General features: G+C 42.9%; 6 protein-coding genes across 6 annotated transcripts; 3 read left to right on the top strand and 3 right to left on the bottom strand.

The window, feature by feature from the left end:
• The first annotated feature begins 11,150 nt into the window (after window positions 1-11,150).
• Window positions 11,151-37,265, top strand: atp2b1b (ATPase plasma membrane Ca2+ transporting 1b). The gene is made up of 20 exons (XM_041849732.2): window positions 11,151-11,578; window positions 24,111-24,308; window positions 24,998-25,255; window positions 25,463-25,588; window positions 27,744-27,950; window positions 28,961-28,987; window positions 30,398-30,547; window positions 30,675-30,889; window positions 30,991-31,233; window positions 31,502-31,743; window positions 31,873-32,110; window positions 32,368-32,547; window positions 32,640-32,727; window positions 32,838-32,944; window positions 33,082-33,273; window positions 33,448-33,661; window positions 33,865-34,076; window positions 34,177-34,284; window positions 34,408-34,596; window positions 34,766-37,265. Exons 1-20 carry the CDS (start codon window positions 11,380-11,382, stop codon window positions 35,135-35,137), a joined length of 3,765 nt encoding a protein of 1,254 aa, XP_041705666.1. The 5' UTR covers window positions 11,151-11,379; the 3' UTR covers window positions 35,138-37,265.
• Window positions 37,266-42,001: 4,736 nt separating this feature from the next.
• On the top strand, window positions 42,002-47,279 carry gtse1 (G-2 and S-phase expressed 1). Its single transcript, XM_041848633.2, has 12 exons — window positions 42,002-42,149; window positions 42,519-42,616; window positions 42,955-43,012; window positions 43,214-43,883; window positions 44,004-44,165; window positions 44,322-44,463; window positions 44,603-45,034; window positions 45,175-45,244; window positions 45,552-45,782; window positions 45,962-46,268; window positions 46,361-46,477; window positions 46,873-47,279. The coding sequence occupies exons 2-12, from the start codon at window positions 42,586-42,588 to the stop codon at window positions 46,963-46,965; spliced, it is 2,313 nt and encodes a 770-aa protein (XP_041704567.1). The 5' UTR covers window positions 42,002-42,149; window positions 42,519-42,585; the 3' UTR covers window positions 46,966-47,279.
• A 2,288-nt stretch (window positions 47,280-49,567) lies between these two features.
• LOC121540697 (cadherin EGF LAG seven-pass G-type receptor 1-like) lies at window positions 49,568-125,208 on the top strand. The gene is made up of 35 exons (XM_045207843.1): window positions 49,568-53,265; window positions 74,593-75,249; window positions 77,271-77,493; window positions 79,159-79,274; window positions 81,480-81,568; window positions 87,817-87,974; window positions 88,582-88,745; window positions 89,015-89,140; window positions 95,125-95,291; window positions 95,739-95,924; window positions 96,058-96,171; window positions 96,262-96,436; window positions 102,223-102,364; window positions 102,780-102,900; window positions 102,995-103,178; window positions 103,512-103,613; window positions 103,825-103,919; window positions 104,036-104,245; window positions 106,616-106,799; window positions 106,970-107,122; window positions 107,698-107,917; window positions 108,677-108,844; window positions 108,960-109,086; window positions 109,187-109,387; window positions 111,119-111,293; window positions 111,450-111,562; window positions 111,648-111,727; window positions 111,877-111,961; window positions 112,144-112,269; window positions 112,547-112,674; window positions 116,949-117,055; window positions 120,687-120,830; window positions 121,533-121,748; window positions 123,248-123,581; window positions 123,689-125,208. Exons 1-35 carry the CDS (start codon window positions 49,746-49,748, stop codon window positions 123,711-123,713), a joined length of 9,135 nt encoding a protein of 3,044 aa, XP_045063778.1. The 5' UTR covers window positions 49,568-49,745; the 3' UTR covers window positions 123,714-125,208.
• A 124-nt stretch (window positions 125,209-125,332) lies between these two features.
• LOC121540698 (gamma-crystallin M2-like) lies at window positions 125,333-126,441 on the bottom strand. The gene is made up of 3 exons (XM_041849733.1): window positions 126,332-126,441; window positions 125,889-126,128; window positions 125,333-125,674 (listed from the first exon to the last, which is right to left on the bottom strand). Exons 1-3 carry the CDS (start codon window positions 126,362-126,364, stop codon window positions 125,399-125,401), a joined length of 549 nt encoding a protein of 182 aa, XP_041705667.1. The 5' UTR covers window positions 126,365-126,441; the 3' UTR covers window positions 125,333-125,398.
• A 608-nt stretch (window positions 126,442-127,049) lies between these two features.
• Window positions 127,050-171,768, bottom strand: LOC121540699 (receptor-type tyrosine-protein phosphatase eta). Its single transcript, XM_045207842.1, has 39 exons — window positions 171,538-171,768; window positions 169,016-169,276; window positions 165,820-166,080; window positions 165,331-165,591; window positions 160,505-160,765; window positions 160,015-160,275; window positions 156,831-157,091; window positions 156,341-156,601; window positions 153,819-154,079; window positions 149,818-150,078; window positions 149,378-149,635; window positions 141,901-142,155; window positions 141,461-141,721; window positions 140,957-141,241; window positions 140,496-140,759; window positions 140,076-140,339; window positions 139,337-139,585; window positions 138,807-139,061; window positions 138,337-138,594; window positions 137,921-138,187; window positions 137,509-137,763; window positions 137,004-137,276; window positions 136,411-136,665; window positions 134,308-134,450; window positions 133,983-134,136; window positions 133,570-133,719; window positions 133,133-133,355; window positions 132,888-133,009; window positions 132,581-132,668; window positions 132,449-132,493; window positions 132,279-132,287; window positions 132,082-132,169; window positions 131,845-131,935; window positions 131,471-131,544; window positions 131,005-131,139; window positions 130,229-130,345; window positions 129,732-129,892; window positions 129,477-129,612; window positions 127,050-129,293 (listed from the first exon to the last, which is right to left on the bottom strand). The coding sequence occupies exons 1-39, from the start codon at window positions 171,671-171,673 to the stop codon at window positions 129,135-129,137; spliced, it is 7,779 nt and encodes a 2,592-aa protein (XP_045063777.1). The 5' UTR covers window positions 171,674-171,768; the 3' UTR covers window positions 127,050-129,134.
• Window positions 171,769-171,790: 22 nt separating this feature from the next.
• LOC121540700 (receptor-type tyrosine-protein phosphatase eta) lies at window positions 171,791-220,625 on the bottom strand. The gene is made up of 8 exons (XM_041849737.1): window positions 220,269-220,625; window positions 182,539-182,554; window positions 182,124-182,330; window positions 181,612-181,869; window positions 179,531-179,791; window positions 175,917-176,177; window positions 175,427-175,687; window positions 171,791-172,288 (listed from the first exon to the last, which is right to left on the bottom strand). Exons 1-8 carry the CDS (start codon window positions 220,332-220,334, stop codon window positions 171,942-171,944), a joined length of 1,677 nt encoding a protein of 558 aa, XP_041705671.1. The 5' UTR covers window positions 220,335-220,625; the 3' UTR covers window positions 171,791-171,941.
• Window positions 220,626-247,442: the final 26,817 nt, after the last annotated feature.

Raw genomic sequence — 247,442 nt, 5'->3', positions numbered from 1 at the left:
ACGTGATAGGGAAATGTAGCCTGATCCCTGCTTTTCAGTTTTCATCCCTCTTTGTGGTGGCACTGGCCAAATGTCATGTTAGGGGTAGCTTTCAAACAGGGTCACTGGCAGGGAGGGTATCATATGATGTTATCTTTCTCTGCAACCCTACATACAGTATCAGGTCTGCACATTCTGCAGAGAGGCAACAAGGTCTAGACTCTAAACTGCATTCTAATCCATCTCTCGCTGTCTCTGTCTCTCTCGCTGTCTCTGTCTCTCTCTCTGTCTTTGTCTCTCTCTCTGTCTTTCTCTCACTGACTCTCTCTCTGTCTCTCTCTCTTTCTCTCTGTCTCTCTCTCTGTCTTTCTCTCACTGTCTCTCTCACTGTCTCTCTCTCGGTCTTTCTCTCTCAGTCTCTCTCACTGTCTCTCTCTCTCTCTGTCTCTCTCTCTGTCTCTCTCTTTCTCTCTTTCTCTCTGTATTTGTGTATGCCTCTAATCCTACTGTCTAGCTGCAGTGTGTCTGTGTGTGTCTATAATCTGGCTGTGTGTGTTGTGTGTGTGTCTATAATCTGGCTGTGTGTGTTGTGTGTGTGTGTAGGCGCAGTGTACTTTAATCCTCCTCCGAATGTGGGCATTCGTGCACGTGAGTGTGTTTATGCGTGCGATATACTGTATGTGCACTGTGTTGGTTTACGTCACCTTGCGTCACAGCAGTAGTGAGGTGATATGGGGCCTTGATCAGGGGATACTTGATGTCTTAATTGGGGTTGTGGAGAGGCGGGACTCTAGAACATGGGATCAACACGTCCCCCTGCTCACCACTCGCTAAGGCCCTTGGGGCTATAGCTAACCCAATGACTGGTGGGTGGAGTAGGGTGGGGTTGGGTGAAGGGACACAGGTTTAGTGGTTTGCTCTACAAGCATTAGCGCGCTAGTGCCACAGTCCCAAAGCACAGTGTACCTCACAGGCAAAGGCTGAGCCACTGCCACGCAGCAGCCCCTGGATGGATATGCGTGCCTATTTATAGCTAATCCTGTTTCGGCGAGGTCGTGCTCTCTACCGTCCCTGAGACGGAGCAATTGGAGTTAAGTGCCGCTCGCGTGCTGTCGTCGTGCGAGGGGGGGCTGGGAAAGGATGCAGCTAGGAAGCAGACAGGGCTCCATTCCTGTGTGTGACCGCTGATGGACAGATAGTCGGGGCTCTTCTGGGATGTTTCTGACATGGCTGCTTCTCTTCACCTCTGCATACGAGTCCTGCCCCGCCGACGGCCCTATCTGTGACTCACCTGTAAGTGACTCCGCCGTGACTTAATATAAACTATCATATCAAATCAATACGAACAATCCTTTGTGGTCTCTTGGGGGCTTTATTGGAGTTCATTAGATTTGCAGTTCATTTTGTTAGGATTACAACAACAAAAAATGTTGGTGAAAATAGGATCATTTAAATGACCAGTTGTGACCGCTTTTTGACCGCTTTTTGGATTTAGAATGGGATTTTTAAAGCTATACCAATGGTTTATTTATCCTTAATTTATTATTTGCTCTGTCACACACACACACACACACACACAGTGTTGTAGCAACACATAAATATTATTAAAATATTCTCTGTCTAAGCATGCATTTAGGATGATAGGATAATTTGTGCCACCATATTAAGATTAGCATCTATGTGACTGGAACAAACATGACATGGTTTAAAATGTTGCCATATGGTGGGTCTACACACAATACTGTATACAAGCATTTGGGTGTCTGGCTAGTCGGGTATTTACAGTGCCTTCAGAAAGTATCCACACCCCTTGTCAGGTATTTAACTATGTGCACATTACTAGTGCTTCCAGTGAATTCTACATAATTTAAAAGCAAATCTTTTTCACCCTGGCAAATCAATCTGTCCTGTATAGTTGAGTGGCATTGAAGCTCATGCAGGATGGCTTTTATTCAGTCAAAGCCAATGTCAGGGCTAACTGTATGTAGCCATTGTCAATGCCATAATATTGTCCGATGCTACGAATATGGAGTTTTTGCCCCCGTCCCGCCCCTCTGGAAACTTCTTTCTCAAAATCTAAGGATCTGAATCACGTTCTGTGCAGATGTTATTTTACACACACATTCACGTTTCTCTCTTTGCTCACCCTCTTCTGAACCCTCAACCAATTTGATTGAAATGATAATGTAGCCTATGTCTCTGCCTCATATTTCTGAACAGCTGCGATTTGAACGAACCATCCAAAAAAAAGATATGAAGGCTACAACCTTCTCTATCTGTTGTAAGGGATTTTGCCGTAGCACAAACAGGTTGCAGTCTACACATTGCATTGGTGCAAAACAATTAGCATTTTGTGTGATGATATAATCTTTATAGTTACGCTGCCTTATAGCAAACAGTCTGCCTCCTGTTAGCCAATGTTTGCAATAATGATGAAAAAATAACATTAAATTGCTATTGACTGCCTGTCTGTGTTTTGCTTGTTTGATATGCTGTGTAGGCTGCTGTGTAGTGCCTTCAGAAAGTATTCACACCCCTTGACCTTTTCCACATTTTGTTCTGTTACAGCCTGAATGTAAAATTAATAAAATTGATTTTATTTTTGGCACTGGCTTACACACAATACCCCATAATGTCAAAATGTTTACAAATGACACTGAAAATATAAACACAAAATGCAACAATTTCAAAGATTTTACTGAGTTACAGTTCATATAAGGAAATCAGTCAATTGAAATTAATTCATTAGGCACTAATCTGTGGATTTCACATGACTGGGAATACAGATATGCATCTGTTGGTCACAGAGACCTTACAAAAAAGGTAGGGGCGTGGATAAAATGCAATTGTGTTCGTTGTCCGTAGCTTATGCCTGCCTATATCATAACCCCACTGCCACCATGGGGCACTCTGTTCACAACGTTGACATCAGCAAACGGCTCGCCTAAACACGATGCCATACACGGTGTCTGCTATCTGCCCGGTACAGTTGAAACTGGGATTCATCCGTGAAGAGCACACTTCTCCTGCGTACCAGTGGCCATCGAAGGTGAGCATTTGCCCACTAAAGTCGGTTACGATGCTGAACTGCAGTCAGGTCAAGACCCTGGTGAGGATGACGAGCACGCAGATGAGCTTCCCTGAGACGGTTTCTGACAGTTTGTGCAGAAATTATCCGGTTGTGCAAACCCACAGTTTCATCAGCTGTCCGGGAGGCTGGTCTCAGACGATCCTGCAGATGAAGATGTGGAGATCCTGGGCTGGCGTGGTTACGCGTGGTCTGCGGTTGTGAGGCCGGTTGGATGTACTGCCACATTCTCTAAAATGACGTTGGAGGCGGCTTATGGTAGAGAAATGAACATTAAATTATCTGGCAACAGCTCTGGTGGACATTCCTGCAGTCAGCATGCCCAATTGCCTGCTCCCTCAAAACTTGAGACATCTGTGTTGTGTGACAAAACGGCACATTTTAGAGTGGCCTTTTATTGTCCCAAGCACAACATGCACCTGCATAATCATGCTGTTTAATCAGCTTCTCTATATGACACACCTGTCAGGTGGATGGATTATCTTGGCTAAGGAGAAATGCTCACTAACAGGGAAGTAAACTAATTTGTGCACAAAATTTGAGAGAAATTAGCTTTTTGTGTGAATGGACAATTTCTGGGATCTTTTATTTCAGCTCATGAAACATGGGACCAACACATGTTGCATTTTATAGTTTTGTTCAGTATAATTAAAAATGAAAAGCTGAAATGTCTTGAGTCAATAAGTATTCAACCCCTTTGGTATGGCAAGCCTAAATAAGTTCAGGAGTAAACATTTGCTTAACAAGTCACATAATAGGTTGCATGGACTCTGTGTGCATTAATAGTGTTTAACATGATTTTTGCTAAGCTCTGTACCCCACACAATTATATGTAAGGTCCCTCAGTCAAACAGTGAATTTCAAACACAAATACAACTACAACGGTTTTTCAATGCCTCGCAATGAAGGGCACCTATTGGTAGATGGGCAAAAATAAAAAAGCAGACACTGAATATCCATTAATTACACTTTGGATGGTGTATCAATACACCCAGTCACTACAAAGATACAGACGTCCTTCCTAACTCAGTTGCCGGATAGGAAGGAAGCAGCTCAGGGATTTCGCCATGAGGCCAATGGTGACTTTAATGGCTGTGATAGGAGAAAACTGAAGATGGATCAACAACATTGTAGTTACTCCACAATACTAACCTAATTGACAGAGTGAAAAGAAGGAAGCCTGTACAGAATAAAAAATATTCCAAAACATGCATCCTAAATTAATACTGCAAAAAATTTGGCAAAGCAATAAAGTTTTTGTCCTGAATACAAAGTGTTATGTTTGGGGCAAATCCAATCAAACATATTACTGAGTACCATTCTCCATATTTTCAAGCATAGTGGTGGCTTCATCATGTTATGGGTATGCTTGTAATCGTTAAGGACTGGGGAGTAGGGTGGGAAACAGAATGGAGCTAAACCCAGGCAAAATCCTAGAGGAAAACCTGGTTCAGTCTGCTTTCCACCAAAAACTAGGAGAATAATTCACCTTTCAGCAGGACAATAACCTAAACCCCAAGGCCAAATCTACACTGGAGTTGTTTACCAAGAAGACAGAGAATGTTCCTGAGTTGCCGAGTTACCGGTTTGACTTAAATCTACTTGAAAATCTATGGCAAGACCTGAAAATGGTTCTCTAGCAACGATCAACAGTGTTTGAAGAATTTTGAAAAGAATAATGGGCAAATATTGTACAATCCAGGTGTGCAAACCTCTTAAGTCTTACCCAAAAAGATTCACAGCTGTAATCGCTGCCAAAGGTGCATCTACAAAGTATTGACTCAGGGGTGTGAATACTTATGTTAATGAGATATTTCTGTAATTCATTTTCAATAAACATGTTTTCACTTTGTCATTATGGGATATTGTGTGTAGATGGGTGAGAAAAAATATATTTAAATCCATTTTGCATTCAGGCTGTAACACAACAAACTGTGCAATAAGTCCAGGGGTATGAATACTTTCTGAAGGCACTGTAGCTTGCCTAAATAGCTGCGTGTACTCTGCTCCTTAAAAAAGAACATGAAATTGCTAGACAACCTGTTTGTGTCGTGCTTATATTTGCAATAGCTTATTGTTACAACACACGAAGAACTAAGAGTTTTTGAACGGTTTTGTGTACAAGCGGCAGCAGAGTCACGGAGTGACTGAGCACTGAGCAACATCTGAAAGGAGGTAGGCTAGTGGATCCAACATGCGCAGAAATCTTTGTATTTTTAGCAACAGCAAGAAAGACCACCCCCACAACATCTCTGTTATGTGCCTAAGAAGATTTTCCAGATTATTGTGCTTCGTGAGCCAGGCTTTGACATCATCAATAGTCTTCCGAATGAGAGGTAACCCTGGATTAATTTACACTAAATACCCACTGGTTTCCACGTTACGAAACAATGTTTCCATGTAACCCAATGTTTTTTCCACGTAATGTAATATCAAAACATTTCCATTTGACGATCTTTCAACCTGGGAATTGTTGTATTTATAGTAGTGAAGTCATAAAATAGAGAAGAGAAATGCATATAGAGGGTCACACGGACAGAAAAGGCTCTAGCGAGAATTGAACCCCCTCCAAAGGGGGGATGTGTGAGCGTAAGTGATTAGCGCTGCCACTAGATCAGACTTCGGCACAATTATTTCTAATAGGTTTCAGGATGCCTGTTGTTTTAGTATTGATGGCCTCATTGGAGAGGGAAAGCTGTCCAAATTAATGACATTTTTGGGGACCAATTTTGGCTTGTGAATGCTACTTTCAAAATTACTTATAGAAAACCTTTGGGGAACATGTCCCCCGTCCCCCTGTCCCCGTCCCCCCGTCCCCAGTGAAAGTTGCGCCCCTGATTGGATTAGAAAACAGACATACATTTTGTGTTTTTTGTCACCCAACTTTTAACCTAAATCCAATTACATGGTGAAATGTTTTGTTGATTTCATGTTGAATTCACGTTAGTTGACCACTCAACCAATGTAAATCCAAACTAAACGTTGAACTGAGATCTGTGCCCAGTCAGATCTCGCTGTCACGCCCTGACCTATAGAACTCTAGTTAGTTTGGTCAGGGTGTGATATCATGTGTGTTGATTCTATGTTTGTATTTCTATGTTTGGCTGGGTGTGGTTCCCAATCAGAGGCAGCTGTCGCTTGTTGTCTCTGATTGGGGATCATACTTAGGCAGCCAGTTTTCCTGCCTGTGTTGTGGGAGCCTTCCGACGTTACGTTTCGTTTATTGTGTGTTTATTAAGTTTAAATAAACATGTATGCATATCACGCTGCGCCTTGGTCCGTCCCGTCTATGAACGAACGTGACAGAAGATCCCACCACCAATGGACCAAGCAGCGTGCCCTGGAGGAGCAGAGAGTATGGACTTGGAGGGAAATAAGAGAGGATCTGGCCAAGCAGATGGAGGCCCTGAAAGGGATCAGGGTGCAGAAGGAGAGACAGCCCCAAGAAAAAAAAGGACGGAGACAGTCGTAGACCTCCAGCGCCGGTTCCCAGTCCGGTACGCCCCGTACCTGCTCCCCGCACCAAGCCAGTGGTGCGTGTTCCCAGTCCGGCCCGGCCCGTTCCTGCTCCTCGCACCAGACCAGTGGTGCGTGTTCCCAGTCCGGTCCGGCCCGTGCCTGCTCCTCGCACCAAACCAGTGGTGCGTGTCGCCAGCCCGGTACGCCCCGTACCTGCTCCCCGCACCTAGCCAGTGGTGCGTGTTCCCAGTCCAGTCCGGCCCGTTCCTGCTCCTCGCACCAGACCAGTGGTGCGTGTTCCCAGTCCGGTCCGGCCCGTGCCTGCTCCTCGCACCAGACCTGTGGTGCGTGTTTCCAGTCCGGCACGGCCCGTGCCCGTTCCACCGGTGCCTGGTCCAGCACCGGTCAACGGTTCCACTCCGGAGCCAGAGCAGTCCGCTCCACCGGTGCCCAGTCCAGCTCCGATCAACGGTTCCACTCCGGAGCCAGAGCAGTCCGCTCCACTGGTGCCTGATCCAGCTCCAGTCGGTTGCTCCACTCCGGAGCCGGATCGGTCTGCTCCACCGGTGCCCAGTCCAGCTCCGGTCAGCAGCTCCACTCCGGAACCAGAGCAGTCCGCTCCACCGGGATCCGGTGCAGCTCCGGTCAGCGGCTCAACTCCGGGTCCAGACGTTAGCCCCTCTCTAGGTTCGGAGTCTCCCACACCAGGGTCCAGACAGGGATCGTGCATCGTGGGAGGACTGAGAGGGGAAGCTCCGCGTTGAGGTCCAGACCGGTCCAGGGGTGCAACGCGGAGTCAGTAAGGGAGGAGACGGCAAGCCCGGAGCCAGAGCCGCCACCGAGGCTGGAAGCCCACCCGGACCCTCCCCTGTTAAGTCAGGTTTGTGTGGCCGGAGTCCGCACCTTTGGGGGGGGGGGGGTACTGTCATGCTCTGACCTATAGAACTCTAGTTAGTTTGGTCAGGGTGTGAATATCATGTGTGTTGATTCTATGTTTGTATTTCTATTAACCTGTGGATATTTAATCTCTCTATTGCTCACCCCTGCAGTCCCAGCACAACATGGTACATTCCCTGGTTGTGATTCTAATAAATTCATCAAATTGAAATCTTCCTTTAGGGCGACAACTGTGCTCCAAGCTGCAATTTGGCAGATGTAATGCACCACAGGCAAAGTAGAGCTGACTTTACAGTAGTTAAACATAGGGGGTGGCATTGTCTTCACCTTTCCACAGTGTGTCTCCCCTTCACAGTGTTAGTGGCTCTGTCAGGGACAGCAAACAGTGGCTGCTGAGCGCATCGATGCCACAGATTGTCTAATTAGATTAAGCAAGAGGCTTTCCTGAGATAATCATTGAGCGAGCCTTTTTCCTCGAATGAAGCCTGTGTCGGTAGAGAGTCTGCGCGCTGAAGGTCAAACCATAATTTTCAAAGTAATATCTGCCATTTGAACATAACCCAGAGAAGGTTAACTATCTGGATACCCTCGAGAAGTGCCGGTAGAGCCTCCTTTGGGGATAATGGGGGTGTTTCTGGAGTTCTGCCTTCCCTAACCGGACTGGTAGTATTACCAGCATATACCTCCTGTTGCTATGAGGATAAGAAAAGGGGGATTTCTAGTAAGTACAAACTCAATCAATTGGTTAACACAGAAACAATGTCTAAAATCAATAGTTAGTGTCAATATGAAATGTACAGAAATGTGTGTCATGTCCCTTTAATAATGCTTCAGTTGGTTCTGCTGGTATCTGCTACCATTGTAGGGTATTGTCCAGGGTCACTGGTTAGCCGTGCTTGATGGGGTTATACTTCTTATTGCTCCATGTGGGTAGAATTAAGAGTCATATATTGCAAAGATATTTACCTGCTCATACGGTCTGGTGTTTGAGTTGAGGCCTGATAATCTTGTCTCCCTCCATCACAGACACTGTCTGTTCAGCCCTAATTAGACAGATCGATGTCTTCAGGCTTCACAATTTTCACTGTGTTTGTAATTAGTTGCACCTTGTGTTATTATTAGCCCTACTAGGTCTAGATATGTCAGTAAGGATGAGCATACAGGTCTTCAACATCTATTTGTCCTTTGACCATGGAATGAGTTCCATTTTTTTCCACAGTTTCTCTCCTAATTTCATGGGATTTTTCAAGTCAAGTACACTTTGCCTAAAGCTAATCATTCTAGGGCCAACATTTTTTAATGTACAGTGCCTTTGGAAAGTATTCAGACCCCTTGACTTCGTCCACGTTTTGTTACGTTACTGCCTTATTCTAAAATGGATTAAATAAAAACATCTACTCACAATACCCCAAAATGACAAAGTGAAAACAGGTTCTTAGAAACTATTGCTCATAAAAAATATGGAAAGAAATTACTTATTTACATAAGTATTCAGACCCTTTCCCATGAGACTTGAAATTGAGCTCAGGTGCATCCTGTTTCCATTGATCATCCTTGAGATGTTTCTACAACTTGACTGGAATCCACCTGTGGTAAATTCAATTGATTGGACATGATTTGGAAAGGCACACACTTGTCTATATAAGGTCCCACAGTTGACAGTACATGTCAGAGCAAAAACCAAGTCATGAGGTCGAAGGAATTGTCCGTAGAGCTCCGAGACAGGATTGTGTCGGCACAGATCTGGGCAAGGGTACCAAATAATCTCTGCAGCATTGAAGGTCCCCAAGAACACAGTGGCCTCCATCCTACTTAAATGGAAGAAGTTTGGAACCACCAAGACTCTTCCTAGAGCTGGCCGCCCGGCCAAACTGAGCAATCGGGGAGAAGGTCCTTGGACAGGGAGGTTACCAAGAACCCGATGGTCACTCTGACAGTGCTCCAGTTCCTCTGTGGAGATGGGAGAACTTTCCAGAAGGACAACCATCTCTGCAGTACTCCACCAATCAGGCCTTTATGGTAGAGTGGCCAGACGGAAGCCACTCCTCAGTAAAAGGCACATGACAGCTCGCTTGGAGTTTGCCAAAAGGCACCTAAAGACTCTCAGACCATGAGAAACAAGATTGGCCTGAATGCCAAGCGTCATGTCTGGAGGAAACCTGGCACCACCCCTACAGTGAAGCATGGTGGTGGCAGCATTATGCTGTGGGGATGTTTTTCAGCGGCAGGGACTGGGAGACTAGCCAGGATTGAGGGAAAGATGAACGGAGCAAAGTACAGAGAGATTCTTGATGAAAACCTGCTCCAGTGCGCTCAGCATCTCAGACTGGGACGAAGGTTCACCTTCCAACAGGACAACGACCCTAAGCACACAGCTAAGACAATGCAGGAGTGGCTTCGGGACAAGTCTCTGAATGTCCTTGAGTGGCCCAGCCAGAGCCCGGACTTGAATCCAATCTAACATTTCTGGAGAGACCTGAAAATAGCTGTGCAGCAATGCTCCCCATCCAACCTGACAGAGCTTGAGAGGATCTGCAGAGAAGAATGGGAGAAACTCCCCAAATACAGGTGTGCCAAGCTTTTAGCTTCATACCAAAGAAGACTCGAGGCTGTAATCGCTGCCAAAGGTGATTCAACAAAGTATTGAGTAAAGGGTCTGAATACTTATATAAATGTGATATTTCAGTTTTTTATTTTTAATAAATTAGCAAAAATGTATAAACTGTTTTTGCTTTGTTATTATGGGATATTGTGTGTAGATTGATGAGGGGGAAAAAAACAATTTAATCAATTTTAGAATAAGGCTGTAACCTAACTAAATGTGGAAAAAGTCAAGGGGTCTGAGTACTTTCCGAAGGCACTGTAACTGAACTAATTTTAGTCTTTCATGTCTTAAATGGACTTGGCACATATTCCCTTCCCGGGGCCTCGTGTTAAAGCCGGCTGTCACTTTGTGTACTGACCAGTGGATCTGAGTTTCAGATGGGCTCGCCCCTAACAGAACTCTCACTTCAAGTTGATTGAGTCAAAAATGATTAATTGATTGACTGAGATGGGATGTCTAGAGCTATAACAGAGACAATAATAATGTCCTCATCATTTCAGGAGAATGATAACTCTGGTGACTCGATTGTATTGCAGTTTACAGCATTGACCTGGAATACAAAGATACATTGGGTAACAATGAAACAGTCTGAAAACAATTGCCATGTCTTTGTTGAATTATGGGTGAATTCTTCCTCAAATAGCTTTTGCACACCGAGGCTGTGCAGAAGCTTGGCATAAACGTTGCCAAAGATCTCCAAATATTTACTTTACCAGACTTGCGTTTCATAAGGCAGATGTTCGCTATTCCATCTGTTGCAGTTAGCTTTGTGTTTGCTACCCAATTTATTGATTAGTACCAGATAGCAGTTTGGTTAACAATTTAGAAAGTAAACCTAATTAGAATTATTCCTCATTGAAAAGCATTGAAGAGAATTCGAATTTCAGTGTACTTCCTGAATTGACTGGAATTGAAAATGGAATCAACCCTGGCAGATAGTTATACAATATCAACAGGAGTATCAGCGTACCTAATTGATGTGAGGTTCAATGTTATTCTTCATTGGGGTGGCGAAAGAACAGCATTTTGGCTATATGCAGTATCCAGTTTGTCAAAATGAAAGACCTTTGGCAAAAAAGGGAAAACCTTTTACTCAATGTTTTTTCTCTTTTTCAGATGTAGTCTTGTGAGGACTTCAGCCAACACCAACAGCCAAGATGAGAGAGTGGGCTTACAGGAATCAAATGAAAATGGCTTTCTTCTTATCCAAGTCACACTCTATGGAGTCAAGCAATGTACATCCCTGAGAAATAACAGCAGTTTATGGAAAATACCGGATTTTGCCTCTGAAGATTTGACTTGCCTTTTTTGGGAAAGCCTCTCTCCACCACCTTTGAGCTATAGAGGAGACATGGCCAGCAACTCGTTCCGTGGGTCGAAGCGTGGTAGACATGCACATTCTAACCATGATGTTGGAGATTTCAACTGCTCGCTCAAGGAGCTGCGCTCCCTCATGGAACTCAGGGGACCTGAGGGAATAACTAGAATCCAAGAATGTTACGGAGATGTCCAAGGACTCTGTACCAGACTGAGAACATCACCTATTGATGGTAAATATGCTGCTGACCATCTTGCTTTGTGTCTTTTTGTTCTGTTTTCAGGTCTGGTGCCTGATACACCAATACTCCTATTGCTCATCAAGGCTTAACTCCAATGCAGTGAATTGTAATTTAATTGACAAAAAACCCTAATTTTAGTAATGGACGCATTTAATTAATGAGTTGAATTCTAATTAATATGGTGGCTGAAATGAAAATGACTTCAACCCGACCCACAATAACAAGTTCATGGATACATTTTGAATACAATAACGATTCCATACAGCATGTACAACTGCAAAGCAGAATGATTCTAAATACTGCATTGATTCCATTGGAGTTGTCATGATTTACACCTGCCACACCAATCTGAAAAGATGTATGCCTTTTAGCACAATGTCTTGTTGAGTTTATTGTATTGAGGGGAACTGGTGTGGGCTAGGATGTGGGCTTTGAGTGGAAGGCACTCTGCAGGGCCCGGCTGTCACTTTTCGACACTTGGGGATAACTCACACTTTTCACACAGTTTGGCCTGCTTCAGGGGACAGATGTCAAAGTGTGTTCATGTGGTTTGGATATGTAAGATTCATTGACAGACTGGACTTGTCTTGTGTAGGTCTCAAGGAAAGGAAGGAAAGACTTCGAAATTGAGAATTAACTGATAAACTATTATGAACAGTGTAGCCTGCATAATATTAATACATTCACTTGTAAACATTTATAAGCATTTAAAAGCATTACAACTAATACAAAAATATACAGTATAATTCATAAAGCATTTAAATATGCATTGATACACATTTACTAGCAATATATATTGTCTTATTCATGGACTTTTTTTCCAGCTGTAGGCTGTTGGGAAAGAATAATAATGTAGGAACAGAAACCAGCGTCAAATCCATATGTGGATGGATTGATGTGATGTTAAATATTGTTTGGCTGACACATTCACCATAAAACCTTTCCCAGTTTGATACTGCTAGGCTTGTGCTGATGCCCTACTCTGCTCCAATCTACACACAGAACACAGACGCCAAATTGTGACATACCTTAGACTACTACTTCTCTATTGTGCTTCTGCGTAAACAATTTGATGACATTTGTTGAACTCTTAGGGAATTATATTTAGAATTGTCACGATCGTCTGAAGGAGCGGACCAATACGCAGCGCGTGGAGTGAACATGATGACTTTATTTAATTAAAGCAACCACGAAAAAACAACAAATGACGATACGTGAAGTCCTCTGTGACACCGACAGAACATACAACACTGGAACAATAACCCACAAAACAAAGGAGAAAACACACAGAATATATATGGCTCCCAATCAGAGATAACGAGCCGACAGCTGACACTCGTTACCTCCGATTGGGAGTCATAGACCAATCACCACTAGACACAAACAAAATGAAACTCACCCATCCCCAACACCACCAAATGAAATACACCCAAACCAATGACAATGAACAACCCTGGCTCAAATATCAAAGTCCATGGAGCCAGAGTGTCACAGTACCCCCTAAAGGTGCGAACTCCGGGCGCACCAATATCAGGACTAGGGGAGGGTCTGGGTGGGCGTCTGTCCACGGTGGCGGCTCTGGCCCCGGTCGTGATCCCCACCCCACCACAGTCACAACCTGCTTCGGTAGCCTCCTCCCAATGACCACCCTCCAACTAACCCCACCTGGACTAAGGGGCAACACCGGACTAAGGGGCAGCATCGGCCTAAGGGGGCAGCACCGGGATAAGGGGCAGCACCGGGGATAAGGGGCAGCACCGGGACAAGGGGCAGCACCGGGACAAGGGGCAGCACCGGGCTAAGGGGCAGCACCGGACTAAGGGGGCAGCACCGGACTACGGGCAGTACCGGACTAAGGGGCAGTACCAGGCTAAGGGACAGCACCAGGATAAGGGACAGCACCAGGATAAGGGACAGCAACAGGATAAGGAGCAACACCGAGCTAAGGGGCAGCACCTGACTAAATGGCGGATCCTGGCTGGCTGGCTCTGGCGGATCCTGGCTGGCTGGCGGATCCTGGCTGGACGGCTCTGACGGATCCCGGTTGGACGGCTCTGGCGGATCCCGGCTGGACGGCTCTGGCGGATCCTGGCTGGACGGCTCTGGCGGATCCTGGCTGGACGGCTCATGGCTGGCTGACGGAACTGGCTGCTCATGGCTGGCTAACGGATCTGGCTGCTCGTGGCTGGCTAACGGATCTGGCTGCTCATGGCTGGCTGACGGATCTGGCTGCTCATGGCTGGCTGACGGATCTGGCTGCTCATGGCCGGCTGACGGATCTGGCTGCTCATGGCCGACTGACGGATCTGGCTGATCCTGTCTGGCGGAAGGCTCTGGCTGATCCTGTCTGGCAGAAGGCTCTGGCTGATCCTGTCTGGCAGAAGGCTCTGGCTGATCCTGTCTGGCAGAAGGCTCTGGCTGATCCTGTCTGGCGGAAGGCTCTGGCTGATCCTGTCTGGCGGAAGGCTCAGCGGCTCCGGTCTGGCGGACGGCTCTGATGGCTCATGGCAGACGGGCGGCTTTGCAGGCTTTGGGCAGACGGGCAGTTCAGGCCCCGTTGGGCAGACGGCAGACTCTGGCCGTCTGAGGCGCATCGTAGGCCTGGTGCGTGGTGCCGGAACAGGAGGTACCGGGCTGAGGACACGCATCTCAGGGCTAGTGCGGGGAGAAGCAACAGGGCATGCTGGACCCTGGGGACGCACCGTAGGCCTGATGCGTGGTGCCGGAACTGGAGGTACCGGGCTGAGGACACGCATCTCAGGGCTAGTGCGGGAAGCAGCAACAGGGCATGCTTGGCCCTGGGGACGCACCGTAGGCCTGATGCGTGGTGCCGGAACTGGAGGTACCGGGCTGAGGACACGCATCTCAGGGCTAGTGCGGGGAGTCGGAACAGGGCATGCTGGACCCTGGGGACTCCCATAACGCCTAGTGCGGGGAGCCGGAACAGGGCATGCTGGACCCTGGGGACTCACCTCACGCCTAGTGCGGAGAGCAGGAACAGGCCGGGCGGGGCTGGCGACGCGCACCGTATCCCTGGTGCGAGTGGCCGGAACAGGCCGGGCCGGGCTGGCGAAGCGCACCGTATCCCTGGTGCGTGGAGTAGGAACAGGCCGGGCTGGGCTGGCGGCGCACCGTATCCCTGGTGCGTGGAGTAGGAACAGGCCGGGCTGGGCTGGCGGGCGCACCGTATCCCTGGTGCGTGGAGTAGGAACAGGCCGGGCTGAGCTGGCGACGCGCACCGCATACCTGGTGCGTATGGCAGGAACAGGCCGAACCGGGCTGGCGACGCGCACCACACTTAGTGCGAGGGACCGGAACAGGCCGTACCGTACGGGGAACACACACTACTGGCTGCACCTCGGGACTAGGAACTGGCCGGACCGAACTGGTTACACACCCCAGTACCTCACGCCGTGCCTCAACACCTTCCTTCCCTGCTTTACCCAGTAGCCCCCTTGACCTGGTAGCCCACTGAATCCGTCCCTTCTCTGCCTCCGTCAGCCCCCTTAACCTGGCAGCCCTCTGACTCTGCCTTGTGGCAGCCTCCTGCTGCTCCGTCGCCCAAGCCATGTGCCCCCCCAAAAATTTCTTGGGGTTGCCTCTCGTCCTTCCGACGTTGGCTCTGCCGACGCCGTTGCTCCTCTCTCCGTCGCCTCTCCTCTGTTTCGCTCCATGGACGGCGATCCATGCCGTCCAGGATTTCTTCCCACGTCCAGGACCCTTTACCGTCCAACAGTTCCTCCCATGTCCAGACCCTTTGCTCCTGGACGCGCTGCTTGGTCCTTTTTTGGTGGGTTATTCTGTCACGATCGTCTGAAGGAGCGGACCAATACGCAGCGTGGAGTGAACATGATGACTTTATTTAATTAAAGCAACCACGAAAAAACAACAAATGACGATACGTGAAGTCCTCTGTGACACCGACAGAACATACAACACTGGAACAATAACCCACAAAACAAAGGAGAAAACACACAGAATATATATGGCTCCCAATCAGAGATAACGAGCCGACAGCTGACACTCGTTACCTCCGATTGGGAGTCATAGACCAATCACCACTAGACACAAACAAAATGAAACTCACCCATCCCCAACACCACCAAATGAAATACACCCAAACCAATGACAATGAACAACCCTGGCTCAAATATCAAAGTCCATGGAGCCAGAGTGTCACAAGAATGTGATTCTGGATTACAGAACAAATTTCCAATGCTCCCTCACACATCCCTGCTAAAGTATATATATATATATATATATATATATATATATATATATATATATATATATATATATACACTACATACATACATACATACATGCATATATATACATATATACATATATATATATATACACACACACACACACACACACTCACTCACTCACTCACTCACACACACACACACATATACAGTGAGGGGAAAAAAGTATTTGATCCCCTGCTGATTTTGTAAGTTTTCCCACTGACAAAGACATGATCAGTCTATAATTTTAATGGTAGGTCTATTTGAACAGTGAGAGACAGAATAACAACAAAATAATCCAGAAAAACGCATGTCAAAAATTTTATGAATTTATTTGCATTTTAATGAGGGAAATAAGTATTTGACCCCTCTGCAAAACATGACTTAATACTTGGTGGCAAAACCCTTGTTGGCAATCACAGAGGTCAGACGTTTCTTGTAGTTGGCCACCAGGTTTGCACACATCTCAGGAGGGATTTTGTTCAACTCCTCTTTGCAGATCTTCTCCAAGTCATTAAGGTTTCGAGGCTGACGTTTGGCAACTCGGACCTTCAGCTCCCTCCACATATTTTCTATGGGATTAAGGTCTGGAGACTGGCTAGGCCACTCCAGGACCTTAATGTGCTTCTTCTTGAGCCACTCCTTTGTTGCCTAGGCCGTGTGTTTTGGGTCATTGTCATGCTGGAATACCCATCCACGACCCATTTTCAGTGCCCTGGCTGAGGGAAGGAGGTACTCACCCAAGATTTGACGGTATATGGCCCTGTCCATCGTCCCTTTGATGCGGTGAAGTTGTCCTGTCCCCTTAGCAGAAAAACACCCCCAAAGCGTAATGTTTCCACCTCCATGTTTGACGGTGGGGATAGTGTTCTTGGGGTCATAGGCAGCATTCCTCCTCCTCCAAACACGGCGAGTTGAGTTGATGCCAAAGAGCTCCATTTTGGTCTCATCTGACCACAACACTTTCACCCAGTTCTCCTCTGAATCATTCAGATGTTCATTGGCAAACTTCAGACGACCCTGTATATGTGCTTTCTTGAGCAGGGGGACCTTGCGGGCGCTGCAGGATTTCAGTCCTTCACGGCGTAGTGTGTTACCAATTGTTTTCTTGGTGACTATAGTCCCAGCTGCCTTGAGATCATTGACAAGATCCTCCCGTGTAGCTCTGGGCTGATTCCTCACCGTTCTCATGATCATTGCAACTCCACGAGGTGAGATCTTGCATGGAGCCCCAGGCCGAGGGAGATTGATAGCACTTTTGTGTTTCTTCCATTTGCGAATAATCGCACCAACTGTTGTCACCTTCTCACCAAGCTGCTTGGCGATGGTCTTGTAGCCCATTCCAGCTTTGTGTAGGTCTACATTCTTGTCCCTGACATCCTTGGAGAGCTCTTTGGTCTTGGCCATGGTGGAGAGTTTGGAATCTGATTAATTGATTGCTTCTGTGGACAGGTGTCTTTTATACAGGTAACAAACTGAGATTAGGAGCACTCCCTTTAAGATTGTTCTCCTAATCTCAGCTCGTTACCTGTATAAAAGACACCTGGGAGCCAGAAATCTTTCTGATTGAGAGGGGTTGAAATACTTATTTCCCTCATTAAAATGCAAATCAATTTATAAAATTTTTGACATGCGTTTTTCTGGATTTTGTTGTTGTTATTCTGTCTCTCACTGTTCAAATAAACCTACCATTAAAATTATAAACTGATCATTTCTTTGTCAGTGGGCAAACGTACAAAATCAGCAGGGGATCAAATACTTTTTTCCCTCACTGTACATATGTTATGATATAGTTCCAAATTCATGTGATAAACATCAATTTTGAAAATGACAAATGAGAGTAAAAGTTGTTACTATCATCATACTTTTAATATATTTTTCTCCACAATTCCGATCTTGTCTCATCGCTACAACTCCCCAACAGGCTCGGGAGGCGAAGGTCTAGTCATGCGTTCTCCAAAACATGACCCACCTAACCTCGCTTCATGACACCCGCCAGTTTAACCTGGAAGCCAGCCGCACCAATGTGTCAGAGGAAACACTGTTCGACTGGCGACCGAGGTCAGCCTGCAGGCGCCCAGCCCACCACAAGGAGTCGCTAGAGCGGGATAAGCAAAGCCAAGTAAAGCCCCCCTGGCCAAACCCGGACAACGCTGGGCCAATTGTGCACCACCCTATGGGACTCCCGATCATGGCCGGTTGTGATACAGTTCGGGATCGAACTGTAGTAACGCTTCTAGCCCTTAGCCCTGACCGGGAGGGAGGCTTGCTCAGGGCTAGGTTTACATCCCTCCTGGAGAGGGCGTCCGCATTGCCGTGCTGGGCCCCCGACCTGTGGATGACAGAGAAAGATAATTGCTGTAATGACAGGAACCAGCAGGTGACACGGTCATTCGTGTCCTTACCTCTTGCCATCCACACAAGGGGGGCATGGTCAGTGATCAGTGTGAACTTCCTCCTGAGGAGGTAATACTTGAGGGTGTCCAGCGCCCACTTCACAGTGAGGCACTCCTTCTCGACAATCGAGTACCTATTCTCCCTCTGGAGGAGCTTCCCGCTGACATACATGATGGGGTGCTCCTCGCCTTCCTGCTCTTGGGACAAGACGGTCCCAACCCCTGTGTCAGACGAGCCTGTCTGGACCAGGAGGTTTTTAGAGAAGTCTGAGGTGATGAGTACCGGGTGCGACCATAGCGCGTCCTTCAGGGCCTGGAACGCCGCCTCTGTGTCCTCTGTTCATTGTACCGTCTGGGATAGGCATGCCTTCGTTATGTCTGTGAGAGGAGAAGCTATTGCGGCAAAGTTAGGCCATTCTGCCTCTTGGTTCGGGGGACCGGCCATTCCATAATGGCGTAAAAAAAAAAATCTTGACCCTTCACATTTCCCCGCCCGATTCGATAGCGCAGGTACTCCACCTCAGCGTAGCCCAGTTTGCAATTGTGGGGGTTCGCGGTCAGCCCCGCATCCCTTAGCGCATTCACCACCGCATGTAACCTACAGAGATGGGACTCCCAACTGTCGCTATGCACGATTAAATCATCCAAATAAGCAGCAGCGTACTCACGGTGCGGGCGCAGGATGCGGTCCATGAGTCGCTGGATGGTCGCTGGGGCCCCGTGGAGTCCGAAAGGAAGAACCCGGTAGTGGTAAAGCCCCCCCGGGATGGAGAAGGCAGTCTTCTCCCGGGAGGGCGCTGCCAGCGGCACCTGCCAGTACCCATTCGTCAGGTCCAGGGTGCTGACGTATCTTGCCTTCCCCAAGCGGTCGATCAGTTTGTTCACCCAGGGCATGGGGTAGGCGCTGAATTTACTGACCTCGTTCAGGCCCCAGAAGTCGTTGAAAGCATACGGTTCCGTGCCGTTTCGGTACCAGCACTATAGGGCTAGACCACTTACTGTGGGACTCCTCCAGTACCCCCATCTCTAGCATTGTCGTCATTCCCGCTGGACCGCCGTCCTCCCGCTTCACGGCTTCGGCTGGTTCCGTCCGAGCCCCATTCAGCCCCTCGCCTCTCTCTGTGCTTTTCTTCCCCCTCCCCGCGTCCGCTCTCTCTTCGCCTTGGCTCCTTTCAGCAATCCTGGGTGTTCTGGTAGGTTTCTACCGCGGTCAGCAATTCCTCCAAGCTCTGGGGGTTCTGCAGGCTTGCCGCCTTTTTCATCTCGAAGGGGAGGGCCCAAAGGTACCGATCCAGGACGACCTTATCGATTATCGGGAGGGACAGTACGTCGGTCAGTAGCCAGCCCTTGGTAAGGTGCACCAGGTCGCTCATCTGAGCGCGGGGAGAGATGGTGGAGTCAAAGGCCCAGTCGTGGACCAGTTGTGCACAGCGTGCAAGGCTGAATCCATAACGGCTCAGGATCTCGCGTTTGAGTCCCTCATAATTCGCTGCCTGATCAGCGTTCAAGTCGAAGTAGAGGTAGAGTGCCAAAAGACTGGCCCACTTGGGCTTGGGCCATCCTTCCCTCTGCGCCGTCCTCTCGAAGGTGCACAAATATGTCTCCACGTCATCTTCCTCCATTAGCTTGACCAGGAACTGATTCGGGCTAGACTCCTGAGCCATCCCACCCTTCAACTGGGCTACCTCCGCTACCAGTCTGAGGTTTTGTTGGCGCTTGCTCCTGGAGAGCCTGTTGCTTCTGCTGGCTGAGGATAAACTGATCCACCAGTTCCTCCATGGTAATCTCCGTATGCTCGACCCCACGGCACCCAAAGCTACAATAAAGATGTTATGAAATATTATTTTCTCAATTACATGTATTGCTAAAATAAAGGTGAAGGAAATACAGTCAAAACAGCTCGCTCAATCAAGCATGATGGTCTTGTAAGTATAAAAGCTAAGCTTGCTTTCATATAATTAAAAACAGTTTGAAAAGGTAGTGGAATGGGATTAGTGTAGTGTGGAAGAATCCAATACTTGTATGCGATACAAATCACATTATTGTGGGATCACCTCTTCTAAGAGTATGAATTAGGCTGTTTGAGAAGGTTTGAATCCTAAGCAACCTGCATACACATTGTTTGAAGTACAATAGACCAACATAGCTACTGTAGGAGGTCAAAGCTGTGTGCTGGAAAACCTTGGTAGAGCATGGGTGGAGTAGGCATTGTGGTCCTCCTGAATTTTCTTTCTTTTTCGGCTTCACATCAATGCCTACATCTCACTTAAAACATGTTTTTTTTTTTTTTTTTATAGCTATAGGTGAGTGTTCACTGCTGTTGGAGCCAAAGTTCCTTGGTGTTCCATGAGGACAGGGCTTTCCATGCAGTGTAAAATTCTGTCCTTTGACATTTGCCAGGCATTATTTATTCATTCACAATGGCCCTCTCATGCACACTCAATAAACAACTTTAGCATTTTGTCGTCACGCACCATTTCTGACCCACCTACTGAGACATGATTGACATACATAGAGCATTAAAATGTCACAAGCAGCTTGACAACATAGGAAAATCCATTAGACTGACACATAAAGATACACTGCTGCACCACCGCACTATAAATCAATGGCGACAGGTGGGCGCAGATTGATTTACCTTGTGTAATCCCCCTCACCTTAAACGCCCGTGCATGACAGTTGATTGCTCGGTTCAGGACTAATCTCTCATGCTTGTGTAACATTTTTATTCCTCCTTTTTGTTCATTTTTTTATGCTGTGGCAGCTCAAAGCCTGTATGTCTAGCATTATTCAGTGATAGGATGAAGCATAACTGCAGGTGCTTTTCCCCTGAGTTGGAATCTAACCTTTAAGTGTCAGAAGAAGCAAAATAGCTTAGAGGGAATAAGCATAATAACTCAACTCAACTGAGGTCAGAGAAGGCCTAGGCAGCGCTAGATGCAGGCTGCCTTGAGTCACACAAGCAGCCATTTGACCCATTCTGCAGTGATAACGATGGAGTCATCAACTCTCCAGGGGGAATTCAAGATAGGTCATGTCTCATGATATTAGTTCAAAGTAGGGTGATATGGCCTAAAAATCATATCTCCATTTTTTTTCTAACGTATGGGCGATTCACAATTTATATCTAAAAAATTGTTTTATCTAAATACAATTAAAGCTCAAGACACTGCATTTCAAACAGTCAGCAATGATCTAATGAATTCAGGGCTTGTAAAATGATACCTAGGCTAAATATAAGCCTTCCACAACCATCAAACCCACTAATAATGTAACTATTTTATCAAAATAGTTTAAGCAGCTACTTTGCAATAATCACTGATCTGGCTTTCAGGTTTGTTTATGAAAATGCCCTTTTTGTAAAAAAGAAAATATCAGAACTATGCACAATGCACATCCCCACTAATAATGACCAACTTCTGGTAGCAGGCATTATAGAAAGTTAACACAGGTCTCATAAACAACCTCTCAAGCACAAGCCCACATTCTATTGATTAACCAGATAAATCTTTATATTTATATTTATATAAGTCTAGCCAACTTGGATCTATTTACTAGCTAACAAGGTAGAGCAGTTGACCTGTTATGAACACACCCTCCTGTCCGTCTCCAACTGTTTGAACAGCATGCTAGCCTGTCCACTTTGTTTAGATGTTGAAATCAAGTGGCCTACCTGTACACATAAGAATATGCTTATTTCTCAGAATGAGAATGAGTTGCTAATTCTTTATATAAATGTGTATTTTTATGCTCATTGCACATTTATACAATGACTAGACAGCTACCACTTAACAGTCTGTGGCTAAAATGTTGCTAGCAGAATGTGGTACCACAATGCCGCACGTGACAGAAACTGAGCATTAATTTTCCAGAAACAATGTTAATTGATAGGCTAATAGGGTCACATTTCTGGAGTTGAGACATAAAAAGGCTATTATTAGAAAGGTTAAAGGGACATTTCAAAATGTTTCAACTTCATATTCATCATCTCCAGCACCACCCCAACAGCAACATATGTGAAAATGACGCATTTCTGTTTTGTAGTAAAGAAGATAGAGGAAGATCAGAGTTTCCAGTGCATCATGTGATTTTAACCAATTATGAGGAGGCATTGCCTACTAATTGTCTACTAATTGGTTGATGATGTCAAGGGGGGAGGGGCTTGGTGTATGAGCGGGAAGGTGCACACAGCACAGAAATAGAGACAACCTGAGAACAAGCGGACATGAACTTATAAAAACGTGTATTATTGTAATTATTGCGATACAGGCATTTGGAATTCCGCGCTAAAATCGAATTAATTCGATATATTTCCCAGCCCTAGTTCAAAGAGAAGGAATCTCACTTGACGATTACAATTAAAGTTCATTCTAATGTGCTATTCTCCTGGAGCATCATTTTTGTGTTTTTTTAACAAAATATTTTTCATTGTTTTGTGTAGACCATCTCTCCACACTAGCTGAACTTTCCTGTATTTGTATTCATTCCTCGATTGAAGTTTATTTTGCCCACAAGCAGCAATGCTTATTATTTGAACTGCTAAAACTGACATGGCATGATTGAAAAACTCCAGATGTTCAACAGAGCAATGTCTTTGTTTCACACACCACATTGTTGTCTCTGACCATTACTTTTTAGGTATACTCAGGGCAGAGTTGTAACTTCTATGTCAATAGACAAGACTGTTGTCTCTTGTCCCTTTTACTTGTTATTGTCATAGAGCCACTAGACATCTCTATTAGATCTAATGAGAATATAAGAGGAATAAATAGAGTTTGTTGTGTGACGTCTTTTGCCTGTCCATTTGGCTCAGAGATTAGATTGGTTTGCTTTCTTTATCAGAGGTGCAGAGGTAGAATCACGTAATGGAAATGTAGGTCTTTGTCATAAAACATTGAATCAATGATTAAATGTAAAGAAAAGTACAGTCAATACAATCTCAGTTCCGGTTGCATGATGAAGCACCTTTCAGCGAGAATACGTGTCCATCAAAAAGGTTTTGGTGTGGTTTGGTGTGGTTTCGGTGTGACACCTTCTGTCTGCAAAATAACTTAAATAAATCTTACCAAAGATATTGGAATATTACAGCTCACAGGTGCATCATTAAACAGGATCCCATACTGACTGTTGGTATCTGCATAGTATCTCCGTCATCACATGGACAACGTAAAAAAAAACGTTTTGAGATACAATCTTACTGCAAGTATTTTGAGTGGTCTTTTTGTGCATGCCAGTGCTATTTTACATACTGCTGAGTCTAGCATGTTGTTTGAGGGCAGATGAGGGCTTTGAATGGCATTGATTTGGCTAGCCTCTTCTGAAGACCCTTGTGATGTAACACTCCATGGGCCGTTTTCATGGACCTCCAACCTTTTGTCAGGTTTAGTCATGAACACAGCCCATGCAGAGCCACCTCAAAGGTCTAAGGCTTCAGGTTAGAAAGCCTCCAACAAACTAACAACTCTAACTGTTCTTGACAGGTTCTGTTTCTGCTGTTCAGTGTGTGAACATAATGAAAAGTTCAAACAGAAAGGTCTGCATTACTTTGCTCTGAAATGGGAGTTCAACCAGGGGGGAGAGTAAAGCTTTTCTTATATTAATTTTGGCATGCATGTACAAATGATCACCCCGTTGCAGAACTTTCCTGCAATGCCGGAGGTTTAAAAAGGCTTCTGAAGTTTGTAATTTCCCTACAAAAATGTCCATTAATAATAATCCACATGATAATTCACCTTTCCTGTTGCTGCAGTATTATTTTCCTGCTGTAGCAAACTGGCTCAGATTAAGATCCTACATCTGTATCTGATACTGTATGAATTCTAGACAATACAAATGCCATACAGTTGTTAATAATTCCTTTCCCTCCTTCGTCTCTAGGGTTAGGAGGGCATGCTGACGACATCGCCAGAAGGAAAGAGGAGTTTGGACAGAACGTTATACCTCCAAAAAAGCCAAAAACATTTATTCAATTAGTGTGGGAAGCATTGCAAGATGTGACACTAATCATCCTAGAAGTGGCAGCCATCATTTCATTAGGCCTTTCCTTTTATAGACCTCCAGATGCCGAAAGAGAAAGTAAGTATCTTCTCTAATTTGAAAATGCCTGGTCCTCTAATGGATTAATCACCAGATGATTCATATTTACTCAATCAAATACCAAAAGATCAGATTGCTGCTACTTTGCAACTGTAAACTTCATGCATGCAGTCATACATGCGTCTGGTTTGTGCAGTTGCTGGTAATTGGTTATTGGACGGACACTTGGGAATTCATTGCAGGCCAAAACAAGCAGCTCTAATTTCAGATGGCACTGTGTTGCTGTGTCTTCCCGGGGATGGTCACAATTTTGTTTAAAATCAAGTCTCTGACTTTGTTGACCCAAAGAGATATAGTTTGGTACAAAGTGTGAGTATCCTGCCCATTATCTAATCTAATCATAAAGGGATTTACTCTGATACACTTCAATCAATCCATAATCCCATTCCACAAAGGACTTCAGTGGCAGTAGTGGGTAGCCAGTGTACTTCCTGTGATCAGACAGTGTACTTCCTGTCATATAATCATTGTAGGCTACTTTCTGTGGGACCCTTTGGGTAATGGCCATGCTACCAAAGACAAAATTGACAATGTCATCAGAATGAATGAGCTATTTGTCCTCAATTTAGGGTTAGGCCGAGGCTTAAAAACACAATTCTAGAGGGAATGCGAAGTACTTCTGTCCTTTGTAGCACGTCCAGATAGTGACAACTGTCCCTTTCTTTTAGATTGTGGAAAGGCAGCGGGAGGGGTGGAGGATGAGGGGGAGGCAGACGCGGGCTGGATTGAGGGTGCAGCCATCCTCCTGTCAGTCGTCTGTGTGGTCCTGGTGACAGCGTTCAATGACTGGAGTAAAGAGAAGCAGTTCCGCGGGCTGCAGAGCCGCATCGAACAGGAGCAGAAGTTTACAGTGGTCCGCGGAGGCCAAGTCATCCAGATCCACGTGGCTGAGATCGTAGTCGGCGATGTTGCACAAGTGAAATATGGTATGATCCTGAAAGAAAAATGCCCTTCTGTGTTTATTTGTGTGTGTGTGTGGTGTCCGTGGGCTAGCTTGCATATGTGTGTGTGCCCTAAAACCAAAGAGCATCTTCAATCCTACTTCTTCCCACTACTCTGACTGAATCTTGGGTAAATGAGCTAACTCACCCAGCTGAACAGTCTGATGTTCATGTATGTGTACGTTTTTCCAGGTGACCTTCTTCCTGCTGATGGTGTGCTGATCCAGGGAAATGATTTGAAAATCGATGAAAGCTCTCTAACCGGTGAATCTGACCATGTCAAGAAGACGTTGGACAACGATCCCATGCTGCTGTCAGGTAATGATGAAGAGCCTTCCTCTCTCCATATAATATGGCTGATGTCTAGTTACAGATCCAATATGGATCAAACTGAATAACGCCAAGTGGTATCACTCCCCTTTAAAGCTAGAATCCTTAGATGCTAAGTAAATGTTTGCACTTATAAATTAATGATATATACCAATTGTTGAAAAAATTACTTATAAATGCCTCATGAGCTTAGTTCAGCTGTCGTACCCCATCAGAAGCTTGTTTTACTCCAATGTTTGTCAACAACGTAAATGTAAACAAACACTGTATAGCCTCTAAACATGGTTAGAACTGTACTTTTGATATTATAGATGGTCAGTCCTTGCATCCCTTGCTCGGTCTATGAATTTGAGAGTGGTTACATTTATCCAGGCCCATCCCTCAGCTTTTTACAGAAACATGCCTGGTCCTCTAACGGATTAATCACCAGATGATTTATATTTACTCAGTCAAATACCAAAAGATCAGATTGCTGCTACTTTGCAACTGTAAACTTCGTAAATGTGAACAAACACTGTATAGCCTCTAAACATGGTTAGAACTGTACTTTTGATATCATAGATGGTCAGTCCTTGCATCCCTTGCTCGGTCTATGAATTTGAGAGTGGTTACATTTTTCCAGGCCCATCCCTCAGCTTTTTACAGAAACAGAGGTGGGGTGACCGCTTTGTTATTGTTGTAATTAATGAGGGAGTTCTGTTAATGCCCCGGGCATGTCCCGGGTGAAGCAGGTTAGCGTTGATTGCATTCATTTTGGAACTGGGTTGCCTCCCAGGCGTAAGCCAGGTGCCCTCGTTCTGGACAACGGTGAAGTTGGCTCAAAACAAAAGTTACATAGTTTTAAGCATGTGGAGTAATGAGTAGGATTCTGTGTTTTCACATGCAAACATGATTGATTTTGATAAACAGGCTTTATCTGCCTTCTCAATGAAAAGTAGTTTGAAAATTCGAACATATATTTTATGGTTTCTGAACGATGCATCATCCTGTCTTGTTGACAACAGATTACTGTTCGATTTGAGATGGGCGCTCCACCCTCACCACTTTTGCCCATTCACGTCATGGGCCATAGCCCCGTGCACTTAAAGATGCAGTCGTGAGCACTACTTATATAAGTAGTGAAATTATACAAAACCTTTGGAGCATCACTTTAATCAAACTTCCTCAAGGATTGTAGCTTTAAGGCTTGACTGCCACTGCACAACACGACCACATGGGTCTCCCTGTTTGTAGAATACTACTCTCCCTAAGAGATGATAATGGATTAAGGCACTTATTTTTCTCCCTTGAAATACTGTAGTCGCTGTGGCACTGGCAGGCATCCCAACAAAAAGTTAATGAATGGGGATGTAGGTGATGGAATTACATTTACATTTTAGTCATTTAGCAGACGCTCTTATCCAGAGTGACCTACAGTTAGTGAGTGCATACATTTTAATTTTTTGTATATATTATTTTTTTATATATATATTTTTTTCATAATGGCCCCCCGTGGGAATGGACCATCTGATTTTCCATTGTGGTTTTTCTTTATTTAATTTTTATAAAAATGAATTTATTTCCAATTCAGCCTCCCTATGTAACCTCCGTTCCTACTCAAGCAGAGAATAACAACATTACTACTCATGTTTATCGTGACCCAAGTAGACTGGCATATATTATTACTGTGGGAGAGGCTATAAGGACACAGCTGACTCTTAAACCGACTAGCCAAAACTTAAAACTGACCCTTACCTTAACCTTAGCCAAACCCTTATCACTGACCCTAACCCTTACCCTACCTCGTAACCCTAAACTTAACCTAATTTTAATAAATTCTGAAATTAAATATCTGTTTAGGGCGTCAGGCGTGCCCTCATAGCCTTTTCCTATTACTGTCAATCACTCTTCTTAAGAGCTCTTAGGAGTCAACAGCTACTTGAAACAGCATGATCTCTCTATTCCTGCATAGATACTGTTAGGCCATACAAGTTTATTTACATATTTAATTAAATATTTAACAGATGCCCCTCTTCACTTTTCTCAGAAATGTAATACAAATCGGAAAAATGACCATCCCATTTTAGTTGGAGAGATTCCATTGTTTAGGTTCCTGCGATCATGTCTGTCCATGTCTGTCCATGTCTGTCTTTTTCTTCGTCAGGTACCCACGTCATGGAAGGTTCTGGGAAGATACTGATCACAGCAGTAGGTGTCAACTCCCAGACCGGCATCATTTTCACACTGCTTGGAGCCGAAGAAGACGAAGATGACGATGAGGACGAAAAGGCAGAGAAGGAAAGAAAAAAGAGGGAGAAAGAGGAGAAGAAGAAAGAGGAGAAGGAGAAGAAGGACAAACTGGACAAGAAAAGTATGTTGACCTGAACTGTCCTTTCATAGCCATCTGTCACTAAACGTGTCATGCAAACCCTCTCACCTCTGTCCATTGTATTAACTGTTATGTATAGACCTACTTGCTTTTGATTGAAACTCACCATAGGAGTAAACGTAAAATGGAATTGTTTTGAAAAACCCTGTCCAACAAGTGTTATTCCATTATGCTATCCTTAATCCTATAAGGCATACTCTTGCTACATTTTGCCAGTGGCATGACATAAAGCTATTTGCTCCATAGAGGGGGTGTCAGACAAGGTTATTCATTCTTTATTAACTGAAGTGGTCGATGAATCATGAGAGTTTTTGGTTTTGGGTCATCTATTAAAATGCCTGAAAAAGTTTCAACCATCTTGAATGATAAGATGTGTCTGCCAATGGTGTGTGAGTGACATGCACATTCAACTTTTCCACTCAGATGCTGGGCCAATGATAAAAACACTATGAATAAACAAAGTTCCCACATTACACCACAATACACAGACCGAGTTTCTATAGCTGAATTGTGGTGCAGGTTAATAACAGCATGTGGGAGCACTATAGAATATGCAGACTCAGTTGGTTAACATCTCAGTTGGTTAACATCCTAGTTGCTTAACTGGCTGTAGTTGGGTCAGTTGGACCATGAACCTCTCCTGCTACACCCAGGCTAACAACAGTTACTGCCTGTGAATTAAACAACCTGGTCCTTAGCTTCCTGCCAAGAGTGTTAGGGGAGCATTGTGTTTAAGTTTGTAATCCCAGTATCATTGATCAGGGGATTCTCATAGTGAGGGAGAACAGTATTAGGGAGTTGAGACAGGAATGCATGTCAGAGCATTCACACCTCTTAGTTTCCAATGCGATGTGTAAGGGCTAGCCGTCAAGGAAACTCACATCCAAGGGAACATATTACAACTAGAAGTGTTTTGCCACTCTGCAAAAGTGAGAAGCTGTTTGCTGATGTGTAAATGGACAAGTTATTAAGTCATTTATTTGTCTCCACAGATAAAAAGGAGGAGAAAAACAAGAAAGGTAGGTTTGTTATTGTGTGTTATATCTATATTGAACCATATAGTTTTTATTTGTGTGCACTTCACGACCATGGTGTGTTTATACTGAGTACTGTCTAGTTTGGTTTGTGTGTTTATATAGAATCTGTATGGTCTGGTCTGCGTGAGGTGTGTAAAGTCTGAGTTAGGCCTCGCTACCAATCGCTCCAGCCGCCGGTGCGGCCCTGTGTGTCCCTGAGGGCATATGGTAATGTGTATGTCCCTGGGGTTCGAGCAGCAGGTGCTCTTGACTCCGCTCATGGTGATTAGGACCAAGGAGATTACAGCTCTTAATCTCAGCAGCTGCTTTCCCCCTCTGCTTTTCTTCCTTTAGCTAACAACCTGTGCTTTTTTCGGATCAGCACACCTAAACACTCACACACACGCGCGCTCACTCACACATTTGCCTGGATGAACAATGTCCCTTTACTTCACTTACTAACGTGTTGAGTATTTAAGGTTCTAGTGCGTGTGTGTTTGTACAATTACAGAACGTGGGCATGTTTTGGGATGATGGTAGTTGGATTGGCTTGTAGAGAATCTCAGCCAAGAAAGAGCAATAATCCCCAGACTAGGATTAAAGACTGTGAGCCAAACACCATAGTGTCACTGTGGTGTATTACATAGAATAGCACCCCCTATCCATTTCCATGCAGTATCAACAACCCCTGCCATCCAACTATGAATCCTTACACATCAATGTACTATTTTGTTTCCCCCATTTTAATTATTTGTTAATTGGATGCATCAGCAATTCTTATTACAATTATTGTATTATGAGGTGCTCATGTTTGCTAATGTTTGCCTTTTTGATCTAATATATCTGGTAAAAATAAAGAGAGAACTGAAGGGAATGTTACAGTATTGATAGTGTAGAAATAGTTTTATCCTGGTTTTTAGTGCCTTATGCCTTACCTTATGCCTTACACTCAGGGAGTATAATTACTCAGGCAGATAGTTACTCAAGGAGTATTGTTAGTTACTAAGGAGTCTAGTTACTCAGGGAGTATAGTTAGTTACTCAGGGACTATAGTTAGTTACTAAGGGAGTCTAGTTATTCAGGGAGTATAGTTAGTTACTCAGGGACTATAGTTAGTTACTAAGGGAGTCTAGTTATTCAGGGAGTATTGTTAGTTACTCAGGGAGAATAGTTAGTTACTCAGGGAGAATAGTTAGATACTTGGGGCATATAGTTAGTTACTCATGGAGTATAGTTAGTTACTCAGAGAGCATAGTTACTCAGTGAGTATAGTTTCTCACAGAGTATAGTTATTCAGGGAGTATAGTTATACATTTGTCATCTCTGTTGTGAATTAGATGTGAACCCGATGTTTCCCAAAATGTCTCTATTTCAACTTAATGTCATTTGAACCCATCCTCTCAACTCCCTCAGGTAAGTCCAAGGGTGGTGCAGGCGTGGAGATGCAGCCCCTAAACAGTGACGATGGAGGAGAGGAGAAGAAGAAAGCCAACCTACCAAAGAAGGAGAAGTCTGTGCTCCAGGGGAAGTTGACCAAATTAGCGGTACAGATTGGCAAAGCAGGTAAGACCATCACAAGGGAAGCCCTCTATTTCAGCCAAGCAAAATTTGGAATTGTGAAAGTGTGTTTGATTTCCACAGCAGATTTTCCTCTTTCATTGTGTTCACTTCTATCCTTTCCCCTGTCCAGGCCTGTTCATGTCGGGATTGACAGTAATCATCCTGATAACTCTGTTTATGGTGGACACTTTCTGGATCCAGGGCCTACCATGGGTCGCAGACTGCACACCCATCTACATTCAGTTCTGCGTCAAGTTCTTCATAATTGGCGTAACTGTGCTAGTGGTGGCCGTGCCCGAAGGTCTCCCCCTGGCCGTCACCATCTCATTGGCCTACTCTGTCAAAGTAGGTATCACTACTATGTTACTACAGTATGTATAATTCAGACAGTAGTAATTAAGAAACACATAGCCAGATCACAAATAATAACCTCCTCTCTTCCTTAGAAAATGATGAAAGACAACAACCTGGTGAGGCACCTGGATGCCTGTGAAACCATGGGCAATGCCACAGCCATCTGCTCTGACAAAACGGGGACATTAACCATGAACAGGATGACCGTGGTCCAGGCTTATCTGGGAGACAGGCACTACAGGGTGGTTCCTGAGCCTGACCTCATCCCAGGCAAAGTCTTGGACCTGCTCATTATGGGCATCGGAGTCAACTGTGCTTACACTTCCAAGATCATGGTAAGTGAAAATATTTCACTCTGAGTTTAGGTTTTCAACTCTGGCAAACAGAACACAAATAGATTTGCAATAAAGCTCTTTTCATGGCAATCTTTTATTGACATCTGAGCAAATACATTGAGTGCCAGAGCCAAATCCTCTTGAGATCTGGGTACTCAGACTTTCATTTCGATCACGCATTGATATCAATGTGACATATTTGTAAAGCATTTCATTTATGTTAGCTGATTTGAAGTTTGGACCTTAACGTGTAAATGGTTTGTCTCAGTCTCCTGAGAAGGAGGGTGGGCTGCCCCGCCAAGTGGGCAACAAGACCGAATGTGCCTTGCTGGGCTTTGTCTTGGATCTGAGACGGGACTATATGACCATCCGCAATGAGATCCCAGAGGAGAAGCTCTTCAAGGTCTACACCTTCAACTCAGTCAGGAAGTCCATGAGCACTGTGCTGAAGAACGCAGATGGGAGCTACCGCATGTTCAGCAAAGGAGCATCAGAGATCCTCCTGAAGAAGTAGGCCGGCACTTTCAGTTTTTCCCTTTCGTGCAAATTAACTCAACATATTAACTTGCCCAGTATTATTTGTCAGAAACCTAATATAAATATAAACTTAATATAAATCCCCTCTTTATCTCAACGCAGGTGTTGTAAGATCATGACAGCGAACGGGGAGGCTAAGGTCTTCAAGCCCAGGGACAGAGACGACGTGGTGAAGAAGGTGATCGAGCCCATGGCCTCCGAGGGCCTCAGGACCATCTGCCTGGCCTACAGGGACTTCCCCCTGGCCGACGGCGAGCCTGACTGGGACAACGAAACTGACATCCTCACCGGCCTCACCTGTTTGTGTGTGGTGGGCATCGAGGACCCCGTACGGCCAGAGGTAAAAGGGCCAGTGGAGCCCAAACAAGGTCCTTGTTGCAAAGGTCCAATTAATTCAAGGAGATAGATGTTTGTGGTGTGAATAGCACCCCCTATCCATTGTGCCATAACCCTCAACAATGTACATGTATAATCACCCTGAAGAGGAAAGCAGGTGTTTGTGAGTGTGTCTCTGGGGCGTTGGATTATAAGCAAAACACACATTTCCATACTCGGAAGACAAAAAATTGACAATAAGGTATTCTTCTTCCACCCTAGGTCCCTGACGCCATTAAGAGGTGTCAGCGCGCTGGCATCACGGTGCGCATGGTCACAGGGGACAACATCAACACGGCTCGGGCCATCGCTAGCAAGTGTGGCATACTGCAGCCCGGAGAGGACTTCCTCTGTATAGACGGCAAAGAGTTCAACCGACGAATAAGAAACGAACTGGGAGAGGTAATATTCCTCTCGTCCTCTCACAAAATGGAACTGTTTCTGTTAAAAATAATTGGGATGATAGAGTAACCCAAGGAACTGTCTACTTCCAGATTGAGCAGGAGCGCATTGATAAGATTTGGCCCAAACTCCGTGTGCTTGCAAGATCCTCACCCACTGACAAACATACCTTAGTGAAAGGTATGTTTGGGGGTTATTTTTTCCATTTATCCCTATCTTTGGAAAGTTACAGATAAATGTTTAGGTCTCACATTATTATCTAAAGAGATGATGCTTGCCTCTGTTCACAGGTATAATGGATAGCACTGTACTAGAACCAAGGCAAGTTGTTGCTGTAACAGGAGATGGTACTAATGACGGCCCTGCCTTGAAGAAAGCTGATGTTGGATTTGCCATGGTATAGTATTATTATACTCCAAGATCTGGCACATGTTATATCCCATCAATATTCCATGAGTAGGTTCTCTCTCTGATTCAATCAGACGGGTACTTTTGGTGCTGTGACTAATACGCTGTGACATGATGTGCCCACAGGGCATTGCAGGCACGGACGTGGCCAAAGAGGCCTCAGACATCATCCTGACAGACGACAACTTCAGCAGCATCGTGAAGGCGGTGATGTGGGGGCGGAACGTCTACGATAGCATCTCCAAGTTCCTGCAGTTCCAGCTGACGGTTAATGTGGTGGCTGTCATCGTGGCCTTTACCGGAGCCTGCATCACACAGGTGAGACACTCTCTATTTCTGTCATGTCCATCCTTCCCATCTTGCCTTTCTGCTTGTAAAGGTGAGGCATAGAGAGAGTCTAACTGCCTATAGGGAGTTTATTACCTACTCCACAAGTTACAACTGTCTTTGAAAAGTGGAGAGCTATGCATAACTCAAACTACATCTCCCCAGGACTCTCCTCTCAAAGCTGTCCAGATGCTGTGGGTGAACCTGATCATGGACACCTTTGCCTCGCTGGCCCTGGCCACTGAACCCCCAACCGAGTCTCTCCTGCTGAGGAAGCCGTACGGCCGCAACAAGCCCCTCATCTCTCGAACCATGATGAAGAACATCCTGGGCCACGCCGTCTACCAGCTCACCATCATCTTCACTCTGCTGTTCGCCGGTGAGTACCACCTGGGGGTCAATTCAGTTAGTCGTGCCAATTGGACATTGACATAAAAATGTATGTATTTTTCTTCTCTCTATGGAATCCAACTTTGTTCTTGATAAAATTATGAAAGCAAATGTATTGGATTACGTGATCCGTACTGCTGGTCTCCAGTGGGCCTTGTCAGTATGCACTGCATCTGTATGTTGCCACCACAGGGGAGCAGATGTTCGACATTGACAGTGGGAGGTACGCGCCACTCCACGCCCCTCCCTCAGAACATTACACAATTGTCTTCAACACCTTCGTCATGATGCAACTCTTCAACGAGATCAACGCCCGCAAGATCCACGGCGAGCGCAACGTCTTTGACGGCATCTTCAAAAACATGATCTTCTGCTCCATTGTGTTCGGAACGTTCATCATCCAGGTGAGCAGCATTCAGATCCATATAGGATATTCACACAGGGGATTTCATATTGGACAAAAAGTAACATTGCTCTCCAATCACCCTGTGTTTTGTCATCCAGATTGTGATTGTGCAGTTTGGAGGGAAACCTTTCAGCTGTGTGGGCCTCACCATAGACCAGTGGCTCTGGTGTGTCTTCTTGGGCTTTGGATGTCTTCTGTGGGGCCAGGTGAGCTTCTTGCAGGTTTCTAATGTCCTTCAAAGTCCCTGTGATCTACTTGCCTGTTATGAAGTGACCAAAAAAGTTTTGTCACAAATGAGTTCAACATTTGAGTTTGTGTCTCATTTATAGGTGGTCACCACTGTCCCCACCAGCCGTCTGAAGTTCCTGAAGTCTGCAGGCCATGGCACGCAGCAGGAGGAGATCCCTGAGGAGGAGCTGGAGGAGATGGAGGACCTGGACGAGATCGACCACGCTGAGATGGAGATGAGGAGGGGACAGGTGCTCTGGTGCAGAGGTCTAGGCAGGATCCAGACTCAGGTATGTATGGTCAACTCACTATTTAAATCTCAGCTCACAATCATCCGTCAGCTTTACACCAAACCATAGCTACCATTGGCCTGGACACAAACTCAGGATTGTGCTTTATTAACTTTCGTTGGGGTCTCAATACTCATATTTTGACTGTCTTTGTCCCCAAACTGTCCAGATCCGCGTAGTGAATGCCTTCCGAGACACTATGTCCCCTTACGAGGGCCTGGAGACCCCGGAGTCCCGCAACTCCATCCACAACTTCATGAACACCCCGGAGTTCCGGATAGAAGACTCACAGCCGCAGATCCCGCTCATCGACGACACAGAGGGGGAGGATGATGCTCCCACCAAGCGCAACGCTGCACAGACTCTGCCCCCACACTCCACGCTGGCCACCCTCCCGTCCTCGCCCAACCAGAACAATAACGCTGTGGACAGGGTCATCCCCCTCCACAAGGACAGCCCAAAGATTAGCGGGTATCCTGAGAGTGCCGTGCTTCCGGCGTGCCCTGGGAGCCCGCTGAACAGCCTGGAGACCTCCCTCTGAGCTGGGCCCTAGTACCAGTAATGGCCCACTGACCTCAGCCCACTTAACAATACCAAGATGTGGGGAGAGGGGGCTTCTAGAAGTTTTGGTTTGGACTGGAATGGAGGACATCAGATATTTAAGATTTTAGGGTCTTGTATCGAGAGAGAGGTGCACATTTTGATTGAAAGAATTATAGACTACGCTTAAAAATAAGTAATTGAATGAACAGGGAGGCTGGGATGCATTGCTGTACATCAGCAGTACTTCTAAAGAATTAATGCATTGGCTATGTATATTTTTAAGATTTCATTCATGTTGTGAAAGCAGACCTGTTTACACGTTTGTGAAACTTTGATTGTCCGTGAAAGACCTATGTAATAACATGTACAACGTGGGGCTGTGAAATTAAAAATATATATACTGTATTTTAGATATTGCTGTCTTTTAGGAGAAAACACGTTTCTATTGAAACTGAACTATTTTGCCTGCAAGTTCTATTTGGTATGTATTTTTCTAGGTACATAGACATTTCTAGCACAATAAGAAGACTTGTGTAGAAACTTGTGTAAGAAAGTGGTTTTATGGTCTATTAGGAGAGGTTAGGATAACTGGAAAACGGCCACAAATATCCATGTACACAATTCCACACTGTAAATATTCACTCTGTTCCCAAATCATTCCAAAACGTCATGTTTACTAGAAAGTGGAACTTCTATTTGTGTCACTAGTGCTTTACATCTAGACCACAGATGATAAGCACCGACTTCATGGAAAGGCTCATTATGAATCAAGGATACTATACATACTGTACATGACAGACAACGAGGGGAGAAACCAGTTACTGTTTCAAATGTGTCTGTAGAGATAATTATGTAAAGCGAGTGTATTGTTGGTTTTGAGTCATAAAAAAAAAAATATCAGGAGTAGGTTGTTGTCTGATCAAAAACCACCTAATTCAAAGACGTTCAATGTGTTGAATGGTTTTGATGACCTGGGTTGTATTTCACAAAATAGGATCAATGGGTTTGCCCAGCTAACTGATATAACTTGATTCTCCACATCATTAACATGTACAGTGAGTTGATAAAGTAATCCCTACCCATTGATGCCCATTTAAATTTGACCTCTCCCGTGAACTGACTACCATATTGATTCTGCTTTGTGAAATACCCTCCAGGAAACATATAAACTACTCAAGACACAGGGGATGAGACTCTCAGCACAGAGTACTTTACTGCACTAAACCTCCTTCAGGGAGACTTGATATTTTGTCAAATATAGCCTAGCTTTGTATCTTCTTCGAGAAAACTAAGTAGTTTTCATCCCTCACAAAAGTCAGGGTATCATCATTTGGGAGACAGGATTGAAAAGGACTCAAAACAGAGTTTGTTTTTTGGCAAGCCTACAGTAAAAACACAATTTATCTCATTGGAAATAGCCTACATGTTTACCCAGTGAATTGCTTTTGGTTGACAGGATTGTAGCGTCCTGTGTCATTGGGTGCTATTCAAACAAACACAGAAACCAAAAAACCTGGAATGCCAAACCAAAACACGTGGTCCTGGGGTGTGGAGATGGTTTTGTTACATTTTCACAGTACAGGACCAATTCTATGTTTCTGGAATCCAGGTTCCATATCCATAAATCATCTCAGAGTAGGAGTCCTGATCTAGGATCTGTCCATATTATCTTGATCATTATGATCTAAAAGGTCCAACTGATCCTAGATCAGCACTCCCACTCTGAGATGCTTTGTGGATACTGGCCCAGGTCAGGGTCTCAGTTAATTTGATGACATATTTACTTGGGATTTCTTCCCTGTATTGCAATTACAAACTTCATCTAAAGACAGTAAGAAGAAAGAAGGTATAAATCCCAATCCAATGGAAGTACTGTAGGTGGTAAAAAATGAAGAAAGATTACATAGGCAACTTTTGTTTGTTTCTCTGTAGTTTCATTCCACATTGGGAATGAATGTTTATCCACCTCTTTAAGGATTTTTTTTTTATCTCAATATTTGGTAATAAAGTACTTTGTGTCTGTTTATTTTGAGCAGTGTAAATGGTTGTTGTGGTCGATATTCATTTTTTAAACTTGTTGAGTAATGTGTATGGTTTTTGAAAATAAAATATGAATATTTAGCTTACCTAAATGGTTTTGAATCTGTCCTCTATATTTTTCACTTTTTCTCAACATTCAGTCATTGTTGCAACACTCAGTTCATTGAAAAAGGCTATTGAATTTGGCCATCAGTATCTCTGAAAAAATCCACACCACACCATATAGGCCAACTGGTATCTGGTTATCCCTGTTGTTTGCAATGCTAGTATTATAATAGTCTATTATTGAGTACCCAATTGTCATACCTGAGTTTAAGTGAAATTCCTTAACAGAAAATGACTCACGTAAAAGCAAAAAATCCCTCATTAAATGTAGAATTTTGGGATTGTAATTTCAGAAAATGTCCATAATATATATGCAGTAATAGTGGAATGATAGTGTTTCACAATATTTTTCACACAAGAAAACACACATTTTGGGCCAATACAAAATCGCATTCTAAAATGCAGACTTTCTGACAACAAAAGCCAGACCAGAGATGGGAAAACTGCACCCTCCCTCTCTTATATTGGCATCACTAAAAAGTGTGGTCATCTCCTTGAGCACAACGAACAATGGCAGACTGGCTGCTAAAATTCTACACTCTTCAATTTCAGTTATGTGAGAAAAAAAGCACTGAATAGTTTAGGGAATCATTGTACCATCTAAATTGCTGTGAAATATATTTTCTATAACACAAAATATCGTTTTTACGGCTGTTTGAAGTTGGTGGAAAAAAACAGAAAGTAAAATAGGCCCCAGCCTGGTCCATGCTCTTTGGAATCCTTAGGACATAACCACCATGGTCCATGCTCTTTGGAATCCTTAGGACATAACCACCATGGTCCATGCTATCCTGGATCCTTGGGATGTCGGATAGCACTAACCTCTCCACCTTGTTGCGGGGAAATAGGATGCGGGAGCAGGGGCGGCCTGTTCAATAGGGCGATATGGGCGACGCACTGCCAAACGGGAAAAGGAAGGGATTTTTTTTCTAATCAATTATATCACGGCAACAGTAGTTATCAGTGTTGTAATCTATACGTCTGATCTGCCACAGTGCCACACTGCCACTAAATGTCGAATCAGGCTAAAGTCGTGCTTCAAATGGCTCCCCCCTTTTGGGGGGCGATTTCAGTCAGGTTGAAAATCGCCCAGAAGTCTGTAATAGACTCCCATGTAAAATCTATTTTTTTCAAATTTCAGAGCCTTCAATACAATCTCAATGGGTGTCTGTGGGCTTGCACTTACGCTTTCGTCATACGTTACGTAACCATGAACGTAACTGAGAAAAGAGTGGATTGTTTGAAAGAAGTTCCTTTTTGTCGGCGATTCGGCGAACAAATGAAGATAAATTGGCAACGAAACAATTAGGACCTCCCAGACCAAATTTAATAATTCAACAGGTTTCTACTAAAGGCGGAAAGTCCTACACCCGAGGATTTTCCAAAAATTGGTACGAACGAAAAAAGACATTGCCACTCACTCAACTGGATGACGAGGGATACAGGCTAGCTGTCCGCCGCCACAACGATGAGGTTAGTGTTGATAATCACAAGTTTACTGGATGTGGATATGGTGTAATAAAGGCAGTTTATTCAGAGGTAAATATATCTGGAATCGCGTTCACGGACCCGTTCGTCAAACTCTTAGGGAGCTATAAATTAAGCCCCATTACTTACCATATCAGATAAGAGAAATTGCTGCAGCTACATATATTTTACATCCTGGCCCTACATAGTTCACTATTTGCATCACTTACCAAAATATTACATGTGGTCATATATGCTTGGAAAGTGGAGATGCCATAGAACGTCAAAAAAGTAAACATTGCTGGAGACACATTGCCGTTTTGGAGAAGACATCGCGTTTGCTAGCGAAGAGATTTGTTGTGGCAAATGAACTTGGGCTGGGAATTGCCAGGAACCTCACGATAAGATATATGCATCAGCATTGCGAGTCTCATGATTCTATACGTATTGCGATTCGATACTGTGATTTTATTGCGCACCATATGTCTGTTGCAGAGGGATCAGAAAGCCATGAGAACGAGTTTTGATCAGTCATGGAAATAAAAGTGCTGAAAACAAATTTGCTCCCAATGTGAAAAGATTGAGAACAAGCTATGAAGGAACAATAATGGTGTTTTGGTGCAGGTACAGCCAACTAGCGCTAAAATATTGCGATATTGTCAATACAGTATATCGTAAAGTATCACTATGTAACTCGATTTCTTTCACCCCAATCCCTCAAATTAACGGTAAATAACTGAATTGTTTGCCCCACATTTAGCTAAGATGATTAGCTAGCCAGCTAAAATGTTTTATTTAGTTAGCAGTCGCATCTACAATAGTTTACTGTCAATAACATGTCTCCAAAAATGACGTGGTGTCTCCAATTGTGTTGACATTTTACAATTGCAATGCGCATCCATGAGTATCCACTTTCTGTAGCTCAGCTGGTAGAGCATGGTGCTTGTAACGCCAAGGTAGTGGGTTCGATCCCCGGGACCACCCATACACAAAAATGTATGCACGCATGACTGTAAGTCGCTTTGGATAAAAGCGTCTGCTAAATGGCATATTATTATTATTATTATTATTATTATTATTATTATTATTATTATTATTATTATTATGTGAAGAGAGCCCCGAAACATTGTGTGCAGACATTTTATGCAATAAATGAAGTAGGTTCAATCTAGTAGTTCTGATCTTCTGATTGGTCCTGATGAGTTGGGCGAGGTCCCCTGCAGGCTACTGTCACTGTTGCATTGGCTCTGAGTCGGGTTCTCTGTCTTCAAATGTTCAGCCTAAGAGAGGGGATTTTTGTGTGTGTGTGTGTGTGTGTGTGTTTAACAGTGATGATGTGTGTGTGTGTGTGTGTGTGTGTTTAACAGTGATGATGTGTGTGTGTGTGTGTGTGTGTTTGTGTGTGTGTGTGTCCTCAGAGCAAGAACTCGTGAGTTGGAAGAACTGAGAGGCCTATGGCGTGGGTGTTGTCCTTGGCCACCTGCTGACAAGGCTGACAAGATAGGACCCTTTTGTCCATTGTTATTGGATAGGAACAGAACTTATAACCAGCTCCTGACCTAAATAGATCTTAGCACAACATTTTACTCAACATATCATATTCCATATTCACTATAACAAATATATTTACTACGACATTAGCAAGAACCGCCACATCCTCAGCCGGCTAATCCAGTGTGTGAAGTTTTGCGGAGTGTTTGAGTTAGCTTTGCGAGGCAAAGATGAAACTGAGGGCTCCACCAACCCTGGTAAGCCAACACTTTTGAGATCAGTCAATAAATGCTTCTGGTATTGACTTATATGCTGCCCCTGTCTTCATGTTGTTGCTGGACATATCTTTTTTTAAATGTGTGTAGGTCACCTAAATCATCAGAAAAATTGCCCCTCCTGAGAATTTTTTCAGGAGCCGCCACTGTGCGGGAGAGTTGTTTATATTCAGCCTAAGTGTTGTTGCAATTCCCTTTTGGTTTTGTTTTGACATTTTAGTCATTTAGCAGACGCTCTTATCCACACCGACTTATATTAGAGTGCATACATTTTTCATATATATATACAGTACCAGTCAAAAGTTTGGATGCACCTACTCATTCAAGGGGTTTTCTTTATTTTGTACTATTTTCTACATTGTAGAATAATAGTGAAGACATCAAAACTATGAAATAACACATATGGAATCATGTAGTAACTAAAGAAAGTGTTAAACAAATCAAAATATATTTTATATTTGAGATTCTTCAAAGTAGCCACCCTTTGCCTTGATGACAGCTTTGCACATGCACACTCATGGCATTCTCTCAACCAGCTTTACCTGTAATGCTTTTCCATTCATTTTAGTAATTTAGCAGATGCTCTTATTCAGACAGACTTACAGTAGAGCGCATACATTTTTCACATATATATATATATATATATATTTTTTTTTTTACTTCACCTAGCTTCCACATGGGTGAGACATTTAGGATGTAGCACCTTAAAAATACTTGATAAAAGTCAGAAAGTGGTTTTAAATGTAGGGTACTTGAGTATAAAACTAAATACTGTAAATCCAAATCCCTTATATTAAAATACAATCTTTATTGGTCCATACACAGGGTAAACCGGTACCACACAACTACACAAACAGGATGGGAGCAACAGGGTCTTGATTAAGGGCACATCGGCAGTTAGTGGCAGCTGATATGTTGATGCCAGCTACGTTCCGGTTGATAGCTCACACCCGACAGATGTATTTCCATCAGCATTGGGATTCGAACTTGCAACCCTCCGGTGGCCCGCTTCTCTGAGGCTACCGCTGCCACAGTTGGCCAAATTAGTTTTTTTTTTTTTATAAAGTTGTTCTCAAATAGGTAGGCTACTCCAACACTCAGAATCAGATGCTATTTACCAATGCAGCTATGCCAGAGGCGAAACAGAAGGGATGATTGCGCGTTCTCTTGATAAGCATGTGAATGGGACTATGTTGCTGTCCTGCAAGAGTAGTCTCCACCAGGAAAAATAAATGTATCAGAGTAAAAAGTACATAATTTTTTTTTAGGAATGTAGCTAGTTGAGTAAAAATAAAAGTTGTTAGGAATATAAATACTCAAGTAAGTACAGATACCCCTCCCCCTATATAAAAAAAAGTATTTGTAGGCTACTTACTTTATCTTTCTGTTCTTGGCCAGTCTAATGTAAAGGCAAAATCACTACAATTCCCGTGAGCGCTCTGGTGTCGCTTCTGCCAGAAATTTCAACCAATGTCGATGCAGCCTGCATGTCACATGAACTTGTTTGTTCACGAAATTTGAAATATCTCTTCCTCTCGGACCAAATGCATGTTTTTGAGACAGATGTTGAACTGAATGACATCGATTTAGCAGAAGATAGCAAGCAAACTATTTAATTACAAACATAAGACGGTAGGTGCTTTTGATGTATTGGAAATACGAAATTCGTCCATACGACCTAGCTAGTTAGATGCATTGTATTGTGTGTCGTGCCAGCTAACGCGTTAGCTAGATTGCTGCTAGCTACATTTTTAAACTGCCACAAATACATTACCAACTGAAGTAAGGATTGGGCTAAAGTTAGCTAGCTAACCAACCATGTAAATTAATCCTGACATGTTAGCTAGTTATGCCCATAATACATGCTAGTCTGTCAAAGCTAGCTAACGTTAGTTCATGTTAAGAGTAACGTAGCTTTATTAGCTACAGAAGCTAGCTAAAAGCTAACGTTATATCACACTGTTTTTCATACGTTTTCAATTTTCTAATTTCCCTATGAAGGACGACTAGCGTTAACCTACTACGACGTCTGCCCTGTGGACCCTAGCGACCTGTCCTTGCTTGTCCCATGAGGAGTATGGATTCCCATGCCAACAGTGGTAGCTCAGCTTTCTTATCCTTATTTTTTGTTAACTATGTAATTTATACCATTGATAGTCACATTGTCAACTATTTAACGTTATAGTCCATGAGCTAGACCCCCAAATTTGGGCCGTCGGGCTCATTTGGGTTGACGACGTCGTATATGATTGTGACAACTATGGACATAACTAGACCTTCACGAAAATCACTGAGACATCTTCACCCAAAGTGAGCCCGAACAACCACCATGGCTCATGTACTATTAGTAGGGAGACAAAAACACTGTCCTTCCTATCAAAGGATTTAATTGTTTGTTGCATTGTTTGTTTTAATTTCCTTGTTCCTTTTCCCCAAGAATTTTTCTCATTGGCTGAAGAGAAGTTTGATTTTGACGTTTCACTGTCACCTGCGAGGTTGGTGTCATAGATATCTTTGATTTCCATTTATTTGTATTTGGTTTGCATGTATTTCTCTCTTGAATGCATTGCCATTGAACTCAAAATCAGTTGTCTGTGTATTTGATACTACCATTGTCTATACATTTTACATGGGAAATTTTCCTTCACTTACATATGAAAAATAACATTTGTAAAATCAATCCCCCTTGTTTAAAGCTCAAGAGGAGATGAAGACGATGACGAGGTCTTTGTGGGTCCTGTCTGTCACAAGGAGAGGTGTATTTCCGTCGGTCTGGAGACCATTGTCAAGGAAAGCGTCAGCAGTTGGCCTTCAGTGGGTGAGAGGCCCAGCTGGAGTCCTTTGGCTGAGGACAAGTTTGAGGAAATCTGCAAGGAAGCCCACCTACTAGCCAGTCAACTAGTAGTCAACCAGCAGCACCCTGATGTAGGGGAAACCAATGGTACACTCACAGTGAGTAAAGAGGAATCGAAAGAGGACTTTGTGCAGGATGCTGGGGCCAAACTGGGCATGTTCAGAAAGCCAGTTGACGCTGTGCTCAGCCCTATCAAAAGGGAGACCTTCTGTGTCCAGGACAGTCCATTGAAGCAGCTCCCTCCTGCTATTCAGCAGCGGCTATTAAGGGCTGGTGGAGTTTCTAACTCCAATAAGAGCAGTGCTGGCACTTCCAGCCCTGTGAGAGCGGGGACTATGACTCAGCCCAAGATGGTGCGCCGAGGCAGGGTGGGGCTGGCCTGCAACACCGGAGTGCGCCCTAGAAAACAACAACCAGCAGCCCGAGGAGCGACCGCGACGACAGCCCTGCATACAGCCAAGACTAAACCAGCGCCTGCCGAGAGGACCACCATGCTGCCTCCTCCAAGCAAAGTATGGGCACTAGGGATCTTAGAAGATATCTAGCCACATAGCCTCGATCATTCGGTATGGTCTAAGGTCAAATCAATACTGGAGAAAGTTTTCTCAACTCATGTAGTCTGTTTCTTTCAGGGTAACTTGGGGCTGAGGCGTAGCCCGGGTAGTCGTACCTCCAGCAGAGCAGCCTCCTGTGAGGACATTCTCTCTGACACGGCCAGCGTGTCCTCCGACATCAGTGACACCTCCCTCAACTCCAGTCTGCAGGGGAAGAGGACCCTCGTACCCCCTAGCAAGGTAACCCAGAGGATTTTGGTGATATAATCAGAAACGTACATTTATGCCGGATTCTTCATTCATATAAGTATGAGATTCAGATCAGATGATAAAAGATGTGAATACCCTCTGATAAAATGGCAGGTGTTGAAACATGAATGTCCTTGTCCTATTCAGAGTGGGATGCGGGCTCTGTCAGTGCTCAAAGCCCCCCCTCCTCAGACCAGGAGAGTGACTGACCATAGGAGAAATACATCGTCCTCCTCTTCCTCTGTGTCCAGCTTCAACTCCAGTCTCTCTGTGTCACCCACAGGGAAAGGTGAGGCCCTGTGTAGCGCTTCACAAGCACTGTCTCCTTAACAGTGTATTTTCAAGGTGCTTTCTACAGTTCAACCATTTCAAAGATGTGATGTGTATGGAAAGTGCAATACAAATATCTGAACTGTCTCTGATTTTAGGTAAACTTAACATGTCCCTCAACTCCAGCATCAGTGGCCCTAATGGCCGCCTGCCCACTGGCAAGAACCGACTCACCAATCCTGGTGTGAGTGCCACCAAGACCCGCAGGTCTACCGTCATCGGCCGAGCTCCGGAGCCGCCCTCTTCCACCACAGGGGCACGCCGCTCCATCTCAGCCCAGGGAAGGAAGCCCTCTGAGCCAGACCGGTCTAAAACTGTTCAGTCCACCCCTTTGAAGAGAGCTGAACTGGCGGCCAAAACCACCCCCCTGCACCAGACTCCAGCCAAGACTAACATGGAGAGAATGTCGTCTGTGCCCAACATCCCCACCTCGTCTTCAGCGAACATGGAGAGCGTCGTCAGCGGCAACCCCAAACTCAAGATGTTCATTGCTCCAACCCCCACTAGTCAGTTCAAGAGGAGGTTGGAAGGTGAGGACTGGTCAACTGTTGGCCATCAATGAGCAGCTACTACTGATCACTGTCTTACTTCATGTTTCTAAAATGGAAAGGCTCAGAATTGTTTGCTCTCAAAAATGTAAACTTATTCAATTTCTGTCTTCCCTACAAAGCGGTTTCATCCCCTGATGCCCCTCGCATCATGAAGCCAAAGAGATTGATGTCTGCTTGCAGTGTGGAAAGGTACTGTAACTATAATAATATGCCATTTAGCAGACGCTTTTATCCAAAGCGACTTACAGTCATGTGCGCATACATTTTTACATATGGGTGGTCCCGGGGATCGAACCCACTACCCTGGCGTTACAAGCGCCATGCTCTACCAATTGAGCTACAGAGGACCACCCATACGTAAAATGTAAACATTTTCTCTAAGCATCTGGAGTGGGAAATTGGTATTCTAATAATATTCAATGGTGTACAAAGATGTGTTAGTCATCCTAATCCATAACATTAGCATTGTATATGCCCCCCCCTTTCTATCCAACAGTCTCCCCCACAAACTAGCACTTCCAGTTCCAGAGCTGCTCCAGACACCCCCTGCTGGGGGGAACAAGGCAGTGCAACCCAAGATGAGACGCCCCTCTGCCCTGCCCACCCCTGTGAACCGGAGGATCTCTGGAATCCCCATGCTTACCCCGAAGAGCATGTCACGGCCAAGCAGGCCCTCCCTGAGCATGGCCAACCTGACAGCCTCTACCCGGAGGGCCAGCTACTGGAGGTGAGAAAGCAGCTGCCACACTAGGACCACCACACTGGACTCTATCTAAAGGGGCCAAGATAATAGTCTTTCCATAAGTGACATACTGAACCAGTGTTAGGGTAAGGTGTTGTGATGTAATATAAATAGGCTTATTAGAAGCTAGTTTGTGATAACCATGGCTTTTTTCCCCCCTCCAGTCCAACCCAGGTGAAGGGGAGCCACCAAGAGGAGGTGGCAGCAGCCCCAGAAGAGGAGACCGTCCAGCCCTTTTCCCTGGAAGACGAGCCAGAGGTGCAGCCCTCCACCCCCGCTACAGTCCCCCATCCAGAGGAGCAGGAGGTAAGTCAAGATGTCCCAGAACCAGGAGTGGACCAGGAGCCTCCTACGACTAACAAGGAAAACAACCACCCTGAGCTGAATGAAGAATCCAAGGAGCTCCAGAACACTGAAAAGCTTGTGGATCAGCCTCAATGCTATTGGATGAAGACACAGGAAGTTAATGAGGTAATGTCTTGATATGTGGAAGCTTGCATAACTTCTTATTTGTCTTTGGTTGAATGACGTTTGTATGTTCTGGTTTGTTTCTTGTCCAATAGGTTTTGCTGGTGGATGCCCCGATTCCTGTGTTGAGGCCATATGAGAAACTCCTAATTGACCTCTCCAACACTCCTGTCCTGATGAGAACAGCCACTGTCAAGCCATCTGGTGGTCAGGTGAGAGAATGCACTCCTTATATAATTATTTTTTATTAATTGTACCTTTTATTTAACTAGGCAAGTCAGTTAAGAACAAATTATTATTTACAATGATGGCCTACACCGGCCAAACCCGGACGACGCTGGGCCAATTGTGCGCCGCCCTATGGGACTCCCAATCACGGCCGGTTGTGATACAGCCTGGAATCGAACCGGGGGTCTGTAGTGACGCCTCAAGCACTGAGATGCAGTGCCTTAGACCGCTGCGCCACTCGGGAGTCATTATGATGACTGACTATTGAGAAATGCAGTGCCATGATACCCAGTTGACTCATAATATCAAGTATGTTGTCAGGATTCATATGACCACACTGATTACCAGTAATTGTATGTATATTTTTTTCCACTTACAGTTGATTGACCTGAGCTCTCCCCTGATCAAATGGAGTCCGGAACACAAGGACAGTGCCTTAAACAATGCACCCCTGATCAACTTATCCTTTTGATCAATAATATCGCAATAGAGCTAGATTCCAGCATTTCCTCTATGTATATTGATTCCAATAGCCTTCCTGCTGAAGGTTGTGCCTGTACCACACACTAGTGACATTTATAATGATAAAACTAGCTGTTGATGATCAAGGGTTTTAGACAAGAAAATAAGATTGTGTTTTAAGTCAAGACTGTTAGTATACATGCTATGTAAGTCACCAATCTGATTTCTTTTTAAGAATGGTACTGTACCTTATTATTTTTGTTTGTTACTGTCTTGCAGCTCTATGTGGTTCTTTTAAATCTCTAATAAATGTTCTTAATTTAACTTATTGTGATGCTGAGTCTTGTGTGTAGATTAATGCAGGTCTGGTATTAGGGCCAGAGAGCTGACCTGTGCTCATTGCCTCGGAGACAGTCTACTCCACTATTGGCTGGGCACCCAGAAGTTTGACGTCGACTGAAAGGAACAGCTCCTGCCCACAGACATACACACAGAGATTTTCTTGTGCTCTCATAAATAAGATATAATCCACTCGTACACTCATACATTTACCAGATACACTATATATACAGCCATTCCCTTGCTGACAGGTGTATAAAATTGAGCACACAGCCATGCAATCTCCATAGACAAACATTGGCAGTAGAATGGACTTACTGAAGAGCTCAGTGACTTTCAATGTGGCACCGTCATATGATGTCACCTTTCCAACAAGTCAGTTCGTAAAATGTCTGCCCTGCTAGAGCTGCCCCGGTCAACTGTAAGTGCTGTTTTTGTGAAGTGGAAACGTCTAGGATCAACAGCGGCTCAGCCGCGAAGTGGTAGGCCACACAAGCTCACAGAGCGGGGACACCGAGTGCTGAAGTGCGTACCGCGTAAAAATAGTCTGTCCTCGGTTGCAACACTCACACCGAGTTCCAAACTGCCTCTGGAAGTAACGTCAGCACAAGAACTGTTCGTCGGGAGCTTCATGAAATGGGTTTCCATGGCCGAGCAGCCGCACACAAGCCTAAGATCATCATGAGCAATGCCAAGCGTCGGCTGGAATGGTGTAAAGTTCACCACCACTGGTCTCTGGAGCAGTGGAAACGCATTTTCTGGAGTGATGATTAATGGTTCACCATCTGGCAGTCCGACGGACGAATCTGGGTTTGGCGGATGCCAGCAGAACGCTACCTGCCCCAATGCATAGTGCTAACTGTAATGTTTGGTGGAGGAGGAATAATGGTCTGGGGCTGTTTTTCATGGTTTGGGCTAGGCCCCTTTGTTCCAGTGAAGGGAAATCTTAACACTACAGCATTCAATGACCTTCTAGACGATTCTGTACTTCCGACTTTGTGGCAACAGTTTGGGGAAGGCCCTTTCCTGTTTCAGCATGACAATGCCCCCGTGAACAACGCGAGGTCTATACAGAAATGGTTTTTCGAGATCGGTGTGGAATAACTTTACTGGCCTGCACAGAGCCCTGACCTCAACCCCATCGAACACCTTTGGGATGAATTGGAACGCTGACTGCGCATTGTAGTGGAATGTAATGGCTAAACAGAGACTGGCAACCAGGCTAACTTTAGGCCACATGGTACTAGATACTTCCTATAGCAGGATTCCCCAACTGGCTGCCTGGTGGTTTTAAAGTATGTCCACTAGGTGACAGCATTTAATCAAGTTTTAATTGTCAGTGAATTTATTTTTGATTTGATTTTATACACTATACAATGAGAACAGGTTTAAAATGTTAATGTATACAAAACTAAGTCTGAGACGTAGCAAAAAAAACTATATACCTGTACAAATAGGAGGTTTTTAGAGATCATTACCCACATCACTTCATGGCACATTGTGGTCGGCTGCTGAGATTTGGGAAAGAGCGTTTGACTGACAAACAGTGCAGCGTTTACACAGGCAGCCCAATTCTGATATTTTGTAACTTTTTACCCAATCACATCAGATATTTTCAAATCAAAGCTCTGTTTCAGAGCAGGTCGGTCAAAATACAAATTATTGAACAAAAATATCATAATTTGGTTGCCTGTGTAAACGCAGCCTAGAGTTGGGGAGCAGGGCAGCTTTCAGACGTAGGGCGGTGAGAGAGTGCAAAGATTATGGATATACTGACAAGATACATGTCTCTCCGCCCTGACAATGGGAGTGGTTGTCAACAAAGTGTCACGGTGGGCTGTCTAGCTCCCGCCTATACTTTCTTCGGAATGGTGGATATATCTCATTATTGTAATCACATTTTGAATATTCAATGAGGGTTGATGAAGTCAACCGCCTGTTTTCAACCGAGAGAGATGCTATGCTACTAGCCTCAATGCATGAATATGCATAGCCATCTCGAGACAACTCTGATATAAAGTGTTTTTTCTCAACGTTCCCGGGATGTCACGTGTCTTACTTATATCAGTACATTAGTAACAACTTAAGCGTTATGAAACATCTATTTGATCAAATAAACCTCACATAGCAAATAAGCCATTTATTTTTTTGTTGACTAAATTCGACACTCATTGACCACCATACAGAAACTTGCTTGGTGGGCAAAACAACGAACAAAAACCCACCTGCTGGAGGGAGACCGATTTTCCGCGGAATGGGGCCTCTCTCTTGCTCTCGGGAGAATGAGACCAGTTTGAACTATTTCATGGGCGCGCTATGCTACGCTCCGATCCTCGCAACAGTCTAACTTATCATGGAACGGGATTGGACGGCGAGGACCCGGGAAAAACTTGTTCAGTGGACTTTATAGCTGTTCTTGACTGATAAGGTGGATGCCATGCGTTTTAAACCATGGCATTACAAATGCTTTGGCCATGGATATGTTTTCTATCACACGTTCTAGTAATTGCATGTTTTGATGTACACGTTTCGGATACTTTGCAGCCTGGAGTAGTGCTCGGAAATGTATCTCTTGGACGGGGTTGGATCTATCAAATAGACAGGACGTTAACCCCTAAATATGTGAGACACATTTTCAATATTGAGAGACAACATGGAATTGTATATTTCTCAGGAAAAGTTAATTGTGCGCTGTTGCCGAAGAACCCAGCGCCGCTTTACATTCAGATCAAATCAAGTACCTCGGATAACTTTATTTTAATTCACTTCAATACTTTTGTGCATGGACAGAACTGTTTCATTAAATATAGGAGAAAGATAACCGAAGGTAAGCCCCAGATTTACATGAACATTCTCTCAAAAGTAGAGACATATCCATGCGTCTCAAAGAGTATTTTGCTTTTGAACATTTATGAACATTTACCACTATTTACTCGAAAACCTAATTCTTACCATTCATTATGTAAGGGAGGGAACTGGAAATTAGTTTTTGATAACGGGAGTGTTTTGCCAAACTGTCTGCAACCCAATGAGCGAAACGGATTGGATTTACTCTGCAGGGTGCAACATCTTTGGAATTACACCACTGTTCGTGTGAAAGTGCGATTTAATTATCTTCATAGTCATGCCATGTTTACAGACGGGGATTTAGGGAGACTGGGTTCATGGACCAAACGTAAAAAAAGACATGTGAACACCGCTCCCCAGTTTCAACTGCCCAACTATCAGGTGTCTGTCCCGGAGAATGAACCCGCGGGAACTCGCGTAATTACGCTCAAAGCACTGGATACCGACGATGAAGATGCTGGTGAAGTGGAATATGATATGGAAGCTCTGTTCGATAGCAGATCCAATGATTATTTCCAAATCAATTTGCAGACCGGCAGCATTACAACGTTGCAGCCTTTGGACAGGGAGGTCAAGGATACACATGTCTTCAAAGTTATTGCTACAGACAATGGCACCCCTAAGAGGTCGGCCACTGCTTACCTCACTATCACTATAAGTGACACTAATGATCATGGGCCTGTGTTTGAGCAGACAGAGTACAGGGTCAGCATTAGGGAAAATGTGGAGATAGGTTTTGAAGTGTTGACTATAAGGGCCACAGATGGGGATGCCCCATCAAATGCCAACATGATCTATAAGATTGTGAATGAGGGGGAAGATAATGCTGGTTTTGAAATCGATCCTAGAAATGGACTAGTCAAGATTAGGGTTCGGCCTGACAGAGAAACCTTGACCCAGTATCAGCTGATAGTGGAGGCCAATGATCAGGGTAAAGACCCAGGCCCCCGCAGTGCCACGGCTACAGTGTATATCTCTGTGGAGGATGAGAATGACAACTACCCCCAGTTCAGTGAGAAGAGGTATGTAGTCCAGGTGCTTGAGAGTGTGGCAGTGAACACCAAAGTGGCCCAGGTGAAGGCCACAGACAAAGACGAGGGCAACAATGCAAAAGTCCACTACAGCATCATCAGTGGCAACGTGAAGGGCCAGTTCTACATCCATTCCCCTACAGGTGTCATTGACATAATCAACCCCCTAGATTATGAGATGATCAGGGAATATAATTTGAGAATAAAGGCACAGGATGGGGGCAGACCACCTCTGATTAATGGCACAGGGATAGTTGTAGTGCAAGTTGTGGATGTCAACGATAACGCCCCTATGTTTGTTAGCACACCCTTTCAAGCCACAGTATTGGAAAATGTGGCCGTTGGTTGTTCTGTGATCCATATTCAGGCTATTGATGCAGACTCCGGTGACAACTCTCATTTGGAGTACAGACTAACAGCTATGGCTCCAGGATTCCCCTTCATCATCAACAACAGCACAGGGTGGGTTACAGTTAGTGTAGAACTTGACAGGGAGACCACCGGCTTTTACACGTTTGGCGTTGAAGCAGTGGATCATGGGGTCCCTGCCATGTCCTCCTCGGCCAGCGTCAGTGTGACAGTGCTCGACGTGAACGACAACGTCCCCACTTTTACTCAGAGGTTGTATAGCCTGAAGATTAATGAGGATGCTGTGGTGGGTACGAGCGTGCTAGCACTCTCTGCCATAGATAGGGACGCCAACAGTGTGGTAACATACCAGATTTCCAGCGGCAACACGCGGAACAGGTTTGCCATCACCAGTCAGACTGCAGGGGCAGTCATCACCCTGGCACTGCCACTGGACTACAAACAGGAGCGGCAGTATGTCCTGACGGTGACAGCCTCGGATGGCACGCGTTACGACACAGCACAGGTCTTTATCAACGTCACTGATGCCAACACCCACCGGCCCGTGTTCCAGAGCACCAACTACCAGGTGATGATTGGCGAGGACCGGCCTGTGGGCTCCACTGTGGTGGTGATCAGTGCCACGGACGAGGACACAGGGGAGAACGCACGCATCAGCTATGTTATGGAGGACAACGTGCCACAGTTCAAGATCAACCCTGACACAGGTGCCATAACCACGCAGATAGAAATCGACTATGAGGATCAGGCCTCCTACACATTAGCTATCATTGCCCGTGACAACGGCATCCCCCAGAAATCTGACACCACATATGTGGAGATCATCGTTCTGGATGCTAACGATAACGCGCCACAGTTCCTCAGGGACATATACCAGGGGACAGTGTTTGAGGATGCACCCGTGTATACCAGCGTCCTCCAGATTTCTGCATCTGACAGGGACTCGGGGTCCAATGGGAGGCTTAGTTACACCTTCCAGGGTGGGGATGATGGAGAGGGTGACTTCTTCATTGAGCCGTACTCTGGCATTATTAGAACAGCCAGGAAACTTGACAGGGAGAATGTGCCTGTGTACAATCTGAAGGCCTTTGCTGTGGATAAGGGGGTTCCGCCTCTTAAGGCAGCCGTGGACGTCCAAGTGTCCGTCCTGGACATCAATGACAATGCTCCTGTGTTTGAAAAGGATGAACTGTACGTCTATGTGGTGGAGAACAGTCATGTGGGTTCCATTGTAGCCCGCATCACTGCTACAGATCCCGACGAGGGAACCAATGCGCAAATCCTGTTCCAGATTGTGGAAGGAAATGTCCCAGAGGTCTTCCAACTAGACATCTTCAACGGGGATCTTATCGCTCTCACTGATTTAGACTACGAGTCCAAGGTGGAGTACACAATCATTGTCCAGGCGACCTCTGCACCATTAGTCAGCCGCGCCATCGTGCACATCCGCCTGCTGGACGTCAACGACAATGACCCTGTCCTACGTGACTTTGAGATCATCTTTAACAACTACGTCACCAACAGGTCCAACAGCTTTCCGGCTGGGGTGATCGGGAAGGTTCCGGCCCAGGACCCGGATGTGTCAGATAACCTCCACTACAGTTTTGTGGAGGGCAATGAGCTGAGTCTACTAATCCTGAACAAGGACACCGGGGACTTGAGGCTGAGCAGAGACCTGGACAACAACCGGCCCCTTGAGGCCACCATGAAGATATCAGTCACAGGTAATTAAACTGTGTTCATTTAAATGCAATAGCTTTTTAAGTCCACCTCCATATGCATGGCAGATATTTTCTATTTTGTCTGTCCCTTCCACCTCCTCTCTTCATTCTGCCATCTTGTTTAATTTTTTTGCTCTTGTCTTGCAATGTGACCTCTACTAATTGTGCTAGTTGTAAATCTGTTTTATCGCTGGTACTTGTCTCTACTTTGAAAGAGAGTATGTTGCATGTCTACTATGGTAAGACTGGTGCTTGTGCCGAAATCACCACATTACCCATTACAGACTGGTTATCCACTAAAAGATCCACAAAATGTTGTCCAACAGTATTGTTGCTTGACAACTACACCCTTTGTTCCATTTGAGGTTCCTGAGGGGTTCTTTGTAAGGTTTTGTTGTTTATGCCATGAAATGCTACACTGTTAAAAAGTTCCTGTAATTTTACGGTACACTACAGGCTACTGGTTGCAGTGAAAGTACGGGAAACAACAAGTTACTGAATTTTGTGTGTTTGTGCCAACTGTCATTGGAAGTGTTGCACCAGTTTAAGGGGTTGATGGTTATGTTGTCAATGGTTGAGCACCTCTTTTAACACTGTCAGTTCTGCAATCTTTGTAAGAGCATGTGATAATAAAGACCTGCGATGTTAACAGGTTACTGTGCATTTCACAGTAACTTAATGGCAGTTAGTTGCCTGGAAGTTGTTGTGACTATTGCGTTACCTAACTGGCAACTAGCTGTCAGTAAGTAATTAAAAAATTCGCAGTAACTTAATAGCCAGTAACTGTTAGTAACTTACTTGCAACTAGCTTACTGTACTTTCCCTGAACCATACTGATTACAAGATAGCTTAGTCTTTGTGGTGAGCACACATGGGACTCACCTGGTCTCAACCTTTTGGTTGACAACAAACTGACCTTCCTACTACAACATCAGGTCAGTGAGTGTGACAGACACCAGCCACAGTAAATTACAGTGAATTTTACAATAACTACTTGTAGCAAGCTGACAGTAAATTATTGAACTACAGAGGGTAGTGCGTACGGCCCAGTACGTCACTGGTGCCAAGCTTCCTGCCATTCAGGACCTCTATACCAGGCAGTGTCAGAGGAAGGCCCTAAAAAAAAAGACTTCAGCCACCCTAGTCATAGACTGTTCTCTCTGCTACCGCACGGCAAGTGGTTCTGGAGTGTTAAGTCTAGGTCTAAAATATTTTTTAACAGCTTCTACCCCCAAGCCATAAGACTCCTGAACAGCTAATCATGGCTACCCGGACTATTTGCACTGCCTGTAGTGTACCATAAAAAAAGTACAGGAACTTTTTGGTGACCAACTGCCATTAAGTTACTGGAAAATGCACAGTAACTTTTTAACAGTTCAGCTCTTGAGTGTCACAAGCTCTTACAAAGATTATATAACTGAGAGTGGACAAATTAGGTGCTCAACATCCAGCAACACAATGATAAAACCACTTAAACTAGCACAACACTTCCACTAACGGTTGGCACAAATACAACATTTTAGACCATGCCCCCAAATATGCTAATGAGCCCCCGCCAGCACATTGCACCCACCTACATTTAAAAGTGCAGTAATGATTGTACCTTATAGTGAATATAGTTGCTAGAATTATTTTCCATTATACTAGATTTTGCACACATATACCCTTAAAGGTACCGACCAGAACCATGGGAGTACCTACAGTGAGGGAAAAAAGTATTTGATCCCCTGCTGATTTTGTACATTTGCCCACTGACAAAGACATGATCAGTCTATAATTTGAATGGTAGGTTTATTTGAACAGTGAGAGACAGAATAACAACAAAAAAATCCAGAAAAACGCATGTCAAAAATGTTATATATTGATTTGCATTTTAATGAGGGAATTAAGTATTTGACCCCTCTGCAAAACATGACTTAGTACTTGGTGGCAAAACCCTTGTTGGCAATCACAGAGGTCAAACGTTTCTTGTAGTTGGCCACCAGGTTTGCACACATCTCAGGAGGGATTTTGTTCCACTCCTCTTTGCAGATGTTCTCCAAGTCATTAAGGTTTTGAGGCTGACGTTTGGCAACTCGAACCTTCAGCTCCCTCCACAGATTTTCTATGGGAATAAGGTCTGGAGACTGGCTAGGCCACTCCAGGACCTTAATGTGCTTCTTCTTGAGCCACTCCTTTGTTGCCTTGGCCGTGTGTTTTGGGTCATTGTCATGCTGGAATACCCATCCACGACCCATTTTCAATGCCCTGGCTGAGGGAAGGAGGTTCTCACCCAAGATTTGACGGTACATGGCCCCGTCCATTGTCCCTTTGATGCGGTGAAGTTGTCCTGTCCCCTTAGCAGAAAAACACCGCCAAAAGCATAATGTTTCCCACCTCCATGTTTGACGGTGGGGATTGTGTTCTTGGGGTCATAGGCAGCATTCCTCCTCCTCCAAACACGGCGAGTTGAGTTGATGCCAAAGAGCTCGATTTTGGTCTCATCTGACCACAACACTTTCACCCAGTTCTCCTCTGAATCATTCAGATGTTCATTGGCAAACTTCAGACAGCCCTGTATATGTGCTTTCTTGAGCAGGGGGACCTTGCGGGCGCTGCAGGATTTCAGTCCTTCACGGCGTAGTGTGTTACCAATTGTTTTCTTGGTGACTATGGTCCCATCTGCCTTGAGATCATTGACAAGATCCTCCCGTGTAGTTCTGGGCTGATTCCTCACCGTTCTCATGATCATTGCAACTCCACGAGGTGAGATCTTGCATGGAGCCCCAGGTCGAGGGAGATTGACAGTTCTTTTGTGTTTCTTCCATTTGCGAATAATCGCACCAACTGTTGCCACATTCTCACCAAGCTGCTTGGCGATGGTTTTGTAGCCCATTCCAGCCTTGTGTAGGTCTACAATCTTGTCCCTGACTTCCTTGGAGAGCTCTTTGGTCTTGGCCATGGTGGAGAGTTAGGAATCTGATTGATTGCTTATGTGGACAGGTGTCTTTTATACAGGTAACAAGCTGAGATTAGGAGCACTCCCTTTAAGTGTATAAAAGACACCTGCGAGCCAGAAATCTTTCTGATTGAGATGGGGTCAAATACTTATTTCCCTCATTAAAATGCAAATCAATTTATAACATTTTTGACATGCGTTTTTCTGGATTTTTTTGTTGTTATTCTGTCTCTCACTGTTCAAATAAACCTACCATTAAAATTATAGACTGATAATTTCTTTGTCAGTGGGCAAACGTACAAAATCAGCAGGGGATCAAATACTTTTTTCCCTCACTGTAACAGTGTGTGCCATAAGCACATCTGAAGTATCCTATAAGTATAACTGTAGAACCTGTTATTGTTTCTACCTGGAATCAGAGGGTTCTTCATGAGAGGGTTCTAAATGGAACCCAAAAGGATTCCCCAATAGGGACAAATGACAGAATGTCTATTAGTTTTAATCTTTTAACAATCTGAATCATACCCATAGACCCAGTGGCGTAGCAGGAAAATCAGGTCGCTGGCAACCCAGAGGTTGTGAGTTCAAATCCCAAGTGAGGTTAACGCCCAAGTAAGCAGAATACAACAGCATGCTGTTCTTTACAGCAATAATACCTTAATCCAGCTCTAAAAATACAGTAACCTTTTTGTGTATTTTCACTGCAGTCAGTAGCCAGGAAATTGTTTACAGTGTAATGAAGAACCCTCTGGTTCTATCAGTGTAATGGAGAACCATACAGATGTTTATACTAAGGGTTATTCAAAGAACTGATATAAAAAGGTTCTCCAAAGTCCAAAAAAGGGTTCCCCTACAGCATTTTCCCAACTCCAGTCCTCGAGTACCCCCAACAGCACACATATTTGTTGTAGCCCCTGACAAACTCACCTGAATCATCTCATTGAGGACTTGATGATTAGTTGACATGTTGAATCAGGTGTGCTTGTCCAGGGCTTCAAGAAAAATGTACTGTTTGGGTACTGGATGACTGGAGTTGGGAAACACTACCCTTCAGGAAAAAAATGAACAACCCTTTTTTGGTACTAACCAGCACCTTTTTTGAGAGTGTATGGCCTGACTTGACGTATTCAACATCAGTGATCAGTGCTGTGCTTGTAGCAGAAATAACGACAGCATTGCATGAAGTTGTCAAAATTCTATAGTATCTGGGTATCCCCTTGCAAGACCATCCTCAGGCAATGTGCTCTTTAATCTAATGTTATTTGAAATCATGTGACAGTAGTTTCCATGTTATTGTCTGTGCATCTTCCAGAGAAAGGATTTTCCTGAATTAGTTCACAGTAGTTTCCATTATCCATTTGGTAATCTATACTCAATTTCAGCAACTTGTTTATTGTTATTCCTGGGTGTCACATGCTATTTATTACTCAAGCTTGTTGTATTGGTACACTTGTAATCTGAAGAACTAAGGAGGGACTCTTTCAAAGTTGACGCGCTTGTCACCACATTTCTGTTTAGACAAGCAGACTTAAAAGTCAAACCATTTCATGATAAGACACATTCAAACCAGCATCACAAGTAATAGAAATGCAGAGGAAATATTTGAACTCATTTCAGTTAACCAGACGTTCATTTGAGGCCTACATTGCAGGCATACTCCCTACACAAGCTTTGCCCCAAGCTCTGGCTTACATATTCATTATGAAACAATGATTGATTATGTGTCAGGAAGAAATTCCTCGTAACTTATGATTCCTAGTGTGTCTCATACGCACTCCAGTCTAAGATCAGAGCATGCTGCAGCTCGCCCACTCTTGGGTTAATTTGAGTGTCTGGGCAGAGTATCAGTATGTGTCTTTCTTCATTTTTTCTTTCTCTTAGAAACATACACAAACATAATCACCATATTTTTTTTGATCTGTGTCACCATTAGTACGAGTCTTGCTGCTACTAGATACAAACCAACATTTCTGTCCACTTTTTGCTCATGTACTCCATTCTGTTCAAGCAATTATGAGCAGAGTTATCTTGAATCTGTGGGCATTGCTTCTCTACCCTTGAGATTTCAATTAGCCGTCCATGCCTAGCCCAGAATACTTGGCAGGTCTTAGTGTCTGCGCTCACTGGACCTCTATCAGACCCAGTGCCCCCCTAATTCAATTTGGGGAAATTACCAACAGCATGTTCTGCTGCTGATGACATGTCCTAATGCAAACCAATGGCCTTCGTTTCTTACAGTGGGTTTGACAACGTTGAGGCATACAGGGAACCAGGCAAATACATTTTTCCAGAGTTTGTTTTGCAGACAGAGACAAACATCATGCAACCCCATGTTCACTTTGAAACAAATGTAGCTTTTTCCTGATCATGTTTTGTCTTGCGATGTGTTTTGGTAAAGGGAGTGTTGAGATTGTAGCACCTTAGGCAAGGGAAACATCAAGGGTTCTTGCAGTGCCTCAGAGTACTCATAAAAAAATGTGTTGTTCATTCTTTGCACTTTGGTTGAATTGTGCTTATCTTGCTGTGGAGTTTTATATTGGGTCATTCCATATGAAACTCAAACATCTGAGTTTACGCATTTTTAGATAACTGACGTTTAAGGTATAAAAAAAAAGTATGTTATTATTATTATATATAATTTTTCAAGAAATTTTCAAATATTTTGACAACCCTCTTTGTAAACTTTCAAATGATATGAAACCCAAACATTTATATTTTGCAGTGATGAAGACATGGATGTCTCATGGTAGGGTGGGGGCATGTAAAATGGGTCAACTTTGAGCACCTCTATCTCCTGAATGGTTTGGTATTCAGTTCCAAAAACCACTTCCACCATGGGCAAACATGTATGGAAGGTTTCGTTCAAATCAAAAGGGGTGCAGTCAGAAAGTGATTGAAATCAAATGGAACGATCCTATTACACTAATACCATAGCCTTGGAGATGCAGGATGGCCAGCAATTCAGGACTCAAACTCAGACTGGGTTGTGCTAATTTTGTCCGCTCTACAGAAGGCGTTAGTAGACGTTAGAATATCACCTGATTTTACTCATGTCACCTCAGGGGAAAGTTTGAGAGGACAACGGTCAGCAACACATTTCTCCTCTGTGACTTCACAGTTAGTGGCAAATGAAATGTAGTAAGTGCCATTGCGAGTGATCAGTGATGAATGTGTTCCTGTTGAAACATTTGTTCCCAGTGGAGATTTATGATTTCCTTGATCTCTATTGACAGTACCTTCAGGCGAGCCAATGACAAAAAGCAGGTAATTACATATCCGCGTAATTTGTCATGCTCTACAAAAGCATGTCTGTTTGGAATGTACAGATGTCGCCACTTAGAGTTACAATTGAAAGGTCATTTTGTGGGTGTCATATTGTACATCTGTATGTTGGAATGTGCTTCATTTTATGTCGACTGCCCAGTGATTGAGTTATATTTGATCCTCCTCAAGAACAGGGTCTCTATAGTGGTGTCTCTATGTACACTACCGGTCAAAAGTTTTAGAACACCTACTCACTCAAGGGTTTTTCTTTCTTTTTACTATTTTCTACATTGTAACTACATCAAAACTATGAAATAACACATATGGAAGCAAGGAGGCCTACAAACCTGACTCAGTTACACCAGCTCTGTCAGGAGGAATGGGCCAAAATCCACCCAACTTATTGTGGGAAGCTTGTGGAAGGCTATCCGAAACGTTTGACCCAAGTTAAACAATTTAAAGGCAGTGCTACCAAATACTAATTGAGTGTATGTAAACTTCTGACCCACTGGGAATGTGAAGAAATAAATAAAAGCTGAAATAAATCAATCTCTCTACTATTATTCTGACATTTCACATTCTTAAAATAAAGTGGTGATCCTAACTGACCTAAGACAGGGAATGTTTACTAGGATTAAATGTCAGGAATTGTGAAAAACTGAGTTTAAATGTATTTGGCTAAGGTGTATGTAAACTTCCGACTTCAACTGTGTGTGATATATATATATATATATATATATATATATATATATATATATATATATATACAGTGGGGAGAACAAGTATTTGATACACTGCCGATTTAGCAGGTTTTCCTACTTACAAAGCATGTAGAGATCTGTAATTTTTATCATAGGTACACTTCAACTGTGAGAGACGGAATCTAAAACAAAAATCCAGAAAATCACATTGTATGATTTTTAAGTAATTAATTTGCATTTTATTGCATGACATAAGTATTTGATACATCAGAAAAGCAGAACTTAATATTTGGTACAGAAACCTTTGTTTGCAATTACAGAGATCATACGTTTCCTGTAGGTCTTGACCAGGTTTGCACACACTGCAGCAGGGATTTTGGCCCACTCCTCCATACAGACCTTCTCCAGATCCTTCAGGTTTCGGGGCTGTCGCTGGGCAATACGGACTTTCAGCTCCCTCCAAAGATGTTCTATTGTGTTCAGGTCTGGAGACTGGCTAGGCCACTCCAGGACCTTGAGATGCTTCTTACGGAGCCACTCCTTAGTTGCCCTGGCTGTGTGTTTTGGGTCATTGTTATGCTGGAAGACCCAGCCACGACCCATCTTCTATGCTCTTACTGAGGGAAGGAGGTTGTTGGCCAAGATCTCGCGATACATGGCCCCATACATCCTCCCCTCAATACGGTGCAGTCGTCCTGTCCCCTTTGCAGAAAAGCATCCCCAAGGAATGATGTTTCCATCTCCATGCTTCACGGTTGGGATGGTGTTCTTGGGGTTGTACTCATCCTTCTTCTTCCTCCAAACACGGCGAGTGGAGTTTAGACCAAAAAGCTCTATTTTTGTCTCATCAGACCACATGACCTTCTCCCATTCCTCCTCTGGATCATCCAGCTGGTCATTGGCAAACTTCAGACGGGCCTGGACATGCGCTGGCTTGAGCAGGGGGACCTTGCGTGCGCTGCAGGATTTTAATCCATGACGGCGTAGTGTGTTACTAATGGTTTTCTTTGAGACTGTGGTCCCAGCTCTCTTCAGGTCATTGACCAGGTCCTGCCGTGTTGTTCTGGGCTGATCCCTCACCTTCCTCATGATCATTGATGCCCCACGAGGTGAGATCTTGCATGGAGCCCCAGACCGAGGGTGATTGACCGTCATCTTGAACTTCTTCCATTTTCTAATAATTGCGCCAACAGTTGTTGCCTTCTCACCAAGCTGCTTGCCTATTGTCCTGTAGCCCATCCCAGCGCAGGTCTACAATTTTATCCCTGATGTCCTTACACAGCTCTCTGGTCTTGGCCATTGTGAAGAGGTTGGAGTCTGTTTGATTGAGTGTGTGGACAGGTGTCTTTTATACAGGTAACGAGTTCAAACAGGTGCAGTTAATACAGGTAATGAGTGGAGAACAGGAGGGCTTCTTAAAGAAAAACTAACAGGTCTGTGAGAGCCGGAATTCTTACTGGTTGGTAGGTGATCAAATACTTATGTCATGCAATAAAATGCAAATTAATTACTTAAAAATCATACAATGATTGTAAGTAGGAAAACCTGCAAAATCGGCAGTGTATCAAATACTTGTTCTCCCCACTGTATATATATATATATATATATATATATATATATATATATATATATATATATATATACGGTCAGGTCCAAAATTATTGACACTCTTGATAAAGATGAATAATAAATAATTCAAATCCTGAACTATATTTAATGCAAATTTTTTACAATTATTTTATACTAATACAATTCCTCATTGTGAATAATGATGAGTGACATACTAACCTCTCACCATTACCAATAACAGGGGAGGTTAGCATGTCCTGGGAGTATGATCTTTGATCCTCTGCAACTTTCTCACTCATCATTATTCACGACTCATTCAGGATTATCCGTAATCATGGTAGCATCCACATTAATGTAGAAGTGTTTAGAAATATATTATATTCTTATTTACAATAAAAGAGACTCCGAAATGACACAATTCATTATTCACCATTCATTTCTATTGGGCACAAAATAATCTGAAACAACCAGAACTAACTGCAAATGCATCCAACAAGTTTGTAGAGTCACAAGCTTGATGTAGTCAATGAATATTGGCCCAAATAATACACTTTTGACTACTTTATTTATAAGAATCTTTAGGGGTGTCATTTTGACCCCTAACTTTTTGAGAAAAAAAAGTATTACTTCTTACACAAAATCTTTCTCTGAGCAATTGTATTAGTATAAAATAATAAATAAATAAAAATTGAGCATCCAAAATAGCTCAGTATTTTAATTATTAATTTTATACAGTCACTTTTGTTCGTCTTTATCCAGGGTGTCAATAATTTTGGACTTCACTGTATATATACAGTGCCTTCAGAAAGTATTCACACCCATTGACTTTTTCCACATTTTGTTGTGTTACAGCCTGCATTTAAAATGGATTACATTTAGATTTTTTTGTCACTGGCCTACACACAATAACCCATATTTTCAAAGTGGAATCATGTTTTTCAAAATGTGTACAAATTAATAAAAAAAAGTGTATTGAGTCAATAAGTATTCAACCCCTTTGTTATGGCAAGCCTAAATACGTTCAGGAGTAAAAATGTGCTTAACAAGTTACATTTTAGTCATTTAGCAGACGCTCTTATCCAGAGCGACTTACAGGAGCAATTAGGGTTAAGTGCCTTGCTCAAGGGCACATTGACAGATTTTTCACCTAGTCGGCTCAGGGATTAGAACCAGCGACCTTTCGGTTACTGGCACAACGCACTTAACCACTAAGCTACCTGCCACCCACAAGTCATATAATAAGTTGCATGGACTCGCTCTCTGTGTGCAATAATAGTGTGTAACATGATTTTTGAATGACTACCTCATCTCTGCACCCCCCACACATACAATTATCTGTAAGGTCCCTCAGTCGAGCAGTGAATTTAAAACACAGATTCAACCACTAAGACCAGGGAGGTTTTCCAGTGCCTCGCAAAGAAGGGCACCTATTGGTAGATGGGTAAAAATTAAAAAAAAGCAGACATCGAATATCCCTTTGAGCATGGTAAAGATATTAATTACACTTTGGGTGGTGTATCAGTACACCCAGTCACTATAAAGATACAGGCGCCTTCTTAACTCAGTTGCCGGAGAGGAAGGAAACCGCTCAGGGATTTCACCATGAGGCCAATGGTGACTTTAAAACAGTTACAGAGTTTAATGGCTGTGATAGGAGAAAGCTGAGGATGGATCAACAACATTGTATTTACTCCACAATACTAACTTAATTGACGGAGTGTAAAGAAGGAAGCCTGTACTGAAAAAAAATATTCAAAACATGCATCCTGTTTGCAACAAGGCACTGAAGTAATACTGCAAAAAATTTAGCAAAGCAATTCAAATTTTGTCCTGAATACACAGTGTTATGTTTGGGACAAATCCAATACAACACATTACTGAGTACCACTCTCCATATTTTCAAGCATAGTGGTGGCTGCATCATGTTATGGGTATGCTTGTAATCGTTAAGGACTGGGGAGTTTGTCAGGATAAAAAATAAACGGAATGGAGCTAAGCACAGGCAAAATCCTAGAGGAAAACCTGCTTTAGTCTGCTTTCCACCAGACACTGGGAGATGAATTCACCTTTCAGCAGGACAATAACCTAAAACGCAATGCCAAATCTACACTAAAGTTGCTTACCAAGAAGACAGTGAATGATCCTGAGTGGCTGAGTTACAGTTTTGACTTAAATCTACTTGAAAATCTATGGCAAGACATGAAAATGATTGTCTAGCAATGATCAGCAACCATTTTGATAGAGCTAGAAGAATTTTGAAAATAATAATGGGCAAATGTTGCACAATCCAGGTGTGGAAAGCTCTTAGAGACCTAGACTTACCTAGAAAGACTCACAGCTGTAATCACTGCCAAAGGTGCTTCCACAAATAAATGACTTATGTAAATGAGATATTTCTGAATTTCATTTTCAATAAATTAGCATTTTTCTTTTCAGTTTATCATTATGGGGTATTGTGTGTAGATGGGTGAGAAAAAAACATATTTAATCCATTTTCTATTTAGTCTGTAACACAACAAAATGTGGATTAAGTCAAGGGGTATGAATACTTTCTGAAGACACTGTAAGCACATCAAATACCTTTTTTATTTTGGTACTTATGTATTGTATATCGTTTTTTTTGTGGTTTGGTTTTCATATAAGCCCTTGGGCTTCCAATCACACCTGCACACTGTTTATTTTTATATTTTAGTTTTTTATATGTATTGTTGTCTGTCACTTGTTTTCTTTGGTGCAAATAAATAAATACATATACATAAAATTACACCGAAAGCTTAATGAATGTGTGAATAAGAGGCAGTCACAATATGTATTGTATTCAGAGCTTTCTGAGCTTTCAGCGCTTTCAGTGCTTGCTCTATGCAGTTATAATGACATGTTTACATGTGTAATACATCCTGATTGATATACATAGACAGTTCTTGACTTGGGCAGGAGCTCACCTTAACTGAGTTCTGGCACCTCAAATGTTCTACTGCTTCAGTTCCTGCACCTCTTATAAAATATTGGCTTAAAAATATTATGGAGTTCCTGCACCTTAATATAAACAGTACTGGCACCCAAAATGAGTACCGGCACCTGTTTCAATCCAAGTCATGCACTGCACATAGTTACCCAAGAAAGATACATGTAAACTTGAAATTGAATGGACCACTGTTGACTCAATCTGACTACCTGTATGCCAAAACATGCAGAAACATATTTTCCACTCATGCTTACTTAACTTTGTTTGTCCCAAAATGCCCTGCTCTGTTAAGTATGTGGGGAGAGAGCCAGAGGAGGGAATTCTCTATCATCTGACCTATCATTCCCATGGGGTGTCAGAGTTCATGATTTAAGAGAACTTGATGTTATTTAACTATTCTGTCCTTTTATGAGTGTAGAGTGGGGTGTTGGATTGACAAGGCTTTTGGGACCATACTGTTTCAACCTAATTTAGTTCTAGAGTTGATTAATTCATGTCTGTTGAATTGAAGGATATATTTTATTTAACACCTTTATTAAATGAAATGGACATATTATTTAGGCTATGCGTGGAGGTATACATATTTTCTTTTTAAAGATGGAATCCTTAATTGGTGAAACTGTCACATCCAGTTGAGATTTTACAACAACAAAGAACAACAAACACTGTTTTCTTCCCTCGGACATCATTGCACGCGCGATAGAACAGCAGCATATGTACTGCAATTATTTTTAACACACTGCCAGAGGCTCCTCTACTCTGTTTCAACAACAAAACAAAAACAATGAAGGTGCTGGGATGAACAGTGGCGCTGTTTCCTCTAATGCGCATTCGATCTCAATGTTCAACTTGAAAGCTGTTTCGGGTTGGAGGGATTGTAGTTGATGAAAGGTGAGGGCCAATGTAAGGGGCCGATGTGTCACTTCCCAAACCAGAAAAACTTTAATGATAATCCTGCAAAGCTTCCACTAAGCCCACTAAATATTCTCAGATCACTCACCCGTTACCATTCAGGATTTTCCCAAGTTTTCTTCAATGCATAACCATTCCCTGGGATAAAGGCCTACTTTATTTGAGCAAGTTTTATCAAAGTCCTACCCTTTTATTGGTAGTGAATGGTACTACTGGATAGCAGCACACACTCCTCTCAGCTGGCACTTCATATCCGTGGATACTAGACTAAGCACATAGGAATGATGACATCATCGTGACTTAAAGTGCTTCAAGTCCTGACGGATGGTGATTAGGGGAGAATCTCAATTGCATTTCCTTGATTCCTCACGTCCTCTCTCCTTGCCTCCTTCTCAAAATCCATTGGATGAGATGGTCACCGGCGAGGGACTTCTGACTTTCTCATCCAATGGGTTTTGAGAAGGAGGAATCAAGGAAATGCAATTGAGATTTTCCCATAGGATGTGTGACGATGGGGTTGGACTCTTCAACTGATGTCATTCAGTAGTTCATGTCTTGAAGTCATATCACACCTCATGTTGACTTTAACATGCCAAGTGTCAGTGACTTTTCAGTCAGATCCTTTAATGGTAGTATGAAGCCCAGTAGCCCATGTTGGTATGCTTGCTGGCGTTCTTTTTGGATAACAGGAATAGGCTTAGGCTGTCAAGTTGGCAACTATTAAACTGGTTTGCTACACACAGCACTGATGTTTTGGGAAATGTTTTGTCCTTACTTGGGGTTAGACTCACCAAACAACTTATACAACCTTTTTTTGTTACTGTAGTTAATGGCCCGCTTTCAACTCTCTCGGCTACCCCCAGTTCAAGTAATGGTTAACTTGGCCGTCCCTCCTAAAGAAACTGTGGGGGAGGTTTCTATCTCCCTCTAGACCCAAAGTGGTTCAGCCCTGGAGAAAGGGGCAAGGAGGGGGGATTTCAGAGGCTGAGAGGCTTAGGCAATTCGTGGGGTGTCACCATAGCAACCGGAAGCATTCTCGCTCCTTGGGACATTATTGGGGAGGGGTGGGGGTTCTAGAAGGGTCCCTTTTTTGGGAGTTACAGAGAGGGGGACCTCTCGGGCCCTTTAGAAGCAGGGCATTGGGGAGCAATTGTCCCCATGCAGATTTCTGTCACGCTCATACAAAGCTGTTTGTGTGACAGCGACTCGGAGGAAAGACAAAACCACTGAAAGAAGGGATTAGCTTTTTCTCTTCATGTCTGTGGCTCAGTCAGACAAGGATCAGACAGTGGGCCTGTCAAAACAGGGGTTTCATCTAACTAGTTCACATTTGATCGTATAAGCTAATTCACACTTGGCTTCAAAGCACTTTTTTTGTGTGAGATGCTGAACAGCATTGATTTTAAGTTGGCTGTTATATTTTGTATTTTGAGTTGGTTGCTTTTACAGTTAGCTGCTAACTTTATAGTTTCTGTGCAAAATAAGCACTCTGCATTTAGTTTCACTGTTCATCATAAAGCTGCAATTTATTGACACCATTGATTCAGAGTTTGAAGGAATTATATTTGATGAATGACAAGGGTTTGGTTGCCTTTTTTAGTTGAGTAGCACCTATTGTTCCCCTTTCCCTCAGCTACCCACTCACCAGAGAGGGGCTTTACTTTCTAATGGAAAAAAGGGTTGCTGCGTGATACAAAAGGAATTGTTGAAATCTGAGACAGAAAGCATGAGTTCTGTGATGGTATTTTCTTTGAGATTACACAAATACACTGGGGCCAATAGGGCATCACCCACTGCTAAGCTCTCTCTAACCTCTCAATTCCTCAAACACAATTGTGGGAAACTATGGCTTATTATATACATTTTTTTTGATTGAACAGTTTGATTGAACATTTTAAAGAGAAAAATAAGGCAATTTGTTTAACAATTGCATTTCTGACATTCCAGAGTTAATGAACGTTGCTATAAAATGAAATGCCGACACAGTTAACGCCCACTCACACCTCAGCGTTTTCTGTTAAAGTTAAATTCCCTTTCAGTTGTGGAAATCCCCAAGCATTTTATTCAATTTATGGTCATTTGTCATAACCATAAGTCAGCTATAACTATTAGAACAACAGTGTAATGATTTATGTGTTGAGCACCTAGCTGGCAGGTTATACAGTGTATATGCAAACCTAGTCATTTGTTGCAATATGTCTGGATTCTTGACATTTGGCAGGGTTCCGCTGAAAGTGGAGGAGTGCACTGAAATCACTTCCAAATTTGAAATCCCTTCTCATTGAATCAAATTTGAAATCCTATATGTCTATTTGCACTTTAAATACCCCAAAATGTCACCATCATAAGTACTGTAGATCTAGGCTATACTATTAAAACTATGCTAATTGGTAGCCATTAGGCCTAATACTGTTTTCTATATCTCTGCCCCATCCACTTTACTTCCATATAGGCCACCCAGCTCCCTGTCTGCAGTAGCAGCTCCTCATGGCACTGTTGAACAGACATACCCATAAACTAAAATACCATGGTTAGTTGAGGAAACACCCCATGCTATTCTCTCCTGGTGTTTTATACCTTTGCCATGATCAAAGCCTCAATGTTCCCCACCGATGTTGTTTAGAGCCAGAGGTGGATGAATGGGGACAAGCTTTGGAGCGCTATGTGAGTGCTCAGTCCCTTCCCCTCTCCACGCCACTTTCTCTCCTCTCTGTGTCCCCCCCTTTAACATGTAACCTTCATTGTTTACCTTTTCCACTCTCCTTTCTTTCCCCATCCTACTTCTTCCTCCTCTTTTCTCTCAGGTCTGAATGAAAAGCAGTCGACTTGAACTGGCCGACTTCCAATGTGAGCCTCATCCATTCCTGAGTGCCTATAAGATCCTTATCATGAGCTTTATGGCAAAACATGGACATGTTTACTGCTACAGGCTTCATTAATTAACCTGGCAGTGCCACGCACACCGCTTTGAAGGCATTCCTCTGGGGTTGTGTTGGGGCGGGTATGACTGTGTAAAGTCTGTATTGTGGCAATAGAATGCGGCCCAAACGCGTGTAAGGGAAAGTAATAGAGTAACTTCCAGTCGCATGTCAGGCAAATGAATAGACCTACCCCTAAGTTAGCCATCTTCAATCAAAGCTGATAGTCTTGTTTCCAGGAAATGGCTAAATGCATGTTAGAGCTCTGATGAAGGCCATACGGCCGAAAGGTTGGTACAAAATAAGAACGTGCAAGCTCAGTGTGCACAAGCTTCTTTTCATGGAACTACAGTATGTTTCAAGTTTTAATGTCACGTGCACAAGTACAGTGAAATGCCGTTCTTGCAAGCTCTAAATCCAACAATGCAGTAATCAATATCAATGTAATTCTAAAAATAAAAAGGTAGAACAAAAACCAGAGAAATAATAAGAAGAAATAAGAAGAACATTAGAAGTAAGTAAGCTTATACAGGGTCAGTTCCAATACCATAGTTACAATGTGCAGGGATACTGGAGTGATAGAGGTAGATATGTATAGGGGTAAGGTGACTAGGCATCAGGATATATGATCAACAGAGTAGCAGCAGTGTATATGATGATTGTATGTGTGAGTGAGTGTGTGTGCGTGTGTGTAGGCTCAGTATAAATGTGTGTGCACGTTATGAGTGTGTTGCAGTGTGCGTGAGTGTGCAGAGTCCTGTGAGTGTGCATAAAGACAGTGCAAAAAAAAAAGGGGGTCAACTCAGATATTCTGTTAGCTGTTTAGCAGTCTTATGGCTTGGATATAGAAGCTGTTCAGGAGCCTGTTGGTGTCAGACTTGATGCACCGGTACCGCTTGGCGTGCGGAAGCGGAAGAACAGTCTATGGCTTGGATGGCTGGATTCTTTAATGATCTTCCGGGTGTGTGTCAACATTTCCGAAGCATCTCTTGCAATCCCTAGATGTTGTTGATTCTGTGTAAAATATAACAAAGCTATTTGACATGGATTCAGGTAAGGTACCATTACTTTTCCCTCTGGGTAAAGGCCCATGTTCGGGTGCTGCTCCACGCTCAGTGAAGTGTGCCAGAAGGTAGCTTAGTGGTTAAGAGCGTTGTGCCAGTAACCGAAAGGTCGCTGGTTCTAATCCCTGAGCCGACTAGGTGAAAAATCTGTCGATGTGCCCTTGAGCAAGGCACTTAACCCTAATTGCTCCTGTAAGTCGCTCTGGTTAAGAGCGTCTGCTAAATGACCAAAAACAAAACCAAACAAAACACTTGGGGAGGCAGATTGGCACACTGACTGTTCTCTTTCCCAGGGCTCTTTGTGCGATGGCAGGCCACTGGCCCAGCACTAAGCACCAATGCATTATTTGGGTCAGCCACCAGCAAGGCTTTTCTGGCAGAGGTAGAACATCTTGTATGTTGTGCTACTGATCTAGCAGACATAATCTTTCTACAAAAATAGTGATTGACAAAGCCGCAATGGGAGAAACCTGGATCTGTGGAACATAGACCCTGTTAATGATGGAAAGCGAAGGGATGTAATTTGATTAGCTACAATTGAGACACAGAAGGGTTCAATGCAGAGTCAACTGTTAAGTGAATTCACACAGTGCGACATTGCCTTTGACAATCTGTTAAGCTGAAAGAGATCTTTGATTTCTCACAGTGTTAGCCTACATCCACCCAAATTACATTGTACGGTATTTTCAAACCTGTGGATTCAATGGTGGATAATTACATGGATTAGTGTGCTCATATGCATTACATTCCAACTGTGAGGACTTGAATTTGAACATTCACAGGGACATTCATTTAGAAAAGTATCTCAGTCTTTGTTTATGTCATTTCAATTTGAAAGCTTCTCATCTTAAACTCTTACTTTGAACATTGCTTCAACCTAAGCCCTATTATGTATATCAACCGTACTTGTCTGCACGACCAGTTGATGTAATAAGACAGACCACAGCTAAAAGCTAAATGAAGTAGCTAACCTCAATCCTCCCAGGAGTAATGAAATAGTTAGCCCCCAGTGCAGTAGCTTGTTATTGGGTGTAACAGTGCCCTGCCTGGCTATAACAGTGGCCCTATTCTTCCTCACATTGCTAAAAGAGGACAAGGACGATTAGGAGCACTCCTCGTTTGGCTAAATGCAATGCCTAAGCCTGTGATGGGGCATAATGGAGTTGATTGTCTCTTAATTGAGTTTTTAGACCCTGAAATAAAACATGCCAAAATGCTCAGTTTGTTGTTTTTGTTATTTACCAAAAATATGTTATAAAGACAGTATTGATGGCAAAAAGCGAATAAAATGTCCAGTACATCCAAAGATGTAAAGCATCCCTATGACATTTAAGATTTATCGATTTGTGTTTGAGGTGGTGAATCCAATTCTATGTTGGGTCGGGTGTTTGTCATTGGAAAGAAAAGTGAGGTTAGGTCTTGAAAGAGCATAGATAAAAGTAGTTATTTGTCTCAGTAGGGTAATTCTGAGTGAAGCAGAAACATCTTCCTCCATAGGACATTTCTTTGTGATAAATTCCTGGAAAATATTGAATTAAATTGATGTTTTTTGTTCCATGTTCACACAGAATAACCCTATTGGGATGAGGGAGGGTGTCTTGTCAGGGAATAACCAACCATGTTGGGAGGAGGGAGGGTGTCTTGGCAGGGAAGAGCTAATGGCTAACGTTGACATTTGATCCGTCTGTGTCCCCCTGTCTGCTGAACTCCCATCTGTCACTCCCTAGTCCGTAATGCATAGCTAGTAGTCTCCCAGTCACACACACAACTCAGTCACACAAATAGCTCACCTTAACCCAGTCACACAACTCACCTTAACCCAGTCCCACACACAACTCACCTTAACCCAGTCCCACACACAACTCACCTTAACCCAGTCCCAACTTACCCCAGTCCTACACACAACTCACCTTAACCCAGTCCCACACACAACTCACCTTAACCCAGTCCCACACACAACTCACCTTAACCCAGTCCCACACACAACTCACCTTAACCCAGTCCTACACACAACTCACCTTAACCCAGTCCCAACTTACCTTAACCCAGTCCCAAACACAACTTACCTTAACCCAGTCCTACACACAACTCACCTTAACCCAGTCCCAAACACAACTCACCTTAACCCAGTCCCAAACACAACTCACCTTAACCCAGTCCCACACACAACTCACCTTAACCCAGTCCTACACACAACTCACCTTAACCCAGTTTCACACACAACTCACCTTAACCATGGGAGTATGATTTACATTTGAGTCATTTAGCAGACGCTCTTATCCAGAGCGACTTACAGTTAGTGAGTGCATACATTTTCATACTGGCCCCCCGTGGGAAACGAACCCACAACCCTGGCGTTGCAAGCGCCATGCTCTACCAACTGAGCTACAGGGGACCTGATGATAGACAATCTTTTTTAATCCTACCTTGATAATAAAAACTTAGGGCATCAATCCATCAATGGATTAATTTATCTGCTTTACCTCCAATACAGTCATTTCTAGAATTCAATTTCAAAGGGCTTAATAACTGTGTTTGATAACTGTACCAATTGGCATTTGTCATCGTCTCATTAGAGGGAATGGTCTTGTTATCAATCACATTTATTTATAAAGCCCTTTTTACATCAGCAGATGTCACAAAGTGCTATACAGAAACCCAGTCTAAAACCCCAAACAGCAAGCAATGCAGATGTAGAAGCACATCTAGGAGATGTGCTGATGCTCGCATGCCCAGGCGAACAGGACACCCTGGTGTGTGTCTGTCGGGCACTGAGATGCCCTGCCGCTAGCATTGGCACACACAGCCAAAGAGGTGCTCTTAATCTCATCGGTGCCAAGCAGACCGCTCTCTGAATTCATGACTTGGATGTAATTGTGTTAGACTGGGATTTTAATGCTCTATTTATTACCAAAATGCAGCCGGCATGAACTTTTAATTCCATTGTCTGCACCACCACACTACTGCCTACTAATTCATTCTTGCTGACCAGACTATTCCGTTTAATTTAAAGAGAAAAAACATTTAGATTTTTTTAATTAGTTCATTTGTTTGCTGGTGGTATGTGCAACCTTGTCATCACTTTTTGCCCTTGAATGGACCTTGTTGTGGTTTCAAACTGAAGTAACAAGGTGTCTGGCAAATGCTGCCTCTTGAATTTACTGAATATTTATTCTGTTTGTACAAGCCTCCTCATTTTACAATGCAAAGATATGCTGTTCAGCAACAGTTCATCATTATTAATAGTTAGTCATTATCCCAGAGGTGGTTCTTAATCTGAGGCATTCGCCATATCCTATGTTTATCTAACCAATTGTATCTAACCACCTAACCACTTATAATAAATGCTAAAGCAGGTAACAGGGTGCAGACAACTTACCAAATGTACAGTGTCTTGCCTTTAGCAAGTTGTTGGTTGTGTACCACCCTGTTTGTCTTCAGTCAGAGTGCCTTCGAACTTCTATTGTGATCCAAGCATTTTATAGCTCAAGATTATTTACCAGGATGGGCTTGGTAGGCCTATTTAATGTTTACCTAAAATGTACAGCTTTTATCTTGTATTGCATGATACAACACAAACAAAAGCCTTGAAAGATGTTCTGCAGGCAAATATTCAGATAGGTTTCGTTCTCATCTTGTTAAGTGGGTTTTGAAAGACGTAATTGGAAATGCAGTCATTGGATCCTGAGGTAAAAGTACACGGTATCTGAGTGGGTAGGAAAAAGCACTGATTTGGACTGAGGTAGAGTTTCCCAGATTATAGATACTTAATATACACAAATATATGTTCATTCTAATTATATGGTGTATATCAAGGTCATAAGTACAGAAAACCTCTCTTTTGTCTACAATCCTTTGTGTGTCTTGGCACCGTATGTCTTTGTATGACCAGCTGCTACTGGAGATCTTTCGTGTGCGTGCGTGTGTGTGAGGGGGGGCTCTTGTTGTGTCTACCCCTGCGTGTCTGGCTGAGTTGACAGTATGTGAGAGGACAGTGTAACAAGAGTCGAAACCTTGTCCTCTTTGTTTGGTAATTATACCACACTGCGTTCACATGATAGAGGGGTACTGTGAAGAACCATCAGGGGAGAGAGAAAGGAGCATGCCAAACAAAGCCTTAACAATCTGGAAATAATTCCCTTGACCCTATTCAACCCACTGGTTTAGGCATAGTCCTTCGTCTCTTACTATATAGTCCAGTAGGGCTATGGTATAGGGCTATGGTATAGGGCTATGGTATTATTAATGCACTGTATTGTTAAAGTGTTGCAACAGTGAACTTGAAAGTGCTTCTACCTACTTTGCTAGCCTATATCCCAAATTCCTTTGTATAAAAGTGAGACAGTGCTGTGGGTATTAAGTGCCAGTCGAACACTGTCAGGAAATTGCAGTTTAAATGGAGGAAACACTGTCTGCGCTAATGTTCACAGGTTGGCTGGAGTTTAACCTTGGATTTGGCACTGGACCACATTATCAGGCTTCACACATATTCCATAATGCTGGACCATATTATCAGGCTTCACACATATTCCATAATGCTGGACCATATTATCAGGCTTCACACATATTCCATAATGCTGGACCATATTATCAGGCTTCACACATATTCCATAATGCTGGACCGCATTATCAGGCTTCACACATATTCCATAATATATCAAGTTAAACGGAACCTCACTTTTATTTTGATGAGAAAGTGGGCACAGTCAGTAGGAATCTCATTATATAGGCTAGTCATGTTTTTTCTCCAGTGATCATTGTTGAAGAGATCTTGCTTTATTGTGGTGATAATGGTGAAAAGTTATTGGAACATTCTTCAAACCAAAAGGCATTACTTTAAAGTGGAACAAGCCAGCAGAGGTTAAAAGCAGTGCTTTGTTTGTAATTAGGTTAATGGAGTATGTTTTTAAATGTTGACTGACATTACCTTTGTGTCTTTAATGTATCTTTAAAGTGTTATTCTGTGACCCTGGTTGATCCTGGTTGTCTCTGATTCCAGACGGTGTCCACCGTGTCACGGCACTCTGCACCCTGCGTGTCACCATCATCACCGACGACATGCTGACCAACAGCATCACGGTGCGCCTGGAGAACATGTCCCAAGAGCGCTTCCTGTCCCCGCTGCTCGCCCTCTTCATGGAGGGCGTGGCGGCGGTCCTGTCCACCCGCCCCAACAGCGTCTTTGTCTTCAACATCCAGAAGGACACCCACGTCCAGGGGAGCATCCTCAACGTCACCTTCTCCGCCCTGCGCCCTACTGGGGGATCCGGGGGCACCATCCCCCCTGGACCTTTCTTCCCCTCAGAAGCCCTGCAGGAGCAGATTTATCTGAACCGGACTCTGCTCACCCTGGTGTCCAGCCAGCGTGTGCTGCCCTTTGACGATAACATCTGCCTCCGCGAGCCCTGTGAGAACTACATGAAGTGTGTGTCGGTGCTGAGGTTCGACAGCTCGGCACCCTTCGTGTCCTCGAATACGGTGCTGTTCAGGCCTATCCACCCGGTGACGGGGCTACGCTGCCGATGCCCAGCAGGTTTCACGGGGGACTACTGTGAGACGGAGATTGACCTGTGCTACTCAGGGCCCTGCCAGAATAACGGCAAGTGCCGGAGCAGGGAAGGCGGGTACACTTGTGTGTGTCCGGAGGAGTTCACCGGTGAGTGTTGTTATCCACTTTTTGGTTTCCTACTTGACTCTTTTACTTTCATCCCATTCTTGATCTGCTCTTTTTCACGTCAGTCTTTCTTTCACCTTTCACTCTGACTTTGCTTTAGTCTCTCTGTCATTAGGGTTAGTCTCGCTGTCATTAGGGTTAGTTTCTCTGTCATTACGGTTAGTCTCTCTGTCATTAGGGTTAGTCTCTCTGTCATTAGGGTTATTCTCTCTTTCATTAGGGTTAGGGTTATTCTCTCTTTCATTAGGGTTAGGGTTAGTCTCTCATTCATTAGGGTTAGGGTTGGTCTCTCTGTTGTTAGTGTTAGTCTCTCTCATTAGGGTTAGTCTCTCTGTTATTTAGGTTAGGGTTAGTCTCCCTGTCATTAGGGTCAGGGTTAGTCTCTCTGTCTTTAGGGTTAGGGTTAGTCTCTGTCATTAGGGTTAGGGTTAGTCTCTCTGTCATTAGGGTTAGGGTTAGTCTCTTTGTCATTAGGGTTAGGGTAAGTCTCTCTGTCATTAGTACTTAGATAGAAACATGCCTACCCCCATCGAGATCTCACATCTGCTTTGACAGAACCTCTGTCCATAGAGTTTAATATTCCCGCTATATTAAAGACACGGCCCACAGCCAAAACCATGATTCTGCAGAGAGGCTATTACCTGTTAATCAAACCCTAGCCTTCTATGCTTTGAAGACTCTTGGCTAGCTCCAGGTAGTCTCAAGTCATAACGAGGGTGATGATGGTTGGCCTGACAGTGCTGGCCTCAGGTTTCGCACACTTTCGAGAAAAATATCCCTCGTAATTCCCTCCAAACCGGAGATTATCCGTCTTACAGTCGGGTCATTACCCGCTGGAATTCCGAGCCCCGTAAGTCATAGGTGTTCTCTTTATCCAGATCTTGTCAGGGTAATTTGCAACACACAACACCCCACACTAGGAGCTGGAAATAGATCTGGTAGTGGCACATTGGAATGCAAAGACCTTGTGGGGTTGACAATTGTTCCTTTTGACCTGTGGGAAAATCATCTCTTGACTCCTTGGTGCTCTCTTTCATAATATGTAATACAATGACCCTTAAAGGGTGACACAATCCTTCCACACACATTTCTCTGTAGTCTTCCTGTCTCTGTTCTCTATCACTTCAATATAAAAGCCTTATCATGCAATACATTGTTACCATACTGTTACCATAATCTTTTTTTAAAGATGCTAAACTTGGGGCCTGTTTCCCAGACATCTCCATTGTACATGCTTTTTAGTCTAGAACTACACTTCACAAAAATATAAACGCAACATGTAAATGATCCTTTCCTTATTTTTTTATTGGGAGCTATCTTTCAGCTCAGTACGTGACCCCTTAATGGTCACCCCAAGCTGTTAGGGAAAGCACCCCAGAGTTAAAAGAAAAACACAGTGAAGTCATCACTACTGACATCAGCATCCATTTTGAAAGCTGTCACCTCCGGAACACGTCTCAGGTCTAGTTAACCAGGCAGGACAGTGTCAGTGTGGGTTGCTGGTGGGTCGTGACAGGTGTCTTATAGACCACCGAGTTGGCCTGCTGCTTGGCCAAAGACACTCCATTGTCCTATTGTCATTATGCCACAAGCCGTTTGGTTCCAGCAAAGAGCCAGGGGTCAGTCTGGGTCACAGTGCATGGCGGTTACAATCTGCTGTGTTTTGACATGCTTGCGAAGGGGGTTTGAGCTCCAACCCCCTTCTATCTGAGTCAATTCAGACTAGCTTGTAGGTTGTGTTGTAATGGAGTTGAACTTGTCTGCTGTGAATCTGACTGATTTCAGCTTGTTCCCATAAATATATTTGGGGGGCTTCGTCCAGGACACATCGTAACATAAAGGCCTGAAAGGAGGATTTAAAGAAACATGCCTACCCCCATGTGTACCCGTTTTCACACCTACCCAAAATTTTTCTCAATATCTCCAGACAGTTTTTCTTTTTTTTATACTCAGCAGATCTTCCCGCTCACCTGGGCTGCCCGTTTCCTTTTCCCTTCCTACAGGTGATCATTGTGAGGTGAACTCGCGCTCTGGCCGTTGTGTCCCGGGGGTGTGTAAGAACGGTGCCAGGTGTGTAGATCTGCTGGTGGGGGGGTTTGTATGCCAGTGCCCCCCAGGGGAGTACCAGAAACCATACTGTGAGATGAGCACGCGCAGCTTCCCCGGCCAGTCTTTCATCACCTTCAGAGGGCTACGGCAGAGGTTTCACTTCACTGTGTCCTTCATGTAAGTACACCTTTTTTGGGGGTTCTCTTTGCATTCACGAACACCTGGAGCTTTTTTGACATAGTACTGAGCCAAATGATACACATCTAACGCCTTGTCTGAATATACATACAACCCTTTGTAATAAGCAGTAATGGCTGTATCCATGGCAACAGAAATAAACATCGCCCTGCTGTCTTTGTCTCGCTGACTGGACATGCTTGGGCATAAGCACATCTGAACCTCAAATCACAGAAGTGCTGAATCACAGGGCTGGTATTTGTGTTCTGCCTTGACATTTGTGTTCTGTTTGACGAAAGAAGCACAAGCCATTTTATCCAGTGGTTAGGTGCAGATCTTGGTTCAAATAGTATTCATTTTTTATTTGAAATACTTAAAAAGTTTAATCGAGCTTGCCTGGAGTGACATTGGTTGTATCAAGGCTGTAGAGAAACATCTCTTTCTAGCGTCCAGCTCACGTTCCCTGGCAAAGGTAAAAACAGGAAGTGATGCGTGGAGCCAGAGGGCCCTAGGTGTTTGGCTTTGTTGATCACGGTTTCCTGTGACGCTGCCCTGTGCCATGTGGCTTCTGACTTCTGTGCCCGTACCCGCTACGTGCCAAAGGGTTAATGACACACAGCGGCATGGCTCCCAGTTCTAGCTCTGGTTCTACGTCTGTCCACACCAGTCCTCCTTCCCTCCGTCATTTTCCAAATTCCTTTTGCTCCTCTCATTGTCTCTAGTTCAATATGATTATTTTCTCAATTTTCCCTTTTATCTCTCATTGTCCCTCATTTCCCAGGTTAATTTGTCTATCAACGTGTCCCACCCTCCGCCCCACACAACTTATATTGTTCTCGCATTACCTCAAGACAGGTTAAAGAAGGGTTTTTAAGCCTTGAGACAATTGAGACATGGATTGTGTATATGTGCGATTCAGATGTTGAATGGGCAAGACAAAAGATTGAAGTGCCTTTGAATGGGGTATGGTAGTAGGTGCCAGGCGCACCGGTTTGTGTCAAGCACTGCAACGCTGCTGGGTTTTTCACGCTCAACAGTTTCCCGTGTGTATCAAGAATGGTCCATCACCCAAAGGACATCCAGCCATCTTGACACAATTGTGGGAAGCATTGGAGTCAACATGGGCCAGCATCCCTGTGGAATGCTTTCAACACCTTGTAGAGTCCATGCCCTGATGAATTGAGGCTGTTCTGAGGGCAACTCAATATTAGGAAGGTGTTCTTAATGTTTTGTACACTCAGTGTACTGTACTGTACAATCAATGATAATATACTGTACTGTACAATAAGTTATAATATACTATACAATCAATCATAATATACTACTGATAATATACTGTACCAGGGTTACGGTTAATTCCATTTAAATTCCAGTCAATTCAGAAAGTAAACCAATTTCCAATTCCAAATGTTCCTCATTGAAAAGCATTGGAAGAGTTGGAATTTCATTGTACTTCCTGAATTTACTGGAATTTAAATGGAATTTACCCCAACCCTGTACTGTACTGTACAATCAATGTGACCTTTGCTCCTCTATGACCTCCTGTATGACCTCCTGTAAGACCTCCTGTAAGACCTCCTGTATGACCTCCTGTATGACCTCCTGTAAGACCTCCTGTATGACTTCCTGTAAGACCTCCTGTATGACCTCCTGTATGACCTGTAGGTTTGCCACCAGAGAGAGGAATGCCCTGCTGCTTTATAACGGAAGGTTTAACGAGAAGCATGACTTCATCGCCTTGGAGATCATTGAGGAACAAATCCAGCTCACCTTCTCAGCAGGTAAGGACGTAAAGGATGTAGAAAGAGATGGCCGCCAGACTCTTCAATTCCCTCTGTTCCCTTTGCTTCGCTTCACTTCTCTCTCCTATCCCCCTCTCTGTGAAATACTACATCTCATTAACAGGGAGGTTCTGACCAACTGGGCAGGGATCAGAGTTTATGGAGCCAACCCTCAGATACCTGGGAAAATGTAGGGTAAACAGTGATCATGCAGTTCACCCAGTGGACCATGGTGTGTTGAGTTTGGCAGGGAATTACTGCCATGGAGGTACTAGCCTAAGTAAACAATCATTAACCGGCAGTCCATCTAACTATAATAGTGTTCACTGATCTGGATCAGTAGCATCGATATTAAAATAACTCAGAGGTCCAAAAGGTTGTGTTTTTCTGAACCTTCCCCTGCCCCATTCCTCAGCTTTATACCAAACCTTCCCCTGCCCCATCCATCAGCTTTATACCAAACCTTCCCCTGCCCCATCCATCAGCTTTATACCAAACCTTCCCCTGCCCCATCCATCAGCTTTATACCAAACCTTCCCCTGCCCCATCCATCAGCTTTATACCAAACCTTCCCCTGCCCCATCCATCAGCTTTATACCTAACCTTCCCCTGCCCCATCCATCAGCTTTATACCTAACCTTCCCCTGCCCCATCCATCAGCTTTATACCAAACCTTCCCCTGCCCCATCCATCAGCTTTATACCTAACCTTCCCCTGCCCCATCCCTCAGCTTTATACCTAACCTTCCCCTGCCCCATCCATCAGCTTTATACCAAACCTTCCCCTGCCCCATCCATCAGCTTTATACCTAACCTTCCCCTGCCCCATCCCTCAGCTTTATACCTAACCTTCCCCTGCCCCATCCATCAGCTTTATACCTAACCTTCCCCTGCCCCATCCATCAGCTTTATACCAAATCTTCCCCTGCCCCATCCCTCAGCTTTATACCATTTCTTCCCCTGCCCCATCCATCAGCTTTATACCAAACCTTCCCCTGCCCCATCCATCAGCTTTATACCAAACCTTCCCCTGCCCCATCCATCAGCTTTATACCAAACCTTCCCCTGCCCCATCCATCAGCTTTATACCAAACCTTCCCCTGCCCCATCCATCAGCTTTATACCAAACCTTTCCCTGCCCCATCCATCAGCTTTATACCAAACCTTCCCCTGCCCCATCCATCAGCTTTATACCAAACCTTCCCCTGCCCCATCCATCAGCTTTATACCAAACCTTCCCTGCCCCATCCATCAGCTTTATACCTAACCTTCCCCTGCCCCATCCATCAGCTTTATACCAAACCTTCCCCTGCCCCATCCATCAGCTTTATACCAAACCTTCCCCTGCCCCATCCATCAGCTTTATACCTAACCTTCCCTGCCCCATTCCTCAGCTTTATACCAAATCTTCCCTGCCCCATCCATCAGCTTTATACCAAACCTTCCCCTTCCCCATCCATCAGCTTTATACCAAACCTTCCCCTGCCCCATCCATCAGCTTTATACCAAACCTTCCCCTGCCCCATCCATCAGCTTTATACCTAACCTTCCCCTGCCCCATCCCTCAGCTTTATACCAAACCTTCCCTGCCCCATCCATCAGCTTTATACCAAACCTTCCCCTGCCCCATCCATCAGCTTTATACCTAACCTTCCCCTGCCCCATCCATCAGCTTTATACCAAACCTTCCCCTGCCCCATCCATCAGCTTTATACCAAACCTTCCCTGCCCCATCCATCAGCTTTATACCAAACCTTCCCCTGCCCCATCCATCAGCTTTATACCAAACCTTCCCCTGCCCCATCCATCAGCTTTATACCTAACCTTCCCCTGCCCCATCCATCAGCTTTATACCAAACCTTCCCCTGCCCCATCCATCAGCTTTATACCAAACCTTCCCCTGCCCCATCCATCAGCTTTATACCTAACCTTCCCCTGCCCCATCCCTCAGCTTTATACCAAACCTTCCCCTGCCCCATCCTTCAGCTTTTTTCCAAACCTTCCCCTGCCCCATCCATCAGCTTTATACCTAACCTTCCCCTGCCCCATTCATCAGCTTTATACCTTCCCCTGCCCCATCCATCAGCTTTATACCAAACCTTCCCCTGCCCCATCCATCAGCTTTATACCAAACCTTCCCCTGCCCCATCCATCTGTGTCGATTAAACTCTTTCCTGTTTCCTTTTTCCTGTTTCCCTCGCTCTAGGAGAAGCCAAAACCACTGTATTACCCTTTGTCCTAAGTGGGGTCAGTGATGGTCAGTGGCATAGAGTACAGCTACACTACTACAACAAGGTAAGCACGCTTCCTGGATAGGTGGAGGCTATCATGATAACATAAGATTTGATCACTAATAGAATGATGTATGTCCCTGTTTACTTGTTGTGCTTGGTGCCTACACCCAGACCACGCTTGGTCTGTGGGGTAAGTGATGAGTGGTGTGGTGGGCGCGGGGGAGAGGGGGGTGGTCATTGTTTGGAAATCCTTCAATCATAGTTACTAGGGCACCAGTAGGATTAGGATGTTATGAACCCAGATGAAGTGCCCTCATAAACCTCCAGGCCAAAGGTCATTCAAGTAAGGCACTCATACTATCCCCCCACCCCCCTCCAACTCCACACAGAGTCCAGAGCTTGAAAGGGTTGTCATGGGAACAGACACGCTAGTCTTTGTTTTGTTTTTAGAGTTTATTTGAGGCCATTGTAATGACAAAGAATAGGATTATTGAGATTCCATTTGAGCTTTGTTCTTTTGTTTTGAAAGACAATCTGGTTTAGGCCTGTGTAACTAAACGGGATGGCCTCAAACAGAGAAGTATTTCTGGATCCAGGGCTTTCTATGCAGGATTTTTAATGTTTATGGGCAGTGGAAGTTATTGTGGTCACCTTCAAAGATGGAACCCACTGAGAGAACTGTTCCTGGAAAGATATATTAGTTGTTTTTCGGAAGCTTTTTTAGCCTTGCTAAACCTTTGAAAACGACCCAGTAGTGTGAGAATGTACTAGGGTGCCCTTACTCATACAGTATATTCATAGTTGGTCATATGCAGTCATACACTATCATTTTGTAAGCTGTAAGAACATGAGCCTGGTCTTAGACTGTCTTCTGGTTTACACATTTCCCCATGTGGACAACATCTAACATGGCACAGCAAGGTTGGGGTCAATTCTATTTTAACTCCAGTCAATTCAGGAAGTATAGGGAAATTCCAATTGGAATTTGGTTTGCGTTCTGAATTGACTGGAATTGAAATGGAATTGACCCTAACCCTGTGGCACAGTGTCTCAAATAAATATTTTACAGACATATCCACATATATTTCTACAAACAAATGGCTCAAAGTTTGAAGCCGAAGGGAAACTAGCCTAACTGGAGCAGTCTGTACATAACAAGCTTATAGAGGCAGTTTGGGTAGGAGGTGATGTATTGTAGTTATTAATGAACACCCTTTCCCCCTTGCCTGGTTTCTTTCTGTGTCGTCCTGTGATGTTGAGGGCAGCTGAGAGAGTACTGCTCCCTCTCCTCACTTCATATTCCCTCCCCGTTGAGCCACACAAACCCTGGCTGGGCGCTCTTCCCCTGTGGGGTCATTCTCCGCCCGACAGTGAGTGGCTTGGGGTCCCGCTACGACACCAGCTGTTACCTACTTACTCTGTTCTACAAGTCCTGGCTGGGTCAATCGACTGCTAGAACAGATTTTGTCCCTTCTAAGATTTTGAAATCTCATTATTGATCGGGAAAGAGGATTAAATGTGGTTTGGTTTGAAACTTCAGTTGAATACCTTTTTTTAGGATGTTGATTGAACGTTTTCTTTGTGACTATCCAGCAGAACTTGAAATATTTGAACAATTCCCAACCCCCTTCCCTTCAACATATGTGCTAAATCAGGGTCACACAGTGTTTCTTGGTAGTCTTAAACAAATCTACTTTAAAACAAAAATATACACCTTACACCCTTATGGGCTTAAAAAAAGAAGACACCTGTACCATGTCAGAGTTTAAATGTATTCAATTTTTAGTTTGCATCCCAATATTACATTTTATATACATCACAGAAGACTGAAATATAACAAAACCGTTTGACATAGAAACAGCAGATTTTCTGCGAAAAACAAAAAAAAGTTGATTAATTATGAAATTATAAAAAATATTAATAACTTTCCATCCATGAGGCCACTAGAGGGTGCTTTGGTCATTCGACTACAGGAAAGGGTTTTAAGACAGTACAGTATGGATCCAATGGATCATCGGGTTTAACGGGTCATTTCGCGCCATACTGTGCATGTGCAGGCCGTCAAATCAAAGGCACTTCTTTGATATAAAGTTGTTCCAGCTGTGTGTGTGTGTGTGTGTGAGTGAGTGTGTGTGTGTGTGTGTCTGCATAAGTGTGTGCATGCATGTGCATATGATGCAGATGGTGCATGCCAAGGCTGTGAAGGCCAGGATGAACCAGACTGAACCACACTCACTCACACACACACACACAAACACATGGTTTGGAATTTCCTCATTCAGCTCATTCTGCACATTTTGGAGAAGATATGTTAATAGCATTGTTTTAGCGATTTTTTTGTACTCAGGCTTTCCTAGTGGACAGGAAGATGGAACACGTGATTAATGTCTGTGAATTTATGAGAGTGTTTGTTTGGAATGTGTGGAAAAGAGAGGGGAACAAGTGTCCCTGAGTTCCTGTTGTATGGGTTGACCTTGACATGGTGACATAATGTGGATAGAATGCAGCCTGTATATGGCAACAGCAAGGGACATCTTGTATACTTTACAGTAGTTTTGCTATAATTAGGCTAGTATGAGCCCTATTCTGAGTATGCCCTATCTCGCATTAAACATAGTGCCAAACCAAACAGTCCAGAGCTCTGCAACAACAGCCTTCCAGGTCCCTTCTGTCAGAGCCCAGATGTCTAAGAGCTAAACCAGAACAGCACAAACAGACGGCCAACACAGTCAAATTACTTCCTTTTTATCTATCCCCCATAGCCCAACCATGAGAAAAGGGGGATAAAGAAACAGATGCCTGAAGAGTAGTATCTATGTTACTGTGGAGTTATTAATGAAGGCCAGAACAATAGAAAGTAGTGTGGAGTGCAGCCGGCATTTGTGATTGGTCCGTAATCCAGATATGTAAATTCAGTATGCAAATATGTAAACTTTTGAACTGGGTAGAATGCATTGTGTGAAAAGAGCAAGACAATGTTAGTATTGCAGTAGTTGCATTGTAGTACAATGTTCAGGCCTCTCCTCTGTCAACAGAATGACGTCATAATTCATTTCTCCTCAGGACCTGTGGTCTTTCACTACGATGCTTTCACATTGCTCAGTGTACAACTGTGTAAACCTAGTGGTGCCTATTACCAAACTGCCGATCATATAGCCTATGTTGTAACCTAGCCTTAGGACCAATGTTCCCTCTAAGCTGCCTGCGTGTGCGGGCACGCAGCTCCCCCGGGACTGCTGCGCAGAAGAAATATCAGTACGAGATTGAACTTCACTCAACTTTCTGGAGTTTTCCCCGTTAGTTAGCACTATCAACGTTTCCCTTTACTGTGGGAATTGTGATCAAATCAACGCAATATTAGCCACTTTCAATGCAACATACCGAAACAAAACGAACTATGCAAGAATTTGTATGCAAAACTAACTATGCAAGAGATTTTGTTGTAGGCCGAACGCATCGGAGTAGGATTCTATTGCATTGACAGGCACGACTCACCCGTACTCTACACAGCCATAACCAGAGTTGCAGTAGGCCTAAATGCAAATAGGCCATTGCCATATATGGATCTGTGCCATTCACTTTAAACTGGACTGTTTTTACAGCATGAGCAGTCGTGAGTAGATGCGCTTGTTTTGAGATCAAAAGCGAGAGCTACATGTAGCGACGTGTGCACATTTGTACATTTGTTCATATCCTTTGCTAGTTAGTGAGTTATTAGCCCAGTTATAGATAATTTGTAGTCAGCAATGGAGGAGTGATTGCTTCCTACAAGAGCACAAAAAGCTTTTTTTTGTCTTAAATGGGCAGTGTTGTATTTTGAGAGTAGCCAATAGGCAGAGGGTAGCATAATTTGTCTGATTCTCTTTAATAATGGAATGGGGATAATGATGCATTTTATTTTGTCAAGTGGTTTCGTGCATGAAACAACACAACAACATTTTCAGTCACCTCCGTGTCTGAAGGACAAGTGGATAAACAGGTTAATGTCAAGCCCTGCAGGTTTTAAAAAAAAATATTATGGAATGTAGGCCTACATTGAACACCACACATTGTCTGCTACTGTAGTCTGAACAATAGAACAGCTATTTCCATGCTAAAATGTTATGAGATGCATTTTCTCCATTGTTTTTGATGGTAGGCCACTCTGGTAGGCCTACATTATGATCAAATAGCCACAGTAGCCTACTTGACCACTGTTAAAAATAACTTAAAGCAGGTACAGCCTCAGTGTAAACAGTAAACGCGCGCCGGAAGTTGCACATAATTTTCACAACGTTCAAGTTTGCGCTCAGCAGATGTGAAATTTGCTCAGTGACGAAATTTTTTTGTATGCTTCATGTTTGCCTATTGTCCAGTAGGTGTACATTAGCCACATTTCAAGGCTATAGATTAAAGTCCTCACCATTCCAAAGTGAAAGTCTGTATTTATCAAGGCTTGGCTGGATGACAGAAGAGTGATATGTCTTTATCTTTGTTTCATGGTGTTGTTTTCATGTTCAGAACAAATGACCAAGAGAGAGGGGAAAGGGATAGTGGTATACATCTAAATGTCATGAATGTCAAAGACATTCAACGGAAACCCAGTGGAGCCTCAAGTCTCTGCAGTTTAATGGGAAAATTGCAATATTTTTTTAAAAGTTAACCTTTTACAGAAAATGCATTTGAGTTTCATTTTGGTCTCTGCTAAAGTAGGGCATCTTTATTTTACAGATTATATTATATTAGAGAATTGAATAGTCACATGTACAGGGTTGCAGGATGTAATTACATGGTACAGTGAAATTCTTAAACTCTGAGCACCAACATTGCTGGACAAAGTAATGTCTTCAGTGTGGAGGGAAGGAGGAGAAGTGATGTTTGCCAGAAACACTACCTCTACTAGCGCCCTTTATCTGGAGATTAAACTCAGATGACAGACGTTCCAAGAGTTTAATCCCACCAACAGAAATATGCTCTTGATGGGAATTATAATGATCATCCCAATTCCTGACTGGAGGTGTCTTCAGAAGTAACAGTCTTATTCATATCCTGTGCTGTCACTCAGTAGGGAATATTTGGACACTTCACAACAAAGTTGCTTTGATTACATATTGGTAGCTCTTAGCATGAATCTTGGCAATGGGGCTTGAAAGGCCAACAGTTAGAGCAGCAAGTCGTCTATTTTCCATCAACCCAGACTTTGGAGAGTGATAGCAGGACCCGCCCAGATCAAATTACTGTCGGGTTCCTCTATTGTTCCCAGAGTCACCCAGAATAAATATGTCATCAGGGAAACTGATATGCTCATTGTGTGGAATGTCATCCCTGCTAGAGCAATCAGTTATCTGAAACTCGACTCTCAGCACCCAATGGGCATCCCCCGTTTGTTAACTTGTGACATCTGGAATGCTGTCATCAATTAGGGAATGTCTCAGAGATTGATAGTAGTCTATATGACTATCAGGGTGGGTGACAGTAATGTGACTATTGTGACTAGCCTGATATTTCTACCAAGGAGATTACTCTTAAACACAATGAGCCATTGAGTTTGGTTTGTACCAAAATCCCAGCATGCATCTCTAAAAGAAACAGCTGTTCCTACAATAGTGTTGTACCTCTTCCTGTTGTCACACCTGCAGTTGCATAGGTCATCCTCCCTGCAATGTCACGTCCCCACAGGTAGGAGATCAAAGGTCCACACACACACATACAGATTGATAGGAACACACATACAGATTTTGTATTTGCACACACAGATACACATTGAGGGGAAATAAGGTCACTGAACATGACGCTGCTTGGGGAGAACTCAGTGGATGTGGTGTTAATAGCTTGAAAAAGTGCAGAGCCGTGAGATGAGTTGCAGGGGATGCTGATGATATCTCCAATTGTTGTTACTGCTTGGTGGAAACTGGGGTCCCGGGGGAGGATTTGACACAGAATGGCGTTCTCAGTCTATGGTATCGCTTCACCCACCAGTGTCCCGCTCCCATAATCCAATTACACTCCAACAGTCAATGGTACCTCAGCTTCACTGAGCTATAACAACCTTTTCACGCTGGGTTTGAGCCCAGGGGTTCTGCTATCCCCAAATACTATAGCACCAAACAAACAGTCCTGCGCTTCAAAAAGGGGAAACCTGCACGCCTCAGTGATGCACCTGAATCAAAATGTCAGTCCATCAGACCATGACCTTCATTAGTCATCGAGAAGCTGTTCCCCTTCCAAGAACGACAGTATGGTTCCTCACTTGTATGGCTGAAAGCCCCAATTTTCTCACTGGATATTGGTGCCTTAGTTTATTTCATATTACCTCCTTTCTCTTTCCAGCCCAATATTGGTCGCCTTGGCATCCCCCACGGACCATCAGGAGAGAAGGTGGCAGTCGTTGCTGTGGACGACTGCGACATCGCCATGGCAATTGGTTTTGGTGGCCAGATCGGAAACTACTCTTGTGCCGCCCAGGGCACGCAGACAGGACAGAAGAAGTGAGTGCAGAGTCTCACAGGGTTTATCCAGCCTCCTGTCGGGCCAATCTTAGCTTTTCACCCCTCATGTGGAAAGTTGTGACAGCAATCGCCATTTGGTTTCCCATGTTACATCTCAGAAAGTTCTGATGCAGTAGACATAAAACCTACATCAGTATTAATATGTCCTATTTACTTCTTTACCTTATGATTCTTTATTCTTATGCAAATGCCCATATCTAAATATGTTTCTTATTCAAATGTAAATCGCACCCTGCTAGGGACAAGTTTGTTGGGTATTAGTAAATCACAAGATTTCACAATAGAGGGCATTTTGTTATATGCGAGCAGTGCATTTTTCGTAACTTGTGATATGAGTTCCTGTTAGCCAGCACTGGTTCCACTAAACAGTGGAGGTTTTGATGCAGGGGTAAAGTAGTTGTAAGAGGCTTGACCAGCCTTTTGGTTTGTGTGTTGGGTCACAATGTCATAACAATGTTCTAGTGTGGTTGTAGTGTGATTGGTGCACTGTAATGTCAATCAGAGAATCGTACTCATACCAAAAGGCCTTGACTCTCCATCCAGAATCCGACCCAGCTGATGGTTGTTCTATGTTGTCCATCTCTAGGTCCCTGGACCTGACCGGGCCACTACTTCTGGGCGGTGTTCCCAACCTGCCGGAGGATTTCCCCGTCCGGAACCGAGATTTTGTGGGCTGCATGAGAGACCTGACTATAGACAGCAAGCCTGTGGACATGGCCAGTTATGTGGCCAACAATGGCACGGACGCAGGTCTGTTCTAATCCTCACATAGGTGGTATTCATTTGATAGTTGTCTTCTGTAGCTCAGTTGGTAGAGCATGGTGCTTGTAATGCTAGGATATAGTGGGTTCGATTCTCAGGACCACTGTGTATGTAAAATGTGTGCACTCATGACTGTAAGTTGCTTTGTATAAAAGCGTCTGCTAAATGGCATATTTCAACGTATTAGTTTGATATTTTTGTCTAACCCTATTGATGCCACTGATTGTCATAAGCCTGTATTACATGTCTGTATTCAGGGTGCACAGCGAAGAAGGACTACTGCACTCAAAGTATGTGTCTGAACGGAGGAGTCTGTGTGAACAAGTGGAGCACATACTCCTGTGGCTGTCCCCTGGGCTACGGAGGGAAGAACTGTGAACAAGGTAAAGGATTTTAGGAAAAGTGTATTGTATATATTTTGGGGGGTTTCCTGTACGGGTGTGTGTCAATCTGTATATCGTGTGTGTGTGTGTGCATGTGCCCTGTGTGTATGTAGCTATGTGTTTTATTGTGTGTCTCATAATTAATTCCAAATTAGTTCAAAAAGCTTCAGTCACACTCCACAAGGCTAGCGGTGAGGAAACAGACAAGGTCAATGTGGACAAGTTTCCTGAGAATCTCCACATTCCTACATTCCACATACACACTGACCCTAACCCTGGCCCTGTTGGAATACTTTACTAATGCATCCTTCCGTCCCGGCCAGCTTGAGGTAATCACAGATCTCAACTGGCCTTATTGATGGAAGCAATAGACTGATGGTAACCTGGTTTTCACCTATCCTCAAGGAAGGAAGGAAGGAAGGAAGGAAGGAAGGAAGGAAGGAAGGAAGGAAGGAAGGAAGGAAGGAAGGAAGGAAGGAAGGAAGGAAGGAAGGAAGGAAGGAAGGAAGGAAGGAAGGAAGGAAGGAAGGAAGTATTTACATTTGGTCCAGGGCCACATGCCCACTACTACATTTGTGATCTGATTATTACCCAGAAGCATTATGGTGCAGTCAGTTATACAAAAAGGGTATAATATTTATGAAGGACATTGTAAAAAAGAACGGTAAAGTGATGTCACACAAGCAACTAACAATAGTGTATGGAGGTGGATGCTGAATACAACATTATAACCAACTCATCGAGGCACTGCCACAAAATTGGAAGAGACAATTACTTAAAGAAGAAATTAAAGAATGAGTCTGTCTGCCACCCATTAAAAATCATAAATGGCTTAAAATGATTACCATAAATAGAAAAATTTATCAGTTTCACTTAAAGTCAAAAGGTTTGACAGCAATACCGTATAAAATTCAACTCAGTTGGGAACAGGATTTTTATGTTCCAATACCTTGGGATCAGGTCTATGAACCTTCGAGCGGTACCGGTGCATCAAGTCTGACACCAACAGGCTCCTGAACAGCTTCAATCCCCAAGCCATAAGACTGCTAAATAGCTTACTAAATAGCTAACAAAATGGCTACGCTGACTATCTGAGTTGACCCTTGTATTTAATTACATTTGTATTTTTGCACTGTCTCTATGCACACTCACAGGGCCCTACACACTACGCACACTGATACTCCAACACACACACACTCACAGGGCCCTACACACTACGTGCACTGATACTCCAACACACACACAAACACTCACTCCATCATTTGCTCACACACACATAATATGCACATACATTTATACTGACTCTACACACACCCACTCACATACAATCATCATATACGCTGCTGCTACTCTGTTTATCATATATCCTGATGTTTAGTCACCTTACCCCTATGCATATCTACCTCTATCACTCCAGTATCCCTGCACAGTGTAAATATGGTACTGGAACTGACCCTGTATATTGTATGCTTACTTACTTTCTCATATTCTTCTTCTTTTTATTTCTCGTGTTTTTGTTCTACCTTTTTATTTTTAGTATTACATTGTTATTGATTACTGCATTGTTGGATTTAGAGCTTGTAAGAAAGGCATTTCACTGTACTTGTGCAAGTGACATTAAAACGTACAACTTGAAACATATAAAACAACAATTGAAACATCAATCCGTTCGTTTCAATTTAAGCTATAAAATACTTAAGAAAAAGAATGCTCAATATATGGGGTATTGAACAGTCAGCCTTGTGCAGACTCTGCCACAAGGAAACAGAATCAATAGAACAGTCAGCCTTGTGCAGACTCTGCCACGAGGAAACAGAATCAATAGAACAGTCAGCCTTGTGCAGACTCTGCCACAAGGAAACAGAATCAATAGAACAGTCAGCCTTGTGCAGACTCTGCCACAAGGAAACAGAATCAATAGAACAGTCAGCCTTGTGCAGACTCTGCCACGAGGAAACAGAATCAATAGAACAGTCAGCCTTGTGCATGCTCTGCCACGAGGAAACAGAATCAATAGAACAGTCAGCCTTGTGCAGACTCTGCCACAAAGAAATCAATAGAACATATTTTCTGGTACTGTCCATCGGTGGCTCGTTTTTGGAGTCAGGTCCAGGAATGGTTGTTAGGTATTAATATCAGGGTTCAGATGGACCTGCAAACTGTATTGTTAGAGGATCTGAAAAACCAAGATCAGTCAATGGGAAATATCATTATACTCTTGGGTAAAGTGTTTCTTTTTAGGACAATATCAGTATAAATGTTACAAATATGGAGGTTCAGGACCCTTCAGTAGTTCAGTAAGACATCACAGTCAAATGGAGGGATGGACTGCTAAAGAAAATAACAAAATGGCATTATACTGAGAAAGATGGGTTAACCTGTGGACATCGGAGGGTTGGAGTTAGATCAGAAAGCATGGTGGATTGGCCGCTGTGGGTGAAAATCCAGCACTTGAAGAAAGAGGAAATTAGAAATATATGTATAATTATTTAAAGGGGAAATCAGCAGTTGCTACATCCATTTTTGGATTTATAAGTTCATTATATACAGTGGGGGAAAAAAGTATTTAGTCAGCCACCAATTGTGCAAGTTCTCCCACTTAAAAAGATGAGAGAGGCCTGTAATTTTCATCATAGGTACACGTCAACTATGACAGACAAATTGAGATTTTTTTTCTCCAGAAAATCACATTGTAGGATTTTTAATGAATTTATTTGCAAATTATGGTGGAAAATAAGTATTTGGTCACCTACAAACAAGCAAGATTTCTGGCTCTCACAGACCTGTAACTTCTTCTTTAAGAGGCTCCTCTGTCCTCTACTCGTTACCTGTATTAATGGCACCTGTTTGAACATGTTATCAGTATAAAAGACACCTGTCCACAACCTCAAACAGTCACACTCCAAACTCCACTATGGCCAAGACCAAAGAGCTGTCAAAGGACACCAGAAACAAAATTGTAGACCTGCACCAGGCTGGGAAGACTGAATCTGCAATAGGTAAGCAGCTTGGTTTGAAGAAATCAACTGTGGGAGCAATTATTAGGAAATGGAAGACATACAAGACCACTGATAATCTCCCTCGATCTGGGGCTCCATGCAAGATCTCACCCCGTGGGGTCAAAATGATCACAAGAACGGTGAGCAAAAATCCCAGAACCACACGGGGGGACCTAGTGAATGACCTGCAGAGAGCTGGGACCAAAGTAACAAAGCCTACCATCAGTAACACACTACACCACCAGGGACTCAAATCCTGCAGTGGCAGACGTATCCCCCTGCTTAAGCCAGTACATGTCCAGGCCCGTCTGAAGTTTGCTAGAGTGCATTTGGAAGATCCAGAAGAGGATTGGGAGAATGTCATATGGTCAGATGAAACCAAAATGTAACTTTTTGGTAAAAACTCAACTCGTCGTGTTTGGAGGGCAAAGAATGCTTAGTTGCATCCAAAGAACACCATACCTACTGTGAAGCATGGGGGTGGAAACATCATGCTTTGGGGCTGTTTTTCTGCAAAGGGACCAGGACGACTGATCCGTGTAAAGGAAAGAATGAATGGGGCCATGTATCGTGAGATGTTGAATGAAAACCTCCTTCAAGGTCCTGGAGTGGCCTAGCCAGTCTCCAGATCTCAACCCCCATAGAAAATCTTTGGAGGGAGTTGAAAGTCCGTGTTGCCCAGCGACAGCCTCAAAACATCACTGCTCTAGAGGAGATCTGCATGGAGGAATGGGCCAAAATACCAGCAACAGTGTGTGACAACCTTGTGAAGACTTACAGAAAACGTTTGACCTGTGTCATTGCCAACAAAGGGTATATATCAAAGTATTGAGAAACTTTTGTTATTGACCAAATACTTATTTTCCACCATAATTTGCAAATAAATTCATAAAAAATCATACAATGTGATTTTCTGGATTTTCTTTCCTCATTTTGTCTGTTATAGTTGACGTGTACCTATGATGAAAATTACAGGCCTCTCTCATCTTTTTAAGTGGGAGAACTTGCACAATTGGTGGCTGACTAAATACTTTTTCCCCCACTGTATACCCATTGATTCTTGAAGAATATAACTTATGAATGCCTCATGAGCTTAGTTCAACTGTCGTACCCCATCAGAACCCAAAATATAAGCTTGTTTTACTCCAAAGTTTGTAAACATAGAAAATGTAAACAAACACTATATAGCCTCAAACTCGGTTACAACAATCATTTGTATATCATTGATGGTCAATCCTTGCATCCATAGTTCTTTCTATGAATTTGTGAGTGATTACATTTCTCCAGCCCCATCCCTCAGCTTTTTACCAATCCAGGGGTGGGAGATCACTTTAGTTTTTTCTATTGCTGATTGCCACTTTAACTACAGGCACTGTAGATCTGAGCAAAATAGCTGGAAGTAGCAGTAGAAGTATTGTAGTCCGTTAGTTTACTTCATTAGGGTAGGGATGGTAGGGTAGGGGGGATTATAAATTATGCAGACAATGATAGAAGTACCTTGAAAGGGTGAAAGGGCACAGTGAATGTAAACGCTGTTGCAACCAATGACCTGGCGGGATGTCTCCAAATGTCTCAGGCTGTGAAATACAGCGAATTACCGGGCAATATCTGGGCGTGTCCACGTGTGTGTGTTTCTCAATCTCATTAAAATCTATGTTCTTACAAGAATGTGATACTGAAGATGAATATATGTACATTATGTATAAGGAACAGTTGCATGATTGTGAATCACAATAACAGGGTCATTCCACCAATTCTGTGCCTTTTGAACTTGGTCAAACAAAACTTTGGATTTCATCACATTTTTACATTCTGTCATAAAGAGCACATGTTCAACCATAAAAAACAAGTTTTCCCATCTCAAGAAAAAATGACTATAGTATGTGCCTATTAAGTGCCAAATAAAGTAAGGGGTTGACCTTGACAGGGTTGACGATTTATTGTTAAATCAGCCATAAATCCCCTTCTGACAGGGGGCATGGAAACTTGTTGTGTGCAAAAGGGAGAGGCAATTGAACGCAAGCTTCACAAAAACAAGGAAATTGTTAAAACATTTCTAGCCTGTCTATCTATGAGTGACAGGGTTGACGTGTATCGCTCAACCGGCTCAGTTTTCCTCCACAAAACACCAGAAAATGGCCAAGAAGAGTAGAAACAGCTCACCTGCTTTTACTCTATGATTTAACTATTATATGTTCAATGTTTATTTAGATTTTTGTATAAATTTTTTGGAATAGTTTCACCATATTGAAACAAGTTCCATTCACGTAAAAGGATTGACCTTAAAATGAGGGACAGATGTAAATAAATCACTAATCACATAAAATAAACTATAATCTTCAGTAATGACTTTGTCAAAGCAGCAAAATAACTAGGGCTTTACAAAGATGGTGAAATTTAGAGACATTTAGGGATTAAGTGGTTTAATAAAATATTCCTAGAAGTGACACAGGATTGACGGAGGGACATGTCAAATGCTGAATATTGGCACTTTAGCAAGCCTTTATTCATATAAAAACACAGATTTATTGAATTGTCCATGTGGTCTATATTAAAGGGCACTTCATTTAATATAACAGTCTTTTAAAATGCAACATTGGTGCACAATTTCTATCAAAGGCACTCATTTCGTGGAACGACCCATTAATCACCATTTCATGTGGATGTTTAAGCTGTGATTGTCCAGGAAGCAATGAACAAGTACAGACTCTATCCACAACTTTTACTGCTGAGCTCATCCTCTGCAAGACCATACACACAGAAGAGCTACCTGTATGGCAATGATGTAATGATAGCCCCTGGATGTGTTGCCATGGCTTTGTAGTCAGGATTTAGTCAGGCTATTTGGAACAAGGCCTAGAACGGACCTAGTCAATCGAGCCTCTCGTGTGGAATTACCAAAGTCATTTTGTGATTAAGTAACATTTGACTTGTATTCATTTGATTCTCCAACTAAAGTGACCCTATCTGTTTCCCTTCCTCCAGTCATGCCCTCCCCGCAGCACTTCGACGGCCATGCCCTGGTGTGGTGGCGCGAGCCGGAGGTCACCATCAGTGTGCCCTGGTACATGGGCTTGATGTTCAGAACCAGGCAGAGCTCTGGCACCCTGCTGCAGGCCAACGCTGGGGACTTCTCCAAGATACACCTCCTGGTGAGTAGAGCGGGGCAGCCCACAGCCTACACAACACACAGGGCCTTCCTCCATGTTATTAAGGCCGGGTAAAGGCTAAGCTAATGCTATGATAAGGTTAACGTAATGCTATGATAAGGCTAAGCTAATGCTATGATAAGGTTAACGTAATGCTATGATAAGGCTAAGCTAATGCTATGATAAGGTTAAGCTAATGCTATGATAAGGCTAAGCTAATGCTACGATAAGGTTAAGCTAATGCTATGATAAGGCTACGCTAATGCTATGATAAGGTTAAGCTAATGCTATGATAAGGTTAAGCTAATATGCTGGCGTTAAATGACTCAACCTCATGTTCTCTCTTTCTTGTCCCCCCCCCCTTCTCTCATGTCACCCTCCTCTCTCTCCCTCTTTCTCTGCCTTCCATCTGCTTTCTCTCTCACCATCTCCCTCTCTCCCTGACTCCAGATCAGCGGCAGACATGTGCGTTTCCAGGTGTTCCTGGGGGTGAAGCGGGTTGCCCTGCTGGACTTCTCTCAGGTCAGGGTGAACGACGGGGAGTGGCACCACGTCCTGGTGGAGCTGAAGAGTATCAAAGACGGGAAGGACATCAAATACATGGCCCTGGTATCACTGGACTACGGCATGTTCCAGGTACTCACTGACTCACTGACTGGCAGCACTGTATTTGTGTGTTCTGTACTAGTGTTTGTGAATGTAATGTATGATATGTATGCACAATACACATGGTCTTTGCAAGTGTTCTATGGGTGGGTGCATTCCACAGAGGTCAGTGGAGATAGGCAATGAGCTGCCAGGACTGAGGCTGAGGAGTCTGTTTGTGGGGGGGCTGAGGAAGGAGGATGGGACAGTCCAGAGCGGACTCAAGGGCTGCATGCAGGTGAGCCTCACACACACCATTTATCTGTACCGTACTCATTAGTCAACGCCAACACAACACTGATGGTCCTCTACTCTCCTGTGTTGCCAGGGCGTGCGGATGGGCGAGACGTCCACCAACCTGGCCAACGTCAACATGCTTCAGGGTCAGAAGGTCCGAGTGGAGGATGGTTGTGAGGTGGCTAACCCCTGCACCGCTAACGTCTGCCCTGAGCACAGCCGCTGCACCGACAACTGGAGCTCACATACCTGTATGTGCCACCCCGGTAAGCCCCCCGAACAGGACCCACTGTCAGGACCCGGTGCGAGAAACAGTCACTAATAATTGTCAGAACCCAGAAGATGAGGCAGACACAGCAGTACTAGAGATGGTGGTTTAATAAAGAACAAAATCCTCAGGCAAAGAAACTAAATCCACAATGTCCAAAAATAAAGCCAAGAGGCACAAAGAGGAAAACCTCCAAAAACAAAGAAACTCCACAAAGTGGTAAAAAATCCCACCAGAGAAATATCCATATAACACAAGGCTTGGGCTGGGGCTGGGTGCTAACTTACAAACACTGAGCAAGGAACTGAGGAACACACAGGGTTTAAATACTAACAAGGGAATGACCTACAGGTGCAAACAATAATTAGATCAAGAAAAAACAAAAAGGTACAAAAAAGGTGCAATGGGGACATCTAGTGACCAAAACCCGAACAGTCATGGCCAAAACCTGACAGAATCCCCCTCCTAGGAACGGCTCCTGACGTTCCTACCAGCCTTCTCAGGGTGGAGGGCCCTGAACTGACGAATGAGGTCAGGGTCCAGTATGTCCTTGGCAGGAACCCAGGAGCGCTCCTCGGGACCGTAGCCTTCCCAGTCCACCAGATACTGCCAGGACCGCTGCACCCGGCGGGAATCCAGTATCCGGTGGACGGTGTAAGCCGACTGGCCACCGATGACACGGGGCGGAGGGGGGAGGTCTGCCTGCCGGAATAAGGGGAGAAAAAACAACAGGTTTTAATAAAGAAATGTGAAATGTTGGATTGATCTTAAGGGATCTGGGTAAGTGCAGGCGAAAAGTAACGGGATTGACTCTCCTGGCAATCTTAAAGGGACCGATGAACCTCTGGGACAGCTTGCGAGACTCCACCCGTAGCGGTAGGTTCTTAGTTGAGAGCCATACTCTCTGGCCGGGGTACAGGGTAGGACCGGGACGGCGACCTCTGTTGGCTTGTCGTTGGTACTGCTGAGAGGAACGCAGAAGATTAAGACGTGCCTTCTTCCACGTAAGCCGACAGCGTCTGATGAACCTCGAGGCTGAAGGCACTCTGACTTCTGCCTCCTGGTCCGGGAACAATAGAGGTGCATAGCCAAACTGACACTCATGCGGGGACATACCAGTGGAGGAGGAGCACAAGGTGTTGTGCGCGTACTCGGCCCAAACAATGAAGGATGACCAAGTGGACGGGTTGTTGGAAACCATGCATCTGAGGGTGGTTTCCAGCTCCTGATTCATCCTCTCAGTTTGGCCATTGGACTCGGATGGTACCCGGAAGATAAACTGGCCGTGGCCCCTATGAGTTGGCAGAAGGCCTTCCAAAACCTTGAGGCGAACTGGGGACCTCTGTCGGAAACCATATCTTGCGGGATCCCAAAGACTCGGAACACATGGTTAATCACCAACTCAGCTGTTTCCTTGGCAGAAGGTAATTTGGTCAAAGGAACAAACCTGGCCGCCTTAGAAAACCTGTCGATGATGACTAGGATCGTAGTATTACCATGGGACGGAGGAAGGCCAGTAATAAAGTCCAATGAGATATGGGACCAGGGTCGGTGGGGGAATAGATAGAGGGTGAAGGAGTCCTTGAGGGCGAAGGTGAGAAGATTTGCCCTGACAGCACACGGAACAGGCCTTGATGAAAGTGGCAATGTCTTCCTTCATGGTGGGCCACCAGAACTTACGCTGGATGAACTCCAAGGTGCGGCCTATGCCCGGGTGACAGGTGAGGCGAGAGGAGTGCCCCCACCGAAGGACTTGGGACCTTGCTGCCTTGGGAACAAACAACCGATTAGCAGGACCTCCACCAGGGCCCGGTTCGATGGCTTGAGCTTGTTTCACGGTATCCTCCACTTGCCACGAGATCGGAGCCACGATCTTAGCGGCCGGAAGGACAGTCATGTCAGTATCTTCTCGAATGGCAGGAGAGTAGATTCGTGACAAGGCGTCCGGTTTGAGATTCTTCGACCGGGTCTATAGGTGAGGATAAACTGAAATCGGCTGAAGAAAAGAGACCATCGAGCCTGTCTGGCGTTCAACCGCTTCGCCTGCTGGATATACTCCAGATTCTTGTGGTCCGTAAGCACTTGAAACGGTTGAGAAGCCCCCTCGAGCCAGTGTCTCCATTCCTTCAATGCCATCTTAACCGCTAGGAGTTCACGGTCCCCCACATCGTAATTCCTCTCGGCCGGGGTAAGCCGGTGAGAGAAGAAGGCGCAAGGATGAAGCTTCTTGTCTTCACCCCTCTGAGACAGGACAGCTCCAACCCCAACCTCTGATGCGTCTACCTCCACCACAAAAGGTTCCTCCGCCGTTGGTAGTGTCAGGATGGGAGCAGAGAGGATGCGCTGCTTGAGTCCTTGGAAGGCCGTCTCAGCTTCACTTCCCCACAGAAACCTTGTGTTGCCACCCTTGGTTACCGCCGAGAGAGGGGCTGCCACCGAGCTGAAGTTCTTGATGAACTTGCGGTAAAAGTTGGTGAAGCCCAGGAAACGTTGAACTTCCTTAACGGACTTGGGGGTGGGCCAATCCGCTACCGCCTCTACCTTCTTGGGGTCCATCTGGACTCGTCCGGGTTCCACTATAAATCCCAGGAATTGTACTCGAGAGGAATGGAATTCACACTTCTCCGGCTTAACGTACAAATGGCTGTCTAGGAGGCGTTTGAGCACTTGTCTGACATGCTTAGTGTGTTCTTGAAGGGAGCTCGAAAAGATGAGGATGTCATCCAAGTACACAAACACGAAGATGTTAAGCATATCCCTAAGCACATCGTTTATGAGCGCTTGGAACACAGCCGGAGCGTTGGTCAGGCCGAAGGGCATCACCGAGTATTCGTAGTGACCAGTAGGCGTGTTGAAAGCGGTCTTCCACTCGTCCCCGGGTTTGATCCGCACCAGATGGTATGCGTTCCGCAGGTCAAGCTTAGTGAAGACAACTGCTTCCTGGAGCAGCTCAAAGGCTGTGGCCATAAGAGGTAGCGGGTAGCGGTTACGGACGGTTATGGCATTGAGTCCCCGGTAGTCGATGCAAGGTCGTAATCCGCCGTCTTTCTTGGCCACAAAGAAAACCCTGCTCCCGCCGGCGAGGTAGATGGACGCATGAGGCCTGCTGTCAGAGCGTCCTTGATGTAGGTATCCATAGCAGCTCGTTCGGGAGGAGAAAGGGAAAAGATCCGACCCCTGGGAGGGCAGGTCCCTGGCAACAGGTCGATGGTGCAATCGTAAGGTCTATGGGGTGGTAGTTTGGTGGCCCTCTGTTTGCTAAATACCAGTTTGAGGTCATGGTAACACTCGGGAACTCGGGACAAGTCGATGGATTCTAGAGACTCGGAAGGAGAACTCTGGGAACTCGGGAAGATACAAGTGGCTTGGCACGTGGGACCCCACTGCTTGATAGTGCCCACAGACCAGTCGATGTGAGGGTTATGGCTGTGAAGCCAGGGATAGCCAAGGACGAGAGGAAACTCGGAACAGGCGATCAGATGAAAGTTCATCACTTCCTTGTGTTGGGAAACTGAAAGTCGTAAGGGGGTAGTGGCACGAGTGACAAGTCCAGATCCCAAAGGACTTCTATCCAACGTAGTAACCCTTATGGGGTCACTTAGAGGTTCAGAAGGAACGCCATTCTCCTTCGCCCAGATCCCATCCATGAAGTTACCTGCGGCTCCAGAGTCTACCAAGGCTTGAAGAGAAACCTCGTGGTCGTCCCAGGAAAGGGTAACAGGAATGAGCAGGCGGGAGTTGGATAGATGGGAGGAGGTTATGTTTCCCGTTACAGTCCTCCCAGGCCTGCACGGGAGAGTGCGTTTCCCTGGAGCCCGGGACACGTGGAGCGGAAATGGCCCGGTTTGCCGCAATATAGACAGCATCGCTCCCTCATTCGGCGACTCTCTCAGCCTGGGAGATGCGTCCAACCTGCATGGGTTCTGGTGGAGCCAGCGAGGATAAAGGTGGAGACTCGGAGTTGGAACCGATAGGAACTAGGGTGAGCGGTCTATGGTTTTGTTCTCTCTCTCTCAGACGCTGGTCTATGCGTGAAGCCAACTTGATAAGGGACTCGAGGTTGTCCGGTGGTTCCCGAGTGGCCAGTTCATCTTGGATGGTGTCAGAAAGGCCCTTCAAAAACACACTGTGAGCGCCTCGTCGTTCCAGCCACTTGCTGCTGCCACAGTGCGGAACTGGATGGCATAGTCCGTCACGCTGCGCCGACCTTGGCGGAGAATCAGGAGCTGTTTGGCTGAGTCAGGGCCGTTGGTAGGACCTTGAAACACTCGCTTGAATTCTTCAGCAAAGGTAGAGTAGCTGGCACAGCAGGGACTTTGGGCATCCCACACAGCAGTAGCCCAGGCTAGAGCCTTTTCCGACAGCAGGGTGATGATATATGCTATCTTGGACCGGTCGGTGGGAAACGACGATGGTTGCAGCTCAAAGGAGAGAGAACATTGGGTGAAAAACCCCTTACAAACACTAGGGTCCCCTGAGAACCGTTGAGGAGGCGGCAGACGAGGTTCCGCCAGGGGATTAACTGCCAGGAGCCCTTGAATCGGATGAACTGGAGCAGAAGCGGTTGCCGGGGAAAGTCGATCCGAAATCTGCTTTATGGAAGTCAGCATCTCTGACAGAAGTTGAGAATGTCTAGCCATTAAGGCCTCTTGCTGAACCAGAGCAGCTCGTGGCGTTGGACAGTCCCCTCCTGGTGGGACAGCATGGAAAAAAAATCCTGGGTACTGGCTGCCTCTGGGTTCATAATAATGGCTCAGTGTTTCTGTCAGGACCCGAAAGTGAGAAACAGTCACTAATAATTGTCAGAACCCAGAAGATGAGGCAGACACAGCAGTACTAGAGATGGTGGTTTAATAAAGAACAAAATCCTCAGGCAAAGAAACTAAATCCACAATGTCCAAAAATAAAGCCAAGAGGCACAAAGAGGAAAACCTCCAAAAACAAAGAAACTCCACAAAGTGGTAAAAAATCCCACCAGAGAAATATCCATATAACACAAGGCTTGGGCTGGGGCTGGGTGCTAACTTACAAACACTGAGCAAGGAACTGAGGAACACACAGGGTTTAAATACTAACAAGGGAATGACCTACAGGTGCAAACAATAATTAGATCAAGAAAAAACAAAAGGTACAAAAAAGGTGCAATGGGGACATCTAGTGACCAAAACCCGAACAGTCATGGCCAAAACCTGACACCCACTACCATAAAAAAATACCTTTAGTAGGTTGTCCATCCACTCCGCCCAGAGTGGGTCAAAAAACACACTTTGGTGTTGATATTTCACTTCCTTATGTTAGAAAATACATTTTATCAAGACAAATATGATTCATCATGTTCTGAATCGTTCAGTGGGGTCTTTCTCCATCATTTCATTAACATTATATCCAAATAGTCGGATTTCGTAACCTAATACGTCTAATAATAAGCACCGAGCTCTGTTGACATAGCGGTACAGGTTTCTCATAATAACATTTAGAGGATTAATATGAACAGTGTATACTCAAATATGAAAATACTACATGTCATGTCTCAAAATCGATATCCATCTTACCTCTATATTGTTTTATGTCCTGCGGGATCCAAGAAGCAAGATGACGAGTTCAACTGTTTTTTTCTCTAGCCTCCATTGATTTAGTCACCCTAATTCTGGCCATCCTACAATGGTAAAAACTCCAATAACTTTTGAACGGATTATGATAGAGACTTGGGGTTTGGACCATTGGTTTTCTTAGAGGATTATTCACTCATTGGTCAAACTGTGTGTTTATATAATTTATTCCCAGGGTACTTTGGGAGGGACTGTGTGGACGCGTGTCTCCTGAATCCCTGTCAGCGTGTGTCCACCTGTGTCCGCCAGCCCAGTTCCCCCCATGGCTACAGCTGCCAGTGTGACCACAACTCCTACGGACAGTACTGCCAGAACAAGTGAGTACCGACACTGATCTAAGGACAGTTTCTTTTTGGGGGGTTTTGGGCTTTTTAGTGTCCGTTTTTTAACTCACCTGGAGATCATTAAACCCCCACCTGCTATGAGTCAGCGCCAGTTCTGATATTTCTGGAAACAATTCACTTTGTTTCAGAGCTTACCCCAGTAACCCCACTTAACCCCTACCGTACCACTCAGCACATTCCATCAACCTGTGTAGTAATTTGGTTTTGTAAACTGTTGCCCCTTGGCTTTGGTATTCGTTGGTGTTAAATAGATCTATAGTAGTTTTGGCATTGGCTTAGCATATTTCAACTCCCTTATGATTTGCTCATGGTTTTCATTGGTGTATCCTTGCTTGCTATGATAAACGGGGTTCTAAGTGGAATAACACTTGGTTCTGTTGTTCTCCAGAGCCAACCTACCCTGTGCTCGTGGCTGGTGGGGGAACCCTGTCTGTGGCCCATGTAACTGTGATGTCAGCAAAGGGTTCTACCGAGACTGCAACAAGACCACTGGGGACTGCCGCTGTAAGGTACGGAAAAGTATTAACCACACGGGCATGTGTTCTAGCTGTCCCCATTCCTTCCTGTGTTGCATGCTCAGCTCATGCTCTCTCCTGCCTTCAGGATAACTACTACCGGCCAGAGGGAGGGGACACTTGCTACTCCTGTGAGTGTTTCCAGGTTGGCGCCATGTCACGCTCCTGCCACCCTCACACGGGCCAGTGTCAGTGCAGGACCGGCGTGATCGGGCACCAGTGTAACCGCTGTGACAACCCCTTTGCCGAGGTCACCTCCAGCGGGTGCATGGGTAAGCATCTTACTAACTCTTACTAAAGCATCTTACTAACTCATTCGCTCCCTGACCTAAACCCTAACTCATTCGCTCCCTGACCTTGACCCTGACCCTAATCCTAACTAATTCGCTCCCTGACCCTGACCCTGACCCTGACCCTAACTCTTACTAACTAATTCGCTCCCTGACCCTGACCCTGACCCTAACTCATTCGCTCCCTGACCCTGACCCTGACCCTGACCCTAACCCTTACTAACTAATTCGCTCCCTGACCTTGACCCTGACCCTAACTCCTTCGCTCCCTGATCAAAGACTGCTTGTTCTTGGTTGTTCTAATCTCTTCACTAGTTGTATATGAGGGCTGTCCCAAGGCCTTTGATGCAGGGATCTGGTGGCCAAAGACCCAGTTTGGACAACCCGCTGCCATGAAGTGTCCCAAACGATCCACAGGTAAGCACAGCAACCCTTTTCAGAATGTGAAAATGTATTGGAAATGCATACATTTTATTGAAATTTTACCAGACTATACTGTTCATACTGTTGTTATCCTGTTGATTTCCTCAACATGTCAGCTAAAAGGCAATAGAGGTCAACAGAGAATCGTCACAATCAGTCCTCCTCTTCCTTACCCTTCTCTCCCCGTCTTTCTCCTCCCCACTAGGCACGGCCATCCGCCACTGCAGCGATGAGAACGGCTGGCTGCCTCCCGATCTCTTCAACTGCACCTCTCTCACCTTCTCTCAGCTGAAAAAAGAGGTATGTCTTGATTTAACCTTTATTCAAATGCAGGAAGTCCCATTGAGATTAAAACCCTCCTTTATCATTGAGACACCTGTCTGACCTCTGACCTCTCCCTGACCTCTGGCCTTCAGGACGAGGAGCTGCAACTCAACAGCTCCAGGATGGACGGTGAGAGGTCAAAGGGCATGGCCAGCATGCTGCGTAGCGCCACCAACCGCACGGCGGACCTCCAGGGCAACGACGTGAAGACGGCCTACAGCCTCCTGACCCGCCTGCTGCAGTACGAGAGCCAACAGCTGGGCTTCGACATGGCCACCACGAGAGACATTCACTTCCATGAGGTGGGCCACTAGAAACATGCTTCAACTAGTGTTTACATTTACATTTACCTCATTTAGCAGACACTCTTATCCAGAGCCACTTACAAATTGGTGCATTCAACTTATGATACCCAGTGGGACAACCACTTTATTTTATTTTTTTATGGGGGGTGGGGGAAGAAGGATTACTTTATACTATTCCAGGTATTCCTTAAAGAGGTAGGGTTTCAAGTGTCTCCGGAAGGTGGTCAGTGACTCCGCTGTCCTGGCGTCGTGGGGGAGCTTGTTCCACCATTGGGGTGCCAGAGCAGCGAATAGCTTTGACTGGGCTGAGCGGGAACTGTGCTTCCGTAGAGGTAGGGGAGCTAGCAGGCCAGAGGTGGATGAACGTAGTGGCCTCGTTTGGGTGTCGGGTCTGATCAGAGCCTGAAGGTAAGGAGGTGCCGCGTTCTGGATAAGTTGTAGGGGTTTAATGGCACAGGCAGGGATCCCAGCCAACAGCGAGTTGCAGTAATCCAGATGGGAGATGACAAGTGCCTGGATTAGGACCTGTGCCGCTTCCTGTGTAAGGTAGGGTCGTACTCTGCGAATGTTGTAGAGCATGAACCTGCAGGATCGGGTCACCGCTTTGATGTTAGCGGAGAATGACAGGGTGTTGTCCAGGGTCACGCCAAGGTTCTTTGCACTCTGGGAGGAGGACACAATGGAGTTGTCAACTGTGATGGCGAGATCATGGAGCGGGAAGTCCTTCCCCGGGAGGAAGAGCAGCTCCGTTTTGCCGAGGTTCAGCTTGAGGTGGTGATCCGACATCCATACTGATATGTCTGCCAGACATGCAGAGATGCGATTCGCCACCTGGTTATCAGAAGGGGGAAAGGAAAACATTAATTGTGTGTCGTCTGCGTAGTAATGATAGGAGAGACCATGTGAGGATATGACAGGACAGAGCCAAGTTACTTGGTGTATAGAGAGAATAGGAGAGGGCCTAGAACTGAGCACTGGGGGACACCAGTGGTGAGAGCACGTGGTGCGGAGACAGATTCTCGCCACGCCACCTGGTAGGAGCGACCTGTCAGGTAGGACGCAATTCAAGAGTGAGCAGCGCCTGAGATGCCCAACTCGGAGAGGGTGGAGAGGAGGATCTGATGGTTCACAGTATCAAAGGCAGCGGATATGTCTAGAAGGATAAGAGCAGCGGAGAGAGAGTTAGCTTTAGCAGTGCCATGTAGTGCTCTTCCTCAGCTCTCAAATAATGTGTTGAGGTTGAAATGATAAGATCGTTATGGAGTTAGCAGGTTCATTGGCCTTAGCAACACTACTAATTACAATGATGTCAGGAACTCATACACTCTTAGAACCTAAAAGGGTTCTTCGGTTGTCCCCATAGGAGAACCCTTTTGAAGAACCCTTTTTGGTTACAGGTAGAACCCTTTTTGGTTTCAGGTAGAACTCTTTTGGGTTCCATATAGAACCCTCTATGGAAAGGGTTCTATGTGGAACTCAAAAAGGTTCTACCTGGAACCAAAAGGGTTCTACCTGGAACCAAAAAGAGTTATTCACAAGGGTTCTCCTATGGGGACAGCTGAAGAACCCTTTCAGGTTCAGGACCTTTTTTTCTAAAAGTGTAGAAATATACCCTCAAATATTCTCAAGTTCTCTATCATATGTTTACCCTAAATGTTCTCTCACAGTTTTCGGAGACTCGCTCAAAGTTGAATGAATGACCCACATTGTTAAGCTCAACTGCTTAAGGATCCTACTAACTTTAAGTCGCTAATAGTTTCCACAAATCCTGCTTATAGCTGGTACTGGTTTGCTAAGAGCCTGTTGTCCCAGTTGGAGATTTCTCCCCCTATAGAGAATGTGATCCAGAGCCTATTATGTGTAAGTAATACAGCGGAATGATTAGCATGTTCTCTATGAGCTTTATTAACATGCTCTATGAGCTTTATGACCAGACTGGGCGCTGATGGCTAACAGTGTGCATTCTTGGCACCAGCCCCAGCTCTTTGGGATGTGTTAGATGCCAGAAGGTGCAGCTGGAAGGGTTTAGGGTGTCAAGTACCAATCAGAATGGGTGATTGAGCCAATGAAAGTAGCAGTTCTCCCAGGGGTGGTTGGGCGTGGGGCCAGATTGCACAGGTGCTGTTATGAGATGATGTCTGTACAGTGACCCCCCCTTCCTTTATAGGGCAGCTCTCCTTTCCTTCTCTTGTTTTCTTTGTTTCTCTCTGTTCTGTTGACATTGTTTTCACATGCTTCATTTGGGATATATGATACCAATTATGCATTCTGTTTGTCTCGGATGTATACTGGCCACACAGGTCAATGCAGAGTACTACATAGTAAAGATGTGATGTAGGTGTATGACATGCCCTGTTAATATTCTAGAACATGGTCCGAGCGGGCAGTGCCATCCTGGACCCTGCTAACAGAGGACACTGGGAGCAGATCCAGCGTTCCGAAGGTGGTACAGCCCTACTACTGCACAGCTTTGAGGATTACGCACAAGCCCTGGCCCAAAACATGAGGAAGACCTACCTGAAACCCTTTACTGTTGTCACGGAAAACATGAGTGAGTCCATCTGCAGTGCAATGACACAATTATTTTGTTGCAGTAACATAATTTGCATGACTAATTAACGCACAGTAAGGTTGCATTGTGCATTTAAAACAACCTACCACCAATACCTCTCGTGTGAGACAAGCATAATTATCACACATTCTCTCTCTCTGTGCTCACAGTTGTTTCTGTGGATTACTTGGACCCGTCCAGGCCAGAACGGACAAACATCCCGCATTTCCAAGAGATCCAGGAGGCCTATTCCAAAGAGATGGAATCTTCTGTCCGCTTCCCAGAATTCCCAACACAGCACGAGCAGCCAAAGGAGGTTAAAGGTGGGATTAAAGTAGTAGAACAGCATAGACATTTTGTGGTTCATTACGTCGCTTTCACAACGTAAATAGTCAGTTAATTAAAGAGGCAATCTGCGATTGCGACATCCATTTTTGGACTTTTAAATTAATTATATATACTCATTCATTCTTGAAGATTCTAACTTAACCTTCCCGTTGTCCTAGGGTCAAAATGACCCGCCACTGTGTTGAACCAACTTTATTAAATTTTTATATTTTTGGGATCATTTGTGAAAAGGAGGCAGTGAGACTTTAAAGAAAGTATCACTGTCTCCTTCTCACAAATGATCCAAAAAATATAAAAAATTAAATAAAGTTGGTTCAACACAGTGGCGGGTCATTTTGACCCTAGGACAACGGGAGGGTTAAAGACTCTCCATTCTCATCTTTCAACTGTTCACTAAAACGTTGTTATTGTTTCAACTACAGATTGCCCCTTTAAGTCTGAGCTGTACTGTATAAACAGTTTGTCAAGTTTTTCAACCAGTCTGGTAGAGTTTTTTATGTGAGATTCATTCATTCATTAATTGTCATAGTATCGGTTTCAATCGTTACAGCAGTCTCGATAGCAACAGCCACAGATGCAACAGCCACAAACGCGCCCCCTGTCCAGGCTGAATCCACTGAATCCAGCACCGTTGGTCACCAGGCGTCTGCCAAGAAAAAGCGTCGTCACGCTGAGGTCCCAGGCCCTCTCCCTGTTGCCGTGGTGATCATCTATAGGACCCTGGGACAGCTACTGCCTGAGAACTACGACATTGATCGCAGGAACCTGAGGTATTGTTTACCACTGGGAAAGCTGGGTTTGGTTTTTGCCTAGTTTTCCTTGTGATAGATGTGTTTATGCTACCTCACTATAGGCCAGGGATGTGGCTATAGGCCAGGCCAGTGCAACTTTGAAAGGGTGGGGGCCACAAAAAATCTGAACACATCATGAAGGGCCACAGTGTACCCACATCCATACCCCAAAAAATTTCACCTTCCGAATAAAACATTTTAGCGGCCCCCCTCTTGAGAGCGGAGAGAAAAAACATATTGTTTAATTTTCTGCAATTCTTAAAATGTTGCCATGGGGTGGAGAGAAGATTTAGCAACCTTTTAAAACAAATTTCATGCATTTCTACAAATTTTGCTATGGGGCAGAGAGGAACTTTGCAGTTTTTAATATGATATCCGAGTGAGAGTGACTAACAAAGTCAATGGGGCCCTCCGGTCGGTAATTGGACCATGATTACTACAAATGTAGATAGCTGGCTAGACTAATGTATCAATCAAAAAAACAATCACCTGACATGGGCTAATTGAGTGACTGTCATTGACTAACATAGCAAGATAAAAACTGCTGATACACAACCACATTTGTTTTTTTTGTGGGGGGGGGGGAATTTATCCGCGGGCCTAGAAAAGGGGGGCCACCATCTGCCCTGCTATAGGCCCTTGTGGAAAGTCACTCTCGATATGAACATCTCTTGGATGACTAAAGTCAATGTAAACATAAATGTGTGTGTGTATGTGTGTGTGTGTGTGTGTGTTTAGACTCCCCAAAAGGCCCATCATCAACACACCTATTGTGAGCACGGTGGTCTACAGTGAGGGGGTGCCCTTGACCCCTCTTCTGGCACAGCCTATCACACTGGAATACACACTGCTGGAGACAGAGGAGAGGACCAAACCTGTCTGTGTCTACTGGAATCACTCCATCCTGTAAGGATGAGCATACCTATCAATTCTCTTACTCAGATCGTAGATTTAGATGGAGTTTAGCTCGGTTATATTCAAGAACACAAATCATTTACAACAATATCTATTTTGGGTCCAGGGTTCAAGGAACGGGAGGCTGGTCTGCCAGGGGGTGTGAGCTGGTGTTCAGAAACAGCACCCACATCAGCTGTCAGTGCAGTCACATGTCCAGCTCTGCTGTGCTCATGGACATCTCCAAGAGAGAGGTACCACCCCGATCCCCCTACCAAACACTCAGTCATGGTGACTCAGCTTGTGTTAACTTCTATTATTTGATCTTACCCCTGGCCGTGTGTACCTCCTCAGCATGGAGAGGTCCTGCCCCTGAAGATCATCACCTACACCACGGTTTCGGCCTCGCTGGTGGCCCTCCTCATCACCTTCCTCCTGCTGGCCATCCTCCGGAAGCTCCGCTCTAACCTCCACAGCATCCACAAGAACCTGGTGGTGTCAATCTTCCTCTCCCAGCTTGTCTTCCTCTTTGGAATCAACCAGACTGAGAATGTGGTGAGGCCCTAGCACACAACCCTGAGGCACATCCGAAAAACACTTTATTTTGTCTTATTGCGTTATTATAGACTGTCTACTTGTCGATATACACTACATGACCAAAAGTATGCTCGTCAAACATCTCATTCCAAAATCATGGGCATTAATATGGAGTTGGTCCCCCATTTGCTGCTATAACAGCCTCCACTCTTTTGGGAAGGCTTTCCACTAGATGTTGGAACATTGCTGCGGCCACAAGAGCATTAGTGCGGTTGGGCACTGATGTTGGGCAATTAGGCCTGGCTCGCAGTCAGCGTTCCAATTCATCCCAAAGGTGTTCGATGGGGTTGAGGTCAGGGCTCTGTGCAGGCCAGTCAAGTTCTTCCACACCGATCTCGACAAACCATTTTTGTATGGACCTCGCTTTGTGCATGGGTGCATTGTCATGCTGAAACAGGAAAGGGCCTTCCCCAAACTGTTGCCACAAAGTTGTAAGCACAGAATTGTCTACAATGTCATTGTATGCTGTAGCATTAAGATTTCCCTTCACTGGAACTAAGAGGCCTAGCCCGAACCATGAAAAACAGCCCCAGACCATTATTCCTCCTCCACCAAACTTTACAGTTGGTAATATGCATTCGGGCAGGTAGCGTTCTCCTGGCATCTGACAAACCCAGGTTTGTCTGTTGGACTGCCAGACAGTGAAGTGTGATTCATCACTCCAGAGAACGTGTTTCCACTGCTCCAGAGTCCAATGGCAGCTAGCTTTACACCACTCCAGCCGACGATTGGCATTGTGCATGGTGATCTTAGGCTTGTGTGCGGCTGCTCGGCCATGGCAACCCATTTCATGAAGCTCCCGACAAACAGTTGTGCTGGTGTTGCTTCCAGAAGCAGTTTGAAACTCGGTAGTGAGTGTTGCAACCGAGTACAGATGTTTTTTTAAGCGTTACGTGCTTCAGCACTCGGCGGTCCCATTCTGTGAGCTTGTATGGCCTACCACTTCGCGGCTGAGCCGTTGTTGCTCCTAAACGTTTCCACTTCACAATAACAGCACTTACAGTTGACCGGGGCAGCTCTAGCAGGGCCGAAATTTGACGAACTGACTTGTTAGAAAGGTGGCATCCTATGACGGTGCCATGTTGAAAGTCACTGAGCTCTTCAGTAAGGCCATTCTACTGCCAATACACCTGTCAGCAACGGATGTGGCTGAAATAGCCAAGTCCACTATTTTGAAGGGGTGTACACATACTTTTGTATATATAGTGTACCTGCAGGCTACTCGCATTAACCAAAATAGCCAATTAAATTGATTTGAAAACCGAAAAACTGTAGCTATTCTGTTAAGGAAAACATAAGTGTATGTAAATAATTAGCCTACATGTCAAAGTGTGTAGGTGATAGCTTATGCGAATTGGCTACAGCCTGCCATGTCTAGACCAATGCTGACATGAGGAAGGCTAGTCCTCTCACCCCCCTTGAGGCTACTCCCCCTCCCCCTTAGGGCTAGTCCCCTCACCCCTCTTGAGGTTACTCAATAGTACCTTTTACATTTTAGTCATTTAGCAGATGCTAAATGTCTGTTTGGCAATGTGTGGATTTGGCCTCAGCCATCGCATTGTGTTCTGTTGTTATAGATTAGCAGTTACTGAACCAGACTTATTTCACAGACAGCTTAAATAACAATTAGCACAGTTGGATTTCTTAACGGTGGCTTTAATCATCTTTGCCTACCTCTCTGTCCCTCAGTTCATGTGTACAGTGGTAGCCGTCCTGCTTCACTACTTCTACATGTGTACGTTTGCCTGGATGTTCGTGGAGGGCCTTCACATCTACCGCATGCTGACTGAAGTCAGGAACATCAACCATGGCCGCATGAGGTTTTACTACGCCATTGGCTGGGGCATTCCTGCCATTATCACCGGTGAGTGAGACACTCACACACACACACACACACACACACACACACACACACACACAGCCAGACATGAATGTAAAGACAGAGAGGAACACAGATGCATTGAAACGACATAATCTGGAAGCACATGCTCACTGTGTGTGTGTTTTTCCTCTCTTGTAGGCCTGGCAGTAGGGTTGGACCCTGAGGGCTATGGGAACCCAGACTTCTGTTGGCTCTCTGTCCACGACACACTCATCTGGAGTATCGCTGGGCCCATCGCTATAGTAGTACTGGTGAGTGTGTGTGTAGATGCTGTTTATTTGGATACTGGATTGGTTCTGGCCAGTGGATTATGTTATTCATCTCCATCTCATCTAGGTCAACATTGCTTTATTCTTCCTGGCCGCCAAGGCCTCGTGCGGAAAGAGACAGTGGACATTAGAGAAGTCTGAAGCAATGTGAGTACTTAGAGACAGGATAACCATACAGGGTTAGAAAATAGTTGGCACGTAGCATACCATGTTGGCTGGATTCCATTCAAACATAACAAATATTTCCTCTCCAGCTGTTCCCTACATGTAGCCTTCCTCCTCCTGTTGCTCCTCAGTGCTACCTGGGTCCTGGGCCTCATGGCAGTCAACAGTGACATCCTCTCCTTACACTACCTCTTTGCCATTTTCAGCTGCCTTCAGGTACTTGGCTTTTTGTGTTGTCAAAAACAGTGCTTCAAAAAGCCTTACAGTGGTTCGATTTATCTGTGTCTCTGTCTCTGTGTCTCTGTCTCTGTGTCTCTGTCTCTGTGTCTCTCTCTCTCTCTCTCTCTCTCTCTCTCTCTCTCTCTCTCTCTCTCTCTCTCTCTCTCTCTCTCTCTCAGGGTATATGCATATTCTTCTTCCACTGTGTTTTCAACAAGGCGGTGAGGACCAACCTGAAGAATGTCCTCACAGGAAGGAAATCCATAGTGGAGGAGTATACTGCCACCCGCTCCACTCTCCTCACAGTGAGTACAGACCAGTCCATAGTTAAGTGTAGTAAACCTGTACATTTATGTTGAAAAATGAGTTATGAGTTGTATCGGGCGGCAGGCAGCCTAGCGGTTAAGAGCACTTGGCCAGTAATCGAAATGTTGCTTGTACGAATCCCCGAGCCGACTAGGTGAAAGATCTGTCGATGTGCCCTTGAGCAAGGCACTTAACCCTAATTACTCTTGTAAGTCACTCTGGGTAAGAGCGTCTGCTAAATGACAAATTGAATGTATTACTTCTTTGTGTCCCCAGCGTTCACTGAATGCTAAGCATTCATACACAGAGGAGGACAGTCTGTACCGCACGGCCATCGGAGAGTCCACTGCCTCCCTGGACAGTACAGTCAGATCAGCCCGCAGCTTCAGCAGAAGCCAGGCCAGGTGACTTACTGGGTTGAAACTGGGTTCTACGTAGCTAGCAGATTGTGATGGGCTAATGTGATGCTCTATTAGCCGTTACAGGTTAGGTACTGTTTGGCATAGCACAGAGAATTTTCTACCAAACTTAACTTGGCGATACTTCCTCAATTCCCGACTTGGAAGACAACCAATGTCTTCTAAACATCCATGTCTAGTTGCAGGGGGTTCTTTTGAATTTAGAAAATGCTCCGTTGTTAAATAAATACAATTCTCCATGAAGTAATCCAACAATGTGTACGCTGCCATCTTGTCTATTTCAAATCTTCACTCATTGATCGAGACAGGTGATTGTCATCATGACATGCGTCACTTTGGGGTGGACCCACCTGTCTCAATCAATAAGAGATTTGAAATAGACAAGACACATTGTTGGATTACTTAAAGTGGATCTGACAGTGTTTTAACTACTTTGCAGATATGAAAGTTCCCAGTTTATGCTACAAAACCAACTTCATAAGAGGTTTTAAAAATAGGTTCTATTTGACAAAAAATTCCATGACATAGAGTAAGGCATTGTTGACAGAATAGATGGATGCAGTTAAAAACATAATTAATATAATTCACCATTACATTTATTGGTAGTCTAAAAAATATTGCTATCAGGTTGTAAATCACAGCTGTCCTAGTACATATTTTGCTGCCTCCACCCATTCGGGATGCACGTTTTCAGTTTCAATGACTCAATACTTTGGAAAAAAACTGACAAATTTAACTAAGGCTGGGAATGTCAATACAATCAAACTAGCGAGGGCAATGATCACAAGTCAGTCATAACGTGGCTAATAGGCTAGCGTATCTATTTATGTAGCTATGTTATTTATTTATTAAGCTCAAAACACGAAGCCTAACGTTAGATAGCTAGCTGCTGGGAGGATGACATACACAAAATAGTCAAAATTGGTGAAGTGAAATGAAAAACATTACTTGTTTCAAAAAATTCTAAAAAATAAATAACGGAAAAGTGGTGCGTGCATATGTATTCACCCCCTTTGCTATGAAGCCCCTAAATAAGATCTGGTGAAACCAATTACCTTCAGAAGTCACATAATTAGTTAAATATAGTCCACCTGTGTGCAATCTAGGTGCCACATGATCTCAGTATATATACACCTGTTCTGAAAGGCCCCAGAGTCTGCAACACCACTAAGCAAGGGGCACCACCAAGCAAGCAGCACCATGAAGACCAAGGAGCTCTCCAAACAGGTCAGGGACAAAGTTGTGGAGAAGTACAGATCAGGGTTGGGTTATAAAAAAATATCAGAAACTTTGAACATCCCACGAAGCACCATTAAATCCATTATTAAAAAATGGAAAGAACCATAACAAACCTTCCAAGAGAGGGCCGCTTACCAAAACTCACGGACCAGGCAAGGAGGACATTAATCAGAGGCAACAAAGAGACCAAAGATAACCCTGAAGGAGCTGCAAAGCTCCACAGCGGAGATTGGAGTATCTGTCCATAGGACCACTTTAAGCCGTACACGCCACAGAGCTGGGCTTTACGGAAGAGTGTCCAGAAAAAAAGCCATTGCTTAAAGAAAAAAAATCAAACATGTTTGGTGTGTGTTCGCCAAAAGGCATGTGGGAGACTCCCCAAACATATGGAAGAAGGTACTTTGGTCAGATGAAACTAAAATTGAACTTTTTGGCCATCAAGGAAAACGCTATGTCTGGCGCAAACCCAACACCTCTCATCACCCGAGAACACCAGCATTGTGGTGGCAGCATCATGCTGTGGGGATGTTTTTCATCGGCAGGGATTGGGAAACTGGTCAGAATTGAAGGAATGATGGATGGCGCTAAATACAGGGACATTCTTGAGGCAAACCTGTTTCAGTCTTCCAGAGATTTGAGACTGGGACGGAGGTTCACCTTCCAGAAGGACAATGACCCTAAGCATACTGCTAAAGCAACACTCGAGTGGTTTAAGGGGAAACATTTAAATGTCTTGGAATGGCCTAGTCAAAGCCCAGACCTCAATCCAATTGAGAATCTGTGGTATGACTTAAAGATTGCTGTACACCAGCGGAACCCATCCAACTTGAAGGAGCTAGAGCAGTTTTGCCTTGAAGAATTGGCAAAAATCCCAGTGGCTAGATGTGCCAAGCTTATAGAGACATACCCCAAGGGACTTGCAGCTGTAATTGCTGCAAAAGGTGGCTCTACAAAGTATGGATTTGGGGGGGGGTGAATAGTTATGCACGCTCAAGTTTTCTTATTTCTTTGTTTTTCAATAAAAAATCAATTTTAATTCCAGGTTGTAAGGCAACAAAATAGGAAAAATGCCAAGGGGGTGAATACTTTCGCAAGCCACTGTTTCGATAAGTTAAGATTTGTTGAAAATACTCTTTGTTACGCCAAAAAAGTACCTACCTAATAACACCCATCAGCCAGATGGAACAGAGTAATTTTCTGACTAGGCAATATACACTACTCAAAAAAATAAAGGGAACACTAAAATAACACATCCTAGATCTGAATGAATGAAATAATCTTATTAAATACTTTTTTCTTTACATAGTTGAATGTGCTGACAACAAAATCACACAAAAATTATCAATGGAAATCAAATTTATCAACCCATGGAGGTCTGGATTTGGAGTCACCCTCAAAATTAAAGTGGAAAACCACACTACAGGCTGATCCAACTTTGATGTAATGTCTTTAAAACAAGTCAAAATGAGGCTCAGTAGTGTGTGTGGCCTCCACGTGCCTGTATGACCTCCCTACAACGCCTGGGCATGCTCCTGATGAGGTGGCGGATGGTCTCCTGAGGGATCTCCTCCCAGACCTGGACTAAAGCATCCGCCAACTCCTGGACAGTCTGTGGTGCAACGTGGCGTTGGTGGATGGAGCGAGACATGATGTCCCAGATGTGCTCAATTGGATTCAGGTCTGGGGAACGGGCGGGCCAGTCCATAGCATCAATGCCTTCCTCTTGCAGGAACTGCTGACACACTCCAGCCACATGAGGTCTAGCATTGTCTTGCATTAGGAGGAACCCAGTGCCAACCGCACCAGCATATGGTCTCACAAGGGGTCTGAGGATCTCATCTCGGTACCTAATGGCAGTCAGGCTACCTCTGGCGAGCACATGGAGGGCTGTGCGGCCCCCCAAAGAAATGCCACCCCACACCTTGACTGACCCACCGCCAAACCGGTCATGCTGGAGGATGTTGCAGGCAGCAGAACGTTCTCCACGGCGTCTCCAGACTCTGTCACGTCTGTCACATGTGCTCAGTGTGAACCTGCTTTCATCTGTGAAGAGCACAGGGCGCCAGTGGCGAATTTGCCAATCTTGGTGTTCTCTGGCAAATGCCAAACGTCCTGCACGGTGTTGGGCTGTAAGCACAACCCCCACCTGTGGACGTCGGGCCCTCATACCACCCTCATGGAGTCTGTTTCTGACCGTTTGAGCAGACACATGCACATTTGTGGCCTGCTGGAGGTCATTTTGCAGGGCTCTGGCAGTGCTCCTCCTGCTCCTCCTTGCACAAAGGCGGAGGTAGCGGTTCTGCTGCTGGGTTGTTGCCCTCCTACGGCCTCCTCCACGTCTCCTGATGTACTGGCCTGTCTCCTGGTAGCGCCTCCATGCTCTGGACACTACGCTGACAGACACAGCAAACCTTCTTGCCACAGCTCGCATTGATGTGCCATGCTGGATGAGCTGCACTACCTGAGCCACTTGTGTGGGTTGTAGACTCCGTCTCATGCTACCACTAGAGTGAAAGCACCGCCAGCATTCAAAAGTAACCAAAACATCAGCCAGGAAGCATAGGAACTGAGAAGTGGTCTGTGGTCACCACCTGCAAAACCAGTCCTTTATTGGGGGTGTCTTGCTAATTGCCTATAATTTCCACCTGTTGTCTATTCCATTTGCACAAAAGCATGTGAAATGTATTGTTAATCAGTGTTGCTTCCTAAGTGGACAGTTTGATTTCACAGAAGTGTGATTGACTTGGATTACATTGTGTTGTTTAAGTGTTCCCTTTATTTGTTTGAGCAGTGTATTTAATAGCTAGGTTCTACTTAGGTTTGCAAAACTCCAGTAACCTTCCCAAAATTCCCAGATTTTCAAGAAATCCCAGTTGGTGTATTCTGGATTTCATTGCTGGAAAAACTGGGAATTTTAGGAAAGTTAATGGAGTATCGCGACCACATTTCTACTGGAACACAATTGTTATTCATACTCAAGTTTTTATTCCTGTACTCATCATGTCTCTTTCTTCCAACAGGAACGACTCAGGGCAGAAGCGCACAACATCCTCCGGCTCAACCAAGAATAGTTACCGTGGGGAGGGAGACTCCTGCATCTTCCTCCGCAAGCGCTCCAAGAGAGATGGTACAAGTCCTATATAGTTACATTGAGTGTCATGTGACAGGGAATCTTAATGCATCCGAATGTCTCAATACTTTACGTGCCATTGGCTGCTCAGGCCTATAGTGGTGAGGAGGAGGAGTCTACCATGTCCGCAAGTGACTTCACCATTCATTTTCGGGATTCAGGGTTCATTCAAACACAGTTTTAAGCTTTGTTTTACAATTTTACTATGATTTCGGGATTGTATATCGATTCGCTCTCCTTAAATATTAGTCGTCTGATGCAAATATTAGTCGTCTGATGCATTAGTTTCAGTCTCTGAATTGTTTAATAAAACTTTTCGCAACCAGCTCTTGATATCAGGGCATAAAAACTACAATTTGTCTCCTGAATTAGCATAGCGTGCATGTGCGCCTAGCATACAGTGCCTTCAGAAAGTATTCACACCCCTTGACTTATTCCACATTTTGTTGTGTTACAGTCTGAATTCAAAATGGGTTAAATAAATAAAAAAATCTCACCCATATACTGTACACACAATACCCCATAATGACAGTGAAAACATATTTTTTGAAATGTTTGAAATGTTCTTGAAAATTAAAGACAGAAATATTTAATTTACATAAGTATTCACACCCCTGAGTCAATATATGTTAGAATCACCTTTGGCAGCAATTACAGCTGTGAGTCTTTCTGGGTAAGTCTCTTATTTTTATTTTATTTTTATTTCACCTTTATTTAACCATGTAAGCCAGTTGAGTTCTCATTTACAACTGCGACCTGGCCAAGATAAAGCAAAGCAGTGCGATAAAAACAACAACAACACAGAGTTACATATGGGATAAACAAAACGTACAGTCAATAACACAATAGAAAATCTATATACAGTGTGTGCAAATGTAGTAAGTTATGGAGGTAAGGCAATAAATAGGCCATCATTTAGTATTAACACTGGAATGATAGATGTGCAGAAGATGATGTGCAAATAGAGATACTGGGTTGCAAATGAGCAAAATAAATAACAATATGGGGATGAGGTGGGTGGGCTAATTACAGATGGGCTGTGTACAGGTGCAGTGATCGGTAAGCTGCTCTGACAACTGATGCTTAAAGTTAGTGAGGGAGATAAGAGTCTCCAGCTTCAGAGATTTTTGCAGTTCGTTCCAGTCATTGGAAGCAGAGAACTGGAAGGAATGGCGGCCAAAGGAGGTCTTGGCTTTGGGGATGACCAGTGAGATATACCTGCTGGAGCGCATACTACGGGTGGGTGTTGCTATGGTGACCAATAAGCTAAGATAAGGCGGGGATTTGCCTAGCAGTGATTTATAGATGACCTGGAGCCAGTGGGTTAGGCGACGAATATGTAGTGAGGGCCAGCCAACGAGAGCGCACAGGTCACAATGGTGGGTAATATATGGGGCTTTGGTGACAAAACGGATGGCACTGTGATAGACTACATCCAATTTGCTGAGTAGAGTGTTGGAGGCTATTTTGTAAATGACATTGCCGAAGTCAAGGATCGGTAGGATAGTCAGTTTTACGAAGGCATGTTTGGCAGCATGAGTGAAGGAGGCTTTGTTGCGAAATAGGAAGCCGATTCTAGATTTAACTTTGGATTGGAGATGCTTCATGTGAGTCTGGAAGGAGAGTTTACGGTCTAACCAGACACCTAGGTATTTGTAGTTGTTCACATATTCTAAGTCAGACCCGCCGAGAGTAGTGATTCTAGTCGGGCGGGCGGGTGCAAGCAGCATTCGATTGAAGAGTATGCATTTAGTTTTACTAGCGTTTAAGAGCAGTTGGAGGCTACGGAAGGAGTGCTGTAAGGCATTGAAGCTCGTTTGGAGGTTTATTAACACAGTGTCCAATGAAGGGCCAGATGTATACAAAATGGTGTCGTCTGCGTAGAGGTGGATCTGAGAGTCACCAGCAGCAAGAGCGACATCATTGATATACACAGAGAATAGCGTCGGCCCGAGAATTGAACCCTGTGGCACCCCCATAGAGACTGCCAGATGTCCAGACAACAGGCCCTCCGATTTGACACATTGAACTCTATCTGAGAAGTAGTTGGTGAACCAGGCGAGGCAGTCATTTGAGAATCCAAGGCTATTTAGTCTGCCAATAAGAATGCGATGATTGACGGAGTCGAAAGCCTTGGCCAGGTCGATGAAGACGGCTGCACAGTACTGTCTTTTATCGATCGCGGTTATAATATCGTTTAGGACCTTGAGCGTGGCTGAGGTGCACCCATGATCAGCTCGGAAACCAGATTGCATAGCGGAGAAGGTACGGTGGGATTTGAAATGGTCAGTGATCTGTTTGTTAACTTGGCTTTCAAATACTTTCGTAAGGCAGGGCAGGATGGATACATGTATAGGATGGATACTCCAAACAGGTCAGGGACAAGTTTTTGGAGAAGTACAGATCAGGGTTGGGTTATAAAAAAATATCAGAAACTTTGAACATCCCACGGAGCACCATTAAATCCATTATAAAAAAATGGAAAGACTATGGCACCACAACAAACCTGCCAAGAGATGGCTGCCCACCAAAACTCACGGACCAGGCAAGGAGGGCATTAATCAGAGAGGCAACAAAGAGACCAAAGATAACCCTGAAGGAGCTGCAAAGCTCCACAGCGGAGATTGGAGTATCTGTCCATAGGACCACTTTAAGCCGTACACTCCACAGAGCTGGGCTTTACGGAAGAATGTCCAGAAAAAAAGCCATTGCTTAAAGAAAAAAATAAGCAAACACGTTTGGTGTTCGCCAAAAGCCATGTGGGAGACTCCCCAAACATATGGAAGAAGGTACTCTGGTCAGATGAGTCTAAAATTGAGCTTTTTGGCCATCAAGAAAAACGCTATGTCTGGCGCAAACCCAACACCTCTCATCACCCCGAGAACACCATCCCCACAGTGAAGCATGGTGGTGGCAGCATCATGCTGTGGGGATGTTTTTCATCGACAGGGACTGGGAATCAGAATTGAAGGAATGATGGATGGCGCTAAATACAGGGAAATTCTTGAGGCAAACCTGTTTCAGTCTTCCAGAGATTTGAGACTGGGACGGAGGTTCACCTTCCAGCAGAACAATGACCCTAAGCATACTGCTAAACTCAAGTGGTTTAAGGGGAAACATTTAAATGTCTTGGAATGGCCTAGTCAAAGCCCAGACCTCAATCCAATTGAGAATCTGTGGTATGACTTAAAGATTGCTGTACACCAGCGGAACCCATCCAACTTGAAGGAGTTGGAGCAGTATTGCCTTGAAGAATGGGCAAAAATCCCAGTGGCTAGATGTGCCAAGCTTATGGAGACATACCCCAAGAGACTTGCAGCTGTAATTGCTGTAAAAGGAGGCTCTACAAAGTATTGACTTTGGGGGAGTGAATAGTTATGTACGCTCAAGTTTTCTGTTTTTTTTGTCTTATTTCTTGTTTGTTTCACTATATAAAATATTTTGCATCTTCAAAGTGGTAGGCATGTTGTGTAAATCAAATGATACAAACCCCCAAAAAATCCATTTTAATTCCATGTTGTAAGGCAACAAAATAGGAAAAATGCCAAGGGGGGTGAATACTTTCGCAAGCCACTGTAGTTCAGAGGTCAGAGAGTAAGTTATAGCTCCTGTGTTTCCATGGTAACAGATTCAGACTCGGACAGTGAGCTCTCGGTGGATGAGCACAGCAGCTCCTATGCCTCGTCCCACTCCTCAGACAGTGATGATCATAGAGGAAGCCGCAAGCATAGGTGGAACAACGAGAGACCGCCCCAGCGAAACACACCCAAAGGTAACGGGACTCACGTTCAAACACACACACACACACACACACACATTTTGCATTTGCACATAAAAAACACATACACACACACACAAACCTCATACAGTGGGGAAAAAAAATATTTAGTCAGCCACCAATTGTGCAAGTTCTCCCACTTAAAAAGATGAGAGAGGCCTGTAATTTTCATCATAGGTACACGTCAACTATGACAGACAAATTGAGAGAGAAAAAAATCAGATTCAGTCTTCCCAGCCTGGTGCAGGTCTACAATTTTGTTTCTGGTGTCCTTTGACAGCTCTTTGGTCTTGGCCATAGTGGAGTTTGGAGTGTGACTGTTTGAGGTTGTGGACAGGTGTCTTTTATACTGATAACAAGTTCAAACAGTTGCCATTAATACAGGTAACGAGTGGAGGACAGAGGAGCCTCTTAAAGAAGAAGTTACAGGTCTGTGAGAGCCAGAAATCTTGCTTGTTTGTAGGTGACCAAATACTTATTTTCCACCATAATTTGCAAATAAATTCATTAAAAATCCTACAATGTGATTTTCTGGATTTTTTTTCTCATTTTGTCTGTCATAGTTGACGTGTACCTATGATGAAAATTACAGGCCTCTCTCATCTTTTTAAGTGGGAGAACTTGCACAATTGGTGGCTGACTAAATACTTTTTCCCCCCACTGTATATTGTGTTTTTTTTCCTACTGTATCTGAAGTGGAAACAGAGGCCAATCACGTGAAGCCCTACTGGCCAGTGGAGCCGCCGACAGCCAGTGAGAGCGAGGAGCCCTGCGGGGTAGAGACGCTGCGTGTGGAGACCAAGGTCAACGTGGAGCTCCACCAGGACAACAAAGTCAACAGGGAGTCCCCCTCTCAGAATGATAGTGCCCCTCCCAGCTCACCTGACTGCAACCAGACAGAGAAGAGAAGAGGTGAGAGAGGGAGGGGAGAGAGAGAGAGAGAGAGAGAGAGAGAGAGAGAGAGAGAGAGAGAGAGAGAGAGAGTTGTCACTAGCTTCCATATCCACAAATTGAATTGAATATATTTTGGGGTAACAGACATATACAACAAAATGTACAATGTGGACCCAGAGGATATCACTTGAAAGTATTAATTAAAACGCTTGTTTCCAAAGTGGTCCTTGATGGTAAAAACAATAACACATATAATGATTAAAAGGCAAGACAAAATGACAAACAACCATACATACATTCATTTATATTGACATCCTAAACAGTGGCACTATGCACTGAAACTTTTCCCTAACCTTAAAAATCCTACCATATTAATTTTACATTAAAACAATCTATTCATTGCACATCATACCGATCATTCAAATAAATACACCTGACCAGCAGTAGGGGGCACAAGGGGCAGTGGAGTGGTTTCTCTTACTTACACAACCTTGTCCAAATGAAAACCATTGCCTGCTTTTTAAAGCTATTTCTACTTTTTCTTTGCTTGATCTCCAAGGGGAGGCTATTCCATAGACAAATGCCTGTATAGAAAAAGGTGCTCCTCGCAGTACTGTTTACTCTTGGGATTTTACAAGACATAACACTAGCTCTGGTATTGTAACTGTGTTGGTTATAGACCATATCAATGTGGTTTTTCATATAACTTGGGGCACAATCATTTAAGATGTCAAACATATGATTAAGTTGGTCCACTCTGGACTCCAAAGGCAACAAGCCCACCTCCCAGAACTCCTGTACCCCTATGTGGGTCCTAGGAGGGACATTCAGCATATAACTGATAACATTATGTTGCATGACCTGCATTCTCTTTTTCAGCTTTTGTGATAGCCCACTATACCAAGCAGAGCAGGCATAATCAAAATGACACTGAATCAAGGTTGAGACAAGCAGTTTCTTAACTTTGATGTTAAAATATCTAGTGTTACGATTTAAAAATCATAAACCCCGCCCATTTCTACAAATTATCTTCTTACATTTTATTTGAAACCTAACCCTAACCACACTGCTTACCTTAAAATTAAGACCAGAAAGCACTTTTTTGTAGCAAATGTTTACTTTGGAATCTGACTTCGTGGCTATGGAAGCTAGTGGAAACAGAGAGAGAGAGAGAGAGCGAGAGAGAGCGAGAGAGAGCGAGAGAGAGAGTGAGAGAGAGAGAGAGAGAGAGAGAGAGAGAGAGAGAGAGAGAGAGAGAGAGAGAGAGAGAGAGAGAGAGAGAGAGAGAGAGTGTCCTATCTGGCCATACAGGCCCTCTATAGTTCACTACCTCGCTCAGGAATGTCTCAAATGAAATGTCTGATTGAATCAACATGTCAACATTCTAATCTAGTACCTACAATTTTAGATATTGTGTGTCATTTTTTCCAAATAAGGTGCATGTGTCTGTGTGTTTATGTGTGTTTTCTTGCATGACTGACTGGGATTTGTTTCATTCACCCTCTGTTTGCAACCAGGCATTCTGAAAAACAAGATCACCTCCCCTCCTCCCCTGACTGACAAGAACATGAAGAATCGCCTGCGGGAGAAACTGAGTGACTACAACCCCCCCAGCATCTCCCCCAGGACTACCCCAGTCCCCCCATCTCCCGTCTCCCCCCATCTACGCCCTGTAACCGGGGGCAACGGGGTCTTCATCAAATCCCCACCTCGCCCGCTCGTGCCTCCACGCCCTCCGTTGTCTCCACGGGACCTGCACAATGGGATTGTCATGACAACAACGAGGACGATGATGTCGCCATTAGTCAATGGGGTCAACGGGATTCAAGACGCCCAGGACTTGGACTCAGAGTGAGTGGTCACGAGATACTGGTGGCCATGTTGCATTTCTAGCAGATATGTTGGATAATATGTCAGTCAATTTTGACTTTAGTAACTGTCTCTGTCTCTCTCAACAGCGGTAGCAACGAAACCTCAATCTGACTTGGAGAGAATTCCAGAACCAGCTCTCAAGGCAAGAGGGGCTACAGCGCTGATACCATGCGTGCATTTCGAAGGTCACTATGACCCATTCCAGTAGGCCTCAGGACCCCTAAGCTCCTATGGAGACCAGTGTTAGCGCAGACAGCTGCCTGCTTGAGAGAAAAGGGGATTAAAGGAGAGAGCATGAGAACTACATCTCCCAGCATGCAGCAGCGGAAATGCACTTCACGGCACGGCTACCAAGTGGCGCTGTCTGTAGTTGTTCATTGCAGGTGGCAACTGACAGCAGGTTGGGATTGAGGAGTTTTCTAGGACCAGATGTGCCATGATGTGATGACCTCATGAATCAGTAAGACATTCACCAAGTGCCCAGCTGTGTTTGCCCACAGAGACAGAAACGTCTAAAAAACGAATCAATGCCTTTGGTCCGTGTAATTACCTTGTAGATATTTTGTATTTTTACTTTTTGGACTTGTTTATAGGAGAGGAAGAACTAAGCTGTACATTGTAAGTAGTGTAATGTATATCATATTTTTGGGACATCGTGTGTAGATATGACAGTCAACAAGGTCTTTTACAGATGTTTACGAATTTGGCACATTTTAAGAAAACAAAAATGCTGCCATCAGCAGCATGTAAAGTACTCCCAGTCTGAAAATACTCTACTGATAATATGATTTTGAAGTATTCAAACACTCGTATAGTAAGTCTAGTAAAACAAAAGCCATCTTAAAATAGTCATTCTAACATAGGGAGGCATGTTCATCTCCATATTACAGTGAAGGTCTTGTCCATTCCAATTGTGTCCTGATGGTTGAATGACTTTGAACGAGGAAAACGCACTGAAATCTTAATACTTGCATTACAAGTTCCAGTAAATGGCAGAGCAATATATAAATCAATTGCTACTCTTGAATGGTTAGTAGAAAACGACGGTATGTGCCTTTTGATTGTTACCTTACCATGTTGTCTCATTGTAACCCTTCACACATTGTGCTTCTGGGTTTTTGTAGATTCTTATATCACTTTGCCATCCACATATAATCTCTGGAGATCCTGTCGCCATGTGTTCAGCCAGTATCATGTCTGCATTCTGATTTTTAACTAATTAGAATAGTATGTAACAGTATTATTTCCAAGGAAAGCGTATTCATTTTAAGTATCAACAGTGTGCCTTTCTCCCAGCCTCCACAGGGCATAGTGTCTGAACCCAAGATAACCACTGTTACTAGTTTTAGTATACCGACCTCTCCTTTCTCATTCCCCTATTGAGCAGTAAACACCAGTGTACATGATTTAGTTATAATACTGTCATCCTTCAGATCTCCTTCTGCTATTTCATGTTTACAGAGAGGCCATATCTCTTTAAAGCTGATATTGTGTCACAGACACTGGAATCATTATTGTAACATACATATATTTATTTTTTGTGAAAAGACACTGGAAATCAGACTTTAGGAACAGTAAAATAAACCACATTTGGATTTTTGCATTACTTTTTGAGAGTTTTATGTATTACTTGTGTCATTAAGAATTGGTAGGTATATGACATATTTGTATGTTTTCAGTATGGCCTGTCAAGGGGTTTGGATAAAGGGCAAACAAGAAATGTGCAAGCATTTGGGGTTTTTCAGACAGACGTTTTATTCAATGGCTTCTTGTATTTGCATCAGTAAAAGCTATATCTAGTAACAGGACTCGTTGATACGCCTCATGCTCATGAGCCTGCCCATAGAGCCCATCTGACTGAAGTTTCTGTACTCTCCAGGCCTCATGTACATCATCCTGCCTCTGTACTGGGGCTGCTCATACATGAGCCAGTGGCCGTCCATAACGTTGCAGGACATGCAGTTGTTCATGCGGTAACGATCCATGATGCTGTCACAGTCGTCCATCATCTCGTGCATCTGACCTCCGAAGTTCTCCCTCTCGTAGATCCTCATCCTGAAAGATCCTCTGTGCTGTAATATGATGAACAACATGTTTTAGTGAGAAATCGGGAACTGCAATGCTAAATGTATAATGTCTGTATAGATTGTAGTCATACTGACTACTGGGCATGGGTGTATGTATCAACAACAACATAAATTACTAAGAGGCAAGTAAGAAGTCCTAAAAAAATGTGTTATGGAGTTTCATAGACAGAGGCGACAAACTGAATGTCATTGGGCTTACCATGGGGATCATGCGGCAGGACCTGATGTCGGTCATTCCCATCATGCGCTGGTAGTCAGAATACTCTCCCCTCTTCATGAACCACTGGTTTCCCATGTAGTTGGGGCGGTCGTACACCATGAAGCAGCCGCTCTCAACCCTGCAGGATTGGCAGCGGCTCAGGTAGGAGGACATGTCAGCGCAGTCGCTGCTGCACTCATAGGAACGACCCTGGAAGTTCCTGTCCTCGTAGAAGGTGATCTGAAAATAAGCAGGAATCATTTCTATTCACCATTCAAACATACAAAAACACATTGCTACATGTTGGGCCTTGCCTAATCCCACTGGTAATCAGGTTTCTGGGATTAAGGTTGCCTTGTGCTCTGACACTAGAGTACTGAAGTGCCCTCAGTCTAACAAACTAGGAAAATTATATTAATAAACACACTAAATATAATACTTACTCTGCCGTTCATGTTCATGCCGGTGGAGGTCATTTCGTCTCTCTGTGCTTCTGCTGCTGCTCTTGCTGTGGAACTGTTATCCTACTGGTTTAAAACCTTTCTTTTTATACCTGTGAACCCCATTGTACTAACTTCTGACTCAGCAACATGGTATAGAGGGCCATAGAGCACTGAGGTCTGTTCACATGTCCAGGGACACGGGTCTCTCAAAAGACTTTAACAATGCTGTTTCTCTCAGAACAAAGTAACAATGAGCCTTTGTGAAAGGGTTAACAACAGTGATGAAGTGGAGGGTAAACGCCGTTTACCCACATTTTGCAGAAAAATGCATTTAAAGTATAGGGAGTGTTACTTCTCTAATCCTGAACAGCAATCAGTGTTCAGCCACCAATTCTTTTTTACCACTACATCGCTGGTTAAAGGGATATTTCACCCAAATAAAAAAATAACACATTGGTTCCCTTACCCTGTAAGCAGTCTATGGACAAGGTATGACAGCAATCCATGCTTTGGTTTAGTTTCCCTGGTACTGTTTCCACATGCTAACGTTTTAGCATTTGTGGCACAAATCCCATTCAAGACATGGGACCGATATTATAATTTTTACGCATCATGTCCAAATCATCCGAAAGTGTCTAAACATGTGAAGCTCAACAAAGTCACTCACGCTTTGAACATGATGGGCAAACATTTCTAATATCGGTCCCATGTCTTGAATGGGATTTGTGATTTTGTGCCACAAATGCAATTCAACACAATTGGTAACTAACTATCTGGTTACCAGTGGTACAAATTGGTGCTTGTTTCAATGAATCTAAAATTAAGTATTTTATCCCAGTTAGTGTAGCCTAATTGAACAAAGGCTTGGGCCGTAGTCTCAATCAACACTATGGACATGTGGGCCAAACAGTAAAACAGAGAAGCTCACAACAGACATTTGTAGAGAGAAAAGTGTAACATTTTTAATCACAGTATTGACCGATGGAAGGATACAAAAATCTTCACCTTTTCGTCCTTTGCATTGTACCAGCAAGCATCACATAGTATCTCACACAGCATCGTGACAAAATTCCTAAAACTTCCTAAAACTCTGAGGAAGACTATTTGCGGAGTCTGCTTTGCTTATGAGCTCTACTAAGTAATATTGTCAATAGAAATAAGTGCTTTGAAGAACTTGAGAAATGTGCATTGTGATACAAAGACAGTAAAACTATATCAGCATAGTGGCTTTACATTTAATCAATCAAAGCTGGTCTGTAAATCTATGACCTATGTCCAGGAACACCCCTTATATACATTGTCCTTAGGCCTTTATATACACTTGTGTAGGTTTAGCATATCAGATAGCTAGGCAGAACCACTTTAAACAATCAGATTCTTTAGGGAGTGGAGGTTGTTTTTGGATGGGGCCCATGCGTACAGTATATATATATAACCACATAGTTCCAAAAAGGGGAAATCGCCTCATGGCAAACTACCATTACAGGGACTGCAAACGTTTTCCTGCTTCTATGATAGAAGCATCACAGATAGACAGTATGCACAGCATTACATGAACCACTTTCTATAGAACATTAATTAGGAAAACAACAAACAGTAGGGAGTCAGTTCATAATGTGTAACCTCTGAGTCTTTGAAGCTGAGAGATGAGTTTACAGACTGAAGTGTGAATGGGGATTTGCTATTGCACAAAGTGGGTTTCAACAGCGGAGGAGGACCACAGGCTCACACAGCAGTTTCGCAATCATTTCTCATGAACATCTTAAGAATATTTACACCAACCATAATAAAACATCTATAGGAGAATTTAAAAAGTTACAGTGTAAAAACCTAAATGCATCCGGTGCATTATGCAGAACAGGGTATAGGAAGCACAAAAGTTCTCACAAAACTCCTAATTTTAAACTTGTTAAGATATCAACATTATTTGGAGTGAAAGGTTAACATTTGACTTTGAACATCTAATATTAAATAATATATTCATAGGCCTATTGCCAGTAGTTCTCGTTTCTTCTAAAACGGTGCATTGTGCTTGTCCTGTCACATAAAAAGGAATGTATTGTAATGTTTTAAAAATTGTATAACTGCCTTCATTTTGCCGGACCCCAGGAAGAGTAGCTGCTGCCTTCAAGCAGCAGCTAATGGGGATCCATAATAAATACAAATAGAAATACGAGCGTAATTACACCACTTATTGGAGACTTGAGAGGGCACAGAAGAGAGGATAGGTTGTTTCGTATTACATTTTTTAGGACAGTTGTTATGTTGCGTGCTGATCCTATACCTAAAGATGGAGATACATTTCACCATAACATTGGTCTCATTTAACAATAAACTACATCTGCATTACATTTGTATATTCATTTATACAAACCTTTGACTTCATTTACAAAGGTATGGCACTTATCATTCAGTTTAACCACACATCATTTCTTAAAACATTGGCGTTACAATCATAAAAAGAGAGTATGCAGATATTCGGAAGTAGCAGCAATATACAAATATGGAAATATAAGAATTACATCTCTAAAATATAATTTTATGTACATTTCATTATTGGTCTTTGGATGGAATTAGTGCATCCGTTCCTCTCAACCAACCGTTATCTTCCATGTTATTTTCCAACTTCCATAAAATGTGACCAAATAAATACTAGAAAAACTGATCGATTTAAAAAAAGACCACAGTGTAAGGCAACATGATTAGTGAGAGTGAAAAATACTTTCCCTTTTCTAAACTCTTATCTACAGGCCTGTCTGACTGAGACTGGAGGAGGGGAGAGACGGAGCACTGGACATGAGGCCTATGCGTTGTGGTAACCATTCTTAGGTGTATCTTTCCTGGGTTCTACGTTCTCGTAGATGGTGAGTGCAGCCGTGTTCTGGTAGATTAAGTCCACGTTGGTTCCAGTTCTGGATCGGATTATGTCCATGGCACACTGGTTTAGGAACAAATACTGGTCCTGTAAGACAATAACACAATATAGTTCAATATGATGAAGCAAACTGACCATTCAGATGTCAAAACATTTCACCTAGTGACCACATAAGCCTCCATTAGCATAACTTCCACTTTGAACCACAGTGATGGATTGTACAGTAAGCCTGTAATAAACCCCCAAACATGCTGAAAATAGCCCAGTGACCTCGGTCTGAACCATGAGGGGCCGGTGCATGCGCAGGTCATGGATGGTGCCGTACACGTCCACCGTACTGTCCCTCTCTATCTGGAAGATCAGCCGGTCGATGGCTATGAAGGTACCTGTACGACCCACACCCGCACTGAGGGGAGAGAGACAGAAAGAGAAAGAGGGAGAGAAAGAGAGAGATGAGAAAGAAACAATGTTAATTTACTGTTTAACGTTTCTTGAAGTTAACTGAGAGAAACAGTGTGTGTGTACCTGCAGTGGACAACAGTGGGGGAGTGGCGTGAGTACTGGTCCATGTGTTCTCGGACCAGGTGTCTGAAGTTGATGAGCAGCTCCGTGGTCTCGGGGACGCCGTGGTCCGGCCAGGCTGTGAAGTGGAAGTGACGCACCGAGCGTGTCTCCGCCGTCCTCACCTGTCAGCCAATCAGAAACACAGAGACACTCCCTGATTACCACTAATACATGTGTAACATGTAATGCCCCCTTCCAGGATCCGATTCACAGAGTCGCAGTCGGATCAACAAAAAAAATCTGTACAAATTCCTATTCAAAATGCTAGCTATAACCCAGTGAGCACAAGACATAAAACATACGTATTATGAATGTGTTTTCAACCAAAAATACATATTTTTTTCGTCTTTTGTTTATAGGGAAGGGATAGTTTTTCCCAGAGCCATGTTTTACCCACTAAGCAGCTGAAGAGGAAAACATCAGTAATATTTGTTTCACTCATTATCACAGGAACTTACGTTTTTTACGTCAAATTCCCTGATGGTCCAGTCTTCTAGGGGGATCTCAGAGGTTGTTGTCACGGTGATATTCTGAAAGTGCTTGGTCTCAGATGGCCAGTATTCCTCACATTTCACCTGAGAGGAGAGAGGTGGGTGTGTGAGCGATAGGTGTGTGTGTGTGTGTGTGGGGTAGCTTAGTGCAGTCCTTCTCAAACTTCTCTTCTGGGAACTCCAGACATTTCACAATACTACACCTGATTCAAGTAGTCAAAGGCTTGTGGATAAGTTGACAAGTGGAATCAGGTGGGATAACTCTAGAGTAGTTCAAATACATGGAATGTATTTGAACTACAGTTCCAGAGGAGAGGTTTGAGAAAGGCCGGTTTAGTGTGAGAACATTAGCTATACAGCACACTACCACTTCCACACCCCATCCCTAGGTGGCAGCAGCAACTTGGTCAGGTGCTGTGCTCTGCCAGGAACTCTTGATAAGTGATGATTCACAGGTGTGTGGCTTTGGCAATCAGTGCGAGAGAGAGGTGGACAGGTTAGCCTCTCATCCTGGAGGCACGTCAGTGTTTGTTTAGGTATGCCTTTTTGGTTTTCTGTTTCTGTAAATATGATCATTTTGGTTTTCTGTTTCTGTAAATATGATCATTTGGGGTTTTCTGTTTCTTTTGAACAACAACCTGCTTGGGCTGGCCGACAGAAGAGTCGAGACCGAGCTGGCCCTGAATCTGGTAAGTGTGCTGTCTTGTGTGTGTGTGTGTGTGTGTATGTGTGTGTGCACTCACTCGTCCCTGTTCGTTACAGCGTGTCAGCATGACCAAAGTCTGGACGTTCTTTTCCCAGATCATCCTCCAGAACTCGTTGACGGTGACGGGCAAAGGACCTTGGGCCGCAATAAACTCCTTCCTGGAGTTGTAACCCTGGCAACGGAGACATATTGACCCAGTACGTAAGCATCTACTACAATCACCATGCAACTTTCCTAAACCTTTCCATACTTCTCTGTATCTTCTGGTTAATGTGAGATGGATGTGATGTAACTCACTCAATACTTCTAACTGTAGCTATAACCTGAAAATTAAGACCTATATCTGAGTCTTAATTGAAGTTATCTTTTTAAAAAATTTAAAAAATTTAAATGTAAGTTATCTAGCTATATCGATCATGTTTGTGAAATAACCCCAGAGCAGAGCTGAAGCACAGAGTGTCAGAGAAAGCTGATTATGATGAAGATGTTAGGTCAGTATTTACCGGGATGTAGTTAGAATTGATGTAGTCGTCGAATGGACTCCCATGGATGGACAGTTTCACTCTAGAGGAATCATCTAGGATGTGGGAAAGATGAGGAATGAGGATAGATAGAACTGAAAGAGAATTCCTGTCACTCTGCCCAGAGACAGAGCATCATTCTACAAACCACTCTAGTGTAAATGCTGTCCTCCAGTAATTGTGTGTCCATATTGTATAGTCAAACTCTGAGCTATTGAATAAACAAAGGAGTTAGTCTGTTCGACAATGAGGATGGAGGATTGGATATGATAAGCAATGGTAGCTGTGCCTAGCAGTGGCAGGAGGACAGGGGTCATTGTCATGGAGACAGGGGTCAGGGGTCATGGTAGACTCACAGGGAAGCACGTTGTTGTAGCGGTTCTTAGACTTGTTCTCCATGGCCATAGCGCTGGTTTTAGCTTGGGCTGTTCCCACTGGCTTCAGGTCCTAGAAGGAGAAGGAGACATTAGGCCACCAGGAACCAGTAGCGAACAAGGAAACACAGGCATATTTACCAAATGCAGAACCTCAACTGCTGCCCGATGGAATATCCATATCATGTGTATGAATAAATAAATAGCTTTACGTTTTACCTCAAACTCCTCGGCAAAGCCACAGTTGGAGTCTGCTCTCTGCCTCTTGTAATACGCCTCATAGTCCTCCACCCTCACGGCCACGCTTCTGCTCATAGAGACACAGGAGACAAGCATTAACACAAACACATGCGTGACACCAACACTGCATCATTCAATGTGTCAAGTCTACTGTTACCATAAGAGTTAATACTCACACTTTAGCTCTGAAAAAAAATTGAGAAATAAAAAGAGCCATGTTAGCAGTTAAAGAAAAACTTAAGTAATTTTAAGACAAATATTCACTTATTCTTTTGCTCTTACAGAATTACAGATTCATTAACTTTCAAACTGAGACAGAAACAAGCGAAAGATCAGAAGAAATCACCTCATGGAGTGAATCTGGATTTCTGAAGTGTCTTTCTTGGTTTGTCTGTAAAAACAAAAGCACACAAAAATCATACGACCATCCAAAAAACATCTAAATTATCGAGTGATGATGATGATGATGATCGCTCACTTCCTCCAGTGGATGATTAAGCCAACGGTGATGATGAAGAGGATGGCAAAAACTCCAAGCGTTACCCCGACAGCCATACCGATGGCCACTACATGAGAACGACCAGAGAAGAAAGAAAAGAGAAAGAGTTAAGAGGACGTGACATTCATAATGCCTCTTAGGACCCCATAGCGTATTATAACACTTGCTATAAGCATTCATAACAGCTCATTGTGCCTTACGAGTGCCTATATGAATACATGGCTATGAATCCTTTTATAAATGTATTACATACAGGTGGTTTGTACAGTAAAAGTGCAGTAGCTACCTGGGTCCTGAGTGAGTACCACAGGACTTGGGTTGAACACAGTTATCGAGACGAGTGAGGAAGTGACGTTCAGAAGCCCGTTCGAATTTACCACTGTTTCAGTAAATAAAACAATGGCATAACTGTGAAGACAAAAAAATTATACATTTTAGTTCACGGTTTACATCAGTAGTTGATTATTATCAGCTGAATTTGAGGTCTATCCCTACCACCTATCCCACATACTACCTGTGTGGTGTTCTTACCTGTATAAGCGATTGGCCTTCAGTTGGCCATTGGTATATTTTTTCCATGAGGTTTTGTCCCCTATGACAATGTCAATGTTTCCTGCACGTTTCCTCCTCCGGCTGTTGCTAGGGTTGTTGCTAGGATTCTCTTTGACCGTGGCTAAGTATGCCGTAGTAGAGCTTTCGTCCCACTCCTGATAGGTCTTCACTAAGTACTGCATTGAGTTAGAATTATTTACATCTGCAAGAAAACCACCACACACAAGAGAATTGTAAGGATCATTTATTAAAACGATTGGTCAAATGCTTCTTTGGAGATACATCACATTGAATATGTTGAATCAGAATTATCTCAGTTAAATGAATCCAAGTGTACATGCACATGTCTTTTGGATACCCAAAACAAAAATCTATCATAAACAAATCTTAGCCAATAAGAGTGAAAAGGGACCCACTGGTGATGTCAGAGGTCACCAGCACGCCGTAGTTTTTGATTGGTCCGTTGGTGTCATTCAGGAGTCTGGGGTCCAGCTGTATAGAGAAGGAGTTGTGATCTTTCACAGTGGCACTAGAGAATAGCGACGAGTTAGCTGGGATAGGAGGGACTGGAGAAACGGAAGAGAGGAGAGGAGAAAGAAATGGGACATAAATACAGTCCTTGTGTTTACGTGCTGACATTACTTCAATATATGGGCAACACATATTGTATAGGTAAAGAAAATACATGTAGAACACATAACGGTTTTAATATCTGTCAATGTCAAAGTGTGAAAACATGCATTTTCAAATTGTGAGGGTAATTAAGTTATTATATTCTATCCTATTCCATCAAATTTGAGCCCACATTGCAATTGTTTCTATCACGTACCTGTAATGCCAGTCTTGCAGGTGAGGGTTTGGACAGTGCTGGAATTCCCACAGCCCAGAGTGGTTACAGTCAGGGTGTAGTTTGTATAGTGCTTTAGGTCAGAGACTACGTGGCCACAGGCTGGGTTACAGTCACCACTAGTGGTATTGTGTACCTAAACCAATCAATCAATCATTAATTAAATAAATAATTCATTCATTTAATCAATCAATCAATCAATCAGCCAATTATAAATGTATTCAATCAATATTTGTTTTTATTTTGTGACCAATATCTACTGTACTGATTGAGAAATGCATTGTGTAGCAATGAATTCACAACTCACCTGGTCCTTGGAGAGTTGGTTGGTTTCATAAGCAGTGATCTGGAAGCCCTGGTTCAGTCCTTTGGGTTTGGTCCAGGACAGAGTCACCTTGGCATTGGGGGCGTTAGGAGAGTCACACATCAGCTTGGACACAGGGCTGGCATCTATGGCACAGTGAAGGAGACACAGAGGTTTTCAGTTTTGATTTTATTACTAGGAAATGTGTAGACCATGTCTGAATTTCATTACAATTACAAGAGCTCAAAACACAGTTCAAAAATAAAATACATCTGGCCTCCCGAGTGCCGCAGCAGTTTAAGGCACTGCATCGCAGTGCTAGAGGCGTCACTACAGATCCGGGTTCGATCCCGGGCTGTGTTGCAGCCGGCCGCGACCGGGGGACCCATGAGCACAATTGGCCCAGCGTCGTCCGGGTTAGGGGAGGGTTTGGCTGGCCGGGATGTCCTTGCCCCATCGCGCTCTAGCGACTCCTTGTGGCGGCCGGGCGCATGCACGCTGGCTTCAGGTCGTCAGCTGTACGGTGTTTCCTCCGACACATTGGTGCGGCTGGCTTCCGGGTTAAGACATTGGTGTGGCTGGCTTCCGGGTTAAGACATTGGTGCAGCTGGCTTCCGGGTTAAGACATTGGTGTGGCTGGCTTCCGGGTTAAGACATTGGTGTGGCTGGCTTCCGGGTTAAGCCATTGGTGCGGCTGGCTTCCAGGTTAAGGGAGCAGTGTGTCAAGAAGCAGTGCGGCTGGGCGGGGTCGTGTTTCGGAGGACGCATGGCTCTCGATCTTTGCCTCTCCCGAGTCAGTACGGGAGTTGCAGCGATGGGACAAGACTGTAACTACCAATTGGATATCACGAAATTGGGGAGAAAAAGGGGTAAAAAGTACCCCCAAAAATATTATACATCTATAATAGGATCCATATCTGGATCAGTGTCTGCAGGTGATAGTAATGATAGTATGTCCTTTATAAATCTGGATCAGTGTCTCCAGGTGATAGTAATGATAGCATGTCCTTTATAAATCTGGATCAGTGTCTGCAGGTGATAGTAATGATAGCATGTCCTTTATAAATCTGGATCAGTGTCTCCAGGTGATAGTAATGATAGTATGTCCTTTATAAATCTGGATCAGTGTCTCCAGGTGATAGTAATGATAGCATGGCCTTTATAAATCTGGATCAGTGTCTCCAGGTGATAGTAATGATAGCATGTCCTTTATAAATCTGGATCAGTGTCTGCAGGTGATAGTAATGATAGCATGTCCTTTATAAATCTGGATCAGTGTCTGCAGGTGATAGTAATGATAGCATTGCCTTTATAAATCTGGATCAGTGTCTGCAGGTGATAGTAATGATAGCATGTCCTTTATAAATCTGGATCAGTGTCTCCAGGTGATAGTAATGATAGCATGTCCTTTATAAATCTGGATCAGTGTCTCCAGGTGATAGTAATGATAGTATGTCCTTTATAAATCTGGATCAGTGTCTCCAGGTGATAGTAATGATAGCATGTCCTTTATAAATCTGGATCAGTGTCTGCAGGTGATAGTAATGATAGCATGTCCTTTATAAATCTGGATCAGTGTCTCCAGGTGATAGTAATGATAGTATGTCCTTTATAAATCTGGATCAGTGTCTCCAGGTGATAGTAATGATAGCATGGCCTTTATAAATCTGGATCAGTGTCTCCAGGTGATAGTAATGATAGCATGTCCTTTATAAATCTGGATCAGTGTCTGCAGGTGATAGTAATGATAGCATGTCCTTTATAAATCTGGATCAGTGTCTGCAGGTGATAGTAATGATAGCATTGCCTTTATAAATCTGGATCAGTGTCTGCAGGTGATAGTAATGATAGCATGTCCTTTATAAATCTGGATCAGTGTCTCCAGGTGATAGTAATGATAGCATGGCCTTTATGCATAAATCCATATATGCATTCTTAATGCACAACACACTGGTGGTACAGTATGGTAGGTTCTTAATGCACAACACACTGGTGGTACAGTATGGTAGGTTCTTAATGCACAACACACTGGTGGTACAGTATGGTAGGAAAACATGTGAAAACACATTATAATAATAATAATAATATGTAACATTATGATCTTACTGGTGCAGCTGGAGGTTGAGACTGGAGCTCCCTCTGTTCCGTCAGCTGTCTCTGTTGTCACGGTGAAGTTATACAGACTACCAGGGACCAATTGTTCAATGATTATGTTTTCCATAGCTGTTAACTCTGTTAACCCAGAGTTGGTCCTGGTCACATTGTAGCGGTAGCCTGGTTTGTGACCCACAGGCTTGACCCAGTTCAATGTTATGTTCTCTTCTGCTGTCACTACACTGAGGGACTGGACACTCTCTGGTCCTGGGAAATGAGATGTAATGGAGTATAGAAAGGTTAGTGTAACAATAGTTATGAATACAGAATACAAAACGTCTCAGGGCTGTGTTTGTAAGTGGGTGTGTGTGAGTGTATGTGTTCAGAAATTAGTTTTTGTGTGTGTGCATGCTTGCATGTCATGTATGTAGTGTGTGTGTATGTAGTGTGTGTGTGTGTGTGTGTGTGTGTGTGTGTGTGTGTGTGTGTGTGTGTGTGTGTGTGTGTGTGTGTGTGTGTGTGTGCGTGCGTGAGCGTGTGCGTGCGTGTGTGTGTGCGTGTGCTCGCATGTCATGTATGTAGTATATGTGTGTGTTGACACTCACTGGTCGTGACCAAACTGCTCCAGACCTTCTCACTCTGGATCCCTAGCACTCCCAATGTAGCCACAGAGATATTGTAGGGTGTTCCAGAGGACAGGCTGGGCAGTGTGTAATTGGTGGTTTGGATTATGCTCATGTTGTTGTTTAGTTGCGTTGACAGGTAGGTCACTAGGTAACTGAAGTTGGTGTTTGCCATCAGAGGAGCTTCACCCCACTTCACAGAGATAGAACTAGTCGTCTTCTCCAAGATCAGGATGGGCCCAGGCATGTTGGGATCTGAGTGAGATTTGGACAGAAATGTATGTTTATAGAAGTAGCCGATAACATCTGTGAATTGAATTTCCTTGCACAAATAACCTTGAAAGTTATCTCTGGTTAAGTGAAAAAATATATCTATATATCTTAGTCTTAGACTAAACAGTCAAAACAAATGAATGAACTCTAACAGATAAAAGAGGCATGCTCAATGGAAATGGGCCTTTTCCTCCGTTGCTTCCCTCATACTCACAAGTTGCTGTAGTATTAGGTTCTGATGTAGCATTGAAGGGCCCACTGATAGTGGTCACCACGGCTGTGTACTCTCTGCCAGCTGGCAGATTAGGGAAGGATGTTGACCGAATGCTGGAGTTCAGCAAATCTGAGAAAATGACCTTGTTCAGACAGACTTTATAATTCTCTACGTTCCCTTTGGGCGCTTCCCAGCGCACCACTATGGTACTGTTGCTACCAAGGTTGGAGATGGACGTCTTGACAGACTCAGGCTCTGGTAGAGAGGGAGAGAGGAACAGAGATGGGGGTGATGTTAGAAAGAAGAGAAAGGCGGGAGAGAGGGGGAAGATGTAAAAGGGATAGAAACTATTTTTGAGAGTTTTTAGAAAAACACCAAATAACTAAAAAGGTAAAAAGGAAGGAGGTCTCACTTGTGTACTGATAGGTTAAGACGATGTCTCCCTCTATGCCGTCCAGTGCCTTGACGGAAACACTGAAGGTGCATTTGGTTCCTGGTGTGAGTTCTGAGATGAGGTCCCCCTCTCCTGTTGTCGTGCGGTTTGTGGGAGCAGACACGCAAACCTCGGTCTGGATACGGTATCTGTAACCACTCTGGTACTCAGGTGGTTTGGTCCAGGTCAGATTCACAGTGGTTGTGTTCACTGTAGAGGCTACCAAACCACTAACGGTGAATGGTCCTGGAAACAGAGGATCTAAGGTTAGACTTCAGTATACAAAGAAGTGAATACTGTTCAACATATGCTGTACTCTTATTAATACCAATTTAGAAAGATAAAATAACTCTTAAAATTAAACAGAGATTAGTTTTATTGCCATGGGAACATACTTGTAAAATAGGACACCGTCACCGGGGTTGCCATGGTTCCGTCCCCTGTGAGTGTTGTCACGGTAAAGCTGTAGTTGCTCCCAGACTGTAACCCGGTGATGGTTTTCATGGTGGTGTTGGCGGTGACGGGCCAAGAAAAGGACCCGTTGGTGACATCCACCCGGAAGGAGTAGCCTGGTTTGCTCTCTGGCTGAACCCAGACTAGAGTCACATTGGTGGGGGTGATTCCTGCAGTCACATTGATCACAGACTGGGGCCCTGGGACAAAGGAACAACAAAGATATTTAACGAACATGTTCAATCTGTGTGTGTGTACATATGAGTGTGTGTGTAACGGACGTCACGCTGCTTGCTTAGCGAGTACAGCTTCCTCCTGATTCGGCTCACACGAGGCTCAAACCAAGGACCTCCTTGCTAGCACATGTGCTGTGTAGATACTGTGTAAATGTGTGTGTTCAGTAGTCACTCACTGGTAGAGATGGCCGTCGTCACCACTGTGCTCTGGTAGCCCCACGGCCCTACGGTTACCACGGAGATGTTGTAGAGTGTTCCAGACTGGAGGTTCTCCAGGAGGGTCCAGTTGTGTTCCGTCAGGGTCTGCTGGTCCAGATGGAACACAGAGAAGTTGTACTGACCTAGGTCCATGTCCAGGGGCCGGGCCCAGCTGATGTTGATGGAACCAGTGGTCTGGTCCACCACTATGATGGCTCCAGGAGGGTTGGGATCTGGGGGAACAAACCAGGGAGCAGTCAATTATGAAGGAGATTGCCGATGGAGTGACTCAGGCATGGGATGACATCAGACAACATTCGATCTAGATTATCATCTATCTCTGGCATTGTGCTCTATATGCTAGTCAGAAGAATATAGAATTAACTCATGTGGGCTAATGAAGACTTGAAAACCCAGACCCAATCTGAATTTACACAAATTGGTCCATGCTAAACAAATGGAGTACAGTTGGAATGTTGGACTTTTATAAAAACATTGACTGACTTACACGTTGCAATTGTAACATTCAGTGACTCAGTGAGCGGTCCACTATTGGTGGCCACATTGACAACATAGACTTTCCCTGGCTTCAGGTTCTGGAACTCAAATACTGAACGGTTGGTGCATTTCTTTTCCATCACATTGTTTTTGTAGATAGTGACAGTGTAGTTGTCCACCTGTCCCACAGGTTTATCCCAGGTCACACTCATGTAGGTTGTGTTTCCTATGGCGGTGATGTTTGTCACCACCCCAGGTTCTGAAGAGTGGATAGAAGGGGAAAAAAACGTTAACATTTCACATTTTAGACTAGAGATACAGAGATCTTAAAAGTGTTGTGGTAAATGTGTTAATTATGTACATTTGTCTTTAACTTGGCTTAGATATGAAATACGCACTGTCAGACATCTCGGATGAAATCCACTTTGCTATGTAAAGAAGGGATGTAGGGTTGAAGGGATAAAGGATTGAAGTTTTGAAGGGCAGATGGGTTGAAAGTGTGAAGGGTTGAAGAGTTGAAGGGGTGTAGGATTGAAGGGATGAAGGGTTTAAGGGATGAAAGGTTGAAGGGCTGAAGGGTTGAAGGGGTGAAGGGTTTAAGGGGTGAAGGGTTTAAGGGTTGAAGAGATGAAGGGATCAAGGGATGAATGGTTGAAGGGTTGAGGGGTTGACGGGTTGAACGGGTGAAGGGATGAAGGGTTGAAGGGGTGATGGGATGAAGGGATGAAATAAGATCTTTAGAACCATACTTGTGTAGCTTGACTTCTCCATTGGATCAGACTTAACCCCCTGGACGACCGTGACCACAGAGATGTTGTAACTGTACCCAGGACAGAGATTGATGAATGTGTACGCCTCGACCATGGTTGAGATGTTCTCAACCACAGAACCATTCTTGGAGATGGTCACCAGATAGGAGTAGGTTGGTTTGTAGTCATTCGGTTTGGACCAGGAAAGTCTGATAGCAGTTGTGTTCAGACCCTCGCCCGTGAGGTTACTGACCGCCTTGGGCTCTGAAGGGCAAATATAGTATTATTATCATCTGTAACACAGGATAATTTGTCAGACACCTCCTGACTACCCCAGAGTAACTGTAGTTTGCTGGCTGCACTTGCATTGCTCTTGGATTCCTCTATGAATACCTTTGGAATTTTAGAACACTGGCTTACTCGTGTAACAGAACGTGCGTTCCGGAGTTCCCTCGCTTCCCAGTGCTGCTACCGAGGTAACAGTGCAGTTGTAGCCAGTCCCAGATTCTAGGCCCTCGACGACTGTGTAGTTGGTACTGACTCTTTTCTCTACAGGGTCTGTAGCGTTTCTGTACTGGACTCTGTAGGTGTAGTACCACTTAACCTCCACAGGGTCATTCCACTGTAGCTTCACTGAGGAGGTGGACAATGGGGTGGCTGTGAGGTTCACCACTGGTTTGGGCACTAGGACGAAGGGAAATAAAAAATTAAACCTTAAATCAGTCCTCTTACTACGATATGAAATGTGGTAAGGCATGTAGTATTTCAAATCTACTGTGCAGAATATTAGAAAGGATTCAAAATATTTCAGCAACATTTTCGCATTGTCAAAACGTCACCCAGAGCATAGTCTACTGTACGGTTGTCACAAGTGTACTCACAGGTATATGCAGATATACTAACACTGGCGCTTTCCAGATCCTGGGGTCCCACGGTTTTCACTGTGATGGTGTAGAGAGCTCCAGAGAACAGAGAGGTCACGTTACTGCTGAGATCATGGGTAGAGGAAGACTGGTTTCTCTCTCCCAAACCAGTCCCATTAGGCTGGTAGCTTATGTTATAGGAGATGGCTGAAGCTCCAGTCATTAGACCTGGGGTTGTCCATTGAACAACGAGGGAGCTGGTTGTCCTCTCTGTGATGTTGAGGGGTCCAGGTTGGTTGGGATCTGTGGTGGAGAAATAAGAGTGATGTTAGGAAAGTTGCAAACACAAATTCTCGTTCACACAAAAACACATCATGTACATTAGCTATTTTCTTCGGGACAAACACAGAGAAAACATTCTCACACTCTCTCATACAAACTCTCAGAAACTACAAACTACTATGAAGCCTTCAGAACCTCTACAGTAAATGCATAGTATAGGCACCATTGACCATGACTTACAAGTGGCTAACTGGACCACAGCAGACTGGTTACTGAAGGCTCCAACTACAGCAGTCACTGTGACCACATAGACCCTCCCAGGCTGTAACCCAGTTAAGCTGGCCTCCATGGTCGTTGTGTTTTTCATGGATGTATAGTTCAAAGCAGCATTAAAGATGGTCACGTTGTAATAGTACAGGCTCCCGCCACGCGAGGTCCAGGTCACATTCAGCTGACTGGTTCCTCGTCCCGTCGCCGTAATGTTCCCAGGTTGTTCAGGCTCTGTCAAAAGCACAATCGAAAAGGTTCATTGCAATGACTGATGGAAATATAGACAAAAAATAGAAAACCAAACCAATTATGGTTACATTGATTAGCCATTTTCAACATTGACATATTCACCTTATCCATGAATCCAAATCCTTTGAATCATAAAATAATACACTTTCAAAAGAACTTACTTGTTAAAGTGGTTGTTTGACTGCCTTCTCCTACAGTTGTGTTATCTCCAGCCACTGCAGTGACTGTGAAGTTGTACTGCACTCCAGCCGTCAGCTCAGTGATGGTAGTGGAGGTTCCTGTGGTATTCTTACTGACACTGCCACCAGTCCAATTTACTCTATAGAAGGAGCTGTTTCCCTCTGGTTGAGTCCAGTTCAGAGACACAGATGATGTTGTGATTTCAGAGACAGAAAGGTTGCGGACAACTGCAGGCTCTGTAGAGCAACATTGAGGAATAGGGGTTAAAAATAAATAAATAAAAATGTGGAATACTTTTTAACCTAGATGAAAAAAGTGTTTTTTAAATGTTTATATTAAAGTGGCAATGTGATTGTTACATCATTTTTTATACGTTTGCATTATTTACATACACAATATATAAAAAAGTATGTGGACACCCCTTCAAATTAGTGGATTCGGCTATTTCAGCCATACCCGTTGCTGACAGATGTATAAAATAGAGCACACAGCCATGCAATCTCCATAGACAAACATTGGCAGTAGAATGGCCATTATTATTATTATTTATTTTTTTTAATGTAGGGGGTCAGCTTTAATATTGCAGATAGATTGTAACTTCCATCAATGTAATCCCCAATATATATTTTTTCACATATACATATATATATATATATATATATACATATATATACATACAGTGAGGGAAAAACGTATTTGATCCCCTGCTGATTTTGTATGTTTGCCCACTGACAAAGAAATGATCAGTCTATAATTTGAATGGTAGGTTTATTTGAACAGTGAGAGACAGAATAACAACAAAAAAATCCAGAAAAACGCATGTCAAAAATGTTATAAATTGATTTGCATTTTAATGAGGGAAATAAGCATTTGACCCCTCTGCAAAACATGACTTAGTACTTGGTGGCAAAACCTTTGGTGGCAATCACAGAGGTCAGACGTTTCTTGTAGTTGGCCACCAGGTTTGCACACATCTCAGGAGGGATTTTGTTCCACTCCTCTTTGCAGATCTTCTCCAAGTCATTAAGGTTTCGAGGCTGACGTTTGGCAACTCGAACCTTCAGCTCCCTCCACAGATGTTCTATGGGATTAAGGTCTGGAGACTGGCTAGGCCACTCCAGGACCTTAATGTGCTTCTTCTTGAGCCACTCCTTTGTTGCCTTGGCCGTGTGCTTTGGATCATTGTCATGCTGGAATACCCATTCACGACCCATTTTCAATGCCCTGGCTGAGGGAAGGAGGTTCTCACCCAAGATTTGACGGTACATGGCCCCGTCCATCGTCCCTTTGATGCGGTGAAGTTGTCCTGTCCCCTTAGCAGAAAAACACCCCCAAAGCATAATATTTCCACCTCCATGTTTGACGGTGGGGATGGTGTTCTTGGGGTCATAGGCAGTATTCTTCCTCCTCCAAACACGGCGAGTTGAGTTGATGCCAAAGAGCTCGATTTTGGTCTCATCTGATCACAACACTTTCACCCAGTTCTCCTCTGAATCATTCAGATGTTCATTGGCAAACTTCAGACGGCCCTGTATATGTACTTTCTTGAGCAGGGGGACCTTGCGGGCGCTGCAGGATTTCAGTCCTTCACGGCGTAGTGTGTTACCAATTGTTTTCTTGGTGACTATGGTCCCAGCTGCCTTGAGATCATTGACAAGATCCTCCTGTGTAGTTCTGGGCTGATTCCTCACCGTTTTCATGATCATTGCAACTCCACGAGGTGAGATTTGCATGGAGCCCCAGGCCGAGGGAGATTGACAGTTATTTTGTGTTTCTTCCATTTGCGAATAATCGCACCAACTGTTGTCACCTTCTCACCAAGCTGCTTGGCGAATGTCTTGTAGCCCATTCCAGCCCTGACATCCTTGGAGAGCTCTTTGGTCTTGGCCATGGTGGAGAGCTTGGAATCTGATTGATTGATTGCTTCTGTGGACAGGTGTCTTTTATACAGGTAACAAACTGAGATTAGGAGCACTCCCTTTAAGAGTGTGCTCCTAATCTCAGCTCGTTACCTGTATAAAAGACACCTGGGAGCCAGAAATCTTTCTGATTGAGAGGGGGTCAAATACTTATTTCCCTCATTAAAATGCAAATCAATTCATACAATTTTTTACATGCGTTTTTCTGGATTTGTTTTGGTTATTCTGTCTCTCACTGTTCAAATAAACCTACCATTCAAAATTATAGACTGATCATTTCTTTGTCAGTGGGCAAACGTACAAAATCAGCAGGGGATCAAATACTTTTTTCCCCTCACTGTACATACATACATACATACATACATACATACACATATAAATACATACATATACACATACACATACATACATACAAATATATATAAACTACCGATCAAAAGTTTGGGGTCATTTAGAAATGTCCTTGTTTTCGAAAGAAAAGCAATTTTTTTGTCCATTAAAATAACATCAAATTGATCAGAAATACAGTGTAGACATTGTTAATGTTGTAAATGGCTATTGTAGCTGGAAACGGCAGATTTTTAATGGAATATCTACATAGGCGTACATAGGCCCATTATCATCAACCATCAGTCCTGTGTTCCAATGGCACGTTGTGTTTGCTAATCCAAGTTTATCGTTTTAAAAGGCTAATTGATCATTAGAAAGCCCTTTTGCAAATATGTTAGCACAGCTGAAAACTGTTGTGCTGATTAAAGAAGCAATAAAACTGTCCTTCTTGAGACTAGTTGAGTATCTGGAGCGTCAGCAATTGTGGGTTCGATTACAGGCTCAAAATGGTTTTATTGCTTCTTTAAATCAGCACAACAGTTTTCAGATGTGCTAACATTATTGCAAAATGGTTTTCTAATGATCAATAAGCCTTTTAAAACGATAAACTTGGATTAGCAAACAACAACGTGCCATTGGAACACAGGACTGATGGTTGCTGTGTTCCATAAAAATCAGCCATTTCCAGCTACAATAGCCATTTACAACATTAACAATGTCTACACTGTATTTCGGATCAATTTGATGTTATTTTAATGGACAGAAAATTGCTTTTCTTTCGAAAACAAGGACATTTCTAAGTGACCACAAACTTTTGAACGGTAGTGTACATACAAATATATACATATCCTTTTTTAAAATATATTTTCCTTTATTACTTTCCAACCCCACCACCCCTCCCCTAATTGGAGTAAACTAGTGAACAACAACGCTTAGGCCTCTAATTCCAGCTTATACATACTATGTTATGGACACAGTCAATTTTACAGTAGTTCTATTTTGTTTGTTTTTACTCCTGAACTTCCTCTACCCTCAAACGCTCCGATCATTTTCATGATGTCCATCCGGTTTGCTTCTATATGCCATTTCTTTCAAACTGTGCTCTTTAACAAAAGTTCTTAATCTATAACCTATATACTTATTATGGACACAGTATGTTTTACATTAGTTAACTTGTTGTTATTAGTTGTTATTAGTCCCAACCTTCAGCTCCATTCAACCTCTCCCATCTATCTCTTAACACCATCCATATTGGATTTCTATTTGCCATATATTTTTCAACTGTACTGTGATGTTTCACAAAAGTTCTGAACCCTTCTATTCTCATTGTTTCTACAAATTGTAAATTGAAAATAAACATTTTTGCTAAAAGTATTATTATTTTATTGATCGATTGACTATGACTTTTCAGATCACCCAGTAGTGCTATCTGCAGGGTTAGCTCCAGGTAAATATTGCAATCCTTCAGCCATTCCTGGACCTGTGACCAAAAACAAGCTACAAATGGACAGTACCAAAACAAATGATCTAATGATTCTGTCTCTTTGCAGCGAAATCTGCAGAGCTGGGAAGATTGTATCCCCCATATAAATAACATTCTATTGGTAGCAAGAATGTTGTAAATTTTAATAATTTAAATGGAAAAATACTAAGTTTTGAATCCGGCGTCGTTTTGCGTATCAGTTCATAAACCATTTGCCATGGAATTGGTACGTCAAAAATCTCTTCCCAACTATTTTGCAATCTATATGGGATGGCTGTCAATCCTTTGGTCCTTAAATTAAACTGGTATACTTTTTTATTTATCACAATGTTCTTTAACCGATGATGGTCTTTAATGCAGGGCCGACAGACAAGTTCCTTACTTTCCCCCCTTTCACTTTCATCTTCCATTTTTGCGGTAATGCTGCAATTATTTGGTTGTAATTTTGGGTAGAGCAGACATTTCCATATGTTTGTGTTATGTGCATAACTCCACCAGTCCTACCTATGATTATACCTTTTACATTTTTTTTTTTTTTTAACAATGTTTTTTTTAATCAATTAGTATACTTGAGTTTAACCACAATATTTGTTGAATTATTTGTTCTGTTGTTTCTGGAGGATTAAATTGAAATTGCAACAAACTTTCTGTGGCTTGTTTTAGAAATAGTGATATTTGGGAGATGATTTCCTATTCAAATAACTGAAAGTGAGAGGTTGTAATCTGAATAAAGGGAAAAAGGCCATTCTTGAACATGGGGTGAGACAATCTTACTAATTTGCAAGAGAACCAGTTCGGATTTAAGTAATATTTTTGTATGACTGAAGCTTTTAGCGATAGGTCTAATGCTTTAATATTTAATCATTTCTGTTCTCCGAATTCATATTCATTATATAAATAGGCCCATTTAATTTTGTCTGGCTTGACGTTCCAAATAAAATGGAATATTTTTTTCTCATATAATTTAAAAAAGTGTTCGCTAGGCGTAGGCAAGACCATAAGCAAATAGGTAAACTGGGATAATACTAAAGAGTTAATCAGGGTGATTTTTCCACAAATAGACAGGTATTTTATTTATTTTTATTTATTTACCTTTCCATGGTAGCAAGATCTTATCTATTTTTGTTAACTTTCTATTAAAATGTATTGGAGTGAGATCATTTATTTATTTTGGGATATGTATACCGAGTATATCCACATCACCATCAGACCATTTTATTGGTAAACTAAACGGTAATGTAAAAATTTTATTTTTTAGTGATCCAATACGTAATATAGTACATTTATCATAATTTGGTTGTAATCCAGAGAGGTTAGAAAATGTATCTAGATGCTCTTTGAGGTTGTGGAAGGATTCAAGTTGTGTATTTAAAAGAAAACATGAATCATCAGCGTACAATGACACCTTTGTTTTTAAGCACTGGATTTCTAATCCCTTGATATTATTGTTGGATCTGATTTTAACAGATATGCCGATAGTGGACAGCCTTGTTTTACTCCTCTTGACAGTTTCAAACTTTCTGAGAAATAGCCATTATTTACTATTTTACACCTAGGGTTACTATACATGATTTTACCCATTTTATAAGAGATTCTCCAAAATGTAAATGCTCCAGTCATTTATATATAAACTCCAGTCGTACCTTATCAAAAGCCTTTTCAAAGTCAGCTATGAAGGCCTGGTTTCCCAGATTTTTCATAGTGTTCCATTTTTTTTTGCCTTATATTATCTCCAATGTATTGTCCATGTAAAAAACCTGTCTGATTAGAATGAATAATGTCCGACAATACCTTTTTAATTCTATGTGCTATACATTTTGCTAGAATTTCTGCATCACAACCATGAAGTGTAAGGGGCCTCCAATTTTTTTAATGGGCTGGATCTTTATAATAATAATAATAATATGCCATTTAGCAGACGCTTTTATCCAAAGCGACTTACAGTCATGCGTGCATAATTTTTTTTGTGTATGGGTGGTCCCGGGGATCGAACCCACTACCTTGGCGTTACAAGCGCCGTGCTCTACCAGCTGAGCTACAGAGGACCACTTGTATCCTGTTTCAGTAATAATGAAATCAGACCTTCTTCTTGAGTGTCTGATAATCTACCATTTACATAGGAGTAGTTAAAACATGCTAATAATGATCCTCTGAGTATATCAAAAAAGGTTTGGTATACCTCAACTGGTATTCCATCCAACCCTGGAGTTTTCCCCAGACTTAAAGTCTTTAATTGCATCCAGGAGTTCCTCCTCTGTAATTTCACCTTCACATGATTCTTTCTGTATGGCTGTTAATTTTACATTATCAATAGAAAAAAAATCCATACAACTAGCTTCAGTTAGAGGAGATGGAGGCGACTGAAACGAAAACATATGCTTAAAGTACTTCGCTTCCTCCTTCAAAATATAATTTGGTGAATGGCCTTACTGAAGAGCTCAGTGACTTTCAACATGGCACCGTCATAGGATGCCACCTTCCAACAAGTCAATTAGTCAAATTTCTGCCCTGCTAGAGCTGCCCCGGTCAACTGTAAGTGCTGTTATTGTGAAGTGGAAACGCCGCTAAGTGGTAGGCCACACAAGCTCACAAAACGGGACTGCCGAATGCTGAAGTGTGTAGCGCGTAAAAATAGTCTGTCCTTGATTGCAACACTCACTACCGAGTTCCAAGCTGCCTCTGGAAGCAACAATAACTGTTCAAAGGGAGCTTCATGAAATGGGTTTCCATGGCCGAGCAGCCTCACACAAGCCTAAGATCACCATGCGCAATGCCAAGCGTCGGCTGGAGTGGTGTAAAGCTCGCGGCCATTGGAGCAGTGGAATTGCGTTCTCTGGAGTGATGAATCACGATTCACCATCTGGCAGTGCGATGGACGAATCTAGGTTTGGCGGATGCCAGCAGAACGCTACCTGCCCGAATGCATAGTGCCACTGTAAAGTAAGGTGGAGGAGGAATAATGGTCTGGGGCTGTTTTTCATAGTTCGAGCTAGGTCCCTTAGTTCCAGTGAAGGGAAGTCTTAACGCTACAGCATACAATGGCATTCTAGACGATTCTGTTCTTCCAACTTTGTGGCAACAGTTTGGGAAGGCCCTTTGCTGTTTCAGCATGACAATGCCCCCGTGCACAAAGCGAGATCCATACATAAATGGCCCGACAACACTAATGCTCTTGAGGCTGAATGAAAGCAAGTTCCCGCAGTAATGTTCCAACATCTAGTGGAAAGCCTTCCCAGAAGAGTTGAGGCTGTTATAGCAGCAAAGGGGGGACCAACTCTATATCAATGCCCATGATTTTGGAATGAGATGTTTGACGAACACGTGTCCACATACTTTTTGTCATGCTTTTTGTATTGTGTATAACCATTGAATCTTGAAGAATAAAACTTATGAATGCCTCATGAAATTAGTTCAACTACTGTACCCCATCAGAACCCCAAATATAATCTTGTTTTACTCAAATGTTAAACAAACACTGCATAGCCTCAAAACATGGTAAAAACTATACTTTTGATCTAATGGATGGTCAGTCCTTGCATCCACAGCACTGTCTATGAATTCAAGAGTGGTTACATTTCTACAACCCCATCTCTCAACTGTTCATCAAAACAGTGGTGGGGTGTCTGCGTCTGCTTTGTTATGGTTTGAACTGCAGATTGCCTCTTTAAAGTAAAACATTTTAAATTTAGCAATTGACGATTTAGGCATCTTTGGCTTTAGTCGTACTTGTGTATACGTATACTGTGCAAGGGTTGCCTTCTGTTGAATTGTCTTCAGCGATGGCAAAGACCTGGAGTGTGTACAGGGTTCCTGGAGTCAGGTCCTGTATGATGGCAGAGGTTGTGGATGTAAGTCGTCTCTCGCTTTTCCCTCCGTTATACCACTCCACCCAGTAGCCTGATGCCACTCCTGTAGGCTGGGTCCAGTTCAGAGAAAGAGTGATGGTGTTCTGAGTGACAGTAGGGGGTGCGATGACCGCAGGTTCTGTTTGTGAAATAGAAGGAGTGAGAGAATTAAAAGGGGAGAAAGAGATAGAAGGATGTCAGTGGAGAACAAGAGAGCAAGGGATGAATGTCAGAGAAGAGTCACCACATTTTTTAGGTTAGTTTCCAGCTCTGTTTGAGGCAAAAAAAAGACAACATAGAGCAACTTTCAGTGAGACTTACTTGTGACTTGATTTGTTACATAAGCATCTCCTTCAGTCATCCCATCTCCAGCCACTGCAGTGACTCTGAATGTGTACTTCACTCCAGCAGTTAGCTCAGTAACATTAAAGGCTGTCTCATTGGTAGTTGTATTCATATCTCTACTGCCACCAGTCCATTCTATTCTATAGAAGGATCTGTTTCCCAATGGTTTACTCCAGTTCAGAAACACAGATGATGTTGTGATTTCAGTGACAGTGAGGTTTCTGATGATTGCGGGCTCTGTGCGTGTAAGAAAGAGGGTTTGAGGGACAAAAGACAATAGGGTGTCTTCAAACATTAACATTGCAGGCTGACTTGTGCAATCCAGCACACATTGTAAGAGAGTATGTGTAAATCTGGACAAAACAATGGCACTAAACACTAGTCTTTGATAAAAATATAATCAAATAAACATGAAGAACTTCTGAACAAAGATATCAAATACAACATGCAGTGTTTCCCCTATATTCATTTAGCAAATCGTTGCCGCCACTCCAAAAAATACGACTAAATCAAATACATACAGTGAGCTCCAAAATAATTGGGACAGTGACATTTTTGTTGTTGTTTCGGCTCTGTACTTCAGCACTTTGGATTTGCAATGATACAATGACTGTGAGGTTAAGGTGCAGCCTGTCAGCTTTAATTTGAGGGTATTTTCATCCATATAGGGTGAACTGTTGAGAAATTACAGCACTTTTTGTACATAGTCCCCCCATTTTAGGGGACCAAAAGTATTGGTACAAATTCACTTATATGTGTAATAAAGTAGTAAAATGTTAAGTATTTGGTCCCATATTCATAGCAAGAAATGGCTACATCAAGCTCGTGACTCTTCAGGTTTGTTGGATGCGTTTGCTGTTTGTTATGGTTGTGTTACAGATTATTTTGTGCCAAATAGAACTGAATGATGAATAATTTATTGTGTAATTTGAGTCATTTTTATTGTAAATAAGAATATAATGTTTCTAAACAATTCTACATTAATATGAATGCAACAATGATTACGGATAATCCTGTATAAATTGTGAATAATTATGAATGTGAAAGTTATAGATGCAAAAATATCATATCCCTAAGATATTACAATAACAGGGGAAAAACATTTCGTGGGGGTATGATACACAGATGTTTTTGATTTAAATTGATTAAGCCCTAATCTATGGATTTCACATGACTGGGAATACAGATATGCATCTGTTGGTCACAGAAACCTTTTTTTTTTTTTAAAGGTAGGGCCGTGGATAAGAAAACCAGTCAGTATCTGGTGTGACCACCATTTGCCTCATGCAGCATGACACATCTCCTTTCCATAGAGTTGACCAGGTTGTTGATTGTAGACTGTGGAATGTTGTACCACTCCTTTTCAATGGCTGTGCAAAGTTGCTGGATATTGGTGGGAACTGGAACACGCTGTTGTACACGTCAATCCAGAGCATCCCAAACATGCTCAATGGGTGACATGTCTAGTGAGTATGCAGGCCATGGAAGAATTGGGACATTTTCAGCTTCCAGGAATTGGGTACAAATCCTTGCGACATGGGGCCGTGCATTATCATACTGAAACATGAGGTGATGGTGGCGGATGAATGGCACGACAATGGGCCTCAGGATCTCGTCATTCAAGTTGCCATCGATAAAATGCAATTGTGTTTGTTGTCAGTAGCTTATGCCTGCCCATATCATAACCCCACCGCCACCATGGAGTACTCTGTTCACAACATTGACATCAAAAAATAGCTCGCCCACGTGACACCATACACGCTGTCTGCCATCTGCCCGGTACAGTTGAAACCAGGAATCATCTGTGAAGAGCACACTTCTCCAGCGTGCCAGTGGCCATCGAAGGTGAGCATTTGCGAATTGAAGTTGGTAACGACGCCGAACTGCAGTCAGATCAAGACCCTAGAGAGGACGACGACCATGAAGATGACCTTCCCTGAGACGGTTTCGGACAGTTTGTGCAGAAATTCTTCGGTTGTGCAAACCCACAGTTTCATCAGCTGTCTCAGACGATCCCGCAGGTGAAAAAGGCAGATGTGGAGGTCCTGGGCTGTAGTGGCTATAAGTTGTCTGCGGTTGTGAGGTCGGTTGGAAGTACTGCCAAATTCTCTAAACCGACGTTGGAGGTGGCTTATGGTAGAGAAATGAACATTCAATTCTCTGGCAAAAGCTCTGGTGGACATTCCTGTAGTCAGCATGCCAAACTTGAGACATTTCTGGCATAGTGTCGTGTGACAAAACTGCACATTTTAGTGGCCTTTTATTGTCACCAGCACAAGGTGCACCTGTGTAATGATTATGCTGTTTAATCAGCTTCTTACAGCAGCTGTACAGATAACTAATCCAAAGGGCATTGACTTCTCAAACACGGCAGAAACACAACACAATATGATGCACAATCACCTTATTAATTCAGCCACTTACTTTGATAACTACCAAATGAAACATAAGGGTCACGTTAATGCAGAATTCTTCGTTTTTCAAGCAGGAAAAAAATATAAAACGAAAAAGAAATATCTTGCTGCGTTTTATAAACGCAGATCTAAAATGATTCTTATTGTAATTTCTGCTCGGCATCAAACAAATATTGTGCTTCAGTTGAACACGAACAGGCATTCTATCAGCAGACAGTGTTCTGACTGATGTGCAGATACTTTTCTCCAGTACTTTTCTCGGTGTAGCCAGCCTACTTTTCTTTGATTCACTTTAAGAAAAACATTAGGAAATGTAGCTGCCTACATTCTTTCTATGATAAACATTAGAAATATGATGGCCTTGCATAGTTTTTGCAAAAAAAAGACCTTATTTTTCATTGTAAGCCCTTTTAACCTGCTTGTGTTGCTGCTAGCCAAAAAGCGTTGCACTTCTGTTCTCATCTGATGGAAATGAAGCTATATTCTGCCGAATGTGTTGGACTAATGTATTTTCTGTGAAGGAAAACTACAGTTACACGTCCCTGATCACTCTGTTGAAGCAAAAAACAACTGTTGACTTTCAATATCAAACGCAACCCCTGTCAATACACGGCTGGACTCACCTGCGCCTGCTGTCTCCAGTTGTGCTATTTACAAACAAACACGTGACTGGCTCAACAGTTCTGGGGAACTACGGTAATCTTAATAATGTAACACAATGTGACAGGTGAAATTAAGAATGCAATCTGCTTAATTTTCTAACACATTGCACAAGTTGACTGCAGGTATTTACTTAAAAAGTATCTACAAATATTAAAATGTATAGAAAAACTTCAAATAAATAGTTTCAACGGTATTGAAAAACCATCCCGTGGCTATTTCATAATACCCCGGTATACGGTAAATACAGTATACCGCAAAAGCCTACACAGACATTAGTATTAAAAGTCCAATGCTGCCATTTCTATCTCAATATCAAATCATTTCTGGGTAACAATTAAGTACCTTACTTTGATTGTTTTCAATTAAAATGGTCAAAAATGAATAAAAATAGCTTTTTAGCAAAGAGCAATTTCTCAAGCAAGAATTGAGCTAGGACTGTCTGGGAGAGGTCTGAATGGGGAGGGGAAAACTGAAAACTAGCTGTTATTGGCAGAGAGGGTTGGAACTCTTTCTTATTGGTCTTTTTAAAAATTTACCGCCTGGTGATGTCACACGGCAGGCCAAAACTCCATCCCACCAAAACAGAAAGACATTTTAGGCGGTCTTTTCAAACAGCTCCTACACTAAAAGGGAATTATCATAATTTTCACATTTTCAGAGTATTATTCCACCCTCATAGTGTGGAAATATATACAGTATATAAAACACAGGAAAATCACATTTGTGACTACACAGGCCCTTTAAAGGCCCCAATATACACTGTCCAGAGGGATGGATCAGCCTCTAGACATGAAAAATGTCCATTAATACCAAGAGTTCCGCTACTCAAGAACATCAGATACAGAATGTTGCATGAAGCAGTTAAGAAATAAAGCCCAGACAATTTAAACTTCATCTTACTTGTAAAGAGTGAAACACTGATTGTTTTGCCTTCAGTCATCTCATCTCCAGCCACTGCAGTGACCCTGAATGTGTACTTCACTCCAGCAGTCAGCTCAGTTACGTTAAAGGCTGTCTCCTTGGTAGTTGTATTCATATCTCTAACGCCACCAGTCCATTCTACTCTGTAGAAGGATCTGTTTCCCAATGGTTCAATCCAGCTCAGAGACACAGATGATGTTGTGATTTCAGTGACAGTGAGGTTTCTGATGATTGCGGGCTCTGTGCGTGTAAGAAAGAGGGTTTGAGGGACAAAAGACAATAGGGTGTCTTCAAACATTAACATTGCAGGCTGACTTGTGCAATCCAGCACACATTGTAAGAGAGTATGTGTAAATCTGGACAAAACAATGGCACTCAACACTAGTCTTTGATAAAAATATAATCAAATAAACAAGAAGAACTTCTGAACAAAGATATCAAATACAACATGCAGTGTTTCCCCTATATTCATTTAACAAATTGTTGCCGCCATTCCAAAGAACATAATTAAATAAAATATATACAGTGAGCTCCCAAAGTATTGGGATAGTGAAAATGTTTTTGTTGTTTTCGGCTCTGTACTCTAGCAAATTGGATTTGCAATGATGCAATGACTATGAGGTTAAGGTGCAGACTGTCAGCTTTAATTTGAGGGTATTTTCATCCATATCGGGTGAACCGTTGAAGAATTACAGCACTTTTTGTATATAGTCTCCCCATTTTAGGAGACCAAAAGTATTGGGACAAATTCAATTATATTTGAATTAAAGTAGTAAAACGTTAAGCATTTGGTCCCATATTTATAGCACGCAATTGCTACATCAAGCTTGTGAATCTTCAAGTTTGTTGGATGTGTTTGCTGTTTGTTTTGGTTGTGTTTCAGATTATTTTGTACCTAATACAAATTAATGGTGAATAATGTATTGGTGAATTACACGTAAGGGTCGCGTTAATGCAGAATTCTTCGTTTTTCAAGCAGGAAAAAAATATAAAACGAAAAAGAAATATCTTGCTGCGTTTTAGAAACGCAGACCTAAAATGATTCTTATTGTAATTTCTGCTCGGCATCAAACAAATATTGTGTTTCAGTTGAACATGAACAGGCATTCTATCAGCAGACAGTGTTCTGACTGATGTGCAGATACTTTTCTCCAGTACTTTTCTCGGTGTAGCCAGCCTACTTTTCTTTGGTGAAATGCAAGATTCACTTTAAGAAAAACATTAGGAAATGTAGCTGGCTACATTCTTTCTATGATAAACATTAGAAATATGATGGCCTTGCATAGTTTTTGCAAAAAAAAAGACCTCATTTTTCATTGTAAGCCCTTTTAACCTGCTTGTGTTGCTGCTAACCAAATAGCGTTGCACTTCTGTTCTCATCTGATGGAAATGAAGCTATATTCTGCCGAATGTGTTGGACTAATGTATTTTCTGTGAAGGAAAACTACAGTTACACGTCCCTGATCACTCTGTTGAAGCAAAAACAACTGTTGACTTTCAATATAAAACGTAACCCCTGTCAATACACAGCTGGACTCACCTGCGCCTGCTGTCTCCAGTTGTGCTATTTACAAACAAACACGTGACTGGCTCAACAGTTCTGGGGAACTACGGTAATCTTAATAATGTAACACAATGTGACAGGTGAAATTAAGAATGCAATCTGCTTAATTTTCTAACACATTGCACAAGTTGACTGCAGGTATTTACTTAAAAAGTATCTACAAATATTAAAATGTATAGAAAAACTTCAAATAAATAGTTTCAACGGTATTGAAAAACCATCCCGTGGCTATTTCATAATACCCCGGTATACGGTAAATACGGTATACCGCAAAAGCCTACACTAGACAATATTATATCTTCAAAGACATCAGTATTAAAAGTCCAATGCTGCCATTTCTATCTCAATATCAAATCATTTCTGGGTAACAATTAAGTACCTTACTTTGATTGTTTTCAATTAAAATGGTCAAAAATGAATAAAAATAGCTTTTTAGCAAAGAGCAATTTCTCAAGCAAGAATTGAGCTAGGACTGTCTGGGAGAGGTCTGAATGGGGAGGGGAAAACTGAAAACTAGCTGTTATTGGCAGAGAGGGTTGGAACTCTTTCTTATTGGTCTTTTAACAAATGTACTGCCTGGTGATGTCACACGGCAGGCCAAAACTCCATCCCACCAAAACAGAAAGACATTTCAGGCGGTCTTTTCAAACAGCTCCTACACTAAAAGGGAATTATCATAATTTTCACATTTTCAGAGTATTATTCCACCCTCATAGTGTGGAAATATATACAGTATATAAAACACAGGAAAATCGCATTTGTGACTACACAGGCCCTTTAAAGGCCCCAATATACACTGTCCAGAGGGATGGATCAGCCTCTAGACATGAAAAATGTCCATTAATACCAAGAGTTCCGCTACTCAAGAACATCAGATACAGAATGTTGCATGAAGCAGTTAAGAAATAAAGCCCAGACAATTTAAACTTCATCTTACTTGTAAAGAGTGAAACACTGATAGTTTTGCCTTCAGTCATCTCATCTCCAGCCACTGCAGTGACCCTGAATGTGTACTTCACTCCAGCAGTCAGCTCAGTTACGTTAAAGGCTGTCTCCTTGGTAGTTGTATTCATATCTCTAACGCCACCAGTCCATTCTACTCTGTAGAAGGATCTGTTTCCCAATGGTTCAATCCAGCTCAGAGACACAGATGATGTTGTGATTTCAGAGACAGTGAGGTTCCTGATGACTTCAGGTTCTGTGCATGCAAGAAATGTACATTTTGGGAGAAGACCATACCATTAGGTTACTTAGTACCTACCTACAGTACTCTATTACAGGATTCCATCACTTCTGGTTCCAAAAAAGAAAGAGGACTTTACCCTTCCTCTTATTGCCCTCTCATTGTTCAATACAGATATTAACATAATCATTACATGGTTCCACTTCAGAGAAAACATTAACACCATTCCAATGAAAAGGCTTACTTGTAAAGAGTGCTTTCTCCTGAGCATTTCCTTTAGTTATATTATCACCAGCCACTGCAGTGACCTTGAATGTGTACTTCACTCCAGCAGTTAGCTCAGTTACATTAAAGGCTGTCTCATTGGTAGTTGTATTCATATCTCTACCGCCATTAGTCCATTCTATTCTATAGAAGGATCTGTTTCCCAACGGCTCAATCCAGCTCAGAGACACAGATGATGTTGTGATTTCATTGACAGTGAGGTTTCTGATGATTGCGGGCTCTGTGCGTGTAAGAAAGAGGGTTTGAGGGACAAAAGACAATAGGGTGTCTTCAAACATTAACATTGCAGGCTGACTTGTGCAATCCAGCACACATTGTAAGAGAGTATGTGTAAATCTGGACAAAACAATGGCACTAAACACTAGTCTTTGATAAAAATACCATCAAATAAACAAGAAGAACTTCTGAACAAATATATCAAATACAACATGCAGTGTTTCCCCTATATTAATTTAACAAATTGTTGCCGCCATTCCAAAGAATATAATTTGCAGTTGAATGCAGATAAACATATTTCCTAAAATATTCCGGATCAGTTGGAGTCTACACTCCCTTCTCAAGAGAGAATTATGTGAACCAAAACTACAGTGACTGACGGATATACTGGTTAAAAATGATGGGTAATCCTTCAGTAGTCTTATCAGCAGCGACTGCAGTAACCATGAGTCTGTACTGCACTCCAGCAGTCAGCTCAGTTACATTAAAGGCTGTCTCATTGGTAGTTCTATTCAATTCTCTACTGCCATCGGTCCACTCTATTCTATGGAAGGAGCTGTTTCCCAATGGTTCAATCCAGTTTAGAGACACAGATGATGTTGTGATTTCAGAGACAGAGAGGTTCCTGATGACTTCAGTTTCCACGTGAGCAAGAAAGGTGATTTTAGGGATACTAGACTAGGGTTGGGCGGTATCCAGATTTTCATATCATCATAACGTCCTTCTCTCATGCCGGAATTTACGGTATTACCGGGCTTAGTACACAAGAGGGAGCAAAAAAAAAGAAGCTAATTGGGAGTCTATTACCAGAATGCTAACAGAATTAGCACAAATAATCGCGAATTTACATGGAGGATGCTAGCTAAATATGTTAACGAGAACAAACACACAAAAATGTTTTTATGAAAAGACAGTCCAGATCATGAAGTTATACACACACATATATATATATATATATATATATATATATATATTGGTGCTATTGAAAGTAATTAATTGGTGACTTTGGACATTTACAAGTGAATTTGAACGAGAGAAATTGTGCAAATGAACAGAACTGGCTCTGGAGCAGCATGCGTACATGCTGTGTCTGTGTGCAGTCTGGAGTCGCTAGGGCAACGGGAACTGCCTGCTCTGCTCAAAGAAGATGGGGGAGGAGCAGACTGGCCGATGGGGGAGGAGCAGACGGGCCGAGAACGGAGAGGAGGAAAAACTCAAGGAAATCAAAAGATAGCTGTGGCAGCTGTACAGATAACTAATCCAAAGGGCTTTGACTTCTCAAACACGGCAGAAACACAACACAATATGATCCACAATCACCTTATTAATTCAGCCACTTACTTTGATAACTACCAAATTAAACATAAGGGTCACGTTAATGCAGAATAATTCGTTTTTCAAGCAGGAAAAAAATATAAAACGAAAAAGAAATATCTTGCTGCGTTTTATAAACGCAGATCTAAAATGATTCTTATTGTAATTTCTGCTCGGCATCAAACAAATATTGTGCTTCAGTTGAACACGAACAGGCATTCTATCAGCAGACAGTGTTCTGACTGATGTGCAGATACTTTCCTCCAGTACTTTTCTCGGTGTAGCCAGCCTACTTTTCTTTGGTGAAATGCAAGATTCACTTTAAGAAAAACATTAGGAAATGTAGCTGGCTACATTCTTTCTATGATAAACATTAGAAATATGATGGCCTTGCATAGTTTTTGCAAAAAAAAAGACCTCATTTTTCATTGTAAGCCCTTTTAACCTGCTTGTGTTGCTGCTAACCAAATAGCGTTGCACTTCTGTTCTCATCTGATGGAAATGAAGCTATATTCTGCCGAATGTGTTGGACTAATGTATTTTCTGTGAAGGAAAACTATAGTTACACGTCCCTGATCACTCTGTTGAAGCAAAAAACAACTGTTGACTTTCAATATAAAACGTAACCCCTGTCAATACACAGCTGGACTCACCTGCGCCTGCTGTCTCCAGTTGTGCTATTTACAAACAAACACGTGACTGGCTCAACAGTTCTGGGGAACTACGGTAATCTTAATAATGTAACACAATGTGTCAGGTGAAATTAAGAATGCAATCTGCTTAATTTTCTAACACATTGCACAAGTTGACTGCAGGTATTTACTTAAAAAGTATCTACAAATATTAAAATGTATAGAAAAACTTCAAATAAATAGTTTCAACGGTATTGAAAAACCATCCCGTGGCTATTTCATAATACCCGGTATACGGTAAATACGGTATACCGCAAAAGCCTACACTAGACAATATTATATCTTCAAAGACATCAGTATTAAAAGTCCAATGCTGCCATTTCTATCTCAATATCAAATCATTTCTGGGTAACAATTAAGTACCTTACTTTGATTGTTTTCAATTAAAATGGTCAAAAATGAATAAAAATAGCTTTTTAGCAAAGAGCAATTTCTCAAGCAAGAATTGAGCTAGGACTGTCTGGGAGAGGTCTGAATGGGGAGGGGAAAACTGAAACTAGCTGTTATTGGCAGAGAGGGTTGGAACTCTTTCTTATTGGTCTTTTTAAAAATGTACCGCCTGGTGATGTCACACGGCAGGCCAAAACTCCATCCCACCAAAACAGAAAGACATTTCAGGCGGTCTTTTCAAACAGCTCCTACACTAAAAAGGGAATTATCATAATTTTCACATTTTCAGAGTATTATTCCACCCTCATAGTGTGGAAATATATACAGTATATAAAACACAGGAAAATCGCATTTGTGACTACACAGGCCCTTTAAAGGCCCCAATATACACTGTCCAGAGGGATGGATCAGCCTCTAGACATGAAAAATGTCCATTAATACCAAGAGTTCCGCTACTCAAGAACATCAGATACAGAATGTTGCATGAAGCAGTTAAGAAATAAAGCCCAGACAATTTAAACTTCATCTTACTTGTAAAGAGTGAAACACTGATAGTTTTGCCTTCAGTCATCTCATCTCCAGCCACTGCAGTGACCCTGAATGTGTACTTCACTCCAGCAGTCAGCTCAGTTACGTTAAAGGCTGTCTCCTTGGTAGTTGTATTCATATCTCTAACGCCACCAGTCCATTCTACTCTGTAGAAGGATCTGTTTCCCAATGGTTCAATCCAGCTCAGAGACACAGATGATGTTGTGATTTCAGAGACAGTGAGGTTCCTGATGACTTCAGGTTCTGTGCATGCAAGAAATGTACATTTTGGGAGAAGACCATACCATTAGGTTACTTAGTACCTACCTACAGTACTCTATTACAGGATTCCATCACTTCTGGTTCCAAAAAACAAAGAGGACTTTACCCTTCCTCTTATTGCCCTCTCATTGTTCAATACAGATATTAACATAATCATTACATGGTTCCACTTCAGAGAAAACATTAACACCATTCCAATGAAAAGGCTTACTTGTAAAGAGTGCTTTCTCCTGAGCATTTCCTTTAGTTATATTATCACCAGCCACTGCAGTGACCTTGAATGTGTACTTCCCTCCAGCAGTTAGCTCAGTTACATTAAAGGCTGTCTCATTGGTAGTTGTATTCATATCTCTACCGCCATTAGTCCATTCTATTCTATAGAAGGATCTGTTTCCCAACGGCTCAATCCAGCTCAGAGACACAGATGATGTTGTGATTTCATTGACAGTGAGGTTTCTGATGATTGCGGGCTCTGTGCGTGTAAGAAAGAGGGTTTGAGGGACAAAAGACAATAGGGTGTCTTCAAACATTAACATTGCAGGCTGACTTGTGCAATCCAGCACACATTGTAAGAGAGTATGTGTAAATCTGGACAAAACAATGGCACTAAACACTAGTCTTTGATAAAAATACCATCAAATAAACAAGAAGAACTTCTGAACAAATATATCAAATACAACATGCAGTGTTTCCCCTATATTAATTTAACAAATTGTTGCCGCCATTCCAAAGAATATAATTTGCAGTTGAATGCAGATAAACATATTTCCTAAAATATTCCGGATCAGTTGGAGTCTACACTCCCTTCTCAAGAGAGAATTATGTGAACCAAAACTACAGTGACTGACGGATATACTGGTTAAAAATGATGGGTAATCCTTCAGTAGTCTTATCAGCAGCGACTGCAGTAACCATGAGTCTGTACTGCACTCCAGCAGTCAGCTCAGTTACATTAAAGGCTGTCTCATTGGTAGTTCTATTCAATTCTCTACTGCCATCGGTCCACTCTATTCTATGGAAGGAGCTGTTTCCCAATGGTTCAATCCAGTTTAGAGACACAGATGATGTTGTGATTTCAGAGACAGAGAGGTTCCTGATGACTTCAGTTTCCACGTGAGCAAGAAAGGTGATTTTAGGGGATACTAGACTAGGGTTGGGCGGTATCCAGATTTTCATATCATCATAACGTCCTTCTCTCATGCCGGAATTTACGGTATTACCGGCTTAGTACACAAGAGGGAGCAAAAAAAAAAAGAAGCTAATTGGGAGTCTATTACCAGAATGCTAACAGAATTAGCACAAATAATCGCGAATTTACATGGAGGATGCTAGCTAAATATGTTAACGAGAACAAACACACAAAAATGTTTTTATGAAAAGACAGTCCAGATCATGAAGTTATACACACACATATATATATATATATATATATATATATATATATATACAGTGGGGAAAAAAAGTATTTAGTCAGCCACCAATTGTGCAAGTTCTCCCACTTAAAAAGATGAGAGAGGCCTGTAATTTTCATCATAGGTACACGTCAACTATGACAGACAAATTGAGAAAACAAATTCCAGAAAATCACATTGTAGGATTTTTAATGAATTTATTTGCAAATTATGGTGGAAAATAAGTATTTGGTCACCTACAAACAAGCAAGATTTCTGGCTCTCATAGACCTGTAACTTCTTCTTTAAGAGGCTCTTCTGTCCTCCACTTGTTACCTGTATTAATGGCACCTGTTTGAACTTGTTATCAGTATAAAAGACACCTGTCCACAACCTCAAACAGTCACACTCCAAACTCCACTATGGCCAAGACCAAAGAGCTGTCAAAGGACACCAGAAACAAAATTGTAGACCTGCACCAGGCTGGGAAGACTGAATCTGCAATAGGTAAGCAGCTTGGTTTGAAGAAATCAACTGTGGGAGCAAATATTAGGAAATGGAAGACATACAAGACCACTGATAATCTCCCTCGATCTGGGGCTCCACGCAAGATCTCACCCCGTGGGGTCAAAATGATCACAAGAACGGTGAGCAAAAATCCCAGAACCACACGGGGGGACCTAGTGAATGACCTGCAGAGAGCTGGGACCAAAGTAACAAAGCCTACCATCAGTAACACACTACGCCGCCAGGGACTCAAATCCTGCAGTTCTAGACGTGTCCCCCTGCTTAAGCCAGTACATGTCCAGGCCCGTCTGAAGTTTGCTAGAGTGCATTTGGATGATCCAGAAGAGGATTGGGAGAATGTCATATGAAACCAAAATAGAACTTTTTGGTAAAAACTCAACTCGTCGTGTTTGGAGGACAAAGAATGCTGAGTTGCATCCAAAGAACACCATACCTACTGTGAAGCGTGGGGGTGGAAACATCATGCTTTGGGGCTGTTTTTCTGCAAAGGGACCAGGACGACTGATTCGTGTAAAGGAAAGAATGAATGGGGCCATGTATCGTGAGATTTTGAGTGAAAACCTCCTTCCATCAGCAAGGGCATTGAAGATGAAACGTGGCTGGGTCTTTCAGCATGACAATGATCCCAAACAAACCGCCCGGGTAACGAAGGAGTGGCTTCGTAAGAAGCATTTCAAGGTCCTGGAGTGGCCTAGCCAGTCTCCAGATCTCAACCCCATAGAAAATCTTTGGAGGGAGTTGAAAGTCTGTGTTGCCCAGCGACAGCCCCAAAACATCACTGCTCTAGAGGAGATCTGCATGGAGGAATGGGCCAAAATACCAGCAACAGTGTATGAAAACCTTGTGAAGACATACAGAAAACATTTGACCTGTGTCATTGCCAACAAAGGGTATATAACAAAGTATTGAGAAACTTTTGTTATTGACCAAATACTTATTTTCCACCATAATTTGCAAATAAATTCATAAAAAATCCTACAATGTGATTTTCTGGATTTTTTTTTCTAATTTTGTCTGTCATAGTTGACGTGTACCTATGATTAAATTTATAGGCCTCTCTCATCTTTTTAAGTGGGAGAACTTGCACAATTGGTGGCTGACTAAATACTTTTTTGCCCCACTGATATATATATATATATATATATATATATATATATATATATATATTGGTGCTATTGAAAGTAATTAATTGGTGACTTTGGACATTTACAAGTGAATTTGAACGAGAGAAATTGTGCAAATGAACAGAACTGGCTCTGGAGCAGCATGCGTACATGCTGTGTCTGTGTGCAGTCTGGAGTCGCTAGGGCAACGGAACTGCCTGCTCTGCTCAAAGAAGATGGGGGAGGAGCAGACTGGCCGATGGGGGAGGAGCAGACGGGCCGAGAACGGAGAGGAGGAAAAACTCAAGGAAATCAAAAGATAGCTGTGGCAGCTGTACAGATAACTAATCCAAAGGGCTTTGACTTCTCAAACACGGCAGAAACACAACACAATATGATCCACAATCACCTTATTAATTCAGCCACTTACTTTGATAACTACCAAATTAAACATAAGGGTCACGTTAATGCAGAATAATTCGTTTTTCAAGCAGGAAAAAAATATAAAACGAAAAAGAAATATCTTGCTGCGTTTTATAAACGCAGATCTAAAATGATTCTTATTGTAATTTCTGCTCGGCATCAAACAAATATTGTGCTTCAGTTGAACACGAACAGGCATTCTATCAGCAGACAGTGTTCTGACTGATGTGCAGATACTTTCCTCCAGTACTTTTCTCGGTGTAGCCAGCCTACTTTTCTTTGGTGAAATGCAAGATTCACTTTAAGAAAAACATTAGGAAATGTAGCTGGCTACATTCTTTCTATGATAAACATTATAAATATGATGGCCTTAAATAGTTTTTGCAAAAAAAAGACCTCATTTTTCATTGTAAGCCCTTTTAACCTGCTTGTGTTGCTGCTAGCCAAATAGCGTTGCACTTCTGTTCTCATCTGATGGAAATGAAGCTATATTCTGCCGAATGTGTTGGACTAATGTATTTTCTGTGAAGGAAAACTACAGTTACACGTCCCTGATCACTCTGTTGAAGCAAAAAACAACTGTTGACTTTCAATATAAAACGTAACCCCTGTCAATACACAGCTGGACTCACCTGCGCCTGCTGTCTCCAGTTGTGCTATTTACAAACAAACACGTGACTGGCTCAACAGTTCTGGGGAACTACGGTAATCTTAATAATGTAACACAATGTGACAGGTGAAATTAAGAATGCAATCTGCTTAATTTTCTAACACATTGCACAAGTTGACTGCAGGTATTTACTTAAAAAGTATCTACAAATATTAAAATGTATAGAAAAACTTCAAATAAATAGTTTCAACGGTATTGAAAAACCATCCCGTGGCTATTTCATAATACCCCGGTATACGGTAAATACGGTATACCGCAAAAGCCTACACTAGACAATATTATATCTTCAAAGACATCAGTATTAAAAGTCCAATGCTGCCATTTCTATCTCAATATCAAATCATTTCTGGGTAACAATTAAGTACCTTACTTTGATTGTTTTCAATTAAAATGGTCAAAAATGAATAAAAATAGCTTTTTAGCAAAGAGCAATTTCTCAAGCAAGAATTGAGCTAGGACTGTCTGGGAGAGGTCTGAATGGGGAGGGGAAAACTGAAACTAGCTGTTATTGGCAGAGAGGGTTGGAACTCTTTCTTATTGGTCTTTTTAAAAATGTACCGCCTGGTGATGTCACACGGCAGGCCAAAACTCCATCCCACCAAAACAGAAAGACATTTCAGGCGGTCTTTTCAAACAGCTCCTACACTAAAAGGGAATTATCATAATTTTCACATTTTCAGAGTATTATTCCACCCTCATAGTGTGGAAATATATACAGTATATAAAACACAGGAAAATCGCATTTGTGACTACACAGGCCCTTTAAAGGCCCCAATATACACTGTCCAGAGGGATGGATCAGCCTCTAGACATGAAAAATGTCCATTAATACCAAGAGTTCCGCTACTCAAGAACATCAGATACAGAATGTTGCATGAAGCAGTTAAGAAATAAAGCCCAGACAATTTAAACTTCATCTTACTTGTAAAGAGTGAAACACTGATAGTTTTGCCTTCAGTCATCTCATCTCCAGCCACTGCAGTGACCCTGAATGTGTACTTCACTCCAGCAGTCAGCTCAGTTACGTTAAAGGCTGTCTCCTTGGTAGTTGTATTCATATCTCTAACGCCACCAGTCCATTCTACTCTGTAGAAGGATCTGTTTCCCAATGGTTCAATCCAGCTCAGAGACACAGATGATGTTGTGATTTCAGAGACAGTGAGGTTCCTGATGACTTCAGGTTCTGTGCATGCAAGAAATGTACATTTTGGGAGAAGACCATACCATTAGGTTACTTAGTACCTACCTACAGTACTCTATTACAGGATTCCATCACTTCTGGTTCCAAAAACAAAGAGGACTTTACCCTTCCTCTTATTGCCCTCTCATTGTTCAATACAGATATTAACATAATCATTACATGGTTCCACTTCAGAGAAAACATTAACACCATTCCAATGAAAAGGCTTACTTGTAAAGAGTGCTTTCTCCTGAGCATTTCCTTTAGTTATATTATCACCAGCCACTGCAGTGACCTTGAATGTGTACTTCCCTCCAGCAGTTAGCTCAGTTACATTAAAGGCTGTCTCATTGGTAGTTGTATTCATATCTCTACCGCCATTAGTCCATTCTATTCTATAGAAGGATCTGTTTCCCAACGGCTCAATCCAGCTCAGAGACACAGATGATTTTGTGATTTCAGTGACAGTGAGGTTTCTGATGATTGCGGGCTCTGTGCGTGTAAGAAAGAGGGTTTGAGGGACAAAAGACAATAGGGTGTCTTCAAACATTAACATTGCAGGCTGACTTGTGCAATCCAGCACACATTGTAAGAGAGTATGTGTAAATCTGGACAAAACAATGGCACTAAACACTAGTCTTTGATACAAATACCATCAAATAAACAAGAAGAACTTCTGAACAAATATATCAAATACAACATGCAGTGTTTCCCCTATATTAATTTAACAAATTGTTGCCGTCATTCCAAATAACATAATTTGCAGTTGAATGCAGATAAACATATTTCCTAAAATATTCCGGATCAGTTGGGAGTCTACACTCCCTTCTCAAGAGAGAATTATGTGAACCAAAACTACAGTGACTGACGGATATACTGGTTAAAAATGATGGGTAATCCTTCAGTAGTCTTATCAGCAGCGACTGCAGTAACCATGAGTCTGTACTGCACTCCAGCAGTCAGCTCAGTTACATTAAAGGCTGCCTCATTGGTAGTTCTATTCAATTCTCTACTGCCATCGGTCCACTCTACTCTATGAAAGGAGCTGTTTCCCAATGGTTCAATCCAGTTTAGAGACACAGATGATGTTGTGATTTCAGAGACAGAGAGGTTCCTGATGACTTCAGTTTCTACGTGAGCAAGAAAGGTGATTTTAGGGGATACTAGACTAGGGTTGGGCGGTATCCAGATTTTCATATCATCATAACGTCCTTCTCTCATGCCGGAATTTATGGTATTACCGGCTTAGTACACAAGAGGGAGCAAAAAAAAAAAAGAAGCTAATTGGGAGTCTATTACCAGAATGCTAACAGAATTAGCACAAATAATAGCGAATTTACATGGAGGATGCTAGCTAAATATGTTAACGAGAACAAACACACAAAAATGTTTTTATGAAAAGACAGTCCAGATCATGAAGTTATACACACACACATATATATATATATATATATATATATATATATATATATATATTGGTGCTATTGAAAGTAATTAATTGGTGACTTTGGACATTTACAAGTGAATTTGAACGAGAGAAATTGTGCAAATGAACAGAACTGGCTCTGGAGCAGCATGCGTACATGCTGTGTCTGTGTGCAGTCTGGAGTCGCTAGGGCAACGGAACTGCCTGCTCTGCTCAAAGAAGATGGGGGAGGAGCAGACTGGCCGATGGGGGAGGAGCAGACGGGCCGAGAACGGAGAGGAGGAAAAATTCAAGGTAATCAAAAGATAGCTGTGGCAGCTGTACAGATAACTAATCCAAAGGGCTTTGACTTCTCAAACACGGCAGAAACACAACACAATATGATGCACAATCACCTTATTAATTCAGCCACTTACTTTGATAACTACCAAATTAAACATAAGGGTCACGTTAATGCAGAATAATTCGTTTTTCAAGCAGGAAAAAAATATAAAACGAAAAAGAAATATCTTGCTGCGTTTTATAAACGCAGATCTAAAATGATTCTTATTGTAATTTCTGCTTGGCATCAAACAAATATTGTGCTTCAGTTGAACACGAACAGGCATTCTATCAGCAGACAGTGTTCTGACTGATGTGCAGATACTTTTCTCCAGTACTTTTCTCGGTGTAGCAGCCTACTTTTCTTTGGTGAAATGCAAGATTCACTTTAAGAAAAACATTAGGAAATGTAGCTGGCTACATTCTTTCTATGATAAACATTAGAAATATGATGGCCTTGCATAGTTTTTGCAAAAAAAAGACCTCATTTTTCATTGTAAGCCCTTTTAACCTGCTTGTGTTGCTGCTAGCCAAATAGCGTTGCACTTCTGTTCTCATCTGATGGAAATGAAGCTATATTCTGCCGAATGTGTTGGACTAATGTATTTTCTGTGAAGGAAACCTACAGTTACACGTCCCTGATCACTCTGTTGAAGCAAAAAACAACTGTTGACTTTCAATATAAAACGTAACCCCTGTCAATACACAGCTGGACTCACCTGCGCCTGCTGTCTCCAGTTGTGCTATTTACAAACAAACACGTGACTGGCTCAACAGTTCTGGGGAACTACGGTAATCTTAATAATGTAACACAATGTGACAGGTGAAATTAAGAATGCAATCTGCTTAATTTTCTAACACATTGCACAAGTTGACTGCAGGTATTTACTTAAAAAGTATCTACAAATATTAAAATGTATAGAAAAACTTCAAATAAATAGTTTCAACGGTATTGAAAAACCATCCCGTGGGTATTTCATAATACCCCGGTATACGGTAAATACGGTATACCGCAAAAGCCTACACTAGACAATATTATATCTTCAAAGACATCAGTATTAAAAGTCCAATGCTGCCATTTCTATCTCAATATCAAATCATTTCTGGGTAACAATTAAGTACCTTACTTTGATTGTTTTCAATTAAAATGGTCAAAAATGAATAAAAATAGCTTTTTAGCAAAGAGCAATTTCTCAAGCAAGAATTGAGCTAGGACTGTCTGGGAGAGGTCTGAATGGGGAGGGGAAAACTGAAAACTAGCTGTTATTGGCAGAGAGGGTTGGAACTCTTTCTTATTGGTCTTTTTAAAAATGTACCGCCTGGTGATGTCACACGGCAGGCCAAAACTCCATCCCACCAAAACAGAAAGACATTTCAGGCGGTCTTTTCAAACAGCTCCTACACTAAAAGGGAATTATCATAATTTTCACATTTTCAGAGTATTATTCCACCCTCATAGTGTGGAAATATATACAGTATATAAAACACAGGAAAATCGCATTTGTGACTACACAGGCCCTTTAAAGGCCCCAATATACACTGTCCAGAGGGATGGATCAGCCTCTAGACATGAAAAATGTCCATTAATACCAAGAGTTCCGCTACTCAAGAACATCAGATACAGAATGTTGCATGAAGCAGTTAAGAAATAAAGCCCAGACAATTTAAACTTCATCTTACTTGTAAAGAGTGAAACACTGATCGTTTTGCCTTCAGTCATCTCATCTCCAGCCACTGCAGTGACCCTGAATGTGTACTTCACTCCAGCAGTCAGCTCAGTTACGTTAAAGGCTGTCTCCTTGGTAGTTGTATTCATATCTCTAACGCCACCAGTCCATTCTACTCTGTAGAAGGATCTGTTTCCCAATGGTTCAATCCAGCTCAGAGACACAGATGATGTTGTGATTTCAGTGACAGTGAGGTTTCTGATGATTGCGGGCTCTGTGCGTGTAAGAAAGAGGGTTTGAGGGACAAAAGACAATAGGGTGTCTTCAAACATTAACATTGCAGGCTGACTTGTGCAATCCAGCACACATTGTAAGATAGTATGTGTAAATCTGGACAAAACAATGGCACTAAACACTAGTGTTTGATAAAAATATAATCAAATAAACAAGAAGAACTTCTGAACAAAGATATCAAATACAACATGCAGTTTTTTCCCTATATTCATTTAACAAATTGTTGCCGCCATTCCAAAGAACATAATTAAATAAAATATATACAGTGAGCTCCCAAAGTATTGGGATAGTGAAAATGTTTTTGTTGTTTCGGCTCTGTACTCCAGCAAATTGGATTTGCAATGATGCAATGACTATGAGGTTAAGGTGCAGACTGTCAGCTTTAATTTGAGGGTATTTTCATCCATATCGGGTGAACCGTTGAAGAATTACAGCACTTTTTGTATATAGTCTCCCCATTTTAGGAGACCAAAAGTATTGGGACAAATTCAATTATATTTGTATTAAAGTAGTAAAACGTTAAGCATTTGGTCCCATATTTATAGCACGCAATTGCTACATCAAGCTTGTGAATCTTCAAGTTTGTTGGATGTGTTTGCTGTTTGTTTTGGTTGTGTTTCAGATTATTTTGTGCCTAATACAAATTAATGGTGAATAATGTATTGGTGAATTACACGTAAGGGTCGCGTTAATGCAGAATTCTTCGTTTTTCAAGCAGGAAAAAAATATAAAACGAAAAAGAAATATCTTGCTGCGTTTTATAAACGCAGATCTAAAATGATTCTTATTGTAATTTCTGCTCGGCATCAAACAAAGATTGTGCTTCAGTTGAACACGAACAGGCATTCTATCAGCAGACAGTGTTCTGACTGATGTGCAGATACTTTTCTCCAGTACTTTTCTCGGTGTAGCCAGCCTACTTTTCTTTGGTGAAATGCAAGATTCACTTTAAGAAAAACAGTAGGAAATGTAGCTGGCTACATTCTTTCTATGATAAACATTAGAAATATGATGGCCTTGCATAGTTTTTGCAAAAAAAAGACCTCATTTTTCATTGTAAGCCCTTTTAACCTGCTTGTGTTGCTGCTAGCCAAATAGCGTTGCACTTCTGTTCTCATCTGATGGAAATGAAGCTATATTCTGCCGAATGTGTTGGACTAATGTATTTTCTGTGAAGGAAAACGATAGCTACACGTCCCTGATCACTCTATTGAAGCAAAAAACAACTGTTGACTTTCAATATAAAACGCAACCCCTGTCAATACACAGCTGGACTCACCTGCACCTGCTGTCTCCAGTTGTGCTATTTACAAACAAACACGTGACTGGCTCAACAGTTCTGGGGAACTACGGTAATCTTAATAATGTAACACAATGTGACAGGTGAAATTAAGAATGCAATCTGCTTAATTTTCTAACACATTGCACAAGTTGACTGCAGGTATTTACTTAAAAAGTATCTACAAATATTAAAAATGTATAGAAAAACTTCAAATACATAGTTTCAACGGTATTGAAAAACCATCCCGTGGCTATTTCATAATACCCCGGTATACGGTAAATACGGTATACAGCAAAAGCCTACACTAGACAATATTATATCTTCAAAGACATCAGTATTAAAAGTCCAATGCTGCCATTTCTATCTCAATATCAAATCATTTCTGGGTAACAATTAAGTACCTTACTTTGATTGTTTTCAATTAAAATGGTCAAAAATGAATAAATATAGCTTCTTAGCAAAGAGCAATTTCTCAAGCAAGAATTGAGCAAGGACTGTCTGGGAGAGGTCTGAATGGGGAGGGGAAAACTGAAAACTAGCTGTTATTGGCAGAGAGGGTTGGAACTCTTTCTTATTGGTCTTTTAACAAATGTACCGCCTTGTGATGTCACACGGCAGGCCAAAACTCCATCCCACCAAAACAGAAAGACATTTCAGGCGGTCTTTTCAAACAGCTCCTACACTAAAAGGGAATTATCATAATTTTCACATTTTCAGAGTATTATTCCACTCTCATAGTGTGGAAATATATACAGTATATAAAACACAGGAAAATCACATTTGTGACTACACAGGCCCTTTAAAGGCCCCAATATACACTGTCCAGAGGGATGGATCAGCCTCTAGACATGAAAAATGTCCATTAATACCAAGAGTTCCGCTACTCAAGAACATCAGATACAGAATGTTGCATGAAGCAGTTAAGAAATAAAGCCCAGACAATTTAAACTTCATCTTACTTGTAAAGAGTGAAACACTGATAGTTTTGCCTTCAGTCATCTCATCTCCAGCCACTGCAGTGACCCTGAATGTGTACTTCACTCCAGCAGTCAGCTCAGTTACGTTAAAGGCTGTCTCCTTGGTAGTTGTATTCATATCTCTAACGCCACCAGTCCATTCTACTCTATAGAAGGATCTGTTTCCCAATGGTTCAATCCAGCTCAGAGACACAGATGATGTTGTGATTTCAGTGACAGCGAGGTTTCTGATGACTTCAGGTTCTGTGCATGCAAGAAATGTACATTTTGGGAGAAGACCATACCATTAGATTACTTAGTACCTACCTACAGTACTCTATTACAGGATTCCATCACTTCTGGTTCCAAAAAACAAAGAGGACTTTACCCTTCCTCTTATTGCCCTCTCATTGTTCAATACAGATATTAACATAATCATTACATGGTTCCACTTCAGAGAAAACATTAACACCATTCCAATGAAAAGGCTTACTTGTAAAGAGTGCTTTCTCCTGAGCATTTCCTTTAGTTATATTATCACCAGCCACTGCAGTGACCTTGAATGTGTACTTCACTCCAGCAGTTAGCTCAGTTACATTAAAGGCTGTCTCATTGGTAGTTGTATTCATATCTCTACCGCCATTAGTCCATTCTATTCTATAGAAGGATCTGTTTCCCAACGGCTCAATCCAGCTCAGAGACACAGATGATGTTGTGATTTCAGTGACAGTGAGGTTTCTGATGATTGCGGGCTCTGTGCGTGTAAGAAAGAGGGTTTGAGGGACAAAAGACAATAGGGTGTCTTCAAACATTAACATTGCAGGCTGACTTGTGCAATCCAGCACACATTGTAAGAGAGTATGTGTAAATCTGGACAAAACAATGGCACTAAACACTAGTCTTTGATAAAAATACCATCAAATAAACAAGAAGAACTTCTGAACAAATATATCAAATACAACATGCAGTGTTTCCCCTATATTAATTTAACAAATTGTTTGCGCCATTCCAAAGAATATAATTTGCAGTTGAATGGAGATAAACATATTTCCTAAAATATTCCGGATCAGTTGGAGTCTACACTCCCTTCTCAAGAGAGAATTATGTGAACCAAAACTACAGTGACTGACGGATATACTGGTTAAAAATGATGGGTAATCCTTCAGTAGTCTTATCAGCAGCGACTGCAGTAACCATGAGTCTGTACTGCACTCCAGCAGTCAGCTCAGTTACATTAAAGGCTGTCTCATTGGTAGTTCTATTCAATTCTCTACTGCCATCGGTCCACTCTACTCTATGGAAGGAGCTGTTTCCCAATGGTTCAATCCAGTTTAGAGACACAGATGATGTTGTGATTTCAGAGACAGAGAGGTTCCTGATGACTTCAGTTTCTACATGAGCAAGAAAGGTGATTTTAGGGGATACTAGACTAGGGTTGGGCGGTATCCAGATTTTCATATCATCATAACGTCCTTCTCTCATGCCGGAATTTACAGTATTGCTGGCTTAGTACACAAGAGGGAGCAAAAAAAAAAAGAAGCTAATTGGGAGTCTATTACCAGAATGCTAACAGAATTAGCACAAATAATAGCGAATTTACATGGAGGATGCTAGCTAAATATGTTAACGAGAACAAACACACAAAAAAATAAATATGAAAAGACAGTCCAGATCATGAAGTTATACACACACATATATATATATATATATATTGGTGCTACTGAAAGTAATTAATTGGTGACTTTGGACATTTACAAGTGAATTTGAACGAGAGAAATTGTGCAAATGAACAGAACTGGCTCTGGAGCAGCATGCGTACATGCTGTGTCTGTGTGCAGTCTGGAGTCGCTAGGGCAACGGAACTGCCTGCTCTGCTCTGCAACGGTACCCCCCAGTATATATAGCCTCCCTACTGTCACTTTATTTTACTTCTGCTCTTTTTTTCTCAACACTTTTTTTGTTGTTTTTTTATTCTTACTTTTTTGTTTAAAATAAATGCACTGTTGGTTAAGGGCTGTAAGTAAGCATTTCACTGTAATGTCTGCACCTGTTGTATTCGGCGCATGTGACCAATAAAATTTGATTTGATTTGATTTGATTTGCTCAAAGAAGATGGGGGAGGAGCAGACTGGCCGATGGGGGAGGAGCAGACGGGCGGAGAACGGAGAGGAGGAAAAACTCAAGGAAATCAAAAGATAGCTGTGGCAGCTGTACAGATAACTAATCCAAAGGGCTTTGACTTCTCAAACACGGCAGAAACACAACACAATATGATGCACAATCACCTTATTAATTCAGCCACTTACTTTGATAACTACCAAATTAAACATAAGGGTCACGTTAATGCAGAATAATTCGTTTTTCAAGCAGGAAAAAAATATAAAACGAAAAAGAAATATCTTGCTGCGTTTTATAAACACAGATCTAAAATGATTCTTATTGTAATTTCTGCTCGGCATCAAACAAATATTGTGCTTCAGTTGAACACGAACAGGCATTCTATCAGCAGACAGTGTTTTGACTGATGTGCAGATACTTTTCTCCAGTACTTTTCTCGGTGTAGCCAGCCTACTTCTCTTTTGTGAAATGCAAGATTCACTTTAAGAAAAACATTAGGAAATGTAGCTGGCTACATTCTTTCTATGATAAACATTATAAATATGATGGCCTTGCATAGTTTTTGCAAAAAAAAGACCTAATTTTTCATTGTAAGCCCTTTTAACCTGCTTGTGTTGCTGCTAGCCAAATAGCGTTGCACTTCTGTTCTCATCTGATGGAAATGAAGCTATATTCTGCCGAATGTGTTGGACTAATGTATTTTCTGTGAAGGAAAACTATAGCTACACGTCCCTGATCACTCTATTGAAGCAAAAAACAACTGTTGACTTTCAATATAAAACGCAACCCCTGTCAATACACAGCTGGACTCACCTGCGCCTGCTGTCTCCAGTTGTGCTATTTACAAACAAACACGTGACTGGCTCAACAGTTCTGGGGAACTACAGTAATCTTAATAATGTAACACAATGTGACAGGTGAAATTAAGAATGCAATCTGCTTAATTTTCTAACACATTGCACAAGTTGACTGCAGGTATTTACTTAAAAAGTATCTACAAATATTAAAATGTATAGAAAAACTTCAAATAAATAGTTTCAACGGTATTGAAAAACCATCCCGTGGCTATTTCATAATACCCCGGTATACGGTAAATACGGTATACAGCAAAAGCCTACACTAGACAATATTATATCTTCAAAGACATCAGTATTAAAAGTCCAATGCTGCCATTTCTATCTCAATATCAAATAATTTCTGGGTAACAATTAAGTACCTTACTTTGATTGTTTTCAATTAAAATGGTCAAAAATGAATAAATATAGCTTCTTAGCAAAGAGCAATTTCTCAAGCAAGAATTGAGCAAGGACTGTCTGGGAGAGGTCTGAATGGGGAGGGTAAAACTGAAAACTAGCTGTTATTGGCAGAGAGGGTTGGAACTCTTTCTTATTGGTCTTTTAACAAATGTACCGCCTTGTGATGTCACACGGCAGGCCAAAACTCCATCCCACCAAAACAGAAAGACATTTCAGGCGGTCTTTTCAAACAGCTCCTACACTAAAAGGGAATTATCATAATTTTCACATTTTCAGAGTATTATTCCACCCTCATAGTGTGGAAATATATACAGTATATAAAACACAGGAAAATCGCATTTGTGACTACACAGGCCCTTTAAAGGCCCCAATATACACTGTCCAGAGGGATGGATCAGCCTCTAGACATGAAAAATGTCCATTAATACCAAGAGTTCCGCTACTCAAGAACATCAGATACAGAATGTTGCATGAAGCAGTTAAGAAATAAAGCCCAGACAATTTAAACTTCATCTTACTTGTAAAGAGTGAAACACTGATCGTTTTGCCTTCAGTCATCTCATCTCCAGCCACTGCAGTGACCCTGAATGTGTACTTCACTCCAGCAGTCAGCTCAGTTACGTTAAAGGCTGTCTCCTTGGTAGTTGTATTCATATCTCCAACGCCACCAGTCCATTCTATTCTATAGAAGGATCTGTTTCCCAATGGTTCAATCCAGCTCAGAGACACAGATGATGATGTGATTTCAGAGACAGTGAGGTTCCTGATGACTTCAGGTTCTGTGCATGCAAGAAATGTACATTTTGGGAGAAGACCATACCATTAGGTTACTTAGTACCTACCTACAGTACTCTATTACAGGATTCCATCACTTCTGGTTCCAAAAAAGAAAGAGGACTTTACCCTTCCTCTTATTGCCCTCTCATTGTTCAATACAGATATTAACATAATCATTACATGGTTCCACTTCAGAGAAAACATTAACACCATTCCAATGAAAAGGCTTACTTGTAAAGAGTGCTTTCTCCTGAGCATTTCCTGTAGTTATATTATCACCAGCCACTGCAGTGACCTTGAATGTGTACTTCACTCCAGCAGTTAGCTCAGTTACATTAAAGGCTGTCTCATTGGTAGTTGTATTCATATCTCTACCGCCATTAGTCCATTCTATTCTATAGAAGGATCTGTTTCCCAACGGCTCAATCCAGCTCAGAGACACAGATGATGTTGTGATTTCATTGACAGTGAGGTTTCTGATGATTGCGGGCTCTGTGCGTGTAAGAAAGAGGGTTTGAGGGACAAAAGACAATAGGGTGTCTTCAAACATTAACATTGCAGGCTGACTTGTGCAATCCAGCACACATTGTAAGAGAGTATGTGTAAATCTGGACAAAACAATGGCACTAAACACTAGTCTTTGATAAAAATACCATCAAATAAACAAGAAGAACTTCTGAACAAATATATCAAATACAACATGCAGTGTTTCCCCTATATTAATTTAACAAATTGTTGCCGCCATTCCAAATAACATAATTTGCAGTTGAATTCAGATATAATATTCTGGATCAGTTGGAGTCTACACTCCCTTCTCAAGAGATAATTATGTGAACCAAAACTACAGTGACTGACGGATATACTGGTTAAAAATGATGGGTAATCCTTCAGTAGTCTTATCAGCAGTGACTGCAGTAACCATGAGTCTGTACTGCACTCCAGCAGTCAGCTCAGTTACATTAAAGGCTGTCTCATTGGTAGTTCTATTCAATTCTCTACTGCCATCGGTCCACTCTACTCTATGGAAGGAGCTGTTTCCCAATGGTTAAATCCAGTTTAGAGACACATATGATGTTGTGATTTCAGAGACAGAGAGGTTCCTGATGACTTCAGTTTCTACATGAGCAAGAAAGGTGATTTTAGGGGATACTAGACTAGGGTTGGGCGGTATCCAGATTTTCATATCATCATAACGGCCTTCTCTCATGCCGGAATTTACGGTATTGCTGGCTTAGTACACAAGAGGGAGAAAAAAAAAAGAAGCTAATTGGGAGTCTATTACCAGAATGCTAACAGAATTAGCACAAATAATCGCGAATTTACATGGAGGATGCTAGCTAAATATGTTAACGAGAACAAACACACAAAAAAAATAATATGAAAAGACAGTCCAGATCATGAAGTTATACACACACATATATATATATATATATATATATATATATATATATTGGTGCTACTGAAAGTAATTAATTGGTGACTTTGGACATTTACAAGTGAATTTGTACGAGAGAAATTGTGCAAATGAACAGAACTGGCTCAGGAGCAGCATGCGTACATGCTGTGTCTGTGTGCAGTCTGGAGTCGCTAGGGCAACGGAACTGCCTGCTCTGCTCAAAGAAGATGGGGGAGGAGCAGACTGGCCGATGGGGGAGGAGCAGACGGGCCGAGAACGGAGAGGAGGAAAAACTCAAGGAAATCAAAAGATAGCTGTGGCAGCTGTACAGATAACTAATCCAAAGGGCTTTGACTTCTCAAACACGGCAGAAACACAACACAATATGATGCACAATCACCTTATTAAAACAGCCACTTACTTTGATAACTACCAAATTAAACATAAGGGTCACGTTAATGCAGAATTCTTCGTTTTTCAAGCAGGAAAAAAATATAAAACAAAAAAGAAATATCTTGCTGCGTTTTATAAACACAGATCTAAAATGATTCTTATTGTAATTTCTGCTCGGCATCAAACAAATATTGTGCTTCAGTTGAACACGAACAGGCATTCTATCAGCAGACAGTGTTCTGACTGATGTGCAGATACTTTTCTCCAGTACTTTTCTCGGTGTAGCCAGCCTACTTTTCTATGGTGAAATGCAAGATTCACTTTAAGAAAAACATTAGGAAATGTAACTGGCTACATTCTTTCTATGATAAACATTAGAAATATGATGGCCTTGCATAGTTTTTGCAAAAAAAATACCTTATTTTTTCATTGTAAGCCCCTTTAATCTGCTTGTGTTGCTGCTAGTGTCACGGTTTCGGCCGAGGCTGCTCCTTCTCCTTGTTCGGGCAGGCTTCGGCGGTCGTCGTCTCCGGAGTACTAGCTGCCACCGTTCTATGTTTCGATGTTTGTTTGGTTTTGTCTGTTTTGTTTCACCTGTTCCTTGTTAGTGTTAATTATGCGTCCTATAAGTTCTCTTGGGTTTTGTCATGTGTTGTGTGTAATTGTTCGTTGTCATTTTGGGATGCTAGTTCGTTTATCTCTCTGTATTGTTTTTGAAGAGAGTTCCGCACAGTGTGTGCCTTTAGTTTGTATTATACCGGTGTGCGTAAAGTTCGCTTGCCTGCCAGGTTGTATTTAGCCGTGTTTGGCTTGTTCCTTTTGTCTTCACTAAAGACGTTAGTACGAAGCCTCTGTGTGTCCTGCGCTTGATTCCACACCACATCTACACTCAACCTTGACAGCTAGCCAAATAGCGTTGCACTTCTGTTCTCATCTGATGGAAATGAAGCTATATTCTGCCGAATGTGTTGGACTAATGTATTTTCTGTGAAGGAAAACTATAGTTACACGTCCCTGATCACTCTGTTGAAGCAAAAAACAACTGTTGACTTTCAATATAAAACGCAACCCCTGTCAATACACAGCTGGACTCACCTGCGCCTGCTGTCTCCAGTTGTGCTATTTACAAACAAACACGTGACTGGCTCAACAGTTCTGGGGAACTACGGTAATCTTAATAATGTAACACAATGTGACAGGTGAAATTAAGAATGCAATCTGCTTAATTTTCTAACACATTGCACAAGTTGACTGCAGGTATTTACTTAAAAAGTATCTACAAATATTAAAATGTATAGAAAAACTTCAAATACATAGTTTCAACGGTATTGAAAAACCATCCCGTGGCTATTTCATAATACCCCGGTATACGGTAAATACGGTATACCGCAAAAGCCTACACTAGACAATATTATATCTTCAAAGACATCAGTATTAAAAGTCCAATGCTGCCATTTCTATCTCAATATCAAATCATTTCTGGGTAACAATTAAGTACCTTACTTTGATTGTTTTCAATTAAAATGGTCAAAAATGAATAAAAATAGCTTCTTAGCAAAGAGCAATTTCTCAAGCAAGAATTGAGCTAGGACTGTCTGGGAGAGATCTGAATGGGGAGGGGAAAACTGAAAACTAGCTGTTATTGGCAGAGAGGGTTGGAACTCTTTCTTATTGGTCTTTTAACAAATGTACCGCCTGGTGATGTCACACGGCAGGCCAAAACTCCATCCCACCAAAACAGAAAGACATTTCAGGCGGTCTTTTCAAACAGCTCCTACACTAAAAGGGAATTATCATAATTTTCACATTTTCAGAGTATTATTCCACCCTCATAGTGTGGAAATATATACAGTATATAAAACACAGGAAAATCACATTTGTGACTACACAGGCCCTTTAAAGGCCCCAATATACACTGTCCAGAGGGATGGATCAGCCTCTAGACATGAAAAATGTCCATTAATACCAAGAGTTCCGCTACTCAAGAACATCAGATACAGAATGTTGCATGAAGCAGTTAAGAAATAAAGCCCAGACAATTTAAACTTCATCTTACTTGTAAAGAGTGAAACACTGATAGTTTTGCCTTCAGTCATGTCATCTCCAGCCACTGCAGTGACCCTGAATGTGTACTTCACTCCAGCAGTCAGCTCAGTTACGTTAAAGGCTGTCTCATTGGTAGTTGTATTCATATCTCTAACGCCACCAGTCCATTCTACTCTGTAGAAGGATCTGTTTCCCAATGGTTCAATCCAGCTCAGAGACACAGATGATGTTGTGATTTCAGAGACAGTGAGGTTCCTGATGACTTCAGGTTCTGTGCATGCAAGAAATGTACATTTTGGGAGAAGACCATACCATTAGATTACTTAGTACCTACCTACAGTACTCTATTACAGGATTCCATCACTTCTGGTTCCAAAAAAGAAAGAGGACTTTACCCCCCCCCCCCATTTTAGGGGACCAAATTCACTTATATGTGTATTAAAGTAGTAAAACGTTAAGCATTTGGACCCATGTTCATAGCAAGCAATGGCTACATCAAGCTCGTGACTTTGCAAGTTTGTTGGATGTGTTTGCTGTTTGTTTTGGTTGTGTTTCAGATTATTTTGTGCCTAATAGAAATGAATGATAAATAATGTACTGTGTCATTTTGGAGTCACTTTTATTGTAACTAAGAATAGAATATACACTACATGACCAAAAGTATGTGGACACCTGCTTGTCAATCATCTCGTTCCAAAATCATGGGCATTAATATGGAGTTGGCCCCCTTTGCTGCTATAACAGCCTCCACTCTTCTGGGAAGGCTTTCCACTAGATGTTGGAACATTGCTGTGGGGACTTGCTTCCATTCAGCCACAAGAGCATTAGTGAGGTCGTGCACTGATGTTGGGCGATTAGGCCTGGCTCGCAGTCGGTGTTCCAATTAATCCCAAAGGTGTTCGATGGGGTTGAGGTCAGGGATCTCTGCAGGCCAGTCAAATTCTTCCACACCGATCTCGACAAACCATTTCTGTATGGACCTCGCTTTGTGCACTGGGGCATTATCATGCTGAAACAGGAAAGGGCCTTTCCCAAACTGTTGCCACAAAGTTGGAAGCACAGAATCGTCTAGAATGTCATTGTATAGTGTAGCGTTAAGATTTCTCTTCACTGGAACTAAGGGGCCTAACCCGAACCATGAAAAACAGCCCCAGACCATTATTCCTCTCCACCAAACTTTACAGTTGGCACTATGCATTCGGGCAGGTAGACTTCTCCTGGCATCCTCCAAACCCAGATTCGTCTGTCGGACTGCCAGATGCTGAAGCGTAATTCATCACTCCAGAGAACACGTATCCACTGCTCCAGAGTCCAATGGCGGCGAGCTTTACTCCACTCCAGCCGACGCTTGGCATTCATTGCGCATGGTGATCTTAGGCTTGTGTGCAGCTGCTCGGCTATGGAAACCCATTTCATGAAGCTTCTGACAAACAGTCATTGTGCTGACGTTGCTTCCAGAGGCAGTTTGGAACTCTGTAGTGAGTGTTGCAACCGAGGACAGATGATTTTTACCCGCTACGTGCTTCAGCACTTGGCGGTCCCGTTCTGTGAGCTTGTGTAGCCTACCACTTTGCGGCTGAGCCGTTGTTGCTCTTAGACGTTTCCACTTTACAATAACAGCACTTACAGTTGACCGGGGCAGCTCTAGCAGGGCAGAAATTTGACTAACTGACTTGTTGGAAAGGTGGCATCCTATGACGGTGCCACGTTGAAAGTCAGTGGGCTCTTCAGTAAGGCCTTTCTACTGCCAATGTTTGTCTATGGGGTATGATATTTTGTGCGTGTAACTGTCTCATAATTATTCACGATTCATTCAGGACTATCTGTAATCATGGTAGCATGCACTTTAATGTAGATGTGTTTAGAAACATTCTATTCTTATTTACAATAAAAGTGACTCCAAAATGACACAATACATTATTTACCATTCATTTCTATTGGGCAAAAATAATCTGAAATGTCTTATTGCAGACAGACATGGCAACTTTCAAATCATCACGTTCTTGGATGCAAACAAATAACGTATAAATGAATACGAATAGTATCTGTGGCATTGAAACAATCTGACATTAAAGTAGCTGAGTTACTTACCTGTATACTTAGAAACTGTCTCGCTCTGTCCTTCAATTGTGTTATCTCCAGCCACTGCAATGACTGTGAAGTGGTACTGCACTCCAGCAGTGAGAGCAGTAACATTAACAGAAGTTCCTGTGATATTCTGACTGTCACTGATATTGCAATCAGTCCATTCTACTCTATAGAAGGAACTGTTTCCCAATGGTTGAGTCCAGTTCAGATACACAGATGATGTTGTGATTGCAGAGGCCGTAAGGTTCATGATGACAGGCTCTGTGCGTGCAAGAGAGGTGGGTGGGGGAGAGAGAAGAAATATGTCTGGAATTACTACAGAAGTAGGTGTTGTGAGTAAGACCCATGAACATACACCATAGGGTAGGAAGGCATTGAGGAGGTTCCGTAGAGATTTAGTAGAGAGAAGACTACAGTTCAAAAAGCTACAGTCGTTTAAGGAGAGCTTGTCAGGATCAACATTGAAAGTTATTTTGAGTCCAGGACAAGGCTTAATCATGGTCAAAAATACTCACTTGTTGTGGAGCAGCAGTTGAATTTTAGGCCATCTTTACACAGGACAATCACTCTGTATGTGGACCCAGGACACAGTCTAGGCAGGGTGGCTGTAGTTGAGTTGGAGTAAACTGAGGTATTGCCAGTGCTCACGCTGCAGTTGGCAACTACCTGAACAGTAATCTCTGTGGATGTTACAACGCCTTTGAAACTCATACAGGAAGTGCCTAAAATGGTAGGAGAGTTCAGAGTTGAGGGAAACAAAATCAGGACTTTTTTGAAGATTATATAGTGTTTGAATAACAACATGTGCCTTGGTTATGTTTCTGGAACTTTAAAATGAAGTGTCCTTTAAATTATTAATCATCTATCTAAATAATATATTTACTTCAGATTCATCTTTCATAAATTCTCCAAGGGGAAAAGACTACTTACATTGAGCTTGTGATCCCTGTAAGGAAGAAAAAGAGGACAGTTAGCAGTCATACCAGTAGAGGTCAGAATTGTCTCAGAACAGCATTGTCAGAACACAAGTTGTCTCGACAAGGCTTGACCTATACCAGTGATCTTATCATCGAGGGCCACTTAATATCTGCCTACTTACATTTCAGCTTTTCAATCATAATTAGACAAAATATGCATCCTCATTTGAGTATGTTTAGTAGGTTTGAGAGAACACACATATAGAAGCACCCTTTGTCAGGAATCCAAAATCAGATAAAACATCAACAGCCATCTTCATAACATGTTTATTTCATAACATAGCAGTATAGCTACCGGTTCTCTACGGCTATGGGTGGGAAACACCTGCAGGGACCTGTGGCTCAACATCTCTGGCTCCTATATATTCCACAACCTGAATAAACTCTTTCTATGTCCCCTTGGGACAGACAGGTCATGACACACACTATTGAGGGGTTCTTTATCAGGGGTGAGGGTGATATGTGTAAAAAAAATGTTTTTGCATATCAAGAAGGGTTATTTACTGCTGTGATGGTTGTGAAAAAACATCCTGTTCTTTCCCTCTCCACCATGTTTTCCTTTATGCCATGAAATGCTACACTGTTAAAAAGTTCCTGTAATTTTACGGTACACTACAGGCTACTGGTTGCAGTGAAAGTACGGTAAACAACAAGTTACTGAATCTTGTGTATTTGTGCCAACCTTCAGTGGAAATGTTGTACCAGTTTAAAAGGATTCTCGGGGAACTGTTGTATACTTTTTAGCCAGAACTTCTGAAAGTAACGTCCACGAGCCAAAAGTGGTCCCCGAAAATTGCGTACTACATCACATATGTGCAGACATGTACAACAAGTAAATTCTCCATCTATCTCACTCTGCTGTTTGTGATTTTTTGTAACTGTCACTCAAATGGCGAGGGTCTGAATCTCATTGGCTGGAACTCGAATTGCTAGGGGGCTGGCCCACATGGGGGGAAATGTAGGGAAAATTGCGCAGCACAGCTTCCTGAAAACAGTCACTTTCAAACTAGGGATTTTGTGGCTAATTGACTTAAGACAGTAATTCTCTCATAGATTATGCATGTATGAACTGCACATTAACAAATTCAGCCAAAAGCGGGGGGTTTAAAAAATACTAACTAGTCACCAATGTAACGGAGCATGTCTTTAAGTGGTTGATAGTTATGTTGTCAAAGGTTGAGCACCTCTTTTAACACTGTCAGTTCTGCCATCTTTGCAAAGCATGTGACAATACAGACCTGCACTGTTAAGGGGTTACTGTACATTTCACAGTACCTTAATGGCAGTTAATTGAACGTCACTGAGCTCTTAAGTAAGGACATTCTACTGCCAATGTTTGTCTATGGAGATTGCATGGCTGTGTGCTCGATTTTATACACCTGTCAGCAACGGGTGTGGCTGAAATAGCCAAATCCACTAATTGTAAGGGGTGTCCACATACTTTTGTATATATATAATGTAGCTTAAAGGTCCAATGCAGCCATTTTTATCTCAATATCAAATAATTTCTGGGTAAAAATTAAGTACCTTACTGTGATTGTTTTTAATTAAAATCTCTTAACAAAGAGCAATTTCTCAAGCAAGAATTTAGCTAGGACCAGTGGTGGAAAAAGTACCCAATTGTCATACTTGAGTAAAAGTAAAAGGTACCTTAATAGAAAATGACTCAAGTAAAAGTAAAAGTCACCCAGTAAAATACTTCTTGAGTAAAAGTCTAAAAGTATTTGGTTTTAAATATACTTAAGTAAGTATCAAAAGTAAATGTAATTGCTAAAAATAAGTATAAATAATTTAAAATTCCTTATATTAAGCAAACCAGATGACACAATGTTCTTGTTTTTTTAATTTACGGATAGCCAGGGGCACACTCCAACACTCAGACATAATTTACAAATGATAAGCAAATAAGAAAATGCTCATCCAGAAGCGGCGCTCCTAGTGGTCAGGGACTTTAATGCAAGCATACTTAAATCCGTTTTACCTCATTTCTATCAGCATTTAACATGTGCAACCAGTGGACAAAAACCTCTAGACCACCTTTACTCCACACACAGAGACACATACAAAGCGCTCCCTCGCCCTCCATTTGGCAAATCTGACCATAATTCTATCCTCCTGATTCCTGCTTACAAGCAAAAACTAATGCAGGAAGTACCAGTGACTCGCTCAATACGGAAGTGGTCAGATGACGCAGATGCTACGCTATAGGACTGTTTTGCTAGCACAGACTGGAATATGTTCTGGGATTCATCCAATGGCATTGAGGAGTATACCACCTCAGTCACTGGCTTCATCAGTAAGTGCATCTACGACGTCGTCCCCACAGTGACCGTACGTACATATCCCAACCAGAAGCCATGGATTACAGGCAACATCCGCACCGAGCTAAAGGCTAGAGCTGCGGCTTTCAAGGAGCGGGACACTAATCCGGAAGCTTATAAGAAATCCCGCTATGCCCTCAGATGAACCATCAAACAGGCAAAGCGTCAATACAGGACTAAGATTAAATCCTACTACACCGGCTCTGACGCTCGTCGGATGTGGCAGGGCTTGAAAACTATTACGGACTACAAAGGGAAACCCAGCCGCGAGCTGCCCAGTGACGCGAGCCTACCAGATGAGCTAAACGCCTTTTATGCTCACTTCGAGGCAAGCAACACTGAAGCATGCGTGAGAGCACCAGCTGTTCCGGACAACTGTGTGATCACGCTCTCCATAGCCAATGTGAGCAAGACCTTTAAACAGGTCAACATTCACAAAGCTGCAGTGCCAGACGGATTACCAGTACGTGTACTCAAAGCATGCATTGACCAACTGGCAAGTGTCTTCACTGACATTTCAACCTCTCCCTGACGAGTCTATAATACCTACATGTTTCAAACAGACCACCATAGTCCCTGTGCCCAAGAAAGCGAAGGTAACCTGCCTAACTGATTACCGAACCGTAGCACTCACGTCGGTAGCCATGAAGTGCTTTGAAAGGCTGGTCATGGCTCACATCAACACCATCATGCCGGAAACCCTAGACCCACTCCAATTCGCATACCGCCCCAACAGATGACGCAATCTCAATCGCTCTCCACACTGCCCTTTCCCACCTGGACAAAAGGAACACCTATGTGAGAATGCTGTCAATTGACTACAGTTCAGCGTTCAACACCATAGTGCCCACAAAGCTCATCACTAATCTAAGGACCCTGGGACTAAACACCTCCCTCTGCAACTGGATCCGGAACTTCCTGACGGGCCGCCCCCAGGTGGTAAGGGTAGGCAACAACACATCTGCCACGCTGATCCTCAACACTGGGGCCCCTTTAGGGGTGCGTGCTTAGTCCCCTCCTGTACTCCCTGTTCACCCACGACTGTGTGGCCAAGCACGACTCCAACACCATCAATACGTTTGCTGACGACACAACAGGGTTAGGCCTGATCACCGACAACGATGAGACAGCCTATAGGGAGGAGGTCAGAGACCTGGCAGTGTGGTGCCAGGACAACAACCTCTCCCTCAATGTGAGCAAGACAAAGGAGCTGATCGTGGACTATAGTAAAAGGAGGGCTGAACAGGCCCCCCTTAACAAAGTTCTACAGCTGCACCATCGAGAGCATCCTGACCGGTTGCATCACCGCCTGGTATGGCAACTGCTCGGCATCTGATTTTAAGGTGCTACAGAGGGTAGTGCATACGGCCCAGTACATCACTGGGGCCAAGCTTCCTGACATCCAGGACCTATATACTAGGCAGTGTCAGAGGAAGGCAAAAAAAAATGTCAAAGACTCCAGTCACCCAAGTCATAAACTGTTCTTTCTGCCACCGCACAGCAAGCGGTACAGGTGTGCCAAGTCTAGGACCAAAAGGCTCCTTAACAGCTTCTACCCCCAACCCATAAGACTGCTGAACAATTAATCAAATGGCCAACCGGACTATTTACATTGACACCCCCCCCCCCCTTTATTTTTACACTGCTGCTACTCGCTGTTTATTATCTATGCATAGTCACTTTACAAATTACCCCCGCAGATTGACTCAGTACAGGTACCCCCTGTATATAGCCTCGTTATTGTTATGTAATTTTCTTGTGTTACTTTTTGATTTTATTTTTTTACTTTAGTTTATTTAGTAAATATTTTCTTAACTCTATTTCTTGAACTGCATTGTTGGTTAAGGGCTTGTAAGTAATCATTTCACAGTAAGGTCTACACCTGTTGTATTCGGCGCATGTGACAAATAACATTTGATTTGATTTGAGTACTTTTGGGTGTCAGGGAAATGTATGGAGTAAAAAGTTATTTTCTTTAGGAATGTAGTGTCGTAAAATAAAAAAATGTAAAAAATATAAATAGTAAAGTACTGATGCCCAAAAAATTATACTTAAGTAGTACTTTAAAGTATTTTTATTTTAGTACATTTCACCACCGGCTAGGACTGTCTGGAAGTGGGGACGGGAAAACTAGCTGTTATTGGCTGAGAGGTTTGGAACTCTTTCTTATTAGTCTATACCGAACAAAAATATAAATATAAATGCAACATGTAAAGTGTTGGTCCCATGTTTCATGAGCTGAAATAAAAAGCACAAAAAGCTTATTTCTCTCCAATTTTGTGCACAAATTTGTTTCCATCACTGTTAATGACATTTCTCATTTGCCAAGATAATCCATCCACCTGACAGGTGTGGCATATCAAGAAGCTGATTAAACAGCATGATCATTACACAGGTGCACCTTGTGCTGGGGACAATAATAATAATATAATAATAATAATAATAATAATATAATAATAATATGCCATTTAGCAGACGCTTTTATCCAAAGCGACTTACAGTCATGCGTGCATACATTTTTGTGTATGGGTGGTCCCGGGGATCGAACCCACTACCTTGGCGTTACAAGCGCCGTGCTCTACCAGCTGAGCTACAGAGGACCATAAAAAGCCACTCTAAAATGTGGCCACTCTAAAATGTGGCACCGCCCAGGACCTCCACATCTGGCTTTTTTCACTTGCGGGATTGTCTGAGGCGGGGGAGGAGCGGTGCTGAGGAGTATTTCTGTCTGAAAATAAAGCCATTTTGTGGGAAAAAACTTATTCTGATTGGCTGGGCCTGGCTCCCCAGTGGGTGGACCTGGCTCCCAAGTGGGTGGGCTATGGCCATGGCTGAGCCCCTGCCCAGTCATGTGAAATCCATAGATTAGGGCCTAATTTATTTATTTAAATTGACTAATTTTCTTCTATGAACTGTAACTCAGTAAAATCTTTGAAATTGTTGCATGTTGCATTTATATTTTTGCTCATTATAATTTACAGCCTGGCGGTGTCACCAGGCAGGCCAAAACTCCATCCCACCAAAACAGGCTGCAATTTCAGGTAGTCTTTTCAAACATCTCTTACACAAGAAGGGCATTACCATAATCTTCACAATTTCACAGTATTATTCCAACCTCAAAGTGTGGAAATACACTATATATAACACACAGGACAGTCATTACATTAGTTGACAACTACTAAGCATTCTTTGTGGTGAGCACACTTGGGACTCAGCCTCTTGGTTGACATCCAACTGACCTTCCTGTCTCACCATCCACTAGTAAGCTTGACATAGAACAATAACTACTCGCAGCAAGCTGACGGTAAATTATTGAAACATTAAATTACCAGAAAATGCACAGTAATCTCTTAACAGTACAGCTCCTGATTATGACAAATTAGGTGCTCAACCTTCATCAACATAATGACAAAACCACTTAAACGGGTACAACACTTCCACTAATGGTTGGCACAAATACAACATATTTCAAACCATGCCCCCAAATATGCTAATGTGCCCCCCGCCAGCACATTGCCCACACTACACAAAGTACAGTAATGATTGTACCTTATATTGAATACATTGGTAGAAAAATGTACCATTATACTAGATTTTGTGCACATGTACCCTTAAAAGGTACCGACCAGAACCATGGTGGTACCTAACAGTGTGTGCCATAAGCACATCTGAAGTATCCCGTAGATCATTATCAATAAAATGTCACAATAAGATGAAGAGCGTTGGATTTGCCTGCTGGGGGGGAAAGGAGACCCCCAGCTCCACTCAAACTATTGACAACCGTGTGCCATTTTCAAGAGATTGTTAAGTAAATGTTAACTACTTGGTTGTAATATCATCACCTCTTGAAGAGCAATAGTCAGAATTGTGCACATTTAGCTCTATCATCAGGGTTATACAGCAAGTAACTGCATGCTTTTCATGATCAGTAAACATCAATTGATCATGTAGTTTCAGATGCGTGACGGTAGCCTCACGATATCTCTCAATATTGCGCACCATTAATTGGATAAATAAAACTGAACTATACCTGACAAGTATGACTGGTTTAGGTTAATTTCTCATCCTTTGTGGACTCTGCCTGTCAAGCAGCAGAAGGGTGCATTTGCCGTCCGATGTACTGTTAGCTGATAATGTTTACTCTGCAAGCTACCGGTAGAAACTTTGTACAGTTGGCTAAACATAGCAGTAAGTAGACCTAATGTACTCTGTTCTCCAACCAAGTTGGCAAAAAGTATCCCCTTTTCAACATAGTTTTGAAGTGTTTAACCTAGCTAGCTAATAACAGACCATGTCAATATTGCTAGTCAACAAGCTAACTTTCAGGGGATAAACTAGATGGCTATATCGAAATATTGTTTGATTTGCTTGCCATCTATGGTGGTGATGACAGTAGTCCGAATGACAACTTTACCAGGATGAGGACTTGCCGATGCCAAGCTTTTTCCAAAAGGCTAATGATGAAGCAAGCTAAATGACACGTTGTTTGCTTAGCTAGCTAGCTACATGCGAAATGGATAAGCTACCCTCACGTATCTCAAAATACATGATCAATTGATGTTTACTGATCTTGAAAAGCATGCAGTTACCTGCTGTATTACTCTGATGACAGAATTAAAATGTGTAATAATCGGAAAAGTGTAGTTCTGACTATGCTCTTCAAGAGACGATGATATTAAAACCAAATAATTATAGCTAACATTAATTTAACAATCCCTTGAAAATGGCACGTAGTTGTCAATGATTTTAGCGGAGCTGGGGATCTCCTTGCCCCCAGCAGCCAAATCAAACGCTCTGCACACTTATAGGTCGTTGAAAATGACCTATAAGTATAACTCTTGAACCCGTCATTTGTTCTACCTGGGGACAGAGGGTTCTTCATGAGAGGGTTCTAAATGGAACTCAAAAGGGTTCCTCTACAGGGACAAATCAAAGGGTTGTACGTGGCATCTAAAAGGGTTCCCCCATAGGGACAGATGATAGAATCCTTCATGAGAGGGTTCTACGTATAACCCAATTGGGTTCCAAAACAGCAGGGTTCCCCAACTGGCAGCCCGTGGGCTGAATTTGGCAAGCGGGTGATTTTATTTGTCCCCAAAGTTTTCTGAGCCAATTTCTTTATCTATCTTTACAGAGTGTCAAAACACCACCAAATCAGTTCCAACTTATTTTAATTTTGGAAATCTGTTCCAAAGTATTCCCACACATAAAAGAGATATATATGTGATTGTATGCAAATGTAAGCAAGGTTTGAAATGATTATGTTTTAGTCAAATATTATATCTGTTTGGGCTTCTTGCGGTCAATTTGCAGTCTACCTATTATTTGTAATTATGTTCCGGCCTTCTGACCATCCGCTCAAGAAAAAAATGGCCCACGGCTGAATATAGTTGATGAGCCCTGCCCTACATTGACAAAACAAAAACAAACCCAGGGTTCCTTGTGAGATGGTCCTAAAAGACCTAATGCTTCTACGTGGCACCCAAAAGCGTTCCCCCATAGGGACAACTGACAGAATATTTATTGATGCTAATCTTTTAACAATCTCAATCTCTACCCAGAGACCCAGTGGCATAGCAGGAAAGTCAGATCGCTGGCAACCAAGAAATTGTGAGATCAAATCCTAAATTAGGTTAACTCCCAAGTAATCAGAATACAGCAGCATACTGTCCCTTACAGCAATAATACATTAACTTAATGAAGAGCCCTCTGGTTTGGGTAACCATACAAAAGGTTATTCAAAGAACATATAAAAAGGTTCTCCACAGCAGCCCAAACAATTGACAGTGAAGAACCCTTTTTTGATACTAACTAGAACCTTCTTTTGGAGAGTGTAGGTCATCTGAAGTCTCCAAGCCTGATACCACATTACCCACCCGTGGAACACCTTCCTAATATTGAGAGGAGGTGTTCTTAATGTTTGGTGTACTCAGTGTATAAGACAGTCTAGTGACATAGTAACTTTTCCAGTTACATTTTGGTATTTTCTTGGGAAAGAGGTAATGTAAATGGTTGCTCTCTGGCTTAAAGGCCCATTATGAGCTACAGTGCATTCAAAAATTCCACATTTTGTTACGTTACAGCCTTATACTGAAATTGATTAAATAGCTATTTTTTCGTCATCAATCTACACATAAAAACCCATAATGACAAAGCAACAACAATAGGTTTTTATAAATTGTAGCAAATTTTTTTTTAGAAAATAACATATTTACGTAAGTATTCAGACACTTTACTCAGTACTTTGTTAAAGCACCTTTGGCAGCGATTATAGCCTTGAGTCTTCTTGGGTATGACGCTAAAAGCTTGGCACACCTGTATTTGGGGAGTTTCTCCCATTCTTCTCTGCAGATCCTCTCAAGCTCTGTCAGGTTGGATGGGGAATGTCGCTGCACAGCTATTTTCAGGTCTCTCCAGAGATGTTCGATCAGGTTCAAGTCCAGGCTCTGGCTGGGCCACTCAAGGACATTCAGAGACTTGTCCCGAAGCCACTCCTGAGTTGTCTTGGCTGTGTCCTTTCGTCGTTGTCCTGTTGGAAGGTGAACCTTCGCCCCAGTCTGAGGTCCAGACGGCTCTGGAGCAGGTTTTCATCAAGGATCTCTCTGTACTTTGCTCTGTTCATCTTTCCCTCGATCCTGACTAGTCTCCCAGTCCCTGTCGCTGAAAAACATCCCCACAGCATGATGCTGCCACCACCATGCTTCACCGTAGGGATGGTGCCAGGTTTCCTCCAGACGTGACGCTTGGCATTCAGGCCAAAGAGTTAAATCTTGGTTTCATCGGACCAGAGAATCTTGTTCCTCATGGTCTGAGAATCTTTAGGTGCCTTTTGGCAAACTCCAAGCGGGATGTAATGTGCCTTTTACTGAGGAATGGCTTCTGTCTGGCCACTCTACCATAAAGGCTTGATTGGTGAAGCGCTGCAGAGATGGTTGTCCTTCTGGAAGGTTCTCCGATCTCCACAGAGGAACTCTGGAGCTCTGTCAGAGTGACCATCAAGTTCTTGGTCACCTCCCTGACCAAGGCCCTTCTCCCCCGAATGCTCAGTTTGGCTGGGCTGCCAGCTCTAGGAAGAGTCTTGGTAGTTCCAAACTTCTTCCATTTAAGAATGATGGAGGCCACTGTGTTCTTGGGGACCTTCAATGCTGCAGAAATTTTTTGGTACCCTTGTCCAGATCTGTGCCTCGACACAATCCAGTCTCGGACCTCTACGGACAATTCCTTCAACCTCATGGCTTCGTTTTTGCTCTGACATGCACTGTCAACTGTGGGACCTTATATAGAAAGGTGTGTGCGTTTCCAAATCATGTCCAATCAATTGAATTTACCACAGGTGGACTCCAATCAAGTTGTAGAAACATCTCAAGGATGATCAATGGAAACAGGATGCACCTGAGCTCAATTTCGAGTCTCATAGCAAAGGGTCTGAACACTTATGTAAATAAGGTATTTCAGTTTTTTTTTAAATATAAATGTGCAAATATTTCTAAAAATCTGTTTTCACTTTGTCATTATGGGGTATTGTGTGTAGATTGATGAGGAAAAACATTTATTTAATCCATTTTAGAATAAATCAAATCAAATTTTATTTGCCACATGCGCCAAATACAACAGGTGTAGACATTACCGTGAAATGCTTACTTACAGCCCTTAACCAACAATGCATTTATTTCTTAATAAAAAAGTAAAATAAAACAACAACAAAAAAGTGTTGAGAAAAAAAGAGCAGAAGTAAAATAAAAGAACAGTAGGGAGGCTCTATACAGGGGGGTACCGGTGCAGAGTCAATGTGCGGGGGCACCGGCTAGTTGAGGTAGTTGAGGTAATATGTACATGTGGGTAGAGTTAAAGGCTGTAAAGTAACAAAATGTGGAAACGGTCAAGGGGTCTGAATAATTTTAGAATGCACTGTAGCTCACAGCTGGCCTTTAAGCCAGAGAGCAACCATTTACATTACCTATTTCCCAAGAAAATACCAAAATGTAACTGGAAAAGTTACTATGTCACTAGACTGTCTTATACACTGAGTATACAAAACATTAAGAACACCTGTTCTCAATATTAGGAAGGTGTTCCATGGGTGGGTAATGTGGTATCAGGCTTGGAAAAAGTGAAGGGGTCTGAATACTTTCCGAATGCACTGTATGTCCAGAGACCAGTGTAGTCTCTGGACTACAGTCTCTGAAGCTGGAGACTCTTATCTCCCTCACTAACTTTAAGCATCAGTTGTCAGAGCACCTTACCGATCACTGCACCTGTACACAGCCCATCTGAAATTAGCCCGCCCAACTACCTCATCCCTATATTGTTATTTATTTTGCTCATTTGTACCCCAGTATCTCTATTTGCACATCATCTCTTGCACATCTATCATTCCAGTGTTAATACTAATTGTAATTATTTTGCACTATAGCCTATTTATTGCCTTACCTCCATAACTTGCTACATTTGCACACACTGTATATATATTTATTTCTGTTGTATTTTTGACTTTGTTTTGTTTTTCCCCATATGTAACTCTGTGTTGTTGTTTTTATCGCACTGCTTTGCTTTATCTTGGCCAGGTCGCAGTTGTAAATGAGAACTTGTTCTCAACTGGTTTACCTGGTTAAATAAAGGTGAAATAAAATAAAAGTGTGTGCCTTTAGATCATATCAGGTGGTGCACAGGTTTTCCCCTTTCTTACACCGCACAGGGAAATGGAACAGAAAAATAGTTCCCTCTATGGCCTGATTAGCTATTATAGAACCCAAACTCAAGCGCTCTCACACACACACACACACACACACACACACACACACACACACACACACACACACACACACACACACACACACACACACACACACACACACACACACACACACACACACACACACACACAGCCCTTTCCCCACTATTTTCTCTGTGCTCTGATGTATCATGGTAACATGCCAGTTTCCTGGTCCAGTCCAACACAATCTTAATGATTAGTCAAAACTAAACATTCCACCATCACAAACTGCAGGCCTTGGCTGATGTCCTGCGGTCCACTCTGTTTACCAGACGGCTAAACATTAAACCCACATCATCACCGGCCCACTGGTTGAGGCCCCTATACAAACCCTGTTCTCTCCCACACATCCTCAGCTATGTAGTCCAGTAGATGAGGAGATTCATTAACTCCACTTAACATATTGGTTATTGTCTGGTTAGAAGAGTCCTAGCCTTCATTACATTAGCGATAATAAGGGCACACTTCACAACTCAGGTAACAACAATGATGAGGAAGTTGATTGAAATGTTGTAATAAAAACCCGGACCCAGACCCAGATCAAAACCTGGACCCAGAGCAAAACCCGGACCCGGACCAAAACCCAGACCTTTCAGATCCAAACCTCCAGATAGCAGCCCAGTCATTGTGACATTCAGTGGGGCAGGAAGATGTCCTCAGTCACCACTCCCCCCCCCGGTACTCCTTGGAGACCCTTCTCCCCTCCTTACCCTTTCAATCGCTATTCATATCACCAACCCTGCCCTTCCTCCCCACTCCCTCCCTCCTGCCTGCCTGCCTGCCACCCCTCCCAACCTTCCACTCTCTTCTCTCACCCTCCTCTGTTCTCCTATTCTTCCTGAAGGCCAGGGGCACCGCACAGGGTGTGGGTTGGTGAGGTTAGGTTCTCTGATGTAATGAAGGTCTGGCAGTGCTCACATTGTGATAAAGTGAAGAGACCGAGACTTACTGGCGTCTTGTAACTTGAAATACAGCTATAGATGTTTTTCATAAACTGACATGAACCATCTACAGTGGGGAAAAAAAGTATTTAGTCAGCCACCAATTGTGCAAGTTCTCCCACTTAAAAAGATGAGAGAGGCCTGTAATTTTCATCATAGGTACACGTCAACTATGACAGACAAATTGAGAAAAAAAAATCCAGAAAATCACATTGTAGGATTTTTAATGAATTTATTTGCAAATTATGGTGGAAAATAAGTATTTGGTCACCTACAAACAAGCAAGATTTCTGGCTCTCACAGACATGTAACTTCTTCTTTAAGAGGCTCCTCTGTCCTCCACTCGTTACCTGTATTAATGGCACCTGTTTGAACTTGTTATCAGTATAAAAGACACCTGTCCACAACCTCAAACAGTCACACTCCAAATTTCACAATGGCCAAGACCAAAGAGCTGTCAAAGGACACCAGAAACTAAATTGTAGACCTGCACCAGGCTGGGAAGACTGAATCTGCAATAGGTAAGCAGCTTGGTTTGAAGAAATCAACTGTGGGAGCAATTATTAGGAAATGGAAGACATACAAGACCACTGATAATCTCCCTCGATCTGGGGCTCCACGCAAGATCTCACCCCGTGGGGTCAAAATGATCACAAGAACGGTGAGCAAAAATCACAGAACCACACGGGGGGACCTAGTGAATGACCTGCAGAGAGCTGGGACCAAAGTAACAAAGCCAACCATCAGTAACACACTACGCCGCCAGGGACTCAAATCCTGCAATGCGAGACGTGTCCCCCTGCTTAAGCCAGTACATGTCCAGGCCCGTCTGAAGTGCATTTGGATTATCCAGAAGAGGATTGGGAGAATGTCATATGGTCAGATGAAACCAAAATATAACTTTTTGGTAAAAACTAAACTCGTCATGTTTGGAGGACAAAGAATGCTGAGTTGCATCCAAAGAACACCATACCTACTGTGAAGCATGGGGTTGGAAACATCATGCTTTGGGGCTGTTTTTCTGCAAAGGGACCAGGACGACTGATCCGTGTAAAGGAAAGAATGAATGGGGCCATGTATCGTGAGATTTTGAGTGAAACCCTCCTTCCATCAGCAAGGGCATTGAAGATGAAACGTGGCTGGGTCTTTCAGCATGACAATGATCCCAAACACACCGCCCGGGCAACGAAGGAGTGGCTTCGTAAGAAGCATTTCAAGGTCCTGGAGTGGCCTAGCCAGTCTCCAGATCTCAACCCCATAGAAAATCTTTGGAGGGAGTTGAAAGTCTGTGTTGCCCAGCGACAGCCCTCAAAACATCACTGCTCTAGAGGAGATCTGCATGGAGGAATGGGCCAAAATACCAGCAACGGTGTGTGAAAACCTTGTGAAGACTTACAGAAAACGTTTGACCTGTGTCATTGCCAACAAACGGTATATAACAAAGTATTGAGAAACTTTTGTTATTGACCAAATACTTATTTTCCACCATCATATGCCAATAAATTCATAAAAAATCCTACAATGTGATTTTCCGGATTTTTTTTTCTCATTTTGTCTGTCATAGTTGACGTGTACCTATGATGAAAATTACAGGCCTCTCTCATCTTTTTAAGTGGGAGAACTTGCACAATTGGTGGCTGACTAAATACGTTTTTTCCCCACTGTATGTTCCCCTGACATCACGTGTGTTCGTCCATTACTTATATATAAGCGAATTTGGAGGGTACAGTAGTCCAAATTGGACTTGAACCCACAACTGTGCGATTGTTAGTCAAAAACCTAAGACATGATGTCAAGAGGTCCAAACATCTTCATGGGGTTGTTGATGTTATTCTATGAATGTTATAAAAATGTCCCGTACACCAGATACTTGTGTATCTTGATACATAGAAGGAAGAACTCATTCACTGTAGTTCTGTTCTCTGTGAATTGTTGCGTGACAACAGACACCTGTGTTCCATGCCTTTGAGTGCATAATGTTGTCGCTTTTGGAGAACTGATATTATAGCCCTGTCAAAGCCAACAACCAGATTATATTTGACCTTAAAGTGGCAGTATAATCAGAAATGTGATTTTCCTGTAAAAAAAAAAAAAAGATATTTATGATATTTTATGATTGATATTGTGAAATTAATAATAATGCCCTTGCAGTGTCAGAGCTTTTTGAAGAAAAAAATATGGCTGGAATTTCAGCCTGTTCGGGTGGGATGGAGTTTTTGGCCCACAGCATGACATCACAATTGAATCTGATTATTCTGACCAATGACCCACATGATCAGACTGAGCATTTCAATGGCAAAAGTAGATAAAAGGAAGGAAATAAATTATAAAAAATTTAATTAACACACACAGTGCTTTATTAGACAAAGTTATTTAAACAAAATAACATTAAAAAGACTGAGTGGGGGCTTTAAGACAGTATAATAGAGCTGAAATAATCAACACTCACAGATGAATGGTTCCTGGACTCTGTGAGAAAAAGAGACAACAAGAATGTGATTGTCGCTACTATGGCAACCTTATGTGTTGATATATTGATGTTTTATTGACCTCTGGGGATATGAGATCCAAGATCAACTGACATGAGCTATTTGGGAGACACTAGCTACTGTACTAGGGCGTAACAGTAGGCAAGGGTAAGGACAGTCTCCTGTTTACAATACCCTGGAAGCCTTATCATCCTCCTTACCCCCCAGCCCTACAGTCCTCTACTGTCACAGATCCACAGTCCCCCTGGGTCTTACTGACCGTTGAATTCTGTCCAGACAAACATTTTCCAAGCCATGACTGCCTATGGGCCAAAAGCTAAAGTCTTGACCCCCTTAGTCTTTCTGTACATGGTTTAGATAAGTTTTCTGGAGTGTTTACGTAGACATAACAAATCCAGTGGGAAGCTACAGAAAATCATAACAAAAGTAGGTGAATTCGTTAAACATTATATAAGATCTTTATCAGTACCAGGAAATTATTAATATAATTGTTGCTTGACCACAGCATTTTGCAGATAACCAGAACTGAGAAGCACTATCGTCCACTTGATTGTCTTGGCCGCCATTCCTTCCAGTTCTCTGCTGCCAATGACTGGAACAAATTGAAAAAATCTCTGAAGCTGGAGACGCTTATCTCCCTAACTAACTTTAAGCATCAGTTGTCAGAGCACCTTACCGATCACTGCACCTGTACACAGCCCATCTGAAATTAGCCCGCCCAACTACCTCATCCCTATATTGTTATTTATTTTGCTCATTTGCACCCCAGTATCTCTATTTGCACATTATCTCTTGCACATCTATCATTCCAGTGTTAATACTAATTGTAATTATTTTGCACTATAGCCTATTTATTGCCTTACCTCCATAACTTGCTACATTTGCACACACTGTATATATATTTTCTGTTGTATTTTTGACTTTATGTTTTGTTTTACCCCATATGTAACTCTGTGTTGTTGTTTTTATCGCACTGCTTTGCTTTATCTTGGCCAGGTCGCAGTTGTAAATGAGAACTTGTTCTCAACTGGCTTACCTGGTTAAATAAAGGTTAAATTGTGTTACAAGAGCACTTTCAAACACAATTCTTTAAGATACTGTGATCTTTCAATACATTTGTCTCAGACTGTGCCTGTGACCTCCTGTATGGTGTATCTCTGCCCCTTGGCTCGGCCAGGCCGACTCAGAGAGAGGAAATAGCTGTGCTGAGCATTAAGTAAACATTACATCAACCCTGAGTGGGGCTGCTCTGCCCGCCCTGCCCGTCTCCATCACGCCTACCCATTTGCTCTCTCTCTCTCTCTGCCTAGCTTCTGATAGAATTTCAGTTCCTTCCTTCATAATAACAGTCCCAGTTGAGAAACAATGAAGAAATCCCTTTCATGACGTTTATTCAACGATCAAACCCACTCAACCCAATTCCTCATGGCTAGATAACAAGAAGGAAAGAACCGAGGGAAATCCCAGAATCCCAACCCCTGATTGCAGCAGGGTCTGTCCTGGGATAGGTGGTGGTGTCCTAACGTAGCAGCAGGGTCTGTCCTGGGATAGGTGGTGGTGTCCTAACGTAGCAGCAGGGTCTGTCCTGGGATAGGTGGTGGTGTCCTAACGTAGCAGCAGGGTCTGTCCTGGGATAGGTGGTGGTGTCCTAACGTAGCAGCAGGGTCTGTACTGGGATAGGTGGTGGTAACGCATTACTTGTTTTTCTAAGAGCAGCATGTCCAACCAGGTAAAGTTGTATTCTTTGCGCTTAGAAATTATCTGGCTCTAATCAAAGCACATCTAGACAACTGGATGGAGGCTAGGCCTAGATGGGTGGGGGGCGGGTCTTCATAGACGACACAAGGCCCCTAGCCAACACATCGTCCAATCAGGAAGTCATCTTTTCTTAGCCAAGTAAAATCAATCTGGCCTTAGATGTCCTCTCTGGTAGTGTGTCCGTGCATGTTCACATGCAATCTAGACCTGATTGAGATGTGAAGCTCCTCTGATTTGAGATTTTTGGGGGGGTTTTGATTATTTTAATACTTCTTTGAGACAGGAAAAACTAAAACTGGACCTCATATTTTGTAGTATTTTATGCAATGATGTATATAAACCCTGGATTGCGATTGCCATGTATTGGCCATTGAGAGGCTTTGAAGCCACTGGTCGGCCATATTGGCACTCCCCAGTAGGAGCAGTCCTCCATAGGAATGAATGGAATTCTACAGTATTTCAATTACATGTTTCAAGGGCAAAATTACATGTATTTATGTATTTTTCTGTTGTTGTAAGGGGGACAGTAACATTAGTAATCTCAAAAAAATTATACTTTAAGGAAGTTTTTTTTTAAATGTTTAGCTCACATAATATAATTTACAAGGATGCAGTAAGGTGTCTGTAATAGAATAAATGTGTCAAAAACGAATGTAGACTTTAATAAATGCATTTCTATAGATTCCAAAATATTTGTTACAACGGTGGGGGAGTGCCAAGATGGAGGCAAGGTGGCTTCAACACAGTGACCCCTATCTGTCATCTATGTGTCTATATAAATAATTGATTTTATGGCTACATTTTAGCATAACTTGGCTGATATTCTGTAGTGCAGGAGTGACCAGAGCATGGGGACCCAGTCTGAGGGTTCTGAAGCTGAAGAAAATGTTGCCGTATGGTTTGCTTAATATAAGGAATTTGAAGTGATTAATACTTTTACTTTCCATACTTTTAGACTTTTACTGGGTGACTTTCACTTTTACTTGAGTAATTTTCTATTAAGGTATCTTTATTTTTCCTCAGGTATGACAATTGGGTACTTTTTCCACCACCGCACAGCACCATATGTGAACTAATAATTTGAAATGCTGTTTTTTTCAAGACCATACATTTATTCTTGCTGGTCTTGAAACCAGAACCCCCCATTTACACTTCAGCAAACAGAAAGAGTTGTAGTAACTCTACCTCTATGGTAGAAATGGCACAGAATAGGCCTAACCGGGCTAAAGACAGCCAGAGCTCAAGGCTCATCCATCCCCAAGGCCATAGCTGCAGTGAAGGCTTAAGTGTGTTTACCTTGCTGCTCGATCTGTTATTGACTTTTGACCTTGTATTTTGCACAACTTGCATATTTGCACTTCTTATCGTACTTGCACTTATTGTTTGCATATATTGTATGCATATGGTTTTATGTTGTGTGGTTGGCACTGTATTATGAGAACTCTACTCTTGGAGCGGCGGCAGGTAGCCTAGCAATTGGAGAGGTGTGCCAGCAACCAGAATGTTGCCACTTCAAATCAAATCAAATCAAATCAAATCAAATTTTATTGGTCACATGCGCCGAATACAACAGGTGCAGACATTACAGTGAAATGCTTACTTACAGCCCTTAAATCCAGTGTCCAATGGGAAAAATCTGGTGCAGAGTGAGCTGGGAACAAGAGGGTTGCTGGTATCAAAACCTAGATGCCATTGACTGCCCTTGAGCAAGGGACTTAACCCCACACAACAACAGCGCCCAGTGTGGCAGCTCCCCACACCTCTCCATAACCTGTGTATGTGTGTCTTTTGGAGGGGTTGAGTTCAAAGCGGAAGTCAAATTCCAGTTGGACCTTGTGTGCAATTGACCAATAAAGTGATGTTCTCCATCAAACTAACTTCTAACTGGTCCCGTGTTGGTAGAGCATGACACTTGCAACACCAGGGTTGTGGGTTCGATTCCCAAAGGGGATCAGTATGAAAATGCATGCACTCACTACCGTAAGTTGCTCTGGATACGAGTGTCTGCTAAATGACTTAAATGTAACTCTAAACTCTAGTATACAAATAGTACATTTAATTTTCACAAAACCACTCATTCAGAAAGATGTTGCACACAATGTGGTTACTGGAAAGAACACTGAATCTGCCATAGTAGACTTGGAGCCCACACTTATCGAACATGAACAGTCCTTCTCTTTCAAGAAGGCACTATACTGTATGTGTCTGTGATAGGTGAAGTTCGTGACAAATGCCATTCTCACTTTGTGGAAAGTACAAAAAAAAATAGTTTTTTTTAAGTACCACAATGTGTACAGTTTTACTGTGAAGTCAAAGGCACATTTCCACATGCATCGTGTGGACTGGATTCTATATGGAAGAATAACAGCCCCCCTCAGCCAGCCATTACGCCAGGAAGAGAAGTGCCACACGACATCGTCTAACAAATCCCCGCTTTGACTCCTTCATCTGGTTGATGGGATAACGCCATTGTTACGAGGTGCGCCTCCAGGAGATTATCTAACTAATGTTTCTGGAACTATCCTTACGGAAAAACCACATAAATGTCACATGTGATCTCGTGTAATCTCATGTGATCACATGTGATTTAATGTGAAGTTAATGTGATAACATGTGATAACATGTGAAGCAACATGTGACAACATGTGATAACAAAACTACACGTGACAATGCGAGCACGTGTGAGAACATGATCTCATTTTAAATTAATGTGAAATAAATGTCAACAAGTGAGAACATGAAACTACACGTGAAAACACGATCTCGTAAAATAAATGTGACAACATGAGGATGCAACATTTCAAGATGTGATATCATGACACGTGACAACATTTGAGCATGTGAAAGCCGAGATGTCAAATGTAATTTAGAATACTTTACTTTAAAAAGGCATCATTTATATTAATTCAATTTAAACAGTCATGGTCCACTGCAGGTTTTGTCTAGTTCCCGGTTTGTTCCAGGGACATCCTAAGGACATTTTTTGTGGACGTTCTTAGAATGTTGTGTCATGATCCCCTGGAGGTTTTTGTCTAGTTGCGGTGAAAATACGGTAACTAGTTAATGTATTTTTACAGCTAAATTAAAGTGTTAAAGATCCTGAACAGTCACTCTGAAAATAACTTTTTCTCTCATGGCTAACTACCAGGAAGTTTCAAAAGACAGGCTGAGTGGGCGCCTTGACTGACAGCTCTTTCAAACACCTATGTCAAGTAACATGGATGCAGTGAGCAGTGTTGCAGTAAAATCATCTCAAGCTAATTTGGTGATACACAAAGCAACTCAAACAACATTGAAATTGCATCAGTTATATAAAAAATATTTGTATATACATCTCCCGTTTGGCACCTCTCTTGTGATGCAGTTCACAGCAGCACTGACGGATGTGTTGACTTGACAACTGCGTCTGAGTTTTGAACTACCCTTTCCCCCCTTTTGATCCATCCTAGCTAGCCAGTAACTAGCTAACACCAGACACACGAGAGGGGAAACATATAAGTATATTTGCCATAGATGAATAGTGTAAACTTTTAATTATATTTACTGACACCCTACTGTCAAATGTTGGCACCAGTAGAGTAGCTATCTAAACCACGCCCCTCTGCAAACACGTCTTATCCGATGTTGGTTAAAAAGGCGTACTTACTTAAATTAGGTAAGAGAATATCATGTTACCATTGGTGTATTAAAATGAGAGTTAAAGGAAAACTCCACCCAAAAACTATCTTTCTGTATTTGTTTCATTAGTCCATTGTTGACATAGTCCCAAAAGGTTTTGCTTGTCAGCAATCAATTCAAAATATGTAACTTTCAAAATACAGAAATCATCCCCATATGATAATGAATCCAAGTGTTTGACATGGGGTAGGGTACCAGTAACTTTATGATCAAACTTTATCGATGTAGAAGCAACAGTCATTTTTCATACTTTAGTCATCATCTGGTTTCCTTCAAATATCATACAATGTCATGAAAAACATAATTTTGTCTGATCATGACCTTTAACAGTGCAGCTCTTGATTGGCACAATTTCTTACAAAGATTGCAGAATGACAGTATCAATAGAGGTGCTCAACCTTCATCAACATAATGATAAAACCACTTAAACTAAGCCCCCGCCTAAACTGAACACAACTATAAACACAACATGCAAAAATGTCAAAGGTTTTACTGAGTTACAGTTCACATAAGGAAATCAGTCATTTGAAATAAATAAATTAGGCCCTAATCTATGGATTTCACATGACTGGGAATAGAGATATGCATCTGTTGGTCACAGATACCTTAAAAAAAAAGTAGGGCCGTTTAGCTTCCAGGAATTGGGTACAGATCCTTGCGACATGGGCTGTGCATTATCATACTGAAACATGAGGTGATGGCGGCGGATGAATGGCACGACAATGGGCCTTAGGATCTCGTCACGGTATCTCTATGCATTCAAATTGCCATTGATAAAATGCAGTTGTGTTCGTTGTCTGTAGCTTATGCCTGCCCATACCATAACCCAACCGCCACGTTGACATCAGCAAACCGCTTGCCCACATGACGCCATACACACTGTCTGCCATCTGCCCGGTACAGTTGAAACCAGGATTAGCCATCTGCCCGGTACAGTTGAAACCAGGATTAATCCGTGAAGAGCACACTTCTCCAGCATGCCAGTGGCCATCAAAGGTGAGCATTTGCCCACTGAAGTCGGTTACGACGCCGAACTGCAGTCAGGTCAACATCCTGGTGAGGATGACGAGCACGCAGATGAGCTTCCCTGAGACGGTTTCTGACAGTTTGTGCAGAGAATTCTTCGGTTGTGCAAACCCAGAATTTTATCAGCTGTCCAGGTGGCTGGTCTCAGACAATCCCGCAGGTGAAGAAGCCGGATGTGGAGGTCCTGGGCTGGCGTGGTTACACGTGGTCTGCGGTTGTGAGGCCAGTTGGATGTACTGCCAAATTCTCTAAAACGACGTTGGAGGTGGCTTATGGTAGAGAAACTAACATGAAATCTCTGGCAACAGCTCTGGTGGACATTCTTGCAGTCAGCCTGCCAATTGCACGCTCCCTCAAAACTTAAGACATCTGTAGCATTGTGTTGTGTGACAAAACTGCACATTTTAGAGTGGCCTTTTATTGTCTCCAGCACAATGTGCACCTGTGTAATGATCATGCTGTTTAATCAGCTTCTTGATGCCAAATCCAGGAGGATGGATTATCGCGGCAAAGATGAGATGCGCACTAACAGGGATGTAAACAAATTTGTGTACAAAATTTGAGAGAAATAAGCTTTTTGTGCGTATGGAACATTTCTGGGATCATTTATTTCAGCTCATGAAACATGGGACCAACACTTTACATGTTGCGTTTATATTTTTGCTCAGTATACATTTCAAAGTGTAGTAATGATTGTACCTAATCCAGCGTTTGTAACCAAGTGGGACGTGGGAATTTACCACATACGACTGGGAAAAATCCACTTGAATGGCCCTCCAACTGGTAATTACTAGTGGGAAATGTGTCTATTATCCCTGAGCGCCGACTTCTCCCACATGCTGACCTCTGACATCACCTACTGAGGAAATGACCATGATAACAGCATTTTTGGCAGTTAAATGTAACAAAACATTATTTATAAAAAGCAATGAATTTACAAGCATGAGAGCTGTACTTTTAGTTTATGGTTAACGCAGCTTGTTGGCCATTAGCCTATTGGCGTTTCTCAACGAGTTCAAAGCGCATAAATGCATCCAACTGGTATTTACGACTTCACAACTGGTAAATACAACTGGTAAATTCCCACCTGCCACATGGTTATGAACGCAGCATTATATTGAATATATTGGGTAGAAAAAATTTCCGTTATACTACATTATCTGCCCGTTTACCCTAAAAGGTACTGACCAGTACCATGTGAGTTCCTATTTTTACCTCTGAAGGTACCTTATGTGTACCTTTGACCTTTTTGTACACCAGGGAACGACACTGTACTGTAACTGTACTCTTATATTTGACAGTGTGTTACTGTATGTTCTTGGTAACAAATAACCATATTGTGGCACTGCTAAGACATTAGTGCACTCCAGACCAAAAGGTTGCAAGTTCAAATCCCGAGATCATTTATGTACACTTAAGGCTAGATTCTATCAGATCTGCACCAGCTATGAGGGTGTTGGCAGTTGTGTGTTTACGCTTAATCTGATTGAATCTAGACCTTAATGTCAAGTGTCCCTGAGCACAGCTACTCTTTCTTTGGTGTTGTCAGATAAATGCACGATTATTGACTTGATTCCGGGCAACTTTTAGCAAACGGCAGAAATGTATTCTGCCAATAAATCTGTGGCCACAGACCTGGTGAAGCAGAAAATTCAGGTTGCTGGCATCAAATGAGGTTTTGAGTTCAAATCCTAGGTGTGGTTGTTTCTGAAGTGTGCTAACCAATGTTGAGGTCAATTCCATTTAAGTTCCAGTCAGAAAGTGAACCCAATTCCAATTCAAAATTCTCCGGCATTGAAAATAATTGGAATTAGAATTAGAATTTCTGTGTACCTTCTGAATAAAGTTTGTTGTTGTACAGTATATTTACTGTAAAAAATACATAAAAAGTTGTTTCCACTATTTTCACAGCAACTCAGTAGCCGATTACTTACTATAAAATTACAGGATTTTTAAAAAACAGTTTGTGCCATAAGCACACAAAAACAACTTTCCTATAAGTATAAACGCAATTGCAAGTAAGGCGTGCCAAGCTAATTTGCAGGACGGGACAAAAAGTACCCAAGTGCATTGCGATTCACAGTAAATATATAGCAAAACACTATTACTGTAGAAATTTACTGTAAAATCAAAATACTGTACCTAAAATTATCAGAACTGGCTAAAAGTGTAGTTTCATGTTATCACATGTTGAACCTCATGATTTCACATGTGGAAAATCACATGATTGCACACGACATGTGAAAACATGTTTTTGGAACACTTCACATGTGACATTTCACATGTAAAAACTCCCATGTGGAACCGCTGTTCAGCTAAAGTATGACCCAACCTGGGATTTGAACTCATAATCTCTAGATTTGATGTATACTGACCTTTCTGCTGAGCCACAAAGTCTGTTGCATTCCCATACACATTCATTACCTATACTCTTTTGCACTTAGCAAAAGACTCATTTGCACTGCTATTTTAGTTATCAGTTATTTTGACTATTCTCTCATCACTGATTTAATTTACTTATTTCAGCAATTTTAGGATTTTCTGTATAGCTGCCTAATGTTGGTATGGCATATTATTCTGTTTTAATGTTACTCCTGAATCCCTATGATAAATATAATTGTTTTTCTTGACTGTATTGTTAACAAATTCCAAAGTGTAGGAATACAGGTGAAATCAGTTATCGATACAGACATGCTGGTGTAGCAGGAAGATTGGAATACTATGAAGCAAGAGGTTGTGAGTTCAAATCCCAACTAAGAACATATTGAATAATAATTACTGTATACAGTGAGGGAAAAAAGTATTTGATCACCTGCTGATTTTGTACGTTTGCCCACTGACAAAGAAATTATCAGTCTATCATTTTAATGGTAGGTTTATTTGAACAGTGAGAGACAGAATAACAACAAAAAAATCCAGAAAAACGCATGTCAAAAATGTTATTAATTTATTTGCATTTTAATGAGGGAAATAAGTATTTGACCCCTCTCAATCAGAAAGATTTCTGGCTCCCAGGTGTCTTTATACAGGTAACTAGCTGAGATTAGGAGCACACTCTTAAAGGGAGTGCTTCTAATCTTAGCTTGTTACCTGTATAAAAGACACCTGTCCACAGAAGCAATCAATCAATCAATCAGATTCCAAACTCTCCACCATGGCCAAGACGAAAGAGCTCTCCAAGGATGTCAGGGACAAGATTGTAGACCTACACAAGGCTGGAATGGGCTACAAGACCATCGCCAAGCAGCTTGGTGAGAAGGTGACAACAGTTGGTGCGATTATTCGCAAATGGAAGAAACACAAAAGAACTGTCAATCTACCTCGGCCTGGGGCTCCATGGAAGATCTCACCTCGTGGAGTTGCAATGATCATGAGAACGGTGAGGAATCAGCCCAGAACGACACGGGAGGATCTTGTCAATGATCTCAAGGCAGCTGGGACCATAGTCACCAAGAAAACAATTGGTAACACACTACGCCGTGAAGGACTGAAATCCTGCAGCGCCCGCAAGGTCCCCCTGCTCAAGAAAGCACATATACATGCCTGTCTGAAATTTGCCAATGAACATCTGAATGATTCAGAGGAGAACTGGGTGAAAGTGTTGTGGTCAGATGAGAACAAAATGGAGCTCTTTGGCATCAACTCAACTCGCCGTATTTGGAGGAGGAGGAATGCTGCCTATGACCCCAAGAACACCAGCCCCACCGTCAAACATGGTGGTGGAAACATGATGCTTTGGGGGTGTTTTTCTGCTAAGGGGACAGGACAACTTCACTGCATCAAAGGGACGGGGCCATGTACAGTCAAATCTTGGGTGAGAACCTCCTTCCCTCAGCCAGGGCATTGAAAATGGGTCGTGGATGGGTATTCCAGCATGACAATGACCCAAAACACACGGCCAAGGCAACAAAGGAGTGGCTCAAGAAGAAGCACATTAAGGTCCTGGAGTGGCCTAGCCAGTCTCCAGACCTTAATCCCATAGAAAATCTGTGGAGGGAGCTGAAGGTTCGAGTTGCCAAACGTCAGCCTCGAAACCTTAATGACTTGGAGAAGATCTACAAAGAGGAGTGGGACAAAATCCCTCCTGAGATGTGTGCAAACCTGGTGGCCAACTACAAGAAACGTCTGACCTCTGTGATTGCCAACAAGGGTTTTGCCACCAAGTACTAAGTCATGTTTTGCAGAGGGGTCAAATACTTATTTCCCTCATTAAAATGCAAATTAATTTATAACATTTTTGACATGCGTTTTTCTGGATTTTGTTGTTGTTATTCTGTCTCTCACTGTTCAAATAAACCTACCATTAAAATTTTAGACTGATCATGTATTTGTGAGCGGGCAAATGTACAAAATCAGCAGGTGATCAAATACTTTTTTCCCTCACTGTAAATACATGTGAAACAGTATAATGAAAATGTACGTCGCTTTGGATAAGCTTGTCTGCTAAAGTGACTAAAATATATGTAAGTTGAAAACACTATGTTAAAAGCACTGTGTGTATATCATAAATACTTTGTTTTCAGGGCATCACCTGTGAAATGTCATGTGAAAATTTTAATCCACGTGAAATATCATCACGTGAAGTGTTCCAAAAACACATGATTTCACATGTGAAACTTCATGTGAAGTGTTCCCAAAACACTTGGTATTCCACATGTGAAATCAAGTGGTTTTTCCATAAGGGTATACCAACTTAAGTCTAAGCACAGTTCATCAATAGCAATGTCATCGTGAAATTCTGTGGTGTTTATCAAATGAGTGGGGACATTTTCTCACCATGGATGGTATTTTTTACAACCCAACTCCATTTTACAATGGTATATTTGAGGCCACATTTACAACTTGAGAAGCATCATCTAACACCACAGTAGAGATTTAAACGTTCTGAATCGATCGTTCTGTCTGTGGACTGTAACTGTGTAGAAGATAAGATAAGGGTTTTAGGAGACCACTTTTTAAACAGAAGAGCCAGTAAAGTTGTGAGTCACACCACATTCCCCAGAGAGAGTTCAATGCACAGTCTGTTTGATGGCAGCCGTTTTGATAAAAATGTGCCTCTGTGTTGTGTTGAGTTTCCTGGAGTCAGTGGACATGGCTGGTAGATGTGACAGAGGCACTGTCAGTGGGATTGTTTTACAGTTAGGGTTTAGCCAGTCACTACTTTGACCCAAATTAGTCAATTAAAATGGAAAATCCCTTATTGGTAATCTAGTTGAAGTATTGAAAAGAAAAGACAAGTTTTCCACCTTCAGTGGATTTCTAAAAACATAATTCTACTTTGACATTATGGGGTGTTGTGTGTAGGCCAGTGACACACAATCTCAATGTAATCTATTTAAAATTCAGGCTGTAACACAACAAAATGTGGAAAAAGTAAAGGGGTGTGAATACTTTCCGAAGACACTGTAGCTGTGTGTTCTCCCCATCCTACCTCCTACACTAATGTCCCACACCTGCTATCGCGGCTCTGATCGGGAGCTATGGAAATCAGCTGGGTGGTATTTAGCGCCACAGCCCGGAGGTGCTGTACTATAGTACTATAGTGTACTGTGTGGTACAGTGCTGTGCTGAGATGCCTATCTGGCCTTATTGTATAACCATTCAGCACAACTGCTTCCTGCTCAGGTTACTGGCCCAACTGCAGCCCCACTCATGCAGCCCAGCAAACAGTGGACAACAGGGTGTTTGTGTTTATGACACCTGTGTCTATCGATACGATCAGCAGCTGTGCACCACAGCACCACACGTGGTCCTAGACAGGTCCTGAGAGCAAACCACCAAAGATGAGCAAAAATTCAAATAATATTTGGGAAGATATATTCTTTAATACTAATACAATTGCTCAGAGAAAGAGATTTTGTTTAACAAGTAATACTTTTTTTCCTGGAAAGGGTATGGGTCAAAATTATTGGCACCGCTGTTTTCAATACCTTTCAATACTTCACCTTGCGAGGATAACGGCACTGAGCCCTTTTCTCAAATGTTTTATGAATTGGAGAACACATTGGGAGGGATCTTAGACCTACATACAGAATCTTTCCAGATCCTTGATATCCTTCATCTGCGCTTATGAACTGCCCTCTTCAATTCAAACCACAGGTTTTCAATGGGTTTCAAGTCTGGAGACTGAGATGGCCAACGCAAAATGTTGATTTTGAGGCCAATTAACAATTTCTTTGTGGATTTTGATGTGTGCTCAGGGTTATTGTCTTGCTGGAAGATCCATTTGCGGTCAAGTTTCAGCCTCCTGGCAGAGGCAACTAGGTTTTTGGCTAAAATATCCTGGTACTAAAAAAATAAAAAATATGCACTCACTAATTGTATGTCGCTCTGGATAAGAGCGTCTGCTAAATGACTAAAATGTAATGTAAATGTACTGGGTAAAGTTCATGATGCCATTAACCTTAACAAGGGCCCCAGGATCAGTGGAAGCAAAATAGCCCCATAGCATCAAAGATCCATCAACATATTTTAAAGTAGGTATGTCATTTCTTTCTGCTCATGCATTCTAATTTCGATGACAAAACCCACCACTGGTGTGCATGGCCAAAGAGCTCTATTATCATGACATCTAAGAAATGTAAATGCCTGGAGTTTACTAAAAGGCATTGACACTTGGATTGGAACTGGTGCTTTGGTCAGATGACATGAAAATTAAGCTCTTTGACCCCCACACCAGTGGTGGGTTTGGTGTTGAAATGAGACTGCATGAGCAGATAATAACCCCATATCTACTGTAAAATATGGTGGAGGACACCCCTCATAGGCCACCAGTGATAGAGCGAGCTATAGCCATCTGCTGACAATAAGAGCTTTGCTTCAGTCAGAGAAGCTGGTCCCTCATTTACATGGGGCTGTAGCACTGGGTCTTTTTCTCAGGCCCATTCATTTACATGGGGCTGTAGCACTGGGTCTTTTTCTCAGGCCCATTCATTTACATGGGGCTGTAGCACTGGGTCTTTTTCTCAGGCCCATTCATTTACATGGGGCTGTAGCACTGGGTCTTTTTCTCAGGCCCATTCATTTACATGGGGCTGTAGCACTGGGTCTTTTTCTCAGGCCCATTCATTTACATGGGGCTGTAGCACTGGGTCTTTTTCTCAGGCCCATTCATTTACATGGGGCTGTAGCACTGGGTCTTTTTCTCAGGCCCATTCATTTACATGGGGCTGTAGCACTGGGTCTTTTTCTCAGGCCCATTCATTTACATGGGGCTGTAGCACTGGGTCTTTTTCTCAGGCCCATTCATTTACATGGGGCTGTAGCACTGGGTCTTTTTCTCAGGCCCATTCATTTACATGGGGCTGTAGCACTGGGTCTTTTTCTCAGGCCCATTCAATTGCAACATGTTTGGGGCAGTTAATGTGGAAGTGGCCTGTCTGGATTCTGTTGGGGATTGGGGGAGGGGGAATGCAACATTCCACAAAAGCACACTTGATATGGCCAGTTGTGTGACAGCAGCACTTTCGACCCGCGATGGACACAGGCATCTCTGCGCCGCCTGAGAGCAGACTTAATTCGTTCCGATTTCCTCAAGGCAGCATAGGTAAAGGACAACATGTCAGTTGTATAAATTGCGTGCCACCAAACACGACTTCAAAGGTCTGTGATCGTGTTAGTGTAAATGGAGAGAGGAATTCAACAGTGTTATTGTGGCACAAATTGAATAAGAAAACAAAGTACAGTATGTCGCACATGCAGCTAACAAAAACATATGGAAATGTCTGCTCTACCTAATTGGGCTTAATCTGTGTCCAGGAAACCACCCCTACATGTACAGTAGATGGGGCAGAATCTTGTACACTGCTACATACGTAACAGCCTCTGGCCAGAGAGATGTCATGGTGGACTGACTAACGCCCACAGGGGAGAAAAGGAGATGGACCCACTGATAGCAACGTCACCATTTTCCCATCATTAAGGAGTTTATGGGCAAAGAAGACATTTCTCACACACACACACACACACACACACACACACACACACAGACGAGGCTATCTATTCCATGATAAACTCATGCAAAGCAATGTACTTTTCCCGGCTTTAATTGCTGAATGTTAAGCCGTGACTCAGCACGCACTCTCTTTCCTAACTGTAGCTAATGTCTCATCACCCACACACAAGGTTATTTGATCTGAGAGGCCATGTCGATACTGCCATCTGAAATCCTTTCATGTATACAAATCACATGCAAAGTTCCCTGCTATGAGATAAATGCAAATGTGAACACCTATCATTAGGCTGTCCTCTTGTTGGGTTGGGTGCTGGAAGTTTTAATCAATACAAAGAAATGACTTCTGAAGATTGATGATTGATACTGGAACAGGTGAACCAATTTAGTTCCCTGTTTGAATGTCAACGTCCCTTCTGCTTTTAGTACACACATTTTCAGCATTTCAATATGAAAACACAATCTCTCACGTTTATCTATTGTCATCTATCATGCCACCAAGTCTCACAAACTCAAAACCCAAAGACCCTACGGGCCAATGGGGAAACTGGATGCTCATCAGATCCAATGTTAACCTATCAGTTTCATCACTCTCTCAGCTTTTTGCATGTCCTTCCATTGGGCTCCCAGATGGGAGCGAGGGCAACTAACCCGACCCGCACCTGTCACTTCCTGTGTGGCTGCTTTAAGAAGAATTGCAGTCCTCCGCAAACTTCCTTTCAGCAAACAGATTCCTGGTCCCCCTCCCTGCAGGATGTTAGGGGATAGGAACAGACAGGACAACACACACAGAGATGTAAACGGTAGGAGAGAGGAGGACACAGAGATGTAAACGGTAGGGGAGAGGAGGGCACAGAGATGTAAACGGTAGGAGAGAGGAGGACACAGAGATGTAAACGGTAGGAGAGAGGAGGGCACAGAGATGTAAACGGTAGGAGAGAGGAGGGCACAGAGATGTAAACGGTAGGAGAGAGGAGGGCACAGAGATGTAAACGGTAGGAGAGAGGAGGGCACAGAGATGTAAACGGTAGGAGAGAGGAGGGCACAGAGATGTAAACGGTAGGGGAGAGGAGGACACAGAGATGTAAACGGTAGGAGAGAGGAGGACACAGAGATGTAAACGGTAGGAGAGAGGAGGACACAGAGATGTAAACGGTAGGAGAGAGGGAGGGCACAGAGATGTAAACGGTAGGAGAGAGGAGGGCACAGAGATGTAAACGGTAGGAGAGAGGAGGGCACAGAGATGTAAACGGTAGGAGAGAGGAGGGCACAGAGATGTAAACGGTAGGAGAGAGGAGGGCACAGAGATGTAAACGGTAGGAGAGAGGAGGGCACAGAGATGTAAACGGTAGGAGAGAGGAGGGCACAGAGATGTAAACGGTAGGAGAGAGGAGGACACAGAGATGTAAACGGTAGGAGAGAGGAGGACACAGAGATGTAAACGGTAGGAGAGAGGAGGACACAGAGATGTAAACGGTAGGAGAGAGGAGGACACAGAGATGTAAACGGTAGGAGAGAGGAGGGCACAGAGATGTAAACGGTAGGAGAGAGGAGGGCACAGAGATGTTTTTTATTTTATTTTTTTATTTAACCTTTATTTAACCAGGTAAGCCAGTTGAGAACAAGTTCTCATTTACAACTGCGACCTGGCCAAGATAAAGCAAAGCAGTGCGATAAAAACAACAACACAGAGTTACATATGGGGTAAAAAAACATAAAGTCAAAAATACAACAGAAAATATATATACAGTGTGTGCAAATGTAGCAAGTTATGGGTGTAAGGCAATAAATAGGCTATAGTGCAAAATAATTACAATAGTATTAACACTGGAATGCTAGATGTGCAAGAGATTATGTGCAAATAGAGATACTGGGGTGCAAAAGAGCAAAATAAATAACAATATAGGGATGAGGTAGTTGGGTGGGCTAATTTCAGATGGGCTGTGTACAGGTACAGTGATCGGTAAGGTGCTCTGACAACTGATGCTTAAAGTTAGTGAGGGAGATAAGAGTCTCAGCTTCAGAGATTTTTGCAATTCGTTCCAGTCATTGGCAGCAGAGAACTGAAGGAATGGCGGCCAAAGGAGTGTTGGCTTTGGGAATGACCAGTGAGATATACTGCTGGAGCGCAGACTACGGGTGGGTGCTGCTATGGTGACCAATGAGCTAAGATAAGGCGGGGATTTGCCTAGCAGTGATTTATAGATGGCCTGGAGCCAGTGGGTTTGACGACCGAACATGTAGTGAGGACCAGCCAACAAGAGCGTACAGGTCACAGTGGTGGGTAGTGTATGGGGCTTTGGAGACAAAACGGATGGCACTGTGATAGACTACATCCAGTTTGCTGAGTAGAGTGTTGGAGGCTATTTTGTAAATGACATCGCCGAAGTCAAGGATCGGTAGGATAGTCAGTTTTACGAGGGCATGTTTGGCAGCATGAGTGAAGGAGGCTTTGTTGCGAAATAGGAAGCCGATTCTAGATTTAACTTTGGATTGGAGATTCTTTATGTGAGTCTGGAAGGAGAGTTTACAGTCTAACCAGACACCTAGGTATTTGTAGTTGTCCACATACTCTAGGTCAGACCCGTCGAGAGTGGTGATTCTAGTCGGGTGGGCGGGTGCCAGCAGCGTTCGATTGAAAAGCATACATTTAGTTTTACTAGTGTTTAAGAGCAGTTGGAGGCTACTGAAGGAGTGTTGTATGGCATTGAAGCTCGTTTGGAGGTTTGTTAACACAGTGTCCAATGAAGGGCCAGATGTATACAAAATGGTGTCGTCTGCGTAGAGGTGGATCTGAGAGTCACCAGCAGCAAGAGCGACATCATTGATATACACGGAGAAAAGTGTCGGCCCAAGAATTGAATGTAAACGGTAGGAGAGAGGAGGAAGGGGAAGAGAGTGAGCGATGTAGTCAGCATGGAGGAAAACAGAATATACAAAGGGAGCAAAAGAGAGAGCAAGAGAGGGAAAGCGAGAGAGCATACGAACGAAAGTGAGCGAGCAAGAAGAATAACAGGAAAGAGATTATGGAACATACTTTAAAGTGCCTCCTCCCTCTTGACCTCTCGACCCCAGGGTCCTTTGAGCTGTGAAACAAAAAGCTGCCCTCCTCTGAGACATCTTATCTGTCCCCACCATCATCACCCTCATTACCACCATCATCACCATCATCATCATCACCATCACCACCATCATCTCTGCAAATTCAGCCCTTTGGTGGCACTGTCAGACACTGTTCTATCACACACACACACACACGCCCACAGACACACACACTCCCACAGACACACACACAAGCATGGTTAGCAGGACCAGAGAGCTATCGATAGGGCCACGCTCTCAACCACATAAGGATCCTAATGTCAAAGCCTTCCACAGTTCCCCAGGGGCCGGCATAGAGTGCTATTTCAAATGGCTGCAATAGCAGGCGTCTATTTCTCACAGCTTTTCCTAATTTCAAACACTGTTCCTTAGACTGTAAAAGATCTGAGGCTAATGGGAGAGAGAAACGTGGAGTTTATGTGAAGTAATATCAGTGAATAATTATGTTAAACAAACAACCCTAGATTTTAAATGTTGTTATTTAAAATAAAGGTTTCTTAATCTCTATAAATCCATTATCATATGGCAAATCACTTTTCCCATGATATACTTCTGAATTATTTTTTTGCCCTACAGTACGTTCCACCCAGTGCTCTTTCACCCCTCTCAGCACTTCCATTTCCCCTTTTTCTTGTACCCTTTCAACTAATTTGCATAATGCATATACTGACCGACAGATTGTGTCAACTTCCCTTGTGATATCCACCCGTTAAATATTGTTCAGTTCCCCTCAAGAGGCCTGACTGTCTCTTCTTTCTGTGTTACAGTAGCAGGTTTAAAAGTCAGTTTTGCAAATGTACCATGGCCTGTTCCCATTACTGATCACTGTGTCTACTCTTCATAGAAGTTGGCAAGGTATCATTAAGGCATCGCCTTACCACATCACTTCCTCATCACCTTTAACCCCTTAGGCTGGGAGGACACACCAAACCACAGCTTCTCACCCAAGCAACTTTTCAAATTCTGTGTCCTAACTACCGCACTATCACTTACAAAGTAGAACATCACATCACTGCGATATCAGTCTTATACCACAGTAGCTACCAGTAGAATAACCTATGTAATTACCCTGTAATAAGCTAGTCTATAAACGCAGCTTATGGAATCCTTTAGGTACTATAGTATAACGTGATATGCCAATGTAAAGTGTTACCCAGAGTTCTCTCTGTCATCTCTACCTGAAGTGTTACTCCTGTAGTCTATACATTATAAATGAGAACCTGTCAGGATACCAGCACAGCACTCTCACTCAGTCAGACAGACACACACACCACATGCACCAGTGGCAGTCATGCCATTCACGATTAGGGAGGACAATTGTTTTTCATATGCATGGCCTTATTTCTATTACAGCATATTGAATGACTGTCATTCATATTCCGTTCACCCAGCTCACTTAAACATCAATAGGTTTAGGCTACTACATGACACTCAGAAATCTCTAAAAACCTGTTTTTTCGCTTTGTCATTATGGGGTATTGTGTGTATATTGCTGAGGATGTTTTTTTTTTTCATCCAGGCTGTAACATAACAAAATGTGGAAAAAGTAAAGGGGTCTGAATACTTTCCGAAGGCACTGTATATGCAAGTTGTTAGCTAGAGTGCATGTGCCAAGACCAGAGTAGGCACATTTGCTATTTAACACTACAGTTTTTGTGACAAAACTATAGGTAGAGTTGAAAATGCAATGGAAACACGCTGAACTTTAGTTTTTTATTTGATACATGAAAACTTAAGTGAAAAAGTACCTTTTGTGTGCACTACGTCATCACGCACTGATTGTTATCCTCAACAAGTCCGTTTGGTGGAAACACACCACTGGTGGGAAAATGCGCATATATTTCTTTATGCATATTTTAGAATATTTGCATCAAAATCTGTCACCAATTGGATAGAAACCTAGCTAGTGACACATTCAATACCACCTTGCACACTCTTGCCTGCATCTAGCTGATCTGGGGTGTAATCATTAGTCCAAACAAGGGTTTCTATTCGAAAAATTCAGGTAGGTCCCTCCCCATTTTGTTACGTTTTGCAACAGAATCGGCGGAATTAATACACCCCTGATCACCCACACACACAGTTCACTTTCATGGCAGCCACATACAGCATCATCTCTTGTATAATTCCTTCTCACATCTACGCACTCTCCTACTCTCACCTTTTCCCTTCAGTTGTGGACATCAGCGCACAACACATCAGCTGTCTGTGACCAGGCGCAAACACCTCTACAATTAAGCCAAACCTTCTTACCATAACCACTAACCGCTACACAGCCTACATCGGTGTTACCATAGTAACGTTATAGTCATCAAACTAGATCTAACGGGTTAGTAAACCCACAATCCAATCCATGTGTACAATCACACAGTACAGTGTACAGCAAGCAGTTCAGCGGTTACACCGTCGGGCCCCGGTGGCAATAAATAAATTAAAACTGAAAGCTTACCTTGACTTGGAAGAGTTGCAGTGTTGGGTGCCTTAGCCAGCTAGCTAACATAAATAGCATTCCTCTCTGTTTGAGTCAGGTTGTTGAGTAGGCTAAATTAGCTGTGTTAGCTAAGTAAGTGAAAGGCAAACTAAGAAGAAAAAAATATACAACGCAATATAGCTCTCTCTCTCTTTTCTTTGCTGCTTCTCCTTCATTTTTGAAGAAATTAATTTGTTCAAAACTGTTCAACTATTGTCTTTCTCTCTCTTTGAGTCAACTACTAAGCACACTTTATACACTGCAGTGCTATCTAGCTGTAGCTTATTATTTCCATACTAGATCCATTCTCTGATCCTTTGATTGGACAAGATGTTAGTTCATTCTGCAAGATAGGGTTGGGCGGTATCCAGATTTCCATACCTTCATACCGTGTCTGTGCCATCCCGGGATATATGGTATTACCGGTAGTGCACACAAGGGGCGCTATTTATTTTCAAGAGTAAAAAAAGCCCCAAAACCATAATTTACTAGAATGCTAACAAAATGCTAACAAGTAATAAGGAATTCTCATAGCGGATGCTATGTAAATGCTAACGAGCGCATGCAAACATTTACTACTAGGACAGACAACCCAGCTCATAAAGTTATGCAAGTATCTCAAAACGCAGTTTGCGGCACGCACAAAACAAATATTATCTTAATCCAGGAGGGGATTGTCTCTGCTGCTGTTACCAAGAAGCTTGACTTTGCAAGCTAACATTAGCCACTTAGCTAACATTGACCTCACGAAGCTCCCATTTTGTTCTTTGTTTTTCTTTGTAAACAAACACATGCACAAACCGCTGTTTTGGGAAACTAGTACTGGTAAGCTTCATAATGAAAAATTATCTAATGGGTGAAATGATGAATGCGATCTGCTTTATCTATTACCTAGTGCACAAGTTGACTGCAGGTATTTATTTAAAAAGTACTAATATTTAAAGCCCAAAAAACGTCACTTACCAGAATGCTATCAAAATGCTAACAAGTATTAAGAAATCCTCCTAGAGAATGCTAACTAAATGCTAACGAGCACATTGCGAACATTTTGTACAGTTTCTGACCTAAACTATACAAGTATAAAAGTAACTTAAAAATGCTACTCACAGTTTGTTGCATGCACAAAATGAATATTAGCCAGGAGGGGATTCTCTGCTATAACCAAGCGAATGCTTGATTATGGAAGTTGCTAACCACTTAGCTAGATAGCAAACTAGCTACACAAATAGCAAACCAAATGTACAACTGCAGAGCATTTAGCAGATTTTAGACAGTTAACTTAATAGTTATAAGATATCTAGCTGGCAAACATTTAGTTGTGAATTCCATACTATACTTATGTAACCTGTGTGAAATGGCTAGCTAGTTAGCGGCGCGCACTAGCGTTTCAATTGGTGACGTCACTCGCTCTGAGACCTTGAAGTAGCTGTTTCCCTTGCAGAGCAAGGGCTGCAGCTTTTGTGGAGCGATGGGTAACGGTGCTTCGAGGGTGACTGTTGTCGATGTGTGCAGAGGGTCCCAGGTTCAAGCCCAGGTTGGGGCAAGGAGAGGGACGGAAGCAAAACTGTTACACTTAGATCACCTGGCACGTGCTGGATGACAGTGAGTGACTCACAAGGCTCTGGTCTCTCATCGTTGTGTGCTTGTAAACAAACACCACGTGACTGGGGATTACCGTAAACTACATAATAATGTGACAGGTGAAATTAAGAACGCAATGTTCTTTATCTCCTAACCTACTGCACAAGTTGACTTCAGGTATTTACTTAAAAAATAGCTACGAATATTCAAAAAAATAAAAAATAGTACAATAAATAGTTTCAACGGTATTGAAAAACCATCCTGTGGCTTTTTCCAAATACGCCGGTATATGGTATATATGGTATACCGCCCAAGCCTACTGCAAGAGCTCTTATAGGTAGGAGGACATCCTGCGGAAGTCGTTATAATTACTGTGTAAGTCTATGGAAGGGGGTGAGAACCATGAGCCCCCTAGGTTTTATATTGACATCAATGTACCTAGAGGAGGACAGAAAATAGCCATCCTCCGGCTACACCATGGTGCTATCCTAGAGGGTGCTGTTGAGGCTGCTGTAGACCTTCTTTGCAAAACAGTGTGTTTTAATCATTTATTTGTTGACGTGAATGTATTTAGTATGGTTTTATCTAAAAAGGATCACTTTTTTAATGTTTCACTATAAAACATTTTTTGAAATTCACTGAGTAGGATGGTCCTCCCCTTCCTCCTCTGAAGAGCCTCCACTGACACACACACACACACACACACAAACACACAGCCACAGTCGTCATTCCATTCCTGAACCCTTTGTGTTGGACTCACACATCTTCATATACAACTCTCACTCTCCCTCTCCAGGAAGACCAGTTGGAGAGCCATGGACCAATCTAGTCAGATACCATTCTCACTCTCCCTCTCCATAAATACCAGTTGGAGAGCCGTGGACCAATCTAGTCAGATACCATTCTGAGTTGGCCATTAAAATACCCTAGGTACAAGGTGGTGATTCCATGAGAAATCCGAAAATATGAATACATGTCAAACAGCTTAAAGAGAACCCTGAGAATACACAAATAATAATAGGCGTCAAGAACAAATACCAGAGTGGGCATTTTTGCATTTCCTGTATGAAAAATATATATATAAAAAAATTAACAATGACATTCTCTCACATAAGAAAACTAAATGCAGACAATCCTGGGCCTGCATGCCAATAAATAGCTGGATATTGTTTAAACTAAAGGTCAGTGTAATAACTACTTAATGACATGAATTGTTTACAATACTAACAAGACCTTATTCATCGCACAATAGAAACACTGTCATAAACTGAATTAATTATCCAACAGTTCAAATTGAACGACCAACAATGGATTTGACAGAAAATCGGAAAAAAAACATCCATTATTATTACTATTCAATTAGTTTATAAATTAATGGCTACAGACTTTCTATACAGACTAGTAAATAGCCTACGTCTGTGAAATGGTGCTTCCACCTGTTAAAATAGAGCTGACAAAAGAACAGTTAGCCAACCTGGCGCGACAGGTGCAATGTTCGGCATCTTCATTTATGACACAGTATTGTGGCTTTTAGAAAGACCTAAACACACATTTTCAAGTTGTTCTTTGGTCAAATATAAATGAATCACTTACTTTGAGAAACAGATATAGGACAAGAGAAGTCCTGAGAAGAACACCGAAGCACGACAGTAGGCTCATGATGCCGGACAGTTGGGAAAAACTTCACACGCGTTTCTTGCCAGTGCACACTTGCATTTCCAAACGTTCCTTTTCTTGAAAAAAAATCTCCTTTACTTTTGATTCTATGTATTGAGCCTTGTCGCTGGTGTGGTCCTGTAAACTGTTGCGCTGGCTCCGATCGCCAAATGAGTGGTGGTGTATAGGAAGAAGTAACTTTTCTGTGTCCCTTGTAGCGGGGTGGAGCAGTAGCCAGTGGCGTCACTTTCAGAAGTTAGTTCTGTGCATGCCTGTAGCCTCCAGTCAGCTTGGCTAAGCGTCTCCCTCTCCTCGCCTTCGGTCTCTGGCAATGATCTCTGCAGTCATTTCATCGATGCTGTTGCTAAAGTTACCGCGTCATCTTCCTCTGCGACGACTTTGGGGAGGGAGTCTGTCATTCAGAAATGTAGCCATCCCACATTCTTGCCATAACTCCATGAGAGAGGGTTAAGGAATGCATCCATGGGGTCTCTCAACAATAGCAAGCACAGCTAAGGCAAATGTTTATGGAAACAAAAATCAATGCTTTCTGTAAAAAACATCTGAGTGGACATAAAAAGTAATATGTCCACATCTACACTGAACAAAAATATAAACGCAACATGTAAAGTGTTAGTCCCATGTTTCATGAGCTGAAATAAAAGATACCAGACATTTTCCATATGCACAAAAAGCTTATTTCTCTAAAATGTTGTGCACAAATGTGTCTCTGTTAGTGAGCATTTCTCCTTTGCCAAAATAATCCATCCACCTGACAGGTGTGGCATATCAAGAAGCTGATTAAACAACATGATCATTACACAGGTGCACCTTGTTCTGGGGACAATAAAAGGCCACTCTAAAATGTCAAGTTTTGAGGGAGCGTGCAATTGGCATGCTGACTGCAGGAATGTCTACCAGAGCTGTTGCCAGAGAATTGAACGTTAATTTCTCTACCATAAGCCGCCTCCAACGTCGTTTTAGATTTGGCAGTACATCCAACCGGCCTCACAACCGCAGACCATGTGTATGGTGTTGTGTGGGTGAGTGGTTTGCTGTTAGCAATTTGAATGCACAGAAATACCATGACGAGATCCTGAGGCCATTGTGAGGCCCATTTTAGTCATGTGAAATCCATAGATTAGGGCCTAATGAATTTATTTCAATTGACTGATCTCCTCAAATGACCTGTAACTCAGTAAAATCTTTGAAATTGTTGCATGTTGCGTTTATATTATTGTTCAGTTCAAATAATAGCAATATGATTTCTATTGTGTATGTTGAAACTGGTTGTGTACAATAGGCCCATGTACCTTACAAGTTGGCACCATATACCAGACCTGGGTCATATACCAAATATATTGAACTGCGCTTGATTTTGTTTGCCCGGTATAATGGAACTAATAGAATAGTCCCAAAAGTGCAAACCCCAAACTAAATCAAGTACACCTTAAATACTAACTAAACCCTATCCACAACATACAGTGGTCTTACTTACCTCCGACACCCTCCCAACAAACCCCCAACACCCTCATCTCTGTCCATGGAGGTATTCAGTATTCTCCCTTGCTTAATGTATCCGAATTCCATTGATGATTACGTGTTGAGGGACTATTTTAAGCACCACTTGACTTTGACAACTGAACTGCCCACTCTGTCACTGGTCTCCCCTCATTCTGGTTCCCCGTCATCCTCTGACAGACAGACATCTGTTTCTCAGACCAGCTTGATTGAACGCGGTTAAAGGAAACTCAGTTTGAAGTGACATCGAGTTGATTTTGGCATGCTATTTGGAATTTGTGTGTGAGTGCGCGCGCGTGTGTGTGTGCGTCTGTGTGTTTGCAGGGCCAAGCCTCCTCATCTCCTCATGATGAGCTCATCTTCTTCCTGACTGGATGGATGGATGGGTCGCAGTGACCGCTGTCGACCAGGATGTCTGAGTAAGTTCCATCATTCCCCCCAGATCAGTACTGCCCTCTGCCTCTGTCTCTGTTTCTGCCTCTGCCTCTGTCTCTGTCTCTTTGTCTCTCTGTTTCTCTGTCTCTCTCTCTCTCTCTCTCTCTCTCGCTCTCTCTCTCTCTCTCTCTCTCTCTCTCTCTCTCTCTCTCTCTCTCTCTCTCTCTCTCTCTCTCTCTCTCTCTCTGTCTCTCGCTCTGTCTATCGCTATCTCTTTCTCTCTCTGAGTCTTTGCATCTCTCGCTCTCATTCTTTATCAGTGTCGTTCTCTTTCCCTTTTCTCTATTTCTACTCCCTCTCTTTTTACATTTTCCCCCCTCCCTCCCTCCCTCCCTCCCTCCCTCCCTCCCTCCCTCCCTCCCTCCCTCCCTTCAGACCAGGGGAGAACGACTTCCCCCTGTCATTGAAGCCACGGAAGTTCAAGGCCGTACTGCAGGCATTGTTTGCAGAAAACAGGATCCCCATTATAGTAAATGGAAAAATGTCCATCTTCGTGGTCAATCTTTGTGTAAATAAAACATGTTTTAGAAGACAATCATGATGCCAATAATTGCTTCTAATACACCAGATGCGTGTCCTTGAACCGATCATTTTAAAATCACACAATGAAGGATAATTGAGTTGCTAATGGCAGCCTGCGCATGTTATGTCTCCATGAAATGCCATCTTAACCGACTTAATTTGGCTTCAATGCGCAGTTGAGTCTTCACACAGGAAGTAATGGTGTCACGTGATTGATGCCTGGGCCATTAATATATACAGTCGTTGCTTCAGATGGTCAAATTATTGCTTGACAGTTTTGAATTTACACTATCATGGGCTAAGCATGCACATTCATTCTATTTCTAGTATGCAGATAGCCAAGTCAATGGATTAATAAGGAAAAGTGGGTCATCTGCCTACCTAGCTGTGTGTTCTGGACTACAGTTGAGAGCAGTGGCGGTTGGTGCCTTTTAAGATTCTTTCTCATAAGCATTTCCTTATTTCTATTACAGCATATTGGATGACAGTCAGACTAGGAAGAGTTCCAGTGCTGTGTTGGATACTCATAGCCAGCTAACTAACATAGCATCCCTCTGTTTGAGCAGGGTGTTTGAGTAGGCTAAACTAGCTAGCTGCATTTGCTAGCTAAGTAAGTAAAACAGAAATTGAAAAAAAATGGTAATCTCTCTCTCTCTATCGCTCTTTCTTGCTTCTTCTTCATTTTAGAATAAATTAATTTATTAAAAACTGTTCAACTATTGTCTTTCTCTCTCTTTGAGTCAACTACTCACCACATTTTATGCACTGCAGTGACAGCTATCTATAGCTTATGCTTTCATTACTAAATTCATTCTCTGATCCTTTGATTGGGTGGACAACATGTCAGTTCATGCTGCAGGAGCTCTGATAGGTTGGAGGATGTCCTCCGGAAGTTGTCATAATTACTGTGTAAGCCTTTGGAATGGGGTGAGAACCATGAGCCTCCTAGGTTTTGTATTGAAGTCAATGTACCCAGAGGAGGACGGAAGCTAGCTGTCCTCCGGCTACACCATGGTGCTACCCTACAGAGTGCTGTTGAGGCTACTGTAGACCTTCATTCAAAACAGTGTGTTTTCAATCAATGATTTGGTGACGTGAATATATTTAGTATAGTTTTATCTAAAAAGGATAACGTTTTAAATGTTTTGCCATTTTTATTTTTATGAAATTCACTGAGGAGGATGGTCCTCCCCTTCCTTCTCTGAGGAGACTCCACTGGTTGAGTGTCATCCTTCTCAATGACCACTCACACAGATAAGTACTGTATGTTCTGCTCATAGGAACACGCTTAAAGGTACAGTTACAGATATCAACAACAACAAAGTCTGCCAAGACTACCACTAGCTGGTCTTCCCAAAGTGATATACTGTCAATGCTATGGCCAAGCAATACACTTCCTTGCCTCTTCATAGCTCTTCTCTGTACAGGATTCTGTCCACCATCATGAGCACATGACCAGTTGACCACAGGAGAGTGGTCACTCTGTTTTAGGACACAGTGGTTAGGTCACTAAGTTACTGTAATAGCCTTTCACATCCCACTGGGGAGTTTGGAGCTGGGAGTGTGTGTGTGTGTGTGTGTGTGTGTGTGTGTGTGTTTATGTGTGTGGGGGGGGGGGGTCTGACTGTGACAGTGCATGTAAGGGTGCATGTGTACTGTATGCGTTTTGTCTGTGTTGGTCTGTCTGTGTCTGTGAGCCAGATGATGCTTCACCCAAATAAAAACTTAATGGAAAGCTAGACTCTGCCCATAACCTCCAATCCAGTGCATGTGAAGACTGAGTGTCTGTTACTGGCCAGGGCTAAAGATAGCAGCCACCTCCGTTGTGTGAGTTTCTTTCTTCCGACTAAACAGGCCACAATGCAAATCAGATGCACTCATTACCCCTGTATGGTAGGAGCCAGGGCTGAACTACCATACAAATTATACATCCACATACAGTGGGGAAAAAAAGTATTTAGTCAGCCACCAATTGTGCAAGTTCTCCCACTTAAAAAGATGAGAGAGGCCTGTAATTTTCATCATAGGTACACGTCAACTATGACAGACAAATTGAGAAAAAAAATCCAGAAAAATCACATTGTAGGATTTTTATGAATTTATTTGCAAATTATGGTGGAAAATAAGTATTTGGTCACCTACAAACAAGCAAGATTTCTGGCTCTCACAGACCTGTAACTTCTTCTTTAAGAGGCTCCTCTGTCCTCCACTCGTTACCTGTATTAATGGCACCTGTTTGAACTTGTTATCAGTATAAAAGACACCTGTCCACAACCTCAAACAGTCACACTCCAAACTCCACTATGGCCAAGACCAAAGAGCTGTCAAAGGACACCAGAAACAAAATTGTAGACCTGCACCAGGCTGGGAAGACTGAATCTGCAATAGGTAAGCAGCTTGGTTTGAAGAAATCAACTGTGGGAGCAATTATTAGGAAATGGAATACATACAAGACCACTGATAATCTCCCTCGATCTGGGGCTCCACGAAGATCTCACCCGTGGGGTCAAAATGATCACAAGAACGGTGAGCAAAAATCCCAGAACCACACGGGGGACCTAGTGAATGACCTGCAGAGAGCTGGGACCAAAGTAACAAAGCCTACCATCAGTAACACACTACGCCGCCAGGGACTCAAATCCTGAGTGTCCCCTACTTAAGCCAGTACATGTCCAGGCCCGTCTGGCAAGTTTGCTAGAGTGCATTTGGATGATCCAGAAGAGGATTGGGAGAATGTCATATGGTCAGATGAAACCAAACTAGAACTTTTTGGTAAAACTCAACTCGTCGTGTTTGGAGGACAAAGAATGCTGAGTTGCATCCAAAGAACACCATACCTACTGTGAAGCATGGGGGTGGAAACATCATGCTTTGGGGGCTGTTTTTCTGCAAAGGGACCAGGGACGACTGATCCGTGTAAAGGAAAGAATGAATGGGGCCATGTATCGTGAGATTTTGAGTGAAAACCTCCTTCCATCAGCAAGGGCATTGAAGATGAAACGTGGCTGGGTCTTTCAGCATGATAATGATCCCAAACACACCGCCCGGGCAACGAAGGAGTGGCTTCGTAAGAAGCATTTCAAGGTCCTGGAGTGGCCTAGCCAGTCTCCAGATCTCAACCCCATAGAAAATCTTTGGAGGGAGTTGAAAGTCTGTGTTGCCCAGCTACAGCCCCAAAACATCACTGCTCTAGAGGAGATCTGCATGGAGGAATGGGCCAAAATACCAGCAACAGTGTGTGAAAACCTTGTGAAGACTTACAGAAAACGTTTGACCTGTGTCATTGCCAACAAAGGGTATATAACAAAGTATTGAGAAACTTTTGTTATTGACCAAATACTTATTTTCCACCATAATTTGCAAATACATTCATAAAAAATCCTACAATGTGATTTTCTGGATTTTTTTTCCTCATTTTGTCTGTCATAGTTGACGTGTACCTATGATGAAAATTACTGGCCTCTCTTATCTTTTTAAGTGGGAGAACATGCACAATTGGTGGCTGACTAAATACTTTTTTCCCCCACTGTACCTATTCCCATAATACAGGACTGTATTCTGGGAAGAATCACTTAGTGTAAACAGGAGTTACTGTATGCTATTGTTCTGGTGTGAAAACTCACCACCTGTCTGCCTGTTGACTGGTTCCTTGCAGTTCAGACAGTCTGTGGCTGTGCAGTGGAATCACTCTTATCTGATTCTCATGGTGGAAGCAGAAACACAATAACAATGTACTGAGCTTTGACTCTGCCTAGGCCCTATGAGCCCATTCTCATATGAGGCCTTGTATTTTTACATTCTGTACAGTGGAAGTTACTGTATGTTCCATCATCACTTTTAGAAAAAATGTTTCCCAAAGGGTTCTTCGGCTGTCCCCATAGGAGAACCCTTTTTGGTTTCTTGTAGAACCCTTTTTGGTTCCAGGTAGAAACCTTTTTGGTTCCAGGTAGAACTCTTTCAGTTCCATGTAAAAGGTAAAGGGTTCTACATGGAATTCAAAAGGAGTCTACCTGGAACCAAATAGGTTTCTACTTGGAACCAAAAAGGGATCTACCAGGAACCAAAAAGGGTTCTTTGAAGGGTTCTCCTATGGGGACAGCCGAAGAGCCCTTTTAGGTTCTACATAGAACCTTTTTTTCCACAAGTGTAGCAGTTACCTTGGTTAAGCAAGGTAGCCATTTTGTGCCAGTGTTCATCTCATGTCACATACAGTAAATCAACCTGGAAACCAGTATGTGCCCATGTAGACTGCCTGCTATAATTCTGGCCACACATTTCAATGACTAGAATATTAGTAGAATTTACAAATCGTCTATACTACAGTATATCCTAGTTATAAAAGTATAATATATTACACTGGCATACAATAAAGTAGTATGTTCTCTTAATGAGGACAACTTTCACTTCTTTGTCTCAGTATGACACCTACAGAAATACCCTCTGCCTCGACACCCTTGAGCGGGCGATGCAGCCAAGCACGGTCACTTCCCCTTTTTCATCTCTCTCTCTCTCTCTCTCTCTCTCTCTCTCTCTCTCTCTCTCTCTCTCTCTCTCTCTCTCTCTCTCTCTCTCTCTCTCTTTCTCCTCTCTCCCTCCCCTCTTCTCTCTCTCTCTCTACCTCCCTCTCTCTCTCTCTCTCTCTCTCCACCTCCCTCCCTCTCTCTCTCTCTCTCTCTCTCTCTCTCTCTCTCTCCACCTCTTTCTCTCTCTACCTCCCTCTCTCTCTTCTCTCTCTTCTCTCTCTCTCTCTCCACCTCCCTCCCTCTCTCTCTCTCTCTCCTCTCTCTCTCTCTCTCCCTTCTCTCTCTCTCTACCGCCCTCTCTCTTCTCTCTCGCTCTCTCTCTCTACCTCTCTCTCTACCTCCTCTCTCTCTCTCTCTCTCTCTCTCTCTCTCTCTCTCTCTCCACCTTCCCCCCCTCTCTCTCTCTCTCTCTCTCTCTCGCTTCTCTCTCTACCTCTCTCTCAATTTCAATTTCAATTTTCAATTTTCAATTTAAGGGCTTCATTGGCATGGGAAACGTATGTTAACATTGCCAAAGCAAGTGAAGTAGATAGTAAACAAAAGTGAAATAAACAATAAATATTAACAGGAAACATTACACTCAGAAGTTCCAAAAGAATAAAGACATTTCAAATGTCATATTATGTATATATACAGTGTTGTAACAATGTGCAAATAGTTAAAGTACAAATGGGAAAATAAATAAACATAAATATGGGTTGTACCTCTCTCTCTCTCTCCCTCTCTCTCACACTCTCTCTACCTCTCTCTCCCTCTACCTCTCTCTCTCTCTCTCTCTCTCTCTCTCTCTTGCTCTCTCTCTCTCTCTCTCTCTCTCTCTCCCTCTACCTCTCTCTCCCTCTACCTCTCTCTCCCTCTACCTCTCTCTCCCTCCCTTCCTCTCTCTCTCTCTCGCTCTACCTCTCTCTCTGTTCCTCTCTCTCTCTCTGTTCCTCTCTCTCTCTCTACATCGCTCTCTCTCTTTATCCCTCTCTCTCTACCTCTCTCTCTACCTCTCTCTCTCTCTCTCTCTCTCTCACTTGCATTTATTTCCCATCCAAGCACTGAAGTCACTGAGGCACAAAGATAAAAGCAAAACACACTATGAGAAATGTCCATGAATGGAAACCTTCAATGTAACAGACAATGTAAATGTGTGCCTCCGTGCGGGCCTCCATGACGACGCCTAGATGGCCTTCTTTATCACACACATAATAAAAGCACAGAGTTCTGTTGGTTCAGGAAGCTGCTGATTCTCTTCATAATTAAATAATGATTGTAGTATGTAGCCTATGATAATGAATATTATATTTCATACACACTGGCTTTGGTTTGAACAGCCTCACATAATTACACAATCTCAATGAGACGACCCTGATCAAGTTTAAACATCACCCTGAGAGGCCGACCTGTCCAATGTTTGACCTCCTTCAAAGAAGAAGAAAGGAGGAAAGGAAACAAAGCACTGTGGTTCCAGGGCAAATACTGAAGACAATGGAATTTCCTATATTGAAGGAGAAATGGTTACATATACTGGCTGCTGGCCACACGTTTCCCAAGGTGTCTCCAAGGGGTCAGGGCCAGACGTGTCCCGGGGTGTCTCGAAGGGGTCAGGGCCATAGGTGTCCCGGGGTGTCTCGAAGGGGTCAGGGCCACAGGTGTCCCGGAGTGTCTCCAAGTGGTCAGGGTCACAGGTGTCCTGGGGTGTCTCCAAGGGGTCAGGGCCACAGGTGTCCTGGGGTGTCTCGAAGGGGTCAGGACCACACGTATCCCGGGGTGTCTCCAAGGGGTCAGGGCCAGACGTGTCCCGGAGTGTCTCCAAGTGTTCAGGGTCACAGGTGTCCTGGGGTGTCTCCAAGGGGTCAGGGCCACAGGTGTCCCGGGGTGTCTCCAAGGGGTCAGGGCCACAGGTGTCCCGGGGTGTCTCCAAGGGGTCAGGGCCACTGGTGTCCTGTGGTGTCTCCAAGGGGTCAGGACCAGACGTGTCCCGGGGTGTCTCCAAGGGGTCAGGGTCACAGGTGTCCTGGGGTGTCTCGAAGGGGTCAGGACCACACGTGTCCTGGGGTGTCTCGAAGGGGTCAGGACCACATGTGTCCTGGGTGTCTCCAAGGGGTCAGGGCCAGACGTGTCCCGGAGTGTCTCCAAGGGGTCAGGGCCACAGGTGTCCCGGGGTGTCTCCAAGGGGTCAGGGTCACATGTGTCCCGGGGTGTCTCCAAGGGGTCAGGACCAGACGTGTCCTGGGATGTCTCGAAGGGGTCAGGGCCACAGGTGTCCCGGAGTGTCTCCAAGTGGTCAGGGCCAGATGTGTCCCGGGGTGTCTCCAAGTGGTCAGGGCCATAGGTGTCCCGGGGTGTCTCCAAGTGTTCAGGGTCACAGGTGTCCTGGGGTGTCTCCAAGGGGTCAGGGCCACAGGTGTCCCAGGGTGTCTCTAAGGGGTCAGGGCCACAGGTGTCCCGGGGTTTCTCTAAGGGGTCAGGGCCACAGGTGTCCCGGGGTGTCTCCAAGGGGTCAGGGTCACATGTGTCCCGGGGTGTCTCCAAGGGGTCAGGGCTCCCTTGCTCTCTTCCTTTTTCTTCTGGAGAAACACGTTAATAAGTCAACCAACTTATCATCTAGAATCAGACAAGTAGAGTTTATGTTATATTGAACTATCTGCTCTTATATATTTATTATTAAATAAATAATAAATATGTATTATTATTTTATTTATCTATATATTATCTATTATCTATCTATGGGCGGCAGGTGGCTTAGTGGTTAAGAGCGTTGTGCCAGTAACCGAAAGGTTGCTGGTTCTAATCCCCGAGCCGACTAGGTGAAAAATCTGTCGATGTGCCCTTGAGCAAGGCACTTAACCCTAATTGCTTCTGTAAGTCGCTCTGGATAAGATCGTCTGCAAAATGTAAAAATGTATTGAACGATCTTCTTCTTTTAGATCATGATGGCTTAACCAGGGGTGTTCATTGGTATGGCGGAGTATGGTAGCCGGTGTAGGCCGTCATTGTAAATAAGAATTTGTTCTTAACTGACTTGCCTAGTTAAATAAATGTAAAATAAATTTTTAAAAATCCAGTTGAACAGTATTAGTGAGCTGGCTTTAGGACCATGCGGACCTCTCAGAGCAGGCAGGCAAGCTGTGTGTTTACCAGTAGAAGTGTAGGGAGCATGTTTTAACACCATGCAGAAGCCTCGGAATGGCAGGTGAACCGCGTAACTTTTCTCTCAAAACAGTGCAGAGGTGGAAGATGGCTGAAGAAGGCTATGACCCTAGGTAACAGCTGTTTGACTTGACATGAAACTAAACTAGAGTTTCTCATGCCGGTGCCAAGCTAGAGCGTAGCTAGCCTAATTGCTGTATGACGTGTTTGAGGTGAATGAAACTACAGCAGCTAAGGTGATAATACTAATTATAATTATTTTGCACTATAGCCTATTTATTGCCTTACCTCCATAACTTGCTACATTTGCACACACTGTATATATATTTTCTGTTGTATTTTTGACTTTATGTTTTGTTTTACCCCATATGTAACTCTGTGTTGTTGTTTTTATCGCACTGCTTTGCTTTATCTTGGCCAGGTCGCAGTTGTAAATGAGAAATTGTTCTCAACTGGCTTACCTGGTTAAATAAAGGTGAAATAAAAATAAAATAAAATAATGGCTGGAGTCAATTTAGTTTGTTTTTTCTGTTCTCCAAATAGCATTTTAGAGTTTCTAAATTGTGTATAAATGCAGTAAATGAGTTTCAACTTTTTCATTTACTGCGTTTCTAGACTATAAAACAATTCTAAAGAGTGTTCTGCCTTTAGGGTGCAGGATACAGTCAGGTCTCATTTGGTATCAGCTATGAAAAGGCTTTCTAAGGTAGGTGTGGACAAACCAAACTTCTTGATGTCACCTGTTAAATCAATTTCAATCAGTGTAGATGAAGGGGAGGAGACAGGTTAAATAAGTATTTCTAAGCCTTGAGACAAGTGAGACATGGATTGTGTATGTGTGCCTTTCAGAGGGTGAATGGGCAAGACAAAATATTTAAGTGCCTTTGAACGGGGTATGGTAGTAGGTGCCAGGCACACCTGTTTGTGTCAAGAACTGCAACGCTGCTGGGTTTTTCACACTCAACAGTTTCCCGTGTGAATCAAGAATGGTCCACAACCCAAAGGACATCCAGCCAACTTGACACAACTGTGGGTAGCATTGGAGTCAACATGGGCCAGTATCCCTGTGGAATGCTTTCGACACCTTGTAGAGTCCATGCCCCGAAGAATTGTGGCTGTTCTGAGGGCAAAAGGGGATGCAACTCAATATTAGGAAGGTGTTCCTAATGTTTTGTACACTCTGTGTAGACCAGAGAGGTTGAGCCTGTCTGTATCACACCTTTACACTGGATGGGCAGACAGGATTTTCATAACGTTATTCCCCGCCAAGATTCTACTGGAGTTTTTTAAAAATAAATATATGATAACTATAGGAGGATGTTTTTTAAAAGCTCTGATCCAAATGGGCCTTTCCTCTGTCTAGTGACTATACGACAGTCTCTGCCCCGTCTTTACCCTGGAGTTGGCCACATCTGGCAAGCAGGAGAGGAGAGGAGAGGAGAGTAGAGGAGGAGAGGAGAGGAGAGGAGAGGAGAGGAGAGGAGAGGAGAGGAGAGGAGAGGAGAGGAGAGGAGAGGAGAGGAGAAAGCCCCTCATACATACTTGCCCTCTATTCTGTTCCCTCCTTTTTTATTTTCAATCTGAAAAGAGAGAGCTGTTGTCTTTGGGAGGGGGATGAAATCTTACATTACTGTGTGTAGACGGACATTCTTTAGGCGAGGGAGGGAGGATGGAGGGGGGAGGCAGGGGACAGGGGGACTGTTTTTCTGGTTGTGCCTTAATTAAGAGGTCAAGTTCCAGGAAAGGACTGGATCCACACTGCAAGGAGATACACTGTAACACACACACACGCTCATACATACACTTACATACCGTATTTACAGACAGTCAGCTCCATCAGAACCTACTGTACATACTGTATGAAATGATCCATATTTAATCAGACCACCAGTACACGCTGTAAGAGCTAGTGACCCTTCAGTGAACCCTCGTCTTTTTACTAACCCCCTCTCGTACACTCCTCTTCAGTCAGGATTACAGAGTCCCTCTGTTGGACTGTGCTGTACTGTACTTGCTGTCCAAACCCTCGGTTAAAGGGTGAGTCCTTTAAATGTCTGTTTACATTTGAAATCTCTGTCCCAACCATCCATTAAAGGGATAGAGTTTCACTTAAGCCCTTGTTTAGATTTGGAGGAAACAGTTATAATTACTTCTGTATGAAACTGTCATTTTCCACTATCAACCTCCCTTAGAATACTGTCTGCTCTTCCTCTCCCCCCCCTTCTCTCTCTCTCTCTCTCTTTCTCCCTCTCTCCCTCTCTCTTCTCTCTCTCACACTCTCTCTCCCTCACTCTCTCTCTCCCTTCTCTCTCTTTCTCTATTTCCTCATTCCAACTCTCTCTCCCATCTCTCTCTCTCATCTATCTCTCTCTCCCATCTCTCTCATCTATCTCTTTCTCCCATCTCTCTCTCTCATCTATCTCTCTCTCCCATCTCTCTCTCTCATCTATCTCTCTCTCCCATCTCTCTCTCTCTCCCATCTCTCTCTCTCATCTATCTCTCTCTCATCTCTCTCTCTCTCCCATCTCTCTCTCCCATCTATCTCTCATTTGTTTATTTACTATTGAGACCTTGGGACTATAAGGTTCTATCAGCGCAAAGCATAGTTCTGAGAAAAAGTTTTCACATCAGAACTGAACTGTTTTGTAGTGAATTCTTCTTTCACAACCCATTAAGGTCCTCACCTTAAAGGTATCTAAAGTGCAGAGTATGACATCCCTAACCCTTTTTTTAGGGGGTGCAATCACAGATAGAAACGTATGGCTCTGAAATGTCAATCTGGGTTCAGCCATAAGTTTCTATCTGGCACAGAATTGTTTTATTATTTCAATTTCAATAGAAAAGTACAAACATTTAATGATTAAATGAAGATAATACTCTTCCTTCTTTCTAATCACATCATCAAATATATTAATTCATGTTCATCACACATTTGTTAAAGCGATAGTTCCCTAAATTGACAAATACACTATATCCTATGGATAACTAGCAACATTGCGAAAGCTTGTTGCTAGTTATAATTGCCATTATAACCCATGACCGTGTATTTTTACGTCTTTACTGCCAGAACCATGTTACAGTTCAGCTCCACCTTGTTTAGTTTGGACTATCTGAATATGTAGGGTTCGTAATCTCTAATCTTTACAGATCATATGATGTTAATGAGGGGTCATCAGACGTCACTGTATAAAAGGCCCCAGGATGGGGGTGGGGACGTCACTGTGTAAAAGGCCCCAGGTTGTAAGAGGCCCCAGGTTGTAAGAGGCCCCAGATTGAGGGCGGGGCCGATAGGGAAGGAAATGATATTCACTCCATTAAAGACAGGTTCCTCTCAGAGTAGAGAGAGAGAGAGTCATATAAACACACAGATATGTAAACACACTAAGATACACACACACACAATGATACATAAACACACACACACGCAATGATACATAAACACAAACACACACACACACACTCCAACATGGACAGTAAAAAACACACACACACACTCCAACATGGACAAAAAAAAAAAAAAAAAAAACAGTAACAGAGTGTTTATTTCTCTAGAGTATAAGATGTTGTGGGGGAGGAGCTGTTACGGGGACCATATTACCTCCACACTGGTGGTCACGAGTGATGACCGCAGTCAAATTCCACGTGACCGTTTAGTCATGGTAACTAGGCTTCTCCAAGCTCTGATGCTGCTGATGGTCATTAGCAGCCTACCAAACTTGCTAACTGCCTGGTACTCAGCACTCTATTGTCCCTCTAATCACTCTGACAATGCAAATGTAATCGAAAATCAAACACTTACATTTACATTATTTAGCAGACGCTCTTATCCAGAGCGACTTACATGAGCAATTAGGGTTAAGTGCCTTGCTCAAGGGCACATCGACAGATTTTTCACCTAGTCGGCTCGGGGATTAGAACCAGCGACCTTTCGGTTACTGGCACAACGCTCTTAACCACTAAGCTACCTGCCGCCCCGACGGGAGTACGGGAGTATTGCCTTCATGAGAGCACATGACCTCATGTTGCACAACATTTCTATTGCGTGAGAAAACTGAGTTTTGATGGCCTCTATTAAAAAGAGGAGGATCCCATCAGCTTTCTATAGGCTAGGGATAAGTGTTCCCTCTGCCCCTTGTCCTTGTGGGTGATTGTTTATTTGTGGAGGTTAGTGAAGCTCGGTGGAGCTCGTGTATTGTGTATCGACGGGAGTATTGCCTTGTATTTTCCAGTGGGCCTGTTTTGTGCCCTGGAGTGTGTTTGACGCATTTCTGCGTAAACCTGTATTTTGCAGATTAAAGCCTGTGATTCTGTGATTTACCCTCCTGCGCCTGACTCCTTCATCACCACCTCATCACAAACAGCCCTTTTTCAGGATCCTGTCTTTCAAAGATAATTAGTAAAAATCCAAATAACTTCACAGATCTTCATTGTAAAGGGTTTAAACACTGTTTCCCATGCTTGTTCAATGAACCATAAACAATTAATGAACATGCACCTGTGGAATGGTCATTAAGACACTAACAGCTTACAGACGGTAGGCAATTAAGGTCACAGTTATGAAAACTTAGGACACTAAAGAGGCCTTTCTACTGACTCTGAAAAACACCAAAAGAAAGATGCCCAGGGTCCCTGCTCATCTGCGTGAACGTGCCTTAGGCATGCTGCAAGGAGGCATGAGGACTGCAGATGTGGCCAGGGCAATAAATTGCAATGTCCGTACTGTGAGATGCCTAAGACAGCGCTACAGGGAGACAGGAAGGACAGCTGATCGTCCTCGCAGTGGCAGACCACGTGTAACAACACCTGCACAGGATCGGTACATCCGAACATCACACCTGCAGGACAGGTACAGGATGGCAACAACAACTGCCCAAGTTACACCAGGAACGCACAATCCCTCCATCAGTGCTCAGACTGTCCTCAATAGGCTGAGAGAGGCTGGACTGAGGGCTTGTAGGCCTGTTGTAAGGCAGGCAATCTCAACGCTGTGCGTTACAGGTAAGACATCCTCCTCCCTCATGTGGTACCCTTCCTGCAGGCTCATCCTGACATGACCCTCCAGCATGACAATGCCACCAGCCATACTGCTTGTTCTGTGCGTGATTTCCTGCAAGACAGGAATGTCAGTGTTCTGCCATTGCCAGCGAAGAGCCCAGATCTCAATCCCATTGAGCACGTCTGGGACCTGTTGGATCGGAGGGCTAGGGCCATTCCCCCCAGAAATGTCTGGGAACTTGCAGGTGCCTTGGTGGAAGAGTGGGGTAACATCTCACAGCAAGAACTGGCAAATCTGGTGCAGTCCATGAGGAGGAGATGCACTGCAGTACTTAATGCAGCTGGTGGCCACACCAGATACTGACTGTTACTTTTGACCCCCCCTTTGTTCAGGTACACATTATTCCATTTTTGTTAGTCACATGTCTGTGGAACTTGTTCAGTTTATGTCTCAGTTGTTGAATCTTGTTATGTTCATACAAATATTTACACATGTTAAGTTTGCTGAAAATAAATGCAGTTGACAGTGAGAGGACGTTTCTTTTTTTGCTGAGTTTATATGTAAAGACAACATTAAATTAAGAATAATCTGATGGGTGACAATATTAGCCTATCACTTGTGAATGATGTATTATCCCTTCTGCAGAAAGGCAAGAAATAGTGCATGCCTTTTTTTTGCAACTTTTTCAAATCAATGTCCCCCAAAAAAACATTTGATAAAATATAAAATTTGGCCTTTACTACTATAGCCCAGAAAAACACATTGAATAACACATTCATAAATGGCAAAAAAGACTGTCAAAAAATAAATCATAAGAAACAAGGTCTTGAAGTGTCCTATATCTAGGAGATATGCTGTAAGAAAGCTCAGGATATATATATATATATATATATATCTATATATTTTACACATATTTAACCCATTTTTGTGGTAGGCACAAAACTACCTTCATACTTCCATTCATTTTTTAAAACTGGTACCGGTTACCTTCAGACGAGTCCCGTGACACTTGTGGCGGTCATAGAGCAAAGCATTGTGTTCGACAGAGACTCCCCTTTCCATAGAGTGGTCATAATACACTGCTCAAAAAAATAAAGGGAACACTTAAACAACACAATGTAACTCCAAGTCAATCACACTTCTGTGAAATCAAACTGTCCACTTAGGAAGCAACACTGATTGACAATACATTTCACATGCTGTTGTGCAAATGGAATAGACAACAGGTGGAAATTATAGACAATTAGCAAGACACCCCCAATAAAGCAGTGGTTCTGCAGGTGGTGACCACAGACCACTTCTCAGTTCCTATGCTTCCTGGCTGATGTTTTGGTCACTTTTGAATGCTGGCGGTGCTTTCACTCTAGTGGTAGCATGAGATGGAGTCTACAACCCACACAAGTGGCTCAGGTAGTGCAGCTCATCCAGGATGGCACATCAATGCGAGCTGTGGCAAGAAGGTTTGCTGTGTCTGTCAGCGTAGTGTCCAGAGCATGGAGGCGCTACCAGGAGACAGGCCAGTACATCAGGAGACGTGGAGGAGGGCAACAACCCAGCAGCAGGACTGCTACCTCCGCCTTTGTGCAAGGAGGAGCAGGAGGAGCACTGCCAGAGCCCTGCAAAATGACCTCCAGCAGGCCACAAATGTGCATGTGTCTGCTCAAACGGTCAGAAACAGACTCCATGAGGGTGGTATGAGGGCCCGACGTCCACAGGTGGGGGTTGTGCTTACAGCCCAACACCGTGCAGGACATTTGGCATTTGCCAGAGAACACCAAGATTGGCAAATTCGCCACTGGCGCCCTGTGCTCTTCACAGATGAAAGCAGGTTCACACTGAGCACATGTGACAGACGTGACAGAGTGGAGAACGTTCTGCTGCCTGCAACATCCTCCAGCATGACCGGTTTGGCGGTGGGTCAGTCATGGTGTGGGGTGGCATTTCTTTGGGGGGCCGCACAGCCCTCCATGTGCTCGCCAGAGGTAGCCTGACTGCCATTAGGTACCAAGATGAGATCCTCAGACCCCTTGTGAGACCATATGCTGGTGCGGTTGGCCCTGGGTTCCTCCTAATGCAAGACAATGCTAGACCTCATGTGGCTGGAGTGTGTCAGCAGTTCCTGCAAGAGGAAGGCATTGATGCTATGGACTGGCCCGCCCGTTCCCCAGACCTGAATCCAATTGAGCACATCTGGGACATGTCTCGCTCCATCCACCAACGCCACGTTGCACCACAGACTGTCCAGGAGTTGGCGGATGCTTTAGTCCAGGTCTGGGAGAAGATCCCTCAGGAGACCATCCGCCACCTCATCAGGAGCATGCCCAGGCGTTGTAGGGAGGTCATACAGGCACGTGGAGGCCACACACACTACTGAGCCTCATTTTGACTTGTTTAAGTTAGATCAGCCTGTAGTGTGGTTTTCCACTTTAATTTTGAGGGTGACTCCAAATCCAGAGCTCCATTGATCATTTTTGTGTGATTTTGTTGTCAGCACATTCAACTATGTAAAGAAAAAAGTATTTAATAAGATTATTTCATTCATTCAGATCTAGGATGTGTTGTTTAAGTGTTCCCTTTATTTTTTTGAGCAGTGTATATTATAAGATACACTACATGGCCAAAAGTATGTGAACACCCCTTCAAATTAGTGGATTCGGCTATTTCAGCCACACCCGTTGCTGACAGGTGTATAAAATCGAGCACACATCCATAAAATCTCCATAGACAAACACTCCGTACTGAAGAGCTCAGTGACTTTCAACGTGGCACCGTCATAGGATACCACCTTTCCAACAAGTCAGTTCATAAAATGTATGCTCTGCTAGAGCTGCCCCGGTCAAGTGCTGTCATTGTGAAGTGGAACTGTCTAGAAGCAACAACGGCTCAGCCGTAAATTGGTAGGCCGCAGAAGCTCACAGAATGGGACCACCGAGTGCTGATGCGTGTAGCGCGTACAAATCGTCTGTCCTTGGTTGCAACACTCACTACGAGTTCCAAACTGCCTCTGGAAGCAACGTCAGCACATTAATTTTTTTGAGCAGTGTAGTTTTGTAGGTCAAAACGTTCAGACGCTACAGACGTTTACGTGAGAAGACCGATTTCCAGGATGTCTCATGGTCTGACAAACACAACTCTAGCTCTGGCACCTTTCACCGCAGATGCGAAATTGTGACACTGGCGGATGCCATCGATTGAGAAGCATCCAATGCAAACAAACTCTAGCTTACATTGACTGATTTTTATGGGGATTTTTTTGTTACGTAACTTAGAACTTAGTCGACTCGAGGGGGATACTGGCCAAGTTTTACTGTAATGCCATCTGACTTCTGAAAGGGTTACTGGGTTAGACTCAGACTTGTTTATGACAGAGTGGGAGAGAATACATAAACACAGCGATTTAGGTTAAGATATGTACAACACATGACAGAGTGGGAGAGAATACATAAACACAGTGATTTAGGTTAAGATATGTACAACACATGACAGAGTGAAACACAGAGCCATTTATTTACAATAAGAGGTATATGTACAAAAGTATGTGGACACCCCTTCCAATTAGTGGATTTGGCTATTTCAGCCACACCAGTTGCTGACAGGTGTATAACATCGAGCACACAGTTATGCAATCTCCATAGAAAAACATTGGCAGTAGAATGGCCTTACTGAAGAGCTCAGTAAATCGCCTTTCCTCGGTTTCAACACTCACTACCGAGTTCCAAACTACCTCTGGAATTAACGTCAGCACAAGAACTGTTCGTCGGGCCCTTAGTTCTAGTGAAGGGAAATCTTAACGCTACAGCATACAATGACATTCTAGACGATTCTGTGCTTCCAACTTTGGCAACAGTTTGGTGAAGGCCCTTTCCTGTTTCAGCATGACAATGCCCCTGTGCACAAAGCGAGGTCCATACAGAAATTGCTCGTCGAGATCAGTGTGGAAGAATTTGACTGGCCTGCACAGAGCCCTGACCTCAACCCCATCGAACACCTTTGTGATGAATTGGAACACCGACTGCGAGCCAGGCCTAATCGCCCAACATCAGTGCCCGACCTCACTAATGCTCTTGTGGATTAATGGAAGCAATTCCCTGCAGCAATGTTCCAACATCTAGTGGAAAGTCTTCACAGAATAGTGAAGGCTGTTATAGCAGCAAAGGGGGGACCAACTCTATATTAATGCCCATGATTTTGGAATTAGATGTTCGACGAGCAGGTGTCCACAATACTTTTGGTCATGTAGTGTATCACAGATAACCTCTAGTCGTGAACTATAGTGGCGGTATGTAGTTCTAAACAACATGCTGAAAGTCCAATGAGGAAGTGATATTATCTCTACTGTAGCGAGATGAATGCTTTACTTCAGCCAAATGCAAATCCACTGGTAGATAGATTAGCATCGCTGTCGGCCATGTGACACAGACAGACAGGAAGGCTGCTGACAATAACATTTACATTTGATAGAGGTCAAAGTATCATCTGACATACTGATAACAGTAGACCAGGGGTAGGCAACATAAGGCCCACAAGCCAGATCCAGCCCACAAGCCCATTCAAACCAGCCCGGGTGAGGTTTGATTAAAAGTATTATTTTGGGTGTTAAAAAAACACCCCAGGCCACTCTTGAACGTCTAAACAGAAAGTATGTAGAAATTATAATGGACCTGTACGTTTTCAAATAACTGCCCTTTTTCTGGCCCGCAAATTGCTTTTGACGAACAAATTGGTTCTGAAGAAAATCTGTGTAGCCCACCGCTGAATTTTGAAATCCCGATGTAGCCCTGGAGCCAAAATGATTGCCCACCCCTGCAAAAGACTCTAGGGTTGTCTATAGGGCTGCAGGAAGACACACTGTATTGTTCAGCTTATTTGTTTGTTCCTACTTACATGTACATTTTTACTTAAGGTTAAGAACCATGTTGATGAATATGTAAACACTGATCCAATAAGGTCTGTATAATCAGCTGGATAAATAAAACCTATCAATACTGAGAGTGTGATATAAGCCATTAAGCCCTATGATGCTTCTGCAGTGACAGATGAACACCACTAGATGTCCAACTTTTCCACCAGAGGAACACCATGTTTAGACAAGACCAGGAAAATCTTCATACATTACAGTAGACTGTTGCACACATTTGAGTCTCTATTACTGTAACCTGCCACTATACTCCCCCAAAATACAGATTAGGTTGTAAACAGTTAGAGAGCAGTGCACAGGTTGATTATTCAAGGTTTGCCATTTCTAAACTGTGTACAGCTATGTGATTGGAGAGGATTGCAGTGGACATGATAACATCTCTATCATGGCAATAGAAATGTAAGAATTGGACATGGCGACCAGGGATCCTGTCAACTCAAGGCTGTTTGCTATCAGGCCTTACCCAGTGTCATTGACCTGTAGTGTGTCTACCCTGCCTGCTAATGACCTCTAGGGAAAAATGTGTGTATGCGTGTGTGTGTGTGCATGTTTGTGTGTTCAAACCCATGTATATGCTTCACAAGACTGCATTACCCCACTGAGCTAAAGCCCGCTGAGAGAGAGAGCATGTGTGTTACTGTATTGTTATTTAGCTGTTTTGGTGTTTATAAGAGCAGGGACATACACAGAGACAGAGGGAGAGGGGGAGCATGTGTATTTGTGTTGATGGGTTATTGACTGTGTTTCTACTGTTCAGTTCAGAGCGCTGCCAGAGGAAACTACCATATGGCAGGACAGGAGGGAGGGAGGGAGAGAGAGAGAGGGAGGGAGTGAGGGAGGGAGGGGGAGGAGAGAGAGAGAGAGAGAGAGAGAGAGAGAGAGAGAGAGAGAGAGAGAGAGAGAGAGAGAGAGAGAGAGAGAGAGAGAGAGAGAGAGAGAGAGAGAGAGAGAGAGAGAGAGAGAGAGAGAGAGAGGGGATGACATCTAAACCCGACACGAGGAGCCGCAGTGGCTCAAAGGTTCTTCCTGCAATTCTACACATTTTACCATGGGGTGGAGAGAAAAATGTGCAGTTTTACAAAAATAAAATGCAATTCTACACGTTTTGCAGTAAGGTGGAGAGAAATGTTTGCCGTTCTTAATATGATATCTGAGTGAGACTGACTAACAAAATCAATGTGGGCCCCACGGTCGGTAATTCGACCATGATTACAACAAGTTTAGATGTCTGGCTAGATGAAATGACCAATCCCAAAAATGTTAGCTGACATGGGCTAATTGAGTGACTGTCAGTGAATGACATAACAAGATAAAAACTGCTGATGTACAACCAAATTTTTAAATTGCAACTTGTATATTCTACTATTCTAACTCTCAACAGGAAGTTGAGACATCGACTGAGTTCCTAAACAAGTGGCTTTTTTCATCAGGTGTATTCTCTGGACACTGATGCCATGTACTGTCTGTGGTGGTCTGAACAGTCGAATCTCCGATCTGTACGATTGTATAATTAAGCAATAAGGTCAGAGGGGGTGTGGTATATGGCCAATATACCATGGCTAAGGGCTGTTCTTAAGCCTGGATACAGCCCTTAGCCGTGGTATATTGGCAATATACCACAAACATCCCGAGGTGCCATATTACTATTATAAACTGGTTACCAACGTAATTAGGGCAGAAAAAATAAATGTTTTGTCATACCCATGGTATATGGCCTGATATACCATGGCTTTCAGCCAATCAGCATTCAGGGCTCGAACCACCCAATTTATAATTGACATTGATGGTATTGCACATAGAGTTGCTTTAGACACAGGTGGAAGTGGGCATGGGGAAACGTTCATTGAATTCTTAAAGGATTCCAAGTGCTGCATTCTGAATGGTAGACTATCACCACAAAATGATCATTTCACATCAATATCAACAAAGGGAAAAGCAGTCGTCGACTATATTGTAACACCCCATGACTGTCTCAGTTGAATGTGATTACCTCAACTGAGCTTGTGGAAAGTAAAGGTCCTGAGTGTATTGGCCTGATTGGAGACCGTAGTAGACTACCTGATCATTCAGGTGATGTAGGCTTATCTAAAGAGGTAGGCTCATCTAAGGATGTAGGCTTATCTAAGTCAAGTGCAAATCAGACCAAAATAAGGCCTAGAAACCTACCTGCCCATTTTATTTCATCTGATATGTGCGGCGCTGCTCTTATGGACATTATTGATAACCTGGAAGCCTGCCAGAAAACACAATATAATATTGATCAGTGGTATGGCTGGTTCTGAGATGTACTACATGAGGCAATGGCAGTCTTTACCTGTTAAATCAGTATCATCCAAGCCTAAGAGACTTCAACAAATTGGTCAACCGTATTGGAATAAAGAGAAGTCCTTTAAAATAAGCTCCTAAAATGTAAAGACCAATTAATGAGAAGAGGTTTAAGAGAAGAGTTTAAACAGTGTCAACATATCTTTGACAAGCTAAGGTTCTATAAGAGGAGATTCAGAAGGGGCCAAGCACTGCATTCCGAACACCTGCAAAGTAACAACCCTCAGCAATTTTGCAATTAAATCAATAAACTGGGGCCAAAAAGAGTTCTGAAAATTCCCTGGTTTATGCCAACTAGTTAAAGATCCTTGTCATCCTCTTACTCTGCATAGACAAAATATGATGCGTTTATGAGTTGTGAGTCCCCCTACCATCTCTGCCTAGCATGTGCACAAATACTAAAATGTCAAAACATTATATTTGAGGCCTGGAGCATTTAAATCCAATTCTTATTTGTATTACTTATTCAAAACTATCCATGAATGGCTGCAAAAATACCTAACCTCATATAATTCATTTTCAAAGACACAAGTAGGCCTATCAGATGTACAATATGTGATTACACTGGCAGAACTGGGAAGAAGTAGAATAATAAAATAAGTGTGGGGAATAACAGTAGTGTTCTTGCTGACAAGCACAGTAATGACCCTATATTTTAGCCCATTGTTAAGAATGAGAATTGTTCAACTGATTAGACTATTAAGTAAATAGATAACAAAATCTCCTGAAGACAATATGACATTAATCTGCCCCTACACCCTGACCAAATAATTGTTATATTTATTGTCCCCCCTCTAGAATCGAATTTATACTTTTGGGTTCACAATCTGTTTGACAAAATTATTTTCATAGTTACAAATCAGGTCACCCTATCAAACTTCTCTGCTAAAGATATTGTAATTTAGTTCTGTCTGCTGCCTTTTCGTTGTCACAGCCTAAAAGCCAATTTATGTTTGATCCAAAAATGTGGTAGAAGGTTTCTTATGGAGGGTGATATGCAATTTCAGAGCCTCTGGAGGCATGCAGAGGCCAAATCAAGCTCAGTACCGCATCGCTGTTTGCCTCTCAAATTTTGTAACAATGAGGAGGCTCCGTATAGCTTCGCATTGACATGATTGGTTGATGGTAGGTGGGGGCGGGAGGTCCTGTATAAACACAAACTCACTTCCTTGACAACTTCCTTCACAACACCTCTGCTCGGCTCCGCAAAGTACAATAAGTATATTTGCTCTGACTTCTGCGGAGGCCACATCGCAGTAAATGCTGTATGGCCACTGCAGACATCAGATTGACCATACAGCGACTTTAAAAGCCAATCACCAAACGAGGGGACTAATGCAAGTGTGGATTAAAGCGACTTTAGTACATGCTATCAAATTGCTGCATTCTGCAATACGGACGGGAGTAACAGCAACCTAATTTTGTTGACAACATTGTATATAAAACAGCGCTACCGTGCTGCTCTTTTTACCGTTTTATAAACTCAGTTGAGAACATTCTCTATCCTTTCAGCTCCACTCTCCTAATCCTGAGGGGCGTTTCTTTAAAACGCGCATCCAATCCCCTTGATCCCTTACATAACTAGACCAATCATATGCTTCAATGTGCCGCGGTTCACAGTGCTGTGGTAAGACAGGACAATGGTAGAGGCTCTGCTTGTGACATTACATTGCAGGCGCAGATGCTATGATTTCAAAACGATTTGGAGCACAGTTGAAACGTTAACACACTGACTATTGTGGTGGCCGAACAATGCTGCTGAGATGCTGTGTTGACAAGGAATCCGCTGACACTGTACTTGATTATAATGGTTTATTATATCAAAGATTTCAGCATCAATTTACAGACTTCTGCAGAATCTGGAGAGCAACAAACCCAATCTCAAATATGATCACTCTCCTCGTCCCTTTGTTCAAACATGGTATATATCCTATGTAACATAAGATGGCGTGTTTTGAATAGACCAATCCCTGGCCTCCATATATCCCAATGTTCACCGTCTTAGGGGGCCCCTATAGTAATACTTTCCAGATGTTTCAGCAAAGCAGAGCAAAGTCCATTTAACCAACAATATGGAAACCTCAGCCAAAGCTATAAATGTTCAGATACTACACTATACAATGGACTAATTAGACAAATAAATGCAGTACTTTTCAATGCGTTCATATAAGAGGTGTGGCGTGTGAGCGTAAGAAGAGGGTAAAATGAGTGTCTGATCACGGCCAATATTTTATTGATTTCCAAAATTGGGTAAATAGAGATCTTCTTGTTTTCAAATGGTAAATGTTATGATGCAGTTAAAGCTCCAGTGTCCTGTGGACAGGTAAATGAGTTGAAGACTGGATGGTTTCCTATATAGAGCTCCAGTCTGCTGTGGACAGGTGAATGAGTTGAAGACTGGATGGTTTCCTATATAGAGCTCCAGTCTGCTGTGGACAGGTAAATGAGTTGAAGACTGGATGGTTTCCTATACAGAGCTCCAGTCTGATGTGGACAGGTGAATGAGTTGAAGACTGGATGGTTTGCCACTCCATTTGAAGTCAAACAAGGCTACGTGCTTTCTCCAACTTTGTTTGCCGTTTTTGTAACTGACTTGGCCCAGCAAATCAAGCATGCTAACCTAGGAGTTAAATTAGATTGCACAACTGTGGGGATACTATTGTACACCCAGGCTCTGTCGTAGCTGGCCGCGACCGGGAGACCCATGGGGCGGCGCACAATTGGCCCAGCGTCGTCCAGGGTAGGGGAGGGAATGGCCGGCAGGGATGTAGCTCAGTTGGTAGAGCATGGCGTTTGCAACGCCAGGGTTGTGGGTTCGATTCCCACGGGGGCCAGTATGAAAAAAATAATGTATGCACTCACTTAACTGTAGGTCGCTCTGGATAAGAGCGTCTGCTAAATGACTAAAATGTAAATGTACACAGATGATATTGTCCTCCTTTCAGAGAGTGAGTTTGATTTGTGATGTATGCTGAACACTGTCAATCTCTGGTGTACGAAATGGAGATTAATTATTAACCAAGATAAAACCCAGATTAATCACTTGAGAAGTATTTATGACTTCTCTTTTGGAGCAATGCCCCTAAAGTACACTTGCTCACATAACTGAAAATCTGTAAAGACCATGGCTATTGCACATATTCACAGCTCTATAATTCATGTGTGTCCAATACTGAACTATGCTGCTGGAATCTAGGGTTTTAAAGAATCCCAAACAGCAAACTCTATTCAGAATAGAGCCATATTATGTTTTCTGGGACTGCATAAGTTTGCCCCAAGCTTTGCTATTGAAGGAGACATGATTGGGAGCACTGTGAAATAAGACAGAGAGGTGAAATGATTAGGTTATGGAACCGTCTTATCAATATGACAGAGGACAGAATAACAAACAAGGTTTTCAATTGGGATAAAACACACAACTGCCCTTCGACAAAGGAACTCAATGCTATATTTAAGGAAGCTGATCTACAACATATATTTTGAAACAAGTTACGATGCAATGTCAATATGATCAAACACAAGTTAACGCTTAGCTACAAAGAAAAATTGTCAACTGACATATGGCTAAAACCAAAACTCAGAACTTACAACCAAATCAAAAACAGGTAAGATCCAGAACCTTATGTCACCTCTCACCTAACCAGAAACCAAAGGTCCTTGTGTGCTCAGTTGAGAACCGGGATATTGCCTCTGGCAATTAAAGTAGGTAGGTTCAATGGCATAGATGAAGAAGAATGACTATGACTATGTCTGTGATTTAGTGATGAAGAAGAGTGACTATGACTATGTCTGTGATTTAGTGATGAAGAAGAGTGACTATGACTATGATTTAGTGATGAAGAAGAGTGACTATGACTATGTCTGTGATTTAGTGATGAAGAAGAGTGACTATGACTGTGATTTAGGGATGAAGAAGAGTGACTATGACTATGATTTAGTGATGAAGAAGAGTGACTATGACTCTGTCTGTGATTTAGTGATGAAGAAGAGTGACTATGACTATGTCTGTGATTTAGTGATGAAGAAGACTGACTATGACTATGACTGTGATTTAGGGATTAAGAAGAGTGACTATGACTGTGATGTAGTGATGAAGAAGAGTGACTATGACTATGTCTGTGATTTAGTGATGAAGAAGAGTGACTATTACTATGTCTGTGATTTAGTGATGAAGAAGAGTGACTATGACTATGTCTGTGATTTAGTGATGAAGAAGAGTGACTATGACTATGATTTAGTGATGAAGAAGAGTGACTATGACTATGTCTGTGATTTAGTGATGAAGAAGAGTGACTATGACTATGTCTGTGATTTAGTGATGAAGAAGAGTGACTATGACTATGATTTAGTGATGAAGAAGAGTGACTATGACTATGTCTGTGATTTAGTGATGAAGAAGAGTGACTATGACTATGACTGTGATTTAGTGATGAAGAAGAGTGACTATGACTGTGATTTAGTGATGAAGAAGAGTGACTATGACTATGATTTAGTGATGAAGAAGAGTGACTATGACTATGACTGTGATTTAGTGATGAAGAAGAGTGACTATGACTCTGTCTGTGATTTAGTGATGAAGAAGAGTGACTATGACTATGTCTGTGATTTAGTGATGAAGAAGAGTGACTATGACTATGTCTGTGATTTAGTGATGAAGAAGAGTGACTATGACTATGTCTGTGATTTAGTGATGAAGAAGAGTGACTATGACTATGACTGTGATTTAGGGATGA

This window comes from Coregonus clupeaformis, chromosome 26, assembly GCF_020615455.1.
Source record: "Coregonus clupeaformis isolate EN_2021a chromosome 26, ASM2061545v1, whole genome shotgun sequence".
In the NCBI taxonomy this organism is placed as follows: domain Eukaryota; kingdom Metazoa; phylum Chordata; class Actinopteri; order Salmoniformes; family Salmonidae; genus Coregonus; species Coregonus clupeaformis.
The sequence above is the reverse complement of the archived record's forward strand: the minus strand, read 5'-3'. Positions and strand labels throughout refer to the sequence as shown.

Bases quoted from the DNA above. Each gene is read 5' to 3' on its own strand.
- gtse1 (XM_041848633.2), top strand. From the start codon at position 42,586: ATGAGGAGTATGGATTCCCATGCCAACAGTG. The intron at 44,464-44,602 runs GTGAGGCCCTGT...CTCTGATTTTAG, and splicing joins TGTGTCACCCACAGGGAAAG to GTAAACTTAACATGTCCCTC. The intron at 46,478-46,872 runs GTGAGAGAATGC...TTCCACTTACAG, and splicing joins TCAAGCCATCTGGTGGTCAG to TTGATTGACCTGAGCTCTCC.
- atp2b1b (XM_041849732.2), top strand. From the start codon at position 11,380: ATGGCCAGCAACTCGTTCCGTGGGTCGAAGCGTGGTAGACATGCACAT. The intron at 25,256-25,462 runs GTATGATCCTGA...ACGTTTTTCCAG, and splicing joins TGTTGCACAAGTGAAATATG to GTGACCTTCTTCCTGCTGAT. The intron at 32,945-33,081 runs GTATAGTATTAT...ATGTGCCCACAG, and splicing joins CTGATGTTGGATTTGCCATG to GGCATTGCAGGCACGGACGT.
- LOC121540699 (XM_045207842.1), bottom strand. From the start codon at position 171,673: ATGAATACAACTACCAAGGAGACAGCCTTTAACGTAACTGAGCTGACT. The intron at 140,760-140,956 runs GTGAGTACACTT...CCTTCGTCCTAG, and splicing joins TAGTATATCTGCATATACCT to TGCCCAAACCAGTGGTGAAC. The intron at 137,277-137,508 runs GTGAGTATGAGG...AATCTCACTCAG, and splicing joins ACCTAATACTACAGCAACTT to ATCCCAACATGCCTGGGCCC.
- LOC121540697 (XM_045207843.1), top strand. From the start codon at position 49,746: ATGGCATTACAAATGCTTTGGCCATGGATATGTTTTCTATCACACGTT. The intron at 81,569-87,816 runs GTAAGCACGCTT...TTCTCTTTCCAG, and splicing joins AGCTACACTACTACAACAAG to CCCAATATTGGTCGCCTTGG. The intron at 112,675-116,948 runs GTGACTTACTGG...TTCTTCCAACAG, and splicing joins TTCAGCAGAAGCCAGGCCAG to GAACGACTCAGGGCAGAAGC.
- LOC121540700 (XM_041849737.1), bottom strand. From the start codon at position 220,334: ATGAGCCTACTGTCGTGCTTCGGTGTTCTTCTCAGGACTTCTCTTGTC. The intron at 179,792-181,611 runs GTAAGTAACTCA...TTGCATGCACAG, and splicing joins GACAGTTTCTAAGTATACAG to AACCTGAAGTCATCAGGAAC. The intron at 176,178-179,530 runs GTAAGATGAAGT...TTACACGCACAG, and splicing joins CAGTGTTTCACTCTTTACAA to AGCCCGCAATCATCAGAAAC.
- LOC121540698 (XM_041849733.1), bottom strand. From the start codon at position 126,364: ATGACCTCCACCGGCATGAACATGAACGGCAGA. The intron at 126,129-126,331 runs GTAAGTATTATA...GCTTATTTTCAG, and splicing joins GCATGAACATGAACGGCAGA to ATCACCTTCTACGAGGACAG. The intron at 125,675-125,888 runs GTAAGCCCAATG...ATCATATTACAG, and splicing joins CCTGCCGCATGATCCCCATG to CACAGAGGATCTTTCAGGAT.